This window comes from Bactrocera neohumeralis, chromosome 5 (assembly GCF_024586455.1).
Source record: "Bactrocera neohumeralis isolate Rockhampton chromosome 5, APGP_CSIRO_Bneo_wtdbg2-racon-allhic-juicebox.fasta_v2, whole genome shotgun sequence".
NCBI lineage: Eukaryota > Metazoa > Arthropoda > Insecta > Diptera > Tephritidae > Bactrocera > Bactrocera neohumeralis.
In genome coordinates this window covers 67471355-67759712 of record NC_065922.1, presented here as the reverse complement: position 1 = coordinate 67759712, position 288358 = coordinate 67471355, and the positions used below count along the sequence as shown (strand labels likewise).

The 288358-nt window shown below is 32.2% G+C and overlaps 6 protein-coding genes across 19 annotated transcripts; 2 read left to right on the top strand and 4 right to left on the bottom strand.

Moving 5' to 3' along the window:
* The first annotated feature begins 26099 nt into the window (after positions 1-26099).
* Positions 26100-29093, top strand: LOC126759242 (protein toll-like). The gene has a single exon (XM_050473964.1). The coding sequence runs from the start codon at positions 26207-26209 to the stop codon at positions 29060-29062; it is 2856 nt and encodes a 951-aa protein (XP_050329921.1). The 5' UTR covers positions 26100-26206; the 3' UTR covers positions 29063-29093.
* Positions 29094-41430: 12337 nt separating this feature from the next.
* On the bottom strand, positions 41431-42807 carry LOC126757968 (uncharacterized). Its single transcript, XM_050471909.1, has 2 exons — positions 42567-42807; positions 41431-42503 (listed from the first exon to the last, which is right to left on the bottom strand). The coding sequence occupies exons 1-2, from the start codon at positions 42640-42642 to the stop codon at positions 41509-41511; spliced, it is 1071 nt and encodes a 356-aa protein (XP_050327866.1). The 5' UTR covers positions 42643-42807; the 3' UTR covers positions 41431-41508.
* A 432-nt stretch (positions 42808-43239) lies between these two features.
* On the top strand, positions 43240-46506 carry LOC126757967 (inosine-5'-monophosphate dehydrogenase). The gene is made up of 6 exons (XM_050471908.1): positions 43240-43357; positions 43453-44001; positions 44070-44220; positions 44657-45308; positions 45409-45949; positions 46188-46506. Exons 2-6 carry the CDS (start codon positions 43847-43849, stop codon positions 46291-46293), a joined length of 1605 nt encoding a protein of 534 aa, XP_050327865.1. The 5' UTR covers positions 43240-43357; positions 43453-43846; the 3' UTR covers positions 46294-46506.
* A 3557-nt stretch (positions 46507-50063) lies between these two features.
* LOC126758231 (uncharacterized) lies at positions 50064-55456 on the bottom strand. Of its 9 annotated transcripts, none has more exons than XR_007666834.1 (6): positions 52947-54047; positions 52378-52860; positions 52153-52236; positions 52026-52088; positions 51585-51960; positions 50064-51506 (listed from the first exon to the last, which is right to left on the bottom strand). XR_007666834.1 is itself a non-coding variant. In XM_050472362.1 (6 exons), exons 2-6 carry the CDS (start codon positions 52705-52707, stop codon positions 51723-51725), a joined length of 612 nt encoding a protein of 203 aa, XP_050328319.1. In that variant the 5' UTR covers positions 52708-52860; positions 52947-54047; the 3' UTR covers positions 50064-51722. The 9 variants fall into 9 exon arrangements, 8 of the variants coding, with proteins under 8 accessions (XP_050328319.1, XP_050328317.1, XP_050328314.1 ...); XM_050472362.1 differs by having other exon boundaries at positions 50064-51781; positions 51885-51960; XM_050472360.1 differs by lacking the exons at positions 52026-52088; positions 52153-52236; positions 52378-52860; positions 52947-54047 and adding exons at positions 54363-54425; positions 54502-54570; positions 54778-55257; positions 55344-55456 and having other exon boundaries at positions 50064-51960.
* A 2008-nt stretch (positions 55457-57464) lies between these two features.
* Positions 57465-58907, bottom strand: LOC126758925 (uncharacterized). Its single transcript, XM_050473376.1, has 5 exons — positions 58236-58907; positions 58098-58166; positions 57963-58031; positions 57835-57894; positions 57465-57765 (listed from the first exon to the last, which is right to left on the bottom strand). The coding sequence occupies exons 1-5, from the start codon at positions 58563-58565 to the stop codon at positions 57517-57519; spliced, it is 777 nt and encodes a 258-aa protein (XP_050329333.1). The 5' UTR covers positions 58566-58907; the 3' UTR covers positions 57465-57516.
* A 10110-nt stretch (positions 58908-69017) lies between these two features.
* Positions 69018-284909, bottom strand: LOC126757995 (homeobox protein cut). Of its 6 annotated transcripts, none has more exons than XM_050471951.1 (8): positions 284592-284909; positions 281272-282094; positions 169147-170421; positions 104171-104742; positions 103797-103951; positions 96898-98646; positions 74508-74916; positions 69018-74420 (listed from the first exon to the last, which is right to left on the bottom strand). In XM_050471951.1, the coding sequence occupies exons 2-8, from the start codon at positions 281389-281391 to the stop codon at positions 71294-71296; spliced, it is 7407 nt and encodes a 2468-aa protein (XP_050327908.1). In that variant the 5' UTR covers positions 281392-282094; positions 284592-284909; the 3' UTR covers positions 69018-71293. The 6 variants fall into 6 exon arrangements, with proteins under 6 accessions (XP_050327908.1, XP_050327907.1, XP_050327912.1 ...); XM_050471950.1 differs by having other exon boundaries at positions 284700-284909; XM_050471955.1 differs by having other exon boundaries at positions 96898-97716; positions 284700-284909.
* Between the last annotated feature and the right edge of the window lie 3449 nt (positions 284910-288358).

Sequence of the window (288358 nt, the reverse complement as noted above, 5' to 3'; positions counted from 1 at the left end):
CAGTTTCAAAGATGTCGAAGTCAATTGCAACAACAGCAAACGAGCTGTGGCAGAAATGCAAAAGTGAGAGCACAAGCCGACTACAAGCCTCAAGAAGCCATTGCAAATCAGCAGTTGTAAAGCCTCAACGCCTGTTGTTATGCTATGATTTTCAAGCGTTGCGACGAATATTTGCCTGGCGGCTGCAGTCAATCGAAACGCCAATAAGACGGCTTACAACAACATTGCCAGCAACAAAGCGATGTGAATTGAAATTGAAGGACGCCTCGGTGATGCAATGGTTGCATGGCTGAGAGGATGGCATGATGCAGTGCTTGAATGGGTGAGATTATGAGTCAAATAGTTGGATGTGTTTGGCGTTGGGTCAAAGATTAAATGTGGCTTATAGAGATTAGCAGCGGATGAGCATATTTAAGAGAGTGGCGGAAGGAGAAGGGAAAGAGGGGAGAAAACGAAAAAGATTCTAACGATACTGGAAGCTTAAACATGGCAAAACATATTTAATAATAGATCTATATATTCAATAAGGTGACAAATACAGAAGTTTTAGAAAGAATATGCGAATGTGATTCTAACCAATATTCTAGAGTCTAGCGCTATTATATGAGTCACTTGAGTATATTTGAAGGTAAATTATTCATTCTTCGTTTGGTTTCTACTATTTAGGCGTAGCTTCTTCTCTCTGAAGGCCCGTCTTCAAAGCATATATGGCCTTCCGAGAAGTTTTCGGAGTCTAGCTATATAAACGGACCACTTTTAACACTAGAACTCGATTTAAAGCGATGTTTTGAGCCTCGCCATCGCCTGAGAGAGCAGACCGCTGTCGGAAAAAATTATACTTCAGTTAGAAGGTAACGGTTCATCATGGAGAAGTTGGGACCAGTATAGTCGGCTATGGTGGTCAGAGTGGCTTAGTTGAAGTTAATTAGTAAATGAGTATATCTTGTATAATTATAGATAAAAAAAATTATAAGGTTGCCACCTGTCTGAAAATGTTGTTATTGTTAAATATTACTTCCATGTAAGGCTCCAATAATTCCAGTCATCTGTCTTTTTTTAGGGAATTTTCAATTAAACTTATTTTTTAAAGTGGTTGCCACCTTGTTAAAAATATTGAAATAACAAAATTGGTGAAATAAATAAAAGATCGAATATTAAACATTATCATTTTTCTTCTTTTTATTATGTACGGTGTAGTAATAAAAATAATTGGAAAGAGGGTTGCCATCTGTCTGCAAAAATCTAAAAAGTTGTCAATATAATGAAACACTACTAGCTGATGTTTAAAAAAGTTTAGAATTGAAAATAATTTTTCAAGAGAGTTGCCATCTTTGTAAGTAAATATGTAGCGCAAAATTTTATTTCATAAAAATTTATAAAATAAAAAGTATTGCAATATTAAAAAAAAAATTCGAGTTTTTAAAATAATTTTTCAAGAGCGTTGCCACCTATGTATGCAAATAGTCCAATTTTTTCTTTCATACAAAGCATTACAAAATCAAATAAAAAATAAGCAAAAATTAAAAAAACAAAAAAATAAATTCTTTTGTGTTGTCATCTGTCTGAATAGTTTTAAGCCAAATAAATTAATAATATAATAAAACGCTGCAAAGTGAAGTACTTTGAGCAAGTTTGCAAAATTTTTCGATTTAAAATTTTCAAAATAATTTTTAAGAGGGTTGCCACCTGTACATGTAAATAACTCAAAATTTTATTTCATGAAAATTTATAAAATGAAAAATATTACAATATTAAAATAAAATAAATTTAGAATTTTTGAAATAATTTTTCAAGAGCGTTGCCACCTATGCATGTATGTAAGTAAATAACTCAAAATTTTATTTCATGAAAATTTATAAAATGAAAAATATTACAATATTAAAATAAATTAAATTTAGAATTTTGGAAATAATTTTTCAAGAGGGTTGCCACTTATGTATGTTAATAGCTCCAAATTTTCTTTCATACAAATTTATGAAATGAAAAGTATTACAAAATTAAAAAAATAAAATTTAGAATTTCCTTGTGCTTCATTTTTTTTTTTTGGCGTTGCCATCTATTTAAAAAGTTTTAAGTCCAAAAAGTTACTAATATAAAACAACGCTGCAAAGTGAAGTAGTTTGAGAAGTTTGCAATTGACAAAATTTTTTTAAGAGAGTTGTCACCTAGTTACAGTTTTTGTATCAATAAAATAAAATCAATAAAATAGAAAAAAAGTAAAATTTTAGATTCAAATATTAAAATAAATAACAATTATATATTTTTTTTTTATTTTATTTGATATAATAGTTCAGTACCTCCAAGAGTACACCTTTTATTTAAGTACATACATATAGCGGGAATTTTTTCCATAAACTTTTATATCGCAAGGCCTACCAAATAGTACCCACCTTTAATTTTTTACCATATAATGCTCTTGGCTTGCAATTCTGTCGGATATACAACATATGCGGCCTTTGTGATATTGTCAAAATGGAATCCTCGCTTGCATATTATTAGTTACTCAATCATATAAAGTGCAATTTCACTGCAGCTGAGCACACACTACAGTCTAGTCCTTTGCACCTACGACAGTGAGCCACGTAAGATGCTGCAACGTGCATGTTATAAATGGAGGTGGCATCACTGCATAAGCAACCAATAAAGCAGTAATTATGTGCAGCGCCATGTATTGCAGCACGTAAGTCAGTTGACTTTATTGAATACGAATTTGAATTTAACTGGCCTTCCTGCCAATAGGAATGATAAGCGCATAGAGATGATGATGAAGCCGTGCAATGTGCAACCAGCAGACGACTTGGCAGCAGCAAAGCCAGCATTGAGCCTTAGTACGTATTATACTATATGTATGCCTGTAGATTTGTGTATTTATGTGTGTGTGCGGTGATCAATTTGAATGGCTGCAGATGCGCTGCGCTGATATGACAGCAATAACTAATAACTAATGGGCGCAAAAAGGCGAATAAAGTGAACACACACGCATACACGAGTATATGCAATACAACTCGCAAACACACATCCACATACATAGCTTCATACACACACACACGGCTAACCATTGAAATGCACTGTGCATTAAAGCAAATCAACCGCGTCGCTTTGTGCGCCAAGTGGGTCGTCCAAGTAGTCAGGCGTATGACAATTTCAGTGTGGCTCGTTTATTAAAATGAAATAGCGGCGAGGGATTCCATAGAACAGTGGAAATATATAGAGCAAATGGCATTGCTAGAGGTGAACTAGGCGGCATGAAGGCCCCAAACAGCATTGGCAATGGTAATGCCAAACGGAAATGACAATATTTGCTGGCAGTTTGTGTATGCAGTTCATTAAGTAATCGCAAAGCTGGTTAATAAGCGAAAGCTCATACAAAAATATTAACTTTCAGTATTTAATTTGGTTAAGAAATTTAAAATTTAGAAAATTTAACGCAATTTAAATGCACCCAAAACTATTAATTGAAAAAAAGCACGCATTTTATATAAAAAGCTTTTAGTAAGATTTCACCGTTTTTGTCAACTTTATTTTTAATAGAAATTTTATTATCGGGTGATATTTAACATTTTATAATCGCAATAAGCATTAATTAATTTCAGGCTTCCATAAAATAATAAGGAAACATCAATTTATTTCGGGATCCCGCTTTCATATATCGAAAATTCGAAATTGAATTAAAGTTATGATATTTATATTATATTTATTGATATTTAAATTATATTAAAACTCTTATTTATATCCGAAATGTCATTATTATTTTATGTTTAAATTACCGTTAGAATACATACACTATAAATAACTTTTTAATCCCGTAAGTTTCAGTATATTGATATATAAAAACGGGAACCGGAATTGAATCAGGTCTTAAACTAAATTAAATTAAAAGGCTTGATGCAATTTAAATGCACACAAATGTAGTACTTGAAAAAAAACAGTCATTATATTTGAAAAAGCTTCTTTAGGCTTTCATTTATATTAAGAATTTTCATGAACTTTAATTATAGATAATATCAACTTAATTATTAGGCGATATTGAACAATTTGTAATCACATAATTACTACTTTATTTAATATTACAAATTTTTTAAATGCCGAAATATCAGTATATGAAAACGGGATCCCGAAATGAATCGGGATTTTATTATTTTTCCAAGTTTACAAGATCTAAGTTATATTACAGTTTCTAAAATACTATATCAGATGTTCGGTATATAAAAACGGGATCCCGAACTGAATCAGCGTTTCATAATAATTTTTTAGTATCTAAATTCAGATTATATTATTACAAAGAATTTTTTTTAACTACTATTATTTTTTTAAATTACAGTTAAAAAATTATAATAATATATTAAGTTTTCTGTAAAGCTTTTAAGACTACTCAGTCAAATTTTCATCTAAATTGAGAAATTTCACCAACTGTGCTTTTAATAGCAGAGTTGTTTAATTTTGTATTGCGGAAATTAATCAATATTATAACTTTTATTTAGTCCCGAAATGTCTGTGTATGAAAACGGGATCCCGAACTGATTCGGTTTTTTATTATAAATAATATAGTTTTTGAAAACTGGGAGTTAGACTAACGTCAATAATAGCTAGTCAAATCTGTGCTTGAAAGCTTAAAGCTCGGTGGACTACGATTTTTGAAAGCTTTTGAAAGGTTTGAGTTTTTTGAAACCAAAAAGGCATACGTAAATTGTAACTACAATCCTGCTCTGAAATGCATTGTTACTATTAGGAATATCAGATATGTATATCCAACAAAAGAGTGTTAGTGCTTTAAAGCTCAAAGCGCGGTATTAAATTGAGTAAGCTTTCTAACTTACTTCGGCGTTTCTGCAACGGCTATTCTAATTAAGATTACAATTTTTGAGGGTTTTGAAAACGGTATAACCACGAAATAATTGTACTGTTATTTCAAAAGCGTCAAAAGAAAGATATCTACAAGATTTCCGTCAAGCTTTCATGCGCTGCTTTATGTGTTTGTACATCTTATTGCCACAGCTTTCTTCATTCGCTAAAATATTAATTCAAAAGGTTTTGTCCGTAGTAAAAATAAATTTTCGTTTCAGCACTAAAGAAATCGGTTGAGCTTTTCGCAATTTTAACTATGTATCATAGCAATTGTGTTACAAGCTTTTGGAATCTCATAATTTTAAAATTTTGAATTTTTTGTTTTTAAAATAAGGACGTGAAAACTTAAAACTCAGTTTTTAATTACATAAACTTTTTAGTCTATCAGCAGCAGTTTTGGCATTTTTTCTAATTGTAATTAAATTGAACCCCGTTTTGAATTTGCATAGCTAAGTTCAGAATTTCCAAAGCAGAAAAAGCTTAAAGCTCGGTTGTAAATTACTTCTTCATTCTATAGCAGTTTTAAAAAGCTTTTTTCCAAATCTCATAAGAGCGCACCTCTGAATTTTGTTCTTCTATTGATTTTTAGGTTTTAATTTTTTTCGTTTTAGAGACTCAGTTTCTTTCCTCAAATCATTTCTATAATTTTTCTATCACTTTAAGGTCTCAACTCACATCGAGATATTTTTAAGACATTCGTTTCTAACGGCTTTAAGTACAAATTTTACTTTATAGAAAACAAAAATAAAAACATTTCCAATAATCACACAGAAATTTCGCCAGTTTCACACACACATCACTTATACGCCACGTATGCCTTGGCTTCTTAAGTGCGCTTTGATAGCACTTATGTAATTGCTAAAGTAATTTCGTTGCCATAAACGTTTATATGCAACGTTTTCTAAATCTATAAATGACTGCATGCTGATATATGTACATATAAGTTTGGCGCATATATGTGTGCGTCTGTGTGTGTAGACGCTCGAAAACTTCGGAAGAATTCAACAACTTGCCACGCAAATAACGAATTGTGTTGCAGTAAAAACTTTTCGTCGCTTACATAAGCCGCCATGAACTATCGTTTAGTACGACGAGCCAACACTTTTTGCTGAGCAGCCCTACCCACACCCCACCTTAGCACTTCAGAGCATTTCCAGCCTGCGCTTCTTTGCTCTACCATTTCCCACAGCCAATTGCGTGCAAACAAATGGAATGCTTAGGAGTGGCGAGCAGCACGGTGGCAGAAAAAACGACATCAATTCGCCAAGTGATTTCGTTGAAAAGCTCAACAAAAGTGCTGCATTTGTTTGTGCCACAAATGGTTGCAAGTATGCAGTGGTGTTGATTCAATGGCTTTAAACAGGCTTTGTTGCACGCAAGAAAAGTGCCAGAGTCGTTGTAGCACTTGTACATACATATATAAACCTGAAAAACTACTGGAACGGGCGGAAACGGGTGGAAACGGGAGAGAAGTGCAAAAAAGTTAGTTAAAAATATTTTAAAGAGCTAGCTGCTGTAAATGTTCAACTGAAAGCACTTACTTAGCTTTTCTATTAATTTTTGGTTTAATCATAGCAGCTTTTATGGCGCTGTTGATTGGTAAGGTAATAAAATATGTCTGGTTTGTGTACCTACTTCAATCTTTCACTTGCTATTGTAGAAATTAATTTGTGGTCTGGGAAGCCAACTTTGCATTTGGTTATTAAAAACTCATTAAATGTAACGTAATACAAGCTGCGCCTAAAATTATGCCACAGTGGTTTTTTGGCTGCTAAATATGCGCATTTTTTATATTGTGTACGCGAGGGCCGAGCAATATTATAAAGAAAGAAATAATAGAAATTTATTTGAATCTGGACAAAGTTAAATAAAAACATGATATGTTCGCGTAAACTTTGTGACGTACCATACTTTTATTAATACCGAGGTCAGTATAAATAACAATAGCACTCTCAATATCAATATTACTACCAATATCAATACCAATACTAATATCAGTATCAATACCAATATCAATACCAATACCAATATCATTACCAATACCAATACCAATACCAATACCAATACCAATACCATTACCAATACCAATACCAATATCAATACCAATACCAATATCATCACCAATACCAATACCAATACCAATACCAATACCAATACCATACCAATACCAATACCAATACCAATATCAATATCAGTACTAATGCCAATATCTATATCAGTTCCAATATCAAAACCAGTACTAATACTAATACCAGTACAAACTCCAATACCAATACCAATATCAGTACCAGTACTTCTACCGATATCTATATCAGTACTAATAGCAATCTATATCAGTAACAATACCAATATCAATATCAAGACCAACACCAATACCAATTCCAATATAAATACCAATACCAATATCAGTACTAATACCAATGCATAATGTATATCAGTACCAGTACTAACACCAATATAAATACCTACACCAATACCAAAATCAATACAAATAATAATATCATTACCAATACTAATACCAGTACCAATACCAACACCAATATCAGTACCAGTACTAATACCAATATCAATAGAAATATATAAATACAAAATCCAATACTAATTACCCATTACCAGCACCCATTCGAACTAACAATCGCGTTAACAATTCTAATGCTTATACATACTATAACAGTACCACACTAAACACCAGTATCAATACCAATAACAAATATCAATACAATTACCAATATACGTAAGTAAGTTTAAAAAACAATACCAATACCAATATTATTACCAATACCAATATCAATACCAATACCAATATCTATATCAGTACTAATACCAATACATATATCAGTACCAGTACTAATACCAATATCAATACCAACACCAATACCAATAATAAAATCAATACAAATACTAATATCATTACCAATACCAATACTAGTACTAATTTCCAATACCAATACCAGTACCAATACCAATATCAGTACCAGTACTAATACCAATATCATTACCAATATCAGTACCAGTACTAATACCGATATGAATAGCAATATAAATACCAATACCAGTACTGATATGAATACAAATACAAAATCCAATACCAATTACCCATTACCAACACCCATTCCAATTAACAATCGCGTTAACAATACTAATAAGTATGTACAATATAAATAGGTTTAAAAAACAATAACAATACCAATACCAATACAAATACCGAAACCAAGTGCAATATCGAAACAACTGCTATTTCGCCAGTGACGTCATAATTTAACACAACTACTTGCAATATTCTTATATCGATTCTAATACCCCTACATCACATTATAGCCTACTTTTCGGTGTTGGAAACACAACGAAAAGCCAAAAAGCAAAACATTAAAAACTCAACAACATTTTGTACTGCGGCAGCAATCAATTGCAAAAAGAATAATACTACCAACAAACGTCAAGCGCTTTATAGCGAGCAAACCGCGGTAATAATAATAATAATAACGACAACAACAAACAGAAGCACTGCATTAAACACGAGTATTTTCGAAAATGCAAACCATAAAGTATGTGAAAGAGTTTTATTTACCAACAGCTTGTTGCCAACTGCAATGCATTGCTTTGAAAGTCGCTAACGAAATGAAACAACAACATTATAGCAAAAGTGGAAAAGAACTCAAATGCACGCAAATATGCACGAACACATAACAACTCGCACGTTTGAACTTTGAGCACGAAGGTAAAATAAAAAAAAAATAAATAAATCGAATATTTTGAAAAGTAAACAAAGAGTTGGCTTGCATTCCCAAGCGAGCGATCGGTTATGGGCTATTAAACGAAAAAACAAACTCAAACCGCCTAAAAGTAGACTTCGTTGCATGTAGGTGTTTATATTGCCTTTACCTTCAACTCTACCATTGGTGCTGTGATGTACGTTGCTTTTTATTGCTGCATTTACCGCGAATCTGTATATATTGCTTATATAACGTTTGTTGTTGTCAATGAATTTTACACGCCGTACATACCAGTAAGCCTGTACGAGACTCTCGTGGGTTGTAAAAGTGTGATTGCGATTTTCGTGAATTTTTTATCTGAAGTCAGACTTTCAAAGCCAATATATTGATTGAGTGAGAGGCTGTGAACTGTACTTAAGATATCAGAGGCTTCATAGATCATAATGTTTCTACTACGAAAGACAGCTATGCATTCCTATGTAAATAGGGTCGTCGACTGTTGGAGAACTGTTTTGTGAGTAGTGCCAAAAAACCTAAATATCTGTAAGCGCTTTAGAAACTCTTATAATATTGTTCTACTAAATATTAAAGATGACCTCCAAGTATTTTTTTCTTTTTTTGGAAACTATTAACTCAATCTTCTTGAATTCGGTTTCACAGAAATATTCGTCCTCGGACAAATAGCAAAAAAAAATGTAAAACTAAAATTCAATTTTGCTTTTTTCACTTTAAGACACTTTCTAGAACTTTTCTTATCTAAGCCATTCAGAAAGAGGGAGATGGAAAGAGAGAGGGTAAAATAATTCTAATCCTGGAGCTGTTTTCTCAAAGGAGTAGGGGATTCTTCAGATTCTGACTGAGTTGTGGACTTGTTTAAGGAGTGGTGTCCACTGTCTCTTTTAGTCAAGGTTGAGTATAGTTTTTTTCTTATTTAAATCCACTGGGAAAGAGAGAGATGGTTAGAGAGAGAGATAGATGGTGAAACAATTCTGATCCTGGCGTTGTTTTCTGAAAGGAGGAACACCGATAGTCTCTTTTAGTAAATAATGTGTACAGTTGTGCATATACGAAATTTTGAAACTAGTTACTAACTAGTTGAAAATGAACTAGTTCGAGTTGAACACATTTTTATATAATTTTTGGGACTTATTTTTTCCTGCTGGTCCGAACACAATTAACTGTATAAGACTCTCGAATTCATTTATTAAAACAATGTTCATTTCTTTTTTTTCCAGTCTTCTCAACCAGATTACTCCATTCCGAAGAACCGCCACAAAATTTCCTCACTTTCAGATATGAGTTGTTTAGTGCCTATCGAAAAAAGTTGCTTATTGAAAGCCTGCGTTACTAGTTACTAACTAGTTTAAAATAAACCAGTCCGCATTTAACGCATTTTCATCTAATTTTTGGGTTACATTTTGATTTCCTACAGGTCCTAACACAAGTAACACATTGGTATCCAAATAGGCTCTGGCGTAAATGAGTAGTATTAAGCATATTATGGGTAAATTGGCAAAATTTTGGCAATGCACTGCTGCTCAGTGCAGCATATGAGTCGTTGCACTTTTTATATAAGGTGTCTTTTTAGAAGTATAAAATTTCCGAGAAGGAAGATTAACTGTCAAAACAAAATACATTTTTTTGACCTTACGTTCAATATGCCTCGACGAATTATTGAGTAAAGACTTATATGTTACTTATTACATCAAAAAAAAAATTCTTGTGGGACCTTTGTTTGGACCCAATTGACCGACAGTATATTCTTCGTTAGACATGAATGCATTTAAATAAGTCAAATACAAAGTTTTGTTAACTTCCTTCACTCTTCTGTGTTTTCTTTCAAACAAAACTTAATGGCCTCTGAAAATATACCCTATATTATGTCTTTCCGCTGCTTTTTCATAAATCACTAACACTTTTAGGCATTTTAGTATGCTTTTTATTTGCTATTGCATTTAAAGAATTGCCGGAATAGCGTGACATAGCCGAGGCACGATCGCTTGATTACATGTCACACTGTGATTACATCAAAACGTCAACGTCAACGCCAAGCTAATGTCACATTAAATAACTGCTTAATGCAATGAGAAATCTGCCTCTTTTATAGTATATTTTTTTGAAAGAATAGTGAATCAGGAAAAACTTAAGTCCTAAGCAAAAAATTACAAATTAGATTAGAAGACATAAGCCTGAGTTCCCTGCCTTCAACCAAGACTTGTGAAAGGATGAGACGGGTATCCTGTTCTCCCACCCTTGGAAAAACTAATAATTCTACGAAGTAGTACAGTCTCGGTTTTAGCACAACCTCTTTGAAAACAATAATAACTCAATAATCATTGTATTCCACTGGAGCCCGAACGCTGATACTCAAAAATTATGACAGATACCCTTCAACCTAACCCGCTTGTATGAATGATTATCATCTCAACCTTAGCATTGCAGCATCGGCTTTGAACAAGCCGAAAGTACTTCATGAAAGGTAGAGAGCATACGTCCAAATGTCTTTTGAAAACATCGAAGTGATGTTCCGACATCTCATACAACGCTTAACAGACGTTAGCTATTCAAACTCTCTTCTCAAGATGATATCGCGATAGTCAAAGCAGCACAGTACCTGTCTTCGGAGATACTTAATAATGCTCTTTACTAAATATGCTCCCAACAAACATTATCTAGTCTCTGAAGCTTCTCAGAGTACTCTTTTCTAAAGTAAATCTGTCTTATAAAAATCATATAAAAAGTACCGTAAGTATAATTATATTTGAGAGAGTGTTACCGGTGGTTTTTCGAAAACTTTTTGAATACAATTTTTTTATAAAATAAAAGCATTTTTATAAAAAAAATGTTGGTCCTGCGAAACACCTTAGTTTATTCACGAGCCAACCTTATTTAATCATAAAATATATGTACTTGCTGTCAAGCTGAGACTCTCCTCAAACAGAACTGATAAGGATTAGTATAAACAAACACCATAAAACATAACACCAACACCTCATCAGCAACATAAGTACACATAACCTATGAAATGTGTGTGTAAACAAAATTATTTATGCAAACTCGCCGTATGCAGCAAGAAATAAATATTCCAAAAATAATATGTGAACGCACGATTGACTTTGCAAATAATAAACTCATATTAAAGCATACTTTCAGGCGGCATAGGCGTCAATATCGCAGCTATCGGAAAAGAAAAAATTTAACAAGTATTTATGAAAAGCAAGACGATAAGTGAGATCGATAACGACGCACTTACAAGCACACGCTACTTAGAGCGCTGCATACAGTTTTTATGCCGTGTAAAAGAAATTCGAGCGAATGGCGTGATTGTGTGCGCTCGCATTGACGACTATACCTGAGTCAGCAGAAAAAATTAATTTCTAGATTCAAGTGAAAGAAAAATGTGCGAAAGTGAATGAAATGAAAGAAACCACACAATCTGGCATAATCGCTGATAAGAGACGAATATGAGCAGGGAAAAAATGTTGCTATTGTGTGGCAAGTAAACAGCAAGGCAGCGCTTAGGCTAAGCAACGCAATTGATTGAAAAAACTCTGTGTAGCATAACAAAAAAAAATAGAAAAAAATATAGGCATGAATGATCCGTATACAAAGCAACCTTGAAGATGTCATTTACACAGATTTTCGCTGCTACGGTGAGAGTAATCTGCATGTGTGTGAATTAAAGAAAGTGACAAATATATCCATGAGTCATTTAAAGTACTGAATTACTTTCCATTTATGAGAAATTTTGAAACTTAGTCAACTTCTAAAGATTCTTTTATATCCTCCAGCCAAACAAATTTCATTACGCTGCATATTCTCTCGAAGCAATGTCTATGTGTTCACTATACTTGCTCTCAGAGAGACTTTAAAAGATTCTTCATCAAACATTTTCTCAACATTATGGCCAAAAATTAACTTTAACTACTTTCGGAGTGGCTTCAAACTGTTCTTTAACAAATATCATTTCAATAAAACTACCAAACATTATCAATATCTGGTTTCAGAAACTTCAAAGTACTTTTCGGCAAATATGCTCTCAAAACATTGACCAAACAATGGACAATATATAAGCTTAAAGGCATCAGAGTACTCTTTAACAAATACTCTCTCAATAAATTGAACAAATGTGGACATGAACTTCTCAAAAAATATATATGTATAAATATAGAAACTCTTTAGGAATTTTCGTACATATTCTCTCCACGCAGTGTCCAAAAGTAAAGCATATCAGCTCCTGTTGTGCCTTCAGACATGAAGTGAATAACAAAAACCACAAACCAAAAGTCAAAGTTAAGGCGTCAATACAAGATTGCCCTAAAAACGTACTACTAAACGGATCTTGTAAAAAATTTTGAAATTCTTATAATCGAGGACCAGTGACCGGAAATTTTGAATTGGTTTCTGGAAATTACAACCTTTTTGCGAATCAAAAGTGAAAAACAGAGCTTAAACTTTGGGTACAAGGTAAAGGAAAAGAAAGCTTTCGGATGGAATATTCCTTCTGAAGAAACTTAAGTTTTACAATAGATAGTTACAATTTTAAGTTTATGCGCGGTTTGATAAATCAAGTTAATATCAGTAGTTTCTTTGATGAAAAGCTAAAGTGAAAGAATAGCTATCAAGCTTTTCTTCGGATGAAAGCTTCATTCTAATGAAACTGGTTCGAAAGCCTCAAATTTGTATCAGAAGGTACTAAGTTTGACAAATTACAAAAGTGGAAGAAGCTCAAAAGCTTTTCGAAAACTTAATTAACACAATAGTTTGATATAATTTTAAGGTTATGGATGGCTATGTATACCGAGGTAGTAAAAAGAGAATTCTAAAATAAGTTTACAAATTACAAACGTGAAAAAAGCTTAAAAGCTTTCGGATGAAAGGTCTCTTCAGAATGAACTTGAATAACACAATTGGTAGAAATAATTTCGGCGTTATTGGTGAAAAATCCTGAAAGCTTTCGGATGAAAGGTCTTTTTAGAATAAAGTGAAATATAGGTAGATATAATTTTAAGGTTATAGAAGGTTTGGTATATCAAGGTACGAAGTTTGACAAATTATAAAAGTGAAAAAAGCTCAAAAGCTTTTCAAAAACTTATTAATACAATAGGTGGATATAATTTTGAGGTTATGGATGGCTATATATATATGCCGAGATAGTAAAAAAAAGAAATCAAAAATAATTTTGATAAATTACAAAAGCAAAAAAAGTCTAAAAGCTTTCGGATTAAAGGTCTCTTCAGAATATACTTAAATAACACATTTGGTAGAAATAATTCCAGCGTACTTGGCGGTTTTATGTTATAATTTTATTTACCGACTGCTTTCTTTCAGCTTACTCCTTCATTTTTCTCTAAGTAGCTACTTTAACTAAATATGTATTAGTTACTGTTTCCTAAAATATTTATCGCGCCACCGCCACTTGTCCAATTGTCAGCAGATTTTATGATTTACTTTGCACTTCGTCTCCAACTATGCGCAGATTTATATAATTTTTTCCACAACCACTCGCTTTATTGCCCCCATGAATTCGCCGTTGTCCTTTTTGTGGCTTCTATTTGAATTTATAACTGCAGGCGATGTCATAATTTCTACTTACTGTTAGCACAGCGGGGAAATGACTCGAAATATTATTCATACCCATAACTTATTGTGTATAAATAGATCTGCATATATGGAAAGCAAGAAGCGAGCAGGGTGAATGGTGCTTTCGTTATACTTATACTTAAGACTCTTTTGAATTTCAATAGATTTTGAAGAGTTGGGGTTAGAAACTTAGCTTGGGAATGAAAATTTGATTTCCGAACAGTATGTCTTCGTATTTCTGTCAATGCAAGCTTTACTTAACTTGAGTAGAAGTTAGAAGCTTTAAAAAAAAAACTTACGTACCGGCATACTCTGAGATTTTAGTATTACATGTGAGCAAGATCAGCAATAGTCCGACATAGTTCAAAATACAGTCATTCGAAAAAACAACATAAAGTGCTGTAACTAAGTCACAAATGTGGTTTTAAAACAAAGAAATCTCGGTAGAATGTTTTTGGAAAAATGGGCGTGGCTCCGCCCTCCAAATTTATATATCTCATAAACTTCTTGATTTCTTTTTAAAAGTCAAAGCCATGAAAGACGATAAAGGAAAACCAGAAGTCTAAGAACTACTATTTTAAAAGTAGACTGAGCTCGGTTTTGGGGTAGAAACCATAGCGAAGTGTTTCACCGCTTAGATCTCACCTGAAGAAAATAGGTAAAAAGCAAACTCTTCTCCTTGTTTCATTCATGTTATCACGAAATAAATATTTTTTTGACCAACAATCTCAAAAAAAAAAATTGGGTTCCCTACTTTAACCTTACCAGCGACAATTGGGTCTGCGTCAACAAAGTGAATCCGAGTACACCCAAGAACTATCAAAATTATATGGAGGAACTTTCTACCGCTACAACCACAGTTGGGCTCAATAGGAAGCATAGTCAGCCCAATTAGGACCTAAGTGGTCGATCAAGCATATGTCAATCTACCTAATACTACGAGACCACTAATAATCAAGAATAGTTTCACTACAAATTTAATAAATATTTCCTCAAGGCATATACATATACATGTATATATCTACATATTTAATTTTGAAACAACAGCTGCGCTGACAGCGTTTATCAAGCAGTTTTTACGCCGAGAAACTGCCGGCATTTCTAAATCAGCCATTATTATTGTCACTGTCACTCACTGAACAACTCTAAAGTATGGGAGTATGGAAGTGTGTAGTGTTTGTTGACATACGTTGTTTCAAGCCATTAGCATAAAATTGTCAGCGAACAAAATTTAAATTGATGACTGTTGAAAGCTGCGAATACGCCATATTGGCGAGAGCTACATGCAAAGATGGTTCATGCAATAGACCACGTGTTCTTGTTCCACAGTTATGATTTTAGAGTAGAATTGTGCTCTGGTTTCAGAAAACCAGTATTCGATTTTTAACTTAGCAGTGAATCACACACTTACTGAAAAAGTGAAAAAGAGCTTTAAAGCTTTTGGATGAGAAATCCGTTGAAGCCACTTAATATCATATTAGAAATATATAATTTTGAAGTTTATGGTATGCAAGGTAGTATAGAGACAACCCAAAAACTCTTTAAGTAATTAAAAATAGCTCTAAAGCTTTCGGATGAAATGTATTCTCCAAAGAAACTTAAATTAGATTTTATTATGAAAACTCTTGTATACAAAAATATTTTTATTAACAAAAGAGTGAAAAAATAGCTTTAAAGCTTTCGGATGAGAGGTCTTCTCCGAAGAGACTTAAATTAGATTTTGATCTGATAAATTTTGTATCCAAAAATATTTTAAAGCGAAACCAAGCAAAGTTTGAAAAGGTTATAAGTAAAACAAAAATAGCTTAAAAGCTTTCAAGAGAAAAGTACTATCTTAAGGTGCTTAAACACCATAAATAATAAATATAAATTTCAGTGCAGACGCTTTGGTATACCAATTTAGTAAAAAATAGAAACCCAAAAGTGAAATACAAGCTTTAAAGCTTACGAAGGAAAGTTAGATATGTATCGTTTCGCGGTTATGGTCAATTTTAAACATGAAGGTACAAAAATAGAAACCCAAAAATAGTTTGATATTAATTCAAAAACAGCTTTAAAGCTTACGAGTGAATGTACTATCGTCAATGTTATGGTCAATTTTAAACATGAAGGTATAAAAATAGAAACCCAAAAATAGTTTGGTATTAAAAAATGTTCAAAAACAGCTTTAAAGCTTTCGAGTGAATATACTCTCTGAGAAAAACTTAAGTTTCACAATAAGTAATATCGTTTCGAGGTTATGCACGATTTTGTATACCAAAGTCTTAGAAAAAGTTTAATTTTTGTTTAGTTTAATAAATTCATAAACTGAGAGATAAGCTCTAAAGCTTACGAAAGAAATTTAGATATCTTTTCGGGGTTATGGTCAATTTTGAACATGAAGATATCAAAATAGAAACCAAATAAATTTTAATAAACTGCAAAAGTTAAAGAGATAGCTATGAAGCTTTTAGCCAAAAGCTCCACTTCGAAAGATAGTAACAGTATAACACACTCGTATCGATTTGCTTTAAAATTTAATTTCCTTTTTATGTTTACAATTGTTTTTATTTTTTTTTTAATTTTTTCGTATAACCAATTTGGTTTAGTCTGAGTATTACCTAACTCTTAGTATTGCCATAACTCATACACACACAGTCATGTATCTACATATGTCAACAATATTGTCTGCCGAAATAAAAAAAAAATAAATAAATAAATATGAAAAAGAACAACTGCAAATATAACGGCAATTGGACACGTGCCAGCGTCACATTCCACTGAAATACTGGAAATATTTTCTAGCAGGATGAAGTCATTTTCGGCCAACAATATTCCAATGCACGAGCACTCACTTGCCTATATCTGTCACATTTTGGAAGTCAGCCGAAAGTTTGGCAGTCACTGTTATTTGTTTTTGCTAATTTCCAATTGCTATATTACTGTACGAGTAACAGCTGAGTACTGCGGCTGAAGCTTGCTACTAATATGCAATACCGTTTGTTTTTTCGTTAATTTTGTTTCTGGAACAGCATGGCGTATGTGGAACTTTTTGCATTTTCTTGCCAGTGTTAAAAATTGTATTCAAAAAATGAAGGAAATTAATGCAAAAATTAAAGCCAGAAATTTAAGAAAACTGAGGTAAATTATTTTTGAGTAGGGTTGCCACATTTTTAAAAATTGTGTTTTAAAGAAATTAATACATTAGCTAATTATTATTATTATCAATATGGCTATCAGTCTAAAGAAAGTCGAGAAAACGCACCATTAATAATTTTTAATAGAGTTGCCACCAGCTGAAATGTGCAATTAAACAAAATTATAGGTTACACTAATTATGCTAATGTGGATGTTGAACTAAAGAGTGAAAACGCAGTAAAAAAATTTATAGGGTTGCCACTTATTTAGAATTTTTTTTAAATTAAATTCATATAATGAAATATTGTTGGACGAAAAATATATTTCTATAAACATAAATAATAATAATCATATATACATACATAAATAAGTAATCACGGTTTTATGGTTGCCACATGTTTGGGTCTAAGCAAACTGTTTCGGTTTCAGCAAAATGATTTACAAACAAACGGCACTATAATACTGAGGATGTTCAGAAATATTACTATTAAAAAACTTTTTAGTGTTGCCATATTATTTTTTATTTATTATAATAAACTGCTGCCATTTTTTTTAAATTTTTTTATAATAAGCTGCTGAGCTAAAAAAATTCTACAATAGCGCCTTTGTGCTAAAATATTTAAGAAAATGTTTTTTAGAAGAGTTGCCAGCTGCTTTAAAAAATGCATGGCAAAAAATAATCAAGCAAATTAAAAGTGATTACTTTACTCATATTTTATTCCAGAAAACAAAAATATTTAATACTTAAGTTATTTTTCAAAAGAGTTGCAAAATATTTGTAAAAAATAATTTAAAAAATAATAAGAAAAGTTAAGATAAATTTAGTTTATCAAATGTTTGTACAAATAAAAAAATTTCTGGTTTGCCAACAAGTAAAAAGATATTCATAATTTTGTAATTCATTGCAAAAATTTTGAAGCTAATACTTGTATATTTTGTGGAAATAAAAATGTATTTATCGCCAAAATTTTAAAAAAAGAAAAGCCGTGTAAAAGCGAACGAATGCAGCGTTGAAACTATAATTTTTTAAAGTATTTTCCTTTTGGCATTGAAAATACATTTTAAAATTTAAGTTTATAATAAATTTTGAAATCCATTTCATTTTAGCGTTGCCACCATTAATTTTATTTCGTTCAACTTTTGTTCTAAAATTGCATTTAACCATTGTTTTTATTTAAAAAATTTAATATTTGTAGGTACTAAATTTTTTTAACGAGTTGCCAGATTTTTATAAAAAAAAAGACGTTATTGTTTTAATAATGCAATTAATATTAAAATTAAATAGTTTCCTTACAAAAATATCTGCTAGCTAATTAATTTTCCGACATCCACTGCTTGTAGAATTCTGTCAGCTCGTAGACAACAAAAATTCCAACTCTTTAAATTTTCAACTCAGTTAAGTTAAAATTGATGTCGACAATTTCAACTTGGCAACTTGAAATGCTTTGAGCATAAATATTCACAAGCCTCTAATGAGCGCTCAGACACACACATCCACACACACTTGCAATTCAATTCAATTCCGCTCTGTTAAAATTGGCAAAATTATTATTTTACTAGAATATTCTTAGCGACGCGCACATCCTGACGCTTCGTACGTACGGCCACATTCAGTTCATGTACGTTCAGTCACCTTTCGCCTTGCCTTGCTTGCCGTTTCCACACGCTATCGCACTCCTTGTGTGTGTGTGTGTTTATTTGTTTGCAATTTTCCGCTAGTTTTTTTACTATTATTGTTGCTGTTGTTATATATGTGATGCGGCTCTATTTGCTGCTGTCTTGGCTGCTATGTGTTGCCGGCATTTAGTCGTCACGTAAATTCAACAACCAAGGCGCACAAGCGAAGGTACATAACTGCCAGCTCTGTATGTTCTATTTGTTTGCGGTCTCAACACAGCAGCATACATGTTAGTATAGATGTGCGTGTGTGTGTGAATATGTGCGTGTGGCCGGGCGCTGCAATTACCCTCATATGTTGCTGGTAAAAAGGTAGTCTTACATACATATACATTTGGAGGCAGTCATGCAAGCTTTACTGTCAGCCACAACATACCGTTAGATGCAACGAAAAGCAAATAAGAAAAATAAATAAAATAAAAACAAGCCAAAAAGTAAAAAAGAAACGACAGTAGAAAATTTCTCAAACTCTTATTGGAAATATGCGCAAAGCAATGGTTCAATTGGCTGTCAGTGGAAAGGAGGCAGCGAAAAAAATGTTAAAGTTTAACAATTTTAAACGACAAAACGATTGACTACAAAATAAATATAATTTTTGCAATTTTTTTTAAGTACCTGTCACCTTCAGCGGAACACAGTAAGTCAAAGGTTCAAAAAATGGCAGGTGACTCATGACAGCTGACAAACATATTCGAACTTTAAAGGTTAAAACTTAATTTAATATAAATTTACCGAAATTGAAACAACTAGTTCTACGTCACTATATAACAGCAAAAAGTAAATGGTTTTTATGATATGACAGATGACTGCTGACAGCTAATAGAGACTGATGTTCTAGTGAGTATGGTGAAAAGAAACATGTATGTCTGATTGTTAACTTTCGGAAGATAATTTTACGTTATAAACAATTTCTGAATCAATGTAATTTTATTGCATGTCAGCTGTCATTGCTGTCAGGTGTCGGCGTAAATACAGCTGAAACCAAATATGCGTATTAAGCTACTAATATGACTAAACACGTTAAAATGATTTTACGTTAACAAGAAAACAATTTCAAAATGAATTACAATTATCTCACAATACCCAAAAAAAAATTTCTAAGGGAATTTTACAGCTTTCACTTGCCAATTGACAGCTGACAAGACACCCTGATGCTTTCGGAAGAATCAAAGGCAACATATCTATAACTCATAATATTATATGTAATAGAAACTTTTTACAAATAACATGTGAAGTGAAAATTACAGATGACAGTTGACAAATATAAATTTTTTGGAAAACGCCTTTCAAGACGTTCAAAATATCCTTCTGGAAACCGTTTAAGTATTCTGTAAATTAAACATTTTTATGCTAGTTTATTTGGACTTCTCTTGATTATGTCAACCTAAAAAATTAAAATATTGCGAAATGTAAACAAACATAAGTCGACGTTCCGGTAAATATTCGGAAAATGGTCAATTTACATAAACTTGTAGCAAAGTTTCCATCTACCAAAATTTTTTTAAAGCTAAATGTAAATTCTATTATGACAACTCATTTATTTAAAAAATATTATGTTCATTACTAAAAACAATATTTCTAATATAAGACATTGTCTTCAATCAAACTACTTCCTCGTCACTTTTCGTTATCTGAATTGTAGTATATCGATGTTCCCTACTTTTTTAAGAAAAAACGGCGAAACTTCAAAGGAATGAGGAAAGTTTATTATCATTTGAAAGAACATTCTTTGGCATTTATTTTTTGAAGATTATCTCTTTCAAATGTTGGCCGCGGTTACGTCTCAGATGGTGCTTCCATTGAGTCCAATTCTCGATGACTCATTCGAGCATTTCGACTGGTAACTGGCGAATGACACGCATGATCTTTTGCTTCAAGGCCTGAATCGAAGCTTGATTGTCCGCATAGATTTTGACTTTACATATCTTCACAGGAAATAGTCCGACGGTGTAATATCACACGATCTTGGTGTTCAATCGACAGACCCAAAACGTGAAATTATCTGCTCACCGAAGTGTTCTCTCAATAAATCCATTGATTGGTGCAATTTCAGCATCAAATAGTCAGTTATCATCTCATCATTTTTGAAAAAATATGGACCGATGATTCCACCAACCCAAAAACCACACCAAACCATTGTTTTTTCGGGATGAAATGGCAGCTCTTGAATCTCTTCAAACTGCACTTCATCCAAATGAGGCAATTGTGCTTGTTTTCGTACCCATTAAGCCAGAAAAGGTTCATCGCTGAACAAAATTTTGGCTCGAAATCGTCGGATCTTCTTGGAACTTTTCAAGAGCCCAAGGAGCAAAGCAAAGGTGCTTGGGAAGGTCAGGGGACTTCAGTTCTTGCACAAGCTTCATTTTGTACACTTTCAATTTATGATCTCGTCGTAAAATTCGCCAAGTCATTCCATACGTCAGTCCAAGTTCCTGCGAACTGCGCCGCTTCCACTCTCCACGATCATCGTGTACACTCTCAACTACGACTGCTATACTTTCTTCACTGCGTGCTGGACGTAGTCTATTCGGTCGTATATTGTCCAATAATGAATGCTCGGTCTCAATATGGGTGATGGTGTTGCGAACAGTATGCTCAGTAGGCCGATTATGTTGACCATAAGTTGAGCGAGGCGCGCGAAATACATTCTCTACAGAACGTGAATTTTCGTAATAAAGATGAACGATCACCCGTGAGCTGACAAAAAAAGGCTATTGAAAAAAGTCCTCTACTTGGATCACCTGTTAATATACAATAAAATTGGAGGTGAACAAAGCGGTTTCTAACATATTATATATTACGTAAGTATAGATTTAACAGTTTTATATAATATACTCGTGAAGATTCTACTCTCTTTGCAAATGCCTGATAGCCACATATATCCAAACATCTCCACACGCAAATATTAGCATAAAAGTGTGATATTTGAAATCTGTGACACATAATCTTTAACTTTCTGATAGCATGTGACGTGTAACAAGCTGCTGTAAAAAGTGCAAAAATGTATTTTGCTACATATGAAAAAAGACGTGTGCAATAAAAGCTAAAGCTTGCTGCCTCAACTTATTAAAGTTCGGAAGCAAGCTCATATGTTCGACTCAAATATGGATTATTACACTTGGGTTGCAAGAAGCTGGTACTTACATAACCAGTATGAGTATACTGAGCTGCCTTCTTTTCTAAATAGAATTGGTATGTAAGAAATTGAGCACGTCAGACTATCTGTGCCAAAAACGAGGGGACTTAGAGTTACATTTATTTATAAAATGTATTATTTGGGCCCCGAAGAATTAATTGTAAATCAAGCTGATGATGATACTATATAGCAGTTACATAAATGATGTCTTCGATTATGTAAAAAATATTCACGATCGCATGAATCCGACTGATACCCTTTGTAATGATGCCTTCTAATGCCACTCTTTCAGCGATGAGTGTACTCTCTTCACTTCACAAATTACGCATTAGATCTGGACACTTATTGCGTTCGCTGTAAAAATAGTTCGCCGAACCAGAATGGAATGTAGATGGATCAATAGATACCACTTTGTTGACATTCCGCTAAAGGCTCTGAATCGTTTATCAGCAACATAACCTAAATATAATGTTGAAAAATGTTGCTAACTGACACCGTTAAGAGGTTTTATAAACATTACAACTGTTAAGCACAAAAATTAAGCAGAAGAAGAGAAAGTTAAATTTCAATTCTATGCATTTTCACTTTTACAGCGATACCTTTGTTGGGTACTCTACAAGGACAAGTGGTGCTTGTGGCGGCTACAGCGTTGTTGGCCACAACCATTAATGGTGCTGACTCGCTTTCTGCATTGCGGCGCTGACATTGTTGCTGACAAACACTCGATTGTTGCCTACAAAACGTACAGTTGTTTTCGAGTGTTTAATGGTTTTCGATTGCTATGCATTTAACTAGTATATATGTATATAATTGTATGTAAGTATACTATATACATATATATAATATAATATAAGTTTGGTAAGAAGTATATATTGTAAGCAGGGTTGCCACCTATTACGTTTTTTACATTTCAAAATTAATAATCTACATATATACATACATAAATTAGGATATATTTGTGCAAGGTTGCCGCCTGTCTGGGTTTCATTAATTCAATGCTTTAAATTTTTTAATGAAAGCACAAAAATTAACTAATAAACATAATAATTAATTTAATTTAATTAGCGAAAGAAGTATTGGACCATTGTAGTGTTGCCACCTGTTTCGATTTTTATTTTTATTTTATTTTTAATTTAACGCAACCAGCAGCAGGAGGATGCAGCCATGTTCTCGCAAATGAGGAAAGTTCTCTGATTGCCATTCGCTTGAGAGTGGCCAGAAACGAAACTTTTATATATGACTCAAGCAGCTCACGACTTCCGGTCTTAGACCAAGTATCCGCTGGGTAGCCAAAGGACATCCGTTTGAAGGCGAACTAAAGTCAGTAGGCGAACCATACCTCCTAAGAGAAGGTGCGCTAAGTTGGGACCCGCCACATAAAAAACGCCCCCAATGAAAAATAAAAAACAATTTCGGAAGAGAAAACCCGCTTTTGATGACGACCATGGCAAACGCATTAATGATAACAATTTAAGGGAATGCAGATGGAATGTCGGTCTCTTAATTGGGAAGTTGCCGCTGACTCGTGGTTGGTAAGAAACTCCGTCGCCGAGTACTGTCATTCACCCCCGTGAATGAACGTCTAGCCACAATCCGCATCAAAGCGAAGTTTTTCAAAGTATCGCTAATTTGCGCCCACGCTCCGACGGAAAAGAAGGACGATGTGACCGGGGATGGCTTCTATGAGCGCTTGGAGCGCATCTATGAGAGCTAGCCCCGCCACGTTGTCAAAATCGCGCTTGGCTACTTTAACGCCCGGATGGGTAAAGAAGGTATCTTTGGACTAAAAGTCGGTAAGCCTCCATGAGGAAACATCCCCAAATGCGTTGAGGCTGATCGCCTTCGCCAGGGCCCGAAATATTGTTATCTGTAGTACTAGATTCCAGCATAAAAAAAAATCACCAAGCTACCTGGCTGCCTCCGGATCGTAAAGCCACCAATCAGATCGATCATGTTGCGATAGACGAAGACACGTCTCCAGTGTTTTAAACGTGCGTACTCGAGGTCCTAACATCAACTCGGACCACTACATATATTGTTACAGCAAAAAACCTACGTCAACAAAGACAAGGAAGGTTCGACGTTCAGAAGCTGCAATCACAAAAGACAGCCAAACGATTTTTTACTCGACCTGCACTCCTGCTCTCTGAGAGCACTCGTCAGCAACTCGGTAGAAGGGGACTGTGGGATGGTATTTCAAGCTCCAAACGAAACCATTGGTTTTCGGAAAAGGCAAAAGGACAGCTGGTCCGATAAGAAGTGCCGTGTCGCAATAGAGGGAAAACAGACTGCCTACCTCACAACGTTACAGTCGACCACAACACGTGCGGGAAGGGATAGATACCAAGAGCTGAAGAGGGAAGCGAGCCGCATTTGCAGACAAAAACAAGAGACGTCGAAATGCGTTAGTATGAAGAGCTTGATAAGCCGGCCGACAGGGGTAATGCTCGAAAATTCTACGAAAAGACCAGAGCATACTATTGTAGAACTCTCAGAGGTGATCTAGTGCCCAGAGCTTACTAAAATTATGGAGGGAACACTTCTCCAGCCTGCTTAATGGCAGTGAAAGCATAACACTAGCAGATGGTGAAACCGATTTCTCAGTCGATGACAATGAAACGGAAGAACTGTAACTTTGCCTTTGAACCATGAAGAAGTTCAAATAGCAAAGATTACCCGTCTGAAAAATAAAAAGGAGCGGCGGGTCGAATTTGATGAATTGCCGGCCCAGCTATTCAAATACAATACAAATCGAAATAGAGAAGGTAAATCAATCTACAGTTAGAGTGTACAGCTGCTGGTGTACGCCGATGACTTCGGTATCATTGACCATAACAAACGCGCCGTTAGTTCTGCTTTCTCCAGACTGGATAACATTATCCTGACATTAAACAATCAGTCACTTCACTAGCGACTTGGCTTCCACGTCACTGCTGACAGTCATAACTTCGAAGTCGTAGCTAATTTTGTCTATCTTGGAACCAGTATTAACACCAACCAGAATGTCAGCCTCGAAATCCAATGCAGAATAACTCTTGCCATTTGGTGCTACTTCGGACTGAGTAGGCAATTGAGATGTAAAGTCCACTCACGACGAACAAAGACCAAACTCTATAAGTCCCGGCATTATTCCCGACCTGCTATATGGTGCAGAGGCATTGGCGATGACTACAACTGATTAGTCGGCGTTACGAGTTTTCGAGAAAAAGGTCTGCAGAAGATTTATGGTCCTCTGCGCATTGGCAACGGCGAGTACGGCAGTCGATGAAACGATGAGCTGGGTGAGATGTAAGATGACATTGACAGAGTTCAGCGAATTAAGAGACAGCTAAGCTGGCTAGTTCATGTCGTCCAGGTGGAGGAAAACACTTCAGCTCTGAGAGTATTCGACGGGAAGCAGAGGAAGAGGAAGGCTTCCACTTCGTTGGAAAGACCAGGTGGAGAAGAACCTGGCGACACTTGCAATTTACCATTAACGCCAGACAGTGAAAAGAAAGAACGACTTGCGCGCTGTGGTGAACTCGGCTATAACAATAAATAAATAAAAATAAGAATAAAAGCCTGAGCTTCTAGCGATCATTACACAAATTTTGTGGTGTGGTTTACATAGCTGTTCTAGAATTTTTGAATAAAATTTGGCAACTAAAATATTAAAGTCAAAATATTGAGTTTTTCATTTTTCTTTGTATTAATTGGAAAAAAAATAATGTACTGCTCTAGAAAACACCCTTTATATATACAATTATACAACTCAAATGTTAAATATAATGTGAATTATGGCATTTAGGCATGAAATAATTATTTCACACCACACAACATCAAATTCCTTGAATAAAAGCGGTTTTTATTAAAAAGAAAATTACAAACGAATTCTCTGAAAGCGATTGATAAACAATTTGCGCCTATACAATAACAATAAACACACTTGTTTGTTGCAATAAAGCGCAGAAAAGTACCGCTAGGTTATGTGCCACTAGAGCTTAAATGAAATTAGTACTATTTTAAACGTTTTTGTGCACGAATGTTAAGCGAGCGGTAGAAGAAATAAAAATTAAATTAAAGAAATTAATAACAAAATTCTTAAATTAAAAAATTAAAATATATACATAAAAAAATAATCGGAAAGAATTTAAAGATGACGCGAGTCCAGTTATATACAGCGACAATTCGTGCATTGTTTTTATTTGCACTACACTGTCGTTTGGCACACGCCGTTATCACATACCAACAATGCGCTGATATGCATACGCAGACGTTGTGTGTTTGTAATCACGTCTTGGATGCAACCATGCGAATTGTATGCGCACTAAGTGCAACCATTGATAACAAAAGCAACAACAACAACAACCAGAGCGCTACTACACTAACAATACATATACACAGAAGCGAACAGGTGCGCGTATACTGTCACGGCTACGAGAACGGCAGCGCCGAAAGTGAGCGCTTATTCGAGATGCTACCGTCACTGCCCATCGGTCCGGATTTAATGCTATTATTGGTCAGCGGTTGCAATAACACCGATGTCATTTTGCGACGCTTCAATATACGTCATGTCAGATTGCTGGAGCTAAGCGCTGATACAACAATGACAAGCGCAAAGCTAACGCGTCAACAAATACCCAAAGCGCTGCTGGTGGATAGTTTGACGCTCACTGCCTACACACAACTAGCAGCAGATCTGTTCGCTGATTATAAGCAATTGCGATTTCTCGAAATACAAACAACACAACTGGATTTGCCATTGACTATTTTCCAGCCGCTCACAAATTTGATTGGGCTTACGCTGAAAGCGCGCATCAAACAGAAAGCGCCACTACAGCTGTTGCGCGCGCAAAGCCGTTTGTTAAATACCGTGCTAAGCGATGGCGCGCTACAGAGTCTGGCGACAGCAAATTTTAGCCACTTAACACAATTGCAATCGCTGCATTTGCCGCGCAATAAGCTCAGCTATGTGCCAGCACACGCACTTGCACCGCTCACCGAATTGCTGCGCATTAATTTGAGCGAGAATCGTTTACGCGCGCTAAATGCTACAATGTTCGCGCAACAGCTGAAGCTTGTTGCAATCGATTTGAGCGATAATGAATTGCAGACGCTGCCAATGGATTTGTTTACGCGCACGCAGCGCTTGCAAGAGCTACGCCTGTCGCATAATCAGCTGAAGCAAATACCCAACACGTTGTTCGCGCCGCTAAACTATCTAAAGGTATTATATTTAAATAATAATCAACTAAGCAGCTTGCAGCCAGATACTTTCGCCCACAATGATGAGCTACAGAAACTACATTTGCAATACAATCGACTTGAAATAGCCGCGCCGGCGATGTGCACAATCTTTGCGACATTAAAAAATGTAGCTGAATTGTTTTTAAGCAATAACCAGCTAACACAGATCTGCGAGCAGCCAAGCGGCAAGAACAAGGGGCATATTGATATGTCACACAATCAAATTGAGATGTTGCGCGCGCCTGGTTTGGTCGCGCTTGCCTGCAACTGGGCGCGCGTAGATCTGTCATACAACGCGCTGCAAAGTATTTTATTACCTACGCGCCTTCATAGCAACAAGTCGTTAGCGGCGCTTAAGTGTCACAGCACGCTGGCGCTAAATTATAACGCGCTGCACTGCGACTGCCATTTGTTGAACTTTGTGCTGGCGAAACAAGCGGGCTTTCTGAGCGCGCTAACGCAACTGAATACATCCAACCTGTACTGTGGTACGCCAACACAGCTGCGTGCGCGTCCAATTGACACATTGCAGGCTGAAGAGCTTTTGTGTCCAGTCGCCGCGCAGTATTGTCCCAGTAAGTGTCGTTGCTGGGCGCGCACTTATGACGCAACGCTTATTGTCAACTGTACACAAGCGCGCCTGCAAACAGTGCCCACACTGTCCACTGTCTTGAATACAACGCTTACGGCCATCGAGCTGCACTTAACAGACAATATTATCAGCACGCTGCCAATAAATTCAACTGTCGGTTATGCGCTTGTAACACGCTTATATATTGCAGGTAATCGGCTGCGCGTCATTGAAGCGTCGCAACTGCCCGCGCAGTTGAAAAGCCTCGATGTGCGCCACAATAACTTAACACAACTCAGCAACAGTTTTTATACGCTACTTAATGCAAGCGCAATATTAAGTGAGATTTATTTGTCGCATAATAATTGGTCATGCGATTGCGACGCCGAGCAGCTGCTCATCACGGCGAAGGTACATCATAAACGCATAAGCGATCTGGATGAGCTCACGTGCGCGGATGCGCGCTATGCCAAAATACTAGAGCTTGCTTTCAACGATATCTGCCCAACAGATATGAGTCTGCTATTCGTGAGCATAAGTTTATTAGTGGCCGCTCTAACGCTGGCTGTCGTCAGCGCGCTTTATTTCAGATATCAACTTGAGTTCAAAGTCTGGCTGTACGCGCACAACGCTTGCCTTTGGTGCGTAACAGAGCATGAATTGGATAAGGACAAACCATTTGACGCGTTCATCTCATATTCTCACAAAGATGAGCATTTCGTCGTGCATGAGCTATTGCCGGGCTTAGAACAGGGCGACTTACCGTTTCGTGTGTGCACACATGAGCGTAATTGGCTTGCCGGCGCTTATATACCGGAGCAAATAATCGAATCGGTTGAGCAATCGCGTCGCACCATAATTGTATTATCGCAACATTTTATTGAGTCGCCATGGGCGCGCATGGAATTTCGCACAGCACATCAAAGCGCTTTGAACGAGCGTCGTACACGCATAATTATTATTATGTATGGTGAGGTTACGCATATGGACGCGCTGGATACAGAGCTGCAAGCTTATTTGAAAATGAACACCTACTTGAAGTGGAATGATCCGTGGTTCTGGCGCAAATTGCGTTACGCCATGCCGTTCAAGCGTCGCTGTGCGCTTGATGAGACGCATGCGCCACGCTTTGTTTATAGCGCTATGGAATTAAAAGAGTTGGATAGACGTGCGCGCGCTGCAAGAAAAGTTTGAATTCCTTTGAATATATACTTAGATACTACACTAATAGCGTATTTTATGTAAATATAATATATTTGAATATAATATATGTGAATATAATATATTGGTTATTTAATGTATTTCGTTTTATTAATATATATAACTGAACTTCTTTTCTCTCTCTGACTAGGATTCGACCTGCTCTTATTTCTTTGCGTGCCATTAGCTGATGTTAACTCATTATCTATATTCTCTTTACGTTCCAACTCTCCTCTCCTGCTCTCACAGCGAAGGATCTAATTTGCAACTAACTGATCTTATCTTATCACTTTATCGTCCATATAGTAACTGTTTATTCTGACAAGTGACCGGCGCGGCCGAGAGTCGAAAATTTCGAACACTTTTAGAGCAATTAGAGCCATATATCAACAATAACTTCCTCGTCCTCTGTTTCCCCCGACAGGTACTGCGTCGAATACTCTCAGAAACGACGCGCAAAGAACCATAAATCTTCCACAGAACCTTCACTCGAAAACTCGTAACGCCGACACATCAGATGTTGTCATCGTCTATGCCTCTGCACCATATATCAAAACGGGAGTAATGAGTGACTTATAGAGTTTGGTCTTTGTTTTCGAGAGTTTCGACTTTACTTCTCAATTGCCTACTTAGGCCGAAGTAGCAGCTGTTAGCAAGAGTTATTCTGCGTTGGATTTCGAGGCTGATGTTGTTGCTGGTGTTAATGCTGTTTCCAAGATAGACGAAATTATCTACGACTTCGAAGTCAACAGTGACGTGGAAGACAAGTCACTAGTGCGACGACTGTTGGTTTGATGACAGGCGATATTTCGTCTTGCCCTCATTCACTACCAGACCCATTTGCTTTGCTTCTTTATCCAGTCTGGAGAAAACAGAACTAACGGCGCGATTGTAATGGCCAATGTTATCGATGTCATCGGTGTACGCCAGCAGTTATACACTCTTTTAGAAGATTGTACCTTCTCTATTTAGAGCTGCAGCTCGAATAAGTTTCTCCAGGAATAGATTGACGAAGTCGCACGATTGGAAATCTTCTTCTTTACAAGCGTAGATACTGCTTACGCGATTATAGCCAAGTTAACAACAGCGCGCCAATTGGATATTCCAAGCGAAGCCAGGTCCTTCTCTACCTGGTCCTTCCAACGGAGTGGAGTTCTTCCTCTCCCTCTGGTTCAGGGTACTTTCAGAGCTGGAGTGTTTTCGTCCATTCGGACAACATGACATAGCCAGCGTAGCCGCTGTCTTTTAATTCGCTGAACACATGACTCCATCCTCCACGATAAGAAATCACCTTGTTTAAAACTTCGTTTGGTATCGAACGGCTCGGCGAGGTCTTTCCCCTCCCAAATGTAAAAAATTGAGAAGTTGATCCAGCAAGTAGTTTCGGAGATAAGAGGGTATGATCGGCTTGAAATTTTCACGATTTTTAGCCACTCTGTAGTGTAAATTTTTTCTATTTTTTTGGTCAAAAATCAATTTCGATCATTATCATAGTGATTATAATAAAAATAAAAAAAAACTTAAAATCCACCACTGTGCACCTCAAAGTGTTGCAAAAGCAGTCGATCTGCCGTTTCTGTTGGCGCACAGCAAGTAGCTGACACTGTATTTGTCTCGTTCGCACCTGGGGCAAGACTTCAAATCACTTTGCCACAAATTACCTGTTTTTAGCCACAAGCGTTCATACAGGTATGTATATACATATGCACATCTGTATGTAAGTAAATCAGCTGTATTATTTGTCATTGTTAGTGCTGTGTTGCACATTTGCCTGTTTTTTTGCTGCTTGCTTTTGGCTTTGACTGGAAAATGTGCAATACAGCTTTGAATTGGCGGCGAATTTGGGTCAAACGCTTGCTTTGCCACTCTGAAAGCCTGCTTTAGCGTCTAGGGCAAGTTCCTAGAATGGTTCGTTTGTTCGTTGCGCATTCGTTTCAATCGTATTTCGCTCATTTGCTCGTGGATGTGTGTATGTGTTTCTCGGCTCATCACAGCTGGCCAATTTATTTATCAATGCACCGAGCACGAGTGGAGTTTATGTGTTTTTCGGAGTTTTTACTTCGTTTTTACTGTTAAAAATAACTGTTAATAAAGCCTAATTATTTTTTGGGCTAAAGTACATTTAATGGGTCTGAAAACAGTATTGCAACGGTAGAATGGAAAATAGAAGCGTTTGGGTGTGTCAGAGTAAAAATTTCTGATAACTGTGTACGTACCATAATTTCGGATTCCGGCCTAACAGACCCTCGTGAAAGAGGCATTCCCAAAGCCTAGGTCAATAGCCGTCATGTCAATATAATTTTTTTTCTACACTCAAATATGTTTCAAGAAGCCAGAAAAAAGAAAATGCCTTTTTCTTACTTCCAGAATAAATTCTAACAATTAGGCTCTAGCCTGCCTTCTTCAATCTTGGAAAAAATAATTCAAGCTGCAGAATTAAATAGAGGAGGTACCATCTTCTAGAAGAGTGTACAGCTGATGGCATACGCCGATAATATTGATATCATTGGCTTCAACAACCGCGCCGTTAGTTCTGCTTTCTCCAAATTGGATAAAAAAGCGAATGAAATGGGTCTGCTAGTGAAATTTCTCCTGACATCTAACAAACAGTCATCACAGTCTTGTCTTGGATCCCACGTCACTGTTGACAGTCATAAAGTCGACTAAGTGTTAAAAGAATAAACCAGAGGTGGTTAGTTTTGCTCCCAGCGCCTTCATTACCACAGATTTTATTCATCAAAACTTTCAAGAGAATACAGAAAAATAATCATATTTTATTATATACATATGTACATATGTACTATAACTATTTATATATCGTTTCTCTTCTACAAGTTTCTTTGGGCTTTAGATCTAAGAGAAATAACCCAACTAGCACTGGTGCTTGGTGTCAAAATATTGTGTCATGAGGGAATAAGGTGTATGTGATGGACCAGGTACCTACTATTAATTCAGCCATTCGACGAAGCAGTAGATGCTGGGATCTACCAAAAGGTCTAAAACTGTTAAACCAATGCGACTATGCACCAGCTTTCAAACTAATTTAATGGTAAAACGCCTCGACCTAACTAAAATAATACGCTTTTCTGACCAACTGGTCCAAAAAGGCAACGAAATCTCCCTTTCATCAATTTTCTAGACAGTGAGTGGGTTCATATAATTAGTCCCAAGCATAAACAAATCGCAGATTCAAATTTGTTCCTCTCCTTTCTTCATCCCCAACAACAACAGCAGGTCTGTCGCTGTTGCCGACTACGGAAATCGGCAGTGTTGCATAGCGGCCGCAGTATGCGACGCCGGCAGGCACTCAACAAGCGGCGTACACCGGCGCTACTTTTTCATAATTTCGCGCGTAAAATCCACCCGAAGCTGACAGGCGACCAGCGCGCCTAGCAAGCAAAATGGTAGTTGTGCAAAGCGCGCCAAATCATATGATTGGCCCAACACAGTTTCTGCTGGTTAACTACGGTAATAGCATAGCATAGCAATAGTGGTTGTTCTGTTGCTGTCGTTTATATGTCGCGTTCAACGAACACACCCCCTTACGATGAGCGCGCGTGGCGAACACAACTGACGAGTGTGCACGTTACCTCACACACAAGGGCATGTGTGTGTCGCGCCACACAGCGTGATTGTTGGCCGCCGGCATGTTAGCGACAGTGACGCTGTATATCAGCACTTCAGCAGACCACCTGGTTGGTCTGCCAGTCAACCGACGTGCCCAAACGCCTGCCTGCTCACAAGAGCGGCGCGTCGTGACTGGCGAACGCGAAAACATCGCGTCATGTGAGTCACTAAATGAATAGGCGCACAAACTGGCACAGCTAGCCGACGTGGCGTATATAAAAACCGACGCTAAGCGGTCATCACATAAGTGCGAGCGAGCGCAATAGTTGTTGAGTCGGAAATGTGCCCATTCGTACATGATGGCGTCGACAACGTGAGCGGCCGCCACCAGCGTTGTTACGTTGCGCCATAGCGCCTGCAAGCAGCCAGTCAGCTGTTGTGCACAACATAGCAGCGTTGTTATAGCATAACATAGAGTTTCGGATGCTAGCTAATGCGGTTTTTTATTTGCGAATTTCGGCTTGTTGCTGCGGCTGCCAGCCAAGTAAACACGCGTTGCTGCCGTTGACGGTGGTCGTACACGTTGGCGTTGCGTTATTTCCAGTATCGTCGTCGTCAATGCTTCTTCTTCAACGGTCAGTGCTGACTAGAAATCGCGTCATGTGAGTCACTAACGTCACAGGGCGCCAGTAACAGGCAGCTAGCGTGCGTTCACTGTTGGAGAATAACCATAATTTGCGGATGCTCTATCATAGCTGTACGCACATATACATATGTATGTGGGTTGCAAAAAAGGTGGCAAATACGTGGTGAGTCCATGAGTAGTCGCAAGGTACTCGTAGCTGAAAGCCGTTATTGATATTCCTATAAGGAACAAATTGTTCCTGGTCATCTCTTCCGCTGGGTTTTAGGTTATGCAACCAATCAATCTCCTATAATTCCTAAAAACATTAGTTTGGGTTTAATTAATATTGGATATATCGCGGGGACAACTTGTTTTCTAGCGAATTTATCGCAGTTCTTATGTATGTATGTATGTACATATATATGTATCTATGTTTTTTATACATACATACATATATGCATATTTCTGTTTCTACAAAATCGTGTATGAAGTATGAGAGTATGCAGTGGTCCCTTCCAATAAACATTTGTTAACAGTACAAAAGCCAGTACACGCTTTCTATGCGGCTGATGCGCTGATCACTCACATGACGAGTTTCGGTTAGCACTAGCGATACCGATTGATTAAACTAGTTCAGAGTAATTCACCATAAAACTCCGATAATATGCTTTTTAAATACTTAAAATTTCAATCGGCACACACTCAAGATTAAATGAGCGCTGGAAAGTGCGGAAATCCGATTACAATATTAGTATTAAGAATGCATAATGGACAGATATGAAGACTTTTGGGCCGCTTTTACTGATTACTGGGTACTTTGAATATATTTCGTGAAAATTTATGCACCTCACTCGTTCATAAAAATTTCTAACTCATGCAAATCATTGCCCTCGGTCCTCCACTGCTTCTTCTTCCACTCTGCCGCTACTTGTTCGCGTCATTGTGATTGGTTTTATCGGTATAGTATCGGTTAGCGCTAGCTGAAAGTCGTCATGTGAGTGATTAGGGCAGCAGCCGTTTAGAAACTGTCACTGAATTGAGTTAATTTTGAAAGCTGCTCGTTGGAAGTGGTACGCAACACACACACACGAACACGTCGCTACGTTTACATTTTTTGTCAGCTGTGGTGCGCCATTTGCTGCGGTGTTAGCGGTTGAATAGAAATCGCGTCATTTGAGTCACTAGCGCAACGGGCGCGCAGAGACGGCGGCTGGCATTTTTATGCTTACGTGCATTCGAGTAAACCGCCGTTAAGAAGAGAAATTATTTTGAGTACATTATGTTTATAGAATTCGAATGTGTAGCAAGTTATTCCAAGAGGTACATTAATAATTCCAATTGGAATGCCCACAAATGCTTATATACATATGTATGCATGAATACCAACAGCTATAACAGCTGATTTGGTACTGCTGGTGAACGTTGCATTCTTATTATTGAAATAAAAAAGCTTTTTGGCAGACCCGAAAATGAAGTCTTCCTGCTTTACTAATAACAATTAAGACAGCACTTTGCAAACTAAAGCACAAAAAGTGTCTACATATTTTACATAAATAGAATTGAGACAAAAATTTGTTAGTAAATTTTAATTAAATTAATTAAATTTGAATTAAATTAATGTTTCGCGCAATGAACTCGTTGTTCTCTAGACACCTGAATGTGCAAGAGCTTACTGCGGAAAGCTTTCCTGTTAATTTAACTGCACAAGCAGCCGGACACATTGCATACAAACAGAAAAGAAACAAAAGGAAAGTGTTTACCGAGAGAGATGAAGCATTTATTGTTCGGGAAGCTAAGAAAAATCCTCATCTCAGTGCTCCAAAACTGACCGATATACTTACATAGTTCGAAACCAACTACTTAAATATCCATGTGAACTCCGCAACAGTAAGAAGAGTCCTCAGCAGCACGGTTTTAATGGGCGGATGCCTCGAAACAAACCATTTATTAGCCAGAAAAACCGATAGAAGCGTCTGGAGTTTGCGAAGAAGTATGTACATAAGTATGTATGTATGTCTTATAAGCTATTAATATTTTTTTTTAACACTTTCGAGGATTGGAAAAGCGTTGACACAAGTCTATTGGGGCCAAAAGGGATTACTTCGAAGGAGACGACAAGTAGGTTTGGAAGCATAAATTAAGAATTTTAAAATTAGGGACAAATTCTTATTATTTTTGGCTCATGTAGTATAATAGATGTACAAGCTACTCTGTATAATGAGAGCAAGTGAAGCGCGTTATTCGCCTAACAAGCGACTTAATGTTTAACAAGTTGCAACGAATGTACACCTGTATGTATGTGTATGTGGCACAGAATCCACCCCTAACCCATCCACACACCGTGCGACAGTTGTGATTTGCATTTCTCTCCCATGCACCTTGCACAAACACCTGCCGCTCATGGCGAGAGCAGTGCGCTAACCAACACCAACGCAGACTATTACAGCAGCGAAGACTAAAAATTAAAGGATGCTTAAAAAATTCTAATGTAACCTATACGTATTTATACAAGCTTACACCACCCTCTGGACGCCCATTTTTTCATAATCTCAGGGTTGAAAGAAATTTAGATTTTTCTTGTTGCGCTCGATAAGAATTTCACAACACTGCCTGCGGCAGGACTTTTGCTGTTCGCCTCATCTTCAACTGCCCGCAAAGCTGTGCCACCGAGTTGGCGTCGCCAAATGGTAGCAATCACCAGCGCCACTGCGAGTCAGTCAAGCTAACCAGCTAACCAGTGAGCCAACAAACAACAAGTGCCAACCGAATGAACGGCCACACATATGGCCATAGCCGGAATTGTCTTGCTGTATCGCTGGCACATGTGTGGGCCGGCATAGTCGATGCCAATCGAAAATCGCTGACGTGCGCATGCCATACAACACATACACAAACACACAGCAGAGCAACCAAGCACATTGCTTTGCTTCTTGTGTATTTTGGCCCAGAGCGCCAGGCAACAACGGTGTGCAACGCAACTGGCACAGTGGCGAGCAAACGATACCGTTAACACTTTCGTTTTCTTGTTCCTACCACTGGCTGGCCGCTAAATAGGCGTTCAGAAGCGCGTAACACGCCAGAAGCGTTGGCGACGAAGCGCTAAAAACAGTTGATGTTGCCGTCGCTGTAATTGACGTATCAAATGTGACAATCAGCTGTTGTATAGCGTGTATGCATGCACTGGTTGCCAGCGGCTGTCAAGCATGGGACAATGTGCGCCATGTATGTATATACTACGCTTGCCTAGCGCTGACAGACGGTACCACAGTTTGTCGCTCGAGTTTGCAGATGCGGCAGCCAACAACAACGACTTTGCCCTCGCTTACACGACAATGCGCAATGGCAATGTCCTTGTATGAAAAACGGTTTTGGGCAACAGGCGAACAGCAAACGCAGCACAGCGCCGCTGAGTGAAAACATACAAGACTTCGTGCGCTGCAGTGCAAATAAAACGCGCGCAATTTGTCAGTTGCGTTTGTTGACCGCGTGCACGAGCGCGACAGCTATATAGTGCGGTTATGCTATTTCGGCGCACTCTCGCAACCAGACGCTGGCAATGGCTTCCGCAAACTATACATTTTCACATTCACAGCACACAACTGGTTTTGTGTTTACATATTCGTTCGTATTTAGTTGCGCTGCGTTGCTCTTTCGCACATTTCATTATCTCCCATCACATAACCTCACAATATTTTGGCGGGCGTTGCTCTGTGATTCTGCAAACAGCAAACGGTCACATTGCATATGCAACAACAAATTGCTGTTATGTGAAAAGGGGAAGTATATTGAAATGTTACAATAACAAAGCAGCTACTGGCGCTTACTGTTTTCCTGCTGAAAAATCGACTGACTAGGCCCCTGAATTCGTGTGTCATGAGCGACAACAACAAAACGGTAGAGTCTTGTATCGTCGGCCATACACAGTGGCTCGTTTGCTTTAAAAACAGCTGTTTGTGGCAATCGACAGCTACACTGTTAGACAAAAGTTTTCGTTTCATGAGCTCCACGTTCTTTTAGACAGAGCGAGGACGTACATACATATGTATGTACATATATTATTTTTTATACCCCGAAGAGCGTAGTTTGCCATGAAATTTGGAAACATCAGAGACCCTATAAAATATATGCCATATAAAAAGATCAGCATGATGAGCTATGTTGATTTAGCCAATTCCGTCCGACTCTCTGTAAATACGCGAATTAGGTTCTCAGTTTCTGACATGTCAACCTCTATGTGTTCCTTATGCTGACGTTTTCAACATTTCCAACTAAAAATTTTGTCAATTGGTAATTCTCGCAGTCAGAAAGTTTATAAGTCTTTCAGTACAATATTTTATTTTATGGTATTAAAGTGTCTAAAACTCGAAATATTGGAGTAATATTGATTTTCAACAACACCGTGACTTTTCTATGAAATATTAGAGTGAAATTAATATACAATTTCAAATTTTTTCTCAATATTCGGTCGGGTTTAGGCCCAAATTGTACTTTGTGGAAAAATTTACTAAGGCTATTTTGTACTTGCCGACCTTAGGTTAGATATTTGAGATAAAAGTTCTTGGGCAGATAAAATCCGTGTCCATTACGGTAACATAGAACCGACTGTTCCGCAATTGCACATACCAAGTCATAGAATTGTCGGCCTATAGGCAATCACGACAAAAAAATCTAATTTGGATTTCGAATTATAATCAGCAGTTCAATGGACTAATGGAGTATTCCTGAACCATAGGGAAGTCAGAAAGCTCCTAATTCATGTGAGAGAACGCGATTTTAAACCCGCTTTCATAGAGGAATGGATTACGATGTTGTTTAAACTGATACAGCCAGGACCCTAGCGAGAAAACCGGGCCCGGGGCGAAGTTTTGGAAAAAAAAATCTGCAAACAAATGTTGCGAGCACCGGGCCATCCAGAGAGCTTCGTGCACGGCAGGAAATGTCTTGCCCCGATCTTCAACCCGCTCTCTTTCACTGGTTACAACAATAACAACGGTAGAAATAAGTTAGCCTTAGGCCAAATAAGTATTTGCGATTGCTCTACACCTTCTTCACCGCCGTCGGGTATAACTCAACTCAGGGGGGTTAACGGCACTTACTAAGTCCATCTGCATACACACATACATATGTTTGTATGTATTTTTATGTGTACATACATATGTAGGTGTGTATGCCAATAATATCTGTGAGTTTAACGGTCTTGCCATCTGTCTGTCCGTTTTAATTAACTTGGCGTCGCAGGTCTCACTTCTCATCCTGCTGTCCAACCAACAGTAGCATCAAATAATATACATACATACATATATAAGCCATACACAAACCGTTATACGTGCAACTCGTTTAGCATTCCCCCTTATGCCATCGTAGGCCGCCCACCCACAACTTAACCACTTTTGCCAATTAGTGAAAATTCTAAAAATGTTTCTTCATTAGCAAAAATTTCGACCTACACTTTTGCCAGCGACTCTTCTTCTAACCTATTACACTAACATCATCTTAATTAAAATCCTGGCACAAGCATTTTGTCTGCCATTAAAATGTAGCCGCACGCACAGCCACACGGACGCACATAATTAAACTTATATATGTACATACATACATACAACTATGTGTGCATGTATGTATATGTACAGCCATGCGTGTGTTTGAATGTGTACAACGCCACCGAACTCATGGCCGACCGAAATTGTACTCAGTAACTCCCTTAACGGCCCACTCGGTTGCACCAAAGCAATAACAACAATAACTTCATAGTCACACACACTTACACATACACATAACTAAAGTTGACAGTGCACAACAATAACATGTTACCGTTGTTGCCTGTGTCACTGCAGCCGTCGCTCCCCAACGGTTTTTCCTTTTTATTTCATTTTATTTCGCCACAAAAGGCGGCTTTTAATTGCTTAATTGGAATTGTGTGCTAATTTGTGCGCCAGACTCGAGAGATGTTGTGTGTATGCATGTTTGTGTACTTGCTAGCACTGGCGCTGTGGCACTCAGCGCCCGTCCTCTGCCGTTTTGGCTGTTAGTTGCTGTGCGTGGGAGGTTTGGCCTAAAAGAACCAACAAAACTGGCGACTGACTGGCTGCAGAGTTCCTTAACTGTTAATGGATAGCACGAGTTCGTAGTCTCCATATCGCGCCATCTCATTCTTTCACTGGAATGCAGGCCAACCACTGTCCGTTATAGGGCTCGACCAACTAGCTGGCGTATTGTGTATAATATACGATGCCTTGCCGTGCCTGCCTTATGTCATATACATATGTACATATACATGCATATATGAATATGTAGATATGTATGTACACTCGTTTGTAGGTACCAAAGGCGCTAATTAGCGGTTTCGTGTTACTTCCATTAGTGAGTACCGAGCCGGGAAACTGTATGCTGGGACTACTGTTGGGGTGCGAACAAGCTAGTATGTTTGTGCGATGAAACTAAAATAAAATTATATACATATGTATGTATGTATGCATTTGGAACAAAAGACACAACCTTTAAAATGATTATCTAAAATTCTTCGATACTTACATACACACTGCTAAGACAGCCGTTCCCATAACAGTCGGCTCTACGTAACCAGAATGGTGCCGACCTTACTATAGTAAAAACAAGAAAGTTTGGCGCAAAACTGCCACTCAGAAAAAGTGGTACAGTTCACTGGGCCCCCTGAGCACTTTGAGCCCGGGAGGAATTTTCCCTGATGTGCCCCCTCTACCACTACCCTGACTGTCTACGTAACCGTAAGGATCAGTAATAGTTTCCGACTAAGTATTGGCACCTAGGCAGCATTGCCCAACCTATTGCGATTTTTGTTTTCAGCTGCTACAGCAACAATAGCAACCACTTTGCAGTTATTTCAAACATACTCATCTGAAACACAATTCCCTCTGATTCAGACCCGGCGATAAACCATATTTTCTGGATTTACTGCTCATTGGTGACTCGCTAAGTATTTCCTAAACAGCCGGTTCTACATTACCGAAATTGAGCTGGGTTTACACCGACCAGGCACAATCTACGCTTAATTTCCTTAGTGGTCAAACACTCACCTAAGGCGTTTACCTGTGTAAAAAAAAATTCACACCCTCTGTGGAGTGACCGTGTCAGCATAGGTAGGCAGGGCTTAATGAATTCCCAGTTCTAATTTTTCTCATAGGCAGTTTCTCTGCAACAAAAGAGCGAGACAGAAACTGTGAAGCGTGTGACTAATTAAAATCTTATGCATTATTTGTGTAATAGCGTACAAAATTGCTTGTACCTCCTACACAAAGGAATAAACGTAAAACAAAAACAAATTGTAGTGCCTAACACAAAACAATTGATTTAAACCAACCTCAATGTCATCCAACAAAGAAGAAAGCAAATAATAACAAACACGCACACTTTGCTACACATACATACATATAAGTATGACATGCATATGTTCGTAAACAAATAAGGAAGTCGGCTTGTATGTGCATGTCCCAACAGCTGACTGGCTGCGCGCAAACAATCCCACCACCAATGTTATCAGCAATCAAGTGACAACAATAGCACAAATTTTCAGCCCAAATGGCAGGCTTTGGTTTCAATTAAAACGTTTCGGTCACGTTTTTCCCCGCCCATCCTTATGGCGCTTAATATAAACATTTAATTTCTTAACGACGTTTTGTCTACCATGGTGTACTGCAGAGTTGTTGTAAAATGTATGCATATGAGCAGACATTTGAGCTTGCTTCCCTGCAGGGGTTGTGACAACGTGTAGCCGGCCGGCTGGCCGTTAAAGGTTGAAGTGAAATGGCGGAACGGCAATGCCGACGAACACACCCAAGGTCGGCATCCACCACGCCCTAGATACGCCTCAAATTCATCAAATGTAGCAGGAGCACAGAAATTTATGCAGCCCAACGCCAACGCAGGTACGGAAATCCGTGAGAGAGAGAGAGCAGTGATAAAGCAGTAATTGAGCGCTGTGGACTGTGAATGGGCAGGGCTGGGCATGTAAATAATGAAAGAACCCTAAAACAGAGTGGCAATTTAATATTAAATAGTTACAAATCGACGACGCCTCCTGTTTGTTTTTGTTGTTCATACATTTGCTGCAGAGGGTTGTGCATTAATACCGTTAAAGCACAATGTGTTTGTAAATACAACCGTTTTACAAAGCTTAGTAATAAAAGGCAAAAGATTAATTTCAAATATTTAATATGTGACACCATTGTATTATTTTATTTAATGATATTTGTAATTAGTTAATACAAAATGTTTAATCCTCGCTACCACTTCGCACATCTGCATGTTTTTCACGTTCTTTTCCCACATCTTTGATGGCGCCTTTCGATTTCTTTTGCTCATCACCGCCACCTGTAGCCAAGCCATCGGACCACTTACCGCGCGGTATATCTGAGTAAGAGCTGGGATCCATGGGATCTGCCGGCTCAGCATCACTTCGTCCACGATGCCTGCGACTAGCGCCATGTTCACGTTCCTTATCACGGTCACGTCTTTGTTTTGCTATCGTGCGGTCTAAATCACGTGATTTCTGTTTGCGTTGTGGTGCTGCTGTAGTGCTAGTTACCGCTGTACTCTCCTGTAAGCTGGGAAAATCCTGCTTTGGCAAAGTTGGAGAGCGGGGTCGCATTGACGAACTTATGATTTCGTCTATTTCACGTTGATGTCGTGCAAGTTCTGTTTCTTGTGCATCATCACTATCGTCTGCGTGCTGTTCACCGTCACTACCGCCACCACCTTCTCCGCCAGCAGCCTCTTCTAATTGTCGACGAAAAACGGCAGCACTTTTCGTAACCTGCGATTTTGGATGTGTAGGTGGTAACCAAGAAACCAAATTTTCGGCAACACTGTAGAAATAATAACTGGCACAGCCAGGATCATAACGTTCAGCCCAGCCTTTGGGCAGCGGGTATTTGCGGCGTAAACGTTTATAGCGCCTCATATATTCACGGCTAGGTTCAGTTTTGCCATCACCCCAACGATTGACACAAAACAGTGTACATTTGTGCCATATATTGTATTTATTCGGACAACCGCGATGTCCGGTGGTAGAATTGGCCTCACCCATGCGCTCTTTCATGCGTTCCAGCCAGAAATTCTCCTCAACACGTTTGCTGCCCGCATCGGTGTCATATAATGGCGGATATTGATATTCTTCATGCGCACCTGCACGCTGTTCATCAGTATCCATTTCATCATAATCTTCGGCAATAACTTCTTCATTTTCCACTGGTACTGCCAACGGTGCATCTGTTTGATAAACAAAATTAATTTAAAAAAATCAATTATTTTTATACTTAAATGCATACTAACCCGGTTCCTTTGTTTTCGACTTTTGTACAAGTCCACGTTGTGCCAGGCGTTGAAGTAATGCTGGTGGTAAACTCATATTAATGAATACTTTAGTAGTGTTTACTTTTTTGGGCTATAAATGTTATTGTGTTTAGATTAAATTACGAAGTGAAGATAATTGCTGTAATGCGAAGCAATATAAACTTTTTCAAAACACTTTAGTTTTTACTTTACAGCTGTTTGGTGAACTGTCATTTCGACTTAAAAGGCTTTTGACAGGTAAATGACCGTGGGTGTGTTCAGTGCTTGTTGTTGAGAGCCTTAGGGTTGCATTTTCTGTAATTATATTTTACTAGTTCTTCAACATATTTTGAGGATAAAATAATATGTGTTTTTAAATATATGATTCTTGTAAAAATTGTAATAAATAATAACATTTTAATATAATATTTCTTTTGTGGCGGCTGTAATTTGTGAAATAATTTATAAATAAATAAAAGTGTACATATAAATGATTTATAATTATGTTTAAGAATTACAATACACCATTCAACTCATTTCTAAATATTGTCACTAATTTTAAAAATATTGTAATATATAAGTATAGCTGATAGCTTAGTGAGGCGGAGAAATTACAAATATTATAAACATAATAATAAAATTAAATCCTTACAAAATGATGATTTATAAATCTACCTGTCAATGCATCCCTGCAAAATTGGGAGCCTTCAACGAAATGAGCAACACGTGGAGCTTGCGAAAATACTCATTTAGTGTGGAGCAGTTGAGTGAGACGCATTTTGGAACGGACGGTAAAGAATATATTTAAAAAATGTGCCTTTGATAAATTGTGCTAACTGAACCATATTTTTGGCGTTATTTACAAAAATTGTACTTTTATTTACAGAATTTTCATACTGTTTTATCAGCGCGTTGTTTTTTGACATATTCATTGCTGTAACTCAATTTTGGGAGCGAATATCAATTGTATAGTTACCACGAAGCTGGAAATTTTCCACCGGTGCAATTGGTACTACAACTTTTAATTGTGGCGACGAAATTGTCACAATATTTTATATTGTGTACTTGTTCTTATATTACTGGACTGAGCTCGTGCACCAATACTTAAGTCACGCAATTTTTGAAATACATTTATTGCCAAGAACATTTATTTTACAAGAATAATATATAAATAAGCATTTAAAGTTCAATTACCTGTGCAAAATACGGCAATTGACTTCAACATTTCAATTAGTGCCAAACGATCATTTACATACGCGATTCTACAATAAATTTTAACGATGGCAACAACAACAACCAATGTGACCACTAATGGATTTACCAGTGCACCAGCTGAATCGGTAAAGGTAGAATCGGCAGATGTTAGCGCAAATGAATTGCAGGATGGCCTTTCATGTCACGAGCTTTTCGTTAATAGCGATGGTTTGACCTACAAGTATGTGTGCTTATGCGTTATAATTTTATCATTGCGTGTTAAATTAATTATGCGGTTATATTGTTTAGTGACTTTCTTATCTTGCCTGGTTATATTGATTTCGCCGCTGAGGAAGTGGATCTGAGCTCACCATTGACCAAGAGTATTACATTGCGTGCGCCGCTAGTATCATCCCCCATGGACACTGTCACCGAGTCAGATATGGCTATTGCCATGGCGGTAAGTGTTAATGCTTGTGGTTATTGAGATGTTAGTGTTGAGGCGCAGACGTATATATGTATATATACATATATTATAATATAAATATATGTATATATATGCGTTTTCATATATGTATATGATTTTGGTAAATGTTAAATTATTAATTGTTATGTTCATATTGTACAAAGCAAACAGTATTTAGGGGTAATTCAACTCATTCAGGCATACATATGTACATACATAGTTTAAATGTATGTTTGAATAAACTGAATTCGCAAAAGACTGTTTGCGTTGTATGTAAATTTGTCCATAGGTATATTTGTTTCGGTGTGGGTTAAAAGATTATTTGAATAACTAAATTTAATCTAATCTATTATTCGTTTGTTATTATTGTATATGTTTTTATATTTTGTTTACAACTATTTTCGTACTTAAAAATTATTTTTACTTTCAGCTCTGTGGTGGCATTGGTATTATACATCACAACTGCACGCCAGAATATCAAGCGAATGAAGTTCACAAAGTCAAGAAATACAAGCACGGCTTTATTCGTGATCCGTCGGTTATGTCGCCCGAGAATACAGTTGGTGATGTGCTTGAGGCGAGACGCAAAAACGGCTTCACAGGCTATCCCATCACCGCCGACGGTAAACTGGGTGGTCGCCTGTTAGGTATCGTCACATCACGTGACATTGATTTCCGTGAGAATCAGCCCGAAATTAAATTGGGAACCATAATGACCACCGAATTGATAACTGCCCCTAACGGCATTACACTGCCCATGGCTAATGCTATTTTAGAGAAAAGCAAAAAAGGCAAATTGCCAATTGTTAATGAAAATGGTGAATTGGTTGCGCTAATAGCGCGTACCGATTTGAAGAAGGCACGTTCTTATCCGAACGCTTCGAAAGACAGCAACAAACAATTGTTGGTGGGCGCTGCAATTGGCACACGCCCCGAGGACAAGGAACGTCTCAAATTGCTCGTCGAAAATGGTGTTGATGTAATTGTTTTGGATTCATCGCAAGGCAACTCAATTTATCAAATTGAAATGATTAAATTCATAAAGAACACTTATACGGGACTACAAGTGATTGGAGGAAATGGTAAGTAACAAACAGAAGTGAAGTAACAGAAACCTCTTTTGTGTACCTCAAGGTGGCAGTCTGTTACAAATTTGTGTTTTTTTTCCTAACTCCTCTGCAGTTGTGACACGCGCTCAAGCCAAAAATCTAATCGATGCTGGCGTAGATGGCTTGCGCGTTGGCATGGGCTCCGGTTCGATTTGTATCACACAAGAGGTTATGGCATGCGGCTGCCCACAGGCTACTGCGGTTTACCAAGTATCTACCTACGCTAAACAATTTGGTGTGCCTGTCATAGCCGATGGTGGCATTCAATCCATAGGCCATATCGTCAAAGCATTATCATTGGGCGCTAGCGCTGTCATGATGGGCTCGCTATTGGCTGGTACTTCAGAAGCGCCAGGTGAATATTTCTTTTCGGATGGTGTGCGCCTGAAGAAGTATCGCGGTATGGGTTCACTAGAGGCTATGGAACGACGTGATGCCAAAGGCGCCGCTATGTCACGTTATTATCACACCGAAATGGATCGTACAAAGGTGGCGCAAGGTGTCAGCGGCAGCATTGTCGACAAAGGTTCCGTTTTGCGTTATTTACCCTACTTGGAATGTGGCCTGCAGCATAGCTGTCAGGACATTGGCGCACGCACAGTCAGCGAATTAAGGTGTGTGCAATTAACTTTTTTAAGTTTTTGTTTTTCATTTTTGAAATTTTTTAAATATTTTTTTTTTTAATTAATATTTTTTAAATATTTTTTTTTAAATTAATATTTTTTAAATATTTTTTTTTTAAATTAATATTTTTTAATTAAATATTTTTTTTTTTAATTAATATTTTTTAATTAAATATTTTTTTTTTTTAATTAATATTTTTTAATTAAATATTTTGCATCTTTTACATAGAGCAATGATTTACAATGGCAAATTACGTTTCATGAAGCGCACTCATTCCGCACAAGTGGAGGGTAATGTGCATGGTCTCTTCTCCTATGAGAAACGTCTCTTCTAACAAACAGCTGCAACAAGTGTGCGCACTGATAAAGCGTTAATCGCAAGCAATGCGGTGCAAGTGCGCAATGGTGGGTTGACAGCATATTTGCAAAGGAATGGGGCGTACGAGTGCGGCGCAACGGCAACACATAACATATATAATAGAGCGGCAGATACAGCAACGGTACAGCGGCGTCAGCAGTAATATACAGAAACAAAAATTAAAAAAATTTAGTGTATCAACGGTTAACGGTTATGTTTTATGACATTTGCTACATTGCTTACATCAGTAGCTCTAGCAATAACATTTCCCACTGGCGTAATTTATTATATGAAAATACCGCCGTTGTGTTTACTTGTATAATTAGTTTTCACACGTTACTTCGTGTGCTTAGAGCAGTACTTAATACATAGAAAAACTTATAAATTTACAATTTTATACATTTATGCTTATTCAGCAATTATCGTTGTGTCTAATTCGGTTTACATACAGCTGTCACGTTGCTTTATATTAAATACGTGTTTTTGGCAATATTGTTATCATTTAGTTAAAATCCTTTGATCACACAATAGGATGGTTTAATTACAATCACATATTATTTGTTAAACTTTGCCACCTTTGCTGTATTTTTACTAAACTTTAGTAATAGCTATAAAAAGTATGATTATTTTTGCAGAAGATTATAAAATTTTACTAAGCAGCCTGTGTTAAGATTTGTAATAGTTGAATTTTCTCGAAATTACGCTAGCAGCTGACATAACGCTGTACTTTATTGGCAAGTATTCTTTGTTTTCCTAGTTTATACAATTATATTGTTAGAAATTTTTATAACTTTAAATACTTTATATACATATTTATGTAGATTTCTCAAAAATTTAGCAAAATTTAAACCTAAAACCTAGAAAATGTATGTATTTCACACATTTAGGTGTTTTAAAATTTATTGATGTTCACAACAAGCGCATACCTACCCACAATATTAGTAAATATGTATGTTGGAGAATTTTAAGCGTAGTGTAGGTCTAAATGTTTTTTAACGAGTTGCAGCAATGTCGTGGTGTACATCCAGCATGATGGCGCGCAGATGTCGACATACAATGTCGTTAACGCAATAGACTGTCAAGGAAAGTCGTCATAAGTGAAAGTACGGGTCTACGTAATCGGTGTAGACCCCGATTTTTATCCGGCCAAGGACCGTCAATCCGGCTGCATTTCTTCAAATTACTTCAGGAATGCTTTTGCCGCTGCAGCAACAACAAAGTAACACTACGAATTTGCCGCCATCTCTATTGCTCTAATAGACTTTGCATACATGGACCTATCTGCAAGCTGCTGTTATGTATGTTCATATATCTAACTGTTAATTAACAATTGCGTCTTAGCTGCACTTAAAATTCTCCATTATAGGCAAGAAAATTCAATTTATTGCAATTTATATAGAAAACAAATGAAAATCTATGTGACTACAATACCTTATAAATGTTAGCAATTATGTAATAAATACATAAATAATTCAATATAACAAACATATATTTCAATGTAACAACAAATGCCATTGTTTAATTTGTAATCTAACGTCTTGAATTACTTAAACAACCTCCGTTTTTGTTGTAATTTTTCTATTGAGGCTTTTTGTACGCTTTCGTGGGTAAATATTTACATACATATATGTATGTATGCATGTATATATAGGATATGTAATATCAGCAATGTTGGAACCGCATAGCAGCTGCTGCGGGGTTGTCAGGCGGCAACTTGCGCTTGTGCGTTGCTGCAAGCAGCTTATCCGTGAATTAGCGGAATGCACTCGGATTCACTGCGATTACTTTCGATTTCTAATGTGCATGAAAACAGCAAAAAAAAAAGTTATACATATGTTGTTGTTGTAGCAGCCTTGAAATTTATCACAAATACCACAATTGTTGGTGTTGCTGTTGGTTTTGTAATTGTTGTGGTTGCATGATGCATAATAAAAACAATATTGTTGTTGTTGTACTTAGCAATGTTATCGTTGCAGTATTAAGCAGAATTGTTATTCTTGTTGTTGTTGTTGCAAATAACAATGTTATTATGGTCGTTTTGTTGTTCTTGTTGTGGTGGGTGTTATATTACAACAATATTGTAGTTGCTGTACGTAGCAATATTGCTATTTCGTGTCTCGGTATTGTTTACTTAACATAGATTTGGAAGAACAAATAAAGAATTTTAAAATTAAGAACAAAGTCTTACTATTTTTTGCTTATACGTCGACCCCGCAAAAATGCAGAAAAAACCACAACAAAGTTCATCGCATATTTATCCTGACGACTGAAATAAACCGAGCCGAACTCGCGTATACCGAATAAGCTCATGTGGCAAAGCTATATTATATTTGTTTTTGTTATTTCTATATACATATGTATATGCACAACCACTTACTAATGATTGTCCTGCACATGGCGGCTGAGTTCGTCTCCCGCTCTCCCACCACATGAGTACTATATATATGTACATATGTATATGTATGTCTAAGTTTGTGCTGTTTGGCGAGTGGTTAATTTTTTTCGCTCTTCCGCTGAAAGGATGCTTGTTTAGGGTTTCTGTTCCGAAATTTCTGCATTCCTGTTCAAAATTGATAATCATTTGCATAAATATGGCGCGTTGCGTATGTATTTGTTATATGTGTGTGTGTGAATATTAGTAAGTATATTTGCATATACCTACACATATACTTACATATGTACATATATACACACAAATGTAGGTATATCTTTAACTCTTAAATCATAACACCTCCACTTTGGTGACTTTTCTTCGTATTTGTAAGTGGTGTCTAATACATTCTTTTTTCGCTGAATTTCTGTGAGTTTTATGTTATTTCTAGCTTGCGGGAAGATTACAAATCAGTTGGGGTGACTAGTATTAGTCGCAAACCTTCTTGTATAAAATGGATTTTAGCATCTGGTTCCCAAGTTGTGGAATTGTGCAGAGGCACTTTTATTGACAAACGTTTTGTGTTAACTACAGCAATTTGCTTGTCTTGTCAGCTGTTATTACTGTTGTATTTTGATTAAAATATAAAAAATAGGTCACCATAGCGTATACGCAACTCATCTTTGTTCTATAGCATCACACCCAAAAACCATCGAATTGATTAGCATTTGCTGTTGTTTTATTCATCTTTACTTAATCATACCCCTCGATCAGATATAAGTCCCGTTTAATGCAAATTCATCATCTGATTTAGCTTTAAGGCATATAGCTAAAGAAAAAATAAAAGCTATGGAGACAAAACTATAGGCGAAATTGGTCGTTGTTGTAGTAGCGGTTGTCTAAGCGAAATTGATTGTTGTTGTTATAGCGACCGAAAACATTCCGAAAGTAACTTCAAGAAATGGTGCCGAGTTGACAGTCCTTGGCTGGATAATATTTCAGGTCCGCTCCAGTTCCTTAGATCCGACTGTCGTGGGAACGGGCGGAAATTGGTAAACGGATACATTAATTCTGTGTTTTTTTAATTTTTTATGAATTGCTTTAGAAATTTTCAGAATTAGAGAATTAGTATGTAGTGTCTATGCAGTGCCGGCCCATCTATATAGATAAGTTAGGAAATTGCCTAGGGTGCAAGAATTTTAGGGCCACATTTTGGCTAATTTTTATACATATTTATACTCTTTAGGTCGCAAAATTTGGCATTGGCCTAGGGCGGTAAATTTTCTCGAAGCAGCCTTGTCTCTGTACTATATATCGCAAACCTATGAAGTAATACTTCTTGCAAAGCTGCTTACTTAAATACACAGCTAATACAATGAAATGTATAGAATTTTTTTTATTACGCACAAATGAACACTTTATTAAACCATACAGAAATAAAATGTTAATTCTGAATGAAAAAAGGACGTTATCATATACATATTATATCAAGCTTTCTTATTTTGCGCATCCGTACAGCCGTTGACAGCTAATTAGAAACGACACCTATTTTGAATTAAATAATGTTATTTTCCCAATCACGTATATTTATTGTATTTTCACTTATTTTATTGAAACCTATGTTAAACTTAAACCCTGATAGTAATATTGCTTCACATCGATTCTAAATTTACGTTATAAGACTCTGATAGCGCAGCAATGGTGTAGCTTGCCAGGCCGTTTTAATTTCATCACAAACATCCATACTTGGGATATTTTTGGTGTATATGGCTCTTTAACCATCTCCCAGATATGTTCTATAGGATTTAAGTCTGCGCTGGACGATTGTGTCAACTTAGACGTATGCTTTGAATTGTCATCTTCCTTATAACAAGGAAGGCAAATTTTCCTCAGCCAATGGCAACATGACATTTTTTAGGATGTCGACGCATTTCTCCTTATTTAAAATTCCATTAATCTTATGAAGTGGACCAACACCATTCCAGATAAAACATTCCCACACCATGATTGATCCTCCATCATACTCAACTACGCGTGGAATATAGCGAGGATCAAATTATTGAATTATTGGACGGCGAATATACCTTCGACCATCCGGAACTAAGCGATTAATTTTGGTTACATCGTTCCAAAGGATATACCTCCGTTGATTTGTTGTCTTAGACCAATAAGGGTTGGCAAAGCCTACGCGTCGTTTCTACGAATTTTAGTTCGAAGTGGGTTCCTGCGTGCTTCTCCGCCGTGAAGTCCAGATAAGACCAAACACCGGGAAATTGTTTTCTTGAATAGTTAGCCATTATAATCATCTTGAATTTCACGTAGAATGTCAGTGGAACTCTATTTTTGGGTATCTTCAAGAGATAGTGTTAATTCTGCGGTATATTTCTGTTGAAGTTTTTCGGATTTTTTCTTTGCGTGCAATATTAAAAATAGCTTTAAAATTCTGTATATGCTTAAGGACATTCAAACAAAATTTTTTTGAGCATTTGACCTTCTTCGAAATTTCTTTGCATATCTTTCCAGACCGACGAAGGTCATTCCTCATTAAAAAACTTCAATAATACATTTTTTTATATTTTAAACCACAACTTTGAAACACACCCTTACCAGAAATCAATAATATTATTAACAAAAATTAACACCTTAAGGAATTTTAATTCCTTAAACAAATGTTTCTAATTAGCTGTTAAGCTACAAATTAAATTAAAATTAAAAGAACTTTAACTTCACAACTACAAAACAGCGTGAATTTAGTAGTAAATGGAGTAAAACCAAAAACACCACCAAGAGTTTTAGGAATATAAGCCATCATCAACCACCTACAATAAAGGGAGCGTTTCTAATTAGTTGTCAATGTCTGTATGCATGTATGTATATATGTAAGTATAAATATTTACAATGACTTTAAAATTATTATTATAGTTGTGGTAATGGTATATTCCTCAAATGCTCTTAAAAATTCCTTCTTCCGATACGCGAGCGCAACTTTTATTGTGGTGAATTAGAAAAGGCGTACCTTCACATCTTTATACTAGCTACTCTGCTATTCTCTTCGGTTTGGTATATTTTTTGACGTTCTGCCATTTTAGCTTTCCTTAGAATAGTAAAAATTTCAGATGTCACATTGTCATATATATCTTCCGATTTAAGTGATTTAAGTTCACTGCAAAGCATTGCACAAAAAGTATCTTCCTTACTTAAATGCTCTTGCGCTTCTAATTCGTCTTCTAGTTCATTATCTGAGTCTACATCGCTTATATCACGCAGTCTTTTCTGAAATTCAAAATATTTGTAGGTAAGTTGAATAGCATATAAATTAGTTAGTGAAGACCACGTACTGTAGGAGAAAGTTCCGAATGTGATCGCTCCGTCTGAGATTTACTAAATAGTTTGATGTTTTTCTGAATTTATTGGTAAATAAATACAAATTCTTTAAATATATACAATATCTTCATAATTACCTACAGCAAATAGAATTACCTTTTCAGCTATCATAGGTCCATCGTTTGTAGAGCTCTCCTGTTTTATTTCACTTATGGGATCTCCATTCTAAAAATAAGAACTTTTCGTGAAACTTTGTATACATTAAAAAAAAATTATTTACTTGTCAATAATTATATTTTTAAACTACAACTGTCATATACGGCTAATCTTTAATAGTTTAAATATGTACAACACAAACATACGTACTTGTTCTGTAGGCTTAATAAATCGAAAAATTACGACGGGGTCCAAAAAGGTCATTTCATCATAGTAGAATAAACGCGGCTCATATCTAGAATCTCCGGATTCGGTGTTCTTTCTTTCAACTTTCTTTTTCTCTAAAAGGTAACTAGTACGCAAATGTTTTATTTTCTTCTTTACATCCTCCACTTTTCTTCCGAAGAATGTAGCGATTTCCCTCCATGCATTTTTCTTCAAGTCCATGTCTTTATATTCAGGGTTTAGACCGTTCCATAGGCACTCAGATTCTCTGTACATGGATAACAAATCGAAAATTTCCACCTGCCGCCACTGCATTCTCAACCTCTAGGGGTTTTGTATATACGTCAAACTATTTTTGTGGAGCACTACTTACATATACGCAAATGCCACTAATAGACACCAATATGTGCTACACATTAGTTTATATATTTAAATAATTGTTTTCTCTTCACTTGTTAAATGCTTAAACTGAGAAGTAAATAATTTTTTGAAATTATTAGTACGTTGTAAATAAAGTGCACATTTTACTTTAAATTCTTTGTCTTACTATTTACCTTTTTGTTATGATATTAAAATGTTCTTCAGATGTTTTTAGAATGTTATTCCCATCAAGATAAAGCCAGCGATGTTGGCTGCTACAGCTGATTGTGTCAGAATTGATGACTGTGGTGAAAATAACATTGAAAAGTGTTTGTTTGTTTTTTTTATTTAATAAAAACTTGTTAGTTTCCAGGTTTTATAGATTATTGGGAAGATGTAACAAAAATACGAAAACGTTACAGGTATTCCAAGATTATGTTATTTGGCCACCAACGCGTTAAATTCGTTTATTTCAATAAGTGCAATCGTTTGTCTACAATCCTTTTTAAATATAATTAATTCTGGATTTGGCTTCTTCAAGGATATGTAATAAATACTTTTGCTCGTTTTCGTGAAATTCTCTGGTTGGCCATTGCATTCTTTCTGCCTCCTCTTTCATTTTAAATTCGCAAATTCTTATATGCCCCATCTAAATCATAATTATTTCTCATTAGCAAATTTTTGTCTTTGTTTACTTATTATATGCAAAGAATTTATAAAATAATTCAAACGAACAAGAACAAAATGTGTGTTGGGTAAACGAAGTCTTCGTGAGTGTTTAGAAGGTAATTTTAAAACCTATTGTAAATCAACGCTGCTTTGGAGAATAATCTATGCCAAGTTTCGTGAAAATACCTTGTCAAGTAAAAAAAAAAATGATACAAAAAACTACTATTTTGAGAAGTCAGTTTGTAAGGCAGCTAAATTCTTTAGTAGTCCGATATCGGCGCTTCCGACAGATGAGTAGCTTCTTGGAAAGAAAAGGACTTGTGTAAAATTTCGAATAAATAACAAGAACTTCAGGACTAGTTCGCATATAAACAGCCGATTAGACAGCCGGACAATACTAAATCGCATCATTTGTATACAAATATACATATGTACTTTATATACTTTATAAGGTTTGCTAGTTGTTAGTTATGTGTTTACGCACTATAGTTTCTTTAATATTAGACAAATATAATATTAATTTAGAAGATTTTATTTTTGTGGTAGTGTAGAAAACACTTCGCAAATAGTGTTGGGTGCAGGATCGACTTAAAAAAGTCACCTTCATAAACAAACGTGCTTTCACATGGTTTTACTAGCCACTTTAGTAATCTCTTCGGGTTGGTACACGATTTGACGTTCTGCCATTTTCGCATTCCTTAGTATGGTAAAAATTTCAGATGTCACATTGTCATATATGTCTTCCGATTTAAGTGATTTAAGTTCACTGCAAAGCATTGCACAAAAAGTATCTTCCTTATTTAGATGCTCTTCCGCTTCTAATTCGTCTTCTAGTTCATTATCTAAGTCTACATCGCTTATATCACGCAGTCTTTTCTGAAATTCAAAATATTTATAGGTAAGTTGAATGGCATATAAATTATTTAGTGAAGACCACTTACTATAGGAGAAACCTCCGAATGTGATCGCTCCGTGTCAGAATTACTGAATATTTTGCGCTTTTTCTGAAATTATTGGTAAATAAAATATTTTTAAAATATATAGAATATCTTCATAATTATGTAAAGAAATTATAATTACCTTTTCATCAATCATATGTCTTTCGTTTGAAGAACGCTGTTTTTTCATTTCACTTAAAGGATCTCCATTCTAAAGAACGTAAGAATTTTTTTGTTAAATTTAAAAGACAAAAATAAACATGTCAATATTTTGTAAATACAATCGTCATAAATTGATAACAATATAAAATTGCTACAAATTCGGTTAATCTTTAATAAATTACTATTAACCAAATAAGTATCCAAGATATTTTTATTTGGCTCATATTTTATACATAAACAAAATGAGAATACGCACTTGTTCTGTAGGATTAAAAAATCGTAAAATTACGACAGGGTCCAAAAAGGTCATTTCATCATAGTAGAATAAACGGGGCTCATATACAGTTGATTCGGATTTCTTTCTTTCGACTTTCTTTTTCTCTATAACGTAACTAGTGCGCAAATTTTTTATTTTCTTCTTTACATCTTCCACTTTTCTCCCGAAAAATCTAGCGATTTCCCTCCATGCATTTTTCTTCAAGTCCACGTCTTTATATTCACGATTTAGACAATTCCATAGGCACTCAGACTCTCTGTACATGGATATCAAGTCGAAAATCTCCGCCTGCCTCCAATCCATTCTCAATCTTTTTGGGCTTTGTATGTATGGCAAACTATTGGCTTTGTGGAGCACTACTTACATATACGCAAATGTCACTAATAGACACCAATATATGCTACACATTAGTTTATATATTTAAGGTATTATTTTTTCTTCACTTGTTAAATGCTTAAACTGAGAAATAAATAATTTTTTGAAATTATTAGTACGTTGTAAATAAAGTGCACATTTTACTTTAATTTCTTTATCTTACTATTTACCTTTTTGTTATGATAATCAAATGTTCTTCAGAAGTTTTTAGAATGATATACGCATCAAGATAAATTTAGTAAGCGATGTTGGCTGCTACAGCTGAATGTGTCAGAATTGATGACTGTGGTGAAAATAACATTGAAAAGTGTTGTAAAAGTAAAATTACATTAAAACGGCTTTTTGATCTTTAAGGGATTGCAAAAATTCATGAAATTATTTATTAATTTTTGAACGTGTATTTAAATAGTTTGGGATGGGATTTATTTCGGTTCTACACATTTGCTTTGTATTACATAGTGCAAAATAATTCAATATTTAACTTCCGTCGAAATCGTTACATACATTCACACAATAAGAAATGGTTGCAACCAAATAAAAAATAAGTGTTACCATACTTTGTGAATAGAAAAATAAAAAAGAAGGATTACACCGTCAATACAAAAGTTATTATCGTGTGATGAGTAACGCAAACTCTCAAAATTTTGTTTCTTTTGACAAATCTTGATGTTGAATCGATAAAGTTTATTTTTCCAAGCGCTTTAGAAGGCCGTCAACACAAAAAAGGGGGTTCTGAGCGAAAGAACAGAAGATGTCTCACGCCCTGAACACATAGAGCGCAACAGACTGCAATCGACATCTGTCAAATATTAAAATACACACGTTCTTAAGGACACAGTTATTGAGACAGCTGCACAACTACATAACTGTGTCTATAAGAACCTGTGTATTTTAATATTTGACAGATGATCCGGGAGTCAGTGTTAGTGCGACCAAGGTTACCTCTTTGAAGCGCGGCCAAAGGCCGTCAACACAAAAACTGAAATCGTGGGATGCTATTCTAAAATTCACCCAAATGACCTTTTGATATCTTTAACACGTTGAGGACGGCGCAGTTTTTAATAGTCAGTTTCATCTATTTAAAATGTTTTAAAAAAACTCACAATTATTAAAAAATATATTTAAAAATTTGTTTTGATACCAAATTATTTTTTATTTTATTAAAAAAAAATGTCTTTTTGAATCAAAGACATTGACCCACCGGTGGGTACATGCATGTGATTGGTATATTAATAACTAGTGTAAAACTCATACATAGTTGGCCAGTTCATAATAATGAACAGAAGTAACAAAAATTCTACTGAAGGTATTGGTTAGGTGGTTCTAATTTATTTTAAATACTTATTCTTTAAATTGGATTATTTCATTATGTTTCTCTTGAATACTACCTTGACTTATATTCTTTTGAATTGCAATGTGAACTGAAAACATTAAAATTATGACATTACTTTCAATGTTAACAGATGCATTGCTCTCATTCACGGAAATGAAATTAGTATGCAAAATTATTAACCCTTTGTACATCGCTGGTCCCCTCTCAAGGGACATCGTAATTCTAGCATATCACTCAGATGTCCCCTCTCAGTGAACAATCAGGTTTATTAGTGATTACGGTGAATTGAATTTTGAGACATGCATGTTTACCTGAAGTTTAAGAAATTGCTTCAAAATATCGTAAAATTACTAAGATGACGTTCATGACACACCACAAGCTTGTCAAAACACTAATAAACCAATTCAAGCGCGATTTTCGTGTCAAGAATGCGCCCACCAACATCTTCTGTGGACAATGGATTAGGTAATAAATTACATATTCCAAATCTGAGACCAAAAAAACGAGACTGTATAGTATGTTCTGACAGGAAAATATCTGGTGGCAGGCTACAAACAAAGTTTTATTGTCAAACATATACGAACCAGCCCGCAATGAATATTAGGAAGTGTTTTAAAATGTATCATATTCTGTAAAATTATAAACAATAAAATATTAATTTTTTTTTTTAAATAAACATTCCTCGATCTCGACCAATTCATATCAGTCCAATATCATTATAATACATTACTTAGTTCTAAAATTATAATAAGTTATGCGAGGGATTGTAAATGTTTGTTTCTGCTGTAAAGTGGCACTGAGTAGCTGAAAGCCAACGTCCGAAATCGTGCGGAGTGCAAAGGTTTAAGTGTAATAGATTCAAATTATCTACAGCACTTGCACACCAAATGCGTTTTAAAAGCTCACTTCAACTCTGATATACATAATATCACAATTCTTAACAAACAAAAAAACCGCGTAGCTTTGTCATATAATTTTTTATTTTAATTCTACACTTTCTTTGTAATGCTTTAGTTTCTGTTAAAACTTTTGCTTTCATTATCGGATTGATAATTCCTTTGACGGTCCGCAATCTTTGCGTTTTTCACTGCAGTGAAAATTTCGGATGTCACATTGTCATAGGTCTCTTCGGATTTTAGCAATTTAAGTTCGCTACAAAGCATAGCACAAAATGTGTCCTCTTTGTATGACCTTGTCTGGCTTTTTGTAACCTTTTGGGTCTGCTCTTTCAACACATCATTGACAAGTAGACGTCTTTTCTGAAATCGGTATAACAAGACATGAATGTATATTATATTCAATAATATCATCTAATATTTGAAACTTACGATAGGTTTTGACTCAATTTGGATCATACTAAGAGAATCATCTGAATCGAGAGGTACTTTCTGTAAATGTAGCAGAAGAAATTAGATTGATGCACTTTAAGTATTACAAAATGTGTTAGTAGTCTTACTATTGTTCCTAACTCTGCGTGAGGTGACGCACGATCACTGTCAGTGTCACTAGAATCCATACGTTGCCTCTAAAATTTAAATTTGTAGGTTGAATTTATAAAAAAAATTCAAGTTTATTACGTTTAAATATGTACCTTTCTATCGCTGAGAGTTAAATCATGTTTCGGTGAACTGCCCTTAGATTCGCCTAACGGGTCGTCGTTCTATAAAATTAATAAACATATTAAGTTATTCAAGTTTAAATAATAATATTGTGAGTATATAAAACATACATTTTCCTGTTCAGTGTATTTCCGTAAAGATACAACAGGAGCTAAAAAATCCATCTGCTGGTAATAATATAAGCGTGGTTCGTATGTTGGGATACCATGTTTATTTTTACTGGCCTCAACCTTTTTCCTTTCTGCAGAGTAACAATTGCGTAAATGTTTCATCTTTTTCTTTAATTCATCAACTTCCTTCCCGAAATGTATGGACAGCTCTATCCATGCACTTTTCTTCATATCTGGTTGCTTATAATCTGGACTGAAGCAATTCCATAGACATTCATATTGTCTATATATACTGAGCAATTTAAGAACTTCTGTATGTCGAAAATCCATTTCGAATAAGTATATAACTTTTGCTTTCCGGTATTTTAAAATTCAGTTAATCTGCGATAGGAAGTTATAGGATAGGAATATCTCTCTTTACGTATTTCAGTGTCAATTATAAATTGTGCGCCAGCTGTACTAGCAACTTTTTCTAGTAGCGTATTTTAAACAATATAAAACAATTTTATAGTATTCAAATTAGCAAATATATTATGAAATTAACACTTTTATCCAATTGCACCTTGTTTATTTAGCTACGATTTGGCTTATGAATAAATTATTAAGGAAATTCACAAACATTTGAAGTAAATACTTTTTATCGCCAGCCAAACAACAATAAACTGACAGCTTGCTCGTGGAACGACATTTTGATTGACTAATATGACGTTTGTACAAGCAAGCAATATGCTTCGTCATTTTTTATGCCATGCTAAGCGATAAAATACATATTTACACACACCTGCGGTATTACCATGAAATTCACTTTTAACTGAAGCGGAGCTTCTAAGTTTTATATTAACTGTTGGTCGCATTATTTAGAGAATGCGTAAATTGCATAAATCTACAAATAATTTTAAATTTTTTGTTTATAATACATAAAGTATTATTTTTTTAAAATATATTTAAAAATATTTCCTCAATCTGACCACCCTGCACTTGGTACGGTAAACTGATTCCAGAGAACGTATAACAGAGAACGTTAACATAACGTTTATAATATGATAAACGTTCTCTGTCTATATTATACGTTCTCTGGCGAAATGTAACGAATTCAGGTAAGTAAAACGAATTTAAAATAAAACAGTAATTTATGTTCTCACTTTTATTTGCAATATTTTTGATTTCAGTTATTATTTATACATTATATTATACATATATCTATATCTATGTTATTTTTCTGCTTTATTGCTATGGTTAAATAATATTTGATAATGTGTTTATTTGTAACTTACACATGTTTAACTATTTTGTTTATCATTTGATTTACGCTTTCAACTCACTTTCTTTTATTTTCAAATCAACGCTTGTAAAATATTTACAAATGGACAAGTTACTTTCTAGACACTAGCTTTTTAGTTTTTTAATTTGTTTTATTTAATTTGTTTTATATATATTTTTTTTATTTATTAATTTTTTTATTTAATTTGTTTTTTTATATTTAATTTATTTTTTAATTTAATTTTTTTGGTTTATTAGATTCTTTACTCTAATTTTTTTTAAATTCTTTTTATTTTATTTTTGCCTTAATTTTTCTTATTTTAATTTTATTTTTCAATATTGTATATTAATTTTATATTTTCACTTTAGTTATTTTATTTTACTTTTTCAATTTGTTTATTTGATTTTTTTTAATTTTCTTTTAAATTGTGCATTTATAATATTTTTAAGAATTATCCTTTTTTAATTTTAATTTCCACTTCTTTTCTGATTTTAATTTTAATTTTCATTTCAAGTAATTTATTTATTTATTTTTTATTTAGTTTTTTTTTGGTTTTATCTTTAAAAAATTTGTTTTACATTTTTATTTATATTTATTTCTTAATTATTTAAGTTATTTTATTTTTTTATTTTATTTAAGTTTTTAATATGATCTATGATTTTAATTTTTTAAATGCTAGTTTTTTAATTTAATCGTATAAAATTTTTTAAAATTAAAATTACGTTTATATTGTATTTATTTTATTTTAATTAAATTATTTATTTAATTTAATTTATCTTTAAATTTTATTTTATTTTAATTTTTATATCACGTTTATCTTTTTATTTAAATTTTTTTGTATTTTAATTAATTGATTTTTTTATTTATGTTTATTTTTTATTTCTCGCTTATATATTTATATTTTATCTGTTTTTTTTTTTTTTTAATTTTACTATATATTTATATTTAAGGGGTATTCTAGTTCACAATATATCGATTTTTTTATATTTTGAAAGTTTATCTTCTCAATAATATGATTACAATAGGATTTTTTAAAGAATTTTCGGAGATATATATACATACATATGTGTGTGGGTATTTTGCTGACCCGGCATCCAAACTGGTTTGGTGGGAACTAATCAATTAAAAGACATTACCAAGCTTTAAACGAGTTTTTTCGAAGCTGTCTTTTTCAAATCGATATCCACGATTTCTCAGATTCTACGGGATCGATTTCCCGAACCAACTCACCAAATCTTATTTCTTTGTCTGGATTTATCCATATTCCCAAAGTTACATGTTTTACGACTTTTTTAATTCTAAATAGTAAAATAGGGTCGTAAGAAATTGGTTTTCTTCCTCAGGCAGTCGCCATTGTGTGAACACAAAATATTTTTTTTTATTATAATAATTGTTTTAATTGATTTTAATTGTATTTTTAGTGTTTTCATTCGGTTTTAGGAAGAATATGAATCATATGACAAGCAATTGTATAATTTAAATGTCAAAGTGGAAATTGGTGGCCTGGATTATCTAACGGTAAAACAAGAAGTCATTGCGGCGATAGAGAGTGCTCTTGGGGAGGCAGTGTCAGACCCGCAAATAAACATCTTCCCATCCAACTTTAGAGAGCAGTTCAGAGCGCGCCTAACATTACCAAGCACAAAAGTAGAAATACCGAGAAGACAGAGGAGAGTCAAATTGTGATGGATCAGTTGTAGGCTACATTTTAAAGAAAACGACTAAAAGATGCTTGCGCTGTTTCGGATCAGGACACTTAGCCAGATAGAAGAGGACAATGAATATGTATAAAATGCGGCCATAGAATGCACAGAAGCTAAGCACGACCAAACTGAGCACTTTTTGGGCTCAAGCAAATGCACAGTTTTTAAAGACTTCTTAAAGAAATGAAAGTCCTGCAAGACAATATGCACAGATGTAAAACTACTGAGACACTCCTGACTCAGATGACGACGGAGCGTTATTACGAAATGGATAGTAGAAAACGGAACGTCTGTAAACTAAATATCGATACACCAATCTCAGAAATGAAGAAGACAAAAGCGCGCTGCTTATTGGTGGACAGAAAACATTGCGTAGCTAAGAAGAACGTCACTTAAGGCGAGTATACACAAGAAACTGATGCAGAGGAAACGCATTAACAGAAATGAGCGATCTTCACGCTGAAAAGAAAGAACTTAAGCACGCCATCGAAAGGAGCAAAAAATGAGAAGAGTTTCGAAACGACGTAAACATGAATCCATGAACCGGCCTCAGGTTACAGGGTCGTTATGAAAAAGCTAAGTGGCAGCGCACCATCCCCAAATGGAATGCACTTAAAATGGAAAAAATTGTTATTGTCTTATTTCCTACACATGAAATAAGAGCCGATGAAACTAGACCGACTGAACCGCCCAAAGAATACCGCTCTTTACCATCCAAGAAGTGTAGCCAGCAGATGTACAAAAAACAATAGTAGAAAACCGCCCAAACGTACTACTAGAGATGTTTAATACCTACCCCAAAGCCAGTTTATTCTCAGAAATCTGGAAAAGACGACAACTGGTTTTAATTGATAGAGGAAAAGGACAGCCCATCGGCATACCGGCCTCTATGCATGCTTGACACAGGCGGCAAGCTTCCTGAAAAACTCCTGAAACAACGGAAAGAAGAGGCAATTACTAATACAGGCGGCTTATCACCCAGACTATACGGACCGATTCAGACCTTCCCGATCAACTTTGGAAGCCAACATCGGAGGACCGACACAGCAGGAACAGAAGCTTCGAATGTCTTGCTCTTCGAACCAAATTTATGGGCTGACTGCTTGAGGAAAAACAACCGATGTAAAGCCTTAGACAAAGCAGTATCGCACATCTGCTCTAAAGGTGGTATCGGCATACCGCACAGTTTCAGACAAAGCTGGAACGGCAATAAGCGGAAGCACGCCTACCGACTTGCAAGCATTTGAGCATTTGAAAATAAGAAATTGTGGACGTTGAAGGAACAAGGAATAAATGATAGTGGCAATAGAGAATATAAAGAATAACATCTTGGAAGGATGGCAAACTCGTTGGGGGCAATAACGTCATGGTAGACGGATAGCCGGGCTAATCAAAAATATTAATGGTTGGTCCTGCGGGAAGCATGGTCAGGTGGATTATAATGCTATACAAATACAACATGAAATGAGAAAACCCGAAGAGGAGGCGTCATGTCTATAGAACGACGCAATCGAGGACGACGCTGAACACAGATTTTTCCAACGCATACGCTGACAAACAGTGCGTAATAGGCTGCACACTTTGGAAGGCCACCTAATTGTGGACAATATTGTAACTGTAATGCTTCAAAACGTGGAAAACTGAAAAAACATAAAGCTACATAGAAATTGTTCAACGGTAAGAAAACGGCACCTGGACGCAGGTAATGACTTGTAAGTCTTAAGCCGAAGAATATGGACGACCACCCTGGAGTAATGCGAAAGCGGTTCCTTTTTTTGTGACTTGCACATACCATACATACCGGCTCATACATATCATTGCTGCGATGACGCAATGCGGAAGATATAATTTTATAGTTTTAGTATTTTTTTTTTAATATTATTTTGAATAATTTATTTTTGTTAAATTTTGTAATTGTAATGTTTACTTTCTATGTTAATTTAATTACTTTTTTCAGTTTTTTTATTATTTTTATATTTAATTATTTTGCTTTATTTAAATTATTTTTAACTTTTTTAAATTATTTTTAACTTTTTTTTTAAATTGTTTTTGTTATTTTTAATAATTATTTTATATTATTTTTTTTTTTATTTTTTAAATATTTTTTTTTTATTATTTTTATTTTTTTATTTCATTAATTTTGTTTTCATTTCTTTTATTATTTTTATATTTAATTATTATATTTTGCTTTTTTTATTTATTTTTATTTTAATTTTTTTTAAGTATTTTTAATTATTTTTATTTGTTTTAAATTATTATTTTTTATTATTTTTATTTTTTTATTATTATTTTTTTATTTAATTGCTTTTGTTTTAATATTTTTATTACTTTTTTTTTAATTTTTTTTTTAATAATTTTAATTTGTTTTTTAATTTTTAATTATTTTAATTATTTTTATTTTTTTGAATTGTTTTAAATTATTTTGTTTTTATTATTTTTATTTTTCTATTATTTTTTTTTAATTATTTAAAATTATTTTTACTTTATTTTAATTATTTTTATTTTTATATTTCTTTGTTGCTGTTATTTTGTTTATTTTTGGGTTTTTCATATTGCTTTTAGATGCCTTGTTGTATTTTTATTTTAAGTTAAGCTTTCTGGTTTTTACATGAAAATTCTTTAGGTTAGATTTATCATCTCAATCATTATCTTAAGGCCAGTGTTGTGCAGAGGCTTACGCTAGCAATATAAAAAAGTTGAAATTAAATATTATATTTCTTCATTTGATTTTAATTACAGCTGTGCTTGTGTGTATGTATGCATATATGTACATAAATAAATATATATTGTTTATTGTAATAATACTTATATTTAAGTATGCTTAAACCAGCGAGAATAAAGTTCCTCTCAAGTTGATTATTATATACAAATTTAACGGTAAGTTATATATACGCTTTTTGGACAAATTTTTGTGCATATATAGCAACATACTTGTATGTCTGTAATGGCAATCAAAATAGTATAATATACTTAATTCATTAATTGTATATTTTTTATAGTTTCACAAAGCAAACTGTGTAAACAAAGTTGTCATTCTCTCAAAACAACTATCATTTTGTCAAACCGGTTGTCACTGCTGCAGTCGGCTAAAACAGTTCTCACTGTGTTGAAACGGCTCTCCCAATGTCAAAACAGCTTTCACTGTTAAAATGTAAAAGCAATAGCTGTCAGTGTGTGAAATAACTGTCACTGTTTCAAAATGACATGAATTTCAATCTCAATTCGGCAGTTACTGTGCAGTTTCGCTTGACATAAATAGAAACGAAAACGTCAAAAAATTAACATGGAATATATGTATGTATGAAGCATTTATGTTAAACTATTTACTCAAGGGTGTAGTGGAATCTGATAGTTGTCGGAAACAGAATTGAAACCGATAAAAAAGGTAGTAGGTGCCATGAATTCAGATATTATTGGTTTGATGTTCGAAACAGAATTTGTATCGATTTTGGGTGTCATGGAAACCAATTTTATCGGTTTTGCTATTAGAAACAAAGCAAGAAGATAGTCGCTGACCGATTTGTTACTACATTAAGTTAAGTTACTTACATTAAGTTAAGAAATCAAGTTATTTTATTGCTACGAATGAATTTACCTTTATTTCTATTGGGTAAAACATAAGAGTAAAAAACGAAATATCTTAATTATTGAGTTTCTGGAAAACCATCGGGATATTTAAAGAACATTAACAAAATGTAATAAATTTAATTTAACAGCCAAATGCGTCATTATACATTCGATAAATGTTAACTCTTAAAATCTTCCTTTAAATCGGAACTCATTAAAAGCTTTAATAGGATTGCTTCCAAATGTATTTATTTGCAAGTTTTGTCACATTAGAAACAGCTGATTCAAATATTGGTTTTGCGTATGCTCGAAAAGACGAAAATCCAAACAGATTCTGCAACACCATCGAAAATCAGAATTGGTTTGCAATTCCGATAACTCTTCAAATCTGTCTTGGACTCAACAACACCTCTGACTATCTGGAAAAAGCTTTAGATGTAACCGAAAAAAATAGTAAATTCTAACAGTGTGAGAGCGCGAGAGTACCATATTTGGTTGTAACTTTTATTTTTAAACTCACTACGGCTGAGTTTTTTGATTTAACAGTTTTAAATTAGTAAACACTGACAGTTAAAAGTTGAAAGAGCGAGAGTCACATATTTGTTCTCAAAAGTTTGCTTGTCTTTGCCTATTTTAGTAGTTTCTATTGCTAAATTTACTACGGCTGAATTTTTTTTTTTTGATTCAGCAGAGTCTGTGACAGTTAGCGTGAGGCGAGAGTCTCATATTTTTGCTCAAAAGTATTCTTGTCTAAGCTTTTGTTTGTAGTTTCTATTGTTAAACTGTCCGGCTGTTCTTTTTTATTTACAGAAATTAATTTGTAAACTTTGACATTTAGAACGAATAACCACATTTTTGCTAAAAAAATTTTCTCCTTTAGTTGTTTTGCATTCTCTCTTATAAAGAATATACCGTTGGCGCTGTCAGAATCAATCCAGCATAACACTGTCTACATACGCGCTTTTGTGAAGTTATACACATGTATGCTTGTGTACCTGTAATGTCACGTACATTTTACAACTTTGTTCATTTGAGGTTAGGTAATCTTTTTTAAAACAATTTTGTAACAATTGCATAACACATTGTTGGGGAGGGACAACAGAAAACAGCAACAAAAACAGGCATTCCTAGCGCAAATAGCATTTGCTGCGCCTTTGTGGGGGTGTAAAGCAAAGCTGATTGTTTGTTGTAAAACGGACTATGGGTAGAAATGAAAAGTTCGAATTTAAATTTTGGTTTATATAATATTTTGCATTTTATTTATATATGTATGTATGTAATAATAATCATAATGATAATAGTAATAATAATAATTTAAAATGTAGGAGGAAGATTTTAAAAACATTTTGTTTTATTTTCACTTATAAACTAAGCACTAAAACACTACAAATTACAATACAATAATTACTATTAATCACTAAAAGTGCAATATCACTTAACACCCTATTTATGTGTATTTATTTTTTATATTATATATATAAATATATGTATATACATATATTATATACTTTCACAAATTGCGCAATGTATTACTTAGCAGTAGCTTAAAGTATATAAATTGAAATTATAAACAATATTTAAAGAAACTATTTTTATAGATGTATGTGTACTATTTTCATAAACAATTAAATATTAAATTTATTTTTAATCTATATTAAAGCAAATTATTTAATAATATAAGCTAGGCATTGCCAGCATACAATTTTTTCACTATTGAGAAGTAACCGGTTATAAAATGAATGGGAAAACTTAACGGTTGCATTTGTTTTTTTTTTTTTTTTTTGTTTTTAAGAGTTTTATTTTTTTTACTTGTAATTGTATGTATTTGATATACTTAAGATTTATTTTGTTTATTTATAATTATATATATTTATTTCAGTTACTTATGCTTACAAACAAGTAACTATAAACTAATATCTAGCTTATGCGTCTTGAATTTTCAACTATTAATCATTTATTAATATATTTACAGTGCATTGTTGCCTTTTGTATATTATTATTGTATTTTCTCGCTTTTTTTAATTCGTTTATTTTTATTATTATCATATTATTGTGAAAAAAATTTAACTTTAATTTAATTTTAAGTGTTTATTTTAATTTTTACGTAGTAATACTAGCAAAAATTATTTATTTGTATTAAAGCAATTTTTGAATACATTTTTTACAACTAATTAAAATTTTTTTGAAGATTTTGTTTTCGTTTGATTTGCCTTTAATTTCGTGTACCGACGATATGCTTTTTAGTTACGTTTGTTTGTGTAGTTTCAGAAAGAAAAAAAATGAAATAACAATAAAAAAATTAAAAAAAAAAATAAAAACAAGAAAATAAAATCAAAAAAATAAAAACAAAAAAAAATAAAAATAAAAATATTGCATTAAAAAAATAAATAAAAATTGAAAACTTTAAATGTTTTAATTTTAATATTTAAAAATTGAAAGCTTTTAATGTTTTATTTTTAATATTTAAAAATTGCGAACTTTAAATACTAGTATTTTTTTATTATAATTAATTGTTCTACTTTGAGTTAATTAAAAAAAAAAAATAAATATAAAAAGTTATAAGGTATAGAAACAATAAATATAGAAAAAATATAAATAACGAACATACAAAAATTACGAAATTTAAATATTTGTTTTTGTTAATTAATTTTGAAATTATAAATTTGTTATTTAAAAAAAAAAGTATATTAAAGCTAAGAAATTTAAATACTTGCTTTTTTATAATTAGTTTTTAATTTTGAGTTAATTTATACTTTTAAACAATTAAGGTTTTTTGCAATAATTTATTTCCAAGTGATTTATTTATTTTAAATTATTACTTAAAAAAAATATATTGTGCCAAAATTAAAATTAAAACAAGTTTTTTTCGAAAGTAAAAATTTTTTTTTTAAAACATTAATTATTTATAATAAATCTTTAAATATTTCCAATTAATTATTAAAAGAATTATATTAATAACTCCAAACAGATCTTTTAATTTTTGAGAAATAATTTTTTATATGATTGTTAATTATCATTTTTTATAATAATTTTTTTTTAAGAATTCTTTTGAACTCTTATGATAATTTTTTTTTAATAATTAATTAGAAAAATTTATTTTGTTTTTATAATAATTTTTTTTAAGAATTGTTTTGAACTATTATTCTAATTTTTTTTTAATAATTAATTAGAAAAATTTATTTTGTTATAGAATAGCAATCATTTATAAAAAAATATATTTTTAAATAATATTGGAAACTTTTTAATAAAAAATTAATACTTCTTTTTTTTAATTTTGTAGCATTAATTTTTTTTGGCAAATAGTTAATTTTTTATAATAATGCTTTTAAATAAAAAAATTTTAACAGTGAATTTTTGGAAAATAATTATTTAAAAAGTGTTTAGGTTTTTTTTAATTTAATATTTTCGCTGAGTTGTAGGTTTCCATGTGAAAATAGTTTTATTATTTTGAAACATATTTATTAAATTAATTAAATTTTTCAAGTTTTTATTTTTTTATAAAAATTATTTCTTCTATTATATCATATTTTATTACATTTTTATTAAATTTTTTAAATAATTTTTTTAAATCATTTTTGTTGAAAAATAGTTTTATTAAATAATAATACTTTTTAAATCCGCTTTTTAATTTAATAATTAACAAAATTTTGCGAAGTAGTTAATTTTTTATTAAAAAACAAAAATCGCAATAAAAATAGTTTTATTCAAAAGAAATTTTTCAAAATATAAAAAATTTGTTGCAAAAACTTTTAACTGAAATTGTTTAATAATGTTTAATTCCAATAATAGCAAAAAATCGAATTATTATAAATAGTTTTTTGTAATAATAATTTTTTGTTTTAAAAAATGATAAGCTGTTTATGTAAACAATTATATTTTAAAATCATCAGAAAAATACTAATTTTTTATAAATAAATTTTTTGTTTTATCAATTTTTTTAATTGTTTTTATTATTTAAGAAAAAAAAATTATTTAATTAAAAAACAGTGGCAAGTATGCGTGTTCACTTAAATTTCACGATTTACTTCATTTTAAATTTATTTGCAAAGATTGCATTGTGCAGTGTAAAGAAATCTGAAAATCGCTTGCAGAAAGTGTCAATTACATACATATGTATATATATATATGCAAGTGTATGTTGTTAGAATAAATGTTCCTAATTCATCATGGCAATTTTTTCATGTTTAATTTTTTATATTATTTATGTTTTTGTTATTGTATATTATGTTTTTACTATTTCTTTTATTGGGCTTTATTAAAAAGTGTTATTGTATTTCTTTTAAATATTTTTTTATTATTATTATTTGTAATATTATTTTTATTATTATTTTTTTATCAGTAATATTTATTTTATTTTTTTACTATTTTCATCGTGTTTTATTATATGTATATATTTTTCTTGTAATTGTTTTTGTATTTGTTTGATTATTATTATGCATTTATTATTTAATTTTTATTATTTTCAATACAGTTTTTTTAATTTTTATTTAATTTAATTTTTTCATTACCAATTTATTATTTTTTTATTTGTCATTTATTGAGCTGAAATTAGTGATTTGTTTTAAAATGAATTGTCTTCTCAAAATGTTTTTTTGTTATAAGCAATATTTTTAATTTATGGTTTAATTATAAATTATTAATTTTCTTGGTTTTATTTATTTTTGGTTATTGTATATTATGCTTCTACTATTTCTTTTATTGAGCTTTATTATATTTAAATTTCTTGTTAATTTTTTTGGTATTTATTTTTTATCAAAAAAGGTTTATTATATTTTTTTTAAAATTATTTTTATTATTATATTTTAACAAAAATCGTGTATTATATTTTTTTAAATTATTTTTATTATTATTTTTTATAATTTCTTTATTAGATTATTTTTTTATACTATTTTTCTTTTTTTTTAATTTTTTAATATATTTTTTTATTATTTTATTTATTCATATTTATTTTTTATTTTGATTATTTCTTTATTATGTTTTATGTTTTATTGTTATTACTTTTAATTTTTTACGTTAAATTGTTGCGTTATAATATTTCTCAACTATAATTTATAATTTTTTTATTTATTTATTTTTTTATTTACTTAATATTTTCTATTATTATTACATTATTTCTTCAATTTTAGCTATTATTTTTAAATTAATTTTTTTATTATTTTTTTAACGTATCAATTATATTTTTTTAATTTTTTAATTATTTATTTTATTTTAATTTTTTTTATTTCTTCGTCAATTGTCTGCCTCATTCTTTGAAAGTGTGCAAAGTTTCTACTCAATTACGTATTTCATGCCTTAACCCTAATTCCTCACAACTACTTACGCTAATTCAATTATTATTATTATTTTTGTTATTGTTACGTGTTTTTTATCTGCTACGCATCATTTATTTAATTTCATTTAATTTTTTTCATATAATTTATTTATTGTTTTTTTTTTGTTTAACTCAAATGCCTAACTGTAATGCCTTTTAATGCCGCACAGATTATTTAATTAATAAATGTTTAGTATTTGTATATGTATGTATGCCTGTACCTGCTTTACTTGGCCAAATACCATTTGTTATTTTCTATTTTTATGCTATTTTATTTATATGTATGTCTATATGTACCATATATATATCATATATTATATATTTAGCGTTATTTTTCTTAGTTTACATGCTAGATGCTACACTGTAATGCCATTTTTGGTTTGCTATACTCCGCCGTTCGCTTAATACAAATACTTTTTGTGGCGTTCAACAAATATGTATTTTGTTGTTTTATTTTTTTTTTTTTTTTTATTAAACATTACTCAGCCTAAATGTTAAATAATAATAATGTCGCAGGCTTTTCATGTTACTTAGCGCTATTTTTCGCGTGCAAGGTTTCTTCCCATTTCTTTTTGTTTTAATTTACTTTGATTTTACCGTTGAGATCAAAAAGATGCTTTCCAGCAAGCTTCCTTTACATTTGTAATCTCTTTATAATTGTATATAATTTTTGCTAAATTTCAATGCTTGATTTAATCTTTATTATATAGCTTTATATATATACTTTTTTATTAACTATTTACAGTTGCGGTGGCAGGGCGTTCACTACTACGGTATGCTATAATATTATTAACTATTTACACTTTAAACTAAGTATGTATGTATGAAGAGAAGTATGTGTTAAAAATGCGTTAGGCGAATAGGGTTTATAAACTAAGCAAACAAAAAAGAAAATAAAAATATTATAAACAGAAAAACAACTACTAAATCTGCTTCCAGTCTTTGACGGCAAAAGTTACACAAATAAGATTCCAAAAAACAGCATTTAAATGCCGTTATTTCCACATAACGCTTCATTGTCTTTCGACTTTGCAAATGAATGACGCATTTTCTAAGCAAAAATCTTTGAACAAATGAAATTACGCTCAATCGTTCAAGTTCTGCTGCGTGTGAACGCGCTTTACACCACAGATTGCACAATTTTGAGTGACGCATGCGCGGCATGCGTGCTTGTTTAGCTTTAAAACAAAACGCCGCCGTAAGCGCACAAGTTGTATTAATAATTCCACACGCTTGCTGCGCCTGTGGTTGTTGGCGCTGTTGCGTTCGTTGTCGGCACGCCGAGTGCCGCGACCTCGTCTTCGTGACTGTGCCGCTGTAGGCGCACCATGCGCAACTTGTCTTCGCTGATCACTTTTAGCTTCTCTTCGCTTGTTGGCGTCGTTGTTGAGAGCGGCGTTGCCTCAGTGTCGCTGTCACAATCTTCCTGCTCCTGTTTTATGCGCACCTCCGGTTCCAGGAAACGCTGCTGCTCCACGTCATTCTCGCCCACTTCGGTATGTTTGTGCGCCTCCGTATTGACATCGGCGTTTTCGTCAGCTTCACTGCGATTGAAATCGGACGGTTGCATAACGCAAACACCATTGATGATGCGTTCTTGTGCGGCTGTTGATTGTGGCATGCCAGCTGCTGTTGCCATTGTCGCGCCCGCAATGCCATTTGTATCGGTGCTTAGGCTTGGACCGGCGGGATTGACCCATTGTGGTGCAGCTGGTTTGCGTCGTGAACTGCGCATATTTGCATTCAGTCCACCCAGTAAGTAGCTGGCTGCGCTGGAGAGTGGCGTGCTGCGTGGCGTGCTGGAGCCGCCGTCTTTGTAATCGCCGCTGAGGGATTTGTCATCGGCAGCGCCATCAACACCGTCTAGCGACTCATTGTCGCTGAGATGACTCTCGTCGAGTTCGTCGTCATAGTCGACGCTGCGTTCACGTTTTAAAGAGCTCATCGAGAGATCAAGTCCACGCATTTGTTCTTTAAAAGCCTGATTGAGCGCGTGTAGGTCGGGCTCGCCGCCAGCACTGGCAGCTGCAGCGGCTGCGGCGGCAGCGGCGCCGGGCATGCCAGCTAAGCTGCGTCCGAGTAGCGCTGCAGCGGCGAAGTAGGGTGGGTATGGTAGCGTTGGTGCGCCACTCAGTCCCATGCGTTCTTTGTGCAGTTCGAGTAGACGCTGCTGTAGCAGAATGCGGAATTGGACGGGGTCGAAAGGCGTTGCATTGGTGTTCTCGCGACTGGGTATTGGATTGTCGGCACCGGGCTGATTGTGTGGCACCTGCTGTTTAAGACGCATGCGGTGATTGTGGAACCAATTGGTGATAGTGCGCGTGGCGAGACCGAGCTCATTGGCAAGAAATTCGATAGTGGCCACATTTGGATATGGATCGAGTTCGAAAGCTAAACGCAAAGCTTGCTTCTGCTCTTCGGAAAAGAGTACACGTTGCTTTTTATTCGGTGGTGCGCCGCTAACGGATGAGCCCACCGAGCCGGGACCGGGCGAGCTGGTGTAAAAGTCGTTGGTGTCATTGCTGGATGTATCCGAACTGTTATCCTGTTGGTTGGGCCCGGTTGAACGGCGTCGTTTGCTAGCCTCACGTCTTTCGTTCTTAATCACCTGCAGGCGTTCAACATTATTAGCATCGGATAGCCACAATTGCATGCGTATAAACGGTTCACGCCCCTTAATGGAGAGCATGTGCCATGGCTTTGGTTTGCTGAGTAACTCTGAAACGGAGCCTTGCGATAGTCCGAGCACAGCTTCGCCAAAAATCTTTTGGCCGATATTGTTGGCGAGTAGAGCTTCTTTGATTTTCGTGGTTATCACTTGTGTATCAAGATCCTGAGTAAGCGCCGCCATTTCGTAAACGGTCGGCGACATATGTTGGTGCATGCTGCGCATTGCGTTCGCTTGATGCGGCGAATGTATTGGCATCATCATTGGTTTCTTATCGTTACCAGGTGTGCCCGGACCAGCAACACTGCCAGCGGCACCGGTAGGTGGCAGACTAATGGCGTGCTGTGGTGGCAGTCCGGGTGAAGTCAACAACATGCTTTGGTGGTGTGCCGCTTGTGCGGCGGCAGCGGCCTGTGCTGCTTGTACGGCAGCAGCTGCAGCATGCTGTTGTTGGCTTTGTGCTTGCTGCTGGTGTTGTTGCATTGCGGCAGACATGGCAGCGGCTTGCATTTGTTGCATGATATGCTGGGCTTGTGTTGGTTCCTGTAGCTTCAATTCGTTCATCATTTTTTGCATCGGTAGAGAAGCGCCAATCTTACTGGCCAGTCCTTGCGGTATCTGTGGTGTGCCGCTATAACTGCCAGTACGCATCAGCTTTTCTGGCGCAATCTTGTATTGGCTGGCGACTAATTTATGTACAGCATTCTCGTCTTCAAGAAACATTTTCATGCGTATGAAGGGTTCACGTCCCTTTTGTGTCAACATATGCCAAGGTTTGGGGCGTGCCAGTAAATCGGAGACAGAGCCCTGCGAGAGACCGAGCACTGATTCGCCAAAGAGACGCTGTGAGATGGAGTACTGCGAAAGGGCCTCTTTAACGCGTCGCACTATGTCCTCGGTGTTGAGGTTATTGAACATATCGAATTGCTGTTGTGTGATTGGTGGCAAGACGGCTTTGGTGGGACGCTGCGGTGGTGTGTGGTGTGGTGGGACGGGTGGCTGTGTGATTAACGAGTTCGTGATAGATGCCATGCGCTGCAAGGGGCTTGCGGTGGCGGAGAAGTCATCATTGGCTGTCATCGCGGGCGGCAAAATCGAATTGCTCAATGGACTGGGTGCAGTGGAGTTGCTAACGCCGTGCATGGAAACTGTCGCGCTGCTAGTTGTTGGCGGCACCGGTGTATGGCTACTGCCACTGCTTTCGAGCTTGCGCGTATGCAACGGCATACCGGCGCTGGAATGGCGATCCAAGCTGTCGGTGTTCGGCAAGTCTTTGGCATTGTTATTGCCACCGCCGATGTTATTACTACCCGGCATGGTGGCCGTATTGCTGTTGCTGTTACCGCACTGTGAATCCATAGAGTTGCTGGAGTGCTCGATGGCACGCTGTCCATTGACCTTTATAGCGTCTTTGGGATCCTTTGTCAGCGTTAGGTCCTGTGCGCCATTCAACACTTGCTGCTGTAATGCCATCAAGTTGGAGAAGTTGGGGAAGTTCGGCAAGCTACTAGCGGCGGCAGCGGCTGCAGCAGTCTGTTGTTGTTGTTGCTGTTGCAATTTGGCCATTTCACGCTCGTAAGTGAGGCGTAAATTCTCATCGGCTGCCATCATGTTGGGCAGACCACAACCGCTGGGCATGCCACCGGCAGCGCTGAAAAAAGGCGAAAGCAGAAGACTAAAAAAATTAATTGGTTTAGCCAAACATTGCTCTTACAACAGAAGAAGTGTTATTAGATGAATGAACTGTGCTGCAGATGCTTACCTGGGAAAGGCGGCTTCACGTGGCGTACGCATAAGAAACTCCTGATAGATGCGCGCCATTTTGTCGGGCGTTAACTCTTGCTCCTGACGCAAGCGATGCTGCTGCTGTTGTGCAGCAGCCACTGCCGCCGCCTCCTGCTCCTGCTTCAATTGGCTGTTGCTCTTATAGAATGGAGAGGTGCATAATGGATGCGGCGACTTGGAATCCTCATTGCTGTGCTGCGACTCGTCATGCGCCGAGCGTCGATGTTGCTCCTGTTGCAGCTGCCGCTGTTCGGCCTCTTTCAGTTGCTGTTGCAGTGAGCCCGGTGTGGAATTCTTGATCATGCTCGATGCTTCATTGAGTATGTGCGCGATGCGATCATCGGACATGGAGTCCTCGCGTCCACCATACGGCGGCAAACCAGAATCTGCAAGATCGATAAAAAAGAGAGAAATTAAATATTTATACCGCCAGCGTACATACGTCAGACATCAACGCACTAGCGCGATCATAAACAGGCCATTAGTCGACATAAAACGCACAGCGCAATAAAACTAAACAAAAAGTCTTAAAGTAAATTCAACAAAAGGTTCAAACAACCGCTAGTATATGACATATTGATAGGCGCTGCCAATGCTGACGACCCATGGATTTATTGGTCCATTATCCGTACCAACACTGCGCCGCCACAAGGCGCACGCAAGCAATAAAGCTGCGCTCAGCCGTCGAGCCGACTTGCACGCGTTTTTATGTGTGCCGCCTGCGTTTAAGGCGCCAATGCGCGCCCGTTGCCGCACACCGGTCTGTGGGTCAGCGCATTTATTGTATTTATTGATACGTTGCCGCGTCGAATCAAGTTTGCCAACATTTGCGGCAGTGCGCAACAAATAATTCCGTTCAATAGTGGAAGCGCGCTGTAGTGCATTAAGATTTAGTGTTGGAATTAAGCCATAAAATGTCAATAACCCACCACTTTCGGTATAATTTATTTTCTTTCATCTGCACTCCTCTAAAATATTGATGCAAATTAAATATCATAAAAAGGCAATTTGCTGCTTCCTGCGATTGATAGTGTGGTACGCTGGAAGTGCCTCCAACTAGCAAATAAATGCGCAGGAATAATTTTTGCAATACTTATAGGCTTAACATATTTTTGCCGTTGATTCAGTATAAATAGTGATATGTGAAAAAATAATCGGGCTAACAATCTGCAGTTATGGAATTAGGTCAGTCTAGGATTTATAATAAAGTGAAAAAAATATCTAAAAGTACACTTCAAGCACCTTAAAATATTATTAAAATTTTAGAATTAAAAAAAACAACAAAAAAAAATAATAAATGATTTATTTTTAATGCTATTGTAGTACTTAAAAAGTTTACGCATTCTTTTACAAGCTTTACAGGGAACAACGTACGCATTTTACTAGCCGCACTGAGAAAGATCAAGACGTCGTGTTATATTATGTTTCTTATAGCACGAGTTTCTTGAATCAGCGTCGGCTATAGAGACACGCTTGAAAAGGTGATTTCGTAGCTTGACGTGGCAGCCGCCATTTTGTATAAAAATGCATTTATAGAAATTTTTTGTACACTCAAATACGTGTTTCATAAAACCTGATAGCAAAAAATTCGATTCATTTTTTCTTACTCGTAGCATAAATTATTGAAGTTCGGCAAATATTTTGGGCGCTTTAGGCGGCCTTAACAGCTTAAAATATAAATTTCTTATGGAAGACATGCTCACGGCGTTTAAATATTATTGTATATCCTAATCCTTATCAGTTCTGTTTAAAGAGAGTCTCAGCTTGACAGCAAGTACATATATTTTACGACTAAATAAGGTTGGCTTGTGAACAAATTAAGGTGTTTGGCAGAACCAAATTTTTTTTTTATAAAAATGCTTTTATTTTATAAAAAAATTTCACGTGGTCGAATTTCTGAAATAAGAGTGGAAGTTAGCACCGCAAGTGCTGTCAGTCCGTTTTAGCTGGTTGACATGGTTTGTTCGATTCGTTACTTTATAATGCTTGGCGAAACGAAGACGGCCTGTAATTGTTTCTTATTTTAGCTGGAGGCATGCAGTGTGTATAGCAAATTATAGTAACGCATTGTAACGGCTTCAGCTGTCAAATTTATATTAGCGACAAGTTAGCGTTACGTCATGAACGTCATGAACTGTCAAAATTTGATTATAATTGTAAGTATATATAAACTTTTGCTGTAAAATTGCAAAAAATTCTAATTTAAATCAAATTTAATTTGCAATTCATTAAAATTAATTGCATTCCGCATGAATGCGCTCTTGTTATTTTTTGTCAAAACTCCAACCCAGCTTTGGCGCTTTAAATAAATATGCTTCATGCTCAAATCGTTTTAAATGACCAATTAACGCGGCAAATCCAAACATTGTACCATAGCAAGCGCATGAAAGACCATGCATTTGTATGTGTATGAGAAAAAAATGCTGCAAATTTCGCGCTATTTTATTTAACATTTGCCGCCACCCAACTGATGCTCAAACTCGCACGCGTATTATCACGATTGACCAACAATGAGCCACTGGCCAGCCACTCAACTGGCCAATTGGCGGTGTAAGCGCGCAGTTTGTGACCTGCAACCGTTATTTTTCCAAATAATATCATCATCGAAAGAACGCGCAGTCAGGCGGCAATTGCATGCCGTCGATGTGCTCGAATAATATTTGCATTGCCTGCATAGCGCAGCAAGTGCAGCAGCAAAAATGTTTGTAGCGCGCATTGCCAGCGCTTTGTTGGCATGTTGCGACGGTTGTGCTTAGCAGTAAAAAAAAAATAAACCAGTAAGAGTCAACATCAAAGCATCAAAAGCGATCTATTGACGGCATTGATGAGCGCGCCAAGCTTGAGTTTGTAAAATAGCGATTTGTCGCTTGTTTTTGGCGTTGGTTTCGTGGGGCGCAAGTGCAATTTGCAAACAAATGTGCTGCCAACAAGCAAACAATGCAATGCAAAAACAAGAATAATCAATTGAGTAAAGCCACCTGGCATAAAAATCTAATAGCTTGACGAATTATGGCCAACTGGTTGCTTTTCTGAATTGAATAGGCACAATTCGTACGTTGGAATTGATAAACGTAAATGAGGAGTAAAATGAGCAGTTCGATGAGTAGTCGGTAGAATGACTCTATGACTAGTTCTCTGAGGAGTGTAATGAGTGGCTAAATGAGTTAAATCCAAAATTTAATGATTATTTCATTGAGGCATACAATAAACAGTTCAATGAGAGATAGAATGAGTAGTTTTTGAGTTTCACTGAAGAGGCCTACAATAAATAGTTCACTCGGGTCAAAAGTGAGTGGTTCAAAGTCAAATCAATAGTTGAATGAGTGGTTCAGCGAGGCATGCAATGAGTGATTCTATAAGAAGAGAAAGGAGAGGCTCAATTAGGAGTCAAATCAAAAGCTCAATGAATAGTTCAGTAAGGCATGCAATGAGATTTTATGAGGAGTAAAGTGATTAACTCAATGAGGAGTCAGATCAATAGTTCAGTGAGGAGTACAATAAGCAGTTCCGTAAGGCATAGTATTAGTGGTTCAAAGAGTAGTTCGATGAGTAGGAGCTCCATGAAAAGTACAGTGAGGAGTAAAGCAAGTAGTTCAATGAATAGTACAGCAAGGCTACAATGAGTGATTTTATGAGGGGTGAAATGATTGGCTTAATGAGGAGTCAGATCAATAGATCAGTGAGGAGTACAATAAGCAGTTCCGTAAGGCATAGAATTAGTGGTTCAAAGAGCAGTTAGATGAGTAGGAGCTCCATGAAAAGTACAGTGAGGAGTAAAGCAAGTAGTTCAATGAGTAGCTCAGTAAGGCATGCAATGAGATTTTATGAGGAGTAAAGTGATTAACTCAATGAGGAGTCAGATCAATAGTTCAGTGAGGAGTACAATAAGCAGTTCCGTAAGGCATAGTATTAGTGGTTCAAAGAGTAGTTCGATGAGTAGGAGCTCCACGAAAAGTACAGGGAGGAGTAAGCAAGTAGTTAAATGAATAGTACAGTAAGGCATGCAATGAGTGATTTTATGAGGAGTAAATGATTAAATCAATGAAAAGTTAGATCAAGAGTTCAATGAGTAGTTTAATGAGGAGTACAAAAAGCAGTTCAGTGCGAATTATAAAGCGTAGTTTCCTAATAAAGTCTTTATTAACGCGCCAATTTTAATAGCAAAGTGCTGCAAGCAATTTGAAAACGTACTCAATTTCCAAAATCAGCATTTCGAAAGCACGAGAATGTGAATTGCAAGTTGAAAGCTTTAAGTCTGTCTTTAGGAAATTACGTAGACTCAAAATATTCATACTGATCAAGCGTTGTTTTAGTGCTATAAGAAAAAAAACAAAAAATAATTATTCGAAAATATTTTCTTTTCAGCGTACTACGAGTACAATCCTGCAGTTAAGTCGAAAAGGACAAAAAGCAACGCAAAAAAGCCGTAAGTAAACACAAAGACACTGTTGTTGTTGACTAAGTAAGCACGTTATTATTTTTTCTTTACTAGCTGTCAATCAGCAAATGTCATCAATGTTGCACTTGTTAAGCTGTTAGTGAACTTACGTACGAGTATGTAGTTCCTGCACGCCAAAGGACACCGGTGCCGAGGCGCAACAAATAAAGGCACAACGTCGAAAGAATAGAAGAAATAAAAAGAAAAAAAACGCCGACGCTTAAAATTAAAAATCAAATGCAATAAAACACGTGGTGTTGTATGGAGCAAAGATACACAAAAAAAAAAACACAAAAACAGGCAAAATGCAGACGAAAGGAAATCACTCGCTTGAATAATTGAAAATCGCTTTACAACGAGATATAGCTCAAACGATAAACGGTTGCCTGGCCAAAGGAGCAAACACTTGCCTCCACTGACGGCAAGCAATAAATGCACGCGGTTACAGCATCCGCAGCAGCAACACACAGGTAGTGTGGAGCAAGTTGAAGCGTTTAGCAAAACAATAGTGGCTGCAAACCGCTGGCCATAGCACATGAGGCGGAAATCAACACACAAATGACAAATGGCAGCATTTTTTATTTGGAACTTTTTTACAACATAACTGTGGCAACGCTTTGTTCAAAAGCTGATTTGAAAAAAAGCAAAAAAATACCCATTTAGCAATGGCACGGAATTCAATTGAAAGGCATCATTCAAGCGCAAAGTATTGAATGACGATGATGCTTTAATGCCACATGCGCCACATAGAGAGATACGCTGGCACGGAAGTGATGTTGGTTTGCAAAAAACTTGGAAGTAGGAGTTTGTTTGGCAAGACCGCAGGCGTTATGGATATGTGCTTTTTTCTATGTTTATGCATTTTTTTTCACAATTCTTCTTTACTGGCCGCAAGGGCAAGTGTTAAACTGTGTGTTGACAGTAGTGCATTTGCTAGTTTTTCACTGTTCATAGTGTTTGCCAAACTGATTTGTTGCCTTAGTACTTCGAGTTTTTTTTTACTTGCTTCAATATCAGTTATCGGCAAGAGCTGCTGCCCAACAAGCGACGTGTTTAGAAAAAAATCGCAAGCAAAGCACTAGAAAATTGACAAGTAGATTAAGTTGATGAACTTGAAGTTGATCGATAGTGACGAAGAAGAGGAAAAAATGTGAATTTGCCGAAATCAGAAGTGGCATACAAGTGGGTCAGTTTTAAAGCGCACATATTTTGCAAGTGTGTTTTTGCATGCTCATGGAAGTAGCAGCTGTGAGTTGCGTTCAAAATTTTGGTTAGGTTTTATGGAGGATTCGCAAGCAGTTTAATACAACAGTACAGCTAACGGCAACGCTTTTTCAAGCCAGAAAAACTGCTATAGTTACACTGCATCTATCAAAAAAGCGACCTGCAGTCAATACAGACCTTCTTGATGGTTAAATTTGGATAATTTAACTCTAACTATTTGAGGTTGTGACATTTGAGTTGTTGAAGGTCTGAACTCGCAAAGCTGCAACTCGCAACAAGCAGCAGTTGTGTATTATTGCTACCTCGTTTCATTCCAAACAACTTCTGTGACTGGCATCCGTTTGATCTTGAAACGTTTGGACAATAATCAGGCTTTCGAGACCTTTTAAGGTTTACCGCGATCTAGTAGTAACTCAAGACTGCGTAAGTGCTCCTAGCGCTGGGCAACTTATGTGTGGGCAAGCTAGCTAAATGTGACTGTTGAAAGTGAGTCTAGGCATTCCTTGATAGCAGTTGGCGTGCGCACAGTTAGCGTACTCAAGGCTCACATGCTTCAGTCTAGCAAATCTAATGACAGCATTAATCACTGATGAAACCGATACTGCCAACCAATGAATGAAAGAAATGAATATTATATTCACAATTTTTCATATTGTCATCAACAATGGTCAGCTATAAATGCGATAGACGTGCTTGTAGCTGCAGTCATACCAGTTTTTCATATTCGCAGCAGAGAAAATGGCAATTTCATATACACAAACATGAATACAAAGGAATACTGACCAGTCAAATGGCACACTCAACAATAATTGAAATAAAAAAATCATATTTCCACTGTCTTTTGTCTGCGACTGGCAAGGATTAAACGTCTGGCTGGCACACATACTCTTTGACCGTGGGATAACTGTTGTTTGACTTGCTTTGAAACATAAAATATTTGATTTGATTACTTGCGAAGAGCCAGCGCACTTTTATGGATATGTTGCTTTGAAAAATTGTAAAAATATCGGTTTGATTACAAACGAGCAAAAAAAAACAAAAATGGCTTATGGAAAAAATTCACTAATTTTTTAGTCAATCGCGCAGCGAATATTATCAAAACAGTACATATAAATATTTTTCTCATTCAAATAGCTTTGTTGATTTTTTAAAGCAACTTATCGGGTAAGGTATAGACTCTCTAGAAAGGCTTAATTTTCACAACTTATTTAAGAGTTAAGAAAAAATTAACCGATTGATTATATTAAGAAGAAATTATATTGACATTTTGTGACTAAATGACGGTTACAAACACAATATTCCCAATCACCTATTTCCAGTTGGTCTCTATGGGCTACCAAACATGTTTCACGCAATATATAACTGTAAGTACGTAGCAAATGCTAACCTGCTCTTCAGTTAAAGACAAGCTGCAAATTTTACCGTTAATTGCAAAATTTCCAATTAAAATGCCTAGCATAAGCGCCTAATGTTATGCAATATTGCAATTAAATATGCACATATGCTATAAGCGCACGTGCAACGAGTGCACTCGATAGCGCCAACGCGCCTGAAGACACCTACGAAGCGCGCGCAAGTACTACTTAGTCTAAACCTTAGCTATCACTTTGATCTTAGCGTTTTTTGCAATCGTACGACTGCTTGCTGCTTGTTATATTCACATTTTGTTATTAGCAAAAGTGTCAATTTGTTGAGCGCGCACATTTTCTCGCTGAAATGCCGTGAAACGAAGCGTGCAAATGTCAAGTTGACAGCCACAAGTGGCGCTGCAAAGACACGCAGCTGTAAATGGTTTGTTGTAAATTACTTGAGAATATTGCTGCATTCTAATCAACTTGTGGTGTGCGCTATTAGAAATACATTTTCTGCCCAGCTCTCCCATTATTGCTTGCGGCTTTGCCTAGACATTTGTATGACAGCTTCAGCAGTTGTGCGAATTTGACAGCGCCGCGCATGCAACGCTGCATTGATGTTTGATTTGACAGTTGCAATATTATTTGCGGTCTATAGAGGCATGAAACTGAAAATTCTAGGAGTAAAATCAGATAATTTTTAAAGGTTGTGGATTGTAATTGCTGCATGTGGAATGTGTTTACCGTTATATGTGTCTGATTTGATAATTGCAATATTATTTGTGGTCTATAGAGGCATGAAGCTGAAAGTTCTAGGAGTAAAATCAGATAATTTTTAAAGATTGTGGATTGTAATTGCTACAAGTGGAATGTGTTTACCGTTATATGTGTCTGATTTGAGTTGCAATATTATTTGTCGTCTATAGAGGCATGAAACTGAAAATTCTAGAAGTAAAATCAGACAATTTTTAAGGTTGTGGATTGTAATTGCTGCATGTGGAATGTGTTTACCCTTATATGTGTCTGATTTGATAGTTGTAAAATTATTTGTGGTTTTTGAAAGAATACAGCTGAAATGCTTGTTGAGTTAAGGTTTGTGGAATGTAACAGCTGTTTGTGGTCTATATTTTCTATGTTGTATGCAACGCTGTTACGATGTTTTATGAGGCTATTGGAAAATTATTTGCGTTTTTCAAACTTTGTGGAATGCAATGTGGAACATGTTTACTGTTACGTTCGCAACGTTGAATTGATGTCTGAAAATTTTATAGAAAAATATAGCAGAAAATGATAAATAATAAATTCAGATTATACTTAAAATTTGTGGAAGCTATTTGTATGTGGAATGTGTTTATGGTGTATGTTGGATTTGACAGTTGTAATCGTATTGGTTATATTTATTTAAAAATTTTTTTTGGAATGTAACTACTAGTTGTGGAACGTATCTGCTATTCGTGGAACGTAACTGATATTTGTTGAATGTAACTGCTAGACGTGGAACATGCTTACTGCTATTCATACACATACATAAAATTTTCAGTTTTGTATGCATTTCAATTTTTTAGCTGCTTTTTTAATTTTCAAAAAAAATTTCTAAAAATTAATAATTTCACCGCTAGTTCCTTTAATATAAAATTTTGCGAGCGGTGCTCATATTCCATAATTTGGAATTTCTCCTGCCACATCTTTTATTTTCTGCATTCATTAGTCTGTCTGCAGTTCGAACATAACAGTTGGAAAGAGTAATTCCTCTCGGTGTTCCCCGTGGCATGAGTAATTTTTGCTATCAGCTGCGAAACTAACGGCATAGGTACATGCATGTGTCAGCGCACAAACTTGCATACATATGTATGTCCTGTGCCTTACCTATTCGTATCCCTTGCCCTCACCTGACATTGCAACATATTTTAATTGCCATTGTCGTTGCCGTTAGCTGTGTGACTTTTGTTGTTTTCGCTACACACCCATCTTCGCTTTTCGCCAACCGAACTAATGTCGCAATACTCGTACCCTTCTTGCCGTACTTAATTACAAACTAATTAGCTCAAATAAAATATTTTCGTTTTTTTTGTTTTTTTTTTTCGACTTGTGGCAACATACGGCGAATATGGCGAAATGCGGCAAAAAAAAAATGCAAACAAATAACTGTAGAGACATGTATGTATGCTTTGTATAAGGCATACTGGGTGGCAGGCGTGCGGTAAAGTATGTGCTGGGCAAATCATTGAAATTGTCGAAGACAAAGTTTTCGCTGCTGGCGGCTGATTTGGTTTGTGCGATTGTCTCAACGACTGTGGGGCTGTTTGTCAGGTGCATTCAAACACATATACATATGTAAGCATGTATGTGATTGCTGAAAGAAAATGTTTTCACACACACACAAACAGACGGACATTTATATATGTATAATGACTGCACTGAAGCGAAAAAGTTATTGTTGTTGCAATATTGATGTTGTTGTCAGAAATTAACTACAAGTGAAATATTTGCCCTATGTATATGTGTGTGTGCATGCAACATATGTGAGGCACACATGCACATAAACATAAAATTGAGCGAAAAATAGAAGCTACGGCGGCAAAAATTACGAGCGCAACTCCTATTTACATACATACATACACATGTACATATGCTTACGCCAAGATTATTGTTACTTAGCGGCTCAACAGTCGGTTGCTTAAAAGAATTAACGTGTGGATCTGCGTTTGTGTTTGTGCCTTTGGCTTTTCTTTTGTTTTTGTGCGAAAAAAACTTTGCGCCAATAAGTTTTTATTTGCGCTGTAATGAGGTTTGCCAAAGTGATTTGCATGTGTGCGAATGCGGGCAAAAGAAAAGGAATGCGGTATTTAATTCGCTTAATGAAGAAATATAGTGGCCTTTTAGGGGCGAAAATTTGTGCAAATTTTAATTGGAAAGTCATTAAGTGAGTGTTGCATGCATGCGGCAAATTGCGGTATGTAAATGTCAAAGTGCAATAAAGTTTCTGAGCGAAAGTTTGCAGTTAAATTTTTCGGTAGATAAGAAATTAAAATTTAAAACAAAACAAATTTAAAAACAGTATCGAAAAAGGTAACGAAATTACTTAAAAACATGAATTCGAATATAATAAAATGGAAAAAAGTAAATTAAAAAAAAAATTAAAAGTGATAAAAAATTGTATTAATTTAATGAAATCAGAAAAAAGGATTATGAAATAAAAAATATCATAAAAAAATAAAACAAATAAAAAAATTATTTATTAAGAAAAAAATTATTTATTAAAAAATTAGTTAAAATGTTTAAAAAAATAAATAAACAAATAAAGTCGATTTAAGTGAAAAAATAAAATATTACGAAGTATAAAAAAATAAAATTAATAAATTAAAAATAAAAAAATTATTCGAAATAAAACAAAAAAAATACAAACTAATATAAAATTTTTATTAAAAAAAAATTATTCATAAAAAAGAGTTAAAAAAAGTTATTTATAAAAAAATAAAAAAAAATTATTTATAAAAAACTCAAAAAAAAAATGTACAAAAAATGAGGTAAAATGTGTCAAAAAACTGAAAAATTAAAAAATATAATAAAAAATTGAATAAAATGAATAAAATGATAATTTTAATAAAATAATATTTAAAAAAATTAAAATATAAAATTTAAAAATAAAGTTAAGATATTAAATAAATAAAAAATGTAAAAAATAAGTCAAAAATATGTTGAAAAAATAAAAAAGTTGATTTTATAAAAAGTATCAAATTTAGTAATATTAAAAATGAATATAAATGAAAATTAACTTAATGTATAATGAACTAAGTTATAGGATTAAATAAAAAAATCAAAAATCAATCCAAATAAAAAACCAATAAGAAGCCTAGAAGAAAAGAAGCATAATTAAATTACATGAAAAAGTCATACAATAAAATAAAAAAAAAAAATATTTTTAAATATTAAATTACTTTCAAATAATCAAATAAATTAAAGTAAAATAATCATTTATTTATTTAAAATGCTAAGGTTTTCAAAAAAAATTCCACAATCAATTTTTGCTAATTCACAGCCAAAAAAATAATTATTCAAATATAAATATAGAAAACATTAATGGGAACAAAAGCAAAATTGCCTGCATAAATTCCATTGGCAATAAAATCTAAAATTAAATTAAATAAAGTATAAATCTTTCGAAAATCTCTAATAAATCAGCAGCAAATGAGTCAACGCAGCCGCAAAATTTATCAAAAACTTCAAACGACGACCGCAGCCAAGATATATACACACATACAAATATGTATAACTTATATAGATACATATATTTAACTATATAGCATTTTCGAGAAGAATCAATTTATTTATTTTTACTGCATTAGTGCTCTTGAAACAACAGAGCTGAAAATTATATGAAAAGGCAAAAACAATAAACAACAAAAATATATAAAGAAAATCAAATCCAGCTAAAAAAAAACATTTTATTGAGAATTTCGATCACCTTGCCATCGTTTTGTCATTAAAATGCAAAATTAAATTTTTAAATGGACTCAATGAATTTCATACGTGTCTGTTTGTCACTGGCATTATCTTTGTCGCTTTGGAGGCCGGCAGCGCGACAACTTTAGCACATCAAAAAAATTAAAACAAACAAAACCGCAAGAAAGTGAAATTGACAAGCGCATGATTTTATGACTGCTGCTACTGCGGCGGCGGTGGCGGACACCCACATGCCGCATTGGGGCTCAATGTGGAATTTTAATGGCTCAGTTTGGAAAATATTAAGAGAAAATCGACGAGCAAAGACTTGTGTGGGAAATTAAGCAAGAAATATGTAGCTACATACTGCATATTAGATACAATGGGAAAATAGAATGCGTGCAGTTTATAGTATATAAAAAGCAGCCATTACTGCTAAAATGTAGAGAGCTAAGCTCTCAGATATTAATTCCGTATGCCTATTGTTTGTCACTAATTAATTTTTTCGCATATAGCTAAAATTTGCTGCAATTTAATTTTGCGGCGAATTCATTTTATCACTTATTAAAACATACATACATATTTTTAGTAATAAACTTGCCGAATCAAGCATTTTTCTATAAATTTGCAGCAACATAAAATTACGGCGAATTCAAAATGTGTCTGATAAACCAGCGAAAACTCATTTCTGCAACACTGTGCAACTAATATTTACCAAAATTCGTGTTTTAAGATTTTTTTTTTGATAAAACATCTTTTATTATTAGAATTTGTACGTATTTCCACGCTTGTGCTAGTTTAAAACACATTCATTCTATTGTTGTCGGCAGCATATATACCAATTGTTGCTGTTATTGTAGTACGCATTCTTGTACGCGCTATTTTTACTTAGTTACATATGTTTTTTTTTGCTGCCACTGCGTATGTGTCATACTTGCAGTGAGTGCCGCCAACAATATTCGATTTTTCATTTTAATGCAGTGCTAAGCAAGAATCAGGCCAACAAAATTTATCTATGTAAGTCTACACATACATATGTATGCGTTGTTGTTGCGTGTGCTGTGTTGTTGCTTTAAGTGGCAATGTCTTGCAGACACACATCAACTGACACGCATGCTGAACTGCTAATTTCTCTATTAGTCGTTGTTTTAAAGACTTTATTCTTTTTGTCAGTTATCCGACTTGTTATAGATGAAAGGCAGCTAAAGTAGCGTATTAAGCAATAAAAAAACAAAAACTGTTTAAGTAGCCGTATGCCCAGCAAGCTATCCATAGCCCTTCAACACCGACCGAATCGTCTGAAGTTCTTCTTAATTTGTGTAGGTGTTCAACTATATGCATGAGTGTGTGTAGGTTTGTATTAGCCAAGAAAGTGTATCTCACTTTGATAGCTATATTTCTTCTTTGTATTTAGTGTGCTGTAGGGGGTCAATACACTTGCAGACCACTAATGCGTTTGCTAATTTATTTGTCGTCTTTGGGTCTCCTTTGTTGTTTCTGTTTAGTCTCTTTTTTATACGCGTCTGCTGTTAATAGGTGGATTTGTGTTTATTTATTAGTGTTGCTGTTTGAAATTGGTTTGGATTATATGATTGCCTTAGCGTTAGTTATTTTTGTTACAGAAATTATTAGATTGCTAATAAAACAGCGTGTTTTTATTTTAATGTGTGAATTTCGCTAAAGCAAGGCGCGGCGAATTCGAATGTACATAAATATTCGTATTGATATGCTTATATGTATATGGAAATTTAAAATTAGCCAATTTTTTTAAATATTTAAAAAATTTTGCATGCGGCGAATTCAAGTCATTGTCAAAAATTAGTCACAACCTTGACTGCTTGCTAGAAAATTTTAAATTTAGGCAGCATTTATGTTTACTCGCATATTTAACATGCGGCGAATTCAAGTTGGTGCCACAAATTAGTAACAACTTTATTTTTTTCGCTGTAAAACGTGCAAATTTGTCGTCTTGCTGTTATTTAATAAATTTGACTGTGCGTTGAATTTATTTTACATGCTTAAGTTGGTTTAAAATTGTTAAAATGCATATAAAGTCGTGTTTTATAACAATTTCATAGAGAAGTTTTGGCGGCGATTTTTTTAGTTTTTATTCAAAAATGTGTTTTGTAATATTTTTATTATAAAAATTATACTTATAAGCAAGCGACATTAATAGTTTAATTTAGGCACGGATTTATTTTCATTTTAAATGCGGCGAATTAGTCACAAACGCCATATATGCTGCATTTAATAACCAATATTTCAAAAAAAATATATATTATATGGCTAAAGAAAAGAAAACCAAAAAAATATACAAAAAGTTTGTTTGCAACGCTGCTTCTCACTAATTGCAAGCAAACACTTGCATTTAATTGCCAAATAAGCTAAGTGAAGCGAATGTACAAAAGTAAACACATGTTGCAATTATCCTTTATAGACACAGACGGTCAACAAGATAAAGGGATTGATTCTCGTATACATTGAATAGACAGTCTGTCTGTATGTATGTATTGTGCTGAAGATGATTGGCTAACCTTCTCACTTTGAACGCCGTAAAGTATACTTTTACATACAACTTAAGGCAAATGTCAATATTATTAACAAATGTTGGTGTTAATACAATAGAAAAGCAAGGATATAAGGTAATAAAAATGTAGCAAGCAACAGTTAAACGAACAAAGAGTAAATGTATAGGAGAGCACAAACCGCTTTTCCTTCAAAATAATAGAAATAAGATCTCTTTTACTGAAAAAAATGCAATGAAGCGTAGAAATGTCTTTAGTGTAGAAAAGTATGCGGCGCACGGACAAAAACCCTTAAATTTATATTCTGGGTAGCAGCTAAAGCCGGGCAAACAATGCCGTGCAACACTTACGCAATTATGTAGGCGGTGACTATGCTGGGCGCAAGGCATGTGGCATGCGACAAGTGGCAGTTGAGGCATGAAGAGAGTATAAAAAGGCGTAAAAAGGGTTCATTATGAGCGCCTGCAACGAGGAAAGTAAAAGTAAGCGCTTGCACAAAAAAAAGTAAATCAGACATTCTGCTAAGCAAACGAGTCGGTCAGCAAGCGAAAGGACAACGAAAATAGCTCGGTTGACCGACAGTGGTCAGTACGGCTATGATGTGGGTGCGATGGCGCATAACATTTGCCTCTCATGGCATTTTTCAATGCGTATCCCACGCCAGCCAGCATTTATGCTACTTACAGGACAGCAGCAATCGTTGCATACATGCAGGCGCGGAGCAGACAAAGGAAGCAATATTGCGTGGCGCAGCCACTTGAGAGCCTGTGTCGGTTGTCGCTAAAAATTTTTGTGACCTCTTTTACTGTGTGTGCAACAAAACAACCCTCATTTCGTAGAATGGACTTGAACTTTTACAAAAATGCAAGTAGCGTGGGTGTAGCGCCTACTGGATGACAGTATGAGTATTTGGTCTGCGCTGACCAACTATCGAGACTTTTGCCCCGGTCGGTAGAGTTGAAGCTTATAATTTGGTGTAGATTAACAGCACCCAACAGCTGTGCAGAGCTAGCTGGCACCTTTTGGTCCTGCCAAAGATGAAAGCGAAAACTCTAATAATTTGTTAATGTTTTGTCACCGGCAAGCTGTGTGTGGGACTTTAAAAATTGCGTTTATGCTATCCGATAGAGGCATTAAAAAGCACATGTGCGCATTAAGTACGTTTAGGCATTTTGGGCATTAAGGAAGAAAAATGTGAAAAATGATTTGCGACACAGAAAGGGTTTAATTACTTAAAAGCCTGTCAAGCTCATATGTATTTATATTTGAGCTATGGCCATGGCTGAAAATATTTATGTATACAGGTTTTCAGGCAAATCTGCTAATTAAGTTAACACATGCAGTCATCTCCATTGCAACTGTGTGTGTAAAAAGAGAAAAATTCTTTTAGTGACAAACTTGAAGCGCGTTTCTCAATTAATAAAAAGAGCGCGAAGCAGTAATTGTGCTCAAAAATACTTTGCGACAAATTTGTTAATTAGTTTTTAATACACTTTTAATGTTGTGTTTTAAACATTGTTATTTTATATGCGATTTTCTTAAGAAATTCTTTGAAAAAAATTTGCGGCGAATTCATATTTTTACATGTAGCATATTTTTCACACCAGCGCTCAGACAATAACAATGTTTAGCACAATTTCGCTAATAAATTATTTGCGGCGAATTCAATTTTTACAATTAGCATATTTTTGACACCAGCGCTCAGACAATAACAATGTTTAGTACAATTGCGCTAATAAATTATTTGCGGCGAATTCATATTTTTATTTGTAGCACACTTCGAATATAAATGCTTTGAAACTAATAATGTTTGGAGCATTTGCGTTATGTTTTGCAGTATATTTTTCCTCGGCGAATTTATATTAACTTGCCTTTATTTTTACTTATACAAATGTGAATTTTACAGCGTACTGCTTGCAATTTTTTCGCGCATTAAAAAAAAAAAAATTGCGGCGAATTCATATTTGCATTGAACTTTGTTGTATTTTTGTTAAATTTTAATGTTGTTTTCCAACTTGCCGCTTTAGTAATTCACTTATTCTTTAAATATAAATTTTCTAACGTCAATTACTTTATGTTCTTTAATCAATCGTTTCAATTGTACCGTTATTTGCAAAGCGTTTCGACTTCCAACCACTCTCTTACTATTTACCTCAACACTGTTGCAACTTTCCGTCTGACTGCATAACACCACTTTAAATTGTTCAACTCTTTCGACTTTATACACATACATACACACATATATATTTTGTTAAAAATATGTACCCTTTGCTCATACAACAATTACTGCCTTTGAAGTTATTGTTGTTATTGTTAGGAGTGCGTGATTTTTTTCTTATTTGCTATAGTTGTAATTGCAGCGGGTGGAGAGAAACGCCAACATCTCAGCGCCAAATGTTTAAGCGTCAATGATTTTTTAATTGTAATTGTTAGAAATTATAACAGTAAAGGGATGAAATGTTGGAGTTTGGACGCTACAGTTTTAGAAAGGTATATAAGCGCAATTTCGTGCTTAGTTGAGAATGAGATGGAAACAAAAAACACAAAAAAAGCGGCAAAAAGTGTGCGTTACGTTGACGTATGCGCTGATGTATGCATAATTGGCGTCAGCTGCAATGCCTGCAATGATTTTAGTTAAATTGTTTTTTTTTTCGTTCGACTTGCCACTGGTTTCATCAATTTCGCCTACCACTTCGCCTGCTTTTAATGCGGCGCTATTAAGCAATGTAGAGTTTGCATTTCAAACCACGCGGTCATGGGTTCGACGCATTGCTTTAATTTAAAGCATACTTAAAGGCTTAGCAGTGAAGTTTGTTGCTGCTTTTTTTCAGCTTTATTACAATTTCGATTGCATTTTGTTGGCTTAAGTGTGCATACACGATGACTTTTCGAATTTACAATTAACATCAAAGCAGCCGAGTTCAAAGCAGCCGCAGCGCATATTTTCAAGGTGCGAAAATTAAACTAATTGATGGCAGTAAAGTGAATGTCGAGCTGATTTAACTTTTTTGTTTAACAATGTCGATCGATAAATGCTGAGTCGAGGTTTGCAAGAACATTTTTTATATTTTACTTTCTTCAACAATGTAAAATTTTCTCTACATCTGCTTATGCGCCTAAAAATGTGCAACAAGCTATTTAATATTCTTTAAATTTTTTTCCGGGTGTTGATTTAGTAAAGATGTTGCATATGTTTGATTTTAATGAAATTTCAACAATATAAACTGCATTTTTGAATTGTTGGCATTACATTTTGCAATATGCATTTGCATATGTCTAATTTTAAAAAAATTTCAACAACATAAACTGCATTTTTGAATTGTTGGCATTACATTTTTTTGCTTGAAAAATAATTTTCTTTAAAAAAAATTAAATTTTAAAATTTTTAAATTTTTTTCTCCAAAATTATTATATTTATTTAAAACATAACAAGCTGCCTCTACCTAAGCGCTTAATATAAAAAAAGTCGCTCTCTCTCTCTCTCTCTCTCAGACTACTGTAATCAGTTCCTGCTTATTTACAAACCAAGTACCCGCGCATTGCGTACCAGCACTGCCAGGCAGCCATAAATCCACTGTCAACTGTCAAACTATTAACAAATTTAAATTATTTTCCTATAAATGCGTGCAGCACATGCCGCTTCGGCGCGCATAACAATAAATATTCGCAACAATTGACGACGACAAACGAAAGAGCTTGTCTGGTCGTTGCAATCGCGGCTCTGAAAGGTAGTTCACGGTGATTGGAGGTTGATTGTTGGCTGAAAAATTGCACATTTCCGTTTGAAAAGTGAAGTTAGTGCAATTACAGAAGGGTGATTGCTATGCACGCGTATGCGTGTGTAGCGTGTTATGTATGCTTGTATGTGTGTATGTGTAGGTGTGGTGAAACCGCAAGGAAATTACTTGAAATGTTGAAGTTTTATTTGGTTTTTATTTATTTTTTTTTACTAAAAATGGCAAGTGAAGCATACTTTCAGGCGCAAAATGATATAGGCGCGTGTTAGACTTACATATGTATATAACGGCAAACACAATTTTTTTTTAAATTTTATATAAAAAAGAACTCATTTAAGCTTTACATTTCGGCTAAGCTTGCAGCATATGAGAAAAAAATATAAAAAAAAACTGCTTTTCACTATTTACTTGCTACTTGCACACAACCTATTTGTTTCAATATTTTTAACGCCACGTAACGGTATTGCTATGCTTATCTGTAGACATATTTGCGCACATCTGCGGCGCTACAAGCGTGTCAACGTTGGCGCAACGCCAATTATTGGGGTCAGCGTGCGAAAAAAAGATATTGACGTACACACACACACACACACATACATACATGCTTGCATACATACACACATGTAAGTTTATATGTCTTTGGCGTTAAAATTGTTTTATGCAGAAATATGTATACATAAAAGCAAGTGTCTAGTAAGAGCATACGTTATTGCCTAGACTATATTTACCGCTTGTGGCTCGCTATGTTCGAATGTACATAAATAAGTATGTATGTACGTATGTTTGTCTGTTGGTATGCACGCTTTGACACAAAAGATCAGCGACAAGGTGTTAAGTGTTGGTAATTAATTTAATTTGCTGCTGCAGCCAGTGACAGTAAGGGTCTAAATATCAGAGCGGGAGTAATGCAGATAATTATAGATATGTATGTGAGTATGTTTCAGACTCCTATGTAAATATGTACATATAAGTACTTATGGTGATACTAAGAGTCTTAACAGAAAATGTAAAGAATTTTTGAAACTTTTTATAATAAAAAATAAATTAAATTATTATTAATTTTTTGTCAAAGTTTTTTAAATATACTATTTTTTTATATAAAAAAATCTTAGAAATCAATATTAGGCGATAATTTTAGTGATCGAATATTTTTATAAAAAAAAATTAATTGCAAAAATATCAGTATGTTGCATTTTTTTTTATTTTTAGTAAATGTATTTTTGTAAAAAGTAAACAAAAGATAAAATTTAATAAAATTACAAAAAAAAAAACATTACTAAAATTTTGCTTTAAAACTGTCAAACTTTCAAAGTATGCATAATTAGAAAAATCGTTGAAGTAATATTACCGTTCTGATAGCAATTTTCGTGTTAAATGTTAATTATATGCCATTGTCTAGGCCAATAATATTTTTATAATTTTTTCTGACCACTCAACCACATAATTTAATCAATAAATTTTAATAAATAATAATAATTAATTGAAATAAATTAGGAAAGGGCTGTGTATAGCGGATATTCAATCAAAAAATGCCATACATTTTATATGCACAAATGTGCAAACACGTATGTATGTATTTACTTATGTCTGTTTGTATGTATGTAATAAAAATCAAAGATAATGAAAATTTGCACAATTTTATGTTTGCAAACTGGCATTTGGCCAAAGCGTAGCCAATCGGTGCAATGTGCAAAACAAGTGTGTGCAAAAACAAATAAATAACATAACGGTAGTGCAAACGAATCACGTAGTTGTCGTACTGCGGGGAGGTGGGGCGGTTTTTTTTGTTATAAATGCGAGAAGCTCATCAAAGTGCATGACACTGGTCGAAAATTAGCTAACAAAATGTGCAACAACAAAAACAAACGCAAAGATTTCACAAACAAATGCGTTGATGTGTTTGTGATTTAGTGTGAAAATTGAAAAATAAAAAAATAGGTTAAAAAAAATATAAATAAATAAAAGGAAACTAAAAATTTGTTTAATTAAAAAATGTAATAAATAATTAATTTAATTTAATTACATTTTCAATTATTGATTATTTAAAAAAATTAAACGGTATTTAAAATAAAAATATATATATTTCAAAAGAAAAATAAAATATAATAATTAAAAAATAAATAATTTTAATACAAATTTTTTATAGTAAAATTAAAATTAAATAATATAAAAAATAAAAAAATATTAAAGTAATTAAAAAATTTGAATTTTAAGAACAATTTTTTATAGTAAAAATATTATAAAAAAGTTGGAAAGTATAAAAAAATTAATTTGTAGAAAGTTAAAATTAAATAATTAAAAAAATTAAGAATATTTAAATTCAAAAAAAATTAAAGTAATTAAAAAATTTATGTAATTTATAAAATTAAAATAGTTTATAAAATTAAAAAAATTTAAATACTTAAAAAAATTAATTTTTTTATATTTAATTGGTAATATTTTAGTTTTAATAACAGTTTTTTTATAGTAAAAATATTACAAAATTAAGAATATTTCAATTTAAAAAATGAAAGTAATTAAAAAAATTTAAATAATTTACAAAATTAAATAAAAATTTAAATAATCAAAAAAATAATAATATTTTTTTTATGGTAAAAATATTACGCATAAGTTGACAAGTAAACATAAAATTGATGAAAATAAAATTAAGTAATTAAAAAAAATTAAGAATATTTCAATTTAAAATATTAAAGTAATTAAAATATTAAAGTAATTTTTATAATTAAATTTTTTTAAATAATTAAATAAAATTAACAACTTTTCAATTAAAAAAATAAAGTAATTAAAATAATTTAAACAATTTATAAAATTAAAAAAATTTTAAATAATAAAAAAAATTATATTTTGATAAAAATAAAATTAAATAACTTTAAACAAATTAAATTTAAATTAAATTTTCAATTTAAAATATTAAGGTAACTAAAATATTAAAATAATTTTTATAATTAAAATTTTTTAAATAATAAAATAAAATTAACAACTTTTCAATTAAAAAAAATAAAGTAATTAAAAAAATTTTAACTAATTAATAAAATTGAAAAAAAATTTAAATAGTAAAAAAAAATAATATTTTGATAAAAATAAAATTAAATAACTTTAAACAAATTAAGAATATTTCAATTTAAAAAATTAAAGTAATTAAAAAATTTAAGTAATTTATATAAATAAAACAATTTAACAACATTTCAATTAAAAAAAAAAAGTAATTAAAAAAATGTATATAATTAAAAAATTTTAAATAATTAAAAAAAATTATATTAAAAAAGTAAAACGAAAACAAACATAAAGCCGTTATTAACACTTTGCAAATATTTATGTCACTAGGTGACGTTGTTGTTATTTTTTGTATGCGCGCGGCATTCGAAGGTGGTTCCCAAGCGAAAATGTGTGTATTTTTCGATTTTTTGTTGTTAATGTGTTTTTTCTATCGCCTTGCTCATTAGAAAATCCATTTGAAATTCTACATAAATTTCTGTGTAATTATTTATGTCGAAATATTTTCGAATAGCGCTCAATGCAGCGCAACGGTCACAAAAATACCGTATTGAAGGCGGCGCAATGCTCGTGATTTTTATTAGCTAGCTGGCTGGCTAGCTACCTAGCTGTTTGTGCTAAAGCTGTGAAATGTTTTGGTGTATTTAATAAAATTTATTGCACAATATTTATTTTGCGAAATTCGTATTTGTTTTTGTTGCAGCAATTCTCAATTTTGATTTTATTATGCATTACTAATTTCGTGTTTGCTGATTCGTTGGAGCTATGCAGTTACATGTGTGTGTACATACATATGTATGTATGCATGTGTGTACATATGTATGCTTGTTTGCTTTGATGATGCCTGACATATGCATGCTGTTGGCCTTCAGTGTGTGTGTTTGCGTGTATTTTTTGATTTTCCGTTTGATTGCATTTGCAGCTAAATTAATTGAGTCGAATTTTGGGTATGTAATAAATAAGGTTTTGGTTGAGGAATATTAATTAATTCGCTATGTCATTTTTGTGGCGATTTGATTGGATTACTGCGTTGACAAGGACGCCGATAGTGGAGAATTTTTGGTTGGAAGGAGAAATATGTATGCGTAGAGTGTGTAGTGTGGTAGTTTAGAAGTAGGTGTGTTATAAAAATTAAAGAAATATACGAAAATTAAAAAAAAAAAAATTAAAATATTTTTTTAGATTTTTTCAAGCGCTATACAAGTATATTTATTAAAGTTTTTAAAGAAAATCTAAAATTTATTTATGCATAACAATTTTCAGTATTAAAAAAATATTCGTAAATTAATAGAAAATTCTTAATACTTACAAAAAAAATTCAAATATCGAAATATTTCAAAATGTTTTTTTTTGTAATATTTGGAATTTATTTATTGCGCACATCAAAAACTCTTGCCAGTTTTTCCGCAAAAACTATGTCCTCGCCGCTTATCGGTAGCTCGCCGGCCAAAAACTTGTTTTCCAACGCGTGACATGAAACTACCTGCGTGCGGTTGACAGCTGTCATCAGCAACTACGCAACACTAGCCAAGGCAACTACTAACCCTAACTAATATGCGCTTACACGTGCGCCAGTGCTACGCTTACTACCTGTCATCGCGCTTCACGTCAAAATAAGAATTTCATATTTTAAAAATATTACTAATGTACTCACCTTTCTTCGGTATGAGCGACTTGAGCAGCATCACAGCGTTATCATCACAGCCCCAGGCGTGCATTTTGCGATAGCTGTCACGTCCCTTCTCGGTCAGCTTATCCCACGGCTTCGGTTTGGACAACAACTCCGACACGGTGCCCTGCGACAGGCCGAGTATATACTTGGCGAACAGCCGCTGTCCAATATTGTGCACTGACAACAGCTCGCGTATGCGTCGCGAGATATGCAATGTGTCCAACGGCTGATTGGCATACTTATCCATATTGTAACGTAGCATTTCCTGTAGTTTAGCCTCCATTGGATCGCTTTTGGGTATAAGCGATTCACCGAGGCGGCCAGCCATCGAAGCGCCAGGCGGCAGCTGTAAGTCGTCGGCGAAGCGGAAATGACCGCGATCCTGAAACTGGAATGGTAGCGCATGCAAGTAACCGGGCGGCAGGTGTGGATGTTGTTGTGCGGCCATTGCGGCGGCCGCCATGGCAGCGGCGCTGGACGCATTAGCATTGGGTGTGCCGCACAGTGTGTTGTTGTTGTCCTCTAATAGCGACTTGCCGCTGCCATTAAGCGCAGCGTGTTGTTCATCGCGTGCATCCTGCGCATGTGACGCGCTTGCGTTGGCTGATAACTCGTGATTGCTATTGTTGCCGCTGTGTAGCGCTTCCATGCTGGACTTATGATGCGCCTCAGCGCTGAGGTGTGGCTGATGCAGGTGATGATGTGGCGGCATGGGCGGCGGCGGCGGTGCTGACGCGCCGCGTGTGTCGCCTTGCTGCGCATGGTGGCCATGATGCAGATGATGTGGTGGCAGCAGACCATCTGTACGTAGAGAAGAGGAAGAAGAAGAACAAGAAGTGGGTGGTGTTGATGAGAATGTGGAATTAACTAATTGGCTGAGCAGCGTGGTGGACGAAGGTCCATGTTGCTGCGTAGCGGCGGCATTTTGTTGCTGCTGCTGTTGTTGTTGTTGCTGCTGTTGGTGCAGGTGGTGCTGTTGCATGTGATGTGGCATAAGTGCTGCGTGCTGGTGATGGTGCATGGCAAGGTGGTGCTGATGTGGTGGCAACGGCGGCGGCAAACGATGCGACAACTGATTGGCAAACATATTATTGGCGTTTGGCATTTTATTGGAAACAGCGCCGCCGCCGGCGCTGCTGCTGCTGCCGCTGCTACTGTTAGGCGCGGACGTAGGCATTTTGAAGCCGCGCCAATAAGAGCTCACCAACTCTTCGCCCAGCAATGTGCCAAAAGCATCAACATTATCGTCGAAGCATGCAACGGCCGCAGCGGCGGCGGCTGCAGCAGCTGCAGCTGCAGTAGAGTCGGCAACATGTTGTTGCAGCGCTTGCAATTCGGATTTCTGCACGGCAGCGCTGGCGTCATTGCTGCCAGCCGTCTCCAAAGCATCCACGTCGATTGTGGGCGGCTGTGCGCTTTCATGCGTTTCGGCAGTTACATTGTCGTAAGCCGTTTTTAAGCTTTCGCGTTCAGGCAACTCATTGTCGGCGTGCGCTGGCATGTCGGCGCCAAGCGCTTCCGCATCATCGTCGTCATCGACAATTTCGATTTTTGGTATTTTTGGCATGTTTGGCAATTCGGCAAGTTTCGTTGCAGGCGACTTCATGTCGTCGTCGTCGTCGTCGTTTGCTATGCTGTTGTTGCCACTGGCCTCGACATCGTCGACGTCGGCGTCAGCGTCAGCGTCGCCGTCTGCGTTGGTCAATAGTTGGCTGGCTGGAACGGCTGCTCCTGTGGAGCACAGAGCAAACAGACACAGCACACAAAAATGTTGTTGTCAACAACAAATTTTAAATTCTTTACACAAATGGTTAATGTAGTGGTTAAAGCATAACGACAATTGTTTATGGTATCTTATAATGTTCGTATGTATAATATTATATATGAAATAAATTGGCTTTGATTGATTGAAGTATGTACATAATTATTGGCATAACGGGGTTTATTTTAAATATTTTAAAACTAAATTTCGTTGAGAGAAATAATGAGGAAGATTACGATAAAAATATTATTTTATATATTTATGTTGAGTAGAGAGAAGAAATACAAAATATTGGTTTGAAGAATGGGTTGGAATGGGAAAAGTTTTTCAAATTTTTGGTTTGTGTTTAAATATTTTTTTTACTAATATTCTCTATTCATGTTTTTTTAGTTTTAATTGAGTTTTTAGGCTAAGTTTCTATATATGTATATATATACATATATATTTTTTAATTTTAAATGACTTTTTTATAACTTGTTTTTAATTTATTTTTAATGTTGTGAATTATGAAAAAGTTAAAATTTAATATTTTTTATTTGTTCGAAATTTTTTAAATGCGGCTTTTATAATTTTTATTTTTTTGTTGTTAACGTGAACAATTTAAAAATTAAAACATAATATTTTTTATTTGTTCGAAGTTTTTTATATGCGTTTTTTACAATTTTTTTTTTTTTGTTATTGTGAATAATTTAAAAATTTAAACTTAATATTTTCTATTTGTTCGAAATTTTTAAATGCTGTTTATTATAATGTTTAATTTTTTAAATGATTAAATTTTAATTTTTATAATTTTATTTAAATATTTCAAGTCACTTTTATGTATTTTTAAAAATAAAAATTTAATATTTTTTGAATTGATTGCTTTATTTAAATTTTTTAAGTTTTGATTTTTAATTTTAGTGACTTTTATATGATTTTTATAATTTTAAATTTGTTTTAATAATTAAATTTTAAAAATTTCAATTAAAGTTTATTATTTTTTTTAAATAAATTGTATACATTTTCTTAATGAATTTGTTTACTAAAAACTTTAATTTTAGTAATTTTATTATTTTTAATTTCAAGTCATTTTTATATAATGTTTATTAGTATGTTTAATTTTTGAAATGTTTTTGGTTTTTGTTTAATTTTAAATAATCTTTTAAGTAATTTTGTGTTTTTAAATTTTTTTATTATTAATAAAATATTTGAATTGAATATTTTCTATTAAATAATTTTCTAAAAAAATATAATAAATATATAGTTTTTTTTTGTTTTTTTTTTTAATATAATTTTGAACTATTATTTTTATTTTAAATACTGTACGTATGGCCTTTATGTTTTTTTAATATTATTTTCCTTTATTATTATATTTTTTTAATTATAATTTGTGTAATTTAGTTTTTAACTTTTAATTTTTTTATTTTTTTTTATTATTTCTTTTTGTAATTTAACTTATTAACATTATCTCAATCAAGCAAAGCTCAATAATATTTCATTTAAAATAAAAAAAAATTAAAATAATTATTTTAAAATTTTGTATTTTTTTTTGTCAGCAACGAAGACCAAAACCATTGTAGTATGTCTGCCAAATTGTTTTCGCCAATAATTCAAAATTTTCGTTGTTAATTTCGCTAGATTTTGCCAATTCATGAAATTTTGCCGAATTGAATGTGCAACTCTTTGCAACATGTTTCTGCAACATTTCCTTACGGTTGAAATTGTTGCGGATTTCCGATTGCAGTTTCGACTTATTTTAACGCTAGCTTATTTAACATAATTTGTTTTAATTTTTTTATGTTTTTTGCTTCAGACGCGTCAAGGAACGCTAAGAAAAATACATATCAGCAACAAGCATGCACCAACAGCCATAAACTTATTCGATTATATTTATGTGGTAAGTAAAAAAAGACTGCTTTTGTTGTAGTTGTTGTTTTTTTTCAATACGAGAGTATATTTGTATAATTATGTCTGTTTGTGAAGTAGTGAAAAAAGCAAAGCAGAGGAGTAGGAGTTGTTAAGCGCATATGTTTCAATGGTTATTTACTATTTTTGTTGTTGTTGTTCGATTTGATTTTCTTGTCGTTTTTGCTGATAAACATGTTTGCCAATAACTGTATCGTTTTATTATTGTCATTACGCTCGTTGTTAGCGCCAAAGTGGGGCGACCGCGAATGCGCCAGTGTTGACACAGCACACAGCGACGGGCCATAAATGCTTGGCGCCACTTTTTCGCCCCTTTTAGTTGTACCGCTCGCGCTTGCGTGCCTTTCATGCCAGCGTTACCGTATCGATGCGGTTATAGCAATTGGCAGCGGGCGCCAATCGGTCTTGTTGTGTGTTATGTTTATTTTTGAATATTTTTTTTTTGTTTTGCAAGCGCATACCACCAGCACACAAGCACTTCAACACATGCACACGCAACACCTTTGGGCCACAATTGAATTTTTTGTTTTCTCTGTGCTAAATTTTTCATTTTTTTAATGTGTTTTCTCGTAAAGTATATGACAGTAATGATTACATTTATATTTATTGTCTGTTTTAAATATGTATTGCCTGTGTTTGTTTAACTTTATATTGCTCATGTTGCGCTTGTTGTTTGTATACGCTCAATTAAATTGTTGACTTTATAATATTGAAAAATCATAAATGTGAAAATATAAATTTGTGTGGCTCTTCAGTGATTTATTTTCTTGTTTACACATATTCGATGTGAGTGCGAGATTAGTAGTTTGCATGAAAACAGACTTATGTTAGTATAGTTGCACGCTACAGTGGTGTTAGAAATTGGTGTGATATAAAGTATAAAAATTAAGAAATATATTAATAAAAATTAAAAACAACAACAAGAAGCGCAAACATTTGCACTCTTATTATCACTCTTATCTTTGCGCTTTTTGTTTTTTATTTTTATTAGTAATATATACATAATTTGGTTAAAAGAAAATGCGAGTGTTGCCAAAAATTAAAGTAAAATATTACAAACAAATTGTTTAAACAATAAAAATTATTAAATAAATAAAAAATATCTTAACTATTTTAAGAGCCCAATAAAGTCATTTTTTATCAATTTAAAAATATCTCACAGCGAGAAAAAATGCATAAAAAACCAAAAATATTTAATTTTTTATCTCAAGAAAATGAAACAAACGTAAATCAAAGAGACAAAATATAGGACAATGAAACAGCTTAAATCGTACAATAAAAAAAAGAAATATTAAAAAACAAAAAAATTAATTAATTAATTAAAAAATTACATAAAAATTAATTAAGAAAAAGGAAAAAATAAAAAAAAACTTATAAATAATTAAAAAGTAAAAAAATATATATTTATAATGTATTAAATAAGAAAAAAGTTAATTAATTAATTACACAGTTACACAAAAATTAATTAAGAAAAAAATTGACAAAATAGAAAAAATAAATAAATAAGAAATTAAAAAATAATTAATTTCTTTATCTCAAAACAAAAAAAAAAAACAAAACAAAATAAAAAGTAAAATTGAAAACAAAATATTGTGAAATTATGCAAAGAAAAAAATATTGGACAATGAAATAGCTTAGCTCGTTCAATAAAAATAAAAAAAAAACAAAAAAAAGACAAAAAGAAATTTTACAGAACAAAAAAAAATTAATTAATTAAAAAATTACATAAAAATTAATTAAGGAAAAGAAAAAAATAACAAAATTTTATACATAATTGGAAAGCAAAGAATTAAATATTAAATAAGAAAAAATATGAATTAATGATGCAGTTATATAAAAATCAATTTAGGAAAATAATAACAAATTAATTAAAAACAATAAAAAAACAATATGCATAATTATTGATTTCTTTATCTCAAAGCAAAAACAACATAAAAAGTAAATTAAAAAACAAAATGTTGCATAATAATGCAAAAAAATAAATAGGAGACTGAAATAACATAAAACGTTCAAAAATAAAAACAAAAAAAATTAAATAACAAAAAAATTAATTAATTAATTAATTAAACAATTCCATAAAAATTAATAAATAATTTATTTTAATTGAAAAAATTAAAAATCATTAAAAAGTTAAAAAAAATATAACAAAAAGAAATATGTATTCATTATTTAATCAATTGCATAAAAATTGATTGCGAAAAAAAAATTATAAATAATTAAAAGCAAAAAAGAAAAATTACAAAAAAAAATTCATATTAATTATTTAAACAGTTACATTAAAATTAATTAAGAAAAAAAATAAAATAACAAAAAAATTTTAAATAATCAAAAACAAAAAAAATAATAGATGATAGATCATCAAAAACTAATAAATAAATTAAAATCAAAAAAATTATGTGCCAAGAAAGAAAAAAATAAACACAATTCCTTAAAATAAACGAATTTTTAATTTTTCAGAAATAAACGATTACATTTTTGGAACATTTGTAGCACAATATGTTTACAAAACAAACTGGGAAGAAGTTAGAAGAAAAATTAAAAAAAAAGTAATAAAATAAAATATGTGGAAAATAGAGAAAGCATATTAATAAACAAAATAAATAAATTTAATAAAAAATAATATTATTGCAGCAGTGGGCGCTTTGTAGCTACAGACGAGTGTTTATTTGGTGAGTGCAAAGAAAAGATTGAGAATATTATAATAATAATAATAATTATAATTATTTATTAATTATTATTTAATTCTGCTTCTAATTTTTAACATTTTTAAAATACATTATATTTTTTATAAATCAAAATATAATTTTTTATAATTCCAAAAAGATTTACTTTCAAATTTAACTTAGAAAGTAATTATTATTTAACATTTAAATAATTCTTATCAACCGTTCAGTTTATGCCTCACACAAGCAACAAAAGCAGCAAATGGGCACATGAAAAGAATTTACGGCTACAACAAACACCCACATGCACATTTGTTGTATACTTAATATGTGCTTACACATATATTAAAAAAAAGAATAGTTGTAAAAAAGCAAACAAATGAATCAGAAGATAATAAAACAATAAATGCATAAATACTTGTGTAAAGATTCTGAATAAAAAATGTATGTGCAACAGATATCAACGCAGATAAGCGCAAGTGAAGTGTTAAGCAAGCAGAACAATAAGAAGTCTACATATACAAACAAATAATAGATGAATGTGAACTTACCCTCGGCAGCATTGGCGGCGGCCGCCAACGCTTTGGTGCCCTCGAGCAGCAATTCCTGGAATTTGTTCGGATCATTGGCGCAAGCGGCAGCGGCGGCGGCTGCTGCAGCAGCTATGGCCGATTGCTGACTAATCACGTCCAAATCGAGTGGGCTGCTGTGCAAGTGCGAGAGGTGAGAAAAAAGAAGATATAAATTATGGATAAGCGTTTAGAAGTGAATTTTTTCATAGAAACAATATTTTCCGCTAAGCATAACAATTGTTGTTGTTTACTTTTGGTTTTTGGTAACTATACATTTGAAAATTACTAAACATAGCTTAGAGACAAATATTTGACGATTGAGAAGTGCTGTCATATCAAACTTTAAGACTCACTGATTTTCCTTTTTGATTTGTAGCTCGCCAACTTGTTGCGACATTTGCTGTGTCGTTTCAACTGCTGTTGTTGTTGTTGTGCTGTCGTTATTTGTCGCGGTTGCCGTTGTTGTTGTGCTTGTTGTTGCATTTGCGTCTTCCGTCGCCGCATTGAACTGCTCACATTCGCGATCAGCGGCGAAATCAGCTCTAGCTTCTGTGGCGTCATGCAACTCACTTGTTGCAGCTGTTGTTGTAGTGGTTAAATCAATTTTGTCAACCGCTGCATCAGCGTCAGCAGTGGTGTCAACAACTTCCTCATTATCCTCATCATCATCGTCAACTTCGTGCACAACATCACATGTCGCGGGCGCTGCAGCGTTAACTGCGGCTGTTGTTGCTGTTGTGTTGTTGGCGGTGGCCGCGATCGCTTCGTTGTGCGCGTCATTGATTTGTTGGCTATCGAGACGCGCTTCTAGGCGCATAATATGCTGACGCTTCACTTCTAAGTGATCCTCAAGTCGTTGTATTTGTGTGAGTTGTGCTTGTTCGAGTGTGCGCAGGCGTTGTACCTCTTCGATAAGTGCTTTAATCTGGAAGTAATTGAGAGAGAACAATTAGAAATGTATGATGCAGTGGGCGGTTTGTGGGTAGGTTTAAGTGTATATTTTGGTTTGATAAAGATAATAGTTTGACTAAAGAAATATGTACATATGTATAATTATTTCCAAAGTAATCATTACTGGTTTGCATGTAATCATGTTTGATTAGAATGCAGCAAAGACAGTTGAGAAATAAGAATACATTACATTAGCCATGTAATCGTATGTACTCATTACAAGTAATTATAATAAAATCATTATATGTAATTATAATGTAATCATTATATGTAATTATAATGTAATCACTATAAATACCTGTGATGAAATAATTACAAGTAATCATTACAAATATTTATAATAAATTACGAGTAATTATAACAAATAATTATAATGTATTCATTAGAAGTAATCATTGCAAATATTTATAATGTAATCATTACGAGTAATTAAAACAAATAATTATAATGAATTCATTGCAAGTAATCATTATACTTTATCATAAATTTTGATTGTTGTATGAACGTTCAAAATCCAGTAATCACGCCTTGCATTACTTTGAACTAAGAAAAATTTACACCAGTCCTCTCTACTCATTCTTACCAACGCAGCTGCAATCAGCGCAAGCAGAACCCCAAAACAGCACCACAAACGCCAATTTTTGTTCATCAATTAAAAACCGCCCCAAAGTAAAATAAAATTAATTTCAAGTACATAATAGCAACCAAGCACAACTACATATGCGTTCGTGCTGTGTATATGTGTGCACTGCGCTTGTCATTAAAAAATCATGCACGCCCCAAAAACAACAACTATAGCGAAAAATCAAGAGCTACAAGCAGGCGCATAATAAAAGCAATAACAAGCATATGTAGCCAACATTCATGCAAGTCGTAAAATCGTACACACATACATGCAAATGTATGTTCCTTACAGAAGCCGTTAAAAACTTTGTCTTGTCTTTGACGTTATTCGAAAATTTTCAATATCTCAGCTAGCATATATGCGTGTGTGATTAATTATATGTATGTAGAGGTATGTCTGTATGTGTGCGCATACCACGGAAAGTGCGCGTATGCCGAGAATTTACAAAATCACATACATTTAACGAACATGCTTACATACATATTTAAGCGCCTTGGGGCTTGCTGTTGTTGCTATTGCAAACTGAAGAAAAATTCCCCTGTCAAATTTGCCAATTATCATATTTTCGTCAACACAAAACACCGGCAATCTCATTTAATATTTCAGTACACATTCTATACATCCATATATACACTGTACATGTATTATATACATATGTATATGTGTGCTGTGTGTTTCTGTACAAAACTTTATGAAAATTGCATCTACAAACAACACGCAAAGATTGTGGTTAGCAGCAGTTTGCGAAAAGGTGTACAACAGTGGCAGCTCCGCGTTGAGTGAGGCATTTACTATACTGCGAAGAGTTTGAGTGGATTTAATATCTAACTCAAATATTGTTGATAAAATATTTTTATATTGAAAAAATTGTAAATTATGCTTAATAGCTTGCCTAGTTAATGTCAAAATTTGAGTTAAAAACTGAGTGATTTTTTAGCTAAAACTTAGGGATTTTGAGTTAAAAATTGTGTTGCCTTATTGCAACCTGAAATTTTTTGTGTAGCTTGAATTTAACTTAAGACAAAAAAATTTATGATTTAAGAGTTTGACTTAAAAATTGAGTGATTTTTTAGCTCAAACTTTTGAATTATGAGTTTGAGTTGGAAACGTTATTTTTTCTGTGCAACTTTATTTTGACCATAAATTAAAAAAAAAAGTTAATTAAATTTTAAAAGTTTGAGTGCAAAATTGAGTGACTTATTTTTGCACTCTAAAATTTTCATGTAAATTTAATTCAACTTATTACTGTTAAAATAAAAAATGCATTATTTAAAAGTTTGAGTGAAAAATTGAGTGATTTATTTTTCACACAATCTTGTTTAAGTAGCTTTTGGTAAACTTATAACTGTGTATATTTGTAATTCATTATTGCTGTGCATATTTGTAATTATTTATCTGTAATTATAGACTATTTAAATTAAACTGTTGAGTTTTTTTAAATGTTTATTTTTTTATTTTGAAGGCGTGTTTTTACGCTTTGAGTTTATTTTTAAATTCAGTGTAATTAATTATTGAAATTATTGCTCTTGTGGCTATAATATTTTCTAAATTTTCAAAATCAATAATTCAGTTAGAACAAAATCTAGGCATATTAAGTTCAGTTTGTATTCTAGAATGAGTATTTTGCTTGAGTAAAATTTGAGTGAAAATCGCTTACTACTAGAAATTCAATTAAGATCTTTTTGTATAATATGAAAATGTATATTTCTTGTGTTAGCGTTAGTTTAAAGTTGTTCTCATTCCAACTTTTATTTTTAACGTGAAAATGTAAGAAAACTAGCAAATTTCACTTGTTGTTACAAAAATGTCAAAGGTCCAAAAAATAACAACAACAATTGCCCCCAAATATGCTTGCCTCTTAACCACGCTTATTTCCCATGTCTCGGCTACAAGCAACAACGCCACGAATACCCTTCCAGCATACTTATAGACTCGTAAATTTGATATTGAATTACACCGCAAGTGGTTATTATTTGTTCTAGCCATTTTTACCACATGCATATAAGTTCTGTTACATATTTTCTTATGACTACCACTCCCTTGCGAAATTGAATAATATTGTTGCCCTTTGTAGCAAGCGCTTGTCGAATTTTATGAATATGCATGCTGCCAACCCTAGAAGTATGCTAAGAAAATTGTAACCCAAACATAGGTGGTGAAGTTTTAACCTTTCGCTTTGGCTCATAAAAATCTCTTTACAGCCGAAGATGATTTGTTTGTTGCTGTTGGCTGCATATGATTTCGCCGTGATTGTATTATTTTATGTTCTCCCACACATATACACTATCAATGCTACACCCGCGAATATTTTCCTCGAAAATACACAATCAGAAATTCGGTAAAAGCACAAACACATGCAAACATATTGCATTAAGTCTACGTTGGTGCTTTCGTGCCTTTTGTTTTGTGTAATGTGAGGATGTCTAATCAATTAATTTATTATGCCTGGCGGTTGTTTTTCTCTTATTTGCTCTTACCTATACGTAGATATGTGCATTTGTACCTACAACGCGTGTGGTTTTCTGTTATATTTGTTGCTTGAAGCATACACATTTTATATTTGACAGTGACTGTGCGCTTGAGCGCTTGTCGAAATTTAATATTTTTCAATTAAAACTTTTTTGCCCATTGTTAATTTATATGAATTTATGGCAGATATAACCCACTTCGTAAACATTTTTGCGAGCACATATGTATTATTGCTGTTGTTATTAACCATATCAATGACATAGAGATAGTGGTATTTAGTGCTGATTGCTAAGCAATTGAGACTAATGCTTGTAGGTGAGACAACTTGGGATTGCTGAGGGTTATTATAAGGCTTAAGTTTGAATAACTTTTATAGTTTTACAGTTAGAATATCTGTTTGAAAGTATACCAATGTTTAACAACTTGAAACATTTATATAATTGAATGCCAAAAAACCGTTTTGGAAGGCACCAATGATGTCGAAACAATAGCTTATGCTGCCAATAAAAGCTAAAGCACACCAACGTTTCAATAATGGTATAAAAAAGCGTTGTAATGTCGAATTTATACTTTTATGTGTCTTACAAAAGCTAATCGCTAAAAATAGGTTTCTACTATACGAACGCTTCAACAATGGTACAAAAATCTGTTTTAAAACACATTTGAAGCAATAAAACTTCTTTTATATTCACCAACGTTTCACCAATGATGTCGAAACAATAGCTTATGCTGCCAATAAAAGCTAAAATATACTTTTAAATAGTTCTTAAAGAACAAAAGTGCATTTTGAACACACCAACGTTTCAACAATGGTGTTAAAAAGCGTTATAATGTCAAATTTATACTTTTATGTGTCTTACAAAAGCTAAACGCTAAAAATATAGTGATTTTTAATACACCAATGTTTCACCAATGGTTTAAAAATGCAGAATAACGAAGCTAAAGTATGTGTTGTAAGTCTGTAAGCTGCTTCGAAGCCAATTTTTTATTTCATCATTTACCAGCGTTACACCAACGTTTCACCAATGTTTGAAAAAAATATAATTTTAGCATGAATTCCTTGTTTCTAAAATATTTGTATTTTCATAATTTTTTAATATTTGAAAATATTGTATATTTCTTAGCATTAGTTATAAAAAGAATATTTGTATTCCTACAATTTTTTCCAATACTGCTGCATTTTTAGTAAAACCAGCTGTTATCCTTTCGATTCCTTTAAAATTTTGTGTAGCATTACTAATTGCATGAAATCCTTATAATGCCCACAAACACACACACACGCCAGCTCTTAATATTGGTGAAATTACTTAATTTTGTTTGCAAACTTCTTAAATCGTCTTAATGGAGCGCAAATATGTACATATATACACACGAACAGTACATATATAACGTATTTAGCAGCCACTCCACGTTACATATGTATATTCCAATATGCCACAACTCTTTCTATATGTTTGTTTATTCTTTTTTTACTGCTTTCTTTTAATTGTACACGCATGTTGTGCCACCCAATTTTCGATGGGCTTTCGAAAAATTGAAAGGCTTAAACCTACGCAATGTGCCGCCTTCATTTTTGTGCTGTCATTTATTTATTTATTCTAAAGGCGAAAAAGTGCGTGCGTATGTGTTTGTTGTAAGCCTTGAAAGGATTTCCACGACACTGTCGCACATTATCTCAGTGTATGCACGACTTTATGGGCAAATAACGAGGACAAATGTGTGTCTTGCTGCTTCACACAAGCAGGCTGTGTGTGTGTGTGTATATACATATGCTAGGCTGTGTCTGTGCTTACGATTTTTATTCAATTAATTAAAGCCTTTTCAAAAATTCCAAGGCACATCTCGAACAGCTCGTTGCTGTCGTATTTTGTCTATGCTGTTTACGATATTTCGTTTTTTTTTTATGCAAACAAGCATATGAAAGCAAGATAGACATGGGTATATATATGTACATATATGCGTTTGTATATTTCGTATATGTGTGTATGTATGTGTATATTGTTTTGCTTTTTTCTCCTTGCAGCCTTATTTGGTCTGAGTTTTTATGTGTGTGTGTTTCATTTGCCTGTGTGCTACTTCTTCTAACTCTTCTTCTTTTAACCCGTTTGCATTCCCTGTACATATACTTTGACAAACTGTCAAATGCTTGACTGCCAAAGTTCTTGCGTCTGCTTTGTAGCTGCGGCAGGGGCGCTAAGTAGCAACAGCAGCGACAGTTTTGTCTTTATAGATGTTACTTCGCTACACAAACACACACACACGCTTGCAACTCACACTCTAGTCTGCCACTCTGCTCTCACTCCTCCGCCAGTCAAACTGTTACTCGCTCATATGCTAATGAGTTCATTTGTTGGTTGTGTGCTATTACAGTTCTTATTGTTGTTGTTGCATGGTATATGTGCGTGTTGCGCCTCGAAGTATGCCACATATGCCTGTATGTCGCTTACTTAGTTAAAATAAATAGAAGTTTTGCTAGCTCCACCGCCGCTTTCGACCAACTGGCAGCGTTCGATGCCACAATCGCTTGAGATTTTTAATCAAATCATGTTGCCGCAGTCGTCTACTTAATGTTACCGTTACCGCCTACTGTCAAACATGAAGTTGTCTTCCTTTTTTTTGAATTTTATACAGTGCGCTTCGAAAGTATAGCGCCAAATTTTAATTTTTAAGATTTTTAACCCTCTTCTTCTTCTAACTGTATTTTAGGAGAGAATAAGGCGCAAAATTATGTATATTTTTCACCTTTTCTTACAGTGTGTTAAGAAAGTATAGCGCAATATTTGCATTTTTGTTTCTGTTTCTGCCTCCCTCCAGTGCATTATCAAAGCATAACGTTCAATTTCTATGTTTTTCTAATAACGATTTGACTTCTGTCAGCAATATGTATGTATTAATATATGCATTTAACAAATAATTTTTGACAGTTCTAACCATAAAACAATAAAAACAACTGCTTATTGCCTAGTTGCTGCATAGTTTTCATGGAAAAAGTCAACATGTGGCAGGCAAGCGCTTACTTTAATGCCTTTTGTCAGCGCTTTAAGTATCCTCATGCACGCATACAGTCGCACGCATATTTATATGTGCACACATGTCATATTATATGTACGCTAGCCTGCTTAACTGCCATCACCGATGCAGCACATGTGTTTATTATGCGCTTTTAATGCCAACTAATTATGTTTTATAGTTTTGGTAACATTTTATTGTTTATTGGTAATAATGGCATTGCTGCATATAAATGCGACGCAAGTGTAGTTACACATTTCTAGAAATATAATAAATAAATCGTATGTGTGCAACAAATTATCATAAATAAATTCATGGTGATTAGTTTAAGTTTGATTTTTGGCGCACATTTGCATTTCCTGACTATATATGGCAAGAACAACTAACAACTACAAACAACAACAATAAAAACAAGCGCACACAAATGTATTAGCATATGCAGAATCATTCGTGGCAATAAATATTTATTTAGTTAGTTGGCATACTAGTTGTTGCACATGCGTGATTATTGGTTTTCTGCGGCGACTTTTAACTAATGCCTCGCTGACACGCGAAATTCGCATACGCGCATATATTGCATGCATGATTGTTGCTACCGTTGACTGTTGCATGCAGGCAAAAATAAAAATAAATGGCGCAGTGAACGGGTTACTTTTTGTTGTAAGTTGTTTACATGGCTAAAATAGATTTGTCATTTCTCTACAAAATGCATGTGTAAATAATGTTTGTTGTAAATGGCGTTGGAGTTGTGTTTTGCTCACATTGTAGGTTAAAAACGCATAAATTCGAAATAACGATTACTATGCCATTTTTTATGTTACTAAACCGCTAATAATTTGGAATTGCTGAAACGTTGGTGTATTTCAGAAACAAATTTAAACAATAAAATAATTTTATAAAGGTATATTAAAGGTTTTTAACATGCTATACTAATTTTCTGCACATTGTTGAAACGTTGGTGTACTTAAAAATAAAATTTGAGCACTAATATGCAAGTGTATATGTCTGCTATGAATTTATATGTAGTTCGAAAACACTTTTGCAATATTGTTGAAACGTTGGTGTGCTTTAAAATACAGGTTTACAAAAAATTTGCAAGTGCAGAAATGGAAAATACATTTTTATGAAATCTGTGAATATCGTTGGTATACTACAAAATACAGTTTCTCCACAAATATGCAAGTGTAGATGTCTATGATGCATTTTTATGTAGGCAGCGCACATTTGTGTAATGTTGGTGAAACATTGGTGTACTCTGCGCATAATTTTCCAATATGGTTGTATTGTTGGTGTACTAAAAAATACAGTTTAACCGCAAATATGCAAGTGTAGATGACTACGAAGCATTTTTATGTAGGCAGCGTACGTTTGCGTAATATTGGTGAAACATTGGTGTACTTTAAAATACAGTTTCACCACAAATATGCAAGTGTAGATTTTTGTGATGCATATTTATGTAGGCAACGCACATTTGTGCAATATTGTTGCACCGTTTATGTACTTTACAATACAGTTTTACTACTAATTTGCTAGTGCAGATGTCTAGAATAAGTTTCTATGTAGTTGGGAAGCTTTTTTGCCTCATTGGTGTACTTTTAAAATATTCTAACTGTAAAAAATAAAGTCTATAATGAACTAGTATCTAGCTAAGCGCTTTATATGATTAATTTTTGAGATTCTAATGCATTGTAAACCGCTTGCTTTCACACAAATATAACTTATGAATAATATTTATGAAAGAAGATTAAATGTTTTTGAGGTATTAACAGTATTCTATTGCATTTTCTTTATTGCTAGTAAAAAATGCATGTCCTGCGAATCGTTGGTGTGGTCTTAAGCACTACTAAGCTACGGTAGTAATCGAAAATGAGCGTTGCAAACAATAGCTCTGCATTTCAAACGTCATTGGTGAACATTGGTGTGTTATAGCGTTGCTTTAAAAATTTTTTCTAACCATTTTTACAAACATTATGTCTAGCAAACTTGCGGCGCTGTGAAAATAGTCAACATTTTATGACATTTTCTTATACCACAAATCACTCTATAGCATTTCCGCTTTGAGACACACATCCGGAGCTTTTAGCACAGAAAGTTAACAATCAAAAAGCAGGCGAATTCAAAAATCAATAGCATTGGACAAAGTTTGGCAAAATGCTAACTAAATAGTCCAATTGTTTGCATTAATTTCGTTAACAAATCAAAGACAACCCTTGTGCCAAGCAACTCATACCTCACTGCTGCCACTGCCGCATACATATAGACAGAGACAACGCTCAGCGTCGTCGAAAGTCGACTATCAACCCCATTGTTGGGTGCGATGTCGCCTCAGCTACGAAAATTTTAATTACAAAACTTTTAATCCAACTGTCGCCAACAACAACAATTACAGCAAAGAGTATTGTAAAATGACAACAAGTTAAATATGATTAACAACAACTACAAATAATATTTTGAGTATTTGCGCGTAGCAATCAATGATTTCATCCACAACAACAACAAGTATTGCACCCCTTTGCGCTTTGCTCTGTACAACAATACGGCTTGCATACAATTGTGGCATACTATTAGCAACAATTGTAGTATAATTTCGAAGTTCGATAAATAAAGAAGTAAGACAGCAACAATACGCAGATATTCAAGCAAGCGACAGCCGATCAATTCAGCCTGAGAGCGTTCGTGTAAATATTAAAATTTTGACTGCTTTCAAAGAGGTAATTTGAAACACACATACATACAAGGCAGCAGAGTACAATTGTAAAGTAAAATCAATGCGCAAAAATACGAAATATTTAACCCTTTCGATAGCGGCAGAAGTGTGTAAATATATTTGTGTGTGCGTGTGCAGTATCTCTTGAGTAACGTAGTAAAGCGCAATGAATGAAGACGGGCGTAGCGCTCGGGAGGCTGCTCGCGTTGCCTTGACTGTTGATGAAATGGAAAAAGGAAATTTGCGGCTTAGGCGGCGACAGGTGTGGGTGCAGCGCCGTTGATGCGCAGTGAAGTGTAGGCGCGTGGGTGGGGCGGCGCTTAAAGAATTGGCTGGCACACAACCACCTTTTTTCTTGGAGGTGAAAGATGGTTGTGCTGAAAATTGGCTAGTGGAGAATGGGCGCTAACTGTTTGGTGGGTGTGTAAGGAAGGTGTTGTAAAAGTGGTTGGGGTACGCCATTGTTTTGAAACACCACATTCAGTGCTGTCTTCTAGTCTTACGAGATATTTTATTTTGAAGTATTTCGTTAATTAATGCACGTTCGACGAATTGCGAAATCAGGGGTGCAAATAAATCGATATTGCGTACACAAGCTGGAGCTCTTCTGCGTATTTGCATGATTTATTGAAATATTGAGTAGTCGGAAGAGCAGAGAAAGAGTGCCACACCATCATTATCAGTATTGGTGTGCGCAATATTGCATAAATTTCATTCGAAATTGTCTAATAAGTAGGTAATTTTAGCAACGATGAGTTTCCCAGTGCTACACACAAAATTGAAATATCATTGGTGAAACGTTGGTGTGTTCAAAACGCATAAAGTGAACACCAGAGTAATAAAGAGCGTACACAAAAAGATATTTCATTGCTTAAAATGCATAAGGCAAACATTGGTGTAGTATTGGTGAACACGAAAGTGTACGAAAATTTAGAAAATTTTGGTTTATCAGATAGTTGAGTAAATAGCAGCATTTAAAACAACAAAAAAATCATTGGTGTAACGTTGGTGCATGTAAAGCACATAAACTCTATATGAGCGTAATAAATAACAACTAAATATAGCTACTTAAATGCTTAAAACTTATATTGTAACAATTGGTGTAGTGTTGGTGTACTTATAATTGCATAGTTTAAGTGTAGCGGTGTTTCAGTTGAGTTGCTAGTAGGGAATAATAGAAAATATATGCATTCGCAGCTATTTTATTTCATAAAATTGAGCTGGCACACAATATTTTTTTGTAATATTTCTTCAGTTCTTTGCATTGCCTAACTTTATCTTCTCACTCATTTGTATTCATCTACATCAACTCGAGGTATTAACAGGCATTCGCGTTTCTAATCCATATATGTACATCTGTATATGAATTCCTTCATTTATCCACAAACTTGATGCTTTATATTTCACGTTTTGTTATATTAAAACGATAAATCAACTCGGTTTGAATATTTAACCCTTTTTAATGTGCGCAGAGTATGATCCAATGGTTGTGTGCTCAACTACTAACGAACAGCGACACTCAAGACGATCTAACGGTGGTTGCGGAACATATTACAGTTACATATATATATATGTGTATATATTGATAGTTGGATGTGTGTATGTGCAGGAGAATTCATAAATTGATGCCAAAAGCAAACAAAGCACAGCTAGAGCGACAGACAGCGTCTCAATATTGTGGGGTATAGTTGTTACAGACTTTCAGGCGCATAACTATACAAACACCCAAGCATATTTCACCATGTGTATGTGTTATATTACGTTTTGGTGTCGAATATTTGCCGAAAATTATAAAACTGCTTTGGTAAAAATTTTCATATTCAACAACACTTGGTTGTTGTACCCCGAAATCATATAGCCACATAGCATTTGCATATGAATGTGTTTGGCTGTGTATGTAGGTGTGTGTACCTTTATAATTACATTTCATCAACAAAGTTTGACTTTGTGTAGTTTCAACTTTGACTGATTGGCTAGCTAGTGTGCCATGGTACGTTGTATTAAGTGTTGTTGTTGTTTCATGTTATATATTTGCTTTCTCTGCACCTTGAGTGTTGTCTGCTTAGTAATTTTGGGCTTGAGTGTGTTGTTACAGCTGATTTCGCTGTGACTGCAGCAGTTGTAAAGCATATTTACAGGCGCGCTTAGCTGTACCGTTATTTCGTTAAAGTGTTGATACATGACGGTCATATTTTTCCAATAAATTATAATTTAAATCCGAATTCGTGCATGTGGAACATTCAAGTATAGTATATGCTTATTTGTGAAAATTGTTGCATACTTTTGGGCGTTCTAACTTGGTTGTTAACTTTTAATATTAAAAACTTTACTAATTCATATTTATATCGAATCTGATAGCAAAATGTTGTATTAAAAAATGTGTGTGAGTTGCTGCTGAACACTTTTGGGTGTTGAGACGTACAAATAAAATTAATGTTAATAGAAATGAATGTCAAATGCGTTATACGCAAGAAAAGTACGGTATAAGTAATATTAAATCAAATATCAAAAATATAGCATACTTTTCGGCTGTGAGCATTATTTGAAACCAGCTGTTGCCTACTTTTATGCGCTCATACTCATAATTCTGGTTAATCAAACCCACACTAATGTTACAACAGCCAGCTAAATGTTTAATAACATATTAAATATTTTCATTGCCTACTTTCGGGCACTTTAAACCACAAAACTGCGTATATGCTAGCTCACAAGTAGCGTAGCCGATGTGTATCAGGTGTGCGCGCACCCGCAATCGACATTTCGTAATCATTAATAACAATATAAATAGCAGAGAGAAGTTAAGGCAGTATTGGTAGAGCGCGGTTGGGGAGGGGGGGGACGATGTGTAGCTTGAGTAAGAGTTAATGACAATTGTTTGGGTCGCGTGGGTGTTGTATGTGGCTGCCTTAGACCTTCATTAAAATTTATGCAAAAATTATCAATTCTGCTGCAAACACAAACATATATACATGTAAAGACATGAGTTGTCTACCCAAGCAACCGCCCTTAGCTAGCTGCTGAGAAGCACAAACCAAAAATATTATGATAAGTGGAGCAATTTCCCTGCCCCCGCAGACGTCTACACATTTTTATGCAAGCATTGTCATCAATAACTGGGCGTAACAGCAAGCAGTTCTATATATGTGTGCGCGCATGTGTGTGTGCATGCCAATACTTATGCACATATCTTAATTAAGCTACGTCTACGGCTTCGCTTGTGCCATGCGAACTGCTTGAAAACTTTGTCGCCGCTAACTCCCCACACGGTCACGCGCACCCCAGCCAATTGTATTAGGCAAAAAGGACACCAAAGTGCTTTTGTGGCAATGTGTGTGTGTATGCATCAAACATGTGTGTGCGGCAAGGGCAGCAAATAACAACAAGGCGCGTTCGCTCGCTATGTATCTTTGTTTGTGTGCCAACAATATATATTGCCTGCTTTTAGGCTTAGACATTAAAAATCATACACGCGTGTAGAGGCAAAAATCAATGGCATTGTCACGACGACTTTTGTCTTTAAACCCTTTTTTTGCTTGTGCGCGCTCTGTGGAGTGAGCGAGCGCGCATTTAAGTTACACACATTAACTCAGCGGGCAGACGCCGCAGCTTTGCGTGTGTGTGTATGCCACATATTAATACCCGCCTTTTTCAAGCCAGCCAGCAGTTATATTTTAAAATTTTTCAGCTCCAATGAATTTTAATTCCTTTGACATACGCTGTTGCTGCTTGCGTCGTGTACGTCGCTTTTGGCGACACATGTGATATGCGGCTGCGACGCCGCGCATGTCGCTAGGAAATTCTTCGTCAACGCCACACACCCTCTTGCTTGACATTTGCTGCTTGGCTATAAATTTGTAGATTTTTTTGGCCTAATACTTGGCGCGATTGCTTGAATGGCTTCCTTACGCGCTCGAAGTTATATTTGCGCTTATCTTCATTGTGGCTGCGCTAAGGCGCGCGCCTTAGCATTCATCGATTGTTGCAGCGCTGTGATTAAGTGGGTGGTTAAGCGCCGCATTGGTGGTTGTGGCTTGACTGCTTGTGTCCTCATGGCTTGCATCGTTCTTGTCAACGCGCGTCTTGCGTGCTGCTTCCTGCTGCGTGGCTTCTATACTTCTTTCTGTCCCGCGCCCTGTCTCCTCCTGTTCTTCTTGCTGTCACGCGCCTTGCTTCCTTCTATCCTACTTGCTGCCGCGCGTCTCGCTCTGGCGCTGCCGCCTGTCAGAGTTTCAGTTTCGGCTGCAACTCTTCTTCGCGTTCAAGCCAGCTGGTGTGAGTTGGCTGCTTGGCAATTTTGTTAATTACAAATCGTTTGCGATTCAAGTTGCCCGCATGAGTGCGTATCCTTTTTCAATCAAATAAGCTTATGTGTGTATGTGCGTTTTTATTATTTGTGTAGTGCTGTATTTGCATGCGCGCATATATCCTTTTTACCAAATTTCCATACTCATATGTCAAAAAAACGTCGGGCGCACAACAAGGCGGCAAGCGAAAAAAGCGATTTTAATAAATAAATAAATGTATCGCTATACAATGCGTCGCAAAAGGAAGTTGTTGTCAAGAAAGGGTTACGCTGTCGTGGCAATAAATGAATTGCAGGTCGTGTCTGAGGCAAATCGAAGTATATAGCGGGCAAGTCGCTCATACCCAGTAATGGCAGCGGTCACTCATACGCCGCAGCGCACACATACACCGTCAACGTTCGTTCTTTTTTATTATTGTCTCTTTCGCGCTCAAAATTCAAATCTTTCTTTGACAGCTATACATACTTCATATGCGTAACTAAAATGTGGTCACCAATAGCCTTTACTCTGCACATTGTCGCGTTATGTCAGTTGTAATATTTGTTGGCGTCGCCAAAAAAGGTTCAATTCATAATATATTTCATACAGAAAATATCTACATAAGTATCTTTGCTACCTTTTTTTATTAATAATTTTATTTTCGGTTATTACAACGGTACTCTGATGTGGTTGCTTTGTGTTTGACGGCGCGCCGGCGGTGTGGGTAGCCACAAGCGTGTGGAGGCGCAACCTTTTTCGGGCAGATAAAAGCAAATTGCAAATAAATCAATGATTTGCGCTTTTGTAACTGTAAAATAGCCAGTCGAAAAATTAATATGTATGCACAAGATTTTTTGTAACGTGCGTTACTTTATTTTTGCTTTATTTTTTTTACTCACATTTAGTTATAATGCGCACGTTTGCAATTATTGCTTACACTTGAGGGCATCGCAGACAGTTGAGTGGTGGTTGCGTGATGGTGAGCATCAGGCTTTGAGCAAGTCAACTAATGAAAGTGGATTTTTGTTGTTTGCGAGCAATAGATGAAGCAAAGGATTCGAAAAGGATTATGAAATGCGGGCGCAAAGCCAAATTGGTGACTTATGAAGTTTGGGTGGGAATTCATCAGAACAAATTTTTGTGAAAAATTTTGGGAAATACAGCAGCATAAATATTAATATGCAGGTTGGTAGCTCACAGAGAATGTGAGTAGGGAATTTTTATAAAAGTATCTCAAAGATACAAAAGTAACTCAAAAACACAAAAGTATCTCAAAGTTAGAAAATGTATTTAAGTATGCAAAAACTGATAATATGCGTTTTAAACATGTTTTTAGCACTGTTATATACAATTTTCTCAAAGATGCAAAAGTAACTCAAAAACACAAAAGTATCTCAAAGTTAGAAAATGTACATATTTCAAGTATGCAAAAACTGATAATGTGCGCTTTAAACATGTTTTTAGCACTTTTATATAAAATTATCTCGAAGTTACGAAATTATCTCGAAGTTACAAAAGTATCTCCAATTTGAAAAATGTATATTAAGTATGCAAAAACTGATAAAACGCACTTTAAACACGTGTTTAACACTTAAATACAAAAGTATCTCAAAACTACGAAAAATATCTGAAAGATGCAAAAGTAACTCGAAATTGAAGATGCAATTTTGGTCTTAAATCCATATAAAATCATTATTGGAAAGCTAAAAGATGATTTTTTTTTTAATTTCAAATAAATTTAATTTTTTTTTAATTTTTTTTTTAGACTTTTTTTTAGGTTTTTTAAATTAAATTTTTTTTTTTAATTTTTATAATTGCTGCAAAAATGTGTTTTTTTTAGAAACCTTCTCTTTAACGAAATACGTATTGAAACTTTTTGAACATTTTTCTTAATACTTTTTTGTTATTGTAAGACAAACTCTCAGGTTGTTCAATTTCTAAAAAAACAAATGCACAGCAGCCGCTCAAGCGGCATCACTTGCAATGCACCCGGCTAGGAGAGTATTGTTCGTATCAAGTGTACCCTTGAGAAAAATCTATAGAAGCACAAACGCAAATATAAGCTCAAATACTGATATAATTTGCTACAGTAACAAATGAAGACAACAACAAACAATCCCTTTTTTTGTTTGTGCTTTTTTCAAATAATACAAAAATACATACAATGCGAAATACCCCAGATGACAATTGTCTATTAGAGAAGATATACACCGAAGGTATTGCAAAACTGTTAGCTGTATGTTGAAATTCCAACAGGAACATTGTAGCATCAAACGACAAGCCTGACAACGTTTTTGTTGCTGCACACTCATTGCAGGCGTTTTTAAGCATATTTATTTATATGCAAGTATCTGTGTATTTGTGTGTCTACAGAGAAAAATGTGGGTATTGAAAAAATGCCAGCTAAAAAAAGTAGCATATTTGCTTATTATTTTATTATTTTGCAGCAAATAATTCCGCAGAGATACACAAGTAGATTCCATTCATTTTTCATATGCACATAGCTGTGTATGTACCTATGCATGTGTATGTGTGACAAGTGATACTAGCATGAAGGCGGGGATGGAGTACAGGCAGCAAGTCAGTCGTATTTGCATTCCAAAGGTAGCGAGCGAGCGCAACGTGCAAGCATTGAATGTATGCATGTCCTTTTGTTGTCCTGCTGCGGCGACTGACGACTAACTTGACATGACATTTCCGATATGGGCAAGGGAATGCATAAGAAATAAACAAATAAATAAATGAAGGCATAACTGAAAGAATGAGCCGTTTGAATGCTTGAATGAATGGCGAATGGCTGAGCGTAGAGAGTGTGAGCGCATAGCGGTGTGTTGGCGGTGGCCAAGAGCAGAGATATGCAAAGGAATGAGTGCGCTTGGTTGAGAAATGCAGTTGGTGCGGTTTGGCGGCGCAGCAAGTGGGGCGTTGTGGAGTTTTGTGTGTAAAGAATTGTGCAGAAAATATATAAATCACAAAAAAAGAAGAGTGAAATATGAGTAAAATTCGAAGCGGAAACTTTTTCAGCATATCGAGTAGTTTGGCATGCATTGTGGGAGCTTAGAAATTTTTACAAACGACAATTTTAAGTCGAACACAACAGTTTGCTTACAAGAGATCGATGGTTTGGCTGTTATATGAACCATTATTGCATTCACCTAAACATTTTGTGCGACTATATTATTAAAATGCTACAATTAGAGGCGAGAGATAGTTTTCCAATCAACAATTTTTTTGTTATGGTATTTTACAAAATTTTGTTTAATTTAAAGCATGAAATTCAAAATTTTTGAAAAAGCAATATCTGCAAGATATTTCTTAACTTTAAGCTATCTTTTAAACATTTTAGTTATTAAAAATTTATTTTACTTAAAAAGCAATTATATTCCCTTTTCAGTTGAAGAATGTTTTATAGTTAAAGGATAATAAATAATCAACCTATAAGATATTTTCTTTAATAAAAATATTTTTAAATACTTTTAAGTCTATCTATGTGCATTGTACTATTAGGCAAAGATACTTTTTTAACTCCCACACATTTTTTTATCTATAAGATACTCTTGTATATTTACGCAAGCGTTATTCTATTACTCAAAAACACTTCTTAAAGTAAAATATATTTTTTTGTATATCAATAAGATTTATTTTATATGTGAGATACTTTTTTGTAAACATAAGATACTTTGTGTCTTTACAAATGTGTCGTTGTATGGCTCAAATGTACGTTTTTCACTAGAATACATTTTTAAATTATCTATAAGATATATTTTGTAAGATAGACACTTTTATCTTTATCTATAAGATAGATTTGTATCTTTACCGTTGCATGACCCAAATATACATTTTTTTTTACCAAAACATGCACTTTTTTTCCATAATTTACTGTTTATTTATCAGATACTTGTGTATCTTCGATAAAATTTTTTTGTATCTATAAGATACTTTTGTATCTTTATGATTTTTTTGCCTTCCTTTACTATTCTGATTGTTTTCCAAACGTAAGGGTTGACTACAACTTTGTCAATTCGATAATAATTTTTTTTATCTATCAGTTATTTTTGTATCTTTACACATGTGTCGTTGCATGTCCCAATATACTTTTTTCACCAAAATATTCACTTTTTTATCCATAATTTACGATTTATCTATCAGATACTCTTGTATCTTCAAACAAATTTTTTGTATCTATAAGATACTTTTGTATCTTTATGATTTTTTTTGGCTTCCTTTACTATTCTGAATGTTTTCAAAATATAAGGGTTGGCTACAACTTTGTCAATTCGATAATAATTTTTTGTATCTATGAGATACTTTTGTATCTTTTCACATGTGTCGTTGCATGACCCACATTTTTTTTTAGCAAAATATGCACTTTTTATCCACAATTTACTGTTTATCTATCAGATACTTTTGTATCTTCGATAATAATTTTTTGTTTCTATAAGTTACTTTTATGTCTTAATGATTTTTTCTTTGCCTTCTTTTACTATTTTGATTATTTTAATAATTTTTGAAACATAGCGGTTGCCTATAATATTGTCAAAAACCTTTCCACTTCAAGTAAAACTCATGTTTAAAAAAAATTCCTTTTTAAATTCCCTTGTATGTCTTTCGAAATTTCGCTGCTACGCCCAGCTCAACTGGCATTATTAGAAATATAAATATTTTTAATAATTTCGCTACCCCTTCGGCAAAGCGTCCCACCCGTTCCCAACCAAAGTCGGTAAGTTTTAGCCAAAGTTTTTAGATACAAGCAAAATTTTATCCCACAAATGTCTGCATATTTTAATAAATATCAAGGGTATGTGCATATGTACACCTGTGCTGCTATATACACACAAACATACATGAGTGTATGTGTGTGTTTGCGCGTATTGAATTTAATTTTTGCATTTCATGAATCACTCTTTGATTGCGTTGCAACTCTTTTCGCCAGCGCACACATACATCTATACATAAATATGTAGTTGATATTTTGTTGTTGTTGCCGCCATACTGTTTTATTGTCGGTTTACTACTTGTTGGTTGTTCATTTTTTGGTTTGTTTGAGCAAAAATTTTTGCATTAGTTATTTTATAAATCAAAAAGTAAGCAGACAGTTCGACAGTTTTTGCGTACACTCCTGCTGCACGCAGGAGCGCTGATTGGTAGTTGTGCAGCAATGAGGCAATGTGCCTGTCGTTGCGTGGGTAAAACAGCTGAAGGACGTTAGCTGTGGAAGTGGGGCAAGTCAGTCACCTTGAGTGTGGCTTGTGGTTGTGTGTTTGTACAAATGTGTGCGTGTAAAATGTTCAAATGTTAAACCACATTTAAATAGTTGAAGGTTGTATGCGGACTATAGCTTGGTGAATATCGAAAGCAATGATTAAGATATCATTATAATACGAGCATTAAAAATATATGCATTTAAATTACATAATTTGCGGTAGAAAATAAAATTTCTTGTTTAAAAAATATAAATAAAAACGTTGGTGTTACAAAATTTGGACAATTTCACAGCAAACCAAACGAATGTATTCGGAAGACGCCAATTATTGTAAAATTATGCATTTTTAATACCATTGGTGTAACGTTGGTGTAACTAGAACGGCTTTATTTCCTTGCAAAATGTTATCAAATCAACATATGAGTTAAATTATTTGAATTGTGAATGCTTTAATGCATTTAGTTTCCATTGGTGAACCATTGGTGTACTAGAATATGCTTTAATTGCACACTAAATCGTTTTAAAAGCAATAAATACACATGTTTGGACACTTAAATTATTTATTGTGGAAGTTAGTGATTTAACGTTGATGAAATCGAAATTGCTTGCATTAAATGGTTAAATGTTTAGGCCTGAATCAAATTGTAAGTTAAAACAAGCGCTTTGCATACCTTTATTACAATTTCCGAAAATATTGGTGAAACGTTGGTGTAAAACATACTATTTTAAATGTCGTGAAATATATTTCCTGCAAATTGCTATGCTAAACAATTATGAATGGGTGTCTTACGTTACTTTAATACAATATCTGACAACATTGGTGAAACGTTGGTATGAACGATACTACTGCAAAAGTATGTAATGATATTTTATTGCACTTTGTTATGTTAAACATTTGCGAATTGGCATTGAAAGCCACTTTACTACAATTTCTGATAGCATTGTTGAAACGTTGGTGTAAATTTTATTGCTGCAGAAGCATGTAAAAATGTTTTCTTGCTCTTTTCTATGCCAAGAAATTGTGAAATAGCATCTTAAGTCGCTTTATTACAAGATTGGTGAAACGCTTGTGTAAACTATTATGCTGCAAAAGCACGTAAAGATGTTTTCTTACACTTTACTACTCTAAAAAATTGTGAATTGGTACCTTACGTCACTTTATTAAAATTTCTAACAATATTGGCGTAATGTTGGTGTACACTATATTGCTGTAAAAGCATATAAAGATGTTTTCTTGCACTTTACTACACTAAAACATTGTGAATTGGTACCTTACCTTAGGTTATTACAATTTCTGACAACATTGGTGAAATGTTGGTGTACACTATATTGTTGTAAAAGCATATAAAGATGTTTTCTTGCACTTTGCTATGCTAAAAAATTGTGAAATGGTACCTTACCTCAGTTTATTACAATTGCTGACAACATTGGTGAAACGTTGGTGTAAACGATACTACTGCAAAAGCATGTAAAAATGTTATTTTGCGCTTTACTATGCTAAGAAATTGTGAAATAGCATCTTAAGTCGCTTTATTACAAGATTGGTGAAACGTTTGTGTAAACTATTATGCTGCAAAAGCACGTAAAGATGTTTTCCGCTTTTAATTAGTATAAAATGTTGCGCATTGCTTCGTTTAAATCAATTTAACTATATGTATTTCTTTAACATTCTCAATTTCATTCAACTCTATACTTCCTGTTTTTTGCACGCCCTCTGCTGTAAACCTTTGCAGCCGCCTTAATTACAGCGCGCTTTTAATCTTTTCACTACCTTTTCCGCGCCCACTTGGTCAACATATTCGCATACAATAAGTTTATTGATATGATATCTCACGCGTATACTTTTTTATGAAACCAAAACCCTCTCAAATCCACACATTTTTTGTGTGCTTGTTTTTTGTTTGTCAAATAAAAATTGCGCGCATCACTCGTTCAACCAAAAAATCAACCAGGCACAAACAGCCAAATAAATAAAAGGCATGTTCATATAGCCATAAGATAAAATAAAAATGATAGGTGTACTCTGCTGCCGTGTTTGAGCAATCGTATGTGTGCGATTGGCATTTGTTAAGGAAAAGGACATTCTGGTTATGGCCAAAAATTTTCAACAATCATAATCAAAAAACGTTAAAATCATAGTCTAGACAATAATTTATGAGTGAAGGATATCGCGTATGAGTTAAGGATGTTGTTGATGAGCCAAGCAAATACTAAGTTATATAAATTTAAATGTGCACATGAGTGTGTATATATGTATGTGTGCCAACTTTATTACACACAAAGTGCTGCAATGATGAGTGTGTTGTCCTTTTTTGGTGATTTCACTTTTGTTTTTGTTGTTTTTTTTTGCCCACATGATTTGCGTTGAGTTACGAGTGGCGTAAATTTATGATAGCTGGAGTGTGCTAAAAATAAATATGAATATTGTGCCTTAACACACACACACACACACATGCATATGTATATATACATCTAAATATTTATCTATGTATATTTTTCTCTGAAACTCGCAAGCATCTCAGTCTCGACCAGCCACTCAACAGCGCAAGTTATTGCCAAAGCAAAAGGCAGTTCGATGATGAGTGCAAAAAACAAAAAAAAATATAGTAACAACAACAAATATAAGCTCTTGAGTCACATACTCGCCAGCACACGCTAAGCCCTGCTGTCATATGCGCTTATATTTGGCTACTCAGCCAACACTCAAGCCCAACGCTATACTTCTGTATCCTTTTTAGGTGTTTTTTCCAACTCCAGTTCGTTGTCTTTCGGCTTCAAGCAAGCCCTGAGCTGAGCAGTTGCTAGTTACAGCCTCGCAGGTTGGTTAAAGTGGCAACAATGTGCCGCAGTCAGTCACACAATGCTCGCATATACAGTTACTCAATATAACAATTCAAAAATTTGCAAACTTCACCGCACTCGCGTCTGCTCGTGCTCGAAGTGTGCACGCTTTCGTCTGCCACGAATTTCAATATCAAATATGATTTTCGTGCTCTTGAAGTCCGCTTCTTCCTGCATACTCGTTTTTTTCGGCCATTCGCAGCGCACATCTCAGCCACTGACGTTGTGGGCGCCGGTTTAACTCTGTTCGTTTGCTATTATCCTTCAGCTGCCCCTTTTTCTAATGGATATCCTGCTTCCTTTATGGCAGCGCGGCGTTGATTATTCTTTTGTTTAGTCATACATGAGACTCATTGACTTTTCGTTCAATTGTTGGTTCGGGTAGCGAAGGTGGAGCGCCGTAAGCAGGCAGCTTACTAGCATGTGAATCGTATGTGCAACAACAACAACACATATGTATAAATATATGTATATATTACGGTTGACTTGTACAAAAGTAATCAAATCGAATAGGAATAGCAAATAATAAAAACAATGGTTGGAAATATTTTAAACTGCCAAAAAGGAAGTTGGCTATAAAATAGCGCCGAAAACGGAAGTGAGTTGTGGAGCAGTGGTGGCAAGCAGGAATTAGGTAAGGTTGTTGCGCCATTGATGGACGTAAATTTAATAAAAAGCAGATGAGTTTGCAGCAGTTTTTTTCGTATGAAGGAAGCTCTTTAAACGGTTTTCAAAACAAGAATTAAACTTAGATTTTAATAAGCCTGACTTGAGTAGATATTTAGTTTTAGAGTTGAGCTAATAAGAGCTTAACAAAAAGCGCAATGAGACATAATTAGTACACATAAACATTGTACTATTTGGAAATACTACACTTAATGCGCCTAAAAGTATGCTAAGGTTGCTTCTGAATTTCAAAACCTACAGTTTCAAAACAAGTTTTGTTCAGATAAACGCAATTTTTGGGTGTTTTATATGCATTATTATACTATTTATTGCCTAATACCTAAATCTTATTTACTTAATGCGCCTGAAAATATGCAAATTTCGAGTTTGAATTCAGAAAATATTTTTGAAATTTTTTTTTTTCCAAAATTTGTGATTTTCTGTGTAGTATCTTTAATGAATTATACTTTCTGCTTAAAAATAATATATTTATTTGATTTTTCGTATTTTCATATACATATACAATGCTAATTAAGTAAAAAAATTGACTTTAGGAGTACGAAAAGCAGTAATAAGATTTATATAACTGGAAATTCACATTTTTTTATATAAAGCAAATGCTTCTTGCGCCTAAAAAATGCTAAACTTGTTTTTGAATTTAGAAAATTACATTTTTTAAATTTTTTTGTTTCCAAAAATTAAGTTTTCTTTGCAATAGTAGGTCTAATATTTGAAAATTTACAGTATAGTTAGCCAAATACATATTATTTAATGTATATGTATATATATTTTTTTTAATAAAAAAAAAATTCAAGTTTTCTGCATAAAAACTTCTAAACAACTCTAATCAAATTAATAAATCGATATCTCGGCTAACTTTTTCTCATAACTGCATCTTATTTTTCGTATTTTCGCATCAAAAAATGTTAAGAGAGATTTAATCAATAGCATTGCATACTTCACGGCGTTGCATCACTTTCACACCATCGCTTGCATAATATTGCTTGCCTTCTTGCTACCATTTTCTCTAGTTTTGGCATAAGTGCCTTTTCTTGCTTTGAAATTAATCATATTTAGCCACGCAAAAGCAAAGAACGGTAAATAAAAATCAGAAATAAATCAAATTTCTCACAAATACCGACACAGCGAGCCATTGAGGTGCTGCTTATGCAGCCGAAAGCAGTGAGACGCGCACACAAGTAGTCAATATTATGGCACGAAACCGAGATGACGGCAAGAAAAAGCATGCTTTACGGTTATAGTCGTGGCAAGTAGGAGTTTTCATTCATTTCTGCCACGCTGGACACTCACATGCTGTCCGTCTATCTGCGGCTAATGACAAATGATGACTTATAGGCCGACTGCTTTTTTTTGGTTTTGTCTTTTGCTGCCACTTTTTAACCATGTTTATTAGCGCACTGCTTTTTAGCTTTTATTTTGGTTTTTGCTGCCGTGTCTAATGAAGTGGCACAACTGTCAGTCGTTGCAAGTGTTTTTAAGTGAAATTTATGGTGCAGCGCTATGAAGTATCTGCGAAAATATGACAGAATCATGGCAAGCTTCGTGGGCGGCAAACTCTTCTGCTGTGTTTTTCGAAGTGTGTCTAATAGCGGATATTGATGCCTGTGGCCGTCAGAGATAAAAATGTTGTTGTAGGCTGTGTTTTAACTCAAAGTACACGGTAATTCAAGTTAATGTCGCAGATTTGGATTTTCAGTTATTTTTTGTATTCAATTTACTTACTTGCTTTATGGATGCTATTGACATAATTTTGTTTTTACATACCTGCAATGAAAAGAGAGAAAACATGTGATTAGTAAATTTAAGTTAAAATCAAAATTAAGCATGTTATTGTATAAGATTTTATAAAAGTAATTAAAAAAATTAAAAAAAATTATTTTTGAAATTTATTATTTAATTACAATTATATTTTAAACTAAAAACAATTATTTAACAAGTTTTTAATTTTTCATATAAATTAATTTACATTGCTGTTCAGTTTTATAATTTTTTTGTTTTTTATTTTTATTTTTTTTTTTAATTATGTTTATAACTAATAAAAACCGTTTAAAACTTGCAATTTATTTATTTTAAATATGATTCTTTCTTATTTAATTATAACTAATAAATAACTTCAAATTTTTAATTCCTTAATACATAAAAATATTTTTTTAAATTAAATAATTTTTTTTTATAAAAATGTCTATGTTCATCAATTTTTTATTTATTAAATTTTATATACAAATTATTTTATGATTACTAATAATTCTTTTAATTTCTAATGTCTAGAATTAGTTTTTTAATTTATTTTTAAATTAAATTTTTTTAGTATGAAAATACTTTAAATTAAATTATGCCTCTTATAATTAATAATTGTTTTATGTTATTTTTAATTGTGTAAAAATAATTCTTAATACAATTTTTATTTTTATTTTGTAAAATATTGTAATTTGCTTTTTTATTTTTATTTTTTAAGTTCCTCTAACTTTTAATTATAACTTTTGTTAATTTTTATTTAGTATTTTTAAATTATTCTTTATCATTTTTTATTTTTTATTTTGTTAATTCTTTTTAAGTTTTACTCATTGTTTGTTTTATTTATTTATTTTTTATATTTATTTATGTTTTAATTAAATTTTTTCTATTTTTAATTTATGTTAAATTATGTATTATATTTATTTTTCTTTTAGTTTTTAATTAAATTTTGCATTTTAATTAATAATATTTAAGCTCTTTTTAATTTTTAATTTAAATTTTGTTAATTTTTATTTAGTATTTTTAAATTATTCTATATTGTTTTTTATTTATTATTTTTTAATTCTTTTACTTTTTTTTATTTTTATTTTTTTTTTTATATTAAATTATGTAAAATTTTGTATATTTGATTCGTTTTTAATTTTTATTTAATTTTGGCTTTATTTTTATTTTTTTTTAAGTTTCTTTAAATTTTTATTATAACTTATGTTAATTTTTATTTAACTGTTTTTTTTTTTTTATTTGTGTTTAATTGTTTTTAAATACTATTTATAGTTTATTGTTATATTTTATTATTTTTTATGTTTAGTTTTACTTTTTATTATATTTTAGTGTTAAAAATATGGGTTGCTGTATTTTTTTAAATATTATTTTTTTTTTTAGTTTTATTCTCAGTTCAATATTTCTAGTTTCCTGCAGCTGTCGTTCAATTCATTAATAAAAATATAACAAACTGTATATGTACTAGTATGTACATAAAAAATTGTATATTTACATATTACATACACATCAAAGAAGCCGCTTGCCGACAGACGCCAGGCGGCTTGCGGTCATTTACTTTGATTGCTTGAGTCGATTCCACTAGCAATTGCGTGGGCAGAGCAGAGCGATAAATCGAATTTGTGACAATTAAAGGTAACTATTAAAGGTAATGTATATATTTATTTAAGGGAAGGTGTGGCAATTTTTTAAATTTTTTTCATGCTGAAAGTAGCGATATTTGAGTGATTTTAGTTTTTGATAGCACAATAATAATATATATAAAATATTAAATTTTATAAATTTTTTGTTGTTTTATATAGTTTTGTCTTATAATTTCTATTTTTTTTGAGTTATTTAATTTTTTATACAAAATAGAAATTATAAAAAAATTATAAAATAATAAACATTGTAAGAAAAAATAATAGTTTATATAGTTTTATACATACATATATGTATACATATATGTATAGTATATAGATATTTCTTTTTATTTATTTTTTTATATATGCAAGTATTTTTTTATTATGTTTTATATTGGTATATTTTCTTATATAAATTAGAATTCTGTATTTTTCATTTATTTGCAGTTATTTTTACGTTTTCACCACATAAACTAAATTTTTATTAAATTTTGCAAAATTAACAGTCTTCCAAATGCGCTTCTACCGTATTCTTTTAATAATTGCGCTCGTTCCAGCAACAATTTAATAAATTTGTCGCTAAATTTTATTGATTTCTTCATTATGTGTGACATTTGCTGTCAACAAAGTTGTATTTGGTTGCCGACTCAATGCGAACGCGGCGTGTAAAAACTCACCGTAAAGCAAAGCACGTGTGTGTGTATGTAAAAACTTGCAAACGTGGTTACACATGTAACGTTTTTGTGCGCTTTTTTATTAATTTCATATTAAGCGTTGTTTTGCATGCGTCGCTGATTGACAGGAGTCGCATTAAGCGCGCACGCCGCGGCTACTGCTTACTGACTAAACCGTGTCAAATGTGTGTGTGTGCCTGTGTTTGAGCTAGCTGTGCCGAAACAGGCTAACTGCCTGCAAATACCCGTTTAAACGTTCGACTTGCCGTGCTTTATGGCTTTTTTGCTTGTTTTAATACACTCGATTGTTTTTTCGATTCTATAATCACAACATTTATTATTGTATATATACAAATCATGCCACATGCTCATGTTTTGCTATTGTTGTGCAGGTTATTTATGTACCAGTGTTCAGTTCAGTATTGTTATTTGTTTGAAAATTGCATACGTTCATTTGATTTGCTAAAATATAATGAAATGCTTTTAAACATGCAAATCGTTAGTTATATTCTTTTTATATCGTATGTGTGTGAGTATATCTGTGTATGTACAGCGGAGTGATTTCACGCCACCCTGTGTGCGCATTTCCACACAGTAAATCTGTTTGTTTGTGTAATTTTACTTAATTTGCCAAATATTGATTTTCTAACCTTTTTAAGAGCTATTTTCATTAGCTGAGTGAGATATTTTATATAACTACAAACTTTAATTGCTCACAATTAGGTTTTTTTTTGCAAAAAATATATAAACTGGAACTGTGGTGTGTATATTTAAGGCAGCTAAGCTCATAAATCTTTATAATATTGAGCGAACTCAATCAATTAATTGCATACAACAAAAAAGCTCAAATTGAGTGAAGTGGTAGCAAATTGAAGAATTAAAATAAATATGATAGCCTTTTATTATATACCAAAAAATTAGGTAAAGCACTAGAGTAAGCATACAAATTAGCAAAAGCACAAAGTTATTGATAATAGCAAAAAAACTCAATTTGAGTGAAATGCTGGTAGCCTTGAGTATTAAATATGATATATGCACTTTCAAATTTAAACAAAATCATAATTAAAATGCTTAAATTATATATGAAAATCAAGTATCAACAGTATTTTTGTTAAAAAGAGGGAAGTTGAGTGACATTTGCTTAAAGAGAATCTTATAATGCTGCTTAAATAGCTTAACTCAAGATGCTGTTCAAGTTACTTAACTCTGAGTATTTTTTATTAACCAATTGAGATTTTCTTATATCAAATAGGCAGATTTCCGTAATTTTTTTTGTTTTTTGAGCTAAATTTATTGGCGCTGCGAAATATTTCAGTGAGCACACAAAAATTTTGAGTGAGTTTTAAAAATTTTAACATCGTTCTCTGACTTTAGCTTTCTAATAAAGCATTTTTGAGTTTTTTTCGCACTCAAATTATTTGAGTGAGCTTAAAAATGCGCTGAGTGATTTTTGAAAAAACCTTAATAAGCCTTTACTGCAAAACTTACATTGATGAAAGCTCAATAGCATGCTTAAAATTTATTGAGCGTGTATTTCAGTTATATATTTAGTTGTTTAAAAGTCACTCATATAAACGAGTCAAAAAGTTAGACTAGCAATTTGGCAAGAGTAACCAAAAAATATGAAAATGTTGGCAATTTTCGTTGAGTAGGTAAGTAATCCAAAAGCTTTAGCTGTGAGTGGCAAAGTTCTGCTGAAATCAATTGGAAACAGCGCAAATGTTACCTAACTAACTATATACATATGTATATACATATATAATATATAAATAAGAAAATTATGTGTATATATGTGTGTAATGCTCAAAGTGTTTTCGAAATTCGTCTAATTTGATTGCCGACTGGCGACTAATAACAGCTTGCTCGCCTGCATCAAACACCAAGATGAATCGCATTGAGCGCAAAGTCATTTAAATGTATATATGTATGCATACATACATATACTGATTGGAGTGGGTGCGTTGGCTTGTAAAGATGATTGCGAGACAACTAATTGGATTGTCGTTTATTACTACACAAGCGAAGCAAGAAATTACCAAACGCTTGAAGGCGCAACGAAAGAAATTGGACTTTATCGATTTTGATAGAAGATTAGTTGGCCAAAGGGACGGACTACAGCACAGGTGGCGGGTGTAGCGATATGACTGCAAATAGCGCAAGATAGTTGGCGTTAAGAAGGTTGAGTATCTAACTGTAAATGTGAATGAAAATTTAAAAAGTGAAGTTGGGTAATTTTGCGCCAGTAAGAGTTTGACTGATTGTTTGAGTATAAGTAGCGTGGTGACTGCGCCTGCTACTTACGGTGTTTGTATGAGCTGGTGTGAAGCTGGCGCTCTGGGTTTGAGTTGTGTAGTAAAATTTTAAGGCAGCAAATCGTCCCGCACAAACTTTCTATTTATTTATTATATTTTTTCGTTCGAAAAGGTCGACTTTGCTTTCGCACTGCTCTCAATTTCTTCCGTAGCAAAACGTTAATGAATTCTTGAAATGATTTTTATGCCACCCAAAATCTAACTATAAAAATTTAGCGCTACCGAACACATTAACCACATTAACAACCAAATTATCTGAGTGAGTGCAGTTCCCCCTGCGCTGTGGAGTCTAAGAAATCATAAAAATCAACGCCGTAAGATTATGTTAATTGCGGCAGCGCAATTATTAACCGTAAAAGTACAGAAAAAATCACCACCCCAAGCATCGTGTAGCGGCGAGCGGCAGTTTGGCCGCAAACAATCGAAGTTTTTCAGCACGAATGCGCTCGTATGCGACACTGTGAGTAGTAGACAGTCAAATTAAATTCACATCACAATCGCGTCATTTCGAAATTAATTAATTGGTTCACTCGCTGCGGCATTTTTTCATTTGGAGCGCACGGTCAAAATGGTTCATTATTGCCGGCTGTAGGCAGCTTGGAGTAGTAAGCATTTGAAATCTTCGATAAATTTTCGTCGTTTCACTCAAATTATTTTGTCATTTTACTGCCATCAAATGGCTAACGCTTCGCTACGCGTCTTTGGCCACAACATTCTATGAACGGGCGCTTATTTTGCGCCCCTCTTCATTTGTTTTCATTTTTGCTTTCATTTGCGGCTACTCAGCGGCGTCTCAGGATTTCCGCGTCATTTTCATCATTTTTGTGTGTGCGGCAAGCAACGCATTTTTACGTTATCCTTTTTAATTACGGTCTATTAAACCGGCGGGGTGACTGTGCTTGATGACTTACAGATTAAATGCAGCCGCGGCAGTCACCAGCAACACGCACACACTGGCGCTTACAACAATGTTGCTAGGATACTTGCTGGTTGCTCTTGAAAGTTGCGCTGATATTGCTGTTGTTGTGTGGTCGATGTTTTTAGATTTTATTACTTTTGCGCTATGTTTAAGGCGACAAGTATGTATAATTTTTGTGATTTAATTAGAGTAAAATTCGATCTGTGAAAGTGAAATCTTCTCGATATTTTTCTGATTAAATTAAATGAATTGCTGTGACAGTAGAGTAACACACGAAAAAGTGTTAGAGAAATTAAAAAAATATTAAATTATTGAAAAAAGTATAAATAATAAAAAAATTTTGAAAAACTTATATATATGTATGTAGATATTTTTTTTAATTATGTGTTTTTTTCTATATACCAAAAAAAAAACTATTAAATAAAAACCATATATACCAAAAAAAAAATATAAAAATATATTCATTTTAAATTTTTTCATAATTTTTTTATTATTTGTATTTTTGTTATTTCTATATAACAAAAAAAAAATTAATAAATATATTGATTTTAAATTTTTCATAAATATTGAAAAAATGTAAATTATTGAAAAAAGTATAATTATTAAAAAAATTGTTTTTATTTGTAAAAATACTTTTTTCAATATTTACACACATTCATACAAATATATTCATATTATACATATATAATCACTCAAAATACCGCTCAAATTTGCGTTCCACACGCCTTATTTATTTTGAAAATTTCATAATTTAATTTTATTGCATTTTTGTGGCTTTTGATTTGTTTATAAATTAATTCGAAAGTCATAATAAAATTGCAGCAAGCAAGAGGCACAAAAATCAGCACATAAAATTCGGCAAAAACGTACAGAAGAATTCATATAAATGCTATTTGTCATAACGGTATTAATGTGGAATTTCGATGGCACATTTTTTACGCCACTTTTTTCTTTAGAGAAATTCACGCAAAATAACAACAAATATACAGATGGTTTTGGCAAGCTGTGAGCTACCAGCAACAATAAAATTAATGAATATCTGCATGTTTAGGTGTATTTAACGCTATATGTATCTTTTGTATGTGTGCTCTAAGCAAAATAGTCAGATATATGGATTTGTAACTAAAAAATGCAAAGTGAGATTGAGTAGTGCCAAAAATGCAAGTGAAACAAAAAATTGCACATTGCAAATATTTGCAACAACAACAGCGGCAGAAACATGTTGTTGTTGTAAGAATGTTTAAGTTGAATACATAATGATTTTTTCTGGTAGAATAAACAAAACAGCATCATTTTTAGGCTTAGCAGCATGTTGCTAAACATTTTTGTTGCTTGGTACTTAGCAACATTTTTGTTAAAGTTATTTTACACGACCGTATTTAGTAATATTTTTGTAGTGAATATATAAAAAACCGTTATTAGCCTCAGCAACATGTAGCTAAACATTTTATGTTGCTTGCTTACATTAAAAAAAATAATTATTCATATAAAAATAATAATTTAATTGGATGCGGCTATAAGGCATATAAAGTTTAACTTTTTTAGTTTTGATCTCATCATTTTTTTAATTTTTTGATTATTGCTTCAATTTAATCGTCTGCTTTTCACTTTGTGACTTTCAATATAATTGCATAATCAGTTGCGAAATATAAAATAAATTAAATTAAAAATAATCATGTGATTGCCAATTATTGCTGCACGCTCAACTGATATCTTAGCCTCATTATCTGGCAAACACACATACATATAGTTGGTTGTGTATGCAAATATTTCAACTACAGCAATATATTTGTGCTTTTTTTGTTTTTACTGTACTCAGTTAAGTAATCTATTTATGACTTTATTTACGATATTTTTGCGCAGAAACGTCAAGTAATAAACTGTGTTGGGGCAGTGAGTGAAGTGTGCGCGGGAGGCGATGAATACGTTAGTAAGACGTGAATATAGGTAATTAAAAATAAAAGCAATTATAGTAATGGCAATAATAATGGTTATTAAACCGGAAACTCTTAGACGCAGCGAGTTAGAAAGCAGATAAAATTATATGTAATTTAAAAAAAAAAAAAATTTAAAAATTAAAATATATGCATAAAAAAGATTGATAAAAATGTATAATTTAAAAAAATAATAATTAAAAAATTTAGCAAAAAAATATAAAAAGATAAATAAAAAAAATTATTATAAAAAAAATCTATAAAAAATATCTATGTATGTGCGTATATATTAAAAGCATTTCAAAAATTTTAATTAATAAAAAAATTAAATTTAAAGTAATTTTATATAACATAACCTACAAAAAAGCGCAAATATTAATTTTAAATGAATTAAAAAACATTTAAAATAAATTTGTATATATTTTACTTGTATAAAACATACAAAAAAATTTTAAATATTATTTATAAGTAAATTAAGTATATGAAATTTTAATTATAAAATTTTGAAATGGAAATATTTTAATATAAAATTATTATATATAATTTTTTTATTTAAAAATATTGTTAAAATTAATTCTTTATATATACATATTTTAAGACATGTTTTACATTTATTTTTTAATTTTTATATTTTGTTTGTGCAATTTTTTATGATATTAATTGCAAAAAGTTGTTTTTGAATTAATTATATGAAATTTTATTACCTTGTGTTAAGTAATTTTTTATTTTACAAATATTTTTTTAAATTGATAACTCTGTATATATTTTAAGATTTATTAAGAATTCAGCTAAAATTATTATTTTTTCACCTTAATGTACAAGCTATTTTCTAGTTAGTTCTAGCAAGTTTCCTCCAACACTCGGTTATAAGCTTAAATAGCGTTCACTAGAAATGACTTCTACTTAGCTATTTGCTCAATTTCGCATAAAGCTTTGAGTACATAAAAATGTAAGTTGAGTTATGTTGCTTGAACAAAATTCCACTATTATATATCATAGGTTAATATAATTAAGTATCACACATCAAATGTTGAAACAACCACATTTCTTACATAATTAACATTATTAACAGACGTTGTCATGGTTATTTACACTCAAAATTGTACTTTTTTTAATATGAAGCATTTATCTGCCTTCAACTAGAGCAAGCCCTTTGGAAAATATATAGGAAAAATTTATAAAAAAGTCTATTTATACAAATGTATACACATATTAATGCGCAAACATTGTGTAAGCAACTTCATATATTTTTTTTCATTATTGTAAAAAAATAACAGCAAAACACACATTCCACAACTACTTATTAACATAGCCACTATAATATACCATACATTGTACTTCAACAAATCCATGTGTATAAGCATCTAAGCATTTGTTTGCACAAATTTAAATAAATAATTAAACAGTCAACACAATATTAGCGCTAACACACACATACATATATAGAAATACAAACACACGCAACAATGCAGGCGCGCAAAACTAACTTCCTAGCCCGCCACAGTTAGCTATGTAGTTAGCATAGCTGTTGTTGCTGTTACGGCGCTCAAACATAATAGCAATAATGTTAATTAACATGCTTGAGAGTGATAGGCACAAAGAAGTGTGGGCACGCATAAGTACCTTAGCTGAGAGTGAGCAGGCAACTGTAGTGCAGCGATTGAGTGTCAGCCTATTTGCTGATCGGCGCAGTTAGTTAAGTAGCTGGCGGTACAGTTATCTACTAATGCAGGCAAATATTGTCACTGCGGTGGGCGTGCCATTGGCTGCCTGCCCTTCGCGTTACGCTCGTTTGTTGACGGTGACAATCGTCACTGTATGTTTTTTTTTGGTGTGAGCAGCATTGTTGGTTTGCATATCCTACTTAAGCGCGAAATTTGATTTATTTTATTTTTCTATCATGCTACTATGTAGTAAGCTGGTACATTTTTTTGCGTACAATGTCGGACTTATCTAATCTATCAATGGCTTGCGTTTGTTTGTTAAAGAAACAGATATAGAAGATTAGAAATAATTTTATACATATGCATATATGCACATATGTATGAAAAAAAGTTAGAAATTGGTTTAAATTTCTGTAAAATTTTTTTTGTTAATATTATTTATGCGTGCTATGGTAATTTTTTTATTTGGAATTTATTTTAATTATAATAAAAAATATATTAAAAAAATAATTTTTTGTTTTTTCCCCAAAAATTCATAATTTTTTTTTTATTCTTTCAATTTGAATTTTATTTTAATTATAATAAAAAAATTAATTAAAAAAATAATTTTTTGTGTTTTTTTCCCAAAAATTCATAATTTTTTTATCCTTATTTCTTAACCAAACTTTTATATATTATTATTATTTTATATTTATAGATAAGTTGTTATGTAACTATAGTGAGTCAGCCTTGCTGCTGTAAATATGGCATACAACAAAAAAATTGTTGTTGTAAAATTTTAAAAGTTCCTTTTTTGCCGCACATAAGCATTTTCTAATTATTTTTAATTGATAGAGACATCATTTCCGGGTGAAGTATGAATAAGAAACATGTTTACTCAAACACATAAATTTATATACTTGATTTAAATGTATATATGTATTTACATACGTAATCCTAAGCGCAAGCATATAGCGTCCGGCAGTAAGAACAACTGCAATTGAGTGGGAACAGAGTTGAACTTCAAAATTGCTGCGCTGCAGCCAGTGACCTCTGAGCGCACAAAAAAGAAATAGTTGAACTCTATTTGACCGCATGGACAGCACTGAATATAAATAAAATTTCTATTAGAACAAATGATGCGTTTCGTATGCACCGAGAGAGAGCCTGTGAAGAACAACAAAATAATTATGGCAGATAACTGCAGTTATGTGGGTGTACAAAACATACACACACATATATACATGCATGGCTTAGCTAGCCAACGCAGTCAATTCGAGCTGCCATTGCTACTCACTGCTAAATTAAAGAAATTTATTACGATTTTGACAGCACTTAATTGAATATATCCGAATTTAATTGACAAAACACGCACACACGCAGCGTTGTGTGGCTGCGAGCACGGCAGCGGCACGCAAGCACGGAGCAGTGAGTTGGTTGCCACATTGGGAAGCTGCTGGCTTGGCGCTTTAGCGGACAAGCGTTAGAATATTGCAGTAAGCGCTGCAATTTATATGACAAAAATATTCATATACATACAATTGTATGTACATACGTATATGTATTTTAAGGCAAGCGGCCACATTTATGCTTTGGCGCGCATATTTATTGATCTCATGCAATTTTGAGCTTAAGTGATGGCACACATGTAAGTATATGGTAGATGTATATATAATTTAACTACATATATGCATATCTACATATGTGTGTCTATAATTCAATGCGTATTGCGAAAATTTTGATTAATTGCTTACAGACGCGCGGCGCAGCAACAGCAGTATGGCAATAAAATTCGCTGCAGCCATAACTCTGCGCGCATATATGCATGTACATATGTATGTATGTATATTTACTAAATTGTGTCCATGTTGTAGCTACATATGTAAATGACTAACAACACTTGCTATGAAGCATGCATAATTTTCTTAAATCAATTAAGTGGCAGCGCAAGCATGCAGCTATGATATGGACATATGCATGTATGTACATATGTATGTATATTTGAAATATTGAATTATTAGAAATTTGACTGCTATGAAATTGATGTTAAATTTTTTAGAGCATTGCTAAAGGCGCATATGCTGGTTGGGTTGGATATAATTTATGTTAAATATAATTTTGGTAATAAATTTAAAAATTGGAGTAATTGAATTATGAGCGTGGCAATGTGAAAGTGAATGGGTGTCAGGCTGAGTGATATATAAATATTTAATTGAAACTTTTTTATATTTTTTTAACGGTATGTATGTTTGTAAATTTATATACAAATTGCTAAGAGAACTCAAAATTTTGTGAAAATTTTAAAATTTTTAATTTTTAAAATATTAAAAAAAAGTTAAAAATTATTAAAAGCAAGCAAACTATAATAAAAATAAATAATTTATATTAAATAAAACTGTTAATTTTCAAAATATTAAAAAAAATTAAAAAAATTCTAATTTTAATTTTTAAAACATAAAAAAAAATTAAAAATTATTAAAAGCAAGCAAAATATAAAAAAAATAAATAATTTATTTTAAGTAAAATCGTTAATTTTCAAAATATAAAAAAAAATTAAATAAACTACCATAAAAATAAATAATTTAAAATAAAATATGTAATACAAATAATATAAAATATTTTTTTTTTTTCAAAATCAAAAAAAGTTAACAAGAAAAAATGTTATCTTCGGCTGCAGCGACTCTATAATACCCTATATACATATATAAAATATTTCTTTTTTTCGAAATCAAAAGAAGTTAACAAGAAAAAATGTTAACTCTATAATACCCTGCACAGGTGCATTGCCAAAATAGCACAAAGGGGTATGCAAATATTTTTGTTCAGATTTTGATTGGCTAGTTATGAGTTACCACTATAAAATGGTTTCTTTAAACTAATATATTCGGATATTGCATCATGTTTTGAATAAAATAATGCCAACTTTCGCGAAGATAAATCGTCAAATAAAAAGTCTTCTATACCAAGACATGATTTTGATCGGATAGTTTGTATGGTTGCTATAAGCTATAGTGATCCGCTTCGAACAATATATTCGGAGATTGTAACATTGCTTGGATAATATTTAATTCATGCAAATTTTCGTGAAGATACCTTGTCAAATAAAAAAGTTTTCCATACAAGGACTTGAGTTTTATATTCAGTTTGTATGGCAGCTATATGTTGTGATAGGCAGATTAGAAGAATTTCTTCGTAGATTGCACCACTGCCTTGAATAATAATCTATGCCAAATTTGAGGAAGATATCTTGTCAAAAAAAAAGTTTTCCATACAAGCGCTTGACTTTGCTCTTCAGTTTATGTGGTAGCTATATGCAGTAGTAGTTCGATAACGACTGTTTTGACAAATGAGCAGTTTTGTGGAGAGAAAAACCATGTACAAAATTTCAAATCGATATCTCAACAACTGTGTGATTATTAGAGCATAAATTACAAACGCATTCAAAGTAGAGCAAAAGCAAAAGTATTGGTTTTTTATTACTTTTTGTAAAAAAAAATTAAATTTATTAATATATTTATTAATTTGCTCAATGTCCATTGAATGCATTACCAGCACTTTCAAATTCGTTAAAAATAAATAAAATGCAATAACAACAACAAGTAGCAAAATAGCACCACTTCGCACCAGTGACAGACACACTTGTCATTGAATGCAAATTAAGCATAAAATTGACATTTACACCCACATAAACACTTGCGCCGCATAAGCAGCACATAACGAAATATATTCGTATTGAAATGGAAAAAAATAAATAAATTCAAAAATATATGCATTTCTAAGTTCTGCTAATTGAAATGTTAAATTTCCGTTCAAGCTTGTAATTGACTTGGGCGCAATATAAAATATAGACACACATCAGCGCATACAACGGCATATGGGTGGGTGTACGGGCTGACAGGCGAGCTTGTGAAAAGTGAAAAATTGACAAATTGACAGCTGTGAATGGGTGGCAGACCAAGCAAACGAGCGCAAATAACCTAGAAGCCAACCAGCTTATACAGCTGTGCACGTTTGCGTGTGTATGTGGGTGATTGTGTGTCGTCTTGCAACACTAACAAATTGATTAAGACATTTTCACGCCTTGCCGAAAATCACCAAGCACCGAGCAGCAAGCAGGCACACTCAGTCAAGCATTTGAGAAGTCAACTTGAAATTGTGCCTCAGAAGATTTGCTAACGACACACTATCTATAACGGGTATGAGCGTGTAAGCGTGTTGTGGCAGATAAGTGAGCTGCTTTCATTGCGATTACATATACATATGTGTGTGTGTGTGTTTGGTTGCTCTGCCTATCGGCAGTCAACACTTTCTCATGCTGGCAAAGCAACACTTGCTTACTTAACACTGCATGCATGTATGTAAGTATGTGTAGCGCTGCTGGTACTATAGCTGCTGCTGCTGCTGCTGCTACTAATCTTCAAATGTGCGCTTTTGTTGTTGTTTTGTAGCACATATGCGCACATGATTGAGTGGATATCAGCTTTGACTGCTGTTAGCTAGCTGCTGGTACACTGATTTTCTTTACTTCCTCACACACACACACACACACCAACGAGCGCATTTACAACTACTTGCTTTTGCAGTAAATTCCCTCCGCTACAAGCAACATATGAGTAGTTGGCACAACTGGCAGCACTTCATCTTCATCAATTGGTTTTTCTGCAGCAGCTAGCAGCGAGCAACCGACAGCAGTGCTCAGCTGTGTCATACTATCTGTGGCAGTTTTGGTTGTTGCATATACTAAATGCCTTACGATACAAATTTGCTAGCAAGTGTATTGCGTAGGAAGCATTTCTGATTTGCTATAGACAGAAAATCATTAACATTAGAGCATGATTGACTTCAAATGCTTTTAATTAAAGTACTCCTCAAACCATTTCTTTAATATTTTATTTATATTAGTATGCGTTTACATAAATTTAGGCTATTTAAAAAGAGCTTCTTCCAGGAATTTTTTGAGCTTTTTGAGCTTTTTTAGCATTTTTTCGAAGCTTCTTTGGAACGTTTTTGAAGCTTTTCGGAGCTTCTTCGCCGTTTTTTTAACTTTTCGTATAACAACTGTTTCTTAAAATAATAGCATTTTTAATCTGCAGAAAGCTTTCGAAAGCTTTTTGAGCGTGCTAAATGAGCTTTCATCATTTTTTCAACAATTTTGATTTAATTAAAATTGCCTTATTGTTTTTAAAAGTATTTTGAGAGTTTTTTTAGCCTAATAGCTGTTAATAATAAATATTTATAGCCATCAGAAAATAATTCCTTAAGCCCTTTTGGGCAAGCTAGTAAGCCTTCACCACCTTCTAAGCAATTTTGCTTTGAATGTTATTAAAAATTACTGAGTTCCTTTCAAAAAGTACTATAAGAGCTTTTTGGTATCATTGCCGTTACCTGTCTTAATAAAAAAATATAATTAATAAACAGAGGAAAATTAGTTTTGAAGCTTTTTGAGCGTGTTAAGTGAGCTTTCAACACTTTTGAAACTATTTTGTTTTCATTAAGGGGTAAAATGTCTAATTTTTTATTGTCTTATTAAATTCTGCAAAACCTCTAGAATATTGTCCTAAATTTTCAAGTAGGTCCGAGTAAAAGTTTGAAAAAAGTAGCGAAATTTTAACTGAATTTTTGATTTTCTGTAAAAATGTCTGCCAATAATCCAATTTTCAGTTTTTTTCCTTTGTCCTGATCCTGCCAACGCGGCCGTTCGTTTTTCCGCCGGAAATGGCATCTCAATGACCGAGTTTGAAATATTTTTTCCAAAATTTTCAGAATTTCTTTGTTAATAGTGTATGTTTGTAACAGTGAAAAATTCTAATAAAATATTTCATATTTTGTATGAGAAAATTTTTTGAAAAAATGCTGTTTTTTACCCGAGAAAATCCATTAAATTTCATTACAAATTTCGCTTCTTAAAAATATATCTTTAAATTTTCATTTTATATAAAATTTTTTAAGTTCTCTATATTATTCCTAATATAATATTTGCAAACAATGTTGCCTCAGCAGCTACCATGTACATAGCATATTATGCATAGCTTTCACTTTATTACAATATATTTTTATTTTTATTATATTTTTCATTTCATCTCTTATTTGCCAACAAAAACTAATAATTTTGTAATTTAGATCGAATTCGTTAGATTTGATTAAAGGCAGCAAACACGTGTCACGGTTTTTTCATTTCTTCATTGCTCTTATTATTTTTATTGTTGTTGTTTTTTTTTCGTTGATTACCTACTTCCTTACTCTACTATTTATTTGACATTTCCGCTTTGAGCACACAACCAAACCACATACCACATGCAGCTTTTGATGAAACGTAACTAAGCGCACTTACATATAAACTTGCTTGTGTGTGTGTATATATGTACATATATGTGAATACGCGCATATGCATGGCAATAATCACAAATAGTTTATATCAATCATTGAACTATAACGAAAATCAACGTAACTAAAGAACTACTGACAATGATGGGCAGCAAACCGCAGATGGACCGACACACACATACGAATAATTTTCCAGAATATGCAACCAGGAGTATAAGCAGTTAAGTGAGGGGCAACAAATTGTGCAGACATACAGCTGTGATGAGTGCAGTGGGAAAAGTCAATAGCGTGTATGTATGTATAGATGGTATGTATCTAGTAGAGGGCTGTTTAGTACGGGGTCATCCTCTCTGCTGCATTTTATAACTACCAACGCATGTGTGTCTAATGAGCCTCAGTATGCGTGTGTGTGTGTGTTTGTGAAAATATGCGGTTAATCAACATAATAATCACTGTCAATAATACAATTGCCATGAGGGTGAAGTGGCCGATGATAAAAAAAGTAGAAAAACAAAAACAATAGCGGGAAAAAATAAAATAAAAGAAGAGAGAAAATAATTAATAATGAAGAGAACGCATCAAATAATCTAGTATCTAGCTGTAATGAAGGCAGTGTTGGTTAGCAAGTGTGCGCATATAGAAATATGCAGTTATAAATATATATGTACATGCATATGTATTAGTATTTTTATACTTATATGCATATATGCAGTTAAGTAAATGCCAATGCTGTCTCATTTATATGCAAGCTGACTTTTGTGCGTATGTATGTGTGATTTGTAGAGAATATGACAAATTAGCGCACTTGCTATATAATGATTTGACTTGCAAACAGCTGGCAGATCTACTCAAACCCAATATATTATAAGGTAAATAGCACTATGCTCTTTCTCCTTTGCTACTATTTGCTTTAAGTAACTAGTTTTGCTGTGCATTTTTGAAAGGAATCAGTCACAAAAGCTTTGAAACGTCTTTTGAAACTTTTATAAATACTTTTTATTTTTTTTTTGGAAAAAGTGGTTTTAAATTTAAGAATTAACAAATAATTAAACGAAAAACAAAATATATCAATATTAATGATGTTGCATATTTTTTTTAATAATTTGAAATAATTATGAAAAATGCTAAGTAAGCTCTCTTAGCAAGCTCAAATAATTTTGGATATTATTTTTTGCGGGTTTTAGATGTTTTCATGCAGTTTAGATAATAATTATTGCACAAAGCTTTCGAAAGCTTTTTGAGCGTGCTAAATGAGCTTTCACCAATTTTTCAAAAATTATGATTTGAGTAAATATGGTCTTATTGAAAGTATTTTGACAGTTTTTTCGCCTAACAGCTGTTACTTAATAATTCCTTAAGCCGTTTGGACGTGGCTCACTAGCTTTCACCACCTTCTAAGCAATTTGGCTTTGAATGATATTAAAAACTGCTGCTATTGTTTCGAAATTTATTATAATAACTTTTTGGTATCATAGCTGTTACTTGCCTATTACTTTTTTATGGAAAAGCGCCTTAAAGCTGCAAACCCACAAAAAGCTTCCACAATACTTTTGAACACAAGTTAAATTTGCTTCAATAAAAAATTGTTTATAATATTTACTCTATAAATATTAATAAATATGTTTTATATTTTAAAATATATCCAAATATATTTTCATAAAAAATATTTTTAGATAAAATTTTTTATTAAATATTATTTGAATAATTATATTTATAAAAAAAATAGTATATTAATGAAAAAGTGTGTATAAAAAAATTATGTTGAAAATGACTTCATATTATTAAAAAAAAAGATTTTATAAGCATGATTATGTTTATAAAAAATTATTATAATAAAAAAAATATATAAAAATTATTTAAAAAATAACTTTATTATTAATAAAAATATATTGTAGTAGAATGAAGAGCTATGCTAAAAAATGGTTTTATTGTTGTTGCAGCAGATTTGGGGCACTAACTGTTTTAGATTATGATTAGCAACAGCCAACTGATCAACGTGTGATCGAAATAGGGAAATTGCTGTTAAATGTTTCCACAACACGATTAAATGTTTAGCTTACATAAAAATGTTACAGTTATTTTAATTAGCAAATTTTGTAATTATAATATGTATGTATTAGTATTTCCATTTTTGAAGCTAAGTACCATAAAATATTTATAATTATTTATATAATATATACACATAAGTCTACTACGGATAAAGGCAAAAATGGCATAAAATTTGTGCAGTTTATGGACCCGATACAGTTTCCATTTCCACCGCACAACGATAGTTTCAACGTTTTCGTTCTGGTGTAGAGGTGGTCGAAGATGCGCCATAAGGCCTGTCGTCGAAAATTGCGATAAAATCGCTGAATTGGTCGAAAGAGACCAAGCTTTTATTTTTGTCTACTATATACATATATATATGTATATATGTTTATGTATGTACATATGTCGGCATTTCTTTACTTCCCGTAATAATCAGGCGAAATCAACCACAAGCTGCGCGCATTGTTCAGCCATTTGCTTAACCCCAAATCAAAGCTTAAATTGCATGAAAAAAGCACTGTGTGACTTCTCGTCAACGCAGCTGACTGCCTGTTGTCGTTGACGACCAAATTAAATTTCAACAATTTCTCTAAATTATCAAGAGTCATTGCTGATTAGGTAGGAAAGTTGGCAATTTATAAATAAAATATCAAAGTAGTATTAAATTATTTGTATAACTGTATATGAGCGGCTAGCTGGCTTATATACATGCTTATATATAAACATATGTGTCTTTATACATACATACATATATATTTATAAACGTATGTGTTTATATAGATTAGAAAAAATAACATTTGCAATATTTTTATAACAAAACGAGGCGTGGCACACGCACACAACAACTAACTAACCACATTTGTATGCACGTGTATGCGTATAAGCGCTTGCAAGTCGTTTGAAATAAGGAAATAATCAATTTAAAAATATCAAATTTTCGCTATATGCGTTTAGTTGTGCCATTGTGTGTGCATACTTGTGCCAACAACCGTTGGTATGTGTGTTGCGCCTACATTATCAGCAACAATAAACTAGCGAATTGCCGCAGCAAATTGAAATACGTTGACATACGTGCACAAATTGGATTGTCGCATTGTAAACAATCATAAAAATCACAAGCAGAAAAATTGAATTTGAAAAAAATAAAAATCATAATAACGAAGCAAAGACGAAACACGGCGATTATGGTTGATCGCCGTTGATCGTGGTGGATCAGTGTGGAATGCAGCGGATTGAACAGCAAAATAAAATAATGCTTAATGGATGCATGTGTGTAAGTGTGTGTGTCTGGCATTGCAAAAAAAAAAAACAAAATTGAGCACAAGTTGTTGCTGCTGATGTTGTTGATGAGCGCGCCGATCGCAGATCGTAAGCGCGTTGAAGTGATAAACTACTAAAATGCTGTAAAGTTGACCAACAAGTTAGGTTATATACATATACATATATATATACATATTTATATAATCAAAAATCATATAGCTTTGCTATTATATATATATATTAATATATATAGGTATACTCATATTCATATTTGTAGGTATATAAGCATTCCTATATGCCCTCAACTAGCCTTGTCAGCGCACTTTTAAATTGAATTGAATTGAATTTATCCGCAATTGGTCGAAGTAATCGTAATTCGTAATTCGTAAAACCCAGTCCGTCCGCTGCTGTGATTGCCGTTGATGACACTTGTGTGTTTATAGAATTTATTTCGTATGAATTTGCGATTACTAGGCATGACTGTTGTTAGGTTTATTACTACTGCTCTTGTTGTTGTTGTTGACCGATTGTCGTTTACAACGGATGCTGGTACGATCAGCGTTGATTTGTTGATCGTGCTCTCAATTCTCTTTAATACAACTCAAATAATAATGTGTATTTGTTTAGTAACTACATATGCATGTGTGTGTGTGTGTAGATATGTGTTTGAGTTTTATTGAAGCAAATCCAAACTGTTAGGCATCTAAGCAATTTTAAATTGATTCCAATTGAATAATTGCAATGACCGTATCGCTTTGAATCAGCTGACAACTTAAAAATGCTGTTACTTAAAACCGAACAGGGGGTCACTTTGATTTGCTTGCATTTGTTGGCGGATAAATGGAAATGTTTGAGTCATTTGGTGGGTTTTTAATGATTTTTAGTGTGACAGAATTCAAATAAAAATGCTGTTATGATTAAAATAAGGGTATTTTAATAATTTTTAAGCGTCAAAAGGAATTAAAAATTATAAATAAATATTTAAAAATTTCCGTATAGCTTTGGCCGTGTTTTTATAACATTCAAAAAGCAAGTGGTTAAAAAAAATTAAATATATGTGACCTGGTCTACGAAAAGGGGGCTAATGTGCGAAAACTAGTTTTCTTGGAAAAGCTGTTAAAAATAATTGTCAGTTTCTCGTTATCTCATTAATTGTTCTCCTTTTTTTTGACACCTAAGCCCAGGTCACATATGTATATGTATGTGAATAATTTTTTTTTTTTAATTCTGAGCAACACAAAAATAACTTTTAAGGTATTATTTTAAGCACCAGCATTTTTCAATTACAAAAAGTTTAAATTTTTTTTAAATTTTTTTATTTTTACAAAATTTATTTTTTTTTGAAATTTTTCCTTTTAGTTTTTATTATATTTTTAAAGTGTTTTCAATTAATTTTTCAATTCAAAAAATTTGAAATTTTAATTTTTTTTTAATATTCCAAAATTTGTTTTGATTTTTGCAATTTTTTCCATTTTAGCTTTTTTCTATATTTTTATCATATTTTTTTTTGCTTTTCTTTTTTATATTTAGATTTTCGATTTCTCTACCGAAATTTAAACATACTTACCAAGCCCATACACTCCATTGGTTTCTCAGTATTATTTCCAAGATTTAAACTCTGCTCTAAAACCTCAATACCGCTTTCAGGCATGTAATTTGTATCCAACAACACTGTGAAATTTCCAGCTGCAAGCATGCTGCTTTAATTTCACTTTTTTCTTTGGAAGTTGGAGGTCATTAAAAATTTAATTTTTACTTAAATTTTTTGTTGAAATTTTCATCAATTATTTTGCACGAATTTGCAGAAAAATTAAAACAATAATATAATTTATTTATTTCAATTTTTGGAAAATAAAAATAATACTATTTTTTTAACACAATTTGCAAATTTAGAATATTATTGATATATATATTGATATTTTTAGAAAATTGAGTTTTAAATTTCTATAAATTGAATTTTATATATTTTTTAAATTTTTTTTATTATCGTGTTTTAATTAATTTGTTTATATTTTTTTAACATTTCTTTCGTGTAAAAAAATTGTTCTTATATTTTTCTTAACATTGAAATTATATTTAAGAGATAATTCTACTGTTAGTTTTTCACTTTAAAGAGAAATTTTCACAAAAATTTTTTCCAATAACAGTTTCACTGTTATCTTTTCACTTTAAAGAGAAATTTTTCAGAAACATTTTTTGCAATGTGTGTACATACATATTTTTTTAACAAATCAAACTTACTATATTTGGTTAAAAAAATGTGAGTTTTGAATTTTTATAATTAAAAAAATTGCTTAATTTGCATTTAATTCGCTGTAACATTATTTCTACTTAAGCATATACTTAAAATTTTTGATTTACTCATTTTTCACAATTTCAGTTCACTTGTTCACCAGTTTCACTTGAGCCGCGTAGCGTCGTCAAGTAATTATAAGCAAATTACCGGATTAATGGCAAATCGAAACTAACGAAATTTCAGCAACATATTGAAGCCAAAGTTGAAAACAAGTGTCGTTGATAGGCCATACGTAAAAGTGGTGATAACTTTGCAGGGAGAATTGAAAAGCAAATAAACCAAACAAACAAATGAAAGCAAGAAATATATTTATTTGGTTTATTTAAGAAAAATTATGAAACAAACAAAACGCTCTACTTAGAGTAAGCATAGCAAAAAAAAATTAAAATAAAAAAATATTAAAATTAAAAAGAGAAAAAAAAAAAATTGCTAATAGTTGAGCGTCAAGCAGCGATCATTAAATGGGTGATTAAAATAGAATTTACCAATCGAATTTTGATAAAAATAAATGCTGCTTTTGTTAAATGGCATTTCTGTTGGTGATTTTTTGTAAATACGCGCTTATATATGCATGTATGTATGTATGTAGAGACCGCAACAACAAAATATACGAAAAATTCTATTTTCGTTTAATCCAAAATTATATAAAAATACAAGACAAGCAATCTCAAAAAGCAGCAACAAATAATCAATAATTCTATGAAATAATCAACAAGTCTTGAGCGCTCTATTGATTTTTAATCTGTCTACAACAACTAAGCCTATAATTCAAGTGCGGCAATAAACTTTGACTTTTGATAGCACTCAGCATTAATTTATAGAATATAAGAAAAAATAATCAGTGCAGATTTAATAATTAAATAACAAAAATTACTATATACACGCGTTAGACTTAGGAGGTGCGTTCTTTGTGTGGTCAAGCACAGAGCGGAGCGAGAGCGAGATTGCGCGATTGTGGAGATAAGCGACCTTGCGTGCCGCGAAGAGGCTCGTACCGAGTAATAGGCGGCTAGTGAACCGTGTACAGTGGGCGCGGCACAGTTGTTGAAAGAAATTTTTGAAATAAAATGAGTGAGGTTGACTACTGGTATAAATAGTGAACGCGAATTGATCATGTTGATACTCGTTTTGCCTTAAAGTTTCCTTTGTATTTAACACTTTTTGGAAAATTAATATCGATTTTAGCAATAAAATAAACATAATTAGCGGAAATTTAGATTTATGAGGGAAGCAGTGAGCACAAAGTGATCATGTTGATCCTCGCATTGCCTTATACACTCTTTATAATTGAAAACTTTTGTTCAAGAAATTGTTTAAGTGCCGTCGCTAGTATATTTGCATCCGTTTATCCAATTTTTTAGTATTTATTTTTTATATTTTTCAATTACATATTAAATTTTTTAACTATTTTTAATTATATATTATTTTTTTGTAAATATTTTTTAAAATTCTATAATCAATTTGTTTTATCTTTTTGTTTTTAATTATTTATTTATTCATTATTTTCTTGTTAGCGGGGAACTACGCTTAGCAAAACTTGTTTTCCTCCATTTGAAACAAATAATATCAATTATATTTGCACAACTGCTTGCCATATTGAGCAAATAAAAATGATAATCGTACACAGATAACATTTAAACTTTAAATAAATAATTCGTATTTAATAATTGTGCTATTAAGACAATGACGTTAAAGGAAATATTTGCTTCAAATGCTATTTAAGCAGCTGAAAGCAAGAAAACTCCCAACTTCTTCTTATGAGCATCAAGGCTGCTTTTGTATATATGTACATATTTACTATAACGAGCGATTTGATTAAAAATGTAATTCATTTGCTAAAGAATAACTTATTTAAAACAGTTATAACGTGCGTGTTCGATTCGCCGATCATTAGCGAGCTCTGCACTCTTTTAAGATAATTTACATTTCGAAGCGAAAAGAAATTTTTGCGTTCGAATTTATAAAAATACTGGCAATCTCTTGTTTATTTCATTACCTATCTAATTTATACCAGTTATTTGTTCGATTCGTTAAACTTACATAATTGCTAGCTATGTTATCTACGATTATGCCAGTGTATTATAATTTATAACGGTTATGCTCGTTTTGCTACACAATAATAAATCGTATAATATTTGGTTTTTCTAACTTTTCAATTATGCCAGTTTATACTAGTTTGTTCGTTTTGCTACTCTCCAAAGCTGAGTCTATCGTAGCTAACTTGTTAAGCTCGTCTAACTGTCAGCTTTACTATTTTTTCGATTATGCCAGTTAACTCATTTTATACCAGTTGTGCATTCTACTCACTAATCTATAGAGTCTGGTTTTTTTGAACATAATTTTAATGTGTGCTTACTATATGTATAACAATAGCAAAATTCTAAGAAACTTCTAACAGCGAACTTAAACACCGAAAACAAGCGACCTTAATATGCGAACAAACTCTTCAAACAGTTGAAAAAATATTGACTGCCGCAACTGTCATTTATTGAACAACAAGCAAAAAACACAAAAATCAATAATGAAATTAGGAGAGAAAAAGGAGAAAATGAACTCTACAGCGGAAAGGTGATCAGCGCACGCGATCGGAAGCGCTAAATTGGTTAGATGGTAGTTCTTTTGAGCAGCAAATGACGTGAATAAAACAGTGAAGAGCAAAACAAATCAAGAACGTACGAATGAAGTAAACAAATATTAATATATAAAAAAGTGTGGGCAGTGCTTGTAGACAAATTTCAACGTAGAAGTCTAACAAAAAGTTAATGAAGTGAGGCAGTTTCAATTACAAACAAAGTTATCTAATGAAAAACAGTTCAAACTGCGGCCAATAGTTACCTAACAGCAGCTTTACACACTCTATAAATATTAATTTTAGCAGCGCCGATCACTGACACGATCTGTTGAACCCAAATATGAGCTTAAAGAGGCTGCATATTTTTGTAGTCAGGTATATAGTAAGGGCTATTGAGTAAAATCGAATGTATAAATACTTGTATATATTTATGATTTTTTTGTTGTAACGCATGGAAATTACAAGCGATCAGTTTGTAGTGATCGCGCTCAACATTTGCTCTCTTGCATGGGATGCTTCTTCACCACTTACAACTATTTGCTGGCAATCAAAGCAATAGAAATATCTGTTGTGCCTGGCGCCAAGCAACCGGTGTTTCCATAATCAAATTTGACAGCTACCGACGTACGATCAGCAGTGTGGTGTATGTGTGTGTTGACTTGGGCAGCGGATCAGTAGCTCAATATGCGTACAAGCGCGTGTTGTTTGAGCGTTTGTCAATTTTGGTAAACAATTTGAAGGCTTAGTGCTGTAACAAGAGTTGCTGGCGATCGCTAGTTGATCGTTTGCAGCGTTGAAGCGTCGCTGGCACGCTTCTGTCTAAGATTTTTCTAATTTTTTTTTCTGTTTGTTGTAATTGATTTACGCAGCATTTGTTGGCGCCCACTGCTTGTATTATAAATGTTATATTTTTGTTGTTGTTTTTTGTGTGCTCGCGCACGACAGTTAATTAAAAATTATGACAATGATCGAGATGAAAATGTTTAGATAAAATGATGAAGATGCGCACTGACAATTCGACACTCGACACAACTGACCGTTATTGCTAGAGTATAATTCATTTCAATTCAATTCAGTTCGATTCAATTTAATTCACCACGGTCAGTCAACGATCAACGATCAGTCATGCAATTTTTGACATTTGATCGGTTTTTGATCGCCAGACCTCAATTCGATGCGCGGCCATATAGACAGATAGTTGATGATGATGATATTTAAATGGAATTTGAATAAATGTTTAGTGGTGTGTGTGATCATGTCACAATCATACCCACACATACACATGTACATGCTGTTTAATATATTGCAGGCTGAAGTGTGAAATTTAAGCGAGTCAGTGATGTATTGGTAACATTTATTTATAGACAATGTTGTTGTTGTTATTTCTGCTCGTCACATGTAGGAGGGTTAATTAAAATATTGAGAAAAATCGATTATTAAAATTGCAAACGGTGTTTGGTGGTGGGTTGCTGTGCTGATCGTATAAGCTTCGTTGGAGCGAACTCAATTAAGTCTTGCATGGGTGTTAATTAAGTGCGAGTGTAGTCAAGTCATAAATTTTGTTTGTCCGAAATAACAATGAATATAATAAATATGTAATTTTTTAAATTTCAAATACTTTTTGATGATGATGTAATTAGAGGTAAATTATTTTTTAGAAAATAACAAAAACAAATATTTGGAAAAAATTAATTTAGTTGAAAAAAATAATAATAATGTGAAATATCGAAAAATGTTATTATTTTAATATTAATATAATTTATTTTTTTTGTTTTGAATTTTTTTTAATTTGTAATTATTTTTATGGGTTTTAAAAGTAAAATTATATTAATGCATAGTGTTATTTTGTCCTAAATAAATTTATTTAATATTTGAAATTTATTTTTGAAAATATTTTCATTTAAATAAAATTATATTTTATTTGAAATTAGAAAAAAAATTAAAATTATTATTAAATTATTTTAATTAATTTAATTTTATTTTTTTTAATTATATATTTTTGACGAAAAAATCGCGTTACATTATGTTATTTTTAATAATTTTACTTAATATTTGAAAAAAAATGTTGATTGACAATATAATTAATAAATATTTTTGTGATATTTAATATTATTAAAAATTAGAGAAATTATTAAAAAAATTTTACGATTTTATATTTTAATAATAGTAATATTAAATATCTACGAAATGTAAATCTTTTAGTTTAGTAATTGGTTATTGTTTTTTAAAGTTTTAAAATAAAATTGTCAAGAAAACGATTTTTTGAAATAAAAATTTGCAACAAAATTGAATTTTCGAAAAATTGTTGAATAAGTGCCGGTTATTTCGATAAAAAATTTTAATTTATAATTTTTAGTTTATTATATTTGTTATAAGTTTTTACTTGTTTTTAAATATTTTTATAATATTTTATATTTTAATAGTAACAATAATGAATATCAAAAAAATATTTCATAATTGGTAATTGTTTTAAATATTTTAAAATTAAAATTGTCAATCGAACGATTTTATTAAATAAAAAACTGAATCGATTTTTTCTTTTAATTTAATAAAACAAAATTTTTTTATTTTGTGTTATAAAAAATCGATTTTTTTTTAATTTCATATTCATTAAAAAAAATAAAAATCAAACGATTTTTTAAAATAGAATCGATGTTTCTTTTAACTTAATAAAAAAAAATTATTTATTAAAATCGATTTTTGTAAATTTTATATTTATTAAAAAAGGAAAATATAATTTTTATGCTCTAGAACCTAAAATTTTATTTTTTCTGTATGCCACACAATTTATTTTTAACCAACAAATTTCACTATTTCAATACCACACCAGTTTTCGTCCTTTAATATTTTCAATAACTCTCTAAAAATATACGTATCAACTTATAGAGCACCTTGCTACTCCTCAACACTTTTCGCTCGCCATACAATTCACAATTCTCACCCACACACATTTTCCGCACTTCCAATAACTCCCTAAAACTCTTAAAAGTAATCAGCCTAATGAGCTGTTTGTTTTCATGCTCACCACAAGGCGAGCCAAAACAAAAAAAAAAAAATACGAAAAACGAAAATGTAAGCGAAATTTATCAGCTTAAGTACCTCGAAAAATAACGCTTATAACAAAAGGCAACACATTTGATATAGAAATTGTAAAATCGAAAATGAGAGTGGGTGTGCAATCATTGCAACGTCGTGTTGCAAAAAGACGTGGGCGGCGCGAATGTAAGCTGAGAGAGGGATATTTTTGGGAGCAAACATTTTACATATTTCTTAGTCAAAAATATGTAAACAAAATTATTTTTATACAGTTATAGTATTACTTACTTAGATTATTGTGCAACACTGTAAAATTAATCACTTTGGTTGTTACATACCTGGAAGAAAATGAAATACATTTATTAGTTAAAGTTGCTGAAAGTTTTAATTACTTTTTAAACGTTTGGCAAATATTTCTTCACAAAAATGTGTTTTATAAAAAAATATAATTTTTGTAATAACATTTTCTTGTTGTAATATGTTGTTATTAAATTGAAAACCCCCTAGAATTTTTTTTCATGTCACCACTGTCGCATTGTTCATTTCATTGTTCGGAATCGAATGTAAAATACTCGAAAATCCATGAAATTGAACAGCGACAAATGGAGATAAAATGCAATGGGTGGAAAAAAGCTTTAGAGATATGATATAAAAAATAAAAGAATTCCGTAATATCAAAATATAAGCATGAAAATGAGGTAAAAATGGCTTTCATTAAAAAATATTTCGTATTTTGTCATTTACATTGTTATGTTAATGTTGGAAAATATGAATTGCGAAAAATTTAAGTATTTTATTAAGGGGGTTTATTATAGATAAGTACACGGTTGAATTAGTCAAATAGTGAGTAACGAACATAAAAATTGAACATAAATGAAGAGGCATAGCTGCTGAACTATACAAGTTAGAAATTATAACTTTTTTCTCATTGTTAGCAAAACTATGATTTGAAGAGAAACTCTATGCTTTGATTGGTTGAAAATATTAGCCGGCGTTTGAGTGAGTGTGGAAGGCAGAGAGTGCGCTTAGAAAGTATGGAATGTTGTATGAGAGAAAGGGAGAGTTTAAAGTCACTAAACTGTAACTATTTTATAGCGAACACTTTTCATTAACTGGTGTGCTACTGTAATTCTCAATAACTTTATCAGATAAACAAATTAGTGGTTTATACGTGTAGAATGCTTAAGTGATTTCAGATGAAAAAGTTGCATACTATTTTTTTATAAATAGCTACTCTGAAAGATTTTATAGTAAATACACTCAATTAAATATATATTTTTGTATTTTATAAGTTAGTTTATAAGCAATTTTCTTCCAATATGTTCTGCTCAATATTTTTTGTCTACTAACTATAGAGCCCTCTTATAAAATTGTTAAGAAATTTTTTGAAATTTGCTATTTTTTTATTTTTATTTTTCTTTGTCTATTATTTCTTATTTTTGGTGTTCCTCTTCCGCCGTGCTCTCTCTCACTCATGCTCTCTCTTAGTTCGACAAAAGAGTGCACAGCGTAAGGAGCGGGTAAATGTTTCGCCCATTAACAAAATGCTGCGGCAAATAAGTGGAAAAAGAAAACAGTACAGCTGTTGTGTGCCTGGCATGCAGGGATAACTGTATATGCTAGCCGTTTTATTCATTACGTGTATTATTGCAAAAATAGCATTTAATGGATTTGCAAATGCATTCAAAACCAGTCATTATGTGGTATCTGCTATGTGAGATACTATACTTCGCTTTTTTCCACTAGATATTTATTTGAACGTGCGGCAGCTTGTTGTAAGGATGTGGCAAGGATACGCTGCTGATAGGATAAATGATTTTTTAGAGCATACAAGCAAGCGGCAACAACTAATGGGTTTGAGTCGATTTTTTGTTTCGCATTAGATGCCGTTATGTGTGTGTAGTCAGGTGTGTGTGTGTGTGTGTGGTGGAGGGGGAGTGCACATATGTCTGGCGCTGAAATGTGTGTGCGCCATTCATGTTGCTCGTCTGCGCCTAGTGGAGCGGGGGTGCGCAAGAAATCGCACTTAAGCTAAAGTGTTGTTGCAAGTCGCTTATACTTATGTATACGTACATATGTAAATATGTTTTTGAGTATATAAATAATAGCCACTACCCATGCGGCTAAGAACTGTCTGTAGTGGCTGTTGCATGCATAGATAAATATCAGTGTTGGCAAGGGTTAAAGTACAAGTGAAGGCAATAAGCGTGAAGTAGTAGTGTGTGTGGCATGAAAGCGTGCATAGAAATGTGCGGGAAAAGGAAGTAATAGCTCTAATACTGTATACAGCGCTCATTATAGTAGTAGTAAGTAGCAAAATATTAAAAAAAAATTCTAAAAGATTTTTAACTTCGTACGCTTTTATGCTCTCACCCCTTCACCACGCCACTTCACCACTGACTTTGGGGGTCGTCATTTTTCACAGCGTATTGCAATAAGCAATCATTCAATGCACTTCTATTAATGTCTATATGCATGTGTTGGCTTATTTTGTAAATATGATATATGCAGACTGACTTTGTATTTGTTTATTTTTCTCAAACTGCACTCTCAACTCATCTATGAAATACCAAACACCTTTGTATTATGTCTTAAAAGCTTTTGCCTACAAATTGCAGGTATGTGCGCGTATTTATTATTTTTTTTTGCATATTTGTTTCTTTCTGTGCATAATGTTTGCATTAAAGAAATTAAAATTTTTCATGCTAAGAGTGTAAATGTTTCGATGGTCTTTGTTTAGCCTTTAAGAAGGCGTTCAAGCGTTGGCAGAAAGCGACTTAAAGGAAATATTGAGTTGACACTGCATAGACATTTATAAAGATGGCTGCAATGTAGGGGTGATGGTGGCATAAATGCAGGCGACAGTACGGATAATTATACATATACGGGCATAACAGATACAGATAGCTGAACTACGTTTCAGAAAACAATTTTAAACGTATTTAATTAATTTTAATATGCAACTGAATTTATTTTATTTATTTAAAATATATTTGAAAAAAAAATATTCTTAATTGATAAATTTTATTTTTGTATTTTATTATAAAATATTGTTCAATTGGGTAAATATGGCTGAGAAACTACGTTTTATGAAGCAATTTTAAATTCTTTGAAACTATTTTTATTATTTGTTTTTAATAAAAAATAATCTTTGCAATTTATTTAATTTTTATATTTTTATTATGAAATATGGTTGAATAATAATTTATTTAATTTTAATTTTTTATTGTAACTTTTGATGCGCTTTTTTGATTTTTATTTTTATATTTAGTTTAATTTTTTTCAGTGTAAATTTTGTTTTAATTATAATGTAATATTTTTATTTTATATTTTTGAAACGAAAGGATATTTAATTATTTTATTTTATTTTTATATACTTATTGTAAAATATAGTTAAATTTAATTTTATTTATTTTTAATTTTTAATAAATTTTTCTCCAAAATTAGTTTTATTTTTATCATTAATTTTAAATAAAAAAATTTAAATTTAAAATTCTATTGATTATCAATATTTTTTTATCTATTATAATTTTTTTGTATTTTTTGTATATTTTATTATAAAATATAGTTAAATTTAATTTTATTTATTTTTAATTTTTACTAAATTTTTCTTCAAAATTAGTTTTATTTTTATCATTAATTTTAAATAAAAATATTTAAATTTAAAATTCTATTGATTATCAATATTTTTTTAATCTATTATAATTTTTTTGTACTTTTTGTATTTTTGTATTTAGCTTTTAATTTATAAGTAATTTTATTTTAAACTTCAAATATACATTTTGTGTTTATTATAGATTTTTGATATTTTGGAATTAAAAAAACAAAATATTAATTTTAAATTTTTTTTGATTTTATGTTCTAATTTTTAATTTATTATTTTTATATAATTAATAATTATTTATTTACTTTTTAAATTTTTAAAATTTTATTGAAACATATTATAATATTTTCAATCTATTAAATTTTTTTTTTTAATTTATGATACATTTTTTAACACTTTATTTTTATGTTTATATTATTATGTTATCGATTGATTATATGTTTTGTTAGACATTTATATATTTTTTTTTTTATATTTTTATTTTTATATTTTTTATTTTTAATTTTATTGTTTTTTAATATGTAATTTTTTCAAGGCTTAAAAATTAACTTTTTTAATATCTTTAATTAAATTTATTTATCTTTAATGAAAAATATATGTTTTTTTTTAATTTTATATCTTTTTTATGTTTAAGTTTAACGATTTTTAATAAATTCTATATTTTTTAAGTTATATTATTTTATATATTTTTTATTATTCTCTTATAATTTTTTTACTTTTTAAAATTTGTATATAATTTTTTGTATTATTCTTAATTTAATAAATTTTTATTTTATATGTTTATACGTTTTTTTCAGTTTTGGCTCCTTTTATTATTTTTTTCAATTTTTTCTTTATAAAAATGAAAAATGTAAATATTAATTATGCTTAAGAAAAATTAATATTCAAGAAAATTGTCTCCAATTATGGCAATAATTACTTTTTGTAAGTTTTTCCCTACAACTATCACTTTAAGCTTATAAACTACGCCACTGACAGTATTTAGTCGCTATTGCGGTACGAGCATGTGTTTGAGCTAGTCAAAACTTAAGTAAGCATGGATGTGTATTGTGCACAATATAGCTTCCGGTACATAGCTAAGATGATTTCCGGCAATAATGCGCTTTAAGCAGAAAAAATAAAAAAATTAAAGTAAAAATTCCAAAAAAATATAAAAAATAATAATAATATCATGCAACAAATCAATGTAAAATTAAACTACAGTTGTAAGCGGTTAAGTTGTTGTAATTTTTAATAATTTTATGTTTTTCTATTTGTTGTCATGGAAAAAATCAAGCATTAAAATGCTGGGCATAATTGCGGTCAGCTTTTGTGTTGCTGCGTCGCTTTTGTTTCAAAGCAAATCAACAATATTATGTACATGCGAGTGCATGTGTATATCTATACTGTTATAGAGCATATCTCTAATAATTGTCGTGTGTGTCCAGCAGCTGCAGCTGTATTTGTAACAGTTCAATGCATTTTGTAGCGCTAATGAATGCGCTGGAGCATATGAAATCATACTAATCTACAGTTATTTATATTTTACTTTTATATATTTGACACACACAAACACCGCTACATATCTATGTATATGTATCTATACATATGCTCCAGCATATTTTTAGTTGCGCTTAACCCCTTTCGAATTATCATTTTTCCAACATTTTGTGGCATATTTTCTATGTTCTTCATTTGTTGTTGTCGAACAAGTCGAATTATGTTAATTCGATAAACATTTGGTAATTATTGTTGAAATATATTTTAGTTCTGCGAAGTGTTGATAATCTTTGTGGTTTGTTTGGCGCGGAATGTGTGGCCGCTTTTGATAATTATTATTATTGTATTATTTAAATGTTATTTGTGGCGTGCTATTATTGTTGTTGTAAATTTGTTTATCACTTTTGGTGTGTGGGAAAGCAATCGAAGCGGAAATTGTGGTTTTTAATAATTTTGGGAATACAATTTGGGAGAAAAACGGGTCATTAGAAAAATGATTTGCTTTGATTGCTATGAAAGAAAAATAATTATTTTTAAATAAAAGGAAAAAACTAAGTAAAAAAAATTATTAATAACAACTAAAAAGAGCAGACTTTATTATTAAAGAATAAAAAACAGTAAAGTATAAAAATAATTAGCATTTTAATAATATTATTATATAAAAATATGAATTATTTTAAGGAAATAGTTTCAAAATTATTTAAAGTGTTTTTGTAATGTTGCAGAATTTATATATATTTTGTTTTTGAAATTTTGTCTTTAATATTTTTCAAACCGTAACAATTTGAAAAAATGTTGTACAAAAAAGAAAAAAAAATATAAATAAAGTAATAAAAATTAAAAAAAATTAAATTAAATTTAAAAAATTAAGAAATATATTTAATAATTTTAGTAAATTGTACATAAAAAATAATATATAAATAAAGTATTAAAAATTAAAAAAAAAAAACAATTAAATTAAATTAAAAAAATTAAATTAAATTTAAAAAATTAAGAAATTTATTTAATAATTTTAATAAATTGTACATAAAAAATAATATATAAATAAAGTAATAAAAATTAAAAAAAAACAATTAAATTAAATTAAAAAAAATAAATTAAGTTTAAAAATTTAGAAATATATTTAATAATTTTAGTAAATTGTACATAAAAAATAATATATAAATAAAGTAATAAAAATTAAAAAAAAACAATTAAACTAAATTAAAAAAATTAAATTAAATTAAAAAATTGAGAAATTTATTTAATAATTTTAATAAATTGTACATAAAAAATAATATATAAATAAAGTAATAAAAATTAAAAAAAAAAACAATTAAATTAAATTTAAAAAATTAAGAAATATATGTAATAATTTTAATAAATTGTAAAAAAAAAATAATATATGAATAAAGTAATAAAAATTAAAAAATAAAAACAATTAAATTAAATTAAAAAAATTAAATTAAATTTAAAAAATTAAGAAATATATGTACGAAAAAAATATAATATAAATAAAAAATAAAAATTAAATTAAATTAAAAGAATTAGGAAATTTATTTATTTAATAATTTTAATAAAATATTTTAATGTAAATTATAAAAGAAAAAAATCATTCAATATTTAATAAAAATTAAAAATGGTTAAAAATGGTATTTTTATAATTTTTACATAAATAATAAAAAAAATTCCAAGGAAAATAATATCTTCCATATTTTTCCAAACTTGTGCTCGTCTTCATTCAACAAGTCACTTGGTTTGTGCTCCTTAAACGCACCCAACCAATCATTTTGCTTAGAAAAATCAGTGCAAACGCGTCGCTCATAAATCATTCAAAGTGTCAGCGCGCAAAAACCAACTACTTTTGTGCGAAAACAAACACCATTAAAGCAGTGTGCAACACACGTTGCGGCTGCAAAGCCAATAAGCGGCTTGGGGGAGTCGAAAGTGCTCCAGCGTTTCTATTGCATTTCCACGAAATACTTTGCCGTTAAAAGCGTGAAAAAATCAATTTTTAGTGTGGCGCACGCAAATGTGTGGTTGACAACAAAAACAACAGACAACAACTTGCGCACAACACTAAAACAACAGCAGTAAAACGTCAAACAATAAACAGTTGGCAGTGCGACGAAGATTTCGCAAAGAAAAACACAGGAGCGAGCGCAAAAATGTTGAAAAAAAATTCGCAAATAAATTTTTGCAAACATAAATTTTGCAAATTTTCAAACTGTCGATCAGCGCGCAGTGCAGGCAAAGCGGATGAGACGTCAAGCGGCCACAGCGCTTATTAGCTGCAGTTGTTGCGGTTGTTTTTGTTGTTGTTACGTTGTTGGTTGGTAGTCGTGCTGTTGTGCGAATTGTTGACGCATATTTTTATGAACATGTGTAACAAATAAATTTCTGCCTAAACAAATAAACAAATCGGTTGCAAGTAGCTTGCCACGTCTGTCAGCGAAATGTGACAAACTGCGTATCGAACGCACTTAAATGCGGCTGCAAGTGATGTTTGGGGCATTCAAGTGTGTGTGAGTGTGTGTTTTTAAGCACTTTAGTGTGTGTGTGAGTGGGCTAGTTGGAGGACAAAAGTGCATGTGTGTGTGGTGTGTTAGCAACTCATTTTCGTGCAGTCTTTGTTGTTGTTGTTATTGTTGTTAGATGAGCTGAGATGTACATGTATATATTTATTGCATATTTAACCAAAAAACTCAATATTGCCCGCAATTTCACCGACAAATCGTCAACGAAATATTCTCAATTCTTTGCTGCTTCTTCTTCCACCAGCCGACATATGTTGCGAATTTGTTATGGTCGCGCCGCAACGGTGTCTGGTGGCAAGTTGCAACAGCACAGCTAATAGATTATTAGAAATTTGTTATAAAATCTTGAGTTGTGGCAGCTGTGTTCGATTTGCCAGCCGCCAAGCAATTGGCGTTGCACCGCGCGCAAATGCGAAATATGCGACAAAATGTAAGAAAGCAACAAAAAAGTGAAACATTGAATATAAAAAGCTGCTGCATCTCTTCAATGTACAAGCAGCAGACAGGTCTACTCTATTTGCGTACAAATGTGGCTAATCGCCACTCTAGCTGGCCGGCTGGCGGTCTGCGTTGGCTACCCAAATGTGCAACACTAATGATTTCTCACTTATTTTTGGCAAATCATTTTTCAATTTGTTCGCAATTTTTTCTTATTCACTGCTTTTTGATTTTTATTTTAATTTTAATTTCTGTTTTTCAAAATTTTTTTGAAAATTTTAAAAAAATTTTTTTTTTTTAAATTTTTTTTCCAAATTTGTTTTAAAAATTTTTCCAACATTTATAATTAAAAATTATTATTTAATAAATTTCGTGTTTAAGACTTTTTAATTTTTTTGTAATTTGTTATTTTTTATTTGTTTTTTTTTTTATTTTTTTGCACTTCTCAACTATAATTATTCAACACAATTTTTAGAAGCAGTGAAAAATTGCTGACAAAATTAACGCAGATTAACATAAAGTTGTATGGCATTAATAATCTGACTTTTCCCCTCTATATAACGTTTTTTTCTTCCACTTTTCGCTGCTCTTCGTTGAGCACTGAGAAATTGCCTTGCTTTGGGGCAATCATAATTCAATAAAAAATCGCAATTGCTGCGCCGCATAAATTTGTGTGCGTTGATAAATTTCGTAGACAAAATATGCGCGTTGTGGTGCATTTATTTTTTGCGAAGCGTTGCAAAGTATGCAAATTTTTGCTGGCAAATGAAGTGTAGAGTGATTTCTTTTGGGGCTTAGGCAATTTGTGGCGGAGGCGTTTATGATATATATTTTTTTGTTTTTGTTGTGTCTTGTAAAATTTTAGCAAAATGATTGTGAAGTAAGTATATTTTGGTTTTTGTGCTTTAACAAGAAATTACTTTTTAGAAAACTTTTTAGTATTTTTCTTTATCAAAAGATAATTTGTCTGCGATTTGTAGATTTTTTGTTTGCTTTTTATCAAGGAACGAATTTTTAGCAGTTGCAATTATCAAATTGAATATTTTGTATTGGGATAAGAAATATATAATATATAGATTTGGATTTTTTACCATGCAGACTTTTAATATCGATTTTTTTGTTTTACTTTATTTTTTTAATTTTTTTTTTTTTGTTCTGTTATTAAATTTTTTTTTGTAAAATGCGCTATTCGAAACAAAACTATCAGCATGGAGTTTTTTAATTTTTTTTTTTTAAGAAAACATTTTTTTTTGGTAAAAAAGGTTTAATTTTTCTTAAGTTTATTAAGAAAAAATTTATTTTTGATAAAAAAAGATTTAATTTTTCTTAAGTTTATAAAAGAAAAATTTATTTTTGTTAATTTTTTTATGAAAAATTTGTTTTTAAAAGGAAAAATTAACAATTTTGCTGTATTTTTAATTTTTAAAAATTAAAAAATTTTTTTTTGATTTATTTTATTTTTTTTAAGTCACACATAAAATTTGTCAAAAATAATTTATTAAATTACCTGTTATTTTTTAATACAAAATATTTTTTTATTCAGAAACAATTTTATTTTTACCAATATTAGCATAATTTTTTTAAGTTAAATATTTTAGTTTTATTTCTAACGATGTTTTTTTTGTCATAATTCACATATACATAAAATAAGTCGAAAATAATATATTTTTTATATTTTGGTCGTCAAAAAAAATATATATTTTTTTGTAAAGTATTATTTAAAAAAAAAAATTCTTTTTATATATTTGGAAAAAAATGTTGTCAAAATCTTTAAAAATAATCTTACTATACAAATTTGAAATACTTTGTTATTGTTCGCTTTTGAGAATTCCCGCAAAGTCTTAAAGCATCTGCAAAACATTAGAAGAATGACAAGAAAATTAAAGTTGCCATGCAACAACAGCTTGCAATGGTATTTATTTTTTATCTATGCGATTGCTTGGCAGCATTAAAAGCCGCAACAAAGCTGGGAAAATATGTAAATGAAATGTTAGAGCAAAAAAACAAATATTGTATTGAGTTCAATGATTTCTTGACTGACAGCCAGCGCTGAAATGGCGTTCAATACTAACAGTAAATAGTTACATACAAACATATGCATATGCATTTATATACATATGTATTTTTATGACCATCACTTGCCGCAGTAGCAGCTTTAACGGCGCCCTTTAAATGCCTGCAATTTATTACTAATGTCTGTTGTTGGCGCTGCCAGCGCTGCTGCTACATTTTATTGTTGTTAAATAGTACAAGAAAATATTGTTATTGTTTTTGTACTTAAATGACATTAATGGAAAAAACAAACATATGTAATTAACACAGGCCAAGTAGCGCAGCAGATAAACTTTTCACTTCCTACCGCCCGCCGCATTTATAGCACACACGCACGCATACGCACACATACACACGTGCAAGCAAATGCAGTGTCTTTCTCCAATATCGCGGAAAATGCGCTGATTTTGTTTTTTTTTGCCTCTTTCAAACCAGCCTATTTTCACACTCAACCCACCAATGGCCGTATCATTTCCAGGCCAAGCGGCAAAATCGCGCGCACGCCATTTAAGAAATGCAAAATATGCTTGTGGATGCTGAAAATAAAAGCGTTGAACTTGGCGGCAGCAGTAGAAGAAGAACTGCTGCGGCGACGGCGACAACGCGTACATATATGCGCCGAGCGCTGCTTTATGGGCAGGACTGCGCGCTGAGCGGCCTTAAAGGCGCATATGAAGTCATTAAAAGTGGCAGGCAAAGTGATAAATTGTGTAAAAAAGTGCGCAAGTGTGTGTACGTGTATGTGTTTGTGTTGGTGGAAGTAACAGATACGCGCGCTTGTTCATGTGTGTGTTGCAAGCAGCAAAGTCAAGAGCTTCCAGCAAGACTGGGTTGACTGACTGTAGTCTACTCAGCAATAAAAAAAATAAACAAACAACAATAAAAAGCCTACAAGCACAGAAACAAAAACAAAGAGGAGACATTAAAGCAGAGAAAAAAGCTGTAGTAAATGTAAAATATATCTTCAAGTGGATCTGCAGCTTGCAACGCTAACCAACGCAGTACGCGCGGCACATTAATGCAACAAACTGCATTTTTACACAGCCAACTGCGCCTTACAGCGGCCGCCCTTTCAGGAACGCACTCAAGATCAATGGCATTTTTGACATTTCAAACAAATCAGAAGGTCACAAGTGCCAACAATGCTACAGCGTTGCTGATGTGCTGAACATATGAGGGATCATGCGAGTTGCTCAGCAGATAAACAGATATTAGATGGGAAAATTGTTGGGGAGCATAGCAAGGGGTTGTGTAGACAGAAACTAAATTTAAAGGGGATAATAAGTGTTGTTTGTACGTGTATAGCGGGAGTTTGTTGATGATTTTGACAGAAGAACTGATCTACTTGCTTTATATTTGTTTGGTTATTTAAATGAATGCTGCTAAAGAAGCATGAGCAGGTTTCTCAGACACATGAAAAAATGATAGAGTTGATGTATTAATAACATTTTTGAGACATAAATGTAGTTCCCAAAGTGTAACGTAGCGAAACGCACACTTTTTACCCAAAATAGGTACGCAACTTTAGCTTCAATTATCTAGCAAACATATGAGATAAATAAAATATTTCAAACGCAGCAATTTTTGACTAAACGCAAGCTTTTATTTGCTATATTATTGTGTTGCTAGCATTAGAAACAACTTCAGCAAGCTCAACAATATTTTTCAGCTAATTTAAGCTCCATTTTGAAGCTTGAAATTTCCAATGAACGTGCGCCTTAAATAAAATATATTAAATACAATAACGATCTAAAAATTTGAGCTTTCATTTGACAAATTATTTTTCTTACTATCATTAGAAAAACCTTCAGAAGCCTAATACTTATTTTTCTACTCATAAAACTCCATTTTTTTTACATATAATTACAAGCGAACGTATGTTTTAAATAACATAATTTTAATATATTAAATATCCACAAAATGTAGGCTTTCATTTGTTATATTACTTATCTTTCTAGCATTAGCAACACTTTCAGAAATCTAATATTTGCCACCCAATCAAATCAAACAATGCGCGAAAAAAGTGTTAAACACCGCAAATACTTCTCTCCTCACACCTTTTTTCGTAACGTAAGTTAAGTGAGCCGATAATATTATGTAAAATCAGCATGAATTATGCAAACAAACTGTAATTGATATGCTATCAATGTGGCAAAGAAAATATACAAAAGTGCTCTAGTCACACCTACAAAGGGCACTTAGAACCCACCCAACAGCGCAACACGCACACAACGGTACGGTACATAAAAAGAAGAAAAGTGTGGAAAAAGCTGAAAAAAACCACCGACAAACGCACAACGCAAATGAAAACATCTTTTAACGCATTATTTATCGGCACAAACACGCGTACAAATATTGCCCGATTTTTTCAACGTTCATTGAAATGTTAAGCGCTAAGTAAAACCACAGACAGCAAGATGGTCTATTTTCGGGGGTGGTGTGAGTACACACTGTACGCACAATTGGAAAGCAATTTTTTCCGTTATGGGAAAACGTTTCGCTGGCAAATACTTTGAGGAAATATTGAAAGTGTCTGCTTGCTTGCAAGTAGCCTGCAAGGAACGACCGTTGTTTGGGTGTGCGCGCGACCTTTTCGTTGGCGTCAATTTTTTCTGGTTGCCCTTTTCAGCTCGCTTGCTTTGTATTGATATTTACTCTTGACTTGTACAAGCGCTTAATTTTTCCGCACAAACAATGAAGAAAAAGGAAAACAAATGGTGAAAGGGATTTGCTGGCTTGGTTTGTAGAAAGATTGTAACTTTGCTGACTTTTGGGTTTTCCTCAGAGGCGAACAGACTTTTTTTCATTGCGTGTATTTTCGCTTTTCTTCAGCCGTCTGGTAAGTGTTTGCTGATTTGGTGTGAGTTTCGAAAATAAAGTCATTCGATAAATAGGTCTGCGTAAGGTCATAACATTATAATATTGACAAGACAATTTTTACGCCTTCAATTGTGTAAAAAGTTTGGCAATTGCGTTTATTATTTGTTTAGTTGTCAATGCCTCGTAACCTCGAAAGGGGAACACGTTTCCCTCATATTTTTTTTTTACTTTATAAATTTTTATTTGAGTTGTTTTCGTGCGGAAAGGCGTATATTAGCTGGAGTTCGAAGGGTTAGCTAATGTTAAAATGTCTAGTAAATTGTTTGACTTTGATTGAATTAAGTTTGCTATTGGATACCTTGAGGAAAAATCATAAAGGATGATGTGGGTTGGAAGCAAATTTGCTTTGGAAAATTTTAAGATCAAATTGATATGATTTTTAAAGGCGGTGAGGGCGCTGGTTTGCAAGCAGAAAATGATTGTCGTAATATAAATGTCGCTTAATAGTTGTTTTAATGGTGTCTTTTTTCTCAAAGTGAACTTTAATGGTAATATTTTTCTAGTTATAACCAAAAAAATTTAGTTCTCGTTTTTAAAAAATTAAAATAAAGCCTTCAAAGGCAGGTTCTTGTATAAAACATAATCTGTTGCATCGACTTCTTTGTTGAAATGTATTGAGAGCAAACTTCAAATAAGCAATTGATAGGAAAAACTTAATTTAAACGTTTTTAAAGAGATTACAAAAATTTTTTTTGGCTGCTAAATTATGTGTTTATTTTTTGTTTAACTCGTTTTGTCATTAATGCTGACATTTTGTTTAAAATTGCCTGACTTTTAATGTAAGTGTTTTCTGGTCCATAACATAACAACTTATTTCCGGTTTTTTAAGCTAGAAATAAAAGCTTTACCACGTCATGTTCTCTAAAACTATACCATCTTATAGCAATCTCATTGTTAAAATTTTTTCAGAAACATTTATAGCAACAATTATAATTATGTTTTATAGAGTTTTTAAAAACTTTTTATCACTTGCTCGGTAGCATTAAATTATTATTTTTTTCAACTAAAAAAAAAAACTCAAATTAAGCGTTTGCCATTATTTGTGACTGTCTTTTTGAAAATGTCTGATTTTTAATTAAAAATTTCTTTAGTCTGCATAAAATTAAATTCAATTACCATATTTCTAAGCCACAACTGAAGCCTTTACCTCACCATGTTCTCTAATTACACACCATCTCCTATCAATCGCTTTCAGAAAACCCTTCCTTAATGCGCTCGGTTCACTTACCTCTTTATCTTTGGCAGCTAATAGTTCAGCATGATTGTTTCCTACCGCATGCGACTTAATTGTTGCACTTCCACTGTAGTAACCAATTGTGGCATCGGTTTTCCCACTCTCACCACTTTCACCGCCATCAATTTCCATGCGCTTGACTTCCGCGGCGGACATTGCATGTTCATCGTCATTATCAACGCCATCCTCATCATCATCAACAGCATCTGCATTATCAATGCAATCATCGCCAGCCGCATTGGCTTTTGTTTTTCTTGCACAATTATTTTTATTTAGACTACAACTAGTTACTTTATTGCTATCGCTACTGCTAACATTTAGGCTAGTATCATCAGTTCTTTGACCACATACGCTCGCATCAATACTCTGCTCCATCAGATCCTTTTGATTTGTTGCATTGTGAGTACGCTTGCGCGCATTCGCATTCTCATCGGCATCCAAGTCGCGCTCCTCCTCGTCCAACTCATCATCGCCGCGCTTCACCAATTTCATTTCCGCTGTGAGACTGGTGATCAATTTGCTAGCATCGACTGCGCTAGCGCTGCGACTGCCATCCTCATCCATATCATCGTCGTCTATATGTGGCGCGGCATGCAACGGCGAGTGCAGCGGCGACTGTTGCTGTTGTACGGCAGCTGCTGCAGCAGCAGCGGCGGCTGCGGCCGCAGCTTCCATCATCATTTGTTGTGCGTGATTGAAGAATAGCTTGGGATTGAGGCAACCGTTGACGCCGTTCAAGGCGGCGCTCAGCGGCGAAACGCTGCTATTGCCACACGCGGCAGCAGCTGCAGCGGCAGCGGCAATACTACAACCGTCTGTGGACAGTGGCGGCGAGGGAGAGGGCGTATTCGTTGTGGCGGCCAACAAATTGCCACCGTTCTGATGTAATGTTATCGCCGCAGCGACGCTATTCAACAGTTTTGTGTTGTTGTTATTATTATGATGCACGCTATTCGGGCTGTTGAAGCCCGCGGCAGCGGCGGCGGCTATGCTGCTGTATGCAGCGCTGGTGGGCGAAAGCAGTTTGGTGCTTGGTGGGATTGTTGTAGATGTTGTGTTTGTGGTGGTAATGCTTGTGTTGCTGTCTGTGGCGGAGGCGCTGCTGTTGGCGGCAAGTGCAATGGCGGCCGCTGCGCTCAAGTCGTCTATGTCAGCCGGTATTTCGCTGCTGTTAGCGTTAGCTTGTGTGTTGGTGGTGGTGCTGGTGTCTGTGTTGGTGGTTAATTGATCCTTCAAGGTGTCAACGTCCTTATCCGCCAAGTTAGCGCGCTGCAAACAAAAAAAGGTAGAAAGAAACAATAAGTAAATGTTAAAGATAAGGGTATGGTATATCAATTTGTATGTTTGTTTTTCTAGGACACGCTTAAAAATTTAAGATTTCGCAACAGCAATTTGAAGTTTGTATTATTAAATTTTTTTATTTTTGCTTTCGAAAAAATTTTGTCTCAAGAACCTCGCTGTAACTTCAGAACATAAGCCTTAAATGGCGTCGCTTAAATTTTGCAAGAAACTGCAATATTGGATTTTTCTAATGAGCGTTTAAACATGCAAATCCCATAAGAAACACCAACACTATAGTCAGCGAAGTTATCGATTACTAAAAACAACAGCATTAAAGACAAAACACACATACAATTATTAAAGTATACTCTTATAATAGTTCTGCACCATATATTTGCAAACACTTCGCTTATAAATCCCTAATTTAGTTCAGTCATAGTACGCTCAATGCATTTCTATTTCATTTTGTTGCTGATACAATCGAAAGCTTATTGCTTCCGGTAAACAAACGTCAGCCAACTTAGACCAAAAAGTGGGCACATACTTTTACTAACACAACAAATAAATTTTGCCTAACTTTGCATTATTTGCCAACGCCTTTTTCTCTTGCGGAGTGTGGGTCACATTTGGGTAGACTAATTTGCCAAACATTTAAGTAAAGTCGAGGGTTTAATCGTCGGCTGTAGCATTACCTGCTACTCCTACCTTCGCGAAGTAAAAATAGTTTTTCGAATTGTTAGGTTTTTTGGCAATTTGACCAAATTTTATAGTCAAGCTTATCGATACGAACGATAAACTATAAATTTCGTAGTCAAAAAGTTGTAGTCGTGCGGTAACAGACGAAATTTTCGTAGGCACTTGTAATTACAGGGGTATATTGCATATGGATAGCTTTATTTGTTGGCATTACTTCTAGCCGTTTATGCGCTCTTCACTTTACTGTTGCGGCCTTTTTTTTGGCTATGGTAAAAGTTGTAACGTATTAATTTGGCCAAATTTAACCCGTAATGACTTTAAAAGTAAAATTAATGAGGGTCGCACTGCTGCTGGTTAACGGAAGTGGTGTGGTAAGGCGCCAGGCGGTATTATGCCAGTTGGTGTGAGTCCATTGAGCGTTGAAATAAATTGACAGTAAGGAAACTAGTAAATGCAGTTGGTATGTTGTTGCAAGTCTATGTTTTTGTTGCCTAATGGGACAACCCGAAAATGTGAGTGAAAAGAGTTTGCACATAAGTTTTTGTTTGCAGGCGTGTGTATAGCTATTATTGGGCGCAAGGAGTGGCATGCTTAGTGAGAAAGAGAGCAAACTGCTATTAGTGAATTTATTAGTGTTTGCAATCCTAAAACTATGCTACATGTAAGACTACTTTGTGGGCTATACGCCCAATTACATGCTTTATTATTTATTTTTTTTTTGGCTTTTGCTACTTTTAATGTGTAAAAGCCTGTTCTAAACTTATGCTGATTTCAATACCCAAAAATATTACTTTGTTGTTGTGAACGACTTTTGCTGTCTGACGGCAAAGGCCAGGCAACAGAAGTCATTAGGACGCTTGTGTTTCAATTTCGGTCATTTTCTGGCTATTATGGTACTTGTGTGCCGTAGTGGTTATACAAATTTTGTAAACTTTAATTTTTTTCAATTTCTTATTATATTTCAATATAATGCTTAATTTTTACTTAAAAAATATTTAAAAAATTGACTAAATACACAGAGCAATATAACAAACAATAATATAAATAATATATTTTTATGAAAAGATTTTAATATGTATATGTATATGCATATATAAATAAATTAGATAAATTCATATTTATAAAAATAAGTTATATAAATAATAAATTTATATATTAAAATGTTTTCTTTTAAATATTTTTTTAAATTTTAATTTTTTATAAGAGTAACTTCATACAGAATATTTTATGAATTTTTGTTTTATGTTTATATAATTTTGTTTTTGATTTTAATGTTGTTTATAATATTTTTTCTATTGCAATTTGGCTATTTAAAAAATTTTCCCAATTTTTCCTAATCTTGCGAAATTTATTAATTTTTAATAATTTTATTTTGATTCGAATAGTTTTTATTTTTTGTAAATTTTTTTTTTAATTTATGTTAATTTTATTTTTAAACTTTTTTGCCAATTTTTGTTAACTTTGTTAAGTTATATTTTGATTTGAATAGTTTTTATCTTTTGTTATTTTTTTTTTAATTTTTGTTAATTTTTTTTTTAATTTTTTGCTTTTTTGTTAATTTTTTTGCTAATTTTTGTTAACTTTTTTTAATTTTTGTTATTTTTTTAATTTTTGTTTTTTTTTTTTTTTTTTTTAATTTTGTGTAAAATTTACTACTAATTTTTTACTAATTTTTTAAGTTTTTGGTCATTTTTGTTAATTATTTTTTTTTTAATTTTTCTGAATTTTCTTTAATTTTTTTTAATTTTTGTAAATTTTTTTTTTAATTTTGTGTAATTTTTTTTTTAATTTTTTATTATTTTTTCTTAATTTTCTTTAATTTTTTGTTAATTTTTTTAATTTTGTGTACATTTTTGTTAATTTTTTGTTAATTTTTGTTTTAATTTTTTTGTTAAGTTTTTTGTAATTTTTCAAATTTCTTAAAGCATTTATTAAATTTTAGTCAGAAACTATTCAAACCTCTTTACAGCTAAGTCCGCTTTAAAGCCATTAACTGATTTCTTTTTCACTTTTTACTCCTCTCCAACAGCCTTAACCCGCATCTCTCCTTTTGCCGCTTTCTAACCGCCCGCATCATTTACTTCGTGGTCGAACTTGTAATCTGGTGATTAAACATTATCGACTTTGAGCAATGACAATCATGAGTCGAGCCAAGAAAGCCGACAGCTGGGCGAATAACTATTCAAACAGAGTACATGTAGAGTAGCAAAGCTACTGCCTATATCCTTGTACAACTTGTGGGATAGGATTTTATTAGCAAATTTCTTTGCTTTTCGAGCTGAATGTGCTGCAGGCTATTTTCGCAGGAATGCGTTGGACAAAAACAAGCAAGCCACGATGAAAACTCAAAACTTTAAGGAGCAAACAGAGGAAGTGTAGAAAGACCAGAGAGTAGAGAAAGTATGCTTGAAACCGAATGAACATAAATATATTGAAATATATATATGTGGGGCAAGTAGCGCTGCTGTTAACTTGCCATAGCTGATGACCGAGTAAAAACACAAAAAACACATGAGTTTGAGGATTAAGCGCGATTGAGTACGAAGTTGAGGATAAGAGCGCAAGTGTTGCAGCAAGCCGTTGCTGAGATACAGGTATGTGGACAATATACAATATACATATACATATATACATAGTATGTATATATTTAGAACAAGCATTTCGAAAATTGCACTAGCGTTAGGGGGCTCAGAGCACTATGAAACGCGCTAACCACGACGGATGTTGCCAAATGCTGGCCAACTGTCGTCGTCGTCGTGTATTGGTTTGTGGTATTAAAAATCCATTTGTAGAAATGACGGCGACGCAAGCGAAGTGCCTGAAATGTTGCTGGCATCCAAAGAGACAGACAAAAATTTCAATGACATTTTCGTTGTACAAACGTATATTACTCGGCTCGTTGTTGTTTTAATAGTTGACGGTTGACGATGACGTGTACTACAACAGTTATGTTGTTGATGCTTTGACAGGATATGGAAGGATTTTACATTTGGTCATAACGCCGAAACTCTTCGCATTCCCCAACTAGCGCGCGCCTTTACTCACGCTCACTCTACAGCGCAGCTGTATATTTGTTGCTGTTGTTGTTGTTGTTGTTGACGATGTTGTTAATGCTTTGTCTTTCGCTCGTGCCCACTCGGCGCTCCGTTCCGTTATGAAATGGGCACGGATTTGAAGCATTTATAGCGCAGGACTTGGCAGCCGGAGCGACAGAACGCTTGTATTTGCTTTTGTTTTTGCTTGTTTGTGTGTGGCGCGCTGTTTTGCCGTCTAGAGTAGCCTTTGGCAATATTTGTCATCATAAATACTTTTCGCTTTTACATTTATTTATAATATTTAAGCGCTGCTTAATGCGCGTTGCGGCGCGCGGCGTGAGGCGCGTAGTGAAAAATGAGTGCGGCGACTGACGGCTGGCGGCGCTCGGCAGTCGTTTGTGGGTAAGCGAAACAAATAGTGGTCTAACAACAAAAATGTCAATATAGCGAATCGCTGCAAGTTAAATATGCCAGACAGCTACAAAAACAATAACAACTTGTAGAAATTTAGCGTTTGTAAACAACCCAGACAGGACTTGTCTCGCCTCGCCGCGCTGATTTCTCTTGCCGCGCGCTTTAATGGCTTAAGCGCGCAAATTACTTTACGAAAAAAATTAGGTTCTGCTCAACAGTCTTATTGGGCAGTGTGGTGGCGGGGTGTGGGCGACACAAAAACACTTGAAAATCGATTATTATTCTATTTAATAATTCATAAGTTCTAATGAGTGTGGTAATGTGGCGATTGAGGGGTGTTGTGCGCGCTTTGTTGCTTGTGAAGTGGGTGGCTGAGCTGGTGTGGGACGCGAATGAGTTTGCTTAAGTTGTAGACGAAATGCAGCCGTGCGGCAAACGCTGAGTGGTAGGAGTCTAAGTACTTGTGTTGATGAGTGTTGCAATTGTCGTTCGGAGAAGAGGAAAATAATTCAACAGAAAGGCAGCAAAGTGGGGTTTTCGTAAATAAAAATAAAAAGTGATAGAAAAGTTGAAAAAAGTAAAAAAATATTTTAAAAGTTTATATAACCAAGTGAAGAAATTTATAAATTTAAAACAAAAATTAAAAAAATTAAATTAGAAATACCTAATAATTAAATTAATATTTTTTTTTAATTTTTAATACTATCAAAAGTTAAAATTTATTTTTTTCTGAATAAATTAATTAATTATTGATATTTAAAAGAATTAAAAATTTTCCGGTCAAGAATGATAAAATAAAAGGTGGAGAAAACCTAAAAATGCTGATTAAATAATTACAAAAAGGAAACACAACTTAAATTTCAAGAAATATAAACATAGATAATGAAAAAGTTTTAATATTTAACTAAAAGAAAATTATAAAATGTCTTAAATAAAATAATTAAAAACTATTTAACACGGCTGAAAAAATATCAAAAAGTTAAAAAAAAAATATTTTTTAATTAAAAAAATTTAAAAATATGAATTAATTACTATTTTTTTTAACTTTACTAAAAATGTCTGAATTTTTAAATATTGACTCAAACAATTATATAAAAAGAAAAATATTTAAAAAGAAAAAAATTCATGAATAAATATAATAATTAAAAAGAAAAATTATTGTTAATTAGTTTTAATTAACAAAAAATTAACTAAACAAAAATTAAAAAAAAATACTAATTAATTACTAAAATTAAATGTTTTAATTTTTATATATTGAGTCAAACAATTATATAAAAAGAAAAAAATTCATGAATAAATTTTATAATTAAAAAGAAAAAGTGTTCTTAAATAATTAAAAACTAATTAACAAAGCTAAGAAAATAACATAAAATTAATTACATTACTAATTAATTAAAAAAATTAGCAATTAATTAGTAATTAAAAACAATTTTTTTAGTTATTAATTAGTAATATTTTTAAATTTTTTTAAATAATTAGAAGGTATCTTTTTATTTTTTTTTTTAACTTTTAAAAAAAAGTTTGAATTTTGAAATTTTTATAAATAATGACCCAAATAATTAATTTAGATCATCTACATAAATAAAAAATATTTTGTTTTAGTTTTGGTAACACTTTTCCAAATTCAAAATTTTTAATTTTTATTCTTCTAAAATTTTCTTTAAAAATTATGCCAGAGCTCCATACCACTGCTGCATATTAAACAAATATCAATTTAAAAACAACAACAAGCTCACGCCGTCTACAACGAGCACAAGTCCACAGCGTCTATTTCTAAAAATATTTTCTTTGTGTTATTTTGCTTTATTTTTCAAATTTCTATTTCCTTATTCCAAACAGCCTCGCCTTTTGTCGGCTGCCGTTTACTAAGTCGCTCTATACCAACACGTCTCGTCTCGTCTTCTGCGTCTCGTCATTTCTTTGACACACGCTTTGTGCTTTGCCTTGTCCATTGCTCCACACAGTAGCTATAGCCTTGGTTGGCACTTGTTGAAATTCAATCCTCGTGAGAATGCAGGCACTTGTGCGACCAAGAGCTGATTTAGCGCTAGTTTTGGGGGTAAGCATCCATGCTGTGGTGTGTGGATGTGAGTGAAAGGCTTGGACATTGGCTGCTGCGATGATGGAGCGAAAGCTGTGAAGGTAGCACGGCAGAAGCTTGCTTGTTTTTTTGGCTTGACGAAGAAGTTTTGATTGTCAAACAATCGAAACAATGCAGGTGATAAAAGCACAAAACAGTTAGCAAGCTTTAAAGCAGAAGTTGCTTAAGAAGTTAACTCAATATTTGTGTTGAACGAAAGGGTTTTTTGCTGATGTTGGAAATGTTGTTGCTTTAAACCTTTTTGTAGTAAAATGCTATGAATTAAATGAGTTGAGCGAACATAACCTCAAAATTAATGTGAAACAAAGGGGTCTATAACGCAATTTGTTATAAAAATTGAACCATAACTACTTGTTGTAGTTGTAGTAGCGGTATAAAGATTCTGCAAATATATTTGTAGCATGCTAGCGATTTGTCACTTCGGAATTCTTTAAGAATCCTGTTAATAATCGACTTTCATAGTAATGTATTCTCTCTCTTTCTCGCTTTCACGCCACTTCTTGCAAATGTTTACGTTGTGCTACAAATATTTAATAAATTTATATATAAATTTGAAAATTATTTCGAAAAAATATATCTCTCTCTTTATATACGGTATACATATATGTATTCCGAATTGTGTAGCGGAGGTAGCACATAAGCTCCCTCTAGGCTATTTACTGCCATATACATACTTCAAATTCTTGCCACATACTTGCTCTACAAATCAATTAATCTTTTAAAATATAAATTTCAGCAAACTTCCGGCATGCTATTTGCACGCTCATTACATTTCCCAGCTACAACTCTATTTTTTGCGTTCTCTTTTTAACCCACAGTTTCTTTTTGCGCTCAGACCTTTGCGCCTTTGTAGCGCTTGAAAAGCGTAGTGAATCCAAATGAGTTAATTAACTAAAATGCGGGCGGATTTTCAACTTTTACGAATGTCTTTGTACAAAAAAAAATATATATATCTCTCTACAAACATACAAACAACAACAACACATGTGCGTCTATCTAGGAATTTAAGCTTTTAGGGCACTTTTTTGCGTTTATTTGCGATTTTCGGCAACCAAAAAGGATTGAAAATGTGCGCTCGAATGTAAGGAACGGTAGTGCGGGCGTAGGGTAGCAGTTGTATAGCGGTAAATTTGTGCGCTCAATGCAACCAATGGAGCTAATATGAGTGTATACGAATATAACTGTGTTTTCGTTACTTTTTTGTGTAGGAGTTCCGTACCTATAGGCCGATAAGTAGGCCGGAGTATGCGGCTCTTGACTTAACCATATGCTACTTATGTTTGCCGAGCACTTATGCCAACATATTTTTTTTCATATAAGTGCATTGCTATAGACATATGCCTTTAAACATGCTTTATTAGCCTCTTCAGCGTTAATATTTTTCGCTATTGAATCGTAAAACATTTGTAAGCACACAAAGCAAGTGGCTGGCGCGCTTTATTTGTGTATTTTTTTTGAAAAATTTCTCTCACAGGATTTATTAGTAATGCTGCTTACAGTTTTCAATGCATTTCAATTGCTTAAAATTTTTGCTTTTGTTTTATTTTTTAATAACAATTTTCGTTTTAATTTCGTGCTTTACTTTTTGTTGTTGTTGTTTTAAATTCCATTTTTGTTGTTGTTTTTATTATTATTAACACAATATCCTTTGCACTTTTGCTTCAGTGCAAGAGTCAAAAGTTAAGTGCCCGCATATGCAGTCGAGTGGAGAGTGTAAAACTATAGCATGCGAGAAAAAAGTTAAGCAGAGCAATTAAGCGAAAAATACTTGAGCTGACTGGACACGATTTGAAAGGAATATGATTTTTAACAATGGTAATGATGTATTACCAGTTAGTTCAAGTATTTTATTACATATATCATATAATAGGTTAAAAAAAATTTTATTAAGAGAAAAAACAATTTTTTAGCAAGAGAGTGAGACATAAAAAGAAAGGAAACCATTTCTTAATACTTACTGTAACTTTTAAATGATATTCTATAGTAGTTTGAAGAAAATAAAAATAATTTTGTAAGAACTATAATATTTATAGGCAGAGAGAGAGAGAGAGAGAGAGAGAGAGAGAGCTGTGGATTTAAAAAAAAAACCTATTTTTACTGGATGCCGTAAGTTTTCAATGAAGACTAGAGCATTTCATAGAGAAAAGAAAAAAGTTGTAGTGGGAATAGAGCTACTTTTAGAGAGAGAGAGCAAACAAATACGGTTTGGGAATAGTAAATTTTTTGGAAGCTTCAAATTTTATATAATCTATAATATTTCAAGAAAAAATTAACAATTCCTGAGACCTTAAATATAAATTTTTAATTTTTTTTAGAGAGAGAGAGAAAATTTCAGAAAAAAACAGTTTTTAGAGAAATTCTAAGTTTTTAACATTTTTTTAAAGAGAGGGAGAGAAAATCTCAGGAAAAAAACATTTTTTAGAGAAAATCTAAATTTTGAAAATTTTTTTAGAGAGAAGGAAAGAAAATCTCAAAAAAAAAAAAAAAATTAGAAAAAACCTAATTTCTCAAGTTTTAAATAATCTATAGTATTTCAAAGGAAAATATATATTTTCTGACATCCTAAATCTAATATATTAAAATATAAAATCTCAGAGAAAAAAAAACAATTTTTAGAGAAACTTTAAATTTTAAAAGAGAGAGGGAGAGAAAATTTCGGGAAAAAAACATTTTTTAGAAAAAATCAAAATTTCTTTAGAGAAAATATTTTTTTTTGTGAGAGAAAAATTTAACTGAACACGGTAAGTCTTTCAGCTAGAGCGTGAAATATTTTAATAGAGAAAGCGAGAAACAGTCTTAAAGAAGTAGCTTGATATTTATACCAAATCAAACCATTTTCTTCTTTTTTAAACAAATTTCAGTTTATTTCTTCGAACTCCAAAAATTGCAACAATGCCAGCGCAAGCTGAAAACGCGCCAAAATTCAAATACCTACATGCCCACATACATATAACGGCTGTCCCCAGCCTCGTGCCAGCCACATGTCACCAAGAAACAATACTTTGAAGTACCCTTATTTCGATATTTTGCCTATAACAAAAGCAAAAAAGGGCTGTAGCCAACGCGTAGCGGGCTCAAGAGCTGCATGGCGCGTTGAAAAACAAAGAAAAAGGCATTTTTGCCACACAAACACACGCACGCGTGCACGTACGTTCGTAGGAAGTCAGGCTTACCCCTTGCACTTGAAGTTTCTTATTGCAGTGTTGCGAATTGTTTATGATTTTCAATACAACAGCGACTGTGTGCAAAGATTTGCGCAGCACATATAGGAAGTGCATGTGTGTGTGCGTCTTGCCACATTTTGCATATGAGTGGCTGCGTCTATGCCTATGGCATGCAGCGCTTGGTATGACATCATGCAACATGCTGCTGCGCGGCATAAATCTATACATAACGTATGTAAGCTTATGCTATGTTGTGCTTTCTTATGTTTTTATGTATGTGTGTGTGTGTGCGTGCAGTTGTCACGAGTTCATTGTGCGCCTTTTTCCATTGTAATTAGTATGGAAATTATTATTTCGATTGTGGCTGTACTTGAAGGCAACAACAAAAACAATTACAACAACAATAGCAACAGCAGCAGTTCAAGCTATGTGGAGGGCCGCAATAATTACGCGCAAGCAGCCTTTGAAGCACTTAAAAATTGTGTCGGCATGTGCTTATGCCTGCTTCTATGTGTGTGTAGGCGTACATTTGCATTTCCTTGCAGTCTGCAGTCAGTATAGGGGCGGTTTTTTAGCACAATAAATCAAAGCGAATCAATGAAGTGCGGGTTTGCATACGACGGATTTTTACATTTTTTGCAAAAAAATATTTTTTTTTTTTTTTTTTATTATTTTTTTTTTTTACTGTTTTTGAGTTTTGTTTGCTTTTACATTTGTCCAATATGCCTTCAAGTGACAGTTGTGACAGTTGGTTGTTTGCCGCAGACGGCTTTGTTTTTATATTTTGCGCATTGCTCATTGATTTCTCATTTACGCAAAAATCAGCAGAGCGCTTATGTTATACAACAACAAAAGAGAAATAAAAATCGAAATAAAAATAAAAAACTCGTTTATATTTGAAGTATGTCACAAACGCGCTGTCAAAGTACTTGTCCATCTAGTTGAAGGTGATTGCTTTTGTTGTTGTGTGTTCGGGTTTTCTCTTTTCTTATAAATTTCTATAATTTTGCCCCGGGAAAAGCCTATATTTATTAAATTTGAACAAATATATCATGCAACATACAAAATGATATATGGTATGTGACTTATCTGAAACTATAGAAAGTTGGGTGCGAAACCTGGCTAAGTTCTGGAACAAAAATTTGTTAATCTCATCTGCCTTTACTTCTAGGCACCAAAATGCGTATTTTTACTTACCAAAATTTTAGATAAAATTTTCAATCACAGACAAATTACCCAAATTCTGCATAAAATAGACAGAATTGAATGTGAAACGGTTTCAAACCTTGCTAACTTAACAATTTTGTATTTTTCTTTTTGAATTTTTGCAAATCTTTCTCGGAAATTTATTTACGTTATGTATAACTTAAAAATTTTTGTGAAAATTAGTAACGTCGAAATTGCCTTAACGCTGTATTCATCTTAATCAGAAGAATTTTCATTTGCGTCTTGCATTTATACCGGTTTGAAACTGCGCTAACCACATAAAACGTGTTTTTTTTAATACACACTAATATTATTTGGTTGAGATCACTCTGGAAAATTCATTATAGTATATTTAAATTTATAAGTCTTAATGTGAGAAGTCTTTAAACGCAGGCTGTGGTTAAAAAGGTTTGAAACCTTGCTAAATGGTGCTTCAAAGTTTATTTATATATTTGTATAATATTTAAAAAGTTTATATTTTTGTCTTTTTTAAGTGAAAACTTTATGCAAGAAATTTATAATTCTTATCAGAATTGCTGCTTCTTTGCAATATAAAACATTTTCAATATTAAATTGGGTTTCAAGGGTTTGAAGCTTTGCTAAATATTTAGAAAATGTGTTTGCGAGTTTAAGCAGTGTGCTGCGGGTGATATAAAGCTTCGATAATTAATTTTCCAAAGGCTTTGTTTTTCTTCTATTCAACTCTTTCTAACTACTCCCGAACGTCTAATAATGGTTCAAATAACTAAAATCTAGTCTCTGCAATATTAAAAAATATGTATTTGTAACTTTGTTCGGCTTTGGAAATAAAAATATTGGGCAATGTGTTTTTTAAATTTTCCGCTACTTTATATAAAATTAAATGTATGATTCTTTTTGGATTTATTACTCATTTGTGCTGAGAGTTTAACTTATATTTACTCAAATTAACGCTACTCAATAACTTTTTAATAACTTTTAAAAGAATCTTTGAATTATTTTTTCAATTATGCACAAAGCACCACTCCCACCATTAAGCTGATATTACCTAAGTAGGTTGCCATATTTTCCACGGCAACATTTAAAATAATTTCCAATTACACACACATTAAACAGTAACATATCAAAAGAATTTCAATAACTCCCGCCACTGACACGAAGCGATTAAAAGTTTCTTAAGAGTAAGATGAATGCCTACGTAGATGAGAGGCGGGGTTTGAAAAGCATGTGTGACATGAGACAATGCAAGTGAGGTGGTTGTGAAGCGGAGGAAGTAGAGGCTGATTACTGAGAAGAAGAACTGACAGCAGTTATAGAAAGGTGGCACCAACAGTAGAAGCTGCTGGCGTGGAAGCTAAGCGGAGAAAGCTACAATTGAGGTTTATATATATGTACATATGTATGAAATGTTATTTTTATGTATAAACATGAGCTTGTGTGTACAAATATAGGCTTTTCAAAAAAATTTGTATCGAAGTTAACGTGTAGAGGCAAGTGGAAAATGACTTGAGCAGCGCGTTTGTTGGTAATTTTAAAGCGGAAGGCGTGTGGGTGGAGATGAGTGTGGCTCAGAAGCAATTTCACATATGTACATATGTGTATAAGTGTGCATAACTGTCACATAACCTTGGCAGACTTGTCTTTGACTTTCTATGCACGCATTTCTGCTTTGGCAACAGCTCATCAGCTTAGAAGTTGTTTGATTACAATGAATGCCTGCCTTCGGATGCTGGCGGCTGGGCTGCTTGATGGCTGTTTGGTGGTGACGCCGGCGCAACAACCCTTTACATTTTGTAGTTGTTTTAAAATTTATACACATTTTTGTATGACAACTTTTTTACGCTCAAACACACACATATAAAAATATATATTATAGGTACATATACGTACAAGCGTACAAGCTCCCAAACCAACAACAGTGCTCAACAAAAGTATGTAGCAAGTAGGCAGGCTATCAAAAGTGAAGAAGCAGCGCATAAAAATGCAAAAATACACACCCTTGTGTATATGGGCGGGGGAAGCAGAAGCTTGTTACGTAAACATATTTGTGGGTATGTGTGTTTGCTAATCATTAAACGCAATTTTGCTCAGATGGCAATTAGAAGAAATTGTCTAATTTTACGCATACATATATAGATACCCATATGTATGTATGCGTGTATGTGGCTACAGAATCTTAGCTAGGCCGGAGTAGGCTGCTTATGTAGTAAAGGGTTTGACAAACAGTGCGCAGCACTTAAAGAAATGGAAAAAGCTGAAAAGTTGTTGTATTGTTTTTATTTCATTTGATTGCCAGGCATGTGGAAAATCGAAGAATCTCATTTATGTAAATGAAAAAGTGGTACAGTTGGTGACAAAATATGCATATATACCCGTGGCGCTGCCTTCTATTTATAAGCAATGCTATTTTTATTGAAACTCACTGGCAGCTCCGATACGAAGCACCTTAATTTCACTTTTTGTTGTTGTGAGATAAAATAAGTAGATGAAGCTAGGCACATCACTACATAGAGGCTTGTTTTAGTTGCTGGCATACAGCTTTCATCAACAACTTCGCTTAATTTATTTATTTTCGCGCAAACCTGCAGTTATTTGCAGCATACATTTAGGCGTTTTGACTTCTGGAGGCCTTGTATGAAACTCGTATCACAAAAATTTTAAACTGCGCGCACTTATTCGTCAGAAAATCCAAAATTTTCATGTATTGCATACTTTTATGCGCTAAGTTCATTAACACATCTGCTCAATCGTGCTTGATTTTGTGTATTTTTTTTAACAATACATGAGGGAAGCAGAATCATTAACAAAATGTGAATTTATAATCAAAATCATTAACAAAATGTGAATTTATAATTTCCCAAAATTAACAAATATGTGGGTATATAAACTTTCTCGGCGCACAAAAGTATGCTATGCGCTTATGTGTATTTTCATTTGTATAAATACCGGCGCAGACCACAAAAGCAAAGTCGTAAAAAAGTCGACTCTTTCAATATAAACCAACAAAACGCACATCTTTCTATACACCTGCTACATATGAAGGTCCTTGCATATGATATTCGTAAATCTGTATCCTTTTTTGTAGCTGCCGCTCAGCAATCATTTCGTTTCGTTTTTCAAAGCGTTCTGTTTACTATCTGAATAAATAATTAGTCCAACAGAAGATGATGTGTTCGAAAAAAGGAAATATTTCGCTTCGTACACATACGCTTTGGTCTTAAGTCCGCGCCCAACCCCGAAAAATCAGCTTTGATGGATATCTACGGCACATATACCCATGCCTACACACACCTTTTAAATGTGTGTCTACTTTTTTGTGTGTTACAGGTATGTGTGGGTGTTTGCAAAGAGATGTTAATGATGTTTGAAATTCAAAAAGCAAATATTGTTAAAAAAGGTTGTATTTAAAACATGCATTGGTCTTGTCGTGTACCTATATATACACATATTTACATATATTTTTATATATAACGGTATGTGTGGTGAATGCAGGAAATATGACAGCTAGCATTTTAATCAAAGAATTTGCTTTGTTTTATATCATATAAGCATGAATCTATAGGTTTATGTAGGGTGCTGTACCGCTTTAATGGTTATGTTTACCTTTTGCAGATAAATTATATATTTGCAGCATTTTTTCTTTGCTATGTATGGCAGCTAATGCTCTTATGCTCTTACTACTAGTATATGCTGTTAAGAAAATTTTAAATTTTATGCAAGCGCTTGTTCTTTGAGTAAATATAGTGTTTATCGGTGTGTCGTTTAATGTTTTCCGCTTGCTGCGTTGCCCGTTATAGATGAATGCCTTGTATAAGTTCACAAAATTGTTCAGTTTTGATAAGCTAGAAATATGTAGCGTGTTTTACAATTGGTTTACCGTTTGTTACTGAACATGTTCCGTAGAAAAAACCGATCTTATAACAATAAGTACAGACTTTAATATATTTTCATGTTTTTGCACCAAAATGCGTTCGCCAAATGCTTTTTTTTCTAAAGATCTTGTATCTAATGTTAATTTGTTGGCATTATGCTTAGTGTTAACAACAATAGTGTGTGATTTTAATGGATTTAACGCTTAAAATTTGCCTAAAATAAATTAAAAATGGTGCGGAAGTATATGGTAAAGCACTTTTGCCTGAAATGTTATGCATGAATTTACATTTTACATAATTAATAATTAAATATGCACCTTAATTTCACCCACATTAAGCTTTTTGCGTCAAATATTAAGCTTTTTCTCGCAAAATATCCACGCCACTAGCCTATTCTTTAACTTTTCATCAAATGCTTTCCTTCCGTACCGCTTTCTAACTACACATCTAACAACAATAGGCAAATAATCTTCATAAATCAACAGAAAAAGGTCACTTATTAAAAATTTTTGTTAAAAACGTGTGTGGGTTCCCGTCTTTTTTGTAAATTTGCGTTCAAAAAGATGCTTACATTCCTTCAAAGCTATGCAGCAGCTAATAATAATGCATATTTAATTAGTACTAATTAACCTAAAGGCTAAAATCGACCAAGTACCAACACAAACACATGAGCTAGACACACATACAACATACACGCGTGTGGATGTATGCATTTATTATAAGGATACTCAGCGTTAAGGTGAGCGAAGATGTGCCTGAGTGAGTGACAGCTGGCTGGACTGGCCACCAACGGCAGTGGCAAGGAACAACAGCTAATCATGGTATTAGTAGTGATAATAATAGTATGTAGTAGTATATTTGCGTATAAGTTGTAGGTATGGAGAAAGTGGTGAGGGAAAGAGCGACATATTTGCTAGAAGCAGTGAATTCAATTTTCTAGCACACGTATGCGCTCAAATATGTGTTAGTAATGGTTACATAGCGCTGTTTGTGTTAGTTTTGCGTTAAGCGTAATGACTCGCATGCAACGCGCCCATAATTATGCTATGTACATAGGTTACGGGCAAACAATAGCCTTAACGTATAGTTATTTGAAGTAAAATGCGTTGGAATTCGACGAAAAGCTGCTGTAGGGGCTTATAATTACAAAGAAACGTTTGTAGGTTGTAATTAATGCTTGTGGAAATTCTTGAAAACGCGTTTTTGAGTGAGAAATTTATCAGTTCTATTACCAAAAACATTTATAATTTGAGTTTTTTATTATATATCATGCTAGATAATCTTCTGTTTGGCTTTTAGATACTTTTAAGCATCTGAAAACGCATGCATACTGAGTTTTTCATAACAGCCTAAGTGTAGGCCACAATTTTGTTTATAAATTTTTCTTTAATTTCTGGAAAACATTAAAAACCTTAGTCTTTTGTTATATGTCATGCTACTCCAGCATCCGCTAAGCTTCCGCCCAACTTTTAGACCCTTTAAAGCATTTGAAAACGCTTGCATACTTAGTTTTTCATAACAGCCTAAATGTAGGCAACAATTTTAATTATTTAATTTTTCTATGCATAATGCCATTATTTTTATTAATTTATCTACGCTTTTATAAAGCATGATAGCACATTTTTGGCTATCTTTGACACCCCCACTTTAGCTCCTCTATTTATAACCCTCTCTCACCGTCACGAAACAAAACAGCAATTTCGTTTATTAGTTGATTTTTGCCATTAACTTTTGAGAAAACAAAGCGTACGTGCCACGTAACCCTTTTTTATGCCAAATGTGAAACAAAGATAACCCCACACTCGCTGCAACCACAAGCACCCCCATTTCTATTTGCACATAACCTCAATACTGAAAAATGTTATAATAATTTTTCGGCTTATCCTTATTATTACATATGTATGCGTGTGCGCTCGGACCATATCAAAAATATTTCGGACGCCATTTTTTGACCATTTCATTTTATAAGCTGCCACACACCAACAACCCTCCAACCCCAGTACACCTGTAGTATCCGTATTGTTGTTTTAGAAAACAATAGTTGTTGTTGCTGCTTTTATTATTGTTGTTGTATGGGAATACATCAAAAATTAACGCGTGCACACATGTGAACCTTTTTTCATTTGCCTAAAAGGCAGCTGAAAGGATGTCAGTACCATATGAATATGTGGTCAAGGAAAATTTGAGAGCAAAACAAAAAACACGGCAGTTTAGAAAACACATTTTAAAATTTTTGTTAGCTATAAAAGCTTATTAGAATTTTTCAAATATTTGTATGGAACGGCCAAAGGACATAAAAAGGTGCACACATCAAGTTGATTAAGGTAGCAAAAATGGAATTAATGATTAGTATTTGTTATATGCTTAACGGGGGGTATCATCCGACGAACGCTGTGTTAAAATATTTGAAATGCTTCTAACTGTGCCAATGACTAGGGTAAATTGATCATTTTTGTGTAGGATTATGCGCTGTATTACACTGGGTATGAGTAACAGTTTGTACACTTTTTTGGTGTATGCAAACGTTCCGTTACATGGTCAGATAGGCGATTTGGATAAAGGCACGTGGATTACATTAAGCATAATATAAACATAATGATAATGCCACGAAATGTGCTGGTTGGGGTGAATTAATCTATGAAACCTAGTTGGTTTTAAAATTTTCTATATATGGGAGCTTCTTAGAAGAGCTCTACTGTCAGAACGTAGTTCTGAAATGCTGTAGAAACAGGCTTGAAACAATTTATTTGGTTTATGCTAATGGAAACTGCAAGAAATTTTGTTTTATTTGAAGAGAAACTGGAGATATGAACAACGAAGGAAGCAATGAACGATTTTAAATAATTTTTTTTGGATAAAGGCACGTAAATTACATTAAACATATTATGAACATAAAGACATTGCTTCGAAATTCGGTGAACTTATCTATGAAACATAGTTGGTGTTGGTTTTAAAATCAGCTATATATAGGAGCTTCTTAAAAGAGCTCTACTGTCAGGACGTAGCTTTGAAATGCTGTAAAAACAGGCTTAAACCCATGTGTTTGACTTGTGCTATTGGAAACTACAAGCAGTTTTGCTTGGTTTGAAGAGAAACTGGTGTTACGCACAAAGAAGTAAGCAATGAACGATTCTAAATAACTTTTTTTGGATAAAACGATTTTCTATATTTTTAATATGCTTTTAAAAATGTAAAAAAGAGCTGTACTGTCAGGACGTAACTTTGAAATGCTTACAAATCGCTCTTGAAACAATTAGTTTGGTCTGTACTTTTGTAAAATATAAGAAATAGTGCTTGGTTTGAAGAGAAACTGGAGTTATGAACAACGAAGCTGGCAAAAACGAGTTTTTATAATTCTCATATGCTTCAAAGCAGTTTTATCCATACATTTCAATAGTCGAATTAGCACATTTCGATGATTTTTTACACAATTTCAACTTTTGTTTTTTGAGTTTAATATGACATTCAAAGCATATATGAGAGACAACTTTGTTATGTTAGTTTAAAAAAGTGTGTTTAGATGTCGTTTCAAATACTATCCGCAAAAAAAAAATGCTGAAACGTATAATTAGTTGCGGCTGCTTTTGAAAAAGTACAATAGTTTTCAATTTATGTTGTTATATACTTCTAAAAAGAGCTTTTATTTTGTTTAACATTGCATTTATAAGAAGATTCGTTTATAAAAACCGTCTTAGAACAAAATCTGTCGATCAAAAAATGTTTTCTTCTGCAAAATATGACTACCTTGCTTCCATTTTCTACTGTGAAAGTCTTTTTAGAATCTTCTAAATATTTTGTTTGGTTGAATACTTCGAATAACTTCATAAAAAATCACATTATCTCAAAATGTAATTCAAATCTTCGATCAAATTTAATTTTATTTTAATTTTATATACAAGTAGTTATACATCTATACTCTTTCTGTATCCCAAAAAACTAAATATTTTATTGCTATTAATATCTTTATTTTTTTATACCGTTTAATTCATAGTTGTATATGTTTCAACCAAGTCGCAAACCAACAATCGCGTACTTAGTCTACCAATTTTGACTCAAAACAATTACTTACGACTGTATTGGCTCATTTCATTAGTTCTCCTTTTTCCAGCTTTAAAAGTGAGTATCTCTTATTACCACTTGGCTCTAGCAACTTTCACCAATTTATTTGCTTAATTTCTGCTATCTTTAATTAAACAAGCGAGAAGCTAAGTTTGAGAAATCCCAATCAAAATTTCCAATCAATTCATTAGAGAATGTCTCCCAAGCACGCCCAGTATTTACCGTCAGCTTGGGTTTGGCAACCCCGCAAAGGCAAGGCATTTCTTAACTGATCCTTAACGCTGGCTACACGTGAAACGGTAATCAAAATCGACATGCCTTAAATCTCTACAAGCATTTAAATACAACATAAATGACATTGAAGGTCGCTCTATACATATACAAACACACATACATACATATACAGTACAATACCATATAGCCTATACCTATATATATACCTATATATAGTATAGTACCACATAATAAATCTTTACTTTATAAGCTGGTGTGCAAGGTTTGTGCGCCTAAAAGCAGATATGCATAGCGTGTCTCCCCCAAACTTCAATAATAGTTAGCTGAGCTGAGCGTACGAGAGTGGAGGTTAGCGGGCTGCAATCCTACAATTGTGTGCGCGCCAAACGAAAAACATTTCGTGTATTAAAACCGAAACGAATTAATTAAATTAATTACAATCATGTCTTATTAGATTGAAAGACGTCGTCTTCGATTTGCTTGACTCAAATACACTTATACTGGAGTGTGTAACACTACTTAAGCCCCACTGCCAACGAAAGCACTTGTGTCACGTCAAAGAGTTAGCGCAAATGGGAGTGGGAGTGGAGGCGAGCGTAAGGGAAGATGTGTGTTCTGTGCCAATAACGGCAAATTTTATATGCGCACATCATTTATAAATGCCTGATTTGTTATTTACAAAATGTTACGTCGAAATTCCTGCAACCTCACTCTACTACCAGCATCACAAACACATACACACACACATATTGAAACGTCCTGTTTGGGAATACCACCGCTTTGAGTGTTTGAGTTGCTGCCGGCAAATGCTCCTTAAGGACTTTTTGATTATAAAGCAACAATTTAACGTTTGTTTGTGTGTATGTAAGTAGGTATGTGTATGTAAGTTTGTATATGATTGTGTATGTGTTTTCTAACAAGTGACAAATGACATTTGCTGTGCGCCTTTGCTCACTGCTTTAGCCAAATTATTGATTGGGGGTTGACGCTGGCAAACGGTTATGGTGTTTGTATGTGTGTGTGTTTGTGGCTCAAAAATCGAAATGTAAAAGATTGTCACATCAATTTGCTCTGTCAAATGAATGACAAATGAAAAGGGTAGAACTGGATATTGGAGCAGGAAGCAATGGATGCTAAATGGGTGTAAGTTAAATGGGTGCGCAAAGCAGCCTGAAAAATATGTGGTTTATAAGAATAGCTCAATTATAAAAATTTGAACAAACTTTGTGTTTTCATATACATTTTGTGACTAAGAATAGAAAAATTCAAAGTTGTTTAGATGGATCAACTATTTTAAAAGTTAAGAATTTTTCACGAAAAATTAACACGACATGATCTCATGTTAAACTCCAAATGCCGTGAGAACATATCAAGTGTTTGCAATGAAAGCCAATGTGAAGTAAACTATAGGCTTTCAACTTACAGTGAAGTGCAATATTTCAAGCCGCGCACAAATATCAACTGTGTTAGAGCCAAAGCTGTAGTGAAACTTATATAAAACAATCGTAGTGTTAAATAAAAATAAACTTACTTATATTTTAAGCAAATATTATATGTTGTTAGTTATGAAGTCTACATAGTCTTTATAGAAAAAACTCAAAAATAATTTATAATTTTAGCATAGGTGGCGATCTCATGTTCTAAGCTTTGTAATAATAGAACACGGCCATAGATTGCATTTAAATGTATTGAAAATTTTTCTAGAGCAACCAAATTTAAAAAAATCTTTACTAAATATAGGTTACTTAAAAAGACAAATACGCAAACAACAACACAGTAATGTCTTGTATTAAACAATGCGATTTTGACCTAAAATTTACTCTAACAGTGAAGTCCAGTGAAGAGATTAGTTTCAGTTTTTTGCAAAATTGCATTATCGTAAACGAAAAGTGTACATATTTCAGAAATGAAAATCAGTTTAAAATAATTTAATTTAATTTTCTAATAATAAAAATAAAATATATAATCATAAGCATTTGCACTTAATTTTTGTCTTAAAATTTCTTTACCTATTTCCACTGAAAAATACTAAAAGTGCCAATTCCAACTGCATTTCCTACAATTTTCTGATTGAAATTTTCGAAAATAATTCAAAAATATGCAAACCATTAAATTTGCATTGCGTAAAATATGCCATAAAAACGATGCATATAATTTAGTGTGGCCATAAAAATGAAAACACGCATTTTGTGATATAAAATTTGTACGACCATATAGAAAACATAAAAATTTTACAATTCCCCAAGTCACACGAAAAATAATGCATAGCAATTATTGGTGCCAAAGTAAAAGCAGCGCAACGAAAAACAATTGAAATGCAATGAGTGGCGACAAAAACAGCACGCCTTTGCAAGGGAAGCGTGGCATTTATGGTTGCACGATAGCAAAAACTACAAATTAAAAAAAAAGTTTTTAAAATGTAAAAAAATATTGGAGTATAATAAAATTTTAAATTTTACAGAAAAAAAATATTTATAATTTAATATAAAAATAATATTTTTTAAAACTGATAAAAAACTCAAAATTTTTAATATCTCAAAATCGAAAATTCTTAATAATAATTTATCAAATTACGAAATTAAAAAAAGTTTTGATTAATTTTAAAAATACGATTATTTAAGTTCAAAATACTGTTTTTCAACATGCAAAAAATTTCAATTTTCGAAATTAAAAAAGTGAATTTTCAAAATATCGAAGTCGAAAAATTTTATTTTTCGAATTTTCGAAACTCAAAAACTTTAATTTTTGAAACTTAAACAAAATTTTACTCTGATTGATTAAAATATTTTAATTTTGAAAATTGAAACTGATCATTTTCGAAATTTCGAAATTAAAATATTTGAATTTTAAAATAATAGTTTTTTCAAATTCAACAAATTTTTTTTTAATCTTGTAAAATTATGAATTTTTTAAAACAAATATATCCCTAAATAATTTCTCAAAATTCAAAAAGTAACTATTCATAATTTCTCAAAAATTTACTAAAAGTGCAGAAAGATAGAAATCAACATTTTTATAGCTAAAGAAAACTTTACTTTACGAGGTCCGAAAAAATTGATTTTCGATTTAATAATCTTTTTTTTTTATTTCCGAACACATTTCATTCTTTAATTACAGAAATATCTGTTAAAATAAATTCTCAAAACTCAACCCAAATGTTAATTTTTCATAATTCAAAAAAACTGAATTTTCGCAAATTTCGAAAAAATATTTTTTTTTTAATAAAAAAATGTTTAATTGTGAAATTTAAATTTTAAATTTAAACTAAAAATATTAAATTTAAAAACATACTTAAAAAAATTTAAAATTTTGCATTTACTCCAAGTCATTGCGCTGAAACACTGGCACAGTTAGCAACATATGCAAATAACTTTAGCCACAAATAGCAAAAGTGTCACTAAGCGCATCTGCAGCATATACAAACAAACTTTTGGCGGCCTGAGGCGGCGACGGGAGTATTAAAACATTTGGCAGCGCGTCTACGCTACACTGCCAATTAATCAAGAAATTCTTAAATAATTATTTGCCTATTTTTATTAGCAGCCAGACAAAAGCTGAAACAGAAATCGTTAAAACACAACAACAACAATAAAAAGAACAATACAAAGATTGTTGTAGGCTAGTTGGAGTGCATAAAGCAATGAAGTGATTTGCAGGATATTCAGCTATTCAAGTTATATGGAGCATTGCATGTAGATGAGGCGTGCCAGCGGCCCCTACTAAAGCTATAGATAGCCGGTCAATGCGGTGGCACTTACGCCAGAGTAAGCAGATTTTAGTGAAACAGCATGAAAAGCAACCAAAAAACACCAGTTGCATGTGTAAGTGTGTGTGGCAAGCGCAGACAGCAAAGATTTTTATATGAATTGTTTTGTGTGTGGCAACAACAACAACGGTGGCGTATAATAATATGCACAAAATTAATTAATGAACTGTATATAGAAGCAGCGGCGACGGCAGCAGTGGTGACGGCAGCGCTGAATCTTTGCCGACGCAAGCGGTGGCATAACAAATTGTACAGCATTATAAGGCGTGTAAGCGCGCTGCAGGAGGAGTGGTTGGGGGGGAGTTTGCGGAGCGCGACACAATAAGTTACATTGTTGTAGTGCACTTTATTAGCGTGCAAGAATACGCATGTTTAAAAATACTTATTTACAGCAAATCACTTTATTGGCGGCGCGCAGTCAATGGGCGAACGAGAGCGGGCGCGTTGAAGAGAAGAAAAATAAAAGCAAACACTAAAACAATGAAATTAACAAAAATACAGTTTTGATTATTTCTTTTATTTTTTGTTTTTGTTGCATGCAACAAAATGTGGCATGTAAAAGCAAACACTAAACAATGAAATTAACAAAAATACAGTTTTGATCATTTCTAGTATTTTTTGTTTATGTTGCATGCAACAAAATGTGGCATGTAAACTTGTTAGTTTTTGTTGTTGTTGCTATACTTGTTGTGACGAGCCACTATAAATTTATAGTTATGCCGAAGTATGGTGGAAGTGGCATGCAACACAAACACACGCACAAACAGTGTGCCACACAAAGCATTAGCAATAACAAAGGCTTGCAACAACAATGTCTGGCCCAATAAATTGTCGATGACAAATGCAACGCAACGCATAATAAAATTTACCAAATGCAACAAAAAGTTGCAAGTAAGCGAAATAGAATACATAAATACAACAAAAAAACGCATATCAGCTGCGCGATTTTGTACGCCATAGACAATACATATAGACAACGACAACTAAATTTTGAACTCACGCACACACACAGAAATAGTGTAGGGCACTGTTGTTGCCACGCAGCTAATGGTCGCCGCCATTTTAGTATGCAGTGTATGTTAAGTTGCTACAAAAGCAAAAAAAAAAAACTTAAAAAAAGTATTTAGTAGCAACTTTGATGTCTAATCCATTTGCAGAGGCAGTGTGTTGTTGCAGCAACACAGCTGCGCTTGTCAATCATAAATTGACAATAGTTTCAAAATGTTTTGTGAAGTCTCTCGTTGCTCACACACACACACATTTACACATTTATGTGTATGTAAGTAATTATATACATACATATGTGCCTGCTGCCTATTTTATGTGGCAAGCTATTTGCCTAATGACTGTGTAATGTGTGGGAAAGATCAACGCAATTTAGTGGCATGCAACAAACATGCTTTAAGCAGCTAAAACATGAAAGGTCGGCAAAAGAGTGGCGCAATGGTTAAAAGAGAAAGCTAGATATTGCAGAGGAGCTAAAAATGGAGTTTTCACACACTGAAAATATTTTTAAAGAATAATAGTTCTTAATTGATGCTGTTGCAACATGTAGTGGATATTTTCAACGTAGATTTGACAATTATTTCGAAATTTGTTTTCATTTATTCGCGAATGTACACACACATGGCTTCAAAAATGCTGCTTTGAGAAGTATATTTAAATATAAATACATGTTTTCGGGTTTAGGTTAAGTAAAATTTTTTTGAGTTTATTTGAAAATATTTTTGAAAAAAAAAATATTATTTATTATATTAATAAGAATTAAAAATTTAGTTATTTGAATGTTTTCTTTTAAATTTAATTTTTTTTTTATATTTTTAAAATGTTTTTGAAAAAAGTATTAATTAAAAATTCCATTAAATTTGGAATATTAATTGCGAATTAAGTTATTTGAATATTTTTTTTAATTTAAATTTTTTTCTATTATATTTTGCACACGTCTTTAGAAAAAATTTTAATTAAAAATTCCATTAAAATTTCGAAAATGAGTTTTTTAAAATTTTTCTTCATAAAAAAAATCACAAATTTACAGAGAAACTTATTTTTTTCATTTCGTTTGAAAATTATTTAAATTGAAATTTTGTATATTTTTTACATTTTTTAAATAATGATTATTTTTATAATTCTGAATTTTTATTTTTTCGGAGGTTTTTTTCACGCTTTTATTGTTCTTTTTTGTTTCTAGTTTTCAAAACAATATAATTTTTCAAATTTTGCGATTTTAATTTTTAAATTTTTTCCCGAAAACATTTTTTTTAAATAAAATTTTCAAAACTTTTCAAAATTTTCAAAATTTTTTTTGTTTAATTTAAGTTTTATATATTTATTTTATTTTTTGATTATTATTATTATTTTTTTTAATTTTAAAAGTTTGTTTTCGGGAAAAAATTTTCAATATTTTTTTGTTATATTATTTAATATAATTTTTCAATATTTTTATTTTATTATAGTTTTTAATATTTTTTTAATTTAATTTTTTGTGTTTAATAAAGCAAATATGCCTATAAATACACAAGTGTACAGAAAAAACTTAAATCATTACATAAATACCTACATACTTGCAACATCGTCTAACACCTCACATACTGTTATTATTTGTTACTGCAAATCTATGCAGTCTGTATATAAACCGTTATTTGTTGTAACTGTTGCGGTTTATTTGTTTGCTTGCTTGTTTTGTTTGTTTGCCTGCGAATTTCGACTGTTGACTGCCTATTTGTCTACAACAACACACAAACAACGCAACAACAAACAACAAGCAGCACGCCCACGCCCTTGAAATCAACACTCACATACACAAACACACTGATAACAGTGGCGGTGTGTTGCATATGCAAAAACGCGACGTGGCTGTCATTAACTTTGGCGGCATTGGCCAGCAAACTGTTGCAAATGTGGCGGAATTGTTGTAGGATGTGGCGTGATGGCAGCCATTGCTAGCTACAGTGGGTTTGGGTGTTTGCTGCTCTCTCGTGCTAAAGTGTTTGTGTGCCTGTTGTTGTTGGTGTGAAAATCGCATTGTTGCCTGCGCACATTTAACTGTATGTAAAGTTGCCTGCTTGTCGCCGGCTATTAACGCCTGCCTGTTGTCCACTTCATATCAATTGCAGGTTTAGCGCAACAGCAACAAAAAACATATAGATGAATATATATATGTACATACTATATATATATATGTATGTATATAGCGTGTGGCTCACACTTCAAGTACAACAACCAGCGAAAATGCGTAACGCGCCGCATTGCTGTCTGTTTGTGGTGTTGTTACGGTTACGCCTGGACTTAGCCTTTTGGCTGCATTGATTACGACTCCCCTTAAGCATATGCACATACAAACTTATATGTGTGTATGTGTGTTGCTGTTGGGTGGCGAGGTCAGTTGCTGGTTGCTGCGTTGTTTGGGGGCTCTCTGCAATCACTCTTGTTGTTTTTGTTGGTTTTGCGTGAAATTTCGCGGTCATTGATACAATTTGCGGCTTTTGTTGCGGCGCGGCATGTACAACATACGCTACCAGTCACTTGCGTCTCGCTGCGTGTGTGTGTGAGTGGCTGAGGTGGCGCAACAAAATTGTGTCAATTGCATGCAACACGCCTGCTGTGCCGTGTGCTAAGCACTTGTACATGTTGCTGTGTCTGCTGGTGGGCGGCATGTGGCAGCAACACGGCATTTGCACGCATTTACGCCGATTTCAATGTCAATTTTTCGTGTGCCGCCTGCTATGATTTACCGTTTGCGGCCGGGTTTGGGTGCTTTGAAGCGCTTATTTGCCTTTCTATGCCTGTGTGTGCTTTGCCCTTGGCTGTAGTTGGTGGCACACATGTTTGTGTTTCAATTAAAATTGCATTTGCCGGCGCATTTAATTGAATTTATAGACTTAACACGCCAAATGATTATTAATGTGGGAAAATTTGCCTTTGCAGGCGCACATTTTTCGCAGCAGTTTGGGGCACGATGAAATGAAGTGAGTGTCTATTAAATTTGCATTATTTGCGAAAAGCGAAAGTGTGTTGCAAGTATGATTATTAGCGGCGCTAACAATTTATTGTGCGAAATTTTGCAAAAGTGACAATAAAATCGAAGAAAAAAATTATTAAGCGACTTTTGTTGATACATAAATATAAATTTGTTAAAAAAAATACAACTTCTACTAACAGCTTGCCACAATTCTCTAAAAAAAAGTGCCTCATGTAATGCAACAACAACAATAATTCATATATGCATATACGTTTTGATTTATAAACTGTTGTCTAGTTGATAAATTGACAAAATGTTGAAGAAAAGTCACTTGCTTGCCACATAGCCACTTTAGTTGGCATTAGCTGGCGCTGCTATAGTCTGCTTACAGGCGCAGGGCCAAAGTATCAACAAAGGCGCGCAGAGAATGAGTCAATTGCACTGTCTAGTCGCTTGACATATGCAGCATGACGGAAAAAAACAAAAACAATGAAAAGCGAAGAGCAGTGAAAAGCAAAAACAACAATAAGTAAGCCGCAAAGCAGCAAACATATGTAAACTTGCATTACACAGAAGCATTTATATAGCCATATTTTTGTATATAATGTTTTCGCAGCAGCAGCAACAACAAAAACAACAAAATATTGTGGGTATGCGTCGCCAACTAGACAACAACAAGTTGCGTGTGGCAAGAAAATACTGAAATTGCTGGAAAATGTCGCTAACACTCCATATGTAGCAACAACAAGCAGCATTTATAACGCTAAGGCATAAGCAAGTGCATGGCAATTTACCGTTAGCTGTTAAAGTTGGGGTTAACTTGAGTTGATTTTGCTTTTCAAAGCAGTTATAGATGATTTTCAAGCGCAACTACCATATACATATGTATGTAGATATGGTATGTATGTATATATAGTATAAATATATATGTGCAATATATATGTGTTGGTGTTATTGCATTTTTTACCTAGAACAAGCATTATTCATGCACAAACAAGTCTTGCTGCACGGATCCATACTTATTACATGAATACAGTGAAAAGAATTGTTATTGTTGTTGTTATTACTGTTGGCTAGCTATTGTCGCTCACTGTAAAACCGCAAATGTTAGGCAAAAGTAGTTTGTGTTGCATATATGATTGCATTGGTAGACGAACAGTATACTACTATAGTTGCGACAGCTGACTTTGCAACCTTTTGGGTTTGTATATATGTAAATATGTTTGTATGTGTAAGAGAAGAATATATAAATGCAAGAAAACTGTGAAAAAGTTGTTGGTGAGTGCTTCCTGCAGCAATCAAAGCCAAAAATGCCAAAAACAAACGACGTTGCATGAGTATGTGGCATGCTGTTGTTGCAAGCGGCACTTAGCAAATAAAATATAAATAAAAATACGAAAAACGAGCATATGAGCGCACTTTAAAAAACCAAACAAATGCAATAGTTTTTACCTAAATACCAGCGGACATATAAAAATGTGAGCTATAACCGCACATGAGTGCAACAAATACACAACAAACACATATACACAAGCTCAGTATTGTATATGTGCTAAAAACTGGCAATACTTTGCTTAGTAATGGTAGGAAATGCCAACGCGCTGCGGCTAAGCTGCGCTTGAAGCAGGCACACACACACACACACACACTTATATGTTCATCTATGTGAATTACCGTTAGTAAACTGTATAAGACAATAAGCGCCAGCAGACAAATAAACCGAAATGCGAAATCTGCTTTACCATAGAGTTATCATGTATGCACGTGTATGAGGGGGTGTGTGTTGTTGACTGACTGCTTGCGCAGGAAACGGAAATCGGATGTTGGCAAATGCATGTATGAGTGTGCTGCATGCAATCCTTGCGCTGATGAAGTGCCAGTTGCCGGCAGAGTGAAAGATTGAAAATGCGTATAATTTTCACCAACTTGCAATGTCATGCATACAAATGTTGCAAGTGTGGTAGCTATATAAATTTTATGTGGAGCGCATGTTGTGTTAACATACATACATAACCACAGCAAACCAGCAAATATAATAATCCAAATACAAGCAAATACTTGCAACTTTCGCCGCTTGAACTTTGTTTTCGCTGCAAAAACATGCAAAAACCGAATCTTTGCTAAGTTCCGAAAGTTGTTGTGGCAAAGGCAAAAAATAAGAAAACGTGGAATTATTAGGCACATATCCATATATTACAAAAATTTTTACATTTGTATGTAAAGCATGCAGCTTCTGTTCGCTTGTGGCATTTTAGTATATGCTTGTTGCTTGAAAAAATATACGTGCAACAAATATCAAATTTTTCGCTAGAAGTAAAATCAAAGGAAATATAAATAAATGACATGCATTTTGTAGCACAAAGTTTAACATTAGCGTACAGTAGCGGCGATACTTATAGTGAAAGTTAATTTGGAGTGTTTTTTTTAATTAAATTTTTTAAGTAAAAATTACAAAAAAAGACAAAAATTAATAATTTGTTTTAATAAATTTTATTTTAATTAAACAAATTAAATTAATTTATTATTTAATTAATTTTTAATCATTTTTATTTTTAATTAAGAAAATTATATATATTTAATTAATTTATAATTTATATATAATTAAGTTCAATTTTACTTTTGAATTATTATTTAAGTAATTAACTTTAGTTAAAGTTAATTAATTAATTGTCATTTAATTTTTTTGTATTTTTTATTTTAAAATTAACTAATTTTTTAATGAAATATAAAATAACTGAAGTTAATATTTTTTTCTACTAATTAGGTACTATTTAATAAGTACTAAATTTTAACTTTTTAAATTAATTATATTCAATTAGTCATGGTTTTCACGTTATTTAAGTAATTTTGCAATTTATCCTACTTAAATAAAATAGGTTAAAGTTAATTAATTGTCATTTAATTTTTTTTATAATTAACTAAATTTTTTAGATTACAATAGAATTAAATTAAAACTCTTTTTTCAACTAATTTATATTTAATTAACTTAAAATTTTTCTTTTTTATTTATTTTATCTTGCAAATATTAATGAAAATTAATTAATTAACTGTCATTTAATTTTTTTTTGTATTTTTTTTGTATTAAATAATTTGAATTAATATATTTTATACAAATTATTGAGTAGTAGTAATTTTAAATTTTTCATATTAATTATATTTAATTAATTACGTTTTCTAATTTAATTAATTTGAATTTTGCAATTCGTCCTACTTAATTAATATAAGTTAAAGTTAATTAATTGTCATTTAATACTTACATTTTTTTATAATTAACTAGACCAATTAAAATTATTTTAGAATTATATTAAAATTCTTTTTTAAACTAATTTATATTTAAATTGAAATTTTTAATTGATTTAAATAAATTAATTTTAGTTGCATATAATTAATTATTTATTATTTATTTTTTTTTATAATTAACATTTCTTGTATTGAATAAAAATTGAATGAAATTAATATTTTTTCTACTAATTATTATTTAGTTGGTATTAATTTTGAATTTTTCAGATTATTTTGTTTTAAGCAATTTTATTAATTAATTTGCTTTAAGCTAGTAGCTCGAAAAAATTTTAAAAACTTAAAATTACTTTTTGCAATATCATAAGTAATTATTCAAAAATTTTTATGGCCGATGATGTGAAAAATAAATAACTGTATATTAAGCATTTTTTAAACTTTTTGATATTTGAACATTTCATCAACGCTTCAAGAATAAAGAATTAACCGAAATTGAAGATTAAAATCTGAAAACATAAACATTTAAGCTCAACTTAGCGGATGCAGATTCTCCCACGCCATTCAATTCAATTCAATTTCCTCTACAAAATTTCGAGGCAAACGTTTTTTTTTGTGCTATTTATACATACATATGTACATACATATATGCCGACAGCATAACCGCAAGCGTGCAAGCTTTTGGGCATTCATTCATTTAATAAGCAAACGCCAACCCCTCTATTTCGTTGTTATTGCTGAAATTCGATCGAAAATTATAATTAAATGCTTGCATATCAATTGTGCGAAGATGCGCGAAGACGCTAAGTTCAAAACTCCACTATATATATTGTATATACATATATACATACACTATTTGTATACACGCCTGCTGCGTTGGCGTGCCGCAGGCAGACAGGAAATCATTTTTGGGATTGACAGCGGCGTTGCTCGAATAAGTAGTGACAAAGAACAAAAAAAAACTTAAAAATCGAATATCCAAAGCGAACTATAAAGTATGGAAAAAATTTGCAAGCATCGAGCGCAAATTTATGTTTTTGTACAACAAATGATGCTGCATTGTCAACGCCTGTCGATCGAACATTTATTCTTCCTCTTTTATTGCGCTTATCCCAGGCCTTAATGGCAGCTAAATTTTTGGAATACAAAATTAATGAAATCAACGTTTCGGTATTTCAATGACGAGCACTGCGAATTGATAAAGCGTGGCGACAATGAAGCTTTGCTTATGAAGGTTGTCGATATTTTATGGCGAGTGGCAAGCGCGCAGCAAACAAAGGCGACTCAGCACGTTTGCGGCATGATCGATGCAGACGCTTGTTGCTCAATATACTTGTATTTTATGATATTTAATATACAATGAAGTGCTTTATAGCGTTTCCTGTTTGATGATAAATGAAAAATAATGCAAATATAAAGAATATTATACAAAATTTTTAGAATAGACAGGATATTTTTTTGGCATTTAAGATGTTATAAAAGAGTGCGGGGCTCATAAACTTAAAATAAATATTAAAGTTGCCACAAGAAATTATATAAAAAAATCAATAATAAATAAAGTAATCATAAAAAGATAATCTAGTAATTAATTAAAAATTAACTAATTAATTAAGTAAAAATTAAGTAATACTTAATTTCCAATAAGTAAATTTCTTCATTTCAGCAATTCTAATCATAAAAATTACTCTAATAAGTAATTAAAAATTTAATTAAGTGAAAAATAAATAGTTACTTAAGTAAAAATTAAGTAATACTTAATTTTCAATTAGTTAATTTCTTTATTTCAGCAATTTAAAAATTAAATTAAGTAAAAAACTTTATTTAATTAATTATTGTTCCTTTTTATTTTGTAATTAATTATTAATTTTAAAATAATTATTATTAACCTTTCAACTAATTGATTAATTTTTTTAATTAATTATTTTTTCAGCATTTTTAATGTAAATTAAAATAACTTTTTAATTATTAATTATTGTTCCTTTTTATTTTGTAATTAATTATTAATTTTAAAATAATTATTATTAACCTTTCAATTAATTGATTAATTTTTTTAATTAATTATTTTTAAGCATGTTTAATGTAAATTAAAATAATTATTTATTAATCTTTTAATTAATTAATTACATTTTGAATTAATTATTTTTAATTATTTTGTATTTGACAATTTTTTAAGCTTATAAGTGAAAGAAAAAAACTAGCTAAATAAAATCCCGCTGAACAAGATGCCAGACATCGGCCACAGAGAGTGGGTTGCGACGCATGATTTAAACTGCAAATTGAATGCAATCGAGTGTCACATAAAAGCATACATATGTACAACCAAACAATGCCACAAGATGCTGTTATTAACAAAAATAATTTCCGAGCCTGCGTCTGAGCGCTGAATATGTCGCTTGAGCTGCTCTCCCATTGATATTCATGAATGTCAAAGGCAGTGCCCACAATTTGTTCGATGCTGGTGACAAAAACAGCAAAAAAGCGAAAACGGATCAAGATCGGCTTGTTGCCACGACGACGCGTTGTCTGCTATTGTTGCTGAGTTGATTATCGAAGTTAATTGAACTGTGTGTAGACGCTATATACATATGTATGTATGTATGTGTGTGCATATAAGGTAGATAAGAGCTAAGTTGTGGCAAGCAAATAATTTGCATAAGATAAATGCTTGTTGAAAATGTTAAGAAATATTTATTTATTGAAATGTATTAAGTGGGCGTTAAATGGTGATTAAGATAGCAAGAAAATGGAGCTGGTGCTATATATGAAATCAATTTCAAGCAGTGGAGAAAAAATATTGTTTACCGATATTTTTTTTAACTGCGAGTATAAACATATTCCAATATATTTTTAAGAAATAAAGTTAAGTATTCAAAAAAAAAAATATTTTATATTAACTTTTTATTTTTTACAAATACATATTATAAAAGTTAAAATTTTTAATTATTTTTTTTTTAATATTTCTATATAAAACAATTTTGCTGTTTATACATATGTATTTTTTAGAATTATTGCATCTAAAAAAATATTTATATTATTTTTAAATCATTTTTCTGTTATTTCTTATTACTTTTTATACACTAAATTTTTTTTAAGTCGTTTTTACGAAATCAAAAAAATATATTGGTATTTCACTGATCACTATTTTCATGAAATATGTACATACATATGCATATGTAGTTTATGCAACATGCACACTCATTATACCCCACATTGTCAGTGTCCTTTATGACTTCCGCTACTCATTAGGCCTTTCCTTTAACAATCGCATTTAATTCAATGCCTGCGCGCATGCGCTGTCAACTGCTCGACTTACGCGCGCAAATTGTGTACGGCTGCTGCAGCCCACGCAGTTGAAAGAAAGCAACGACAGCCGAACTTTTGTCACAAAACAACAACAACAAGCATAATGTGTACGATCGCCCTTACGTGGGTTGGTAAAAAAAGTTGGTTTCTTTTATAATTTTTTTATTTCGAAATTTGAATTCAAAAATGATTAAAGTGCCTGCTAGCGATTGTGCAAAGTGTAATAAATTTTATGTAGACGGCGCGTAAATCAGTGGTGATTGTGTATACTAGTATGATTTTTGCGAGAGGTCATTGCAAGCTATGGTTATGGTTTAGTTATATTTTAGTGGTATTAAGAGGGTTTGAAAAGAATATACATATTTGCGAGAGATTTAAGGATCTTCTGTGTACAAATTTTATATATATTATGCTTAAAGTGACATTAAATATAATTCTAATTTGTCAATTCGGATAATACTATAATATGCAAAAAACAAAAAATAATAATAATTAATAAAAATTAAAAAATCAGTTAAAACATTAATTAATAATTAATAAAAAATAAATTTTAAAAATTAAAATAATTAATAAATTAAAAATATAATTAATAAAAAATAATTAATTAAAAAAATAATCAATAAAAATTAATTAAAAACATTAATTAATAATTAATTAAATTTTAAAATTTTATTTCTATCTAAAGAAAAATAATAATAATTAAAAAAAATTATAATTAATAAAAATTTAATTAAAAAATAATAATTAATAATTAATTATAATTTTAAAATTTGAATTTTATCTAAAGATAACATTTAAAAAAAAATGTAAATTTTTTTTAATTTTTAAATTGATTTTTATCTAAATATAACATTTTTAAAAAATTCTTAAATTTGAAACTCTTAAATTTTTTTATTATTATTTTTATTTCATGTTTTTTTTTCATTTTTATTTTTATTTTTTTTCAAGTTTTTTTTTATTTTTTTAGCTTTATTTTTGTTATGTTTTATTTCATGTTTATATAATTTTACTTATTGGTTTGTTATAATTTAAAAATAATTAATTTTACAGTTCCTTAATTTTTTGACCTGCAAACATACCGCTGCTGTGACGATAGCACCGATGATGCGGAAGGCATTTTCCACCCCCTCATTACCAAAAATATATTTTGAAATTAATTATTTTGAAATTTTTACCAAAACTATTTTCGAAAAATTTTCACGCATTAGTTTTTAAATATTTATTTCTATTTTAAGTGTTGGCATTAAATGTGGAGCTCAAGAAAATAATTGAAAGATAATGTTACGTTATTTTTAAAATATTTATTTGTTTTTTTATTAATGAAAAATTAAAATTTGCAACTAAAATTTTGAAATATTTGTTATATTAATATTTTTTATTTTTTTTTTAATAAAGTAAATTTTTATTCCGTAGTAATAATTTTTAAACAGCTCTTACATTTTATTTTATTTTATTTATTTTTTAATATTTTTTTTTTTAATTTAATTATTATTTAATTTTTTTTATTAATAAAGTAAATTTCCTGCAGTAATAATTTTTAAACGGCTCCAACTTTTCTCCTGCAATTTTATATCCTCCAGTAGCAAAAAAATTGTTTCCAAATATTAAGTAGCTCCACCAAAGTGTTAAATTTCATCCAGCACCGCGTTCAATCAGCCAACAAAGCATGACTAAATTTGCTTTCTTGTCTATTGTGACCGCAAGGCTACCCAGCATCAACGCCTCTGCGCAAGCATAAATTACATACACTCATTTTTTTATTTCAATTAAAGGCAATTTTCAATTCATAAACGTTGCTGCGGCTGATTTACACCTCGCAACATTTGCTGCTCACTTGAAAGCTGTCTGAGCACCTTGGCGCAAAGCATGGCTTTCTCAAAGAAATCGTGCGCCTTTCATTGATTTTGTGCCACGCTTTTTTGTCATTATATTTTTTCCATATTTCGTAACCTCGCTCCTCCGCGCGCTACATATTAGTAACTTAAATTTGCTTCATTCATAAGTACGCGTTGCATGCATGGCTCCGTATAAATATTTCATATGTGCACATGTACGAGTATGTATGTACATGTATGTGTTTGTTTTTGTAAGCGTGTCGCAGACCTACAGCATAGCCTTGAATTTAGAGCAGGTTCTCGCTGGCATGAACTCCAGTTCCTTAATCTACATACAGTACAATTATGTGTTGTTATTGTTGTCGGCGCGGCGCCTACAACATATGACGTTGCAAGCACGCGTCACCTTTAAAAGTTGCCTTTTCGCGCGCATAACGTCCAAAACTTACTAACAATGCGTTACAAATCGGTGACTGTAAGGGCGACATAAAAAACACAAAACTGCAAAGAAAGAGGCGAAGGCGACGCGAAAGGGCCGCGTACCTCGAAAAAGCGGCTCAGAAGGTAAATTATGCAAAAAAGTGCGCGAAAAAACTCATAGCTTGGATATTTTTCAACGAGCGCTTTAAAAGACGCAGCGCACCTACTTTTTGGCTGGCAGACTGACTGCTTGGCTGGCTTTGTTACTTTGGAGCTGGTTTTGCTAGACGCGTGGGCGGCTTGTCGTGCGCTTATAGTTGGCGCGCATGTGTTTTGTGGCACGAAGCAAGCGCTTTTTTAATGTTTTTTATTTGTTTGTTGTTTTTTTGGGGAACGTATGCCTCTTCACAAAAAAGTGTGCGATTCTTGCTCGTTTTGTTAGTTTTTGCCGTATTAAATTTTAGCAAGCCTTATTCATATGTATGTGTGTGTAGAGTTTTGATTGCTCCCCTTTGTACATTTTTTGGTTTGCAGTTTTTAAATTTTTGTTGTTGTTAATGTTATTGTAATACTCTTGTTGTTATTTTTGTTGTTTTGAATTTTTGTTAATGTTAATTTTTTGTTGTTGTTATAAGTAATGTTGCTGTAAATTTTGTGTTTTTATAAGCTTAGTTATTGTAAATTTTTTTTACTGTATTTTTCAGTTTTTATATTTTTTTATAGATTTTTGTTGTTGTAAATTTTCTGTTGCTTTTTTTTTTTGCTTCGTTCTTTATATTACTTTATAATTTTCTTCATATTTTTTCTCGCGTCTGTTGCTTGCTTGTTGACTGCAACTGCGTGTTGGCTGCTTGTTGCTTCATTGTTGCTGGCTGATAGCCTGGTTGACTGCCACACAGGCCTTTTCATGAATGAATGCCAGGTGATTTGTTTATGTACAAACATTTTTTTGACATTCAAACCTGATTTGTTGTTGTTGTTTTCGGTCGCCGGATGAAAATGAGCATCATTAGCGCATTGACAATGGGGCAAGTATGAATAGAAGGCACAGAAAGTGGTATGACGTACGGAAGCAAGCGTCTGAGCTGAATGAGAGGCGTTGGAGTATGAGTGGAAAAGGTGGCCAATAATAATAATGAAAGCCGGTTGAGCTATGTTTATACAAGATTTGAGGAGCATGCATAATTCTAACCTTAAAAATTTTTGTGAAAAAATATTTTTACGCTCAAAAAAATATATTTTTGTCAGAAATATATGCAGTATTCGTAGCAAAAATAAGAACAAAGCTGAACTTCATCTTTTTTTAATTACAACAAACAATTAAGTTGCATATTTTTTACGCTCTCTTCAGTGAAAATGTTAGAAAATTCATGCAAGCTCGCGCAGTGCTCAAAAAATTAAATATTTGAGTGGTTTGCACTAGTTGTTGTTGTTTTTACATTTTGTCAAATCCCTTTCATAAGCAAACCTTAACCCTGTTTATGTTTTAATTTTTTATTTTTACTATTTTTAGTGTCTAATAAAAACAAATTGTATTGCTTTTGTGCCACTATCTCTGGTTGTTGTTTTTGCATATTCTTTTTCCCGATATTCAGAACTTTCTTTTCGTTACTTCAAGGTTTCTGAGTTTTTTACGCATTTCCATTATCTTCGTTGGTTACTTGTTGTTGCTGTAAAGTCCTGCATCTCAATGTCATTTAAGAGCGCCGTCCGCACTCACGCAGGTGTGGTGAAATATTTAGTTGTACCAAGTGTTGAGTTAAGGTATTTTAAGAGTTGCCAAGTTGGTTTTAATTATGAAAGTGAATATTTGTTTTTGAAATTTTTTTAGTTTAAATATGAAAGTGAAATATTTTTTTATTTTTTTTTTTAATTGTAGAAAATACATTTTCTCCAAAAATGTTAGAGGTAAATTATTAAGGGTAAAAGGATATATTTTTCTTACGGTTTATGTGATAAAACAAGCAGATTTTTTGCATTATTTACAGCATAGCAATCGAATAAAAGTAAATTTATTTACGTAAATCAGGTTAACCAGTTGTTCTATATACATACATGTATATATACATATATATTTTTTTTAGGCTGATTTTGATATTACTTTGGAGAAAAAATAATAAAAAATTATTTTAAATGGTTCTGTGAATGTTGGTTTAAAAAGTGTGTTTAAAACCTGCTGGTTTGTAACTCTTTCCATTTAAAATTATATTTGATTAAGAAATAAAATTAAAAATTGTTTTTTAAAATAATTTTTTTTTTATAAAATTATAAAAAATATGTAAAATTAAAAAAAATATACAAAATTTAAAAAAAATTAATAAAATTCAAAAATTTATTAAAATTAAAAAATTAATTTACTAAAATTAAAATAAAAACAAATTAGAATTAATAAGAAAATACTTAATTTAAATTTTTTATTCACAAGTTGCACAGAATTTTTTTTATTTGACGCTCGTAGTTCAATAAGTTTTTCAGAGCCTCTGCGTTGTAGGCTTAATGTATTCTTATCAGCAAAGAAATTGTTAAAAAAATATATATAAGGCATTTACTTACTCATATTTTAGCATGCATTGATAAAATATATAATTTAAAAGGATGTTGTAGTTGTTTACCTGAAAAGAAAAAGGTAAAAAGTAAGGTTAGAAATTTGTTTGACCAACGGGAAAAATTTATAATTAAAAAATTTGGTGATTTTTGTTTGGATGAATTTATAACGGAGTAAAACATTGCTTTTTAAAAAAATTTCTCTTTTTATTCTTCATTTTCTTTAACAAAATTTGAGTTTTGGTTATAAAAATGGTTATATATTGGTTATATCTAACAGCGAAGGCTGAAAATTTTATGCTACTTATGTATATGTTGTAGTGAATCGTAAGCAATATATAAAACCATTTTGATTTTTTTGATGTTATATTGTTTTGCATTTTAGGGGGTGATATATACATAGGTCGGCTGAGTTTCCTGAGTATATCTAAATATAAGCGAAAGAGGTGCTAAAAGGCTAAACTCTTTATATTTTTTATCCTTATGGGTTATTATAAATCAAATAAACACAGGTTTCTGCACTTGCCTTCAAAATTGTTCATAAAACTCAAAACTTGCCATATGTAGCAATATTTTTGCTACTAACGCGCACATAAGTCACGACATACATACACTTTTCTTCAAACACACTTATAGATAGGCGAAATACTTCACATAAATATCAAATTTTCGTTTAAAAATATTGTTTGGTTTTATGTTGTATTAATAATTTTGTTTTATGTTATTAATAATTTATTTTATATAATTAATAATTTATTTATATAATTAATATTTTTTTATTTAATTATAATTTTATTAAATTTTTTTTGTATTAAACATATTTTTAAAGCGCTATATATGATAATAGTCACTCTATATATGCATATACATATGTATGTTTTTTCACTTTATGCACACACATAAAAAAATTTTAATTCACTTAAGTAATTTTCAACACTTCAATAGGCAAAAAATCAAAACTACGAATTCTGCGCGCATACACACATGCATGTACATATGTACATATAAGTGTGTGTGTATAAGCCGCGAAGCCATCAACAACGCTTGAACTGAGCTTGAAATTAGCCGCACAAACTACAAAATGCGCAACGCAACGGCGATATGAAGTGATGATGTGATCTCGGTGTTGTGTCTTGTATGGTGTTGGGTATTTAACTCGTCAAATAGCAATTAACAACTGATGCAGATAATGATATTTCATCGAGCAGGCGGCGGTGGCAGCGATACACGATAAATACATACATACAGACGTACGTATGTAAATATGACAATGCGCTGCGGCGCACAACTACTACACAGTAAGCTGTGACAGGCTGTGTGCGGCTGATGAGCGTTAAATTAAAGCAACAACAATAAAATATGAAGTCAATACAAACAAAAAAGTGGCACTTACTAGGCCAAAAGCTGCCATTTGTGTGTGTATATGTGTGCTTATACCTTTACATACATATGTGTGTTGTTGTTGTTTGCGCTTGTATGTGTATTTGAAATAATGTTCAAAAATTATTATCAATTTTATTTGTATGCAATAATAAAGTAGCTAAAGTCGAAAATAACACATCAACTGAGTTCTAGATAAAATATATTTATGTGGCTGCATGTGTATGTGCTGTATTTGAGTAGTAAAAAATATAAGCAGCAAGCAGTGGCGACAGTCAGCCGACAGGAGGCGGCAGTAGGCATAACGGAAAGATACAATAATCATTCTTATTTGTTTTAAGCAAGAAATTTTTTTGTGAATCCATAGGTATGTATATAAATATATGCTTATATATGTACACTTATATACCTATATACAGCTATACTCAAAACATGACAGCCATACATATGTAAATGTCCTACGAATATATATTTACTTACTCAAATATAGCTTAAGATACATATATACATACATACATACGAAAATATACCTATGTATGTATACATATATACACATATACCTCAAAATTTACATATACACGCAAGACGCTTGCTTAAATTCATATAAGCTCCACGCCTGTGTGTGTGTGTAATATATTGTATGTACATAAGCATTTAACTGTTTATATGACTTTGATTGCATGACTGTCATGAATTCGGATTGGTCATAAATTTGAGCAGCTTTCCAGCTAAATCGCTTACAATACAAATGAAATTATAAGATTTTTATTGTTTAAATTGCTTCACAAAAAGTTTAACGCGTTGACAAAAATACGAAAATATAAATGAAAAACAACAACAAACACAGCGAAACCTTAAAAATTATTTACTCATAAGCATGCTTAAGCAAGCAACTAAGTAAGTGATTTTTTTTTTATCAGCAGCAGCTTAGCATTTGCGTGCATTAGGCGCGTACTTAATCTTGAAGAAGAGAAGAATTAAAAAACGTTAACTTCGTTTGCACCGAAGCTATAATACCCTTCACGGGTGCATTGTTTATAGTATAAAAAGGTTCAAAAACCGCTTTCTTGATTTATAGTGTGCAATTTGTATGGCAGCTATATGTTATAGTAATTCGATCTGAATAATTTGTTGGGAGAATATACCGTTATTTCTTATAATAATGCGTGCGCAATTTCGTGAAGTTATCTTTTCACATAAAAAAGTTTTCCCATACAAGCATTTGATTTTGAACGTTCAGTTTGTATGACAGCTACATGTTATAGTGGTTCGAACTCAATCATTTTATTGGAGATTACCCCGTTGTCTTGGAAAACAATCTGTGCCAAATTTGGTGGAAATAGCTCGTCACATAAAAAAGTTTTCCATAGAAGCATGTGATTTTCAGCGTTCAATTTGTATGACAGTTATACGCTATAGTGGTTCGATCTAAATATTTTTTTTGGAAATTGCACTGTTGTTCAAGACAACAATTTTTTTCCAAATTTGGTGGAAATGGCACGTCAGAGAAAAAAGTTCTCAATATATGAATATGATTTTCAACGTGCAGCTTGTATAGCAGCAATAGGCTATAGTGGTCCGATAATGAATTTAACGTTACAAGCTTCAAGACATTTATTATGCTCTTTAGGGGTATAAATGATAGAACAACAAACAAACGAGGCAACTCATGTGCATTTATTTAAGTACTTTTGTTAGTGCACATATTTTGGGCGCGACAAAAGTTACCAAGAAATTTTATGTTAAAAAAAGATAATTTAACGCTTATTAAAGGCCTACCTGCTCGCCACTACTTATTGGCTGTAAGTTTGAAATTCACAAAAAAACAACAACAATGCACACGTTTGTCATGCCATGTGGTGACTGCGCTCGTATGCCGACACACACTTTACATGTCAGTGGACGCGCGATAAGATAACGTATACGCCAGCGCGTCCCTACACCAGCGCTCATGTATGTATATCATATCTGTATGTATGGGTTGTGTGTACACAAGTGCTTGTCTTTTTTGTTGTTTTTTTGCTGTTGATAGATTATTGCGTTTAAGCATTATTAACGGCATATTATTATTGTTATTATTATTGCTTACTGCTCCATTTAAATAGACTTGAAGCTTATAGATAACGCAAATAAAGATATAACTGTAGCTATAGATATCTAAAATGCTGATTAGATACAGTTAACTGACAGTGCATACATACTGGCAATACGCTGTTATCTAACATGGTGCCTGGCAATAATTATAAACAATTTTGAAAGATTTATTACGCCATAATGGCGTTTCAAAAGGCAGAACAACAACAATTAGGAGTGTTACTTACATATACACATATCTATGACGTATACGTACTAGCGCGGCATCATTAAAAATATTTTAAAAAAAGTTTAAATATTACTTTCCTGCTGCTTTACTATTATCAAATTTATTTCTGCTTTTGTTTTTGTTTTTGTTTTTGTTTTTTTCTGGTTTTTAGCTCTTTTCTGCCATTTGCTGCCTGCGTGTGAGCGAGTGCCAAGTATCTCATGCGGTCCGATAACACTACTGTATACACCCTATTTGTTATTGATAGGCAAAAGCGAGCGAGAGACAGTGTGTAATTGGGTAGCCATTATTATTGTAGCTGATTTCTACTACGTATAACTACGAACATACATACATATCTACAAATATATGAAGGTATGTATGTGGCTTGGAGCTTGTGTGCTGTGCTGACGTGCTACAAATGAGGCATTTCAAAATCATTGCTTTAATTAAATAATCAGTTTACTTCAAGAATTTTTAGTATGCCTTTAAATGTGTGTGTTAATTTATAAGGATTTATTGCTTTGTTGGCATGTGTGCATATGTGTATTAGAATGAATTGCGCAGCGCCATTTTTGATTTTGTATTCATTTTAATGAAGTGGAAAAAGCCAAAAATAGAAATTTATAAACATTTAGAACATTTAGAAACTTTAAATGTACATATATACATATGTATGTATGTAACATACATATACGACCTGCAACTATAAAATTTAAATAATTACAAACTACTTTCTTTGTCGGTCTGTTAATATGGTTTTGTAGATTAAAAATTCTTAGCGCACAAAATTTGTAAGACTTGCAACTGTTTTCATTTTTCGGAGTAATGTTTTGACTGCAAAATGATGTTTATAAAGCTGTTAAAATTATTGAGTGTATGAAAATTAAAAATATTTTGCTAAAAGCTTGCAAAAACGACAATGAAATTTTTCGGAGTAAAATTCGGAGTTAACAAATAACAGTTTCCGCAATACTATTGTTGTTTTTAATGTAATCACTACACATTTTTGCTAATCATTGGTTCCGGATATAGTCAAATTAGTTGCTTGTCGGCATTTTAAAATTTCAATGACTTTAAAAAGGTGCCAAAAGTAAATAATACGTAAATTTTTTCCTGTAAAACGGCGTTTAAAAAGTGTTAAAAGTACTGAGTGTTTGCAAATTAAAAGTACATTACCGAAAACTTTCAAAAATGACAATAGAATTTTGTAATAAAGTTCGGAGTTATAAGAAAACAGTTTGAGCAATAGCGATTATATTTTTAATGCATTTACTATACAATTTCGTTTGTTTATGATTATGATAAAAAGTGTATTACCGAAAATTTGCAAAAACGGCAATACAATTTTTTGGAATAAAGTTCGGAGTTAAGAAAAAACAAGTTGAGCAATTATGCTTATAATTTTAATGCATTTTCTACACTATTTTTTTGCTTATGAGGCTTGGTTGCATTCAAATTAGTTGAGAGTCGTAATTTTATAAACAATTTTACTATCACTAAATATTTTTTTTGTAAATCAAACCTTCGGCTATAATCGCGTAAGCGGCGTATACGCCAATTAAGAAGAAGAAGAAGAAGAAAAAATCAAAACTTTTTAAGAAATAAACTTATTTTGCGTAATAAAATATATTTATTATTACTATTGGCTAAAATTAATATATTTGGTTACGCGAAATTGAATCAGTTTGGGTAAAATTTTTTTCGGAGTCTAGTTTTTAACTGATTTGCAGCAAAGTAAAACTTATTAACTAAATGTCGAGCATGGAAAAACAACAGCTGCAATAAAAGTAGTAGCGAACAGCTTTAAAAAATTTCGGAGTAAAATTCGGAGTTTTCAGTTTTGTTTGTGTTGCTTTTAGCATATTGTTGCTGTTTCAAAGAGATGTAATTTTCGATAAAATGTTGACATATGTATTTCTTCGGTGTGCCAATAATTAATGTTTAGCATAGAAGTTTGTTTAAATATTTTTACTAATTTTAAAAAACAAGTTTAATTTAAAGTAAAAATCTTAAAATAAAAATAATTCTAAAATAATTGATATAAAATTGCAATAATTGCGCACACTTAATCTCAGTTTTATAGTTGTTGGTGCAAAGTAGGCGTTGGGAGGCAACCATGCACACCTACACACAATTAACAAATGAAATCAAGATGCGGCGCACACATTGGTTGAGAGCAGATATTTGGTTGTGCATGAATTTTGCGTGTGTCTGTACGCATTTCCAATAAAAGCCATAAAGTAATGCTGCTTATATGTATGTACATATGTAGATACAAATACACGGACGCACAATTACATGTGTACATATGTATGTATATATGCAAAAGCGAATAAAAATGTATAAAATAAACGGTATATAAATAAGCATCGGTCATGTACATACATACATATGTATTGAGATTTATTCAAGTGTGAGCTGGAGGGCGTGAGTGTGTGTGTGTAGCTGTGCGAGCGCATGTTTAAGTGTAGGATATCGTATATGAAGAAAAAGGTAATCTCCTCAATGATGGAAGGCAAAGGTGGTTGGGCGCAAGAGATTAAAAGAATGCTGCAGAAGATGCGAAAGCAGAAAAAACGAACAGATATGCTTATATAAATGTATATATATGTACATATATATATTTTAATGTCGTCATGTGCGCGTTAGCACATAAATCAGGAGCTACAGATTTCACATATAAAGGACAAGAGCACCTACCGAAGCTCTCGACTATTGAGATGGTATAAAGTAGAATATAAAGAAATGGAATAAAGCAAACATAACGAGTATTTATATGCTATTCAATACATACAAAAGCGTACACCAACAAAGCGCATACAATGAATATATACAAACCATACATACATGCATGTGTGCATGTGTTGGCGTGTGCGCTGTATCGACCAACCGACAGCTCGCCCATAACCACTTGCAGACAGATCAGCGCCGAACGTGTTGGCGGCATACGCTTCAGCACCTAAAAGTATGCTGCATATGCGCACATACATACGCACGTTCTATATATGCGGCACAACAACACAAGTATTATCATATAAAAACACATACATACACACATAAGTCTTTCATGCACGTATGCGTGCTTTCTACAAGCTCCTACGTGCCCGCCGCCAGCTATGTAATTATGCTGAAAGCTACCAACGCGCCATCTTGGGAGCAAGAAAAAAATGCGAAAAATAAAGCAAACACATACCTATATGGCTAAGTGTGAAGCAAAATATAAAAAAATACATAAATATTTATTTCTTTTGCACTTCACTGAAGCGCACTTGAGAAAATCAAGAAAATGCTGGTGGGGCAATAAACGGCATACACACACTCATGCCGCCGCCAAGCAATGAGTTATTGTTCTTGGTGCCGGGGCGGGCGCATAGGGCAGTGGGGGTGCAGATGCACTTCAATTGGAGGAGTAAAGGTGGCAGAAGTCAGTACGAAATTGCAAAGTAGTCGTAAGATAGATGGCAAGAAACAATTATTTTAAAAGTAAGTGTGGGGGAAATAAAAAAACAAAAACAACAACAAAATTGTAGATGAGAAATAAATGAAAAAATAGAAAATAAGTTAAATGTCTTAAGTAACAGTATTCTGATGCCTATAATTCTTTAAATAATTTTTTCAAATAGAAAAAGCTAAGAACTCTTTAAAAATAACTTTATAAAATATCTTGCTCAATTGTAAAAAAAACATATTATACTTGCAATAAATTAACAAAAAAGCTAAATATTAAATAAAAAAGAAGAACGGACTAAGTAAATAAAAAATAATAAGAGATACCTAAAAATATAGAAAAAATAAAAAAAAAATGTGGAAAATTTTATTTATACATTTTTTGCAAATTTAAAAAATAGAAAAAAATGGCTTTTCAAAATTGAATTGCGGAATAGTTAAAAAATATACATCGTCCTAAAAAGCTAAATAACGTAACATCACTTTTCATAATTTTACGGGCGAAGGAAAAATGTTATAATAGAAGCCACTCATATTGAAAGAAAATTTGAGTTTTGTTTATAAAATGGTTAAATATTGGTTATTATATCTGACAAGGATTAAAATTTTTTTGATGATACGTTGTTTTACATTTTAGGTGATGACATAGTATATATGATAAACTATAAAGAACATTGGAAAATAAAAAGTGGTAATAAATAAAAAAATAGTAAATAATAATAAAGTAAAAAATAATAAAAAATAAAAATAATTTTTGAAAATTTTAAAAAATTAAAAATTCTTACAAAAGTTGATTTAAAATTTTTTGTTTGCAAATATGAATTTTAGTTTCTGTTCATCAAACAAAAAATGCTAAGAGTTAGTAAAATTTTTTTTTGTGTTTTTAATTAATTTTTCAACTTAACATTTTTGTGTAATTTTATCTAAACATTAAAAATAAAATTATAAAAGATATATAATTTTTCATATTGATTAAAAAAGATCTAGATATTTACATATGCATACATATATCATATCTACAAATATTTATATACTGTTTTTCTAAATATTTATTTCAATAAAAATTTTTTATCCGTAAAAATTGGTCTAAAAATTAATTTAATTTACTTGCAAATATCTATAAATATCTTTCCCCGCAACTAAAGTGACTAAAAATAAATTATGCTCGATTTAAAACAAAATTATTTTATTTTTTTAAGTGTATCTTTGCATAAAAATTCTTTGAAAAAAGCACTTTTGCCTATAAATATGTAAATAAGTATATATTGTTCTAATGAGTGCAAATAAATTGCTCTTAAAAGATCGCAAAATATTTTCATTTTCAAATAATATTTTTTTCTGAAAGATTTCGCACGTTTTTCTTAAAACTTCCCAAAATTGTTTCAAAATTTATCTAAAAATGTTTTTCCCTAGCAAATGAAGGAATGAAGTACTTCGAAGATTTCTTTACTTCAAATACCGAATTTAAAAATTTATAAGTTACAAAAATTATTATTAAATTTAAATACATAAATAAATTTTGTCTAAATTATCACGATTTATTTGAGAAATATTATTATTTTTAATTTAATATTGTGCAGCCATCATTTTCTAATTTTTTATGTCCGCTTGCTATGCTTTTTCTTTCTTGTGCTTTTGTAATTTTGTATTGTTCTCTTTGGCGCCGTCGATTTTTTCTCAACATTATTTTCAACATCACAGTTATTCCTATAGAGCAAATTTCATATTAAAAAAGCAATTTCTTATCCTAAATCGCGAAATCGCGCTCCACCACCATTTTTCTTCGTTATCTAGCGTTATTAAAATCACGCTGTCACCAAACGAATCTTAGTATCATATGTCTTCGCTAATCCCAATCGTCACTTAAGCGAGACACACTTACTTTAATTCGTAATATGCGGCTCCCGCGCCTTTCCCCATACGAAAAAATAAGCAAAGAAAAAATACAACAACACAGCACAAGCACGCTTATTGGATTTTTCGTTGAAGAAACAGTACACACATACAACCAGCCAACAACAAAGCGCTCACAAGGCTTAGTGGGTGCACCTACCATATGCTAGCGAGTGCTCGCACCCATGCGCACACCCACTCGCAGCGCCGTAGAGTCCTTTAGCCCACTCAAGTGTGCTGCTGCGCTGAAGTGTGCTGGTTTGTCACGCGAATCAAGCGCATTCGTCGCTATAGATGGATTCCCAATCGAAATCGATGTTCGTATGTACCGATGTGGCGGTCGTTTTTAGGTATATGCGCTTATTTTTACAACGTGTTTTGTGTTTGTGTGTGCGCTTGCATGTGTGAAGTATATAAGAAATGCTAGAAGGTTTTTCTTTCTATTTTTTGTGTGTTATTTTTGCCACCATTTGGGGCAAGTAGCGGGGGTTTTCGTTAATTTAAGAGGCTGTCACCACGTGTATATATGTAGTTACTATACATACATATATATAAACCGTTATATATGTATAAGCGCCTAGCGCTTTACAGGAGGGATGATAAGCACGGCTCGAAGTAAGAGCAAACGCTTGCAATAGTCGTACTTTTATGTATGTATGTGTGTGTGTGTCATCGAGAGCTGGCGTCGCAAATCGAAGCGCTGAAAAATCGACGCGGAGCAGCACAATAAAAGAAAGCAGCCAGCGCACAAGCTCAAGAAAAATGTTGTAGTAAATAGAAAGAAAAAATGGCGGGCGACAAAAAGGAAACATACACACACACACACATGTACGCCAAACGTGAAAGGAAATAAAAAGAAATGTGAAAAGTAGCAAGGATAACGCTGGTGGGAGCGCCAGCCGGAGCGCGTGCAGCGCTGTGAGCGTGAGTAAGCGCATGAGTATGAGTCGGCGCGCGTGTGTGTGAGTGAGAGCGCACGTGTGTGCGGAGAGTGAAAGACTTTCGACTGGCATTCGATAGCTTTCGAAGCGCGCCGAGTGTGAGCGTGGGTAAAAGGCGATTGCTGGCAATAAGAAATATGAAATCGTAAAAAAGGAAACGATGAATTTTTTCCATACGAAAATTTTCAATACATAAATACTTGCTGGCGGATGTGTGGGTGGGTGTTGGAGTGTGGTATCGGGAAAAGGGCATGGCATATGCTTAATGAAATCCACTTCAACATCAAGTGGGTGGTTGGGCTGATAGTGCAAATGAATGGTTGGTGCAAAGCAGCAGCAGCAGGCTGGGAGGGGGTTGACGATTGGGTGGCGTAAATCGGTTAGGTGGGGGTATGCACGATAGCTGACACAGGTTTTTTTTTGCTTTTCTTCTTTACTTGCTGCACTGTTTGGGCATTGCGCGTTGGCGCTACTGCTGATAGGTCGCTTGGGTGGCGTACTACATACTACATACAAACATATATACATACATGTATACACACATACATACATACAAAGCTGTTAGCATAAATCGACAGTTCGCCCTGGGTTGGGCGGCAGCGCTGTAAGCACAAGCAGTTGAGCGAGAAATTGGTTGGGGCAAAGTGTCTCCAATAGATTCATCAAGTCCAATAAAAGCGCTACAGTTATGCCATATCAGCGGCATACACACAGACATAAGTTTTTATATAAAAATTGCATACATACATACATATACATATATATTATAGCAGTTCCGGCGCATTTGCTGTGCGCATTTGAGCGCACCAACGAAAATAAAAATGAAAAGGAATTCAATAATAAATAACGCAAACGATTTTTATTATATTTCAGCAACAACAACACATACATATGTATGTGGGTATGTACCAAAAATTTGCTGTTTGCTATATACCTTGCGTGAGGAGCGCAATGTGCGTGTGTATGCGCGGCGTTATCGAGTGTTATTGGCGCCTGGGCGTATGCTTCGATATGCTGCATCGATTGGAAAGAGAGTAAGCGCATATAATTTTGGGTGGCGCACAATCGGCGCTACCGCTATATGCTTTTTATTTTGGGTGTGCTTGTTGCATGGATAACAATAAAATAAGCGACAACGGAAAGCAAAAAAAAAAAAAACAAAAACAAAACAAAAAACGAAAAAATGGAGAGTCAATTGAATTCGATTGGACGAGCGCCAACACAGTGGCGGCTACAACAACATTTTGCTGTTGGTTTGTGTGCGCTAATATTATTGTTGTTGTGACCGTGTAGCACGGTTGGCGTATAGTGCAACAGCAAATCGTAGCATACTTCAAGGCAGACACAGCTAGGGTGCGTCAAGCGCAGCTTCAATGTGACTATTTTTTACTCACAGCAGGGAACACGGGAATTCAATTTTTATGTTGTTACTATTTTAACGCTTTCTCTGTCAGTAAAAGCGTTGCATATTTGAACAAGTTATATATATAGTATATACCTTGTAGTTTTCTATTAACTTATTTATATACGATGGATTTTACAGTCTTTTTTATTTGAAATAACTTCAGTATTTATTTAGCAAGATCTTATACTCGACTTAAATACACTTGTGTATGTTTTTGTTTTTTTATTTTTATTACTTTTGCATATCCGCCTGCTATCCAAAGGTTTATCTCATATCTGACTGGCTTTTGTTCGAAGCAAATGAAAATTTTTTGGCACAAAGTGGGCGGGCATACTGAATTGTGCTGTAAGTGACGCTACTATGCATCTTCTACAAGCTTAAGCGCTTGCATTCGGTTCTAGTTTAAATTTAAAATTTTTGTTTCGTTATTACTTGTTCGAGTTTTTGCACGCCAATATTTTTTTACTCAGTTTTACAATTTTCTAATCTTAACTTTGAACTGATTTTATTTAATTGTGAGTACAACTATTTTGCTTACAGATCTAGCTACCAAATATTTCTTAATTTTACGAAGCCTTTATATTTAATTTTTTTTATAACTATCTTTTATGGCATAATTATTTTATCGAGTAATAAAAGTATTAATAAGCGCTCATATGTGCTTTACTTTTTCACTTAATAATTATTTCATACATACATATGTATGAAAAGCAAAGCTTGTAAAAAATATTTAAAAAAAAAATTTTAAATTAAAAAAAAAAAATATTCCCAAATTGTGCTAATACAATTTTTTATAGCAAAATAAAATTTAGGCAATATGCTTTAAAAGTTAATTGCCAAAAGCTATGCGCAGTCATTTTTTGAACTAGTGACCTTCGTTGGGTACAAGCGCTTGAAATTGGTTGCAAACATACATACATATGTACTTTGCTAAAATAATAATAACGTATTTTGTATCCAAATGTGTATATTCATACCTAAGCATATGCCCCACATGCCCATTGCCCTAACATATCTAAGGTCACCAAGTGTTAATAGCTTTATTTTAAATTGGTTTGAGTGTTGAAAGTGCGCAGAGTAATATTAGTTAGTTTGTCATGGACTTTGTGTTATTGTCATATATATTTTTTTTTCTTTTGTGATAATTGAGGTTTTAATATATTTCTAGGCTGATTTCTAATAAGAGTTTAGCTCTTCTTTGACGATCAACTGGCTTAAAATAATAAAAAAAATTTACATATTACTGATTTCCAAGTATTAAGGCCTCAAAACATAGGTATATAAAAAATATAGACATATAAATTATAAAAAAAAAAATTCTAGGAATGGATTAAGTATCACTAATTTTTTAATTTTTTTTTATTTTTTGCGATATTTAAAATGTTTATAATTGTTTGACTTCGATTTCTAATTTTGGTATTTTTTTTTTGCTCATTAAGTGGCTTAAAATTATTACTTAATTTATTAAACATCGATTTTTAAGACTTGAGATATTAAAAATTGTCTTAAAAAATTGTACAATATCATAATAAATATAACAAATTATATAATTATAAAAAATCATAAAAATCAAGATCGTTATCTCAAAAACTCATAACTTTTTTGTCATAAAAATTAAAAAAATGTATAAAATTTCCACACATACCATATATATAACATACGTGTATTGACGTCCCCAAACCCACCTGCCTGACCAGGCGTATCGCATCAGCGTCACAATCAAGCGACATTCAATTCGAACGCTATTTTACCATAATTTTATTATATACACGCGATTGCTATATAAAATGGCAGCAGCAACAGCGATAAGCGAGCAAGAAAAATTACAACAATATAATATTTACAACAAAAACTGGCAAATATATTTATGTGTTCCTGCATATATCGACAAATATACACTTACATATGTACATACATATATATCCGCCACATTCAATATATTCACCAGCTTTATATGCATACCCACATATGTACATATGTACATACAGCACGCCTCACCAGCTAGTCGGCTAGCAAGCGAACTCAGCTCAACTACCGAATCATTGATGTTGCGCGCAGAGCGCACATTACCTACCTATAGAGTATATGCTCGCTAAGCAACAACAACAACAATAATAATGTAATTGGCAATAACAACAACAGCAAGTACAACAAAAAATGTCGTTAGCACCGCAGTCAATAACATCCAATCAGGTTTGTTAAAAATCTATCTATACTGGTACATATGCGCTAGCATTATTGTTTTTGTTATTGCTTTGTATTTGTTGTCATCGTTCGACGAAGGCACCAATACAAGCGCACACACACAGATATTCGATTTGAGTGTAGCACCACCACCACCACCACCATCAGCTGCACTATTAGTGCCGCACTGAGCAACAGTGTATAAGCGGTTGAAATGTGCCAGCTGCTTGCTCGCGTAGCGGCACTTAGTCACCACCTTCTTCAACTATCATACGGCCATTTCGTTGAGGCGCTCGCTGTTGCCGCTATCTCAAACCGTAAGCGCGTATCTCAGTAAGCTGTCTGTCTGCTCTTGCGAAGCATGCATTTGGAGTCAGCTCCAACGTAGCAGCGCGGCTGAGTAACTGAGTTGCTTGTGCTCTTTCGTGGCGCTCTGCTGTACGCTTTGAGCGCGCTAGCGCCTGTGCTCACGGCAGTTGCTCCGTTGTATTGAACAGCGTCGAATGTGGAAAAAAATATGTGATTTTTATGGCCACTTGTATTGCTGTATTGACTGCTGCTCGTCTCATTGTTGTTGGTTTGTGACTTTTTTTTGTTTTTTTTTGTGGCATTGCCGAAGAGCGTTGACGTATGTGTTGGTATTGCCTTTATTGTAGTTCTTTTTTTCTCGCTGTGCGCGCTCTCTCTCTCTCTCTCTCTTTCTGCCGTATTTTTTGTAATATTTATTGCTATTGTTTCTGCTTATGACCCTCATTTATCTCGCTCTCGTACATTGCGAAATATATATGCATATAGGTTACGCTTCAACTCATCTCTTTCGCTCTCACACTTCCCAACTGCGTTGGCAATGCATGTAACGGTATTATTTATGTGTTATTTTTTTGGCTCCCTACAAAGGTTGGCTCCGCGTTGCACGAAAATGCAAGTTGGGGCACAAATGACGGCGCTCTGCTGCACTAGCGCTCAGAGAAAACGAAAAATTTGGTTTTATTTGTACTTTTAAGGCTCCGAGAGTATTACTGCCTTTTTCTGAAATTTAGTAGTGACGTAAAATGAGTTGCTACTTTTTTTGATTTTGCTATAATTTTTATGGATTTGAAATTCGAAGTAATGAGTTAAACATATTTTTGAGAATACTTAAACATTTTGTATTATAAAGCTTTGATTATAATATAGCAATAAAATAGTTTCGGTTCTTTAAAGGCTTCTGTTACTGATATATCTGATGTGCAACTCTTAAGGTTCTTCGAACTAATAAAGATATAACTTTGGGACCACTACTGGGAAGGTAGTGAAATAGTCTGCTAAGTGAAACCAAGACGAAATATCTTCTCTCTGTAAGTAAACTCAAAGCGCATTTTCTTCTTCGATTAGCGAAAAGTGAGATCCAAACAGTTGAAAATGTTTGAGAGCCCTTGAATAAGCTTTGCTTTTTTCCACTAATAAATAGTGTATCATTTAAAATTTCCGAATGTGAAAAAAATTAGAAATTTGACTTTTTATATTTTATATTTTTTTTTTAGTTTTGTTATTATAAAAAAAATAAAAAATATAAATTTGGAAAATCTTGTAAGAACTTTGTTTAAATAAGCAAATATAATATATAAAAATCATATATTTGTGCCTTTAGAGCAAAAGTCATGAGAATAACTTGCCGGATGAGCACTTAAACTATAACTAAACTCTATTTAAGAGTCTTCAAAATAAAAAAAAAAAATTGAAAGTTGTATTTTGTTTTTTTTTTTTTTTTTAATTTAAATCAATTATTTTTACTTAAAAAATAACAATTTATTTCCGAAATACTCTTTTCTTCGAAAATTTATAATTATACATACATATGTATGATGAATACCTTTTTGTATTTTCTTCCTTAATTTTATGTTACTCATTACTTTTTTATCGCTGCCATTTAAATAATTTTAATAAATTATCTGGAATGAATCGTTATCTAGCAGATTGCGGTGCCAGCAAAGGTCAATAAATTCCCGAATGACATTGCAACAAAATTCACCACAACTTGTGTTGAATGCAAGAGCGCATTACTCTTGTGAGAGCTTGAACAACTCAAATAAAGCCACTCATTAACATATGCTCAAATACGCTCACCACATGCCGTTAGTTTCGCGTGCGCTGTTTCCTTTGTTTAGTAAGCAAAATTCATTGCAGTTTTTGTATTTTCTTTTTTTTTTTTTAAGCAGAGAAACTGAAAATTTATTAAGCTGTGTGGGAAATTTTGTAGGAAAAATAGTGCAGTCAACCTTTAAATTAGGCTACTTAATCTGCGGTTTTACTGGAAAACCCAAGTATTTGTAGGTATGTATATATGGCATGTATGTACGTGTGTGTACAGGAGAATAGCACAAGTTATCAAAACTGTTGTGGAATTTTAAATTTGCATAAGGCAAGCAAGAAAATTTGCAAAGGCTAAAAATTAATTGGCTGGCGTTGGCAATTAATCAAATACCATATATGTATGTATGTACATACAAATGTATGTATGAAAATATGTATTACAATGTAAAAAAATAAAATATAATAAACAAAATGTTTTATAAGTGAAAAAAATACTAAATTTTTCTTTAAAAAAAAATAAATTATATTTAATTTTTAATTTTTCCATTAATATTTTATTTATTTTTCACAAAAAATTTAGCTTTTTTATGTAGTCAGATAACTTTCTAGTAAAAATATGCAGAACACAAGATCTGTTTAGCTTTTTTCGAGTGGTATACTGAACAAGCAAAGTTATTGGAATGTCATATTATCTTAAATAAATGAAAATACTTGAATTTTGTTGCTATTAAATTGACACACACCCTGCCCAGTATCCTACATTTTGCTTTTATAAGCGTAAATAAATTATTAAAGCTGCTCGTGCGTGCGTGAATCCCATATCCACACTTCCAGCACATACATATGTATGTACATACATAAGTAAAAAGTATATTTATGTGCATTAATACATAATCTTATTGCGTGCTTAAGCCAATCGGTCCAACGAAATGCTAAACTTTATATATAAAGGCACTTATATGGCTTCACACATACCTACGCCCACATCCTTTTGCGAAAACTTCAACATCCAATCGAAAATTCCCATAAATCAGCAGACCGCACACACACACATATATACACGCAAGCAACCAAGCGAAAAGTAATGGCAAAAGGAGCAGCAACAATGCCAAACACCAAAAAAAAGCATGTCCTTAATCCCTTTTCCAATAAATATGTACATTGGCATTGGCGTAACGACGGCAAACGACAAGCGAATAACGGCAAACAGCACAAACAACAAATGACGGCATGTTTATATGTACATATACTATATGTGTGTCCCTACATGGGAGCAAGCAAAGCTCTCGCTTCGAATTCCGCACATCGACATTTGCAGCCCATCGATAACGCCACTTTAACTCACCTCAAATGCGAAGCGGCAACACGCACACACATGCACGCATTTATATATGTATGTGTATGTACAAGCATTTTTTCGGCTTTAGGCAACAGCATCCCCCACCCAACATAAGGACGTACCAATTTCAATTTCGATATAAAATAGTTGCGCCAAACGAAACTCACACCACAGACACGTTGAAAATATATGTATGTACAGCTAGCAAATGCATAAACACAAGCACACAGACACAGAGATTTTGCAGTGGAATTGTGGTGCAATGAAACAGTCCAGCCCCGATCAAAGTTCGATGCCATGCAGGAACTGGGCGACGTAAGACGCTAGCTGCTGCACCTACATACATACACACACACTCAGTCGATTTTAGGGTAGTCCATAGTGTTGCTGGTACCGTTACCATTGCCTCGGTATGTAGTAGTTGACGTCGTCGAAGAGTCGGAGCCAAACCGATGGATGCTTTGCGCAACTGACATATTTCCAATATCATTGGTCGATAACGATGCCAGCTAACCAACCATCCGACCGTTCGACCGAGCTATCGAGTGAGCGTAACGTCAAGTATGTAGTAAACGAGCGCAATGAATGTGGAAAAGAGTAATACCATGGACCGCATATATGCAAGCCGCTATATATGTATGTATGCTTGTTTGTATGTGCATACATAAATAACTACAAAGATGGGCGCTGGAAACATATGAGCATGTGATTGAGTTCATATATTGCATATATATTGGCAGTAATGTACATACATACATATGTATGCATGTAGTAAGTGTGGATAACTGGAATGAAAATTCCTTAGTGAAAAGGGCAGTATGAAAAAAGCAACAGAAATGCTAGTGGAGCCAGGAAAAAGTGTAGTTAAGCGCTAGGTGCTGACAGGGTGTGTGGGTATGGAGGCTGTTAAGTTTATGCTGTGAGTTCGGGAGGCTCCATATTAAGTGCTCAAGCTGGCGGTGTATAAGGGAGAGTGCGATTTTTGAAGAAGCTTTCATTATGGGCGAGATTTGTTATAAATATTTTCGTATAAAAAAATAAATAAAATAATTTGATGTTTCGTAAGTGTAGTATTAAGAATAAGAAAGGAAATTACGAAAATAAAAAAACTAATTTTAGAAAAAAAAAATAAACAAAAATTTAATTTTTCAAAACATATGAAATAGGAAAATATTTAATTTGGAAAAGTTTTAACTAAAAAAAATAATATTTGAAAAATTACAATAACACCAAGGTTTTTTTTATGTATATAAAAAAAATCTTTAAAATGAGTTAAAAAAATAATTAGTTTGAAAATCAAAGGAATAAAACACTTATTTTTCAAAAATAAACATAATGCTTGAATATTCAAAAAAATTAAAAAAATTTATATTTTTTTTATTAATAGGAATTAAAATATAAAGATTTAATTTTGAAAAAAAAAAAAAATTTGAAAAAAAAAAAATAAAATCAAAAATAGTAATTTTCAAAATATACAAAAAAAATATAAATAAAAAATCACTATTTCAAAAATGGACAATTCAACACAATTAAATTTTCAAAATATAACAAATAAAAAAAATACTAATTTTTGAAAATATAATACATTTATAAATAATTTTGTGAGTAAATAAATTATTTTCAAAAATACATAATTAAATAATTATTGAAAATAAAATTATGGCTTTCGAAAATACGGATATAAGTTTTGAAAGTTAGCAAAAGTGTAAGTTTTGAAATTTTGAAAAAAAAAATATTTCGAAACAAAAATTCAATATATTTAATTCACATCCAGAAAATTATCCTTACATTTGACCACCAGTTCAACGAAATAGCAAAAGCCTAAGCATTACTTAAGTTTGAAGCGCTGAAATGTTTGCACAATGAAAAATAAAAAATATGTAAAAGAAACAAAAGAAAGGAAAACTACATTGAAACAAATAAAATAAAATGGGCGCTGAGGAAAGGCAAGAAAAATAGCGAAAAATTGCGCCACAACCTCAACCTTCAGTCGGTGTAACAGTTGTGTGTGGGGAAAAGCGTCAAGGAAGGCGTGAAATAGGAGCAACAAAAGCGTGAGTGAGTGAGCGGCTGGGCCACTGGCTGGATGCACGACGCTAGCACGGAGTTTTCATGTGTTGCCTGCACGGTGGTATGGTGTGAGGACAATGTCCTTTCAAACATTAAGCGTCTATCCCGCAGCGTTCATGTTGGGGATGACACTGAACTGTTTGACGCGGCGTGGCAGTGTGGTGGCCAAGCCAGCCAGCCGCGCTTGATAGAATGGGTGAAGTGCGAAAAGAAAAATTTGCTGCTCCCTACAATTTTTATTTTTTCTTACTAACATACATATGCACATACCTATAAAATATAAAAATGTGTATGTGCTTATAAACGTTGGCGCAACATTTTCGTTTTTATAGCGACGGCTGACGATTTTGTTTGTTAGTGCTGCTGCTGCTGCTGGTGCTTGATTACATTTACTTTGTATATAACGCTTGGACTGTATTATATAAATGCGTGTGTGTGTGTGTGCACAATATTGTAGCTATATCAGCGAACGCAATTCAAGGATAAAGTAGGATATGGCGGCGTGCAAAAAAATATTAAGAAAAGAAATGAAAAGCAGAAAAAATTGCTAGCAATAGCAATAAATTGGTATGGTCACGGCGAAATCGAGTAGGATACTAGCAGCAAGCTATAAGCGAGCATGTTTTCTTTTCTTATTTTATGCACATAAAAATTTAGTAAATATGTATTTATAGCATACGCTTTAGCAGCAGCATTGAATCGCTTTGCTAGTAAAATCGAAATTGAGTTTTTATGTATGTATGTGTGTGTATATGTAAGTATATATGTATGTATATACATGAAATACTTGCAAGAGAGTAGCATACTCTGAAATGAATTGCATTAATATGCCACAGCAAAGCTCAGGAGCAAAAAATGAAAACAAAAAAGATAACAAAAGCAACAAAATAAATAAATAAGCAGTAAATAAGACCCCGAAAAATTGCTTTTGCTATATAAAAATAGGAGAAAGATATAAAAAATGTGAAAAGAAAAATACTAAGCACAAAATGTATGGAAATGTGTATATACAAATACATATGTATGTATGTAGCTTGAAAAGCTGCTCTTGCGCCGAGGATGAGCTGTCACAGATTGTAGCTAGCGCGCATATACATATTATGTAACTCAAAATATACACAACTACAAAAATGTGTATTTATGTGTGTATTAGCAGCAGTAGTTCATACAGTGATAAGAAATTAAATGGCAGCCATCAAAGAGGCGCAACAAAAAGTGGTTAGGTATGCCACCCACACTGCAGCGTACCGTTAAGTGTATGTTGAGGTGTGACTGCCGTGCTGCGCTTGTGTGGCATGCTGCAGGTTGGTGTATGCATTGGCATTAGATAATGATGCGCATGTTGTTGTTGTTACTTTTGTTGTTGTAACGGAAATGTTGGGTATGGCGCGCTGTTATAGAAATGGAAATGTTATAAGAATAACTATCGGTTGTACAGCATTGCTGGCTGGCTAGTTGATGAGCTGCCGGAGGCGTTAATGTTGATAACAAGTGTGGTTGTGGGGAAACACAATTTTTGTATTTTTGTGGGAAATAAGATATACTATAAATGTTTTGGAGGTGATTACCATCAGTAATCAGTTGGTATGGCAGGCGTTTTTTGTGTGATGTGTTTGAGGGGTGTTTTAAAAATGTAGTGGCGGATAAAGTATGAAGAAATTATATTTTGCAGAATTTGTAGAAATATGTATATTTTGAAATTATTTTAATTGGAAATGCGAATATATTTTGGCAAAAGGTTTTATGACTGACAAACAGTTAAAATTTTTTTTTTTAATTTATGGAATGAATTCGTTTTTTTATGCTTTTCGCTGTAATAAATGAACAAAATTATAACGAGAAGTCGGAAGTTTTATCTTTTAGAATATTTAGCAATATTATTTAGAATTATTATTAGTAAAAAACGAATAAATTCTTTTTTCATGCTTTTTGTCGCATTACATGACCAAATTATAACTGGAAATTATGAAATTTTATTTTTCAAAATTTTTAGAAATATTTTTTAGGACTATTATAATTGTAAACGCAAAGTTTTTACTAGAAAACTGTTTTGCTTCAATAAAATTCAAATTTTCTTTTAATATTGCATAAATAATTCTCATTTCATGCCTAACCTCGCAACAAAATATCACAACTATAACTTTTGAGTGCTTCATAAAGGTTAATGTCTTTAGTCAGGTTCGTATAAGCAAAGTTTATTTAAGTAAATTAAATAAATAAAAATAAATTAAAACCGTTTTTCAACATTTTTTGTGATAAATGACTTAACGATTTTCAGTTTTTTTGATTTCAAATTCATCATACATATGTATAATAATTTTGTGTGACATTTTGCGACTAAATTGAGTTAAACGATTGTTAGAACTACTCAAAATATCTATTAACTATTTCTTTTTTAGTTTTAAGTCTACTTAAAATATCTAGCCATTAATTTTTCCAAATTTTCAAATCTAAAATAATATCTAACAACTAATTTTTGTGATTTTTAGCTTTAAAAATATATAGTGAGCAACTATTGTGATATTCAGGCTTGGAAAAATTATCTACTTACTAAATAAACTCATTATTACAATTAAACATAACAAAAGTCTTCATAAACTAGCGAAAAAAACTCACAAAACATCTTACGCAACTTACAACATAATTTATTGCCTTACTAACAAGTAAAAATGTCTCCGAAAGCTTCATAGTTTTGCTATTAATAAACCAAAAATAACTAGAATATATAAAATCATTCCAATTAACAATCTTTCCAACCACAAATCTAACGAAGAACCCACAAATCTACTACTATATCTTCACAAAACACTCAGTTAACCCACCTGAGGTGGCGAGCCTGCACTACGCATCTACATGCACATGAATACGTATGTATGTGTGCGAAAAATATGAAAATAAATTCAATAAAATATTGGTTGGTTTCCAGTTGGCTCCTCCCTTTCGCACGTACACACACGTACGCCGCATACACACATACCTTAGAACACAAACGAAGAAATGGAGCAATAACGCATAAAGTAGATGCCGAAGCCAAGAGAATGGGAGTAAACCAACAAAATCGATGAGGCCAAATAAAGCAAAAACAAAAATAAAATAAAAATTGCAGAAAAAGTAATATTCATTTATGTATAGTATATACAAACATTTACAACAACAACACGGAAGAAGCAGAAAATTATAGTACCTGCCCAGTGCAACAAGGAGAGCAAACGAAGCTCAACTAAAGTACTAAAATTGATAGATGCTAAAGGCATGGCGCTATACAATCATTCACACATACATACATATGTATATAAATACATAGCCACCTATATGGCGACCCATAAGGAAGGAGGTTAAGAGGATGAGAGCGCGCATGAAGTAGTTTTGCTGGCAATCAAATTGCATTGTAATAGATAAGCTAGCAGTGGCAGCCTAGCAACGAGGCCACTTGAGTGTATCTACCTACTAGGTGACCATAAAACTGCTGAACTGCACAATGAATGAGATAAAATTGCAAGCGATAAAATTGCGTGGCAACTGAAGTGTGTGGTTAAGGTAAATGATTGCAGCAATTGCCAATGTTTGCTTGACGTTGTATGTGGCTGTGTGTGTGTGTGTGTGGCTGTATGAGTAAAAGGTAATGATGGCAAAGTTTTTCCGGGAAATTATTGTAGCAGGCTAATGATGGCATCGGTATGAGGCACTCACAATGAATTATTATATTGATAAGAATTTTAATGAAATATTTACAATGTTTATTTTTTGCTCATGGAAGAAAATGGCGTTGGGAAATGGGAGTTAAATGGAAGTAAATTAAACAAAAAATACAAAAATATATAAAAGTTGGTGAATTGCAAAGAAAAAGTGATTAAAATGGCGTAAGGTAAAGAAAAAATTTCAAAATTAAAATAATGATGAAAATATAAGGCGAAAAGTTCTAGCTTCCAGCGTATGAAAATAGAAATAGAAAATAAAATTTAAATATATGTAAATAAGTGAAAGCAATTAAAAACAAGAAAAACATTTATTTTCGCTGCAAAGAAGCCATAATATCCTTCACTTATTATATTTCTTATGGTATCAAAGAGTATAAAAAGATATGTATGTATCTTGCTTTTGATCACACAATTTGTATGGCAGCTATATGCTATAGTTGTTCGATTTGAAAAATTGGTTCACATATTATAACGCTGCTGTCGCAAATAACTTTGGTAAAATCTCATGAAAATATCGTGGAAAATAAAAAAGTTTTAAAGGAAGATATTTTGTTCGATCAGTTTGGAGGGCAGCTATATAATTTGAACAATTTCTTCGAATATTATAACGCTACTATCGACAATAATTTTGGTAAAATTTGGTGAGCATATCTTGTTAAATAAAAAAGTTTTCATACAAGGACCCAATTTTGTTCGTTCAGTTTGTATGACAGCTATACGCTATAGTTGCTCGATTTGAACAATTTCTTCGGAGATTATAACGCTACTGTCGACAATAATTTTGGTAAAATTTGGTAAGCATATCTTGTTAAATAAAAAAGTTTTCATACAAGAACTGGATTCTGTTCGTTCAGTTTGTATGACAGCTATACGCTACAGTTGCTCGATTTGAACAAATTCTTCGGAGAATATAACTTTGCTGTTGACAATAGCTTTGGTAAAATTATGTGAAGATATCTTGCCAAATTAAACAAAAAACTTATCATACAAGAACTGGATATTATAACGTTGCTGTAAAAATTATGTGAAGATATCTTGCCAAAGAAAAAAGTTTTCATACAAGAACTGGATTCTGTGCGTTCAGTTTGTACAGCTATACGCTAAGTTGCTCGATTTGAACAATTTTTTCGTAGATTGTACTGTTGCTTGAACAATAAATACTGAATTTCATAAAGATATCTCTTGAAATAAAAAAGTTTTACATGCATGGACTTTATTTGGATCAGCCAGCTTGAATGGCAGCTTTACACTATGGTGCTAACACTATCAGCAGTTAAACCACGAATTTTGGTGAGTGCTTTGGTGATAGCTGAAAATAGAATCTCTTAAAATGCTATAAATCGGCTGAGAGCGACTGAAGGCTGTTATTAGAAGTTTTTTCTCTGAGAGGAACACACTCGGATGTTACGAAAAATACTTTTTTTTTTTAGAAATTTAAGTTTTGTCTCAAATGAACTTAGTACTTTGATGTAAACGAGTGGCAGCTGCGCACACAAAACCCTTAAAATCGAATTCGTAAGCAGAAAATATAAACTTTTCATAAACACCGATCGCCTTGAAATTATTGCAAGTGACATTGGAACCACTATTACCTCAAGTGAGAAGCTTTTTCATTTCAGAAACACACCGATCGATTAATGAAAACCCTTCTTTCTATAAATTTGAAATATTTTCTCAACTGGGGTTTGAACTTTGCACTCAAACGAGTGCTAGATGTGCCCGTGTCTCACACTTAAATAGTTTTGTCCATAAAAAAAAAATATAAAATTTACATAAGCTCAATAGCTGAACGTCCAAATTGAGCGCGCTAACCAGCGCCAGCTAGGCCTAACCGTGAAAGCTCGGCAAATCCGCAATATTAGCTACAATCAACGCGTAATCTTTCAATCGTTCAACTTTACAAGCGCATAAAATACAACAAATGATATCAATTCGTAGAGCAATTCACACAGCTAAAAAGCCTACAATCTTACCAGCGCAATGAAAACATCCTAATGACTACTAATACACACACATATATGGGCTGGCAACAACAAGCAAGCGATACAGACGACTACAATTCCCAATTCGTAAGCAACCACACACATCCGGTTTAATTTACAAACAGAAGCGCGAAGAAATGAGATTTCATTAAGACAGCGGCTCAGCTGAGCTCTAAGCTAGCAGCGGCGGCTGGAAGCTGCTGGCAGCGCGCATAAGTGTGGCTGGTGGGAAACGCTGCAGCGCTAGCTGACTTGCTGGCTGGCTGACTGGCGACTGTCAGTGGCAGTGTGATCAATTGCTAATGCGTAAAGTACACTAGCTGAGGCACTAGTTAGCTGCATATGCGGCCGCGGCTGGCGTGTGGGGTCTCAAAGTCACATACAAATGTGCGTGCGTTTGTGTGTGCGCTGCCGCATCTTTACACACTTTAAAAAAGTGATGATTTATCTGCGCGGCTGCGCAACTGCGATGCGCTAGCGATATGCGGCGCATTAAACTCGGGCTACTAAAATGCTGTTAATTGAATTCGATTGCTGCGAAAAAAAGCGTGCGAGTTAAATCGTTTGCTTATTTCAGCTTTTTAGTGATTTTATGGTATTTGTTGTTGTTTTTGGTATATGTGCTGGCGTTCGAGTTGATTTGATTTGCCTTCAGCTGTAGCAGAGCGGAAGCGAAACTAAATTAATGTCAGACGGTTCGCGGTTTGGGGCGCAAGCAAGCAAGCTACCCACACACGCACAAATATACACATACACGAACATGACCATATTGGTACTGGGGCATATGTATTAAGCGTCTGTCGTTTATGCGCGGATATATAAAATCAGTGTATCAAAAAATCACTGGAAATCCGTACAATAAGATCAAAAACAAGCAGCAAAAACACAAGTGCCAATACAGTAGCCGCAAACAGTGGCACTGATGGGCCGTTGATCAAAAATAGAAATAAAATAAAAGTGAGCGTAAGGTCTGCATGCGCAAGACTCCACTTTTTATAGTTTTTGGGCCGCGTAACTAACGAAATTGAAATTGTACGTCGTCGATTGTGTTGCGAGTAGACGCAGCGACTTCCTGTCATTTAATTAAACACATTAAATTGTAGTGAAATACGCTTGCGTGTAAGTGCGCGTGCAACTTGTGGGGGAAAAGCTTGGCAATATGAAAGGGACGTGGGAAAATGGGCTTGTACGCCGTATCTTCGATTTATGAAAATTTTAAGGGATTTAGGTAAAGTTTGAGATGAAGCAAAAAGTAATAGTAAAAAGTAGGTACTAAAAATATTTTGAACATCGGAAAGTAAATTATACAGAAATTTCGGCTATGCTGCCAAATCAGAAAATTTAAAACAAATTATTTTTGTAATGAAAGAGTTTTAAAATTGAAAAGAGGTAGTGAAAAAATTTTTATACGAAGTTTTTAAAAATTATTAATATAATTAAATTTAACAGAAATTTCGGCTGTGCTGCCATATCAGAAAATTTGAAACAAATTATTTTTGTAATGAAAGAGTTTTAAAATTGAAAAGAGGTAGTGAAAAATTTTTTATATGAAGTTTTTATACAAAATTATTAATATAATTAAATTTAACAGAAATTTCGGCTATGCTGCCAAATCAGAAAATTTGAAACAAATTATTTTTGTAATGAAAGAGTTTTAAAATTGAAAAGAGGCAGTGAAAAAATATTTATATGAAGTTTTTATATTAAATTATTTATAAAATTAACATAAAAATTTTAATTTTTGTATGAAATACACAATCTGAGAAATTTTACTTTTTAAATAAATAAAAATATAAAAAAAATGAAAAATAGTGAAAGCTTTTGTAAAAAAAATTTGTATATGTAATTTTTAATGAAATTTAATTTTCTTTTTATGAAATTATTTTTGTAATTAATAGTCAAATTTGAAATTTGGTTAAAAATTACTAATAAAAATATTTTTTAATAATTTAAATTTAAATAATTTTTTTATGTTATTGGAAAAGGCAAAGGTGGTGCAGTTCTTGAGTATACAATTTTGGAAATATTTGCAATAAAACACTCTTAACAAAGTTTCATAAAAAAAAATTTTGTAAAACTTTTTAATTAATATTTTTATAGCTTTTTTTATACTATACATCATATAAAAATTTTAAACAAAAATTTCATAATATTTTTTTTTTGTTTGTTATATAAGAGTTAAGTATTGTATTTGTAAATTTGTAAATATGGTTGCACTAATAATAAAAAAAGGTTTTAATAGCTTTTAAACTGTTTTTGTCTTAAACTCACAAAAAATTTAAAAAGTTTTAAAAATATTATCGATAAAAAAGTTTTTAAAAATTAAAAAAAAGACAGTTAAGTATTGTATTTGTAAATATGGTTGCACTAAAAATAGAAAAAAGCTTTTAATAGTTTTTAAACTGTTTTTGTCTTAAACTCACAAAAAATTTAAAAAGTTTAAAAATATTATTGTTCATAAAAGTTTTTATAAATTACAAAAAAAAACAGAAACTTTAAAATTAAGATTAAATTAAAAATTACTTAAATAATTTACAAAATATTATTAATTAATTTTTTTACAATATTTGAATTCCGAAAAATCAAAGCAACAAGAAAACAGAAACTTAAAAACTACAAATAAAAATTAAAAATTAACTAAAACAATTTACACCATATACAAATTAATTTACAATTAAAATAAAAATAATTTTTTTGATAACAAAAAGCGAAGGAACAAACAGAAATTTAAAAATTTAAATTTAAATCAAAAATTACTTAAAATAATTTACACTTTTTATTTACGAAAAGTCAAAGGGAAGTGCGCGTTTTGAAGTTATAGTGTGCAACTCTTAAAAAATGTTAATACATTTTTTAAAATAATACCCAGATTAGCAAAATATCTAAAAAAAAAATATTTTTTTTTTTAATTTTTCAAAATTAGCTCAATAAACTATACGAAAATTTAAGAATAGAATTTAGTTCAGCGATTGAAGTACCTAATTAGACTACTTATAAAACATATTATTAAAAAATATTTTGTAAAATATATTGTCAAAAACAAAAATTAGGAACCTTAGAAGAATAACTGCAATTTTTTTCTTAGCGCTCTGATGCTAAAGTTTATTTTTTGTATTAAATGTTTAAGCTAATTTGGTGCACAAGAAGTTGTTATACACCAAAATTAATAGAAAATTTTATAAATTTTTAATATAAGGCAAATATTAAGCCTTTTTAAGTGCTTTTTGTTTTAAAAGTCGCAGTCCCATACTAAAGTGATTGCTATTTATTACCAATAATCGCTCTAAATCTTGCCTCATATGTGACATATCAATTGTTTGCTGGCTATAAACATATCTATGCATGTATTTTCACACACAAATGTTTATTATGATGAGCGCTAGTCGCTGTTACCCTTGCTTACGCACACATTAACGCCACGAATTAGTTTTTATTGCAGCAAGTCAAGTAGAAACGATACTTTCTCAATGCTGCGTGCAACTTAATTTTGATTTATGTACAACACCCGCACGTACAGGAAAGTGGAAACCGAAATGTGCGATGAGAAACCCAATAAATGTATCTTTTTTAATGCACTTCCACAAAAAAAAATATCGTAAGATGAAAAAAGATGAGAAAAAGTAAAATAATACGAGAAGAAAGGAACAGATTTACGCGTAGAATTTTCCCCAACGCTGCGCTTGCTTGGCATTGCACTAATTAATGTCTTTAAATCATAACGCAATGCAGCATAAAAAAGGCTAAGCGCTGTGCGTGTCAAGCAGTTATGCTGGAAATATCGGAAGTATGCGCTGCGGCCCTTTTGCTTATTGAAAAATCATCAGCGACAGCAGCCAGAGCGACGGCGTTGCGCCCTTCACATACTCGAAATATGAAATTGTCATTAAAAAATGCGCGCAGCTGTCGCAGGCACACGCACACACACGCATGCAGGCATTTCCGTCAGCCGTAAGCTTGTAAATCAACAATGTGGACGCGCTCGATATGAGAAATTTCGACTTTTTTCGGATCTTCAAGAATTATACCCTTTCGCGGAAAGCGCTGGAAATGCTGAAACTAAGTATATATGTGTACAGATGTTTTATATATAGTACATATGTATGCATGTGTGTGTATAAATATGCAAATGTTGCAAGCCACGCTGCTGTACGTTGCGCGCGTCTGCTCCTTAGGGGACATATTTGCTGGCAGCTTGCCGTTTGTGGCAACTTCTTCAACTGCTTTGCATACTTTGCATACTTTTCCTTTTTTATTATATCGCTAAGTTTGTCTTCGGTTTTTTATTGCAGCCGCGTCGATCGTGTTTTCATTAGCGCACTTTATTAATGCCAGCTCAAGCCAGCTGTATGCGCGTTCGAATGTATCTCGCGGATAATTATTAACTTCGCGTCAATAGGGACGACTCTGCTTGTCTCTCATTGCGTGGAGAGCGGAAAGCGGCGACAGAGACTGTGTTTAGTTCAAGGCACAAGCATGCGCGCTCCGCTTTCAACTTAGTCAAGCTGATCGTGTGTATTGTTGTTGTAATCTTTTTTATTGTTGCTTTTGCTGTAATTTTTTAGCTGTTCTGATTTTTTATCATGCCTTCTTTGCTCATTGTGGCGTTCGTACAAAGGAAATGCATTCGATTTTAATTTGAATTTCCGTTGCCTCAATATTTTTATTCTGTAGCTTCCACATATACATATATATGTACATATCTATGTATGCCACTTTGATTTTAAAATTTCATTTTGCCTTATTATTCATTTGTTGTTTTTGTTTTGCGTTTTATGTCATCTTAATGCGTTCAGCTACACGTTTATTCAATAAATCCCACTGCTGCGCAGCTGTGACAATGATAAATTTCAATGCTTGTGGTTGTTGCTGTTGTAGCTGCATGTTTAGTAGTTTGTAAATGTCAGAAACTTGTGTGATTCTTAAAAGCATTTAAGTATTTACGTTTCGGTAATATCGGGGAAAGGGTTTCGAATTGTAACTAATTTAAAAAATATTTTAGTATTTGAAAATGTACCGTTATCCTAACTAAAATGGGAATGGAATTTAGCACTAACTAATACGCGCATGGAAATACGCTAGTATTCGTTATTTTTTATGATTTCTGTTACCTTTCACCAAAATAACTTTGTAGTATAGCATACTTTTAGGTGGTTGAACTGCTAAATTTTTTCATAAAAGTTTTCCGCACTCACCTGCAAATATAAAAATGTAAAAGAATTCGTTAGGAATGTTATAATTTTTTAATTGGAATAAAATATAATATCTAGTATACTTTTCAGCGCAGCGAAATACATTACAATTCGGTAAATAATGTTTATAATAATTATGCCTGAAATACTTATATTTAGCTGTATTTCTATAACAAATTTGCAAACAATTTCTAAAATAAAAAATTTGTAGTATACTTTTGAGCGCGGTAAAAATATTTCACTTCCTTTGATTGAGAGTAAAAAAAAACTCAAGCATACTTTTCAGCACAGAGAAATATATAATACACTTTAGTTAAATAAGCCAAAGATATCAAATAAATAAATTTAAACGGTGAAATCGAGATATACTTTTAGGCGTAAAAAGCAAATTTCTGATTAATTACTGCTTTAAAGATTAAAATTTTGGGTTAAAATAGTAACTTAAAGTCTTTGCGTGGTTATCTTGAAATAAAACTGTTTTAATAGTTGTAGCATACTTTTGGGCGTGGATACAATATTTTTCAAGCTTTATGTTCTAACACCTAACAACTTAGCACAATTCGAAAGATTTTATTCTGTCTATTTTATGTGGCCTATGGTTTTATATGAAGTGCAAACACGTCATCTTATTGCAAAGAGAACAATAAAATTTTCACTTTAAGGCCTTATTTACAACTCTTCAGAATTCCCAAGCAAGTTAATTTAATTTTGCCGGTACCTCACACAGAAATCAATTAACTTAAAGCGCAAAATGTTATACGCAGACGTCTTTGGAGCTTAAAAATTTTGCCTTAGCCTACATTTAGGCGCACGTGATGTCAGTTTATGCATATATATAGGCGCTGTCGTCTGTCTAACATAATGCAAAACCACAAAACTATGTGGCTACTAATTGTTTATACATATATACTCAATTGCTATGTAGAAAAGTGGTAAATATGTACAAACGCCTAAAAGTATGCCGACAAAATTGTTATATGAAATATTTTTGTGTATATATAGTTGGGTATATGCTCAGTTGCTTTCATTGTTTGTTGCTCGCTAGTTTGTTTTGCTAAATGCTAAATTTCGTTGTTGCAGCTCCTACTCCTGCTTGTATATAAGAAAATTTTGTCTGTGTATTGCTTTGTTTTTGTTGTGCTGCGTTTAATTTTTGATGAAATTTGCGCCATAACCTTAGACAACACAGAATTATGCCTGCTTAGGTTTTTGGCAGTGAAAGCGACAGCCAGCAAACTACATAGCATACTTTAAGGCTCATGCCAGCAGACGCACAGCATTACTTTAAGGATATTCAACTTTCCTCGAGCACAAACGCATACACATGCCATAGTAACTGTATAGTTTCACTTGTAAATGTATTTGCCTGTCTTTATGTGTATGTATGGCTGTGTGTGTGTTTGCTTGCGCTCGTGCGCCTGCACGTCTGCAAATTATCTTAAACTAAATTAAGCACAAAACAAAGAAGGGTTGCTGCTGTAGCTGCTGCTGCTCTTCAAACTGACTGCGGTTTGTTGCGCATTTTGTTGCCAGCGGCGCGCGGGGGGTGCAAATAAGACGAAGTCGTCGCACTTTCAGAGCATTTTTTCCTGCTTGTTTTTGCTGTTGTGTATTTGTCTAGCGTTGTGAAAGCGTTTTAACAATTTCAATGCCAGCTAAAGTATGCTAAGGTGCCGTTACATACCGACAAGCATGTCTGTATGCATATAACGGTAACATTTAGTTACTTTTGCTTTTGCGGCACGGTCTTAAAGTGTTCAAGCATTTGACTGTGTCTCTTTGGCTTTCACAGTGGCCCGGCTGTAGCTCAAGCATGCGGCCGACCACAGCAGCAGACAGGCAAGCAGGCAACGCCTACTACTTATACACAAAAACAACAAGCGCAACAAAAAAACAAAAAGTGTATATACAATTAAGCCGTGCAGCTTGGCTGACGCGCTGTGTGTATATGTTTTTTGCTTTTTTGCCTGCCTGCTGCTGGCCAAATGTATTTCAAGCGTGTACTTGTCGCTCTGCCCGTCTGTCTGCCCATTCAAGCAGCATTTGTCCGTTTGTCTGGCGGCTGGCTTACGGCGTCCTTGAGCTACAGCTGTTTTGCAACTGTAACTGTAGTCTTGTGTATATATACACACATATAAATGTGTATGTTTTTTAAACAGGAAGTGATGTCAAAACACGCCCTCGCCAACAAGCGCTAGCTCGCCAACTCCGGTTGCGGCTGTGGCTCTAATGCTTGAAGTGGACGCCAACAGCGCAGTCATCAGCGTGCGCTAAAAGCACACAGTGTGGCTTTTTGTATTTTTACTCGTCTTTAAACAACTATTTATACTGCTTTTGTGATTTTTTGCCATTTTTGTTGCATACTTTTTTGCGCACTTCCTTGGCCTATATATTTACCATCGCAGCAGTGTATACGCGCACAGCGCTTTTTGTCATTTCACCCTCGTTTAAGTTATATGCTATGTATATAGTCATGTATATAGCATGATACCAGCGCTGTCAACAACCTTATGCGCCTCAACGTATGCTACAATAAGCGCTTTATCGTGTTTTACATATTTTTAAAGCCAAACTGCAAGTTTCTTGTATATTTTACTGTTATAGTTTATGTTAGTCAGAAAATTAGCACAACTACTTTAAGTTGGCTTTAAAATTATACGTTGTGCGCCTAAAAGTAGGCAAAATGAAAATATCTTGCCAACCGCAGCATTTCAAGCGCTGCTATTGTTCCCTACTTGTTTAAGCATTGTTTTAGTAAGTTTTGTTGTTGTTCTATGTTATATGTGCAGCATCGTTTTTGGCGCTGCAGCAGTGTTGCGAAAATGAGACTAGATTTGACGAGCCAGCTTCGGCGCTTTTAATTACGCGCCACACACTGTCTGTATTTGCTGCCGCCCGACAGCTGGCAGCGACATAAAAAGGAGTTTTAAGTATCTATTTGTAAGTAGCTGTGAATATGTGTAGTTATGTGTGTGTGTGTGTGTTTCCTTGTTTGCTCCAGACAATCATTTCATGTTATTTTTGCGGCAAGCAAACAGCTGACACACATGCAGTATACAGCAAATAAAGGCATGCACGCACATTACAACAAAAAACAACAACAAACGCTGCAAATTTACATATGAAAATTGTGTGCGTGTGTGTGCGCTGCTTTGTGCGCTTTGAAAATGTGTCCTTGAAAGTTTTTGGCATAGTTTTGTTTAGTTGAAGGCGTGAGCGGGTGTGAAAAAGAGAGAGAGGGCGTATATAGATGCATGCTTGTAGCTGCTTTAAGGCCCACCCAATGTGGCAGACAATTGCGCACCAACACATTAACATAAAAACAAGCTTACAAGCACATAAATTCACTTGCTAATACTACAACAACTGCCGAGTAACACACACATACACGCACAATGCTACGCACGCAAATAACCGCAATCAGACACCGCTGCTTTTCAGCAAAATTTCGCTGTATATTTTTATGTTTTCACTAGAAGCATACTTTTAGGTGTGTGAGCACGCGTAGGCGCCGAGTGCTTTGAACTTGATTTGCTAAACGTGTATAGCAGCTATGATAGTGTCATCAGCTTGCTGTATATGTGCGTATGCTTGGTGGCAGCGCAAAGGGTTAATGACACTGCTGAGTTTTGCGGTTGAAATCTTGAAATGGAAATTTTTCGCTGTTAGGCGAAATGTAGCTGCTGGCTGAACTTTCTGTGATGGTAAATGTGTTAAGTTAGTTAAAACTGTGCAATAGGTAGGCCTTAGCGCCTAAATGTAGGCAAGCATGGTATTGAAAACTAGCAGAGAAAGAGAGTTTAAAGAGAAAACTTAGCGTTTGTTGTTGCTTTATAATAAAGTCCATACAGTTTGTCAAAACGGAAGAGAATTTTAAGAAATTTATATACATTTTAAGGAAAAGCAAAATTTTAGTATATCAGAATACTTGAGAATCAAGAGAAAACATATTATTTTTGCTTTTTTTAAAAATTGTGGCAGTTATAGTTAATTTTAGAAAATTTTTTGGTTTTGGTTTTTAATGAAAACAAGTTCTAAGTCATTAAAAGTGTTAGGGCGGTACTTGTTCTTGTTGTTGCTTTGTACGAAATGTAAAAACGCGTTTATGCTATTAAATATTGTCGAGTGCATCAGAGATAGTTTTAACTATTTTTTATATTTTCCTAACTAAAAATGTTTTAAAAAATTAAAAAAAAATATTTGCTTTTAATTATTTAAATGTTTATGTAACTAATATATTATTAATAAATTGAAAAAATATTAGGTTCGTTTCAAATTTGTGTTTTTTTTTTCTTGATGCAGTTAAGTGCTTAAAAATACAAATTAAATATTTTAAAATATTAAAAAAAATCACAGATTTTATTAAAGAATTTAATATTTTTATAAAATAAATCTTAACATAACCACTATATTAGTAATAAGTATAGAAGAAAAAATAAATTTGGCTTATATAATTTTTTTTCAAATCAGTGCTTATAAAGAAAAATTAAATATTTTAAAATATAAAAAAAAGTATATATAAAAAATTTGGTTTTATTAATAATATAAATATTTAAATAAGTACTATATCACTAATAAATATAAAGAGTGCTAAAAAAATTAAATCGTTCGTAATACTTATAAAACGCTGACATATTTTTAGAGAATTACGTTTTTTCGAAAAAAATGTACATACATACATACATAAATATAATATAATCAAAATTTTAAATATATTTTTCAATTAAAATTAGTTTGAAAATTTGTAAGTATGATATTATATTCAAACTTCTCATATTATTTTCTTTGTAGTTTTTTTTAAATAAAATATGAATTTTTAACAATTTAATATTCTTGGTTTTTTTTAATATATGTAATTCCAATATTTATTTAAAAAAATTCTGATATTTGAATTTTAAACATTTTGTATTTCGTTTTGTTTTTGTTTTTGTACATTCAAAATATTAAAAACAAAATTTTATAATTTTTTTCAAAATATTTCATAAATCTAGGAAAATAATTTGAATTTCGTGTTTTTTTTTTTTGTACATTCAAGATATTTTTTGTTACATTTTTTTAAATATATTTTTTCAAAATATTTCATAAATCTAGGGAAATAATTTTCCCACACCTCTCGATCTGTCACATATGTATGTCTTCGAGGCATTTTCGTTTCATCTTCCTTAGCACTGCACACATATTCACATATGTATGTACATACAGATAAGGTATATAACACACCCGCAAACAACGGAAAATGTCTATGCGCCATTCAAACTATTTTTCATCTTCAACGCTTGCTACTTTTACTTAATCTCTAACAAACATTAACGACACTTATTAACGCATTTCTGCCGCCCCCTTCATACCACAAGCCGCACGCACACACAGCAGCTGAAGTCAACTCCACGGACAGAGACCGGGAATTTAATGAAAATCACATTTAGGCATTTATCAAAGCCACTGTTATAGAGATATGTATGTATATGTACATACATACATATATACATCCATACATACATATACATATATCCATATCACATATTTATATGCGTCTGTGTATGTACATGCATAAATGTGCCGCTAAATAACTTTATTAGAAGCAGCAGTTGTCTACAACAACAACAAGCTATTATTAGTTTATCTGTACATATGTATGATGTGTGTGTGTGTGTGTGTGCGTAGAGACCTTTGCAATAATTGGTAAACACTGATAATAGACACTTAAATATATGACTGTAATGTCCTTTCATAACTCCTTACAGCCTCAAAATAATTGCACGCTTGTGTGTGTGTCAGTGTTTGAGCACGTTGCCACTTATCGCTGTAGTTATAGTTACTTTTCAGCACTTTGAGCTGCCACTTTTATGAACTTTGTCAAGCAACAAGCAACAAATAAACGGTATTTATTTATTTTTGCTGCGTAAAACTATAAAACTTTCCCCCTCAACAACTTGTACATGCAACGAACAAGTCCTTTTGTACGTGCTGGTGACTTTGTAGTTTGCGCACATATTTGCAATAGAAAGACACATGTGTAGTATGTCTTTGTGTGTAGACTTTTTGAAAATTTCCCCCAAAAATTTTACTATGAAATTTTCGTTAATAATTTTCTATCACATCAACGCAGCAGCGCTGATCGGTCGCCTATGATAACAAGCATACAACAAAACTATTATGACATAAAATATATTTCGAACGCTTCGACCCTTCGGCGTTTTGTGCGCAACATTTCGCAAGCAAGTTTATGTTCTACGCGTCCTTTTTAATTGCATGATTTCCTGTCGCTGCTACATACAACGCTCACTTCAGTCGAGTCATCCTCCAGCAGCTGACTACTGTTTGCGGCGCTCTGGTGGGCGCTACACCCTTAAGTGGCGCATATTTTCCACTTTGAAAATCCACTTGTGTTTCGTCTACTTATCCTTTATTTTGTGTTTTGAAACACTGAAACTATTTATGCGGCATCATTGTTTGCTAATGAGCATCGTTGCCGATAAAGCAATTCGGTAGACATGTGGAGGGAGTGAGTGAGTGAGTGAGTTTTCAAGTCGTTAAGTGGCTCAATGGGTTTGGGTAATTATTGATGGCTATCGATAATTGTCAATGATTGATTTCGTATTATTTTAGTATGTTGTTGCTGTAGTGGTACTTGAGTATTTTACCGTCGACCGAGTTGGAAGATGGAGAATGAAATTTTGTTTGAAATTTGTATTTTGGTGAATATTGAACTTTTTCTTTTTTAGGAAAATAATGCGGATGCATTTTAAAATATTAAAAATTTATAAACATGAAGATAATTCTATAAATGAAGATGAATGAATTTTATAAATTTTTTGAAAAATATTTTAATATATTTTTAAATATTTTTTATATGTTTTGATTTTATTTTCTTTCTTTTTAAATTCTGAACTTTTTTGGTGTACAAAATGTTTTTATATTTTAAATATTTTCAGAAAAATCGTTAAATTTATTTTTAAAAATTTAATATACATTTTTCTCTAGTTTTAACACCTCCTTTTAATTTTGACATTTTTTGAGAACAAAATATTTTGAAACTTCGAATTTGGAAATGATGCAATTTTTAATTGGTGTTAAAAATTCGATCCATAAATATTGGATTTTATTACTTATAAAAAACAATTTTTTGGATTAGTTTGAAAATTTTCAGAAAAGCTTAGCATTTTTTAAATTAATTTAAATATAATAATTTCAGAAAAAATTTGAAAAAATTAAATTTTTTTGATTAAGTTAAATTTTGTTCTTGTAAAATTTTTATGTCTTTTAAATTGAAATTTTCAGACTTCATTTTGAAATATAAAAAATTTGCATTTTAAAAAAATATTCAGAATAAAATCTTAATATTTTGTAAAATATCAAAATTTTATGTATTTTTTTTTATTTTATTATATAAAATAAATTATTTTAAAATTATTTAAATTTTGCCAAAAAAAATATATTATTTTATTTAAATATGTATAGATGTATTTTCTAAAAATATTTTAATACTTTTGTGCACGTATCAAAAATTTTAGTTCGGAAAAAATACCAAAATTTTATAAATAATTAAAAAATAAAAAATCTCAAAAAAAAATTTTTATTCAAAAAATGATTTTAATTTATTTTAATTTTTTTAATTTTGCCAAAGAAAAAATATTGTATCTAAATGCATTTGCTAAAAATATATTATTGAAAAAAAATTACCAAAATTTTATAAACAATTTAAAAATAAAAAATCCCAAAAAAAATTTCTATTCAAAAAATGATTTTAATTTATTTTAATTTTTTTTTTTAATTTTGCCAAAGAAATATATTGTATCTAAATGTATTTGCTAAAAATATATTAGTACTTTTATGCATATTTGAAAAATAATTCGAAATAGAATTTAACATAATTTTATAAATAATTTCTTTATTAAATATAAGTTGTAAAAAAAGCTATTTGAAACTTTTTAATTTTGCTGAAAAAATGTTATTTAAAAAAAATGGATTTGCTAAACAAATATTAATACTTTTCTGTCTCTTTAAGTAAATCTTTAATTTTTTAGTTTCAATTTTTTTGAAAAAAATATTATAAAGGATAACTGAAAATGTTGTTTGCTTAATAATTTAAAGTTTTTGTAGATAAATGTATATATTTTTAAGGATATATATCCTAAATATATGTATATATCTACATGCCCATATAGATATACATACATGTGTATATATTCACGATATTTGAATACAGTTTTGCTTCATCCTGCTGTGCAAGCGACCATAAACCACCAAAAGCTTAATGATTTTTTTAAATGTGCCCTAAAGTCAAAAAATGATCGAAGTCAAAAAGTTATACTCAAACATATGTATATGTATTTATATACTACATACATACATATATGTATATATATGCAAGTATGACATGTGTGTATTACTGCGTGTGCAGCACACGTGTGCGACAAGCGCTGCATGCTCGCGATATGCCATTGGACCGCCATGGGTGGTCGGGTTGCGTTCGTACTTGCGCGGCTTGCACAGCGAATGGCCTTCAAGCCAATGCGATTACTTTTTTAATTTTCTTTAACCAAATTGGAGCAAGGTATTTACTTTGGGTTGGAAAAATTTATATTGACTAAGAAATTATTTATTTTGTGAGAATTTCTTGTTAAATTTTATGCTCGCGTAGTCACTGCCAATTTCACTTTATTCATTAATTTTATATTATATACTTTATTTTATAATAATTTATTGAAAATATTGTGTGCATAATCTGCCTTATTTTATGATTGTGTTATTTATAAGTGGGAAGCGCTGTATGTATGTGTGTATATTGAAATATTCCGCATATTCTTGCTAATCCTGATAATCCCAAGCAAAATAAAGCTGTGCAGTAAATAAGGCGCATTATAAGAAATAATAATGTTTATTAGCAAAAGCTGAAAATTAATATTTTTTAAGAAGAGAAACAAATAAAAAAATCAATAAAATAGTAACGATAATAAAAAACATTAATTAAAAAATATTTAAATGGCTTTTCGACACTTTTTTTAATTTTCAAATTTTTTTTGAACATTTTCAACTTTTATTATTTTCGATAATAATTAAAATACTAATAATGAAAAAATAACAAAAAAAAAAAAATGTATTAAAAAATGTGCATTTATTTTTTAACAATTAGAGAAAAGTTTAATTGTTTCAATTGGAAAATGCAAGAAAGAAAATAAGTAAACTAATGGGAAATATTTTTTGTTGATTGGCCTAAGCCAGCTAAATCAAAAAGCAATTTTCCAGAATTTATTGTTTTATTAAACGCTAATATTATATGCCACGCAGCATCGCTGCCTTCACAGGCCACCCGCTTAACGGGCTTAAATCAGCCATGCAACTGCGCTTCCTTAATCTACACACACATGTTTTAAAGAAAGAGAAATTGAAATTTTGTAGAATCAGAGAACCCATTGCTACCTTTGCTACTCAGCCACCCGCACACGCCTGCTGCCTTAATCTCTGCCCTCCAACGCTGGCGCATACATTCGGCACAGCTACATACATATTTTTTTATACGATCGTAAAATACTAAATACAACTACAAAGTAGATTTGTACACATATAACAACAATATATCGACAACAATGTCATAGTGGCGCGGCAGGCGAACGCTTTACGCTTTTGGTGATTTTATAGCGCATACTTGCATATACACACATACAATATATAACATACATATATATTTTTTTCATGTAGGTATGTCTGCATGTAGGTTCCTTTATTTCTTCGTGGCTTGTTGAAAAATTATTAGCCGCATTTGTTTATTTTTAAAACAACAACAGTATTAATAAAAAATGCAAACAATAAAGTTGGAAATGTAAAACAGTGAAACAAAGTAAAACCAAAAAAAAAATCAACAAGAATAAAACATAAAATGAAATTAAGTATATTGTGGAGGCAATAGGGGGAGTATTACAAAAACAAAGTACAGCAGCGCGGCATTAAGGCAATTTTTATGGCATTTTTCGTTAGTAGACGCCGGGTAATGGGCGGGTAGCGGGCATGTGTGTGCTTATATGTATGTATCTGTGCATTTCTGGTATATAAGCATGTATGTATGTATGTATTTACTTTTACTTCTGCAGCTTTGTGCAACCGCAAGTTTCTTATCGATTCGGGCGCATTGTTGTTGTTGCCTTGTCATTGTCGCCTGCATACGCGATATTTTCAGCTATTTTTGTGCATTTTAATTTCGCTTTTATATTTTTATACGCACATACTTGCATACATATGTAATTAAATAGCCGCTATGCGCTTGTTTTAAAAAGACATACATGTGCGTAACCATGGGAACAGTTAGAGAGTGACTGATTCACACGCAACTTCAAAAAGTAGAGAATGCAAAAACAAAAAAAACACAAATAATAAAAATAAAATTAAACAAAATAAAAAATAATAACAAAAATTTATAAGTTAAAAAAATTAAATTAAAAAATTGAGAAAAAAATATTTTTTGTATTTGTGTACATTCTTTTATTTATTAATTTCTTTTTATAGTTTTAAGTACTGTTTGTACATAATTTTATTGAGTGAAATTAAAAAAAAATAAAATAAATTAAAATTATAGAAAAAAGATAAAAAAAAATAAAAAATAAAAATAAAATATTTTTTTTATAAATAAAGTGTAAATTCTATTTAAAATCTATTAATAAATTATTTATTTCTTTTTATAGTTTTGATAACTGTTCGCACATAATTTTATTTTTTTTATAAATTTTTTTATTTTTTTTATAGGAATAAAATAAAATCAAACAATTAAAAATTAAAAAATAATATACAATACTTAAAAAAATAAAAAAATAATAAATAAAATTATAAACAAAAAAATTTAATAACAAAATTAATAAATAAAGAGTTTAAAAATAATCCAAAAAATATTAATAAAATAAAAGTTAATAAATACATAAAATATAATTAAAAAATTTCCAACAAAATAAAATATAATAACAAAAATTTATAAGTTAAAAAAAATTAAATTAAAAATTTAGAAAAAACCATATTGGTGTCTACATTCTGTTATTTATTTATTTATTTTTATAGTTTTTAGTACTTTTTGTACATAATTTTATTTTTTTTATAAATTTTTTAATTTAATTATTTTTTTATTTTTATAGGAATAAAATAAAATCAAACAATTAAAAATTAAAAAACAATATATGTACATGCATAAAAAAATAAAAAAATAATAAATAAAATTATTAACAAAAAAATTTAATAACAAAATTAATAAATAAAGAGTTTAAAAATAATACAAAAAAATGAAAACAAAAATATTCTTCCTCTTCTTAATTGGCGTAGACACCGCTTACGCGATTATAGCCGAGTTAACAACGAAAAGAAATATTAATAAAATAAAAATTAATAAACAACTAAAATATAATTTAAAAATTTCCAAAAAAAATAATATATAAAAACCAAAAATTTATAAATAAGAAAAATAAAAAAAAAAACAAAGTACAAAATGTAAAAAAATACATTAAAAGCAACCATACGTATAGAAGTTTCGTTTGCATAATACAAAAAAAAAAAACAAAAAAAAGCATTTAATAAAAACAAGCAAGAACCACAAATACAATGACAAAACATAGCGCTTTGCACGCGTTCGGCGTTTAAATGCGCGCGCCTACAATTGCACCGCTCAAACCCCACCCAACACCACCAACACCTAACACCTGAGCTGCCACTTGCGCCCACAACCCACATTCCCATGCGCCAACAACCTTCAAGGCGCTCTGCAACAGTGTCAAACAACTTTATGCCGCAACAAGAAATAAAAAATAAATTAAATAAATAAAGCCAAAAGTAGCGCGTGTGATATTTTTATCAATGCCCTGTCAGCTACCGATAGTTATGTACTACAAATATATTTCATAGACACTTGAATTTAATGCGATCGCTTGCTGCTCTGTATAGCTAGCTTTTGTAATGGGGGACTCTTGGACAGACTACCTTCCCACCGCGTCACTAAGTCAACTTACCCAACACCCGCGTACCCCTAGCGCCTCTGCCTTGCCTCATATGTAAATATATATGTGTGTCGTTCACTGCGCGATCGCTTTTTAATGCCATTTAATTTAATATGCAGCTGACGTACGACAACGCCAAAGCTTCAAACTAGCCGCCACCGATACAGTTCGATTTTTTCAGCCTTGCCCCTTCATTTGTTTTACAACAACGCATACGTACTAAATATAGCTTAAATATAGCTGACAAGCAAAACATTCTCACAAAATATACACACTTCAGTGTACAAATAAATAAATACGACATGCATATAGCTAGGCAGCTACATGTGTATATATCTGGTGTAAGCGCTACCTATAAATATAGTATAGTACACATTTAAGCAATACAATAAATCGAAATGACAGATCGTTAAATTTAACACGATCAGTATTTCTTATACATACTTTTTCGTATTTTTTTCTCATTTCGCTTTTACCACTTCTTCATTTCTGCTTTGCATGTCTCGGCTGCTCGCGCGCGCTACTAAAATGCGGCTGTCGATCAGCCGGCAATAGTGCGCTACCTCACGATCAAACGATCGAACGATCCCCAACTCAGGTTATAAAGAAAAAAAATTAAATTAAGAATGAAATAAAAGTGAAATATATCTGCTACGGCCGATACAACTGTTGGGCTCATTGTTTGCGTGTGTCTTTAAAGCAGCTACTCATTTGTTTTCGGCATTATTGTTGTGGAAGTTCCCATAGTTTAGCTGTTCTAGTGCGCGTTTGTATTTGTTCCCTAGCATTGTTATTTTGGGGACAAGTGTTTCGAAATGTCAAAAATGCTTATGCAAAATTGCTATCAAATACAGTACATTTTTTCAAATAAAAATACAAATATATATATTAAAATAATTAAATTTATAGTTGTATTTTTTTACTCATATTTTATACGCGATCAATTTTTTGTTGGCCCATCACACACACTTATGTCGATAAAGTCCTTCGAAATAGAATACAAAACGATTTTATATAATAATATACTATTTGTTGTTGCAAGATCGCTGAGGATCGGTCAAAATCAATCAGTTTTTTGCTAACACACCATCTACATTTTGGAGATATAGCCTTTTAAAGCTCAAATCAATGCCATTTCATATCATTACAGACCATTTTTTGTGGAAAGATCGCTGAGGATCGGTCAAAATATGTTCAGTATGCTGTCGGAAGCATACGCAATCAAATTTTTGGTAACACTCTACACACGCTTTCGTAGTTAAAGTATTTTTAAGTTGAATTCAGAACGACTTCATATAAAATTAGACCATTTGCTGTAGCAAGATCGCTGAGGATCAGTCTAAATATGGCTCAATATCAGTTTGAAAGTAATGATTTAACCATTGTAGGGAGTTAAACTGTCATATACATATTAGAAAAGCATAATCCAGTAGTGATTTCCATTTGCACAATTTTGCTCCAACGAAGATCACTTTATAAGCAAGCCAAAGACAGCGTTTTTTTTGCAAAAGAAAAAGTTTTGCTATCGCGTTGTTCTCTAGTCCAACAATTTACCAATAGAGCGACAACAAAATTATGCCATTAAAAGCAGTCAAGATCGCCTTTAAACGTGTTAAAATACTTGATATACTAAATCTATGCATTTCTAACCGTTCCTTTGACTTATAGCATACTAGCTGCTTATTCGTTTGACCACACTGCAAAAACTGCCATATCGTAGACAGCTAATATATTTGTCGATCATGATCAGCAAGTTCGAACAAGATCGCGCTAACTCACATACGATCACCACTACTTTGTTCGTTTAATTTCTTTTTTGGCACGTTTGACGGTTGATTTCTTTTTAAATACTTAAGCAAATGAATTATTAACTTTATTGAATGGCTGCGGTGGATTAAAGCGTCTTTTGTGAACACTTTTGTTCCAATACAAATATTTTTTTAGTTTTTTTTTAGATTTTGTTAAATATACATATATATTTTTTTTATATTAAATTCTTTGTTCACCGTGCGCGCTTTGTGCCACTTGAAGCTCATTTACAGCCCACATACATGTTCTACACACAATTATGCGTAGCCATAGATATTTTCGTATTAGTTGCCGAAGCACTTTGTTAGCAACGATCAGTGATCAATTGCTAATAATCTTTGCGTGTTGAGCAAAACTGGAAAATAGGCATAGCATATTGTAAAAAATCACTCAATTGCTTGTTTTAGTGCCTTCGTTTGTTTAGGTTTTTTTGTCTCAAGTGCTGCCATCGTTCAACAACATCATTAGCTATTCACAACTGATCATGTCATTCATTTCGTACAAATGAACATATTGAGAAATGACAAGTTCTTCAGTTTCAAGTGGGGGATGTACGCTGTTATTGACACTCAAGTATGTATGCTTCCACAGCAGCAGTTGCTATAAGTAAACTCGTTGATTAGAGTATTTGAAGATCTGGTATTTGAAGATCTTCGGTGAAGATCGGTGACGTTGAATGGTTTTTAAAGTGCGTAAATGAATTTTTTAAGCAGCGCATGAAAATTTTATTGAAAGATAATAGATTTTCGTTTTATATAATCTAGATTTCATAATTGTTTTCAAAATTTCAATAGTAAATAAGTGATCGTGCCAATGCTCAACTATTTTTTATACAATTTATGTGGCTTAAAGTTTGCTTTTACTAGCACTATAGCACATGGGTTGCTTCCATGACTGTCTAACTATGAAATTTCGCCGCTCGATCACCGATCGTGCAACGTCTGCAAGTCTGCAATACAGCGCAGACCCTTTCAATTAAAATTAGCCGCAACAAATCAACTGTCTAAGCGTCTTCCCATGAAGTTTATGTTGTCTGGATATCTGCTGCATACAGTGGCATGGATATCATGTGTGCTGAACGTGTTGCCGCCGACACGGTTGTTAATACATATGAAAATCTCAATAATAAATTTTCGAAAATTTCGTTTTTTTCTCATAATGTTTCTTATTTTCATATGCCAAGTTTTATGCATCTGTCGCATAAACGAATGTCTTCGATTTTATATTTCATTTCATATTTCACATGACAGTTTCGGTTGCGCTCTATAAGTGCTGGCTGATCGTGCTGCTTGTTTTATAGTAAATCGCTAAATCGCTACGCTGACGAACGCCTTCGTCTTGATGATGATGACGCTGATGTTGATCGTCAACGACATTATTGTCGCTCATCATTTTTTTACGTCTGTTGCATTGCAATGAGCCGCAAAGCAATGCGTTCGACGCGCAGGCTCAAGCGAGTGATCTCCTTCACAGTGGCTGGCTGCAAGCACACATACATGCATACATACATATGTATATACTTGTATGCCTTTCTACTTCAGTTCGATGTGACAAATATCGAGTAGCATTCATTGCATTCAACTGCGACACATTATGGATTTGCTTTATTTGCTGGCTGGCTGCAAGTCCAACTGTCTATTCACAATATGTACCGCTACAAATCGCTTGAGTGGCGGGAAAGTTTGTCTGCGCCGCTTATAGCTATGTGCTATACTTTGGCTGCTGTTCTTTATGTCTATATAGTTTTCATTTAAATTTTATTTGCTTGCGGTTGTTGTTGTTGTTGTTGCTGCTGTGATCATTGCTTCAATAATCAGCCATGAATATGACAAATTCTGTATAGACGCATAACTCGTAAAATTTTCGCTTAGAAGCTGCAGCGTTTTGCAATATTTTCCCCATTTTAATTGTTGTTGTTGTTTTTAAAAATAGTCATATCGCAGACAGTTTTAATAATTCAGCGCGCAAAACTGGCAGATTAGGGCGTTGAAGTAGTTTTATGGGGTGTTAGTATGCTTTTAGGTATTTTAGCGTTGCTTTTGTGTTGCGACAGGGTTGACATTTACGGAGTGAAATTAGTTTTTTCTATTCAAAAATGATTTAAAATTTTATTTTGTATTTGGAAAAATTTTTTCTATGCGAAAATGTTAATTTTTTTTTTAAAGAAAAATTGTTTCTATTAAAAGTTATTTTAAAATTTTCATTTTTTAAATTAAAAAATTTTTTCTATTAAAAATTATTTTTTTTTTTCCTTGAAAATGATTTAAAAAAATTTTTATTTATAATAAATAATAATTTTAATATTGTTTCCATATTTTAATTCTATAGCATCTTAAGAATTTTCGATATTCGCGACTTGAAAATATTTAAACAAATTTAATTGTGCAAAAAGTATTACTTAAAAATTTAAATTAATAAAAAAATTAGTTAAAATTAATATAAAAAATTTTAAATTAATAAATTAACAATTATTTATATCTGCCAAGTTAAAAAAAAAAATATTTGAAAAAATTAATAGTGATAAACGTTTTTTTTGGTAGGCCAGGTTAGGTTAAAAAATAAAATTATTTAAAAATTGATTTTTTTCTTATTACATTTATACATATTTAATTATAATATATTTGAAATAAGGTTTTATTTCATTTTTAACTTTTGCATTTTATCTAATAAATTTATTTTTTTTTAATTATTATTTTTATATTTTTTCAAAGACTTTATGTTTGCTTATTTTTTATCATTTTATTATTAAAAAAAAAACAATTTTAGAAAATTTTAATTTGATTATTATACATATTTTTTCAAATATTTTAATTTTTACTACATTTTTTATTTTGTATTTTATTGCTTTTAAAATTCTTTTATATTTACTTATCTTTTACTATCATAAAATCAAAAAACACTTTCTAATTGGATTATTAATTTTTTTCAAATACCTTAAATTTCAAAATTTTTTTATTTTGTATTTTTTCAAACATCTTTATTTTTATTTAATTTTTTTACCATTATAAAGCTCAAAAACCATTTTAAGAAATTCTAATTGGATTTCAATTTACTTCGAAAAATATCTCTCCTCTTCCAAATCAAGATATATATATAAAAAAGTGGCGTAACAGCCTACTTTATTTAAAAAAAATTCACAATAAATCTGGATTTCCTGCCAGCAAACAATAAGCAATACATAATTTCCCTTATAATTTCAGAAAAAAGTGCCATGCAGATGTCATTTGCTGTAAAAATTTGAAATATTACCATACAAGCGGGAAAAGGGATACGAAAAAAAACCGAACGGAATTAATGCTATTTTCTCAGCAGGCGCAAGCGATAGGCAGCCAGCTCATTTGCATATATCAGATAAATTATCAGTAGTGCACACATATATACGAACATAATAGTTATTTAGAAGGCGCAAATATCACCGAAATGCGTATTGAATCGCCTGCCTGTCCTATATTGACGCGGCAGCAAGGACATACGCGCGATAAGGCAGCAACCCCTTTACCATATAGAAATTTATATACGGTAATCTGCGCTAGCAATTGAATATTACTTTCGAACTGGACGCGCTTTGATCGGATACACAATTTTTGCTGCTTTTTCTTCCTTTCGATTGACATAGAGATTTGCTCAATTTAGTGTTTTGTTATTGTTGGCCATAATGAAGAGCAAAAAATAACTGCCAACACTAAAAAGTTATTGCACACACACGCAACTTCGCTGCTAAGTTCGCTATGGTCAAGAAAAAAGCGCGTCACATAATAACGCGCACACAAACAACCGAAAAGCGTCACAAAAGTGCCAAATGGCGGCTACGACGTCGTTGCCGTATGACTTACATAAGTACATAATAGTATATGCGCATCAAATTAATCTATAAAGCCAACAAAAACAACAATCGCACTAATGCGCTGCATGCGCGTCTGCGTTGTTATTGTAGTTGTTGTTATTAGACAATTTTGAAATCGACAAAAAGCACAATTGTTCGAATTTACTGTAGTGCACAACAAATACTCACACCACACACACACATACTTTTACTTATACTTTTGCGTATGAAACCACACATACAGACAAACTTTTCTATAATCATTTATGCAAAGAAAGGGTTAAAATTGATTAGTTGCAAGGACATCGGCACAAAGGCTGTTTATTAATTATTTTTTGCTTGCTGCATGTGTGTGTGTGTTTGTTGTTTTCTATAGCCAAAGGGTCGCTATGCTAATGACAAGCTGGCCCAGCCACACAAACACATATGTAACTATATGCACATATTTGGTGTCTGTGTGTGTTTGTGCATATGAATGTCATCACAAAAGTTCTGCGTCTGTGGGAAAGTGTCGCCTTTTATCCTGAGATAGTTTTGAGATACAAACAATACGTGTATTGAATCTTTAATTGAAGCTTGATTTCAATAAAAGAAAAGGTGAATGGACAGCTGACAGAAGCCGCAAATAAGAGTGAATGTGTAATATATGTATGAGTGAAATCAAAAATGAGAAAAAATATATACATACATACATATGTGTACATATACCATACAAACATACATACATAAATATTTTGATATGAAGTTTATTAGTAAAAAAATTAGAAAGCAGGTTTCAAAACAAAAAAAAAATATTTTAAATTTAAATTACATTTTTTAAATTATTTAAATTAATTTAAATAATAATTTAAATTAAATAATTAAAAAAAGTAATTAAGTTAAAAAATATATGTTTTTGCTTTAAATTTCTAAAAATGTAATATTAAAAATTTTTTATTCGAAAATATGTTTTTCAAAGATTTATATGTACTAAAAAATCACTATTCAGAAACTATAAATAAAAGCAAAGTTGAAAAAAATTACAAAAAAAATAAAAAAAAGTTTATTTTTTCATTTCTATTTTTTTAATTTCTAAATATGTAAAATTATATATTTGTTTTTATTCGAATTATTTTTCAAAGATTTATAGTATGTATTAAAAAATCACTAATCAGAAACTAAAAATGGAAACAAATTAAAAAAAATTAAGGAAAATATTAAAAAAAATTATATTTCTAAATATTTAAAATTGTATTTGTTTTTTATTCGAAATTTTTTTTTTAAGATTTATAGGTACCAAAAATACCTATTCAGAAAATAAAAATGGAAACAAAGTTGAAAAAAATACAAATATTTATAAACAAAAAGTTTTATATTTTCATTTCTAAATTTGTAGTTGTAGATTTGTTTGTTTCGAACTTCTTTTTCAAAGTTTTATATGCATAAAAAATCGCCATTCATTATTAGCCTGCTTGCCGCTACATAAACAATTGCATAATTGGCTAAACTTGCAGCGTAATGACTTGAAACTTCAAATGCTGAAAAAAAACTAAAGCAACAAAAAACAAAAACAAATCGAGTTCGCAAAAATCGCTTGAAAAAATCAGCACACCAGCTAATTTGGGACAAGTTTATGTACTCATTAACTGAAAGCAACACAAATAAGTGCAACAAAAACAGCACCTAGCGCAACAGCAACAAATAATAACAATAACATGCACAACAACAATGAAATTAGCTTGACCATCGAATATGTTTTAAACAATAAGCAACAAATTTTGATTATGATTTTTCTGCAAACTAAGTGGAAATGGTAATTAGGTCAAGTCCGCAAAGCTGAGCGCTTAGCCCAGTTACAGACGTTTCGTAATGTGTAACGGATACATTTTTTTTGGTTTTCCAAGTAAGTTTACGTAGCACAGTTTTTTTGTGATTTCGATTTTATTTATTTATTTTTTTTTTTTTATTATTTTTTCAATTTAATTTTCGGTACATTAATTTACTTTGGATTTCGTGGTATTGCATAAAAAGCAAGTGACTGTGCAAAAGTTAACTAAGTGGCAACATTTTTCGATTTCAATTTTGCAATAACAATCACATTGAATTCATATAAGCCAAGAGCACATACAATTATTAATTATCGCCACAAAAATGCGGAAATGAAATATAAGCAATTTTGGGTTTCGCTTTTATGTTTTTGTTGCTTTTTTTTGGTTTTTGTTGCTTTTTTGGTAATCTTTAATGCAAGTGCAGAAGTGCCAAAATGCAGAAATGCACAAATGTACAATATTTATAGTAAACCGTAGACACAAATTCTTTGAATATTATGCTTGATAAAGAATGGAGTGTTTGGAAATTTATTTCCTCATTACTACTTTTTATGATTAGTATTATTGTATTTTCATGTGATTTTTATTTCTTTATTATTATTTTTTATTATTATTTTTTGTTATTTTTTAATTGATTTTTTTTTTTTTATTTAATTGATTATCAATTTTTAATATATTCATATATTCGTTTATATTTTGTGTAATTTTTTTTAAGTTTTTGTCTTTATTACAAAGAAAAAAGCTACCAACAATCTAAAATTGCTTTCTTTAATATCTATTTACTATTTATTAAACCAAAGCGGTTGCTGAATCGAACAAGCAACTGGCATATATGTATACAAACACTCGCATAAAGTGTCTCCAATAGACTAATAGCATTGACAGACGGCAGCGTTAAACCAGATTAATCGCATTTTTCGGGAGCTTGTGAGATTTTCGTTGGCAACATTGTTAAAAATGGCCAATTTTCATCTATTGTGAATGAAATACAAGCAACCCTGACAGCTGTTTATCAAATTCTCAATATAATATCAATAAAACTTCTATGTTATGATGCAGTTTTAAAAATAATGTGTTGATATGTTTTTGTAATAAAAAATGGTTTGGTAAAAATTGGTCGGCTAACAACCGTAATGTTTATCTTCTACCAATTTTCATTGAAAATATTATAAAAAGGACAATGAGCTGTTTATGAGAGTTTCAAACTCGCATAGCTGCCGTCTGTCACCTACAAATTTGGATCTGATTAAGTGCGCAGTTAATCCGGATTAATGCTGCCGTCTGTCAAGGCTATAACTTATATAAACTAAACTTGTATTAAGTTGCACTAAATATGTATGTATGTATGTATCCTAAAGAATACATACTATTGAAAATATTGTTTTTGTGAATTATTTGGTTAGAGAGTAGTGTAGTGCAAGACGGCGAATACACGCTGAATACTTTATAAGCAGCTTCTCTGAAAAAAATTCTTACAAAATCGTTTACTAAAAACAACATAGCCCATGAGAAACCTTTAGACGACCATAAAAATGCATAAAAAAATGAGCAACAAATTTTTTTGTGCACAAAAATTGAATCTACAAACAAATAAAACACTTAATAATGTGGCAAATATATTTTCAACAGATATCTAGCGTGAGAATTAAAAAAACAGCTAAAAACTCTATAGGCAGCGAAAAAATATTTAATTATTTTTTATAGTTTGTTAAAAAAAAATAATTATAGAAAAACACACAAGATTTGCATGGTGGTGAGATGATAAGTAGCTAAAAAATAGTGCTGCGCAAAATTTACAGTGAAAACTCCATAACATTTACTATAAGCAAAATATGTATGTACTTTTCCTGCATTCCTAACGCTAGCATTTGTTTTTGACTACAAAGTACACCGCATAAACACAGTCGTCAGCCACCTTTAAACCCGCAGAGGCTTGACTGTGCAAAGCATCCATTTAAATGCGCATTTTGTTAAACAAAAAATAATTGATGAGTCAAAAGGGCGAGATACAAAAAATTTAAAGTAAATTTTAATAAAAAATTCTAAAACATTTGAGACCGCCAACCCTAAAACTAACAGCGACCCGCAACTGCGCACACGGTTTAGCATAAAAAACGCCAATTTTCGCCTCAAATGCATTGAAGCGGAATTGTCGCGGCAAAAGCAAATGCAGATAGACAATATTTAAATGCTGAGAGCAGAATATAATCAAATCTATGTGTTAATCAAATTGCGCATTGAAACGCACGCACACACCTAGCTAGAGTACGAGCACACAACATAAATCATATAACACACACACAGTCACTTACGCATGCATACGAACTCTGCACTCATTTGCAGCTATCGAATTTGAACCGGTTTCGTGCGATAATAGTTACCCTATCGAAGGCAAATCAAAGGCAAAATGCCAATAGCAGCAGCAAAGCACATACTACTTACATACATATGTATGTATGCTGAGCAGCTGTGAGCATGCGACGACCGAGAGCGCAATGGCAATAGAATTCGATTGAGCAGCAGTGCAAACTAGCGGACACTGCCGAAGTGGGGTGGCGCTTAACGTGTGAAATAGAGCAGCAGCACTGCACTGATAGCCACCACCAATGCTGGCCTTTGCATGCAGGCGCACGCACATACTTGCGCACTCACATGCATATGCATGTACTGGCATATGTAGAAACACTAAAATTTGCAGCGCTGCTGTCAATTTGTATTGAAGATGGTAGCGTTTTTGTAGTACTGTCAAACTTTTCGATTTTTTTTTTTGTTTTTAAATTTCCGAATTTAATGCGACTTTTCAAAATGGCGCTTATGTGCAAGCGCTGTCAGCCATATGTGCCAAGATGAGATAAAATTTCGTATGCTTTAACCCTGCATTAAAATTTGTCACTGCTTAGAGTTAGTGTTCATGACGGCAAAAAATTAGTATCCCTTGGCAGTTGGGCCGGCAGTAAAAAGCGCAAACAAACAACTCATCAAAACTTTGCTTCGGTATCGAAATGATGCTTTGGTCAGACAGGATTAGTTGGTGGTGGCAAGCGCGCAGTTGGTGGCATGCGGCCCATACAGTTTGTGTACATAAATAAGTGCATATGTGTATGTGCTAAGGTTAATTGGCGCGTCAAAATGTCACATATACTAAAGTATTTGTTTAGATAAGCATTTAACGCCCCTGTTTTTGACATAGAAGAAGATGGTGTTGTATGAAGTGAAATTAATTTTCAGTGAAGGGTTCCAATACAGTTTCTAAATATGTAAAATAACTCAAATATAACTTTTTGCGACTTGCAAAGAATTTATAGAAATAAAAATCATATTTTTAAGAAAGTATTAAGATTTTTGCTTAAAAAACTTACTTGAGCAATTCACAACCTGTCGTAAAGCATCGTAAAATTATAAAAAAAACAAGTGTAAAAATTTATAATTTTACGATTTTACGATGCTTTACGACAGGTTGTGAATTGAACAACTGTAATGTCCTATATATTTATAAAAAAAATCATAGATACGTTGCAAAAAAATCATATTGGAATATATAACAGTTATTTTGGTACCTATTTGGTTATTACGAGTATTATAAAATTTTTTATTTATTTATAAAAAAGCATAGATACTAGTCGGAGTTTTGGTTTTGCCACAAAAAAATCATATTAGTCATTGTGGTATATATTTGGTTATTAGTAAACATGAATATTATTTAAAATTTCTATAGATATCATAAAACTTTTGCATGCAATTTTGGCATAATACAACAATTTGTACTAATTTTTAATTTTTTCGATCTTAATTTTTAATACTAATTAAATTTCCAATGTATTATTTTGGTTGTTTTTGTATAATTCAAAATTTTTGGAAAAGAGTTTTCAAAATTAAAAAAAAAATATTTTTTAATAGCAGTAACTTTTTTTTATTTTTTGTTTTAAATTTTATTATATACTTGTTTGTTGTTTTTGTATAATATGATAGCTTGGTATTTTTTGTAAATTTTTTCGTTCAATAATTTTATATTTACTCTAATATTTTTTGTTATTGTTTTTGTATAATAAAAATATTTCTTAATTTTAGTTTTGCTAATTGGTATTATCCGAAATTTTTTTTCAAATTTTAGAATTGTTTCATTCAAATATTTTTATTCCTGTTAAGTAATTATTGCATTTGCTAGAGTAATAAAGTTATTATATTATAATTATTTTTTTTTGTTATATAATTTTGAATTTTATTTTTAAAATTATATGATTATCCCATTAACATGAAAATATTAATTTTTTATGTGTATTTTTTCCACAATAAGCCGGATAACCAAAGCCTTTCTTTCTTTCTTTCAGCAACATTTACCTCTACCAAAAAAACAAAAATAATAACAACAATGGTTTATGTCTACATTTTTCACTTACTCTCTATGCTCACTAATTACCGCTAAATGCAATCTTTTACTTTCCAACAAAATACTATTTAATAGACAGCTAATCGCTCACGGTGATATGTTTGTATGTATGTTTTATGTGTGTTTTGCGCTAAACGCTGTGTGATCTGTCTTTTGTTGTGTTGAAAAGTGATAAAAAATTACCAAACAATTGGTCATTTGCCTATAACTTAATAACGGCTAATTGCCATTTTATTTCCATGTAGCTGCGAGCTACAGTGTGATTGTGCCGCGTACATACGAGTACATATACAATTGATTGTTGTATGTATGTATATTTGTATGTGTGTGCAGCGCATAAACGGTATAGTTTGATTTTTCCTTAAAAGTTGCTGTAAAACTCTGCAGGCTGGCAACCTCTTCTCTATGCATATGCTCATACATATATGTATGTATGTACATGCGCTAAGCGGTCAGTGGTGATCTACGAAACTCTTTTACCTTTTGGCCACTTTGATTTAATTGTGTAAGCCGCGCATTTCGTGCCGTACACGCTAAATAACTTCATATAACTATAAGTGTATGTACATCTGTATGTATTTACATATAATTCTTGCTTTGCCTTGTTGTTGTTGCTGCTGCTGTTGGTAATTTGTGCTGCTCAATATATCAGTCGATATCTTATGAGTTTTTAATTTTAGGTTTACTCAATGCAAATCAACAGAAAAAAGTCCAGGCATATATTGTATATATGTACATATACATATATATGTATATGCATGTAGTGTGTTCCTTGCCCGCTAGCCTGATTTTGCTGCCTGAGTGGCTTGTATGACAGCCTTGCCGGCTGATCGACTGTTTAGCTGACTGACTTTACTCAGGCTGCAATAGTCACTGCGTACATATCAGTATATATACATACATACATATACATACACATATATGCCTTGCCGTCCCAGCGCACTCACCTTCTGCTTTGCTGGCTTTAGTTCACGCTCCTCAAATGGCATTTAACTGCCATAGCTCATCAATCGTATTTCCTACAGATTTTTCACATTTCGTGCGTAAAATAGCAACAACAACAAACAAGCAGTTAAACTGCCTGTCCGCCAGTCATTCACGCAGCTCTGCACTCATTTGTTTGTTGTTGTTTTGCTTATATTATACGTATACATATGTATATGGTTTTGTTGTTAGTGTAGTGGAAAAAATGCACCTTTTTGATTGTGAAAAGGACAAATCACTCTGCGTGTGTAGGATATTGAATAAAATATCATTTTGTACACACCCCCTTTTCGTTCACGGTCACGCGGACGTGTGGAGAGGATATGCGAGATCAACTATATATACATAAATACATACATGTATTAAGCGCATATAGAAGTAATGCTGTTGTTGCTGCTGTTGCGTTTTCGCATGTGCTGTCAATATACATATATAAACAGGTGATCAGCAGCAGCTACAGCAGCATATCGCCTGGCTGCCGTGTGTGTGCTTTGAGTTGTTATTTTTGTTGTTGTCGCATATTTCGTGCTTGTTTTAGCGCTGCCTCATGCACTTTTACTGTTGCACTACTTTTTTTTTATTTTACTGCTCACTAGCTCTTGTTTCTGTTTTTGCATTCGTTTTATTGCCCTGCGCTGATGATGATGAGCGCTGCCCAGCTCAAGCTATAAACTCTGTGGCTTGCTAAGCATAAATATAAAATTGTAGATCTTGCTATATGGCGCTCTAGCACAAGGCGCACCGCCTAAGTGATCGATAAAAATGTGCGAATTCAAGAGATAAAATTTTTTAAAAAGAAATAAATGCGCAAAGTACAAGAAGTCCTGTCAAACTGGCCTCAAGGTTATAAGCAGTCGTAAGTGCTTCCTCGGCAGTTTGATTGATACATTTGTTTCGTCTTACTTTTATTTTCACTGGCAAGCAGCACATTAAAAAGAAATCATCATTATTGGCAGATTTGTTTTTACACATACTTTTTTGAAATACTGTTTTTTTTCATTAGTTTTTTCGTATCTTTTTATGCTTGCCAGCGCATTTAAGGATAATGAGTAGCCTTTCGATGAAAAATTGCCGCTCATTTGAGTGAAGGAGTGTCGGTAAGCATAAGAAAGATTTGAAGTTATAAATATATATGCATGGAAATGCACATATGCACAGATATGTGTACATTTAAGTATTATATATATGTAGTATATGTAGTTGAAAATAATATATTGGATTGTTGCTATGCCACATAGCGGTTTCTGGCGTTCGTTTATGCCCATGCGTGACCTCAAAGCGTCACTCACTTTTCTTAGAAACCCGTAGAATTCTATTATGAAATATTTTTGTACGTTTATCTAAAAAATATGTATTTTCAAGCATTTAACCAGTTTGTGGTTAGCACGATAAGAACCCAACTGCAATAATGCTTTCGACGAAACGCTTTTTTACATAGCGTTTTGTGAAGAAATGAAAAAAATGCAACAACAACGAGTTTTATCGCTTATCGCAAAACAAATTAATTTGGAATATCCAAAAAATACCAAAAATATTATCATTTATGTATAACCAATTGTTGATTTTCTGGGAATCAAATATGCGAGTATGTACATATGTATGTATATGTAAGTATGTATGAATGCATTTATAAGAAGCGTGGAATCAAGCAAGCATTTTTAGATTAATAGAGAATATACTTTGGATTAATTTTTCTATATAGTACATGAATTAAAAAATTAAAAAAGTTAATTTAATTAAAAAAAAAAATAATGAAAGAAATAAAAAATTAAAATTAGATTTAGAAAAATATTTTCTATGTTTTTATAAGTAATTTTTTTACTTACTTAATTAATTTCAGTTAATTTATAATTAAATTTTTTTAATTTCATTTAATTTTTCATATGTTTTTTATTCGATTTGATTGAATTTTATTTATATTTATTTAATTTACTTAATTTTTTTCATATAATTAATATATTTTCATATTTTTTTATTTTGTTTATATATATTTCCCTTATTACACTTCTCTTTACCTATATATTCTAACTATACTTCATTACCGCTGCGTGTTTGAAACAAAAATCCTTAAAAGCACCTCCAAACACAAACAGTTAGTATTTAAACTATTTACACTTTTATAAGCTAAACGCCAAAGCAATTTGTTCACGTATTCGTGCTGCATTTTGATAATAACAAAAACAACGAAAATTTATATAAAAGTAAAACGGCGTAGAGCAATCAATAAAAAATGCAAATACAACAAAAATTTGAAAGCGCTTTCACACAAAAAAATAAAAATGTAGAGAAATAATATTTAATGACTTTAATGAAAAATATTAAAAAATAAAAATTTACAAAATTCATACTAATTACCATATAAATTATATTTCTTAGTGTGATTTTAATAATTTATTTTTTTTTAATAAATAAAGTAATAATTATTACTAAATAATTAAAACGATATAAAAAATAATTAATTATTATTAAATTAAATAATAAAAATTAATAGAAAATCATAAGTTTAAACAAAAAATTAAAAAAAAATAATTGTTGTCACTAAATACTTAAAAATATAATTAATTTTAAGTAAATTAATTAACAAAAATTTATTTTAATTTAAAAAATATGCAATAAAGTTTTCTGGTTTTATGAGTCATTTAATTACAAAAAAATGCAAGTCACAAAATTTCTTAAATTTTAAGAAATTTTTACTTATTAAAAAAATACATAATTTCAAGCTAACTATATTTTAAGTTTTTAATTTTTAATGAAATAACTTTTGCATTATATTAACTTTAACATTTTTTGTGACTTATTAAAATTAATTTTAAAAATAATTAAAAAAATTAATTAAAATTGATGTTAAAATTATTATGAAATAACTTTTGCATTATATTAACTTTAATATTTTATGTGACTCTTTAAAATTAATTAATTAAAAAAAATTAATTAAAAAAAATTAATTAAAACAATTAATTAAAAGAAAATTAATTAAAAAAACTTAATAAAAATTAATGTTAAAATTAATAAATCGCAAATGAAAAACCTCAAAAGGTTTCAAAAATCATAAATTAATTAAAAATCAGCTTCAAATTAATTATTTAGTATTTTATTGAATAAAATTTGAAAAATTTATTGATTCAGATAAGCGCTACTTGCGCGTGTTAAGTTTGCTCAGCCGTTTATTGAGTCCGCGTTGAAATAAAAACAAATTATATTATACCAATTATTTTAAAATTTTGAGCAATTTGTTTATGCATTTTCAACACTATTTAAACTTTTATTAATTATTAATAAACCTCCTCTCTAGCATGCACCACATTTCTTATTTATTTTTAATACTCCTCCGCCTTATTTATTCATTTTTTGCTCGCATGCACAAGAAGCGCCTCAAAAACGCGCTTCAACAAATTATGAATAATTTCTGCGAATTAAAAATGCAACAACAGCAATAAAAATGTACAAAACAACATTACCCATCTTATTTATGAATTGGAAACAAATCGCTTGCAACAACAACGCTATGCGCAGCCAAATCATATTACAACAACAAATTAGACAAATAAAAGCTAAGCAATAGTAAGCAGCAGCAAGTGTCTAGACATGCTAACAAGCAACGCATTTGTAGCTACACTTGTTAAAGGCTAGCTGCAGTAAAAGCGCCAACAACAAAATCAATGAAAAGAAACAACAACAAAACAGATAAATAAATAACATTTGTAAAGAAAATAATGTGAGCAGCAAACACTTGTGGCTGCTAAGCGCGCTATATAGGCATACATACATACATATGTATGTGTGCTTGAGTGGGTGTAGCGTTGTAGCTACAAGTAGTTGCCTGCCCGCTCGAAACTAGAGCGCTAATTAAAATTCAAACCCGTCAATAATCGAAATAATTAAAATATTGTGGCAAACGGTTAGCGAGAAAAACTATATAAGCTAACAAATGGACAAATTTCAATGTTCAAATGCAGCAACAACAGCAACGCACGGCATAGACATTGTAGCAGCCGGCAATGGCGCGGCGGGCCGTATACATAGCAGGCACCCACATGTGCGCTTTTATTAGCGCTGGAGCGATCGAGCGTTCGATTGCTTGATCATTAAATGTTATTGCTGTTGTTGTTGGTGAGGGTCGGTGTTTAAACACATTTTTCCATATTTATTTATGCATTATTGTATTTGTTGGACATTAAGTTGTTGTTGCTGTTAGTCTAATTATCATTGTTGTTGTTGTTGTTGCTTTTGCTGCATTTGTTGTTGCTACTGTATTAATTATTATTGTTTTTGTTGTTGTTGTTCTTATTGTTATTCCAATTATTAGTGTTGTTGTTGTTTTTGTTGTAAGGTTGTTGTTGTTGTTTTTGTGTGTTGCGCTCTATTATTAAATTAATTTGTCAGCACGGAAATTAAAAACCATAAAAATTTATACAGTTGTCATTATGGTGGTCTAATGTGAGCGTGCAGCATTCTAACTATAGCAGGCTGGCGAGCAGTAGCGGCACATACACATATGTACATACATACATACATATGTATGTACATTTGCTTTGTGGAGCTAACTGTTAGTAGCTTATGCATTTTCAATTGCGGGTGACAATAATATGCTTAATATGCTGCTGCTGTTACATGAGTACACACATACATACATATGTATGTACATACATATATTTATCTACACTTGTTCGACAGCTGTTATGCATATTATTTGTATTGCAGCGCGCCACAATGCTGCTGAGCAAATATTTTGTTACTTAATTTTTTGTTTTTGTTATATGCACGCTTTGACTGTCTCTATGCATGTATATGTGTGTGTATTGTAGCTTTTTCTGTGGGGGCGCGCGTTCATCAGCATCAAATCAACATCCTCATCAAAATTTGTTGCTTTAATAACAGCTTCCCGCATCAATGAAAGCGTATTAAAAATATATATTAATATCAGCGCAGAGCAAATTTCGAAGCGTTTTTAATCAAAAATTGTCCACACTCGGCAGCTCACTCGTATGTACTCGTGTGTGTGCACTTGCGGCCACCGCTAACTACTACCCATGCACATCCGTTCTGTGAATTTTGTTTTCGAAAATTAATAACAACACAAACACACACATGTACTCATACATACATACATATGTACATACATGCGCTGTTAATAATAAAATAATAATAATAAATGCCAAGTCAGTTGAGTGAAAATATTTCGAGTTCATGATCTGTGCGCTGAGGGCGATCAATTTCGATGGCTTCGATGACTGATTCAGTAGAAATTCATTTCAGTTTTATGGTTATTAATATTTTTAATGTCTGTCTGTGTATGTGTGTATTGTTGTTTAGGCAAATATTTTCATTTTCTGCTGATGAGTATTTTAAATGGCAAAGCATGTGGGTGGTTGTGTATGTATTTAGATTGAGTTAATATCATGAGTAAGCGGGAAAAATCATTACGTTAGGGGAAAAATATAATTTTAGTTAAATAATAGTAAGCAAATTATAATTTTTATTATTGATTGGCAAAACCAGAAAATTAAATATGAAAAAATGCTTAACAAAATTGTGAGGAAACCTTTCAATAAAATATTTTTATTCAGAAAATGCTATTTTTATTTAAAAAATTCATTAAAAAATATTGTATTTAAATACGAAGATACGTAATCGTATTGAAATACGATTTTTTAATGAATTTTTTTAAATATTTTTTTTTAAATAAAAATAGAATTTTCTGAATAAAAACATTTTACGAAGATAAGAAATCGTATTTAAATACGATTTTTTAATGAATTTTTTAAATATTTTTTTAACTAAAAATAGAATTTTCTGAATAAAAATATTTTAGGAAGACAGGAAATCGTATTTAAATACGATTTTTAAACGATTTTTTTAAATATTTTTTTTTAAATAAAAATAGAATTTTCTGAATAAAAATATTTTACGAAGACACAATGAATTTTTTAAATATTCTTTTAACTAAAAATAGAATTTTCGGGATAAAAATAATTTTTTTGTATGATTTTTCTTTAATACTGGTTTGTAATAACTTTTTTGAAAATAAATTTTTAATATTTTTTTGTAATCAAGTTGGTTTGAATAACGAATTGTGTAAAAGTTGTTTACATTAATTTTTTTAAATATTTTTTTGCAATAAAATTTTTAAACAAAAATATTTTTTAAATTATTTTTTTATATTGCTTTATGCATTTTTTTATAAAAGTTTTTTATACCTTCTTTAAATAAAATTTTTTAAAATATATTTTGAATAATAAAAAATTTTTGAAAAAATAATTTGTGTAAAATTTTTTTAAGATTATTTTTTTAATTTTTTTTTAATTTTTTACATAAAAATTTGTTTTAAAATGATTTTTTAATGCTATTTAAATATATTTTTATTAAAAACAATTTTTTGTCATTTTATTTAAATAATTTTTGTTTTAATAAAAATATGTTTTAAAATGTGTTTTAAATATGTTTTTATTGATAAAAATTTTATTTAAATAATATTTTTGCAAATATTTTTTTTTTGGCAATAATTTTTTTTTGAATTTGTGTGCAATTTTTTTGAAATATGTATTTCTTTTTGAAATTTCATATTAATTTTTTTCGCACAAAATTTCGAAAAATTAAAAATGCTAAATTTAGGTGCAAAATAAAAAAAAACTAACGGCTTAACTTTACAGGAAAATCCTACTTAAATCAGCTGGCCAAGCGTGCAAAGTCAATGTTTTCCTTACAACAGCAGCAGCAACAACAGCGCCGCGTTAGAGGCAAGCACGCTCTTTATCTTTAGAAAAAAAAGCGAAGAAGCTGAATTATGGCACACCTCCCAGGTAGCAACCGCAGCAACGCAGCCACAAAAACGCCCGCCACAATAGTGGCAACAACAATGGTGACTATTCGCACATAAGCGCATGCAACCAAACATCCATACATACATATGCACCTACACATACACACGCAGATACGTGGAAGCGCTGTCATGTACGCTATTAGCGGTCTGCTACCATTATTTCTATTGCCACAGTCACTGCTACCATTTGGCTTGTTACAGTTTCACATTTTTTCCACAAGCCAGTCATATTTTAACCTGCCATTATTGTTGTTAGTGTTGTTGTTTTGCTACTACCGTCGCGCTTTTTGCCAGACGCTTTGATTTCACGAGGTCTTAAACAGTTACTGGTGATTGTTGTTGTTCTTTTCACATTTTTTTGTTGTTGTTGTTGTTGTTTTCGTCTTTCGCGCTGACTTTGACGTGCTATGGTTTTTACAAGACTGCGCGTTGTTGTTGCTGTTGTTTTCGCTGTTGCTGCCACCAACTGGTGGCAGTTTGGTTCCACTGCTTGAGTGCGTTAATGACGGTATTGGCTGATCGGAAGGCATTAAGCCATGCCGGTGTCGTCTTCGCTTCCCTGCAGTTATTTTCTTTGCGAATTTTTTTCTTCTTCTTTTATTTCCATACACACTCTAATCTACATACATACATATGTAGGTGCATGCGCCTCTGCAGTGGCGCTGTTGCGCCTATTGGCGCGTCTGCAGCGGGCGTTGTGTCACGCTTTAATATATACCATTATTGTTGTAGAGTAATGTTTTTAAATTTTTTGTTTTTTTTTCTAGTAAATTATTGGCATCGCTGTTGCGGTGGCCATTACAAATGGGCGATGATAAAGTGGCTGGTCAGCGTTAATGCAACTAAATACTTGTTGGCTCTGTGGAGCATTGAAATTGGATGATAGATGATGTGGGGAACAAGTTGTCTGGCGAAGAATTTTTCTAGGCAGGTTTGTCTGTATATATGCTTGTTTGTATGTATATATGTATGAAAGTACATACATATGTATGTATGTATGCAAACTTTTGATTATTGCAAGACTAGCACTGTTTTAAGGTGTATAGAACAATAGCTTCGGCATTTCCAAAATAGTTTTGAGCGCGTAGTTTTCTTTGAGTAAATTTAAAGTAAGTTAACATAAATTGAATTTTTTCTATGTTTTTTCGCAACGCATATAATGTTATTACGGGTTTATGTAATATTTGTTAAATTTATTATTGATGACAAAGCGTTTATATCAACTATTTTTTGCTTATATTTATAAAAAAATTACGAAATTTTAAATTTTATTGACATATGTTTTCGTTAATTATTTTAAGTTTTTTAAATTTTTTATTTTTTTATTTTTTTTTTTTTATTTTACAAAGTTAATAACATTATTTCCACATAGAAATATTAAAAATTATATTTTTGCAGTTGAAAAGGTTACAAAACTAATAAAATTTAAAATGTTTTTGTAGCCGAACTCAACAAAGTCTCATTTTTAAATTTTAAAACTTATTGACATGTTTTTATAAAAGGAGAAATTATTATAAAAATTAACGTTAATTTATTTATAATGATATTTTTGCATAATTGACAGAAATGTTTAGAAAAATAAAGATATAATAAAATTTCAAAATTTAAAACAAAAAATTAAAACTTTTCGAATTAACGAAATTTCAATATGTATAACAAAAATAAAATTTTTAAAATTAATATTTTTCAAATTAATTTTTTTTAAACTAAATTTTTTAAAATTAAATTTTTTAATATATGTTTGTATACATTAATATATGTACATATGTATATATAGACACATACATATATAATTTGAAAATTAAAAAAAAATCAATTTTAAAATTTTTTTATTTAATAAAACGCAAAATTTTCCTCAACTTTTTAGAAAAAAAAAATTTATTTTTCAAATACATATGTATGTATATAATTTAGAAAATTTAAAGGAAAAAATTAAATAAAAAAAAAATTGATTTATTAAAACGCAAGATTGTGCTCAACTTTCCAAATAAATACAAATATTTTCCGCTCGCATAGAAAAAATGTGTCAAAAATTGTATTTGAAGTCGAAAACAGTATATTATTACCTTAAATACCTTCAATACCCCCATAAAATATTTAAAAAATATTACATCCGAGGTTAATTTAAATATTTCAAAGCTGAAATACCGTTATAAAATGTGTATTTAAGGTCAGATAATATATGTCAAAGCTTTTTTATGGCTGAAAATATTTACTGAAGGCTGGCTGAATTACATAACAGCTAGAACAGGGTCGTTAAATGCATAAATAAAGCTAACACAGGCCTTTCAAAACTAGAATTACAGTACATTTCTTTATAAAAAAAATTTATTCGGGGCCAAATTCAAGCTATTGAAATATTTGTCTTTAAACATCTTCAAATATGCAAGACAAGAGTAGTTTTCAAAAGTTTATGATAAACAAATGTGTCTAAAAATGTGGAAGTTGATATTAAGAAGCGATCTAGCTTTAAAAAAAATATTGAAGAATGTTTCAAAGTGACAAAGAGCGGATTATAGTAAACTCATTGTCTTAATATTTAAGAAAAGTTATCATAATACATACTTTCACTCAAACATTGAGTTACAAATCGATATTTGAGCGCATTATTAAGTAAATTATTTGTTTATATGAAAATATGTCTGTATATAGATATACATATATGTATTATTTACTGCCTACATATGTACTTTGTAGCAAGACTTCCGCTATAATTAGTGGCATTTGAGTGCATTTATTGGGCAAATAATAAAATTTACTAAATTGAGCATAAAAAATTTGCAAAAAAATGGCAAACGGATTGCAGAAAATCGAAAAAAAAACAAATAAACAACAAGCAGAACAAAAGCAGCTACAGCTGAGCGCTTGTGCGCACAAACAAACACTGGTATGCGTAAATATATGTATGAACGCATTGTAAAACAAATTTTTGTGTGCAATTTCCAATTATTTTCGAAAATAGCGCATCAACACCTACGCGCTAGTGATAGCATACAAATGCGGCAACAAAAAATTTTGGAAAAAAATTGCAAATTGTTGCATGCCACAAAGTATTCCAAAAAAAGCGCACACCAAGAAAATAAAAGTGAGCTGAACTAAAGCACAAACGTCGCTATGTGTATATATGTATGTATATATAAATTGGTGTTTAGTTGCACGCATATCGTTTAGTGTGCGCTAATGTTGCAGCAACAGCGTGAGCAAGTGGCAACAAACAGCCAGCCAGCCGGTTGAACTGCTGGTGATGTTTTTGGCATTGAAGGAGCAACTGCCGGCCGCAGTGCCGCGGCTGCTGCAAACTCTATGAATTCCTAGAAATACTTGCCAGCGCAAAAAAAAAGTATGCAACAACTACAAATACACAAAATACAAGAACCACCAACACACACAAATACAACAACTACATATACACAAATATATAATATAATATCCGTCAGTCAAATTGTTGTTGCTTCGTATTAACAACTCTCTAGCAGCCGCTGCCGCTGCCACTTGGCTTACTGCAGCCACGGTTGCGCTTGCAATTTGCCGTCGGCAATTTTCGCTGTCATGCTTGCATGAAATTCAATCTAAAGAAAATATTTGCGCAAATGTGCAATCAATGCGCGCTGTAAGCTGCAACTAGCTGCTGTCAAGGCAGCCGCAGCGTCCAGCGTGTGCTTTTCGCTGTGGTACACGGTTGCCCTTCGTTTTTCGATAAAAAAAAATATAATACATTTATACAAAAAAATTGATGAAAATGCTTTTAAATGTCATGTGTGCCACGAAATTGATTGCAAATGTATTTTTAAGCGCCGGTTGGCAGCAAAATTGTTGTTGCACATAATTGAAAATTGCTCAAATGCAGACAGCAAATGAATTAGAATTTAAGGTGCAGGGAGTAGGTGATAAATATTATTTCTAAAGACAAAATTAGTTAAAACAGCAACGATATGTAGACTTCTATTTTTTATTATTTATAAATTCAGATATTTTTTTATTAATTATTTGCAAATTTATTAATTTTCGTAGTGTTTTTTGAGTAATAATGGTTTTCAAAAATATTTTTATTAATTATTTGTAATTACTAGCACACTTCTAATTTTTTGTAATGTTTTTTTTCTATTAATTTTTATCGTTTTTAATGTTTATAATTATTTTAATTTTTTTAATTAATTATTTAATTATTAATTAATTGTTGATTTTAATAAATTTTTAAGAGTATATTTTTAAATTATATTTTTTAATAATTTTAAAATATTTTAAAAAATTTTTAATTTTTTTAAATTAATTTGTATGTACTTATGTACGTATATCATATTTTTTTTTAATATTATCAATATTTTTTAAAATATTTATTATTTATGGCTTTTAATAATTTTTAATATTAATTATTTGTAAATTTCTTGTTTTTTGTAATGTTTTCTGAATAAATATGGTTTTCAAAAATATTTTTATTAACTATTTATAGACTTCTAATTTTTTGTAATTAATAATTGTTTTTAATTTTAATATTTTTTTGTACTAATTATTTAATTATTAATAATTTTAATTTTTAATAATATTTTTAGAAGTATTTTTTTAAATATCTTTTTGTATTAATTTATATATTTTTATGTTTTTTTTTTAATTTTTAATATTATCAATATTTTTTAAAAAATATATATGTTTTAATTGTTTACATATTTTTTTATTAAAAAATAATTTATTTTTTATTTTTTTTTATTAATAGTTTTCAAATTTTTTTGTTAAATAAATTCTTTTCTTACGGAACCAGCGCTAATAGTAAATTCATTGAAATTTTTGTGAAAATTTAGTCAAATTTCTTATCAAATTTATGTAAATAACTGTGCCACTGAGCATATCGAATAATTACTTGAAGTTTATCAACACTAGTAATCGTTCAATAGCAATAATACCAATAAGCTCCGTGCAATATATCAATGATTTAATTATCTTCAGATAAACTCTGTTTCTGCTTATTCCTACTTCAGCCACAGCACTCCATCTATACACACTCTGTTTTTAAACTCCGTCTCATTTCGAAATCGCTTTACCACATCACTAACTTTATTTGTTCTTTCCTACATTATAAGGCTTCCCTTTATAACGAACTCCGCTTTCCCTACCTACTACAACACAGTTGTTGTTATTGTTGTTGCTTTATGATGAGCGCTTCATTTTCTAGTAAATCAGTTCGCGTGTTGATCAGCGATCAACTGTAGTTCACTGATCACTTCCTTGGAAATCATTCAATAATCATAATATCAACAACAACAACAAATTGAAAAATTTTGTTAACTTCGTGGAAGTGTTCAATAAGAAAAAATTAAGTTTTCAAAATGCTGCCACTTATACAATTATACATAGATTATGCATAAATATTTACACAGGCGTCCATATACATACATACACATAAATGTAGACACATATGGAAGTTGTCGTCAACTCAGCGCTTGAGCAGATTATCGGCGTTCGACTATAAGCTTATGGGTTAAGCATCAATATCTTAGCTTCATAGCTTCACATGTATGTAAGTATGTATGCATTGAAGATATATGTATGTATGTTGCTTCAGATAAACTTCGATTCGAATCTTGTTACGATCTATGAGATCTCAAATACGTTTGTATGTTTGCATATGTATCTCCTTGTTGCAGAGCTTTCAATGCGAAAAATTCGAAATCAGCAAAATCGCTTGTGTTACGGTTTATTATGCGCTTAATGCTTGTAGCCAGCGATTGTTGTTGTTATTTTTCTTGTTACTTAACGAGAATTTGATTATTTATTAATGACACGATCGAATTGAACAACAAGCAAATATCGAAGCTGCGACAGAGATTGCAAGCAACAACAGAGGTTGCAATATAGACATGAAAACACACACACACATATTTTTATGAAGAAAGATTTTGTTTTATTTATTGCTTAAATATTTGGAATTAATTGCACATTGGAAAAAATCAAAGAATTAAAAAATATATTCTAAAAAAAATAAGAAAATATAAAAATTTTTTCCGAAAAAAATTTTGAAAAAGTAAGAAAATATAAAAATACTTTTTGAAACAGTTTTGAAATACAATTTTGACTAACTTTAAACTAGATTGGATTGTATGCTGTGCATAAAACGTACAAATTACTTTAAAGTTATTTTTAAAAATACGATTTTTCAGCTATTAAAGTTTGCTTAAATAATTATAAATATTTGAGTTGCATTACTAACAGTAATTTATTGGTTGGAGACTCGTAATGTTAATTAGATTACAAATATCTCTCGATTTATTAATTCGAAAGAGTTTCATGCAGTCTGAGAACATATTTTTTCAACAATATAAATTTTGCTTTAGTCTTTATAAATATTTGAGTTGCATTACTGAAGGTAATTGAATTTTTTTCAAGCTGCAATGTTGTATAAGCAATTGATTTTATATTTCGAAAACTCTACATGAATTTAGAGCAAATAAATTTTCAAATAAACAAAGCTTGCTTTAATAATTATAAATATTCGAGTACCATTACTGCAAGTAATTAAATGTATTTGAGCTAGTAATGCTAGTTAAATTATAATCGGATTTTCGACTTTCTAGATTTCTAAATGAATTTACAGAAGAAATAATACCTCTTTGCTTCAACAATTATGAGTATTTGGGTTGCATTACTTGAAGTAATTTAATGGTAATGTCGTAATTAGCACTCGTTTTTCTAATTTGGAATTTTTTTAAGAATTGAGAGAAAAGAAGTTTTCAAATATATAAAGCTTGCCTTCATGTTAATGAATATATGAATTGCATTACTGAAAGTAATTTAATTGGTTTCAAGCTGTAATGTTGTATAATCAATTGATTTTTATTTCGAAAACTCTACATGAATTTAGAGCACATAAAGTTTAAAATATATAAAGTTTGTTGTTATGTTAGTGAATATTTGAGTTGCATTACTGAAAGTAATTGAATAGTTTGAATCTGTAATGTTGTAATTAGCAGCTGATTTTGCAATTTTAATTTACATAATACATAAAATTTAGTAAAAGAATATTTTATCAGTTTTTTTGCATTTCACAGAAATTACAAAAACAATAAAATTAAACGTTAAATTTTTCAAAACTAAATTATTGAAATTTACAAATTAAAATTTTCGAAATTAAAAAATTATTATTCGAAGTTAAAAAATTAAAATTTCAAAATTAAAAAATAATTCAAACTAAGTTTTATTTTTTTGCAATTTTTTTTAATTTTTCGAAATTTAAAAAATTAATTTCGAAATTAAAAAAAATATTTTCGGAATTAAAAAATTCAAAAAAAAAAAAAATATTTTCGAAAAATTAAAAATTAAAAAAAGTTGCAAAAAAATTTAAATTTTGTTTAAATTAATTTTTTAAATTTCGAAATGTCAAATTTTTAACTTCGAATAATAATTTTTTTAATTTGAAATAATTTAAATTAATTCAAATTAATTCTTAGTTAATTTTTAGTTTATTTGCAGCTTAAAATACCACAACAATTCAAAAAAATGTTTGTTTTTCATTTCTGCGCCAACAACTTGACTCAAATAAAAAAAATTTAAAAAAAAATTCTATTTCTGCTTTGGAATGCTTCAATCTCCGGCGTCTTTCTGCGAAATCGCACACTTCGCCACACAGCGCCACAACGGCTTCCAATGTCACAAAATTATAAAATTACCACAAATATAACTCATCTGCGCTGGCATGCACCATGACGCCAACAACACTGCCACCGCACAAGCAATCTAGCCACCACTTGCCACGGAAAATCTTTCATTTGCAACTTCAAAATCAATATTTGCAACGTAATTAACTTCAAAATTTGAAATTTATGCGATCGTTTCAAGTAAGAATTCTAATGAAGGGCTCTTAAAAATAGTTGCACACACAAAACGACCGGCTGGAGCAGCCAGACACAAGTGGCAGCGGCGCATGCTGTATGCGCGTGTGTGTCGTTGTATGTGTATGTTTGTGGCACTTTGTGCAAATAGAAATGCATTTATGTTTGCATTTTGCAGCGAGCGAGGGTTGCATTTGTTTCTTGTATTTTCCGATTGGCGCACGGCCAAATTGTCTGTTGCGGTTTTTCAACGTGCAAAAATGCCCCGTTTATTGCAACAAGCAAGTATTATTGTAAATTTGTAAATGAAAAGTGTCAACCATATAGGCAGGCGTATTTAAGTCAATAATATCTATATGCTGGCTATATAGCTTACTATATGTCTGTAACATTGCGCTAAGCCAGCCAGGTTTGTCTAGACGCTTGCAACACCATTTTTTCTGCAACTTTTTAACATTTCTTCTCTTGCTTTTTTTCCAACAAACTCACTTTCGCCGCTAATATTGCTGTCCTGTGACGAAATCGCAAAAATTTACTGTAAATAATTATGCGGCGTTCAAAGTGAAAAGCTTACGCGTCGCCGTCAGCCAACCGGTCGCGTCTATAAGTCGCTGAATTGAGTAATTACATTGGAAAATGAATTGAGAAATTGCATTGAAGTCACAATACGCTTGTATGTGTGTGTGTGTGCGTGCGCGGCAAACGCTAATTGCGGCACAGCAGCGCACGGCGGCTGCTAGACAGTTGCAGTGGCGGCAAGCGGGCAGCAAATTGTGTGGTTTTTATTTAAGCAAGCAATTTTTTTTCGCCACTTACGCATACAAACAAACACATACATATGCAAAGCGTTGGTTTGCTATGAATTTGCATTTTTCTATTGCCAATTGTCGATTGATTGCATATTAGTTTATTGTTAAGCTAACGCTTGTTGTGATGATATAACGGCATTTTTTCCAACTGGTGCTTTTTCTACACATTTGCAACGCTTAAATACTCAATAAGTCAATCAATCATCATTTGCCAGGCGGTTGTAATTATATTGAATTTTATTATTGAAAAATTTTCTATGAGATTATGAGTTACAACACTGCCACGCTGTTGTTGTGACGCAACGAAAATCACAAAATTCAAGTGCACGACTTGCACACGACAGCAATAGCTGCGAAAAATAAATGGTTTTGAAGTGAAAAAGTGGTAATTTGTGCTATGAAGTAGAATTCATGTGAAGTTAATTTAAAGTGTTCAATTTCGAAAGAAAACTGGATCTATTAGGTATTAGAAAATTTAAAAAGTTAAGCTTTTTGTTATTTTGTGCCTGCAACATGACAAATTGATGCAAGTTTTGCAGCTGACAACAATAGTTGCTAAAAATAAATATTATGAAAGCAAAATCAATCAGCAAATTTTTTTAATGCAAAATTAATTTGAAGACAACGCGTTTGAAATAAAAACATTAGATCTAGAGTTGAAAAAAAATTAAAATTTTGTGTTATTTTAAGTCTACAACAACAAAACAAGTTCCTGTTTTGCAAATGAGATACAAGTTGCAAAAAATAATTGTGCTGAACTAGAGCTAAATCTGATTTTTTAAAAATATTTTCAAGACCTTGATTTTGAAAGACATACAAGATATCCAAAGTTTAAACAAGTTAAATATTTTTGTTGTTTTGAATCTGCTGCAGTTTTTTTTTTCTAAAATACTATGGCTAAATCTGAGGTAGCTTCGTTAACGTATCAAAAAAAAAGTACCTAAATGGTAAAAAACTTATTTTTCTTTAATATATTAACGAATGTACTTCAGTTGTATTCTTATATACTACTGAAACATTGCTAAGGAATTTTGAATTTTGTAAATGAAACGATTTTTAATACAAAGCAAGTTTAAGTTGCCATATTATCATCAAATTAAAAAAAATGCTTTTCTTTTTCTCTTTTTTGAAAATGAAGTATAACCAGATTTGATGGATTTTTATTTCAAAAATTGTATTCAACACGTTAATTTTATTTAACTTTATACCATAATTTTTTTATAATTTACTTTGAAAATAAATGGAAGAATTGGAAAAATATATAATAAATCAAAATTTTTTTCGAAAATATTTTCGAAAAAAAAAGAAAGATAAACAGATTTGATAAATTTTTGTTTCTAAAAAGAAAAATAACCAGATTTGATAGATTTTTAATTCAAAATTAGTAAACGCGATAATTTCATATATATTATGTAAATACTTTGAAAATAAGTGTAAAATCTGGAAATTAGTACATATGTTGCGAAATTTTTTTCGAATATAGTCGGCGTTTCAAAAGTCTTTGTAAAGCTTCTATCTAACTGGAACTGGAAAAATATAATTATAATAATTCAAATTTTTTTTTCGAAATTGGCTTCGAAATTTTTCACTTTTTCGAAAATGAAAAAAATTTAGATTGGATAGATTTTTATTTCAATAATAGTTTCAACACGGTCATTTCATATAAATTTACTTAATAAATTGTGTATAATTAACTTTGAAAATAAGTGGAAGAGCTGGAAACCTACACGATAAATCGAAAATATTTTTCGAAAATAAGCGGCATTTTGAAAATTTTTTTAAAGCCTCAATCAACGAAAAAAGTTTCGTAAAATAACAGTATTTGGTGAACATTATTTCAGAAAAAGTTTTAAGTACCTTGGAAAAATGGAAGTATTTAAGAAAAAAATTTTCGAAAACAACTAGCATTTTAAAAACGCTTTGTAAAATTGGTTACGAGAAAGTTTTCGGTAGAGGAAAATAATAACAAGCGGCTTACATGTTCGTACAAAAGTCACTTTTTAACGAAATAGTTTTCAAAACGCTTTGTGATGTTAGTTTTGAAAAGGAAATTTTATTTCGAAAATATACTATATAATTTTTTTCACTTTTTTCAATTATATATTATATTTTATTGAAAATAAATTTTGTTAAATTTAAAAATAAGTGACGGAAATAAAAAATAATAATTTTCAGCAATATGTAAGATGTTAAAAGGATGATCTTGCTCGACTGGTCCCGATAAACCTGACATTTTACAAAATGAGTACCGTAAACAAGTCTCTTTGAACATGCTTGATTATGCGAATTCCAATCCCATTTTCATGGAGAACATTATAACTGCCGAAGGGACATGGCTTCATGGGTATGACATGCAAACAAGTCAATAAACATCAGAATGGAATGGAAAACACTAGCCGAAATCAAAAAAATTTGGCCAAAACCGCTTAAAAATCAATGTGATGCTCATTGTTTTTTTTAAATTCGTGTTTTAGTGCATCATGAATGTGTTCTTGAGCAACAGAAGGTCAATAAGGAGTTCTATTTGGCCGTACTGAGGCGTTTGCATGAGAACATCCGCCAAAAATGGCCGGAATTGTGGTAGAACAATTCATGGATTTTGCACGATGATAATACACCATCGCATCGAGACACAATTGTGACCGAATTTAAAGCAAAACACGCAAGGAAGACAATTTGTTATTGTATTTATCGCAGTTATTGATAAAGTTTCATAATTTTATGCAACAAAAAATCCAGAAAATATATATATTATATATCTGCGTTATATTCAAACCTATATATACCTAATATGTACATAATTGATACATACTAATAATATACTCGCTGCACTTGCCGCCTTATACAATAATCTCCAAAAAGTTTGCTTTTCTCACTCACCTGTTGTAAAAATTGTGCCAATAGATAAAATTGCTCCTTTTTGAAAAACCAATCCATCGATTGAACAGCCGTCAAATCCATATCGGCTGTCCCAGCGGCTTGCGGCACTTGTGGCTGCATTCGGTGGCTGCTAGCTGCTAATAATAATTCTGACGACTGCAGTTTGTTGTTGTGGTTATTTTGATTATGCGTATTATCACTGCTTATAAACTTATTAATTTGTGTTATGTGATTGTTATTGTTGTTATTATGCTTATTGGACGCCGTTAAGCATGCAGTTGCATTAACTAGTGTTGTATTATTTGTTGTTGTGGCCGCTGTTGTTGGTGGTATAATTGCGTTTGTTTTTTGTGCTGCTGTTGTTGTTGTTAATGCTGGTGTTGTGGGTGTACCAGCACCAGCAGCAGCTGCAACATCCGCCCTGGCACCGGCAACACACGCTGTTGTCGTTGTTGTTGCCGTTGTTGCTGGCGTTTTGGCACGCGTTGTTCTTGTTTGATTAGCTGGCGTTGCCGTGTTTGTTGTTTCTTGCGTTGAAATGTTGTATGATTTTATGCTTTCAGCGTTTTTGTGGTGTTTTTAAGCAGCTTTTACTCACTGCTGCTTTTTGCACTTTTACACTTTACCGTTAACATTTGTATGCTGTGGTTTTTGATTTTTGTTTTTTATTTTTTTCACCAATTTAATGCACTCTCATTGATTTTTTTTTCAATTTTGCTACCGGTTCAAATTTTTTTCTTCGTATGTCGTCTCACTACAAACTTTAATATTTGTCTGATTTTAGCCATTTATATTGCGAAATTTTGAATTTTCCGATTTGTTACTGAAAGAGAATTGTAAATTTGTTAATTTTTTGCTAGAAAATGGGCACTGCATATTTTTAAGACAGTGTTGCACATAAAAAAAAGTAAGGTGAAGCTTTGTATTTAGTTTTTCACAGTTTTTTGTTTATTATATAACATTAATAATTGATTTCAGTAAACGTTTTTACATATTTATAGTACTTTTGTCTTTTTCCACACATTCACTAACAATTTTTATAAACATTTTTATTTTGTTTCTTTATTTGTGTCTCACTCCTGTCTCTGTCTCTTCACTCCTGTTTTTTCGTACATAAAAAATGAAAGTATTTTGTATAAAAATTCACTTTATTAAATAATTGTTTTGCATTTCTTTGCTATGTTTTTGAAACTGCTAGGTTTTATGAATTTTTTCCGTCATCGCCTCATGAAAAAAATGCTTTTTGACTTATTTCCTTAGTAGGCGCTGAATGCAGTAATCGTTTTTAACTTATTCCTTTAGTGAAGAATTAAGTATTGTTTTTGCTGCCGATGTTTTCAAGATTAAATTTAATTTTTTTGAAGCAGCAAAGGCATATCTCATCGTTAACTATATTTCTCGTGCTTTATAATATACTTTCAGAAAAATATAAAAAATTTTGGCAAGCCTTTAAACATAAATTCTTTTTCTACACCTGAACAAACAAAAACCTACATTTTTGAAAAAAAAATTATTTTAGAAAAGTTCCAGTTTTTAGTTTTTTCAAAGTTTTGTTTTTGGTAATATATGTAATATTGCCACATTCTGGTATTTTATTTATATTTTTTTCACTTATTTTCAACAATTTGTTAAAAAAATTTTATATCAAAGAATAAATTTACTTTTTTTATTAAAAAAAATATCCATTAAGTGTCTAACGCACGTGTTTTTGTTATTTTTATTTGTCCTTACACAGTATTTTTTTTATTTAAATCGAAGTTCACTTGCGTGCTTTGCCGTCGCTGATTTCACATTATTTTTTTCGTGGCACCAAATACCGAAGTGATATTTCTTAATAACTTTTCATAACTTAAATAAAATTCTGCGCTAAAAATCATGTAATATTTTTTGATTGAAAACCACATTAATTAAAAAAAAAAAATATTTTTATTTAACTTAAGCTTTGTGAAAATTTGAAATTGACAATTATTTTTTCTCGATTTAAGATTAAAATAATACCGTTATTTTCATACAATTGACAATAATTTTTTCTTGATTTAAAATTTAAAAAATACTGTTATTTTCATATCACGCACGATTTTCAAAAAACAAACTCAACTATTTAGAAAAAATATTATTTTTTCTCGATTTAAAATTAAAAAATGCCATTATATCATATCACGCACGATTTTCAATAAGTATGCTTAACTATTTAGAAACACATTGATTGGAAAACAGTTTACTGTTTAGTTTGTGCTCAACTAATTGAAAAAAAATTGATTAAAAAAAGTTTACGCTTTAGTTTAGTATTAAACTCTCTTCAAAAAGTAATAATATTATGATTTATATTTACGCATATATTTTCTCAGAGTGTTTAAGTAAAACAAGCGCCTCATTTACTGGCTTCTTATTGTTTAAATATTTTAAGTTTCAATTAATTTAGTATAATCACGATTTTTAGCTTCATAACAAGTGCTTAGTTTTTCATTGTATCAATTTTCACAATATATATTATGAATTAAAAATTGTTAAATTAATAAAAGAATGTTTTAAATTTTTCACAATGTTCCACAGTTTCAAAAACTCGATTTATGTGCAAAAAAAACCAAAAAGTTCTTCATTATATTTTCAAATCACTTCGTTTATATCGCCAATAATTAATAACGCACAATACTGAAGCAAACTTCTTATGAGAAATATTTAGTTGTTTAATTATAAAAAAAAAATGTTTTATTACTGTTAAATTATAGAAAAAGGTTTGTATGTAATTGTAACAAAGTGCAGTTCCAAACATTTGATTTTCGCATACAAAATCCAACAAATATTCATAATTTTCTTAAGTCACTTTGTTTATAGTGTCAGTATTTACTAACTCTCAAAAATATTAAATGTTTTCATAAAGTTATTGCGCTTAGTATTTGACATGGCTTCACTTTTTATTGAAAAATATTTATATATTTGTGCGCGCTACGTATTTGTTGTAAGCACACGAAAATTATTTAAATTAAATTTGGTCCAATATTTCTGTAAAACCGCACAACAAATTTTCACCGACGCAAAATCAAGAAAAAAATATAAAAAAACATTTTTTTATTAATAGCCAGTTGTTTTTGTTGCTACTTTGTTGCATTGCTTTGTTTTATTTACCAACACTCACATATTTACACAAGCACACACCTGTATATAAACAGTGTTTACTAGATATGCATATTTATACACGCCCACAACTTAGCATAATTGTTGTTGTTGTTGCTGACATGCAAACATGTGTTGTTGTTTATGTAATATTTTTGCGTTCATGCGAATTTGTTGCTAAAAATGTTTTATTTTTGTTACACTACCGTTCAGGCAACGCGTCGTACTGTTGTTTGTTGTTGTCACCGATTTGTTTTTTTTTTTTTTTGCTTGACAGTTATTTATGCATTAATTAATTAATGAACTCCTTTTACCGTATATCGTACTGCCAATAAAGCCCGTTATTTTTTTGCGATTTATTTTTTCATTGATCAATTTGCTATCGATCGTTGTCGCTGTCCGACCAGGCCAGCGGCGTAGTAATACACTAGGCTATAATAATAATAACAAACAAGCAAGACAGACAGACAGACACACACGCAGACAGCGCAACTATAATCTAATAAGATGTTGCCTGTCACGAATTCGGCTGATGACTGAACAAATCGAACATTAACGAAGCGCGCACAACCCTCCCGTGTGTATGGCCCAAGCGACAGCGCTAACAGCAGCGACGTCGACCGCACACAAGACAACTAGCAGTGTGTTATAAGCGCAAGGCACATATGTGTGCATGGGTGTGTGTGTATGTGTTGGCGGCGCGGCGCGGTGTGGCGATGGCGACTGCATGTATGCAGTGGAGTATTGGCCAACATTCGTTCGAAAGTCGTCGATGTAGTGGTGCTCTTGTTGCGCGCGCTGTTTAACACTGCTGTGTGTGTTTGTTGTTATCGCTGTTTGTTCTTCTGCTCGATTCTTCGAATGCTACACCAAGTATGTAGCGCTGCTTGCTGCTGGTGGCTAGTGGCTGGTGGCTGACGGCGCTGGCAGTATTTGTTGTTATTGCTATTCGGTTTGGCGTTGCCAATCGTTTCATCGTTTCCATCATCGGTTGTTCCATCGGTTCATTCGCACAGCGCCCACCATCACCAGCATTACAACAACAGCGCAACGCTGCTGTAGCTCTTCCTCAGTTTGGCTCATTTATTGTTATTGCTTTTTACCCATACGTTGTCGTTTTTATTTTCTTAATTGTTATTTTTTATTTTATTTTAATTTTCTGTCTTTGATTTACTTTACCCATTCGCTGTGTGTGTATATTTTTATAATATTCTTCAATATTTTTTTTTTGGTTTTGTTGCTCATCCACATTTCCATGTGTTCGGTTTGATTACTGTAGTAAATGCTTACTCTTTGCGCGCAGTCGGCAATAGCGGCAGCGCAGCGCGCGTCAACGCTGACTGCAGCAACTGCGGAAGTATGGCGCTCGCATCGGCTTATTTCGGCTCATTTGTTGTGAGTGCCGGTGTTTGTTGGCTCGATTTATGATTGCGCTCAAAAGGAAAGAAATTAATGCTTTTGAAAGTTGTTAAAGAAATGGAGTGACTGGTTAATGAAGGGTTTTCAATGTACTAGCTGGAATTTTATGAGAGTCGGTGCAGGTCGCAGCAGTAATGAGTGGTGGGATTATCTTATTTATTAAATGTTTGTACATATTTATGTATATATTTAAGTAAATAGCTGGCATATTAGTTATTGTTGAGCTTGGGCACAGGTGAAAGGCTGAGGATAGAAAATTAATAATTTTAAACTAACTTTATTAAATATTATTAATAGTAACTATAAAAAAACGATTAATTATGACTCAGATAATTTTTAAGGCTATTAAAAAAAAACAACAACAGAGGCTAATTAAAAAAAATATTTTGATTTTTATTGACAAAAATTTATTAATATTAATTGCGGCTCAGACTATTTTTTAATAAATTTTAAAGTTAAAAAAAACAATGCAAACTAATTTAAAAAATATATTTTATAAAAAATCGTCTTAATATTTATTGTAGCTCAGTTAATTTTTAAAGAATTAAAATTATTAAAAAAGTTTATTAATATTAATTGCGGCTCCGATTATTTCTTTTATTAATTTTAAAGTTTTAAAAAATATATTTGATTCAAAATTGCTTAATATTTATGGTAGCTCAGTTAATTTTTTACCAGTTAAAATTAAAAAAAAAAAATAATTTAAAAATTATTTTTTATTGAAAACAAAAATAAAAAAAAAATTTAAGCAGCTTAAAATGACAGTTAGAAATACCTATACATATACATATACATAAATTACAATATTTTACTCACGAAATCGTTACCACTTAAAAAAATTCCCTTTAAAAGAGTTTAGGAAAAATTAAAATTTTGTCGTATTTATAGTAAATATTTACTACAAATAGTTTTTAAATCAACGTTTTTTTCATTACTTACATTTCCATGTCACATATTTCTACATATTTATTAAAAGCGCAATTCGTTTGTGGTTTGAACTGTAACCACAACCCTCAATATTTCAATAAATTAAAAATGCTTATGAAAATAATGAGCATACAGATACATTTATGTACTATATACATAACAAAAAGCTTGGGTTTTACACACAATAGTCTAAAATTTTATAACATAACTGAAATAATATTTCTTAAGAGTTCAAAGACTCAGACGTGATTAAATTTTTGTATATTTTTCTTTTACCACGACTTTGTTAGACAAAATATTTTATTATTTACTTTTATTATGTAATACAAATATAATTTTATGCTGTCTTATGTAATAAAATATGTTAAAAAAACGATTGTAATCTAACAAGCTATGTATGTCTTGTGTGTAATTTAAGTACTTGAAATGTTTTGAATATTTTATTTTTAGAACACAAATATATTTACAAAACTTATTTATCGTCATATAAATTAATTACAAAAATTTGGAAAGCTCTGTTAGTCCAAAATAAGCTCATTCATACGATATGTTAGTGTACAGTAGGAGTTGGTTGCTTATATTTATGCTAAAAATCTGTTTCTTTCTGTCTTTTGAATTTTGAAGCGAAGAGCTCTAGAATTATTGAACTTTGGTGCTCAGAGCTATAATTTTGTTAAACATATCTACATACACAGTATATAAATATTGTCCATATGTACATATGTATGTATATCGCTCCGATGACAGTCATACATAACCGGAGCGGTTCCGCATTTTAATGGGTTGAAACACTTTTAACTCATTCGCATTCTCCAAACAATTTCATATAACACTATATGTATAATCTTAGTTGACAACTGGGTTGGTTATATAGTAAGTCATGCTTCAACTTTTTGTTGGCTAATTAGAGGTCCATCTTTAAGAAAAATCACCTAGTATCATTTAAAATATTTTCAGATTTTTAAAAGTAACCTCCTATATTTCTTCATACAATTACTCATTTTTATAACATTTTCCGTATATAAAATATATGCATATTTAAAACATATTTAAAATATGTACATACATACATACATATGTATAAATAAGACTTTCCCTTCTCTACCAAAGTATGCTCCTCCTGAAACACCATCTAACTTAACCTGCGTGTTACGAAAAAGTCCTTAAACCACCTTGCATAAAATGCTCAAATCCAATCAGCAGCAACAACTAGTCATCCTTCAAACATACATACTACTTGCTGCTCAAAAATCGTTTGGAAAAGGTAGAAAAATCATAGCAAAAATGCGCTCTCAAACCGGAACACACTCATTTGCTGCCTAAGAAACGCGCTCTCATCATCAACAACTATCCACTCAATTCTGTGCCAGTGGCAGCGGCGTTGACCTATGCCACGGCTACAGTTGCTGCCGACGTCGCAGTTGACGTCAAGCAACACTGGCAGCAGGTTTGCTGCTTTATTCCTTCGTTTGACTGCTTATATGTATGTATGTGTGCTGCTGCGCTGCTGTTGCGCTCACAGTATAGCTGACTGACTGTTGTGTGTTGTTGTTGGCATTGTTTGCTTTTGATTTCTTTTAACTGCATTGAATTTGTCATTGCGTTACGCTGTTGATTTTTGGTTTTT

Coding starts and splice junctions, on each gene's coding strand:
- LOC126759242 (XM_050473964.1), top strand. CDS start 26,207: ATGACGCGAGTCCAGTTATATACAGCGACAATTCGTGCATTGTTTTTA.
- LOC126758925 (XM_050473376.1), bottom strand. CDS start 58,565: ATGGATTTTCGACATACAGAAGTTCTTAAATTGCTCAGTATATATAGA. Junction 58,167..58,235: donor AATACACTGAACAGGAAAAT/GTATGTTTTATA, acceptor TTAATTTTATAG/AACGACGACCCGTTAGGCGA. Junction 57,766..57,834: donor AAATTGAGTCAAAACCTATC/GTAAGTTTCAAA, acceptor TACCGATTTCAG/AAAAGACGTCTACTTGTCAA.
- LOC126757968 (XM_050471909.1), bottom strand. CDS start 42,642: ATGAGTTTACCACCAGCATTACTTCAACGCCTGGCACAACGTGGACTT. Junction 42,504..42,566: donor GTCGAAAACAAAGGAACCGG/GTTAGTATGCAT, acceptor TTTATCAAACAG/ATGCACCGTTGGCAGTACCA.
- LOC126757995 (XM_050471951.1), bottom strand. CDS start 281,391: ATGCAGCCACAAGTGCCGCAAGCCGCTGGGACAGCCGATATGGATTTG. Junction 104,743..169,146: donor TAGCTGCCAAAGATAAAGAG/GTAAGTGAACCG, acceptor AATTACTTCCAG/ATTAAAGCACTTATCGAAGA. Junction 74,917..96,897: donor GTCGCTCATACCGAAGAAAG/GTGAGTACATTA, acceptor TCGATCTTGCAG/ATTCTGGTTTGCCGCCGTAT.
- LOC126758231 (XM_050472356.1), bottom strand. CDS start 52,707: ATGCAGTGGCGGCAGGTGGAAATTTTCGATTTGTTATCCATGTACAGA. Junction 52,237..52,377: donor TTATTAAGCCTACAGAACAA/GTACGTATGTTT, acceptor TCTTATTTTTAG/AATGGAGATCCCATAAGTGA. Junction 51,961..52,025: donor ATTCGGAACTTTCTCCTACA/GTACGTGGTCTT, acceptor TTTGAATTTCAG/AAAAGACTGCGTGATATAAG.
- LOC126757967 (XM_050471908.1), top strand. CDS start 43,847: ATGGCAACAACAACAACCAATGTGACCACTAATGGATTTACCAGTGCA. Junction 44,002..44,069: donor AGCGATGGTTTGACCTACAA/GTATGTGTGCTT, acceptor TATATTGTTTAG/TGACTTTCTTATCTTGCCTG. Junction 44,221..44,656: donor ATATGGCTATTGCCATGGCG/GTAAGTGTTAAT, acceptor TTTTACTTTCAG/CTCTGTGGTGGCATTGGTAT.